The following is a 240,575-nucleotide window of genomic DNA, read 5'->3' on the forward strand; positions in this document are numbered from 1 at the left end:
AGACGGTCATTTGTGACAGGTGACAATCTCCTTTTATGACGATCACATTGGTAACACTGTTATCAGAACATTTGTCCTCAATAATCTTATCAGCTGAAGCAACTAATATGACCATCATCACCCACAAAAGCTTATACCAAGAACAAACTTAGATGGTCTCTAAGGTGCTACTGTACATTTTTTTAATTTTTTAATATATATTTCGATTACAATTAACTGTTATTGGTACGAGCGCTTTTTTACGAAAGCCGTGGACCAATAATGTGGAGCTCAGTTCCCAAACTTGGAAGTCCTGCCGATTGTTGAAGGGCGGTGGTTCTCAAAGGCTGTGGCAAAAGGAGAGGATGGCAAGTGTAGTGGGAAGATTCAATGACAATCAAATAAATATCCAAACTATATTTAGGAATGATTCGTGTCCTTATGTACCTACATTGTTTTATACTTTCTGGGTGCCTCATGGTCATATTATAAAATAGCTGTGTTCTGTGTTCTAAATTAAGCACTGCTAGGAGTCCCCCCCCCCCCCGCAATATATTTCTTATCATTAAAAAAATCAGTGTGGCCCAGAGAAAAAGTTTGAGAACTATTGGCTTTCACTTTCTACATCCAGATGCAGAAGGCACCATGCTGGTTCAGCATTGGAAGTAAAGCAACAACAATTGGCAATAAGTTAGCTGAAACAATGGAGGGTAGTAGGAAGACAATTCTTCCTTCACAGATTTCTTCTCCAAAGTAATGACTTGCGTAGATTGTGTCATCAGGCCTTGGCAGGGCTTAGGTGAGTGTTTTGCATTACCTTGAGTCATGCAAATGACTACACTGTCTGCCATGAAAACCAAGGGACAAGTTATCATGGTCAGATGTTTTGTTGGAGAGGTAACAAACACTTTGAGGTAAGAGTAGCCGGCATATGTCTTGGAGTTAAAAGGTAGGCTTGTTGAAGTGTGGATTACAAAAATAGCTACTCTATCTAATTAGTTGCCAGTCCACACACACACACACACACACACACACACACACACACAATATATCTCTGTGCTTTGCTCCCCAACCAGTATATTTTCATTTGTGAAAGCCTATCGTCGCAGTCTCTGCTCAGAATGATCTATTATCTAGCAGAGTTCCAGATATCTGGAAGATTTCACTAAAATGGCTAGGTGTTAAGAGTTTGCAGGAGATACCAAAGCTTTTGGAGCACCATGGGTTGCATACAATGCTAGTCCTGCTCAGAGTAGGTCCATTAAAATTAATGGACCCAATTTTTTGTTTTAAATTTTGCATATTATTCTATTCCTGTTAAATGCTTTGAGACCTACATGGTGAAAAAGCAGGAAATTTTAAAATGTTAGTCATTTCTATTAATTCCAATGAGTCTACTTTGAGTAGGACTAGTCACGGTGTTCCGTTGTGCCAGCAGTTTAGTCCTGCTGGCCACATGACCCGGAAAGCTGTCTGTGGACAAACGCCGTCTCCCTCGGCCTGAAAAACGAAATGAGCGCCGCAACCCCATAGCCACCTTTGACTGGACTTAACCATCCAGGGGTCCTTTACCTTTTACGTTACGCTGTCCCATCATTACAGGTGACTTACACACGAGGTCCTCAGAGCCAAGCTTTTAAAAAGAATTTTAATCTATTTGCCACTTCTGTTGTCTATCTGCCCCTAAAGGGGACAAACATCCAGAGTTTGACTATACTGTGTGAAGTATTTTCTGATTTTTTTTGGTCTCCTGAATCTTGCAACATTCAGCTTCATTGGATGCCTCGAGTTCTAGTGTTCTGAGAGGGAGAAGAACCTCTTTTGACCCATTTTAGACCCTTCTATCATGTCTCCTCTTACTCGCCTTTTCTCTAAACTGATAATGTTGCAACCTTTCCTTGGAGGGATTTGCTTTATCCTTTTGGCTGCCTTTTTCCAGCTCTACATCGTTTTTGAGGTGAGGAGTCTACAGTGACTGCACTTGGAATACATCAGAGATCCATATAATGGCATTATGATATTGGCAGTTTTATTTTCGGTTCTTTTCCTAGTGGTTTCTAGCATGGAATTTACATTTTCGCAGCAGCCGCACACTGGGTCAACATCTTCATTTAACTATGCACTACGAACCCATTCCTGGTCAGTCACCACCACTTCAGACTCGTGAGCATGTATGCAAATTGAATTGTTTGGCCCCACTATGCATCGCTTTACCCAATTTTGTACGTCCATCCATTGGGAGAACTGTCCATTTATTCCCATTCTCGTTTCTTAGCCAGTTACCAATCCTCTTATTCCATGACCAGTAAGCTTACTCGGTGGTCTTTGTTTAGGTGCTATGTCAAAAGTGCCTCTGTACACCACTCACCTAATACTGAAAGCAAGAGAGCAGGAAAGTGTTCTCTAGCCTAGTCTTCCACCTGCCATTCTAGCTTTCTATGCAGAGGTGCATGTGTATAAGATTTTAACAATGGGAGCCTCCACCTGCAATCTGAAAAAGTAGTGGCCAGATATGTCAGCAAAGCTACGCCCTACATCTAAGCAAAATCAGAAAGACTTCACAAATACCGTATTTAATAAATAAAGATGTGGGGGGATATTGTTCTTGTAGTATGTATTACTGTGCTTTCATATTGTAAACCGCCATGTAATTGCTGGATGAAAGGTGGTACAGAAATTTAATTAATAAAATAATAGTGCAGTTAGAAAATCATAGCCATGTCACTTCTCCCAATTCATGCTGCTGCTGCTACACTACTGGGAATTAAGACATGGTTTGGCTTAGCGTTTGGGACGCGGGTGGCGCTGTGGGTAAAAGCCTCAGCGCCTAGGGCTTGCCAATTGAAAGGTCGTCGGTTCGAATCCCCGCGGCGGGGTGAGCTCCCGTTGCTCGGTCCCAGCGCCTGCCAACCTAGCAGTTCGAAAGCACGTCGAAGTGCAAGTAGATAAATAGGGACAGCTTACCAGCGGGAAGGTAAACGGCGTTTCCGTGTGCTGCGCTGGCTTGCCAGATGCAGCTTCGTCACGCTGGCCACGTGACCTGGAAGTGTCTCCGGACACCGCTGGCCCCCGGCCTCTTGAGTGAGATGGGCGCACAACCCTAGAGTCTGGCAAGACTGGCCTGTACCGGCAGGGGTACCTTTACCTTTGGCTTAGCGTTACATGTAATCAAACACAGGGTCACAACTTGCCTCACTCTCCATGAACTATAACCAAGGGTTTGTTATTGGCTTATCACTTGGGATTTGTTGGGGAAAGAGAAACTTCAAGCCTGGTTTCATACATATTGCTCGGCCAAGCCATGGGTTAGCTCCTGGCAGCACAGCAGGAGAGGAATGAAGCAGGCATGATTTGTCAGCTGTACCCCAGCCCACTTGCTCCTTCCTGCTTAGCCAGTTTGGGTTGCTATTATCTCTAAATAAGACATCTATCTCGTAGCCAAATTCTTGAGTCTGCATTAAAACCAGTTCATGCTCTCTCTTGTATGCCAAAGTGCTCTCTGTTGGGATAGTAAAAAGTATTTTAATTTTTGCAGCTTTAACCATCTGTCCACTGCCTGCTGTAGTGTTGATTAAGTTGCTATCTACCCCAAAACGGAGTATTAGCTACTAGGGATGATAAATTCAAAGCGCTTTCTCTCAGCATACACCAATGTTCTCTTACGACTACAGAACGGCTTAAAGATGCAATATTTCACCATACAACAGGATCAGAATATACCTTTCATTTTAAAAAATCTGAAATCGCAAATTACACAGGTCTAATTGTTTTGTATATTTTGATGATTCTGCTTCCAATATCAGGTTTTACAATATGAAGTGCTCCACCTAATAAGTAGAAGAAAAACTGAAGAATTAAAAAAACAAAAACCTCCGCTTTACTACCCCACACAGTAATTAACACTATAAAGGTAAAGGTAAAGGTACCCCTGCCCGAACGGGCCAGTCTTGACAGACTCTGGGGTTTGTGCGCCCATGTCACTCAAGAGGCCAGGGGCCAGCGCTGTTCGGAGACACTTCCGGGTCACGTGGCCAGCGTGACAAAGCTGCATCTGGCGAGCCAGCGCAGCACACGGAACGCCGTTTACCTTCCCACTGGTAAGCGGTACCTATTTATCTACTTGCACCCGGGGGTGCTTTCGAACTGCTAGGTTGGCAGGCGCTGGGACCGAGCAGCGGGAGCGCACCCCGCCGCGGGGATTCGAACCGCCGACCTTTCGATTGGCAAGCCCTAGGCGCTGAGGCTTTTACCCACAGCGCCACCCGCGTTCCATAATTAACACTATAGGTGTGCATGAAAGCACTTTAGAAGATTTATTGGTACAGGTAGGTGGAATTTTCACGGAGTCACAGCTTGTGAGATAAAGGTTAACTCTCCCCTCACTGTGCCTCCCCACTACAAGTCGCCATCTCCCTCATCCTACATATAGCAATTAGGCTTTTAAAAATGTTTGCATTGGCTTGCACATGTCTTGTCATGTAGGGTGGAGCTAGGACGACAAGCAGCAGAAGACAAGGTAGAATGGAATGGATGGGTATGTGTATGTATGAACCGCCACCCTGGTCAACTAGCATGATGCTCTGGGAAGATTCCCCAGAAGGCAATGCAGCCTGAATCTGAAAAAGGTTCCCAAACCATGCCTCACATCAAGCAAATATTCCCAGAGTGCTAAATGTGTTTTGCCAGATCCAATTCCTTGGTTGCAGAACACAATGCAGTCTTGTGCATAGTTCAGTAGCAGAATTCACTTTCTAAGATAAAGGGCTTTTAATGGGTTCATAACATATGGAAGTTAAGTCTATTTGCAATAATCAGCCAGAAAAATACAGTTCCAATGTTCAAACAGCATTATTTTGATTAACAGATGCTAGGAAGCACCAGGTGATGCCCTAGCTGCGAAGCTCTTTCAAGATTATAAGCTGCACCCAGACTCAATATGCTTGCGTTCTTAACTTCAGACACTTAAAAAGGGCTGCGCCAGCAACCACCAACCTTTTGGGCAAAAACGCTACATATCAAGTTTGAAGTATGGGAAAATACACACCAACTCTGATGTAGACTATTAGACATATGCAGATCCAATCCCACCAAGAGTCCTGGTATGGTTTGCCTTTCACCAATTGGGAGCCAGTTACAAAATGGCTGCTGCATGGGAGGGGCAAGGCATAATACAAAATTAAGAGAACAGCCATGGTGAAGATTTTCCCACAATTTCCATACTAGAAATGGCTTAATGTGTGGAATTTGTCTTAAGGTACAAGAACCCTGTTTTTCCCAAATGCCAACCCTAAACCAAAGCCTATATTGCTATCCTGGACCTACTTACTTGGGAGTAAGTCTCTTTAAACACCAGTATTTAATTCTGTGTAGATATTGTAAAGTAAAGGTAAAGGGACCCCTGACAATTAGGTCCAGTCGTGGCTGACTCGGGGGTTGTGGCGCTCATCTCGCTTTATTGGCCTGCATATTGCTTCTGGGTCATGTGGCCAGCATGACTAAGCCGCTTCTGGCGAACCAGAGCAGTGCACAGAAACGGCGTTTACCTTCCCGCCGGAGTGGTACCTATTTATCTACTTGCACTTTGACGTGCTTTCGAACTGCTAGGTTGGCAAGAGCAGGGACCGAGCAACGGGAGCTCACCCCGTCCCGAGGATTCGAACCGCCGACCTTCTGATTGGCAAGTCCTAGGCTCTGCGGTTTAACCCACAGCGCCACCCACGTCCCTTAGTAGTAGATATTGTACTGTAAGTTAAATATACACTGAATTCTTAATGAGTGTCTGATCTTTTGGCTCCTGCACAGACTATAAGCCAAATCTTATAATCATAGAATTGTAGAGTTGGAGGGGACCCCAAGAGGCATTTAGTCCAGCTCCCTGCAAACCAGGAATATTTTGCACAATATGAGGCTCAAATCCATGATGAGATTAAGAGTCTCATGTTCTACCAACTGAGCATTGGCGTTTAGGGGACAAATATCTACCCACACTTATCGCGTAGTAGTATTTGCAGAAAATAACTTCTAGAGAATACCTGATCTGAGATGAACCCACCACAGGAAAGATGCATCCTGGTTTATATGGGAAAAAGGGAAACTAGAGATTCCAAGGACTAGAAAATAAGAAAGAAGCAGGATTGATTGGTATCTACTTATTGTGGCTCTAACACTGATAGGCAGAAGCAACCAAGATGGTTCATTTCACAAAACTGATTAGGTTATCTGTACGGTTTGCTTCACCACTTACATTCTAGAGACTTTTTTTCTTAAAGAAAGCTCAGTCTGCCCCCCCCATCCAGCTGCCAGTGAAGGCCTTCACAGCAACCATGGCACTTGCCCAAGTTGGCAGCCCCTTGGGGTTTAGAATCACAGAAAAGTACATTAAATTTTAAATTTCTTCTGGCCTTTCCTTAACACACTCCTTAGGCACTCACTTCTTTACATCCCTATCTGTCCCAGCCCTCCCTCCTCTCGTCTTGTTTTTTTGTCTACCCTGCTTGCCCACAAATATTCTCTACTAGGCTTTCAGTCTTCCAGCAACTGACTTCAGTGGAGGCACATCAGATGCAACGTGGTCATACAGCACAGATGTTTGCAACAAATAGCATAATAAGCCAACACCAACTGAATCACATGCTTCTGAATTTAAGAAAGAATTCAGATGTACTGATATATTCTCTCTGCTCCATTCCCACATTTGAGGGACTTATTTTTGGTTTAAAACTTACCTCTGGCAAGGGACTCAGCAAGGTTGGCTTCTTGGAGCTCACTCTGCCCTGGGGCTGCAGACAAGGACATTCTGGACAAGGTGATGACCAGCTATCTTCAGGGCATAAACTACATTTCACTAACAAGTGATTCCCCCCCCCCCCATGCTTGTTTGCATCTCAGATCAATAGTCTCTTAACAGCCTTTTGTTTAAGACTTAACTTAGATGTTTATAGTTTCAGAGCAGCTGCTAAGTTGGAAACCAGTGGCAAGCCTAAGTTCATGTTATGTCTATCTGATACTATTAAAGGGAAAAGTCTGGTTGAGAAGACAGCACTTCTATGAAATGCAAATAATTTAATCCCCCAAATTCCTTAATTCAACACCTTCCTAAAAACGCAAGCTCACTGAGGACCCTCGATGCAACAGTCAAAAAAGGTGTGGAACTGTGTGCATTTGGAGTGAATGTTAAGAGTTGGGGGAACTGAAGTGTACATGGAAAAAATGCTTCTTTGGTATTAACAGCCTATATCAAACTCCAAGTGTCCCACCTCAGTCACACATATTTAGCTTGAGAACCCTTTTTAAAAAAGTATTGCAGAAAACAAGTGTCAAATGCAGAAGCTCACCGTTTTTAAAGGAGGACAAACTTGCTTTTATTTTAGTCAAATCACAACATTTTTTTTTAAACTGTCAGTGTACCCACAACTTACAGATCCTTTTTTTTTTTTAAAGACTTGCCTGGGAATATTACAATTTTCCTCCTTCAAACAGATGAAATAGTCCCACACTTTTATTCCAACTAGAAATTAAGTATTCCATTCCAACAAATAGTAAGAATACATGAAGTTACAGCCAGCCAGACAGTTGACAGCCATGGAGTCTTCAACAGTTTATTAGAAATAATGTAGACATTAAAAAATCCCCACTGCTTTGAACACAAATTGAGGTTTTTAGGCTTATCATAAACTGGTCAAAAAAAAAAAAAAAAAAAAACCCCAAAAGAAGATCCAATAGTGTATTAACATTTTGTCACTCGCTTTCATACCAACAGTGCAAATACAATTTGGTCTAAATGTACAGATTGACAAGCAACAACGTACAGGCTCTAACCCCTCCATATTGAGATGTAAGAGCTTTGAGGATCAAACAACCAAATGTACAGGCTTCACCCATTTTAAGTTTTAAAGGGACTGCTAGTTTTAGCTAGGATATCTTGAACACTAACTAGTGATTAAATACAACAAAGTGAAGAGCATTAAACATTAGTGGAACATACCCTGAAGACACCCCAAGAGGTACAGCATGTTACCAGTTTAAATTTTGAAAGCCAATTAAAACATTGCTTCAGCCAGTTCTGTTCCAGGCATAAAATCTGAAACATTCTAAGTTACCTGCTGTCCACAATGTGAGGGGGAAAGTACATGTTTACCACTTCATGTAAATTGAGAGTTTTCCCATTGTTATATTTGATGACGAGGCAAAGAGGCGTTGTAAACCCTTTTATTGCAACTGTTTCTCTCTCGATTGCCTATACCTCAATTGTTTGTGTGTGGCTTTTTTTGTTTTGTTTTTGGAAGTCTGGAAAACCTTTCATGCATAACATTATTGCCTCACGTAGCTTAAGACTGCCCTGAACAATGGTACGCACCAATCATCAATGAAGCTGCTTAAAACAGGTTGAAGATGAGTTAAAAGGATGCATTTTCTGCCTTTAGAGCTATCAACTCAGGAATTCTTATCTCAATTATGAAATGTTGTGATGAAGTTCTTTCCCTAAACCCCCAAAAGATAGCAGGTTCCCTTTACTCCAGGTCTGGCATTTCTGAAATAAAACAAAACAAACATTGAATACTGTATGGCAACAGCACTAGAATTAAGGCACTGAAACAGCTTTCACCAACATCTGGTGCCTTCTACATGTTTTGGGCTACAGGCTCTCATCACCATAGTCAGTGATGAGTTGTAGTCCTAAACACTGAGAGGATACCAGCTGAGGAAGTCTGCACTAAGTTACTGTTAGCTTTAACAATTTTGAAGAACAGTCCCACCTCCAAAGATGTGAATAATATGCCCCACTTGAGTTACTGTGACAAAAAGACATCAATACCCACAGAGCCATGTACCCAATGCTACTATTACTGGTAAGTATGTCCAGCAGTACACAGCCTCTCCCCTGAGCACACAGATGTCTGGGTAAGCTAACCAAAGCCTCTCCTACTGTTTACACATTTTCTCTATCACAGTGGAAATGAAAAATGTGTATTCCCTACCTGCCAGATTTGGGGTGGGGGTGGGGGAGTGTGTTGTTGTGAACCCAAGCAGAGGCCATCTAAACAGCCAGGTTAATGCTTACAAAGTCCATGAGTGGTGTTACAAACCATTATTCTGGCCAATTCTGAAAGAATACTCTCTTATGCCTCTTAACACCAAATTATTCTAGGTAGCTGCAACTCGCAGCACCTTGAGAGTATAGTGTATATGAAAAATCCATAATGGTTGTAATCATGGGGAAGAATGAAGTGGAGATTGTGCATTCACAGAAGCATGCCTCAAAAGGACTGCAGTGGTAAACTTGAACATGTTTACAATTTCTCTTCCATCTTGATGCTGGAGATCTGGGAGCAAGTTAACATCTTGGCTTTAAGTCCTGGAAGACCTGCTCCCAGGTCTTTTTCCATCTGGCTTGGGAGGGTGAGGCCCTGATTGATTGCGGCTACAAAAGCTGAGGCTGCTGAACAGACTCTTGGGCTGCGGTATTTTAAGGGGGGGGGTTATTGGTCTTTCGTTTTAGATTTTGTTGTTTTAGATTTTGTTGTGCTTAATTTATTGGTTTCGACTACTTTTAAGTTGTAGTTAAGTATTTTCTTCATTTTGTAAGCCAGCTTGAGCATGGTCTGAATGGCAGAAAGGTGGCATACAAATAAAATTATGTAGGTACTTCTCCTGTGTGCCCAGTCACGCATGAGTTACAAGAATGCAGCAGAAAGCCCTTCAATTACTAATACATGACCAGCTCCACTCTAGAAACAAGAGTGTAGGTAGAATAGTTCAACCTATGCCCTGCCATCAACAAGAGCTTTTCCACCCCACCCTCTTTTGATGCAAGTGCAAAGCAAGTTTTTCCCAGGGTAAAGTCACCTTGAGGGAGAATATTCTTCCAGTCTCCACCACCCAAGTAGCATAGCAGGATAGTAGGCCCGTGGCAATCTTTGTCAGGCAAATGTTAATGAGGTATGGGAGGCACAACTTAGTAAATATTCATGAGAAGTGCCAAGAGTTTTGTCTAACTCTTTTGGATGTATATGGGAAGTAAACACAGAACAATAGTCAACTTACTTTCATCATCGCTGTCTGGTGAATCCTAGGACAGAAGCACAGAAGATTAGCAATTAAAGCCAGCTACAAAAGTAAGCCAAAGCACAATATTTGCAAAATTACTTTGCGGACCTCTACAGGCAAGTATCTACCGTATTTTTCGCTCCATAGGACACACCGACCCATAGGACACACCAAGTTTTTTTTTGGGGGGGGGAATAAATAAATTAAAAAAATTATTCCCCCCCCAGGCGCTTGTGGGGCAGGCAGCGGGGAGAAGCGCTCTTCTCCCCGCCGCCCGCCTTCAGATCAGGTCCGGGGACGGCGGGAAGACGCGCTGCGCCTCCCAGCTGTCCCCGGAGCTTGCGGGGCTGGCGGCGGGGTCTCCCCGCCATCAGCCTCCAAACCACTTCGGGAGACAGCGGGATGGCGGCGTTCCACCTCCCCCGTCCCCCGACCTTGTGGGGCTGGCGCTGGGGCTCTCCTGAAGCCTGGAGAGCGAGAGGGGTCGACCCCTCTCGCTCTCCAGGCTTCAGCGAGAGCCTGCATTCGCCCCATAGGACTGGGTGGCTCGCCCCACCCCTGAGTGTGCCGCCCCAGGCACTCAAGTGGCTTCCTCCGTCGCTGATGCTGAGAACAAGGGTTAGATATATTTTGATATGGAGTTAAGCCTACTTTATACATTAGCACCAAGAAAATTTGGACTCAATGTTTATATGCAACTGTGCATATCACATTTTAGATGCAGATAAGTCTCCTCCCAAATGAGTGTATTAAGTAGAGTTTGGATACAGGAATAAACTCTCAAGTAAGGATGGGCGATATCTGTTTTTCAACACTGCAACGTATTACCAGCTAAAGACCACAATATACTGATATTATCACAATGTCTGAAATAAGGATGGAGCTATGTTGAGGCATTGGCTGGCTTCACGGTTTCCCCCATCATGATTTTTGCATAGCGTGTGCAAGCATGTGCACACATGCACACACAATTCACCAGTTCAAAAATTATGGAACAGATATCACAATATGGACTTTTAAACCTGTTTTGGACAATATATTGGTATACTGCCCAGTTCTATTCTCAAGTTTCAAAAAAAGGGCAGTATTTGTGCAAAACATGACCTACCCAAATTTGCTCTGGAGGTTTGTGGGACACCCCTTCCCCGGGCAGATTTAGGAAGCTGTGGATAAGGGAAGTTCTGGTGTGCGGCAGAAAGTCCTTCCAATAGCAGAAGCACATCAATGAATACTACCCAGAGTTTCCAAACAGTGACACTATACAAATGTCAATATACATCAAGTATTGACATCAGCCTCAAGCAGGAGACTAAAAGTTCCAATCACAGGGAAGCTACTCACATCGTCTGCTCCATCTACTTCTGGCAAATCTACATCTTCATCACCACCCATGTTGTTCATCATCTAAATGACGCAAGGGAGTATTAAGTAAAGTCGTGTTTTTTGTTTTGATCAAGCAAGTAAAAATAGTATATATGAAAAGGAGCCAAAATAACTATCAAAACTTCAGTGAGATCAAGATCAATGCCCAATAATTTAAGCTATGTCATCAACTGCAGAATGTTCTGCTTACTTCAGAAAAGCGATCAAAATTGGACAAATCTTCATCAGAATCATCTTCCCAGTCTTTCCAGTTGTTAAAGTCCACACTGAGCCAATTGAGCTGTGGATATAGAAATAAGGTCACAGGCAAGTTAGGCAAATAGGGATGGGATGGAGCCTATAGGAGCTGTAAGAGCCCTCAATTGAAGTAACACATTTCTTCTGACTTTTGTTCTACCCAACGAGTATTTTAATTCATTAGGAAAAATTACTTAACTTTGTTCTACAAGTTCTACTTGCAGGGGTTATATTTTATATTATGTATTTTGTGCTTTTATATTGTGATTTTATGTTGTGAAGCAGCCCGAGACTTGCGGGTATAGGGTGGTATACAAATTTAATGAATTAATAATAAGTCTAATGGTTTCAAAATGTGACTCCTGGATGAGGATTACAAAAAAAATCAAGATAATTTGACTTGCAAATCATAATTTTAGTTATTTGTTTATGGGCTAGGCTTTCAGACTCTAGAACAGGGCACAAAGTTTCTGGGGCATTACACACAGGAACTGGGCAATCTCTCAGCAGAGTATCTTCACCAATCCCAAATAAATCTCACTTCATTCTAACCTGATCTGAGGAACAGCAGCCAGGTGGTCTGCTACTATACTTTGAATGTTTCTGTGTACATGAGAGAGAGATATTCAGAGATAACCTATTCTTCCTTGTCTAATGTAAAATAAATGCCGCAAAACCACAGAACTTATACAAAGCAGGTCTTAGTGTGCATTGTAACTGCCTGTGAGAATCTCTGTATGTTCAAATGGAGAATGAATAGTCCTAGGTTGGAGCCCTCAGAAAGTACATGTAGAACAGGGACACATTAAAAAACTTGAGATACACCAATATAGAGGTTAGAGTGCTGTCATGAATAAAGATTTACCTTTGCCCTCTCTTTCGTTAATCGTGGCCATGACTGGCCAGATTCTCCTTTTCGTAAACAACATAAGACAGACCTGTCTGTTCTTTTATGCTTGGATTCCTGAAAAGAAAAGAAGTTCCTTTAACATAGTAAGCATGTGCCTGATTCTTACACAAGGCTACAGATGAGGGCTCACACAACTGTGTGCCTTTATATTAAGAAAACACTCAAAAAGCTGCATTAGCCTTCTTGCTGACATCTCAGCTTTCTTGGTACACTGAATATTTTGGGAAGCTATAGAAATGGTACAACTGAGAAACAGGTTCATCATAATGTTTATGAGAACTAGACCTCACTGGCATGAGGGAGCCTGCAGTTACTACAGTGGCAATTTGTCTTCTACTTGCATTTTGACTACTAACACGTGTCAGTAGTCAAAATGGTTGGAGTTAACCACCCCACATTTGTCAAGCACCCCTACCCTCAACGATCAAAGCATAATATCAAATATCAAATGGTCATAAAATCTCAAGTACTGTGTAAGCTTTGCCATCATGCTTCCACTGCTGTTTCCTCCAAATGTAATTAGGCAAAGCAGGCAGAGGGAAGACTCTGAGCCATGTGTAATGATGCAATTAAATGCCTTGAAGACTGAGAGCAACAGAAGCTGAGCAGCAGTGGACAGAAACAGGGCTTCATGCTCTACTCCCTAATGGTAGTTACCAATTCTTTTTGAGAACTTAGTAACACATACATACATAATCAAAGAATTAGAGGAATCAATAATAACTTAATTAAGTTGGTAATTTGTCTACTAGGTGCAACACAATCAAACATTACATCACCTTTAGCTTTCCCAGGAGGCTACATGCTTTTACAGGATTCAGTACAATCAGTGTTAAAAACTGAGATATGAAAGCTAGGAGGCACCTTAAACTTATGTTACGGGCGCAACAATGGAATGTCTAGGCACACTTTTTTATAAGAAAAATACAAAGCTGAGAATGAATGAGCTGCAGCTAAAATATTATGTTCATTTTTCACATCGTCTAGTCCTTCCCCTGGGGGGGACGCGGGTGGCGCTGTGGGCTAAAGCCTCAGCGCCTAGGGCTTGCCGATCGAAAGGTCGGCGGTTCGAATCCCCGCGGCGGGGTGCGCTCCCGCTGCTCGATCCCAGCGCCTGCCAACCTAGCAGTTCAAAAGCACCCCCGGGTGCAAGTAGATAAATAGGTACCGCTTACCAGCGGGAAGGTAAACGGCGTTCCGTGTGCGGCTCTGGCTCGCCAGAGCAGCGTTGTCACGCTGGCCACGTGACCCGGAAGTGTCTCCGGACAGCGCTGGCCCCCGGCCAATAAATGTGAGATGGGCGCACAAACCCCAGAGTCTGGCAAGACTGGCCCGTTTGGGCAGGGGTACCTTTACCTTTACCTTAGTCCTTCCCCTGTCTATCCCCCCCCCCCCCCCGGCCAAGAGGGTTTCTTCTCCAGTCTTCAGATAATATCTGGAAGTGGGGAGGCAGAAAAAGGCCCACCTTTCCTTCTACTCTGCAGTTTTAATCAGAAACTGCTCGCCTTAATGAAATCCCATCACAAAATGTGCCTAGAACATGGGAGTTTCAAACACTGAGTACAATCTTTCAACTCTTTCATTGTAATCAAACTGCACACTAAACGGAAGCAAGAATCACCACACCTCTTTACAGGTTATACTTATAGGCATACTAACAAAGTGAAGTCCTATGGTTTTTTACACCCTAAAATTAAGCATGCCATAGATAAATGAAAGCAACTTACATTTGGATCAATTGAATTATAAAGATCAATTTCATTTAAATGCTTGAAGTTATCGTTTCCTCCAAGACAACTGTAGGTAAATGAGAAACAAATATTAACACTGTCTCGAGAACAGGATCCAGTTGAAACACATGCATGTGATCTCTGTTCATGGTCAACTTTTGGGTGTTTTGCTTACCTGAACGAAAGTTTGGATTTCTCAAAATTTACATTAACATCTTTACTGTCTTCAACACAAAATTCAATAAAGACGTAGTCCCTTCGGTCATACCACTTCGCAGAAGCAGGCTGCCTAGAAAGGTAATTGGAGTATTAGATAAAAAATGTACACAGCAAACAACTTGACATAAAGCAACAAATGACTCTAATGAGTATGATGCTTGTGTTACACTAGCAGCTTTTCCTAGCAGCTTCTCTTTTTTTGCTACAAGTTTCGCTATCTACAGCAAAGCAAGACTGCAACAGTATTCAAAGAACTTGAAGAATCCTGGGCGCCCAGCCAAGCACCTACTTGTCTTATGCAGGTATCTATCCAGAGCCCGCCCCTCCCACAATGAGATTAAGTCTCACTGAGCCTAATGGGACTTACTTCTGATTAGATATGAACAGGTTTTCACTGCAAGCAAGGTGTTTGACTTGAAACACAGAAACTTGATAGGAACATGTGTTTTGTTGGTAGCTTTAATTTCAACAGGTCTTCCAGTATGTCAGGAAGCTAAGCAATATGCACATCATTTTAAATTCTAGTCTAGTGCTAAGGTGTTGCTGCACAATGACACATGTGAAGGCAACAGCACCATAAATATGGTGCTCATTGTCTTTATGAAATCCTCAGAAAGAGGGAAGCAGATTCACAAGTAGTGCATTGAAATAAGAAAAGTTAATGTTTAAACAGAAAAGCTCAAATGAACTATCCCTCCAGCAGCAAAGAATGTTACCAAAAAACAAAACCCAAACGTTTCAGAAGAAGCTCTGTCACAGACAAGTCAATATAATCCTTTGGTGTTCTAACTTGAGAAATATTCTATCAGTTTTGAATTTCTGAATAAGAACCAAAGGAGGAAATACTGATCAACTAAAACATGAGCTGATTACACCATTAAATTGCAGAAATAAAGAATGCTTGTTTGAAAACCAGTAGCACTGTGATCTACACAGTCAGCAGCAAGCCACTGACATGTTCATAATCCAGTTTCTCAGAAAAGGCAATGCATTATGGCACCACTCCATTTTCAGTCAAGAATTTGCATTGAAGCTGTCAACACCAAAGAAGAATTCTTGAATTTCCTAGTTTAATGCCAACACCTGTGCCACACCTGACTGCATTTCCCCCCTGCACTAGGTAGATGGTGGCCATGATGATACAATACAAAGACAGAAGACTTCTGCACTGTCCTCATATGGGCTTCTCCCCACCCATAGTTTAGGTTTAGGTCCCCCAAATATGGTGAACAAATTAGAATGTGAATATTTTTAGTTATTTCCATCTTGTCAAAAGTGTCGGCCTCATGTGTTTAAGCTGGGCAGCAAAATAAACATAATTCTATCAAGTAAAAAATTGAAATAGAAAAAGAGAATGCATTCAGGAATGTTAGCAGTTTTTACAGCTGGCCTTCAATAATGCATTTTTTTCTCCCACCTTTTCTTCCAAGGAGCTCAGGGTGATGTACCTAGTTCTCCTCTCCCCATGCTATCATCACAACAGGCCTGTGAAGTAGGTTAGGCTGAGAGACAGTGTCTGGCACAAGGGAAGTCAGTGAGCTTCATGGCTGAGTGAGGATTCAAATTCTGGTCTCCCAGGGCATAGCCCAGCCTAACTGTTACACCACACTGACTCATTTCTCCATATAATTTAAAAGTTTACAGGAGAATGTAACCACTTTTATTCATACAAATTATTTTCCAATTGCTGTATCTCTAATACTCGATTTGCATCCCAATTTCTAGGGGCTTTTTGCTATTACCATCCTTATGAAACTAAGCATTGCCAATAAGTTCCAAGTGGACAGGAACCGCCTTTTAAAAGACATGAAAAGGTAAGTATGTCAGATTACTTTGTATCAAGTGGAAAACACCATGTAGCCTCCCCCCTCCCCCTTTGCTGGTCTCTAAACTACAAGATTACATGCCTTTCTCAACCTGTGGGTTCCCAGATGTTGCTGAACTACAACTCCCATCACCCCTAGCTAGCAAGGCCAGAGCTCAGGGATGATGGGGGTTGTAGTCCAACAACATCTGGGGACCCAGAGGTTGAGAACTGCTTCCTGATATTATAAATCTTATTTCAGTTGAATATATTTTAATCCTTGTTAATCTTGTCAGTCATAACTGGAGTTTCCTAATTAAAAAAATACATGCAATGATTAGCCCAATTTATACAAATTTAGGCCTTCATGAGATAATGTTGTTGAGTTTACAGCATGACAGAACTCACACGGAGCCAATAACTGAAAGAACTAGGGTCTCCATGATCAGGCTGGCATTGTCATTCACTTATTGGTAACATTCCTTAAAAAGGCTGCTACAGTAAGGATACCAGCTTTCATAAAAGGCACTTTCTGAAAGAGCTGTTAGACACACGGTTTAATCCAACAATCACTGCTCAAGCAAAATGACATCCACTCATGGACTGGAATTTCTTCTTCCTCTCCTCCCCCATAACCCCACCCCAGTTTGCTCTGTAGGGTTGGTGGGAATCCCCTCAAAACAAATCTGAAGGGCACACAGGGGTACGAGAGGGAGTGGATGTTCTGTTGCATGAGCAGAAGTCATCCCGCTTGTGCCATTACTTCAATGGCTAAAAGCCTGAGAATGGCAAAACCAACTCTCAAAATGCTCATAAGTCTAAGAACCAGGGCACAGTGTAGTACCACATATTTTGAACATCCTAGAATTGGAAGTACAAATATAAAACTTCAAATTTGTAACAGATTAACAAGTTCTGATGAACAGAATGGTGTGTGTTGAGGCCACAGAACAGTCAACTTTTGTTGCCATGGTCTTGATATAAACAAAAGCAAAGCCAGCCTGACAGACTAGCTGCTGCAATCAAACCAGTAAGCTATCCAAAAAGCTACATACCGGTATATGCTTGCACCATTACTTCCTCTTTGAATGGCTTTTCAACACATCTGTGCACTGTACCTAGTCCCAAATGCCCTGATTAAAATACAGTGGTACCTTGGTTTTCGAACTTAATCTGTTCCGAGAGTTTATTCGACTCCTGAAATGGTTCGAAAACCAAGGCACAGCTTCTGATTGGCTGCAGGAGCTTTCCTGCACTCAATTGGAAGCCGAGGAAGCCGCGTCGGATGTTCAGCTTCCGAAAAACATTCGCAAACACACTCATTTCTGAGTTGGTGGCATTCGGAAGCAGGTTTGTTCAGGAGCAAAGCCGTTTGAGTACCGAGGTACCACTGTACAGCTTTTTATTTTACTCTGATGGCCCTCAATAATCTCCCAAGTGTCTCCTATCCAGAACTGCTTATTGCAGTGCGTTCTTAATACAAGGGGGCCTGGAACTTTTAGATGGAAAAGAACACCAGTTCAACTCCACAGCTAATGGGCTCTATTAGCTATTAACCCCATTTTCTAACACATCTGTATTTGGCTATTATTAAAGATACTCAAAGGCATTTTAAAGTACAAACTGGACTCAACATGATTCAGGGGCTTGTGATATCAAAAGGGTGTTATTCGCACAGTATGTTATTTGATTAAATAAGCTTTTGCTCTCTTTTTAGATGCAAGTGTAGTTCTAGTCAACTGCAGGTATTGAGCAGATCTCAGCAGCAGTAGCACTGACGTGCCGTACTGAGCAGTTCTTTGATTCAGACTCAACACCCAGTGCTCTACAAAGCAATGTTTTTGGCTTGTGCCCTCTATGCTTAAAAGGTATGATCTGTTGGCAACATTGAGATCCTGCTTTCAGTTCTTTGTATCTGCTCTAGATTTAGCAAGATCAAACAAAGCCCCAAACTAAGCATGGTTTACAAGAATTTTATATATTTGGTCTGGAACTTTTAAGATAAAACAAACCATAAAATAAATCTTGATTTAGGGTACGTTCACTTTGAGTGCAATTGTAAGTTGCTCTACCCAGAGGGGCTCAGACAAACAACACACTTTAATAAAAACAAATTACAGAAGACAGGGGACAACCTGCAATTAAACCTCAGGTGGGTGGAGAATTGGCTTGCATCCTACTACATTTAAAATATGATTACTACTAAAGCCTTACATATCATGTGCACTCTGAAGTCCCCATATCTCTCCTCATTTACATGCACAGCCGCACATCCCACATAAGTTCCAACTACAACGGAAAGGGCCAAGCTCAATGGTAGAGCACATACCATTTGTGTGCATAGGACCAAGACTCAATTTCTGGCATCTTTAGACAGGGCTAGGAAAGACTCTGCCCAAAATCCTACAACCCCACTGCCAGCCAGTAAAACAATACTGAAATAGATTGATCAGCAGTCTGTCTCAATATAAGGCAGTTTCCTATGTTCTCAATTTCCTCAATCACACAATCATGTACACCAGTGTTTCTCAATAAGATGAGTACTGTGGACCCCGTCTCTACTTGAAAATTTTGTTATCTCTATGGTAGTTTTTGTTATGTGATTGGTGCCACGGACCCCTTGGGTGGGTTACATGGGCACCCTGGGGTCTGCAACCTACCAATGGGGAACCACTAATGTACACCATATCTCAGTTCACACATGCATCACTAAATTTGTACTTAAACTCATAAGACTCCATGCACGCTCCCCCCTCACACAAACACACCTTTGATACCTTGATTGCACATCATATCACAAAACACTGAGTATTATGTAGCCACATTGCAGCTTCATTCCCACCCACTCAACAAAGCCTGTTGTGTATCATTTACTAGGGGTAACAGATACTTACCTGAATGTGCTTCTGTTGCTAAGAGCTGAAGTCTCATCTCAGCCCTTGTTGCATTTAAAACTGCCTGTCCCACTACCTTCTTGTGCTGGGTATTTTCTACCCTTGAAGTTGCTAGGAATATTCATTACTTTCAAGAAGCAAAGGGAAACAACATAGTACTGGTAAATCAGGGTTTCTGGGTGATTTTTTTTTCCTGCTGTAGAAGAGCAGTTCCTTCCCAAGCAACCTCTTGGCAGCTGTTCAGAGTTAGCAAAATGTCAATAATGATGGGCCGAGAGTGTCTATATACTATAGCAAGGATTTCTTATGAGATATAAGACAAGTGTGTTCTCTGCATACACAGACCTGTTCTATCTCTCCCCATTTGGTCCCACTTAGTGGAGGTTGGGCTATCCAATGTCAGCAGTAGAGACAGGTTTTTCCTTCACCACAACCATGGCTCCAAATGTACTGCTTTGGTTTTTTTTACACAATAGTAAATGGCAGTTATTCACTTATACAGTATAGGACAAAGTAAAATGGTTTTGCAGAATGACAGCATTGCAGTGCAGAATACACTCTACTGTTTGAGGGAGAGAAGCAGTTTCCTTCTTCCCCATAGCTTCATTGACCACTGTCAGTTAATTTTGTTCTTTAGAACTTAAAAGCACTCAGACCTGCCCCTTGCTGCCATATGTTCTGAAAATTGGTCATACTACAATGTGATGGAAGTTCCTTTTGTATACACATGTTCTCACTTGCCTTATTTGCCACTCCGTTTCCTTTACACAGAAGAACCATTTCATTTTGCTTTTTAATGTCTATTCTGATTCTACCTGACAGATATTATAATAGATCAAAAGGGGGGGGGGAGGAAGATGCATGTTTCATTCGAACGGAACCATGGGTAACATTTAAACTGAATCAATGTTAGGGAACTAGAGGCCATATTCCTTTCTAGCATTGCATTTCCAGACTGCTTAAGCAGTTATTTGGGGGGTGACTGTTTGTGGACCCATAACCAGTGTATTTAAAGTGACAAATAGATGCATGCCTGCTAAGAGCATCCCATTCTCATACTGTCTCTCAACGTAAGTATTTCTGTCAACACAGCTAATTACTTCATTTGCTTTCAATTAAGGACTCTGGATCCAAGTCCTACATGAACATGTTGGCGATTTCAATCAGCATCAACTATGTAGGAGGTTGACTTACCTTTAGAGGGGCTGTTTAGTAATATAGAGAAAGTGGGAGGAGGAATAACTGCTGCAATTCTATATTACAACTATAGCTTCAGTAAGGTTTAAAAAAAGCCTACTTTTCTGGATGCATAATGACATACTGCTTGACATTGGCTGAACAAGTTTGTCTAAAGACTTGCATGGGCATTCTCTGGCGACAATGACTCAATTCTTACATAAGAGAAGATCATGGTTTGGGCATTTCAATCTGAGCCTCAAGAATGCATATGCCTTCCTAAATGCTTGAATTTCCATCCTTGCTCCCTTGGTTAAACCATTGTTTTCAGGTATATATATATCCTGCAAATGACTGCTTGCAAAAGGCATTATTTGGCGAAATACTGGAACTGAAAACTAGAGTTTGAAGTCGGCTTCCAATTCTGATTTGGAAGCAAAACACAGTTTGCACATTTCAGATTTTGCAACAAACTATTGCTTGGCCAAACTGGGAACATGTTTGGACAGGCCCAAGGTTCTGGCAAAAATTTGTCTATTATTTGTCATTAGCTCTGAATTGAGTCACTGTTAGCAAGGCCATTTCACCAGTCGTTAGAGCCTGTCTTCCTTCTAGACCACTTTAACTTCTTCACTCAGGACAAAATTAGAAGCAATTTGGTCATGGTACCAATAATGAGCACAGGCAAAATGTCTCAGTTCCTTCCTTCCTCCAGATCCACCTTTTGTTGTTGCAAGACTGTTGAGTGGAGTTATAAGTGCACGTGTTTGCATATCAAATAATATTTTATTTCATTAACAGCTTTCAGGCAACATGTTTTACCTGTTTCTTCATCTTTCATTTACAATTCAATTTACCTAGAATAGTGTTTCTCAAACCTTTTGGTTTGGCCCCTCTGCCTTCTGATCTTCACTGTCTGAACTACCCACCACTAAGCATCAATAATCTGGTCTATAGTTGTGTATAGAAAGGTTCGCACAAGGTTTTACAGTACAAGTGTGACTTGCACGGGGGTTACATTCCAGGGATGGCACATATAAGCAAAAACACATACCCAAAACCACCTGGAAAACTCATTGCAAAAGGAACTTTCAACCTCTCTGCCTTGCATGTAATTTGCTGGATTTCAACTGGCTGACTTTTTGTTTCCTGCTTGGCATGGGGTTGGACTCGATGGCCCTTGTGGTCTCTTCCAACTCTATGATTCTATGATTCAACCATGTACAGTTGAAAATGCACAAGTATGCAAGATGCAATCATACTATATTTTGCACACTATACAAGGATCTGTGGGTCAGGAGCACAAATTCAACTAACCCATGGGGCATTACATGAGAAGCACAACAGGACATCTCTGAACCTTCCTAGGTAAGGATGCTAGGAAATCATAATTAAAACAAGGCAGTAGCTCTTCCCAAACCACAATGACAGCAAGTGGAGGCAGCTTTTCTATGCCCAACAGGAGACCACTCTCCATACTGGAACAAAGCTTGTCATTCCAGACCTTTAAAAAATAAAAGATATCCCCAAAGCTGGAGAGCACCTAGCAAGGTCAGTAGTACCCTCCATTTATAGAAAGAGAAGGAAAATAGGCATTAGTAAGCCTGACTGGAAATAACAGGTGTTTATGACTTTGCCCTAACAGAACAGAAATTATTCTTGCTTGAGATGGTTAGGGCACAGTGCATGTGTAAGCCCTCTGTATGCCTCTCAACATCAGATAGCCCTGGAAAAGACATAAGGTCCCAAACTCAGAGGGTTCATAAGTTACTATAAGATAAATAACACTACAAATTATCTTTTTTAAAGCTACAGATGTAGCACATTACTGCCTGCAAAAGCACTTCTTCTGCCTTTTACTCATGTGGCTGTACAATCTCAGCTCTCTCATTTTGCCATGGAACAGTTGCAAACGATTTGCCCACACACTTATCATTTCCACTATTCCTCCGGTGAAACATCTCGCTAGGTATGTTACAGTCCCATTATTTAAGCCAGCTTTACTTCCTTTCCCAAGCCCTGCCTGCCCTCTTCCTATGCTTATTCCCCAGTGAGCCAGGCATCCCCAATGACGGCTATCTTCTTTAGCGTACAGGGTTAAGCGAGTCATATTACAACATTCCAGCCCTAACCACATGCATTATGTCCCAGAGCCCATAACCCACTGCATCCAGCTCTGGGTCTCACATGATGTGCTATTTCTTTCCCTCTCAAATCTTGCTGCCTAACTTTCTTTACGCCCTTGCCTCTCCTAGCCATAGCTGTCAACGTTTCCCTTTTTAAAAAGAGAAATCCCCTTATTCCGAATAGGATTTCCCTTAAAAAAAGGGAAAAGTTGACAGCTATGCTCCTAGCGCTTAAAAAAAGAAGAAGCCACCTCACAGCCCTTCCAAAAATGAAAGTCAACTTCTAGCTCCAACCCCGACCTGAACGAGCATCCATTTTCCTCCCGGCATTGCCTGGCACATGCTTCCGCCCTCTAATTCCGGATGCCGCACAATAACGACCCATTTTCCCACCTTCCCAGCGCCGGGCCCGCCAGGGGACGCCTGGGCAGCGCTTGGTTCCTACAGGGAAACGTGCAGAGTATAAAATGAGCGGCTCTGCCCGGGAAAGGCCGCCCTCGTGACCCTGGGAACCTTCCTGCGCGAAGCGTGGCGGCGAGGCAAGGCGAGCGCACTCTGCACCTGCTCAGGGGCGCTTTCCCCTCAGCTCTTTCTCCGGAAGGGCGCCGAGAGGCGTGGGCTGAGCCCTGGCGCAGGTTAAGCCCCGCGCCTGCTTTCTGGCCCCGCTCCCTCCTTAACTACCATGGGGGGGGGGGAGAGAGAGTGCGGTATTTTCTCCCTTCCCCGGCAGCTCCGTCCCGGCTGATCTGCCTCGATCTGACCCCAATCCCTCCCGACCCTCCTCCGGCCCAGCAACAGATTAGCTCAGCCCGCCCCGCCTCACTCACTCACATGGCGGACGGCGTTGGCGGCGGCGGAGGCAGCGCGTGTCCTCTTCCTCCTCTCCGTCTCTCCGAAGGGCTCGGCCAGAAACCAGCGGCGTCGGGGTGGGAAGACCCTCGGGCGACGGTGAGGAGGCGGCTGTGGCGGCGGCGGCGGCGGCCGGGACTCCTTCTCAGGGCTCAAAGGCTCAGGCCTGCTACCCACAAAGCACTGCGCGCGCGCGCTCTCGCGCTCTCCCTCTCTCTCCCCCCCCCTCACCTCCTCCCGCCGCTCTGCCTCCTCGCTCCCTCTCAGGCAACGGCGCCTTCCAAGCGGGCGGTGACGCAGCAAAATACCCGCCCCCTCCCCTCTTCCCTCCCTTTCCTTACACTACCCTCTCTCTCTCCCTCCCTTCAAAAGCCAGGCGCCGGAACAGCGCATGCGCGCCACTCGCCGCCACCTTTGCCGCCGCTTCGCTGTCCTCAACCGCGCGCGCACCCAAGCCGAGCGGCGCCGGATCGCTGGCTGCTGCGCACGCGCCTACGGCCCTTCTCCCCTACGCGCGTGCGCGTCTCTGCTTTTCGCGCATGTTCTCCCTCGCGAGCGTTATTCTAACTCCTACACGACGACGCATGCGCTCTGCCAGTCTTTCGCGCATGTTCTCGTCCTCTCTAGATTCCCCCCCCGCTGCCAACTGCCCTCACGCGCATGCGCCGAAGGTAAGGGGGGGGGAAAGGACTCGCCTTAGTTACCTCTGTTCCTTCTCCAGGGTTGGCTCTCTTTGGTCAGGCAGCAGCCTTGCGCTCGCTTTCCTGGGGCTAATAAATGCCTCATGGCGTGATTTCATGGAGGTCTTGCGATATCTCGCCCAAACCCAGAAGCTTCTGCAGCGGGGGGGGGGGGCACGGAGGGGCTCCTTGAATTCTGCCACCTGAGGCGGCTACCTCAGTCTGCCTCATGGATGGGCCGGCCCCACCAATCCTGTGCTTGCAGTGGCTAGCAAATGCCTATGGAAAGGCCACATCGCTCTCTCACTAGCAATACTCAGCCTTGGATATGGCGACAGGACAGCCATCATGATTAGTAACCCTTGATAGCTTGATCCTCTGTGATTTTGTCTGAACCCTCATCACAGGTCTTTAGAAATGAGGCTGAGTAAGGCGGGGGTGGAAATCCAGGCTGTTGCATCTAAAGATGACCTCTCCAACATAAGCACCACCCAGTCAAGAACCCTCACCAGGTCTGAACAGATTCATGCACTGATTGAGAAGAAATTTCTCAGCGTGGTCTTTGCTACCAATGAGTTCCATCAGTGTGTTTTTGGCAATGCTACATCAAAGTCCAAGGAAATCAGCCCTCAGTGCTCACTGGAAGGACAGATCCTGAAGCTGAGGCTCCAAGACTTTGGCCACCTCATGAGAAGAGAAGACTCCCTGGAAAAGACCCCGATGTTGGGAAAGATGGAGGGCACAAGGAGAAGGGGACGACAGAGGATGAGATGGTGGGACAGTGTTCTCGAAGCTACCAGCATGAGTTTGACCAAACTACGGAAGGCAGTGGAAGACAGGAGTGCCTGACGTGCTCTGGTCCATGGGGTCACGAAGAGTCGGACACGACTAAACAACAGCAACAACAACATATCAAAGTCCACTGTGATCATAAGCTGTCAGAGACAGTCTTCACCAACCCTTTGGGAAGCTCTGCCGGTCTTCAGTGGATGTGTCTGTAGTTGACTAAGTATGATTTCCACATTGTGTATGCTAAGGGCACAGACATGGTTGTTCCCCACACTCATGTAGAACTTAAGATAAGGGTCAGTGGAAAGGCCATTCCATAGGCGAGGTGCCACCATGAAGAAGGCCCTTGTGTGAAGCCACATTGAGTGATTACTGGCTTTGGGCCCGCTGCTAGAACATGTCTGAAGACAGCATCCACACGGCTGGGACTTCATGGTATGTGTGTCCTGATCTCATGGAAGCCTATGTACAAGCAGTTGCACATGCATAGTCCTTGCAAAAAGTCAATGGACAATCCAGGAATGTTGGCAGCAGCATGACATACTCCCAGTAATCGTGTGGTTCATGTGCAAAGCAGGTTTAGCTGTGCACATGATTTCAGCCCCAAACAGCAAGGCAAGTTACAAAGGCAACTCCTAGAAGATACATATATGAACTATAGTTATACCGTTCTGAGAACACGGATCACATTTTACAGAGGGGGAACATTGCCAGGTAATTGACTAGCCCAGATTTGATCTGGAAATCTATGACAGAATATTATTAAGAGTATATTGCATACATAACATGTATGCAGGAGGGGTGCTGGGGTTTGATCACTATCTACAGCCTCCCTATACGTTTAAAATAATTGATCAATAAATTAACGGTGTTGGTGGAAACCTGTTTCCTTGCTCAGACTGCTCCTGCCGTCCACCCTCCCCACTACAGACTTCAGTTGCAAGTCTGTCTTGGTTTCCTCTAATCTGAGGGTTTAGAAAAGCAGGAAGAACTAGTCAGTGATAAATATGTAGGGCAGGATTCACCAAATTAGGCCTGTCAGCAGAAGCCCTGTGCAAGGACTTCTGCTTGTGCAACAGGGCTTTCCCCCTTTCTTCCCTGCCCCTCTGCACCCCTTGAAATTGGTTCAGGAGTAACCCCAAAACAGCACTCAGGGAGAGGAGGGATTGTTTGGTCTGGCAAGTTGAAATGCTTGTGCAGACTGAAGGTTCTTAATAGCATTATGTTGTATTCCACCCATTTATTTGCATTGAACACTGAGGCATTTACTCATAAGTGGTGGAACCAGCAGCTCCATTTAAAATAACTTGTTTAATGCAAATTTATTTCCTTGACTCGGGGAGGATTTATGGTTATGTGATCAGAAATTAGAGTTTTAGATATCAGAGTTGGTGTATAAATATCAGGTATCAGTGCAAACAAATGCAGAGATTTATGGATAACTTTAGCAGAGAGGCCTCTCTGGGGGCCTATTTCCTGTATCTTCAGATTTTGCTACCATAGGCGGGGGAGGAGGACAAAGTAGCTGCTTTGTTGAAATCCAAATGCAGATTGAACAGAACTCTGAAAATCACTTTTGCCCTGGTTAAATTAAAACAATAGAAAGGTACAAACCCACTGGTTTTTAATATATATATTTTCATTAAATATTTTGTGGTTTACAAAAATACACGTATTGTTTCTTTTTTCAAGTTGTGTTTTCTACAGATCAGTTTCATTTGTTGTGAGACATTAAAATACTTTATTGTCACTTGTACAATTTGTATACAGTGAGATTACACGAGCACCCCCACCAGCTCTCTTAGTCTTAATTCCCCTCGTTTATTGACACCCACCCACCAAACCTGAAAGTCAGTTGCCCTGTTGTTATCTTTTCATTCAGCAGCCCAACAGCCCACGGATAGAAGCTGTTCTTTACCCTGTTGGTGCGACTAATCATGCTTCTATATCTTCTACCTGAGGGCAGGAGATCAAGAAAGTGCCGGCCAGGGTGTGAATCATCCCTGAGAATTGTCCTCACTCTCCTGAGGCAACATTCTTCCACTATTTCATCCAGCGGATTCACGGGACAGCCCATAATATCTTGTGCTGTTTTCACTACCCTCTGTAGGCACTTCCTATCAATTGATGTCAAACCAGCGTACCACACCGTGATGCAGTATGAAAGGACACTTTCTATTGTGGACCGGTAGAAGGAGATCATCAAATGTTGATTGACATCGTTCTTTCACAATACTCTGAGGAAATATGGTCTCTGTTGGGCTTTCTTAACCACCTGGGTTGTATTGATTTTCTAAGTAAGGTCTTCACTGAGATAAACTCCTAGGAATTTAAAGGAAGAGACTCTCTCCACACAGCCCTCCCCGATGTACAGTGGGGCTAGTTCTCTTCTCTTCCTCCAAAAGTCCAACACCATCTCCTTTGTCTTGCTGATATTAAGGTGCAAGTTGTTTCCTAAGCACCATGTAGATATTTTTTTGTTGCATTCAGTATTAGGTTAGGAAGAAAAGAGAGGGGGAGGGGGTGGGTTGGGTGTTTATGCTTCTATAGTGGAACCTCAGTTTTTGAATGTAACCCGTTCCAGAAGTCCATTCGACTTCTGAAACGTTAGAAAACCGAGGATCAGAGGGTTCCAGACAGACAGGCAGCAAAGTCAATGGGGAAAAATGAAAAATGCGCCTCTGAAGCCATTCGACTTCCGAGGCGCGTTCGAAAACGGAAGCATTCACTTCCAGGTTTTCAACATTCGGCTTCTGCAACATTTGGCAGCCAAGACATTTGAAAACCAAGGTTTGACTGTACTTAGTGTATGTGTCAGGTTTTGTATCAGTGTCACTTGTCCGGGTTCCTTTACTATTTGCTTGTTGTATTTCCTTGGTGGTGAGAGAGGTTGGGGGTGGCCTAGAGTGTGATTGCTTGTCTTTGGTTGGTTGTAGTGAGATTAGTTTTTGTGTGAGAGTGGGGTGTGGCTACATATTTTTGGATCAGGCTAGCCAGATTGATTCGTATGCTGTTGGCAGATTCTTCTTGTTGTCTTCTTGGGCAAAGTATGTGTTGAAGGGGAACCATACCTATTGTTTGCGATAGGAAGTGGTCAGTAAGATGGTGTTAAGTGCCTTTGTGACGCCTGTGTTGGGTATAAGGTTTATAAGCAATGTTGTCAGTGTTATTAACAACATTATTGGTTTGTTGGGGTGGGGATATGGGTATTGGCATGCTCTGGCACCACCATTGTGCTGGGACACTTTTTGGCTAAAGAATAGGGTGCAAATGCCCTAACATATTATCAGAAGTGTGTTGTAATAATAATAATAATAATAATAATAATAATAATAATATATTATTTATACCCCGCCCATCTGGCTGGGTTTCCCCCGCCACTCTGGGCAGCTCCCAACAAAATATTAAAATACAATAGTCTGTCAAACATTAAAAGCTTCCCTAAACAGGGCTGCTTTAGATGTCTTCTAAAAGTCTGGTAGTTGTTTTTCTCTTTGACATCTGGTGGGAGGGTGTTCCACAGGGCGGATGCCACTACCGAGAAGGCCCTCTGTCTGGTTCCCTGTAACTTCGCTTCTCGCAGCGAGGGAACCGCCTGATGGCCCTCGGAGCTGGACCTCAGTGTCTGGGCAGAACGATGGGGGTGGAGACGCTCCTTCAGGAAAACTGGACCCAGGCCACCTGTGTTAGTACTGTACTGCAATACTCCTGTCTGAAACTTTGGCCAAAACTTTTGTACGTGTTCCGACTGGCTACCTCCTACTTAGACTACAGTAGCCTCTTCCTCCTCAATTCCCCCCTTCTGTGTACAGTGGTACCTCTGGTTACGTACTTAATTCGTTCCGGAGATCCATTCTTAACCTGAAACTGTTCTTAACCTGAAGCACCACTTTAGCTAATGGGGCCTCCTGCTGCTGCCGCGCCGCCGGAGCATGATTTCTGTTTTCATCCTGAAGCAAAGTTCTTAACCTGAAGCACTATTTCTGGGTTAGCGAAGTCTGTAACCTGAAGCGTATGTAACCTGAGGTACCACTGTATTTCCTTTATTGGGAGCACTTCTGTTAATTTGGTCTCTTTTCAACACTCTAATCATGCTACCAACCACAGAAGTTAGAGGCATATATCTGATTAACAGTGCAAACTTAACCATGCCTACTCAGAAGCAAGTCATACTCAATTCAGTGGGGATTCTCCCAGGTAATGGGGTTAGGATTTCAGCCCCAAGCCTTCTAGTAGTTAGGGCAGGCCTAGCCCACCCATGAGGCAAAGTGAGGCAAGTGCCTCAGATGGCAGACTCCAAGGCGCAGCAGATCCACCCACCAAGGAATGCATTGCCAGCTGCCACTGCCGTGGTGGCAGTAACAGCTATGGCATGCTCCTTGGAGGCCACATCTGCTGTCCCCTCAGCAGCCCCCCTATGCTGCTTCTACAATGGTCTCTTGGTGATTAGGAGGTGCTTCTGGACTCCTCCCACCCTTGTTCTTGATGCAGAACTTTACTCACTTCTCTGGTGGGGAGCACCATTTTGTGGTTTGTCTCACATGGCAAAATGTCTTGGGCCAATCTTGGGTCAGAGGCACAGGGTCCTCCATGTCCCTCACCTTGACCACTAGACTAAATAACGTAAAATATAAGGAATAAGTGGGAACCTACAAGGAACTGTATGTTATGTTTTGGCTCCCCTCCCTTTCTTTCCCTCACAACAGACATTTCACTGAAGGAAGGGACTGGACTCAGATAAAACTTCCTGAGAGCTCAACCCCCACCCACCCACAGTTGCTGCAGATGCAAAGAAAGGGCTCCCTGACTATCAGCTCAATCTGGGAGGATGTTAAACATCGTGGGTCTAAGGGAGAGACTTGCCAAATCCAGAGCATGTTTAAGATGTACTGCAGGACTGTGGCTGCCAGAGGCTTGAAAGAACACAGAAAAAGGACATCTGGGTTGTAATGCAGTTTTGGTTTTAATGCCTTAAAGTGATATTTTCTTCTCTTTCCTCGGCAGATATCAAACTAAAGCAAGTTGTGAGAAACCTGCTCCCTGCTGGGGATTCATCCAACACGGGCACAGTAAGACAGATGCACTCTTTGACAGTGGTTTGATGAAGGTGCTGTGCACATTTAGACCGTTGGTCCATCTAGCCTTACTGGAAGCTAGTCCAATCCCATCCTCAATGCAGGAAATCCAGAGTTCAAGCATCTCCCAACAGATGGCTGCCCACCTGCAGTGAGGGAGAGGGCACCCGAAATCCTCTTAGCAGGAAAAGGCATGGGATTGAACCTGAGACTTCCTGCATGCAAATTATGGTGCTGGAGGAGACTCTTGAGAGTCCCATGGACTGCAAGAAGATCAAACCTCTCCATTCTTAAGGAAATCAGCCCTGAGTGCGCACTGGAAGGACAGATCGTGAAGCTGAGGCTCCAATACTTTGGCCACCTCATGAGAAGAGAAGACTCCCTGGAAAAGACCCTGATGTTGGGAAAGATGGAGGGCACAAGGAGAAGGAGATGACAGAGGACGAGAAGGTTGGACGGTGTTCTTGAAGCTACCAGCATGAGTTTGACCAAACTGCGGGAGGCAGTGGAGGACAGAAGTGCCTGGCATGCTCTGGTCCATGGGGTCACGAAGAGTCGGACCCGATTAAACGACTAAACAACAAACCATTGAGCTACAGCCTCTCCTCACTGGGTAGATTGGTTTTGAGTGGGAGTGGGGAAGCTGTGACCCTCCAGATGTTGTTGGACTAAAACTCCAGTCATCATCCTTACCATTGGGCCATGCTGTCTGGGGCTAATGGGAGTCCAAGAATATCAGGAGGACAAGACACTCCTCCATTCCTAGTTTAAATTAAGATACAGTGGTACCTCAGGTTACATACTCTTCAGGTTACAGACTCTGCTAACCCAGAAATAGTACCTCAGGTTGAGAACTTTGCTTCAGGATGAGAACAGAAATCGCACCGTGGTGGCGCAGCAGCAGCAGGAGGCCCCATTAGCTAAAGTGGTACCTCAGGTTAAGAACAATTTCAGGTTAAGAACGGACCTCCAGAACAAATTAAGTTCTTAACCCGAGGTACCATTGTAATAATGATTTAAATCGCCAAGGAAAATGGCGACTTTAAACCATGAATTTGAACCTTGTTTCCCATTGCAGATTTGTACTTAGGTTTGTTAGACAGCAGCCCCCTCGTTCTAAGATCTCCTTTTGAGACTAGGAGGAGTTTCAGAAACAGCTTGTGATATTTAGCAAGGGGGTTCACAGGGCTTGTATGTGCCCATGCGTTTGCCATTCAAAGGGGAAAAGTCAATTCTGCTAGGCCTTGCTGAAAGCCCTTGACCGTCTGCCTACTATATCTCTGAGTCCCAGCCCACGAACCTTGACCTTACCTTCTCCCAGCTGGTGTGTGCGCATATTATAGGGTCACACCCACGCCATATGTTTAAAGCACATGGCTTCCTTCAAAGAATCCTGGGAAGCATCAGTTGTTAAGGATGTTGGGAATTTCAGCTCTGTGAGGGGTAAACTACAGATCCCAGAATTGTTTCGGGAAAGCCGTGTGCTTGTTCGTAAGAAGCACCATGCCAAAATAACTGTTTTCGCAGCATAATGCACATTTGCACAGTTCCTTTGGCATGGTGCTTCTTACGAGTAAGCTGCCATAAGAGGAGCTTTGCAGCAATCAGTTTAGTTCCATTTTAAATGGGCTTAAAGCTAGAATAGATTACGGATTGCAGTTCACAGCCATGGGATGGGTTACTAAAGCAGGTGAAGGGTTATGAGAAGAACCTTCTAGCAGACCATGTGAGCTTCTCTCAGTGGAAACCCTAAGAAACCAAATAACTTATCAAGAAAGCTCCGCATTCAGGTTTGCATTGAAAATTTGTTTGTTTTCTTTCTTTGCTCTTACGCTAACGTGAACAGTCACTGTATATATATATTTAATTCTGCATTATTTTTCTTCAATAAAATAATTATGAACCAAAACAAGAAAAGGGAAACCATGCTTTTCAGAAAAAGAGCTACTACTACTTTTTTGGTTTAAAGTTTTTTGAGCCCAGGAACGCCTACCTCTTGCATCCTTGACATTTTGCAGAGAGCATTTGAACATAACACCCGGTGCATATCATTGCCACAATGAAACTGCCACAGAGATAGGGCATGTGCTGCTTGTGGGGGGCGACTTTAAGCAATATCAGACCAGGGCCGATGGGGCATTGCTCATGGAAGGGAAAGCTCTCCAGGGGTCTGCAACCTTTAAGACAAAAAGAGCCACTTGGACCCGTTTCCGAAGGAAAAAAAAAACCTGGGAGCCGCAAAACCATTGTGACATTTAAAGCATGCGCGCCACTGCCCTCTGATCTGACAGCGGGCGGGAAGGTGACGTTGGGATGGTGCGTGACTAACGCACGCACCGCCCCCATGCGACATCACAGCCAGTACAGTGGTGCCCCGCAAGACGAACGCCTCGCAAGACGGAAAACCCGCTAGACGAAAGGGTTTTCCGTTTTGGAGGCGCTTCGCAAAACAAATTTCCCTATGGGGTTGCTTCGCAAGACGAAAAAATCTTGCGCGCCCCCGCGGGTTTTTCCGCTCCCCTCCTTTTCCTAAGCCACCTATCAGCTGTTCCGCTGAAAAACCCGCTTAACAGCTGATCACGGAAAGCCGCTAGACCGCTGTAGCGCTAATCAGTGGGCTTGCTTCGCAAGACGAAAAAACCGCTAGACGACAAGAATCGCGGAACGGATTCTTTTCGTCTTGCGAGGCACCACTGTACAGCGCCCGCCACAGTGGGGAGTGTCGGGGCACACAATGCGCCTCCTCCCCTCGCTAGTATCCGCCCCGGAGCCGCGGCAAAGGTGTAAAAGAGCCACATGCGGCTCCGGAGCCGCGGGTTGCAGACCCCTGCTCTAGCCGAAGCCACTAGCCCTGTACCCATAAATATTAGGGGAGGGAGCCAAGGAGGAACACTGCCTCACATCAACTATGCAATAGCTCTTTGCTCCTTAATTTAGGAGAAAAAGGACTGTGGAGAGGAGAGGGGAGGAAGAAAGCCCAAGAACTATGTGGTGGTTAGAATGGGATTTTTCTCCTCCCTCCCTTCTTCCTGTGTGTTGGGTGATGGACCAGAGCCAGCCCACTAAATGCTTAGGGGATGTAGTTCTCCCAGAGGGCTATAGCTGCAGCAGCCTTTGTAAAAACATCTGTGAGCAGCTGGACAGACTCAGAATAATTCAACATAGTGCTAAGCAGATTGCCTGAGGGAATGATCCACCCTCTCCCCACCTACCTCCTGCATGCTGTTCTGGGGTTTCTCCTGACCCTCTCAGCCAGGAGTCAGCAAACTTTTTCAGCAGGGGGCCGGTCCACTGTCCCTCAGACCTTGGGGGGGGGCGGACTATATTTTTTGGGGGGAAATGAATGAATTCCTATGCCCCACAAATAACCCAGAGATGCATTTTAAATAAAAGGACAACTCATGTAAAAACACGCTGATTCCAGGACCGTTGGTGGGCCAGATTTAGAAGGCGATTGGGCTGGATCTGGCCCCCGGGCCTTAGTTTGCCTACTATGTGAGTCTCAGCCAATGCGGGGGGATGAGGGGAGGAGAGACAGGGAAAGCCCTGTTGCACTAGCACAGGGGCGGACTTTGCTAATATGGTGCCCTGAGTGAGGACAGCATTTGGCACCCTCCCGATAATATTTCTTATTTTCCACGGCCTCGGTCCAGTATACCTGAAGGAGCATCTTCACCCCCATTGTTCTGCCTGGACACTATGGCCCAGTGCCGAGGGCCTTACTGCGAGAAGCCAAGTTACAGGGAACCAGGCAGAGGGCCTTCTCGGTAGTGGCACCTGCCCTGTGGAACGCCCTCCCACCAGATGTCAAAGAGAAAAACAACTACCAGACTTTTAGAAGACATCTGAAGGCAGCCCTGTTTAGGGAACCGTTTAACAGACTATTGTATTTTAATATTTTGTTGGAAGCCGCCCAGAGTGGCTGGGTAAACCCTGCCAGATGGGTGGGGTATAAATAATAAATTATTATTATTATTAATTCGTTTTGGTACCGTTGCTTTTGTATGGATCTTCTCAGCAGGTACCCATATAAATATAGGTATTATTATTATTATTATTATTATTATTATTATTATTATTATTATTATTATTATTATTATTATTTTGTGCCCTTGTGGCTCAGCGTCCTGTGCAGGACCTCTGGCACTGCATGAACATTATAGTGTGAATTTCTCCTAATATGCTTAATTTCACAAAACAATTCCCCATATATCACTGTATGTTTCCCACGTACCCATATATACATTGCCTGGCCTAGTATATGTATTTTTGTACACATTACTTGGCACAAGAACAGCATTACAAAATTCAGAAAAATAATAATTTTAAGCCATGGCTATACCTCAGTTCATATACCCCCCCCCAGCCCCGCTGCTTTTTTTTTGATTTTTTTGGAATTTTAAAATAATGGGTATGACTTGATCCCATTAGTTTCTAGGGATTTGTGGTTCAATCTCTGACCTACTCTACTTCTCCATTTCTACAAAGACTTTCAACTGTCTTGTCTACAGGGACAAATACTCCTGGCATCTTTACAGTGCCAGCATGTGGCTAACCTGTGGCTCTCCTGTCAGTGGACTACAACTCCCAACAATCCCAAACATTGGCTATTCTGTCTAGATTGATGGGAGCCTAATGAAATCTGGAGGGTGGCAGGTAAGCTATTCCTGGTTTGAAAAACTGAAGTATTGTTAATGGAGGAAACTACAGTGTCTTGTTTGACGTTCAGACCATGAAAGTTGAATATATAATTCTGGTGGCAGGCAACTGTGATGATTTGCCCTTTCTTTAGGAACTGGGGCTTTTAATGCAATTTTTCCTCTCTAGTATGGAGCATTTCTAAGGATCCCGTTATTAATAAAATCAATGAAGCATCTTCTGGCACCTTAACAGACGTGTTGAACCAAGGTGAACCATTCCAGAAGCTTTGCTAACGCCATCTTGGTAGTCAAGATAACCCCACAATTAATTGGTAGTGGTTGTAGCAATGAGCTCACGTATGTTTATATTCACTTGCGCTTGATATGAGCTAATTGGCATGCTTTAATGCCATCCTTATTTGTGGGCTTGGGGTGCTGGGCTCTGAGCTCAGAAAGATCTTTAAGGCTTGGGTATTTGTCACCTATGCCCTCATCTGGTCAGGTGAAATGACATAGGCTGCTTTGTGTATAAAGACTGTCCACATAATTGCAAGCCATCTCCTTGCCGTGGTTCCTGTCCCGTCTGCAAAGACTAGAAGACCTGACAGGCTGGTTTGCTGCAAGTCCACATATTTTTTAACAAAACACTAGAACTGATCACGCTGTCATATTTGGCTTCCTTCTTTGCTTTTCTGCACCCAACCACTCCCACAAGCCCTCCTCTCGGCCAGCAGTTTGGAACAACTTAACCAATTTGTTATGGCATACACTTTTGTGAGTGACCACAATAACTTTGTCTTTAAAGTGCCACAAGACTGTTGATTTTGCTGCAGCACACTAATACGATTACTTCTCTGGACATTATTAACAAAGCTCGGGACTTCCTTTTTAAATGAAACCAATAATCAATTGATGATAATTTCCAACAGGAAGATGATGCAGCAGTTTGTTATAGTTTCCTTTCAGCCAGTGCAGAAACTGGTATCCAACAGATGCTTCTCTCTTCTCCCATTCTCAGCAATTGATAGATAAGCAAGTGATCATTTTGCCATTCAGCTTTCCATTCAGTGTAACTCAGATAGAGGGGTGTTCCCAGCACAGTAAAATTAGATTATGTAATTCCTGAATCACAAGTTTGATAGGTGGAAGAATTTCCATGTTAGAGTAGTTCAGTTGCTTAGGCATCTCATTTATGTGGGTCTTGTGTTGTGTCCCTGTTTGGTTGCGGTTTTGTTTTCATTTTTCCTTTTACTAATTGTTTTGTAAAAAAACGCAAATAAAAATTATTAAAATATATGATGATGTACTAAGTCAGATCTTGACAGAGCCAGAGGAATGTCCTGCTAAAATGTTTAATCTGAAGTCAATACTGTGAATGGTAGGCTCAATTTTTTGCAGAATGCTTCATGCTTACCAACATTCCAGAGTAACAGATGGAAGTGCAACAAAAGGATATGATGTATCCTGGACCTAGGAGAAATAATGTTCAGAATTTCAACCAACTGGCTAGACCCTCCTGAGAATACGCCATTCCATTTTCTCACCCTGTACCCCATTTTCCATTTCCAACTGATAGTGTAGTTGTTGTTTAGTCGTTTAGTCGTGTCCGACTCTTCGTGACCCCATGGACCAGATAGTGTAGATTCCATGGCTATTGTACAAGGATGATCTTTAGTGGTTTTCTTAAAGTAAGCTTTGCATATCCGCAGAAGTATCTAATGATACTTCTACAAACCTCTCAGAGTTCCCTGATCATTCCGATACCATCCTGTTTCTCAGGTGCCCTGTTTTGACTATAATTCTGTCAGCACTTACAACCTAGATTTTTAATTAGAGGGAACAATTCCAGTCTGGGTGGCAATCTTGAATTATGACTCCCCGCTTTAATTAAGCCCAATCAATCATCCAGAAGCCCCTCCTCCCCTCAATTCTGTTACTTTATTATGTCTAGCATTTGTTGTGCTGAATCTCCCTTGTATGATTTGGTTTTACTGTGTTGGCTCCTGTTCAAACATTTTATTGACATTTCTGCTCTCGGCTTTCATTGTAGTGATTGTCTGGTTATGAGCATTTAAGTCCAAGCTGCCTTGGGGGAGTCTCTCTCTGTAGGCACACACAATTAAGAGACCTCGCCTGAGGAGTGTAGCATAATGGCAGAACAAGGGTTCTGAACATCCCATTTGATCTCAAGAGACTGTTCAGAGTAGCCAAACACTAACTTTGGTAAGGGGCTGCTGCTTTTGATTTAAAATCTTTACTGACTTTAGGACCAGAAGTCTTTTTGATAAACCTGCCACCACCTTTGGGGATGTCCAAGTGGTGTCTGTTAGCCCATTTCGTTTATACATAAATAATACTGGGTTGGTTCCAAAGGTACTCTTTCACATACTTTTGCTCACAGAAGGGCCATTTCTCCCACTTGTGCAACCTCTTGAGACAGTATAAACATTGTGAAATCTTGCACAAGGGTCTGTGGAACAGCACTTGCAGCCATTTTTCTTCAGCTCATGGTTCTCTGGCTCTAACCCAGTGTGACGGACCTCCAAGATCCTCAGCATTTTGCTTGATGACAAGCTTTAAGGGACAACATGGTCCTAACCTCTACTACCACAGTGACAGGGATGAAGTGCCTTCTTAAGAGATGTAAGAGAGTATCATAAAAAGAAATGCGGTCTGCTGAATTATAGTAAAATCAAGGTGCACAAATGGGGAAAATACTGTCAATCCTGAACAGTTGAAGGACTTAAGCATTTCCAACTATCAAGCCCATTTTAAATTTTGCTTCATCTAGATTGTTCAGTTTAGTCCCACCTCCTATGTCATATACCAGGGTGTAAGCCTCACTGACTTCAGTGTAACTTACTTCTGAGTAGAAATGCCGAGAACTGCAGTTAATATCTGTGTAAGATCACACCTAGTCTTTGGATGGAAGTTGCTGAACTGGGGACTGTCCAGAATGGATTAGAGATTACCTTTATAGTTCTTGTACTGTATTGCTGTATTATAATAATGGAGGAGGGTGTATTATAATTTTGTCTAGAATCCACACATGAATTGAAGATTCAAAGGTTCAGTATTTTTGAAAAATGATTTCAGAATGGCTTTGTCTCACATTCAGGATAATAAATTATCTCAGCTTTATCTTTCTATTAAATCACATTATAGGCCACTATTTCTTTGTTTATGTTCTCAGGAATTATCTATATGCAATTTCAGACAGTCTTCAGCGTATTTAGAGGGAAGTAGTAATTAACTTTCTTTAAGCTGTCACTTTAATATTTGTCATAGAACTGCAGAACATTGTACATAGCATTAAACATACACCAACCAATGTGAGTTTGACCAAACTACGGGAGGCAGTGGAAGACAGGAGTGCCTGGCGTGCTCTGGTCCAGGGGGGTCACAAAGAGTCGGACACGACTAAACGACAACAACAAACTCAAGTGCTGAGTCATTACAGCTGTGGAGCCAACATGGGGCTAAAAAGCAAGGGGGTGGGATATCAACTTGCTTGGCAGAATCTCCCAAGGCTTGAAATAGGATTTATTTATTTATTTTTGGGGAGGGGGATCCTAAAGAGTGTACTCCACCTCCACGCCTATTGGGGGGGGGGGACAAAAAACTGGGAACAGAATAGATATCCTTCAGAGACATAGGTAGCTTTGATAAATTTCCAGTGGTGAGAGAAACAGCATCAGTATCGTATCCCAGCCCATTGCCTGTCTAGCTGAACTAGCATTATGCATATAGCTCCAATAGCAAAATAAAATGAAATGTGCAATTGTCTCAATGGCAACAGGTTCCTGAAGGAGAAACTATTTTGGGGTAGGAGACCAAGCAATTTTGAATTACCGTATTTTTTGCACCATAACACTCACTTTTTTCCTCCTAAAAAGTAAGGGGAAATGTCTGTGCGTGTTATGGAGGGAATGCCTACGGGTGGCATGCCTACGGATTTTCCTCCTCTAAAAACTACGTGCGTGTTATGGTCGAGTGCGTGTTATAGAGCGAAAAATACGGTAATTTCTTGGTTGTGTCCTTCACATAGACGGCGACTCTCCCACGCACGGAGAAATCATGCATGTTACCTTGCCTCTCTCAGGCACACATTTACATGGATGGATTTTAATCAGAATAAGCCTTGAGAGATTGGAATCCTGAGAAGAAAAGCTGGGGGGCATGAGCTTTACCCTTTCCTCTCCCAAATGTTTTCCCTCTAGGGCAGGGCAGCCCAACTTTTCGTTCCAAGTGGGTCACAAGTGTACTTCGACATGGAACCTGTGGGCCACACGTTGCCTTGTTGCACAGGGGAGAGCAAGCCCAAAATGTGATGCCCTCCCTGCCCTCCCAAAGTAATATGCCAGTTTTGGGAAGGAGGCAAGAAGCTCGGGCTGAGTCCTAGAGCCCTCTCCCACCTTCTTCCCAAAGCTGGGAAAGCACTAACCACGCTTTGGGAAGGAGGCAGGACCACCACTCCAGGACCCTGACAGAGCCCTCATGTCTTTGGGACAAATACTGGACCCTGTTCTAGGGAATATTTCCTAAAACTTCACTTTCCACCAGTTAATTCTGCACAAATAGAAAAGAAGGGGAAAAACCAGGCAGTGTTTACATAGTAGTGCTAGGCACCAACCTTCCTAACAAAAACAAGTATTTTGAACATGCAGTTATTGTACTGTTTGTAACGTAATGGGTCTGTTTGCCTGTGAACTTTGGATGTACATTAATAAGCAGTGATAAGTGATGGCAGGATCCCAAATATGAGGTAGCATTTGCTAAGGGGATTACACCAACCAAAACCTCTCACAGTGGCAGAAGTCGTTCTCTGGGATCAATGAAACAGAACAGACTGTTCTTTGCAGTGTTACTCAATTTCCCCCAGCACGAGTGCCTGAATAAACTGTTTAAAACAGGCAATTTCTAAACTACAAACACTAGATCTAAGAATAAGCGTCAGCTCTTCAGAGCCAGGAAACAGAACAACACATACTGTATCTCTAAAGGAGCATTAATATCAATCTCGAGTTTTCTGATATCCCAGCGATTCAGGGAACTTGAATTAGTAGAATCTTTTCAGTAAATAGACAAAAGTAATGGGAGCATGCTGGCACCAGGATCACAAACCACAACTAATTGTTTCAGTTTGAGTAATTGAATGTGTTGTTGACAACTAAGAAAAAGATGTGTGAAACCTTTGAAACCACAACTTTTATTAATTGATAGAAATAGTACAAATTTAATTCAGCTGCAATTTACTCTCCTCTGAAACAACCAAAAAGTTCCCCTTCCTGGGTGGCTACATCGTCAACTCCTGGGGGGAAAAACAGAAAAAAAAAAAGAGAATTAGAAACTCTGTTTTCCCATAGGTGATGGGATGTGGAAGTGCTGGGTATTTTACCAGTGGGAAACTGGCCGACTGTTCATCTATCCTGCACAGCCAGATGACCTTGGGGGGGGGGGCTATTGTTATGGCTGCCTGAGAATTAAGATGGAGAGGATGCAGAACACAGCAGGCGTAACTCTAGCAGAAGATAAAGTAATCAGATGAGGACAGGCAAATAAGTGCCTGGTTCCCAAGTAGTTGCCTAGGATATAACATTGAGAACTGATGCATTTATGTTCCCAAAGGACAGACAAATCTGCACTAGATGTTTCAAGTGGTTTCCACTGAGAAGATTTGTCCTGCCTCCTGGAACCTTGGGAACTGCATTTCTGTGACGAAGCCAGCTGACACCAACCAGACACTTCTCAGAAATTTTGCAAAGCTAAACCATGGCAGTTAAATCTGTTTGTATGGTATACCTGATACATTTGATCTTATGCATTAGAGCAGTTTTGTGTACAGTACCCACTGACCCACACACGCCTATAAGCAGTTGCTGATGTTCCATTGTTCAACATACATATACCCTGCTCAAGATCACAATAAAAAAATATCACTGGAAAAACTGTTTCATAGTAAATGCCATCTGTAAATCCAGTTGTCCAAGGCACACTGTTGCAAACGAATCTTAGTAAATACTAAGCTATGTTTAGATATACTTGAAAACATAGGTGTTAAAATGCATTGTGTTGCATTTGACTTTTCCAGGCATCCTTTCAATGCTGAGGTACTGTATTTTTTGCCCTATAGGATGCACTTTTCCCCCTCCAAAAATGAAGCGCGCAGCTTCGGCATCGCTCTGGCACCCGTTCTGGGGGCTGGGATCGGGGGAAGCTCGGGCTTCCTCCGCCCCTGCCCCCTGGGGGGGGGATAATTTTTTTCCCCTTTCTCCCCCCCCCCCAAATCTAGGTGCATCCTATAGGGCGAAAAATACGGTAGTTACATGTTATAGTCACCGATGAAAAGCAGCTGCAGTGGGGCAAGAGATAGAAAACAATGCATTTCCAAGAAATGGATTAATCTGGTGGTGAAGTGATGACATAAAATGGCCATGAACTTTTTGCCATCCGTTCTCCAGGCTCTGGGTCCATGGGCCCTATGATAAATGTCACTCAAGCAGGAACTTACCATAATAGCGTTTACAATATCGTTACTGTTGTTCTTCAGGGCGCGAACGGCTTTTGCCCGGGAAACATTCGCTTGGGACATCACTAATTCGATGTCTTTCACCTCGACACCAGTCTCGTCAACCTGGATGGGGAAAGATAATGTCTCAGGACAGTTGTTCAAGTAGGAGAGAAATGGCATGGATCCTTAAAAGTTAAGGATCCATTCAACCTAAGGTTTACACAAAAGCCACAAGATAAAGCAGGCACAGTGAACCCCAAATTATTGTTAAAGAGTCCCTGGTAAACTTGAAAAACTCACCTGCGCTTTCAAATAGAAAGGAAGAATAGATTGAAACAGATAGGCAAGTGAGTGTGCTCTCTACATATGCTTAGAACTCTAACCCCACAGCTTGATTTGGGCTCTGTGTCTGCCCACACCAAAGAGCCAATAAAATGCAAGCCTGGAATGGTAATGAATTTCTTTTGACAACTGCCCCTGCCTGTTAGGCAGCTAGATGTATGCCAGTTCATTCCACAAGAGGACGTTTTCTAAGTCCAGTGCAAGTACAATTATAGTCACTGGTATTCTGTGTAAGACATCCATATCATTAATAGAATGTTTGTATCAAAAATGCATCCTCAGTGCCCATGTCACTCCTGCTACCTGCCAATATCTGTGAGAAGAGAGCAGCTGGCTCTATTATTTCTATAAGGTAAAGGTACCCCTGCCCGTACGGGCCAGTCTTGACAGACTCTAGGGTTGTGCGCTCATCTCACTCTAGAGGCCGGGAGCCAGCGCTGTCCGCAGACACTTCTGGGTCACGTGGCCAGCGTGATGAAGCTGCTCTGGCGAACCGGCACCAGAGCAGCACACAGAAACACCGTTTACCTTCCCGCTATAAAGTGGTACCTATTTATCTACTTGCACTTAAGGGTGCTTTTGAACTGCTAGGTGGGCAGGAGCTGGGACTTAACGACGGGAGCTCACCCAGCCGCGGGGATTCGAACCGTCGACCATGCGATCGGCAAGTCCTAGGCACTGAGGTTTTACCCACAGCGCCACCCGCGTCCCATTATTTCTATAAGTGACACCAATTACAATAGTTTGGGGGCAGGAGAACCTAAGCAGATTGCTCATTGGGAATACGATCAAGTTCCCCTCCCCAAATTCAAACAGGAAGCTGGGATGATGGTAAACAAGAGACTGGGTGCATAACAACTCTCCGTGACTGAAGCAGGTAAGAAAAAGTTGGGTGTGTGCACTGGTTTCACACTCGCCTGGTTTGAATATAATGCTGAATTATGGTTTATTAATCCATGGCTTAGCATAATGAGCAACAGTTTATCAATACATGGCTTAGCATAATGTGAGAACTCTGTCCACTATAAGCAAACCATAATCTGAAGCCACAGTATATTGTTGGGTTATGGCATTATGCGGGAACTTACAATTATGCCTTAACCATGGATGGTCTGGCCACTCCATCCCAAGCAAAGGCACAAATCAAGAAGAGCTGGAAAACAAGCCAACCTTTGGAGAAAGAAATCATGGCTGGGAGTTTTGTGTGCTGAAGGCCACTGCGGCACTTGTGGGGATTTTAAAGGGAGGAGAAAACTTCAATGAAATATGCAATCTGTTTGGTATGCACCTGCGGATACGAAGGAAGCTGAAAGCTCACAAGACGAAGGCAGGGTGTTGGTTGGTTAGTGCAGGCTGCCCTATAGGGGCACTAAGAATAATGAGACCACATGGAGCACTGAGCTGTACCCTTCATACCCACCTGAAGAACCGTACTCTCCCCACACATCAGAAATCAAGAAAGTCCTGATGAGCAGGAGAAGCTCTTCCTGTCTCATTCACCAAGGCAGACATTAAAAAGACCAACAGCTCTGAGTTGGCCATGAGTGCCAGTTTCAAGGCTGAAATTGCTTATGCAGAAAGTACGTGGCATACCTCTTCCTCTTCACTCTCCTCTTGTACAGTGGGAGTCTGTGTGTTTTCCTGAATGTTTGAAACGGCTTCTCCTTGCACTTTGAATTTCTCTGCAGCAGCCAGCTGTGCTTGCTGTGAGAGATCTTCAATCTGTTAGAGATGGGTGAGAAAGAGAGGTCAGTGAGGCTGTTGCAAGTGAAGTAAGTAAGCAAGCTACACAGAACAGAATGGAGGACTCAACGAGCACTACTGACAAGAACGACCAGCATTTCCAGATATAGACCCCCCGCTTCCCACTCCAATTTTAGAACTCTTCTCCCATTCCAGTGGCAGAGAAACTACATAGTGCAACTGTCCTGTTTTTCAAATTGCAAGGCCCCAAAGTCTAACTAGATATTCCTGAGCTTAGCTCACCTTTGCTTCACCGAATACTATATAGGTATCTGATGCAGGACTTTTGTAGACATCGGGCTTGGTGATGACAAACAGGATGTTCTTGGATTTCCGGATTGTAACCCTGGTTACACCTGTGACTTGACGAAGGCCAAGCTTAGACATTGCCTTAAAAGCAAAGGAGAAATAATTTTTTGGGTGGGTGGGTGAAGCAGCCACCGAGTATGAGAGCTAAACTAGTCATGGCAAGAACCTGGCTCTTTGGTTTATAGAAAGTCTTTCTAATGGTGCTAAAGCTACTCCAGTAGTGCAGCAGGCATTCTTTCCTCATTTGATTAACAAAACAAAAAACCTTTCCCAAAAAGCAAAACCAGAACTAGTATCCATTCCTAGCTGTGTCACTAACTGTTACAGAATATTTACTCAAAACAAAACTTCTCAAAATACAAAAACAACAACCAAAAAACCCAACCAATTACTTTGTGTGTTTGGGGGATGCACGTTTGTTTTTGTAGTTTATGAACAGGGTTGGGAGAAAAGCATAGAGGAATGGGTCCATGCCTAACTATGTAGTTTCCCTAGAGTTACTTCTCTCCTCCTTCGCTGCTTCTGTGAATGAAGGATGACATTTCAGAGAAAGAACAAATAGGCACATAGATCAATCCCTTTTGCTGGTTGCAATAAAATAGGCTCTGGAAGAACATCCCAAGGAGTATGCTAAAATGATTATAGGTAAGTAATTGGGGATAAAATGCTTGAGTAGTTATTTCCTCCCCAGGCTGAATTGGCAAAACATCAGTCATTTCCAACTTCATTTTACCTTCCGGGCTTTCTTTTCACTCCGACTCTGTTTTGCTTTGCTAACTGGTTCTTCATCTATTTCAGCTGCTGCTGCAAGCTGCAAATAAAAAGACCCAAAATGGAGTTAAAGGGATGCCCAGCAGGAAGTCCCCCTCCCCAAATACATTTTCTGACTGAAGATTTATTGTGCCCTCTTTCTACAATGGAAACGAGAGAACAGTTGTATATGCACATGCCCATCTACCCTACCAGTCCTCCAAATCCAAGCAGGGAGGGCCAGATATTTGCAAAACATGCCAAAGAAATCACTCCACTCCCATGTACTAGCATAAATTCATATACTGAAGTACATTATCTATGTGCCAAGTTAGGACCACAAGAGCGCACAGAAAGGTGTTCCTTGTGGTTGTCCCATGATGTTAGAATTCTCTTCCCCTGGAGACTCACCAACCAAAGCCTATGTGCCTTACAGAAGCAATCTTAACTGATGACCAGATATAGAATAACATTCAAAAACCACAGTTGAGTAACATTGCAAATAAAACAACGCTAAGTAGTGAGCAAGCTTTGGCACTCTTCACAATTGTTATTCAACTTGGATTAAACAAAACCAAAAGGCTTACTATCCAGAGAAAAGGCTGGAGCAACAGAAAAACCCAAAGATCTCACAGCAATGGCTATTCTCCATATTTTGAAAATAAGTCCAGCATAATTCAGTAATTGCTTCCTTTTATATTTTAAAAATACAAAGGAATAGTCCTTGCTGTTTCTATGTCCCAGTAGGACCTGAAATGTTTTGCTCTTACAATGCCCTTCAATCCATCATAAGATGTCACAAACTGTAGACTTTGCGAGCTTTTTCACCACAGCAACTTTCCTCTTGCCTTTCACTATTTCAATTATAATCCAGATTGAACAAAAATTACGGAGAATTGTAAAAAGTGTACATTTAACAATACTTGCTGTTTGTTATTATTGTGTAATTTGCTTCTTTGTTTGCTTTTTCAAACTTGGGATTTTAAACACAGAATTTCAGACTGTGCACTCACTACCTACTGGTCAGAAGGCAAACGATCCTAGGACAAGGATGCTTGTTAAAGTATGTGTGGCTGAACAAAGCACACACAGTAAATGGGTGTGCTAAGCATCCTGGTGTGTGGCTTTTTGCACATTGGTAGCTCTTCAACCTCACAGGTTTTGTGGCCCTGCCCCGGATGCCAATTAAATGCAGCCCAGTTATTTGCTTCTCACCTCTGTCCGATGTGTTGTGGCATGCGTAGGGTCATGTTCTTCAAGTTCTGGCACTGACTCATCGCTGTCAGATTCTGTTCCAGACCCTGCAAATACAAATGTGTGCAATCCTTTTTTCCCCATTTTGGCTTCAGCTGGGTGTGGCAGAGAAGCCCAGGGGAAACATGAAAGGCTTTGCCAACTTGATCATGCAGATTTTATCTCCCTTTTATTGTGATAATGCACATCAAGAAACTCATACCAATCCAGAAAAGTTACAATTATCTAGTGGCAGAGGCATTTATTCCCAATACAGGTAGCAAAGCAAACGACACAGAAAGAATGCAACCTACAGACAAATGACTTTGGAATGGAAGTGCTTTATGTTATCATTTTTAAAAAAATGTTTAACAGGCCATTGTATTTTAATATTTTGTTGGAAGCTGCCCAGAGTGGCTGGGGAAGATGGGCAGGGTATAAATAATAAATTATTATTATTATTGGCTATAATATTTGTAGCAATAGAGGTGGCTTTGAGCTTTGCTCAGCCTGGGCTTCAAGACAGTGGATATAAAACACTAGCTCTTTCAAAGATTAATTCAGGTCACTGCCTTCAGATATTACTACTAGAAATAGGTCTGTGTGTATGGGAAAAGGCGAGGCAAAAAGACTTTTTTAAAGTTTTGTTTCAGCTAAAAACAAATATTTGGGAAAGTGTGGGTATTCTAGGCATGCTAATATTCGTTGTAGTGTATGAAGAGAAAAGTTCCTGGGGGAAGGATCTTGCTTACATTTTTAGGATTGAGATACTACTTCTACATGTAGGAGAATTGGCAGCTGAGCTCTGGCTTAATTCAATGGTTTGAGATTAGGAATGTGTTCCAGACTTGCATACTCTCTGCAGTTATGTCTTTCCCTTCCATGATTTGTGATTATGTCTTAATTGGGCTATCTCTAAGTAGGGTTAGTCAGGATAGTTATGAGATGATGGGTCTTTATAGTGTGCTGGGTGTCATGACAAACTGTAGTTATTGCAAAACATGGAAAGGAAGTAGAATGCTCAATGGGGGGAGGGGAGGGAGGTGGAAGTTGAGGAGCCCATGGCACATTCCCAATGACTCAATTTAACTTTGTTAATTCCTCGGCTTTTTAAAATAACAAAACAACACAGATTTTAAAAGCTCAGTTCTGAAATAGTGGCCTGGATATGCTTCACCTCAAGAACCTAGAATGAAGTTCACCGCTGTCTTTTCGAATGATACCCACCCGTGTCCTTTTAGGGCTAAGTGACTGTGATGTAAATGAGAGGGGAAAAATGACTGACCAACAATTGTGAAAGGAACAAAATATATCTATAGAACACATTTCCTAGAACAAGTACAACTATTTTCTCACTTGCCAATGAACTCAGCTAATTCTAGTTTATGTAATACTCTAGCATCTTTCCTAATACAGTGGAACCTCAGTTTTTGAACGTTTCGGAAGCCAAACGCCGAAAACCCGGAAGTGAATGCTTCCATTTTCGAATGCGCCTCAGAAGTCGAATGGCTTCTGCAGCGTGTTTTTCCATTTTTACCATTCACTTTGCTGACAGCCCTTTGATTTTTGAACGTTTTGGAAGTTGAATGGACTTCTGGAACGGATTATGTTTGAAAACAGAGGTTCCACTGTATTTGCATATGCACCAGACCACACTGGTAGCTAGGCAAAGCCTCACTTATTCTTCAATTTAGGCAGATGTTTGATTTTAACAAATAGCATGCATCTTGTTTAATGTGTCTTTAATAGAGAACTACTGCCAACATAAAAAAGTACATTTCTGTGTAACCCCACCCCCCAGTGCAAGTACAAATACAGACAAAGCACAACTGAAGTGGATAGTGGACACTGCAATTTCTTCCAGAGTCTGGATAAAACATTACACAAGAGTTGGCAACACATGCTAAATCTATGAACATCTCACTTAAAGCACTTTTAATTAACAAGATATACTAGATGTCCAATCACAAGCCAAGTACTAGGATTGGAGACAGAGGACTGCTACAGTGCTACAGAAAACAAAGCTGTGATTAGGGTTTCTAGGTTAGTGCTATTCCAGAAATACCAGCCAAGGCAACATTGATGTCACACCCTCAATAAGACATTCACAACATGCTGAGCATGTGAAGTGACTCTCTCATTTGTGCCGTACATTCTTGTGCACAAGTCTTGATTCCAACACAAAAGGAGTTTTCAATTGGCTCTGACCACAACTGGTTACAGCTCAGCTTGGACTTACTTTGGCTTCACTTCTAAAAACTACTTTTCTAGACTAACAAACAAAGCAAGGAGCCCAAGGGAGGAAACTTGGGACCCCTCGCCCATACAGACAGGTTAGTATTCAGTGAGCAGTCTGTGATATCCATGCACACAGCAAACCAAGGAGGCAAATACCCTTATCATTCTTCAGGACAGGCTGTTTGGCAGGAGGAGGAAGAGGAGCAGGAGGAGCAGTTGCTGGGGCCTCAGCAAGGGCCACAGCTTGTTTGGGAGAGAAATCCACCAGGATTGGCTGCAGAGGTTGCTCCCCAGCAGGCACCTCTGGAGGGATCAAGGGCGGCAACTCATCGTCTTCAATGACAGCAGAGACAGGGGTGGGGGGTTTGGGTGGCATTTCAGATGCTAGACCAGATGCAGGTGAAACTGGTGATGGCTTAGGAAGCACAGCAGAGGGAGTTAGCTTTTTTACAGGGGAAGTAGGAGGTGGCACAGGGGAAGCAGGATGAGTGAGACTGCTTGTAGCGGTGGCAGAAACAGAAAGATCAGCAGGTGCAAGAGGCAAAGGCGTTGTTTTTTGTGGAGGTGCCTTATCCCCAGCAGAGCTGGCAGGGACCTGGGACACATCCATGGGCAAGGCAGCAGAGCCAAAAGGGACAGCAGAGGCAGGGGTCACCAGAGAAAGAGGGGCAGGAGTGCTTGGGGTGGCAGAGGATGTAGAAGCAGCCAGTGGGGAAGTGGTGGCCACAGTGCCAGGAGCAGAGACAACAGGTGACACTGGGGAGGCTCCTGAGCCAGAAGCAGAAACAACGGGAGACTTAGGGGAAGCAGTGGGGGTCACAGATACAGAGGAGTCTACAGAAGGGCCTTTGGGGCCAGCTGCAGAAGTTACAGGGAGAACTGGAGGGGCCACTGAGGGAGCTGTTGAGGGTGCAGGGCTAGAGGCAGGCACACCTGGGGAGACAGGGGGAACTAAGGGCTCAGGTGTAGCTGCCAAAGGAGAAGCAGGTTTTGCAACAGGCACTGCGGGTGCCAAAGGGGTCGGAGCAGGCACTGTTGGGGCCACAAGAGGAGTTACAGGGGCAGGCGTAGGACCAGAAGGAGGCCCTGCTGGGGCCGCAGGGCCAGGTGTAGGTGTCAAAGGAGATGCAGGTTTTTCAGGAGGCACTGGCTTAGAAGCAAGCCCTGCTGGGCCCACAGGAGGTGCCAGAGGAGGAGCCACAGGCTGGGATGAAGAAGGAGAAGGTTTCATTGCTGAGCCTGTGGGGGCCAGTGGCTTAGGAAGGGTCCCTGCTGGGGAAACAGGACCAGAAGTAGGTGACAAAGGCGAAGTAGGTTTCACAGGTGGCACTGAAGGTGGAACTGGCTTAGAAGCAACCCCTTCTGGTACTGCAGGATGTGCCAAAGACCCAGATGGGGGCACCAAAGGAGGAACCACAGGTCCAGAAGCAGGTTTCAGAGGTGGCCCTGTGGAGGGAAGTGGTCTAGGAGGGACCACTGCTGGGGCCACAGGTCCAGAAGTAGGGCTCAAAGGACTAGATGCAGGCCCTGCTGGGGTGACAGGACTAGATACAGGCACTTCTGTTGGGGCCATAGGAACCGGCCCTGCTGAGGCCAAGGGACAGGAAGCAAGAACCCCAGGAACAGAGACAGGTGCCAGAAGAGGAGCCATGGGATGAAAAGCCACAGGGCAAGAAGCAGTAGATGCCATAGGTGGAACTGTAGGTGCCACTTGTTTGGATGCAGGTACTTTTGCAACCACAGGAGGGGTTATGGAGCCAGAAACAGGTGCCAAAGGAGGAGGCACAGCTTCGGCTAGAGGTGCCCCAGGTCTAGGGGGAGGTCCTCCTGGGGCCACAGAGCTAGAAGCAGAAACAGAAGGGGAACCGGGTTTCACAGGTGGCACTGCAGATGCCAATGATCTAGGAAGAGACCCTGCTGGGGCCACAGGTCCAGGAGGGGGTGCCGAAGGACTAGAAGCAGGCCCTGCTGTGGTTAAAGGACCAGGTGCAGGTGCTGATGGAGGTGGTGGTTTCACAGCCAGCACTGCAAGTGCTTTTGGCTTAGATGCAACGTCTGATGCAACTATAGGAGGAGTTACACATCCAGAAGGAGGTGGCAGAGGAGGAGGAGCCATGGGACTAGAGGCAGATGCCCCTGGAGTCACAGGGCCAGGAGGAGGAGCCACCGGATCAGAGGTTGGTGGCAAAGGAGAAGCTGCGGGTGCCAGTGGTTGAGGAACGACTCCCACTGGAGCATCAGAAGATATAGGTCCTGAAGCAGTAGCCAAAGGAGGAGTCACAGGACTAGAAGCAGGCCCTGCTGGGGTTACAGTGGCAGGAGGAGGGGCCAGAACAGGGGCCACAGGCTGAGAAGCAGGCAGAGCTGAGGTTAGAGGGCCAGAAGTAGGTGCAGGAGATTCACGTTTCACTGTTGGTACTGCAGGTGCCAACAGAATAGGAGCAGGTACTCCTTGGGAGACAGGAGGGGAAATAGAACCAGAAACAGGTGTCAAAACAGGAGTCACAGACTTAGAAACAGGTGATACGGGACAAGAAGCAGACCCCACTAGGGCCACAGGGCCAGAAACAGGTGGTGAAGCAGAAGCAGGTCTCACAGATGGCCCTGCAGGTAGCAGGGGTGCGTGAGCAGGCCCTGCTGGAGCCACAAACACAGGGCTAGAAACAGGTGCCAGAACAGGAGCCGCAGGCCCAGAAGCAGGTTTCACAGGTGGCCCTGCAGGTATCAGTTGTCTAGGAGCAGGCACTGCTGGGGACAAAGGAGGGGCACCAGGGCACACCACAGAAGCCAAGGGGCAGGAAGCAGGTGCTGCAGGGCCAGCTATAGGTGCCAAAGGAGGAGTCACAGGGTGGCAAGCAGATCCCACAGGTGGCCCTGGGGGTGCCACAGGACTAGATGCTGGCACTGAAGAGGCTGCAGAGCCTTGAGTAGTCACTGCAAAGGGTAGAGGAGAAAGAGGTGCTGTAACAGAATTATTGGGTCTTGAAGGAGAAGCAGGTGATATCATAGTGCTATGAGGCTTTGGGACTGTGGGACTGACAGGAGAGCTGAGAGGAACTGTGCTTGATACCACAGGGAGAACAGTGGGTCCAAGGACCAGAGGAGGAGAAACAGGAGCAACTGGGAGAATGAAAGGAGCTGGAATAGGACATGATGGCACCTGAGGAACTGGGCCTGCAGATGTTGCCAGTGGTGGGCTCACAGGGGTAGCTGGATGAGCTGAACTAAGAGACCCAGAGGAAATTACTGAGACTGGGGCAGAAGCTACAGGCCCTACTGTAATGCTGGGAGACAAGGGGATAACTTTTTGTGCAGCATCAGCCAGATCCGGAGGCTTCAGGGGAGAGGAAGGAATCTGGGTCACCACAGCTGGGACACTAGGAGGCAAGGCTGAGCCAGGAGAAACTGACATTGGGAAGGAGGAGGAAGGAGGAGCCACAAAGGAGAAAAGCTGCCCAGGTGAGGCAGCAAGGTCAGTAGGTGCTAGTGGAGTACTGGAAGGACAGAGTCCAGCAAGGGGAGAGTTAGCATCATGGGATGAAGAGGGAGGGGGGGCAGCGCTAGATACAGAGGAGCCGGAAACAGCAGCTAAAGGAGATAAAAAGTGAATCAATGATGAAAACATGGAGAAGAAAAAATGAATTATCTACAGCCACCCACATGGAAATGCATCTCAGTTACCTGTGAGGTAGAAATTGCTGTAGCCGCTGTCAGAAAAAAGTATCCACAGTGTTTGTATGCCCCACCCCATCAACTAAGGCTCTTTGTATAGCGCCAATATTCCGCTGGAGGACATGTGCAGGATCAAGTCTTTTGAAAACACGTGACAGTGCACAGGCAAGCCCGACATACTTGTCACCACTCTCACTGGATGTCTCACTACATATCCAACTCTATTATCCAGATATCTGGTTGGGCACCCTCAACACATGCTATCAATAGAAACTCAATTATAGAGGAGAAAACAGCTAGTTCAAGAAACAAGTTGCAAAGTCTTACAAGTGGTGACATTTAATCTTCCATGTTGTGTCCGGGTACACAGATCTGAAAAGGACAATATACCAGTCTGCCGCCGCTTGAAAACTGATTTGCAGTACATGTTCCATTTAAATGGCAATGACTCCTATATGACCCAAGTTAATCTGGTTGCAGAAATGAAGCTTGGGAACATGGTTTTTCACCCACCCTGAGGTTAGGCCAATGTATAAGCAGGGGCGATCAAAGCAAGATCTTCACACAAGTCGCATGTAATTTCAAGGTGTAGCCACTGGTATCCCAGGAACCACAAAATGCCAGTATTCTTTGAAACAGATACTGAGACAGCAATGCAAGGTATCACAGAACTTTTCACACCAATTCTGTGTGCCTGTCAACAGCAAGCACCCACAGAAAAAAAATCAAACCCTCCCTCTAGTGATCTAAATGGCAGATCAGTCCATAATACATTTCCTTACATTACTAACTTTGCTAACTCCAGAGAGAAGTTTGTATTCTACACAGTAACTTGTATACGATCTATGTCAGCTGAAGAGCGAAGAATAGAACTCAGGAGTGTGACTTTAACTACTTTAACCAAGTCTTTTTTTGCTAAATACTATGGTTAATGTAACTGCATCAACACAACACAGCAAAATGTTGTTAAGGAGACATACATAGGGACTAACAGCAAATACCTGGTGTTGGAATAGGAAGCTGAGAAAAACAGGCTGCAGGTGCTTCAGAGGCACCAGCAAAAGGGTTTGGAGTGGCAGGAGCTAAATGAGCAAGAGCAATAGGTTATTAACGACAAACCAATAAGCTTGGGGCTAGAACCATCTAGAAGGTTCTATTCTCATGGCTTAGTCAAAATGACAAATTAAGTCTACTGGGAACTGCCTATCCCTGAACTAAGATGCCTTCAACTTCAGGCTTGGCATAATTCAAACCTAAATGGGACATGCAAGCTACAACTTACACAGTTAGCATCCACCCAAACTTTTAAAGCATGAGTCACTCAGCGATGTTTCATCAAAGCATTAAATGGTGGATTAACTAATCTTAAATTATATGTGTGGCCTGAGAATAGGTAGCTGCATTAGGAACCTGCAAGTCTACTCTGATGAGCAGAAACTGCTTTAAAGGAAGCCAGAAGCACACCGCTCAGTGAGATCATGCAGGGAAGAGGAGCCCAGCACATGTTATATTAATGTTGACTGCATGGGACAGATGTCCGCTATCACATGCAATTTAAGCAGAAGGATCTTAGAATTCCAGAAACAGGAATTTAAGAGCTACTTCCGTAACACTGGGATTGACCTTCATAAGGGCAGTAAAAAACAAAATGGCTATAATACATGATAAAAAGATTCTGAGGGGATCAATGGCCCCTTTTTTGTACTCATCAGCTAGACTAGGAGATGAGTAAAAAATGCTGAGAGAATTCCCTCAAATCATGGGCTGCATCACTTCATAGCAGGCCTGGGACAACCAGAATTCAAGGCACAGATTTAGCAGAAAGGTGATGAAAATGCCAGATTGAGTAAGTGCTCAGACTACACTAACACCAATTCACTACTTCAAGATTTTCCTTATTTCCAAGCTTTCCAGTAAGAATGCTAGAAGCCTCAGTTCAATGAGCGAGCTGGCTTCAATAATCATAACTGTCTCTCAGGAATGAGTTACTAAACAGTCCTTAACTGTAGATTCTAGGTCATGTTTCTACTAAGCAGATGAAGAAAAGAAGGCAAAGGAATCACTATATAATTTGTGTTGGTCACTGAACTTTAAATGGTCACTTGTCTACAGTTACCCACTACTGTGCATCAGTTCTTGGGAAAATAGGTATACAACGGGAGAGCAAAATAATGGAATGAATATTCTCTCTCTCTCTCACCCCCCCAAAAAAAGTTAAACAAGGATGTGGCAAGAACTACATGTAACCAGAAAGTTATAAGATTCATGCTAAGAAAGCTGAACCATTTCTTAAAATTAAACTATGACATTTTAGATAAAACATGATCTAGCCTAAAAGAGTACCATCAAAGTGCAGGCATTCAAACTAATAGTCATTCTAAAGGATGGCGTTTAACCCAGGGGTAGGCAACCTAAGGCCCGGGGGCTGGATGCGGCCCAATTGCCTTCTCAATCCAGCCCACGGACAGTTCAGGAATCAGCATGTTTTTATATGAGTAGAATGTGTGCTTTTATTTAAAATGCATCTCTGGGTTATTTGTAGGGCATAGGAATTCTTTCACCCCCCCCCCCAATATATCCAGCCCACCACATGGTCTGAGGGATGGTGGACCGGCCCACGGCTGAAAAAGGTTGCTGACCCTTGGTTTAACCTTTATGGTGGCTCACCATCTCCCATCCCGCAAAAAAGCAGTAATAAATCATCGTCATCATCTGAAACTTGAGATGTGACATTTCCCCTAGGTCTACTGTAAATTATATACCACAAGTAGTACACCCAGGGACATCACAAGCAAACCATAGAAATGCTTTCTTAGGAAGACCTGCATACCATACTTAACAGCTGTTAACTCTTGCAGTAGTGTATTTAATCAGCAGAAATGTATGTTTCAAGTATCTACATTTACTTATTTCTTTCACCAGAAGGAAACAAGATCTCAGCTTAAACAAAGCTGGCAGTTCTGGAGCCCTGTTTCATTATAGGGTTTTTTTAAATAAAAAAAAATCATTTTAAAAATTAAAATGAAGTGAGTTCAATCCCATCTTGCTGTTTTAACTTGAAACCTACCTGATGGCTCCAGAGCAGTCCCAGCCTGAGAACCCTTGCCTGCCACCTCAGGATTCTTGGTGGCAACTGGTTTGGACTCCTCAGTTGTCTGCATCACTTCCATGGGGACCCCAGGAACTGGGGGTAGAGTTACTGAAATAGTGTCAACTGTTCAGATACCACTCAGGAAACCCAACAGTCTGCACATGCCTCATGAGGTGATTAGCAATCAGTAGCATCCAAAATTGGAGAAAGATGTGAGTTATCCTCAGCAGCCCAGAGACAAGTGGCACCAGGACTAATAAAAACCTTAATGTATGAAGCATTATAGGGATAATCTACTCCGGAGAGGAAACTGGCAATTTAAGTTATGTTTCCTAGCCATCATGAGGATGTGGTGTCATCACTCTGACAGTCGTAACTCAGCTGACATCAGCTTCTGAATGTTAGTACTGATGTATCAAAAGCCGATCTGGGCCAAGTTTACTGCGTCACAGTGGTCATGCATGCAACCACTTCATAATGGGATAAAACGGATGGAAGTCAGTACAGGTTTTTGTTTTTTTAATGTAGCTACCACTAGCAGAGGAAGCAGTTAAAAATCTTCCCTGTTTGTATCACATTAGTAGCCAGTGCCTTTGAGGGCAGAAGGGCATATTCATGCACCAGACTGTGGTAAATATGAACAAGAAGGGATGGTGTACTGGATTTAGAACTAGTTGTATCAGTTCTTCTGTCTCCTCCTATCTTGCTTCTACATTCAGTGTGGGTGGCTCTGGAAAAGCTGTTGTGCATCTTCTTTGCCACTTCTTACATCCAAGAACCAGCAGCAAAGCTTGACTGGAGCAAAGCAAAATCTATTTGCTGTGGCCCAATAATCTCCTCACAGAATTCTGTCTAGTGTGTCACACACTTTGCCAATATCAACACTGGCACTTACAGCCACCTCTTCTCTGCAACACAGGTGTCTTGGCATAACTCTCTAATGGGCCAGAATAAAAGCTTAAAACCAGTGCAGACTTTGCTAAGATTTGGCAGGGTATTCAACACCACGACATCCACAATATGGACAGGCAGACATTTTCTGTTTGCTTCAGAGAAAAACTCCTCCATTCTATACAGCTCCATTTATTTATCCAACCGAACTTGTGTGTTTCCTCCCTGTCTAAGAGAAACTCTCACACCCCTTGGACAGAAGTCATCGCATTTACCAGTCATGCAGTGTACAGCATCCCCATGCGTAGGTGTGTGTATAGGAGAGACCCAGTCACAAAGTCATGCAGTGTTCCCTAAGCGGCAAGGCAGAAATGTAGCATACAAGGAGACCTGGTTCTCTGCTAACCAGCATCCATGATACCTTCAAGACAGATAATTGGAGACACGATACACAGGGAAGGTTTAGAGTTAGCATGTCCCAAGTAAGAAGGATGCACGTGCACACAAACACACACTTCAGAATACAATTTTTAAATGCAGTATCAGCTGAAAATTCTACTCCACTAGCATGACGCACTTTCACAGCCAACACATCCATCAGCTGTGTTATTGCCAAGTTCAGGATGCTTGGTAAATGCCAAATTATGTTGTAATCTTTTGGCTTGCAGTCACAAAACGATGATTCCCTGCTCTGTGCTTAAGATAGGAAGTGTTAGTGAGTGGATTAGAAAGTTATCCACTTGACATCTAGTAGGTTTCAAATAAACAGATTAAAATTCCTTCCTAGTCTGAGGTCCCCATTTCAGTCACACCAGAGTCACCACCTCTCCAGCCTTAAACAGTGGTCACCACAATTTGCAAAAAGAAACATGTGTCACAAAGTAATGATGGATGATCATAAGCTTAACATCCCAATTCCCAACTGTCTCACACAGGTTTAGAAATATGAAGAGGTTGTATCCTTTGGTTCTTACTAAGCCACCTGCCTCCTTCTTCCTGAAGAATTCTTACACATCAAGCCATTTGTTAACGTGGAAGTATGATTGGGAAACAAACCATGTACGGATCCTTTAAAACACACAGTTTACTCCAGCACAAAAGGCCAAAAAGAAGAAAACCTTCCCAAGTCATTAAGCAAGTATGTAGAATTTGACCTAGGTTAAGATCCTCATTTCTCTAATGTTTCATCTAGTAATCACCCAATGTTAGCATACAAACAAAAATCAGAAGCTGTTGTTAGTAGTTTTAGCATTTTGTAGTCTAAAAACCTTCAAAATGTGGTGGGATAGCAGTGTTTATCCAGCTTGTGATTCACGTCAAGCATGCTACTGCCATGTTCCAGAGAGAGACCATGCAACTCATCCAACGTGGAGGAGACTAAACGTGGTAAGAGCACAAGAGGACAATTTCAAAGTATTTATCACAATTTCTTCAAAGTCATGATAACGTTTATATGGCAAGTTCCAAGTATTTTCCACACATTGTCTCATTAATCCTTACAGCAACATTGTAAGGGCAGCCAGGATTATTATCCCCATACTGCAGATGGGGGGGGACTGAAGTTTAGAGATATAGTATCTCAGATATTGGCTTTTCGAAGGCTACACAGAAAGTTCATGGCAGGTGTAAGACTCAAACCAAGCTTTTTAAAGTGCAACTTACACATGACCTCTTTTACCATGCATTTCTATGCATGTCTACTCAAGTGAAGCCCTACTGAGTTCAATAGGACTTATTCCCTGGTAAATGTGCAAGACTGCAGTCCTAGACTCTTAGCCACTCTGCCACAATAGCCCTCAATTATTTGCAAGTTCTACCCTTCACAAATGGTTTTACCTGCTTTGTTAAACTGGCTGACTGGACGAGTTTCAGGATCCTTTCTGAAAGTGTATTAGTCATCCAAGGCACTAACCTGTCTCAGCATGAGGCTGTGGCAGCTCATGTTCTGTTGCTGGAACAGTTTCTGTGGCTTCACCAGGCATTTCTGGGAGAAGGGAAGTAAAATTCAGTCAATTTTTCTACAGAATTAGTGTAAATCATTACAGGGTATCTAACCAAAATCTTGCTTCTCTACAATCAGACTATCATGGTAAGCTACATATGAACAAATTGAAGCACTTCCTAGAGAATGAACACTGCTGCCAAGCACAATTTGTTCTAGGTAGTCACACAGACAAAAAATACATGCATTTAAAAACTTTTGTCTGTCAAATTACTTAACTTTCACCAGCCCCGATTTCTGAACTAAATGCATAGAAAACCATATCCACTGAAGGACTATTGATACAACTGCAGGAGATCTGCCCAACTTCTGTATCCATAATCAACTTTCATCCCTGAATGTTTACCAATGGGTTAAAAGCTTTTATTCCCTTCTACCCTCACCTAACCAAGTTGTATGGCAAGCAAGATTGGCATTATTACTATCAGCCATGATACCTAAATTAACCATCAATGGCAGCATCGCAGACTATTGTGAGAAACAGAAAATGCCTGTAGGATCCTCACCCCACCAAATAAAAACATCTGGTTGGCTACTGTTGGAAAAAGAGCACAGGCTTAGGTAGGCCTTTGGTCTGATCCAGCAAGGCACCTACAGTGGTACCTCTGGACGCGAACGGGATCCGTTGCGGAGCCCCGTTCGCATCCTGAAGCGAACATAACATGTGACTGCGCGTGTCGCTGCTTCTGCGCATGACATCATTTTGAGCGTCTGCACATGCGGCGAAACCCGGAAGTAATGCGCTCTGTTACTTCTGGGTCGCCGCAGAGCGCAACCCGAAAATATTCATCCCGAAGCTACTTCAACCCAAGGTATGACTGTATTTGCTTTGCTACAACTCCACCCTGCAACCGTCATGTACCCAAACCATGGATCTGTACAGCGAGATCTTCCATTCACTCTCATGCGGGAGCTTCCTTACCCGCGCACTTCCTCCTTGACAGGCATAATACGCATACCAACAGAAATAGTTTAAGTGAACGGTGGGACAAAGCTCAGCTCCCTTCATTTCACCAGGCGCTTAAGACTGTGCCCCAACACGCACAGCCCCCAACCCACTCAATGCCAACCTTCCTGGAACCCTCCTAAACAGCAACGACCCTTCTTGGAGGAGCGCTGAGAGCACCCCCTCTGAGCGGAAGGCCGGAGCCCCGCTTCCCTTGCTGCCCAGAGTGACACCCCTATTCAAGTGGGGAGGGGGGTGGCAAGGCGGCAGGAGCGGCCCAGGCTCCTCCAGGCGTCGACCTCCAAGCTCCACGGGTGAGGGTCGAGTCCAAGCGGGGCGGGTGGAGAGCCGGGTCTCCCTCCAAAATGTCTTTCCGTCCCCCTCGGCTCTCCTTCCCAGTGTTCCTTCCCTTCAGGGCCTCCTGCCCCCGTCTGCCTACGAGCGGAAGGCCTTTCCCGAAGGCCCGCCGAGGCCCTACAACTCGGGCGCAGCGGCCTATTCGCGGAACCGTCGCTCGGCCCCGGAGCCCTGCGCTCGACCCGCCCGCCAACGCCGCATCTTTCCCCGCCTCGAGCCCCTGAGCGGCCCGAGGCCGCCCCGGCTTCGGGAGCTTCCCGCCTGCCCTGTCAGGGGGCTCGCCGAGGAGGATGGCGGCGGATGCAAACGGGGGGAACTTACTGTACAGGACGAGCCGGGCGCAAGATGGAGGCAGAAAGAGAGCGAGAGGAGGAGGGAGAGCGACTTCCGGTCTGAGCAGGAATGGCTTCCGGGTCCCCGCGGGGCTGCCCCGTGCGCTGTTCTATGGTTCCGTGCGCTCCTCTCGCTGCTGCTTTTGCTTCCTTCCAGCCCTGCTCTGCCTTTAGCAAAAGCTGCAGTAAACACGAGCGCAAAGCCCTGCAATAATTCGCGGCCAGATAACGACATAAGGACTGTCATCACCCGGAACCAGGAAAAAGGAAGTTGGATAAACTTAGAATGAGAAATTCTTTTTGTAATAAATCTATATTTATGGAATTAGTGTAATACTAATGAAATATTAAGAGATGTTGGAAAGGAAGAAACTGGCTTTTGCAGAAAGGTTAAATATGGTTAATATTTAGAATTTCTAGAGATTTGAGGATAAGATAAAATTAATGAAATTAATGTAAAAAATGAAGTGGCTGAGTAATAAGGTGAAATAAGTTGCAAGAATGTTTTGATTATAAATGAAAATATGAAGTAATATTATATGAGGACATATAATTAAGGGTAAGATAAGAGGGTATGAATTTGCTGAATAATTTTTTAAATGGAATACAAAGAGGGAGGTGAGAGGAAGTCAGGAAAATAAGTAAAAGAATGGTAGAAATTGAAGGGAGGGATTTTTTTTGTATTTTTCTTTTTTTTGTTTTGTTCCTGTTTTTATGTGGAATTTTTGGTTTTGGTGTTTTTCTGTCTTTATTGCTTGTTGTTATGTCTTTTTGTTGTTGTTTTTTGTAACCTTTTTTCTTGTTAAAATTTAATAAAAATATTATTAAAAAAAAAAATCGCTGCCAGAAAGCAGGATATTCCAGCGCGGTGATCCTCAAACTGTACTGAAAATAGCCACACTTGTTTTGCGTGGCACACAAAAAGGAGAAGGGAACCGCAACTGACAATTGGACGAGACTTTTAGGAATGTGTTTTTGAGCTTGCTTTCCCCTCCTTCCTCCGCTTCCATTCTCTTCGTGTGTCGTTGCCGTTTTGGATTGTGATCTTCAGGACAGAGAACTTCTTTTGTGTTTTGGCTAAGCTGCGCTGCGAGCTATTTTGACTAAAACGGCACCATTTAAATGCTGAAAATAATCAAAATAATAGACTAACCATGTTTCATGGGCCACTGATGTGCTGTAGTAGGACTGCTGGTTTGCGTGGCTATAGCCAGGGGGCGGGGGGGGCAGCTGCTCCCCAAATCAATAAAAATAAACTAACAAAAATAATATTTTTTAAAAGAAATATATTGGGGGTTTTCGCTGTAAGCCACATTCCCGAATACTTCAACTTCTTCTCAGTTGTCAATCCACTGACCATCAGCAAATCTGAGCAGAACATGAGGAAGGTGGTGGAGTCTTCCTTGGAGCCAGAGAGACCCTCAGGAAGGGGGAGAAGGCCGATGTCATAGGGCAGCTGGAGAGATGGAAAATGGAGCCAGGCAGAGGTGTAGTGGTTGGAGGGCCGGACTAGGAGGACCTGGGAGAGTAGGGTTCGCATTTCCACTCAGCCATGAAGCTCCCTGGTGGACCTTGCGCCAGCCTAGCCATTGGGGGCCGGGAGAACCATGAAGGTCTCCTTGAGCTCCTGGGAGGAAAGTGGACTAGGAATGTCATAATAAATGATAAGAGGGGAGAGGAAAGGGGAAGGCAGGGGAAGTGTGTGGAGGAGCTGAGCTCTCTGGAGAAGACTGGCAGGGTCAATTTCCAGAGAGTCAAGGCTGTGCAGGGGACCCCAGAACTCACACTCTGCCCCCAGGAAACCAAGAGAAAGGGAAGGAATCCTACTTACAGTCTGCAAATTTCTTCCAGGAAAAATTCCCACCCTCCTCTCTAAACTAGCTAACTATCTAAAATGCCCACTCAAGCCTAACTCTGACCCCACCCCACCCCAGCCCTATGCCTACTCCTAACCCTACACCTAACCATAAGTACTCCTCTATGTACAAAATAAATACAAATTATATACAAAATAGGCACAAATGAAAAATAAAGAACAAAAAATAAAAATATTAAAATAAAGAATAAAATTAAAAATTAAAAGAATAAAATATCAATCAAATCAAATAAATCAAATAAAAGTAACAAATGAAATAAAAGTCAAAATGAGAAAATAACAATTCACTAATCCTCCACCTTATCTCTGCCACCCGCCACTAAATCCTCTCTCTCCTCCACTCGCCTCACTACTAACCCACAATGGCCACCTGCAAATCAGTGGCTTTTAAGGGAGAATCAAGAGATGTCACAAAGGAGGGCAGGTCCTTGTCACCGTGGCAACCCTCCCACCTGGCCCTGGCCCCACCTGAGTGGTGATGCTCCTCTGTCAGAACTTGGAGGCACCTGCTGTTCCGCCTGCAGCTGGGCTGCTTCTTCATTTCACATCCTTCTTCCTGCAGCCCCATTTCCAAAGGGAGACCATCCCCACATCCTTCAAGGCAGGCTAGGGGTCTCCATAGCGCAGGATTAGACCATCTGCTTTGCATGCAGGTCTTCTGTCCTGGGCAGCATCTCCGGGGGGGAGGGGCTGGGAATGTGTGTCCCCCAAATGAAACCCTGGAGAAGTGCTGCCGGTCAGTGCAGGCTAGTTGAAGAAGGATATTGAGCAGCTGGAAGGTGAGCAGAGGAAGGCAACCAGGATGATGAAGGGTCTGGAAACCAAGCCTGATGAGGAACGGTTGAGGCAGTTAGAAACCAAGACTGATCCATATTATAGATATGGAAGATAACATTAAACGAAACTGTGAGTGTAAAAAAATGGAAAAAGGAAGGGAAACTCTGTTTTGTCTGTTGACTGTCAGGAAAGGAAAACCTGTCTCTGTCATGGGCTGTGTGAGTTTCAGCTGCTCTGCTGTGCCTCACCCCCTGTATCAGAGGACCTTGGTAGTAGTAGCTGAGCTGCTCCCTAGAAACTGCTAAACAGCCAGGAGGAAAAACTTGCCCCCCTCATGGGCTACAAAAGTTCCAGTTGTGGAAGTTCCACTCCCTTGTCTGGGCTCTGCTGCCTAGTAGGAGGTAGTAGAGAGCTGGCACCAGGATAGACAAAGGACAAAGGCAGGATATGCTGCCTGGATGATCCTGGTACCCTATGGGCCTGGTGTGGTTTCTGTTCCAGATACTAATACTGAATGAGGTTGTATTTGTTACGATATAGAAGCAATGCGGCCGCGAGCTACTGGAAGCTGGAAAGCAAAACATAATGGGAATGTTGGGACTGTTCCGTGGGAAACAGAGGGACAGTCTATTCACAGTGCGAAGCACCGGAATTAGCTCAGAGTGTAATATGAGCTGTACAGGAAGTACAGGAGGAGTTTGTCTCTCTGCTGTTGGAATTTGAAGAGAGCAGACGTGTTTTCTAAAACGCTGCAAAGACAGAAATAAAGGCATGTAAATACGTTTCTGTCTATCTCTTTCCCCTGCCCGGGGGGGGGGGCAGGAAAGAGGGGGGGTGTTCTTCTCACGCTGAGGAGGATCGCCGATCGCGACCTAGCCTGTATCCTCCCGGGGAATGCAGACAGGGAGGTCAACCGGAGATCAAGCCGGGTGCCTGGAGAGTGGCCAGTTTCTCCTGAAGGCAGGCTTGAATCCCGACAGTATTATGATGATCTTTTGTAAACTGATTTGAGAGCCTCCTGGGTCTGTAAAATGTGAAATAAGTATTCTACAAATAGAAATGAAAGCTAATCGTCTCATATGTTAGGGACCACTTTGTGAGATAGAGATAGAGGAAGTTCTTTCTTGAGTTGGTAGGTTAAATACATATACTAAGGACTTGCAGTAAACAGTGGTACCTCGGGTTACATACGCTTCAGGTTACACACCCCGCTAATTCAGAAATAGTGCTTCAGGTTAAGAACTTTGCTTCAGGATAAGAACAGAAACCGGGCTCCGGCGGCGCAGCGGCAGCAGGAGGCCCCATTAGTTAAAGTGGTGCTTCAGGTTAAGAACAGTTTCAGGCTAAGTACAGACCTCCAAAAATGAAGGGGAAATGTGTGTGCGTCCTATGGGGCGAATGCAGGCTTTCGCTGAAGCCTGGAGAGCGAGAGGGGTAGGTGCGCACTCTCCAGGCTTCAGGAAGCTATCCGCAAGCCTGGGGAGCCCGCAGGAGTTCCCGCAGGGCTCCCAAGGCTTGCGGATAGCAGTCTGTTCTGGGGGCTGGGGTCGGGGGAAGCTTGGGCTTCCCCCGCCCCAGCCCCGCACCTGGGGGGGAAATAATTTTTTTTCTTTATTTCCCCCAAAAAACTAGGTGTGCCCTATGGACGGTGCGCCCTATGGGGAGAAAAATATGGTACTTAACCCGAGGTACCACTGTATATATATACACTAAGAACTAGCAATGACACAGCACTTATACTGTTCAGCACCCTTCATGTACCGTATTTTTCGCCCCATAGGACGCACCGCCCCATAGGAGGCACCGATTTTTTTGGGGGGGGGGATAAAGAAAAAAAATCCCCTCCCCAGGCACAGGGCAGGCGCGGGGGAAGCCCGAGCTTCCTCCGACCCCAGCCCCCAGAACAGCCTGCTATCTGCAAGCCTAGGGAGCTGCGCCGGTCTCCCGAGGCTTGCAGAGAGGTGCGCGAAGCCCGGGGGCGCTCTTCAGCACGCACCAGGCTTCGGAATGCAGGCAGCTCTGCGCTACCCTCCGGAGCCCCGCGTGGCTTCGCGCCAGGATCCAGAGGGTGGCGCAGAGCTGCAGGAAGCCCTGGAACACAGGCAGCTCCGCGCCACCCTCCAGAGCCCCGCGCGGCTTTGCGCCGGGATTGGGAGGGTGGCGCGGAGCTGCAGGAAGCCCGGGAAAGCCTGCATTCGCCCCATAGGACGCACACACATTTCCCCTTCATTTTTGGAGGAGAAAAAGTGCGTCCTATAGGGTGAAAAATACGGTAGTTTTTTCTGTTAATCCTTGAAAAGTGGTCACTATTGAGGGTGGGAAATTGAGGCAAGATTGTGGCTTGCCTATCTAGCGAGTCTGTGGCAGAAGCAAGATTCAAACCAGGGGAAGTCAGACTTCTAGCTGAGTCTCAAAGTCACTGGTCTTCACAAGCTCTCATGTACTTTACGTTGGAGAGGGTTATTTCCAGACTGATAGCCACATCAACCCACTATAGGAAAAATAGTGTGTTGTGGCACATTTAAAGGCTAACAAATTTATTGTGGCTTATTGGGGTGGGGGGAGCTGAGTCCACTTTGTCAGACTATTTATACATACCTTTATGTCTGGCTTTTCTTCCCCAAAGGAGTCTACTTGATGCATAATGTTGACCACAGTGGGTAGTTAGGCAAGCATGTAGGTAGTTCTATTTTTCTAGAAAATGGGGTGTCAGAACTCACCATGAACACCTCCCTTGTTCTCTTAGAATGACAATGGTTCCCACCTGAGAGGTGCCAAAACAGCTCTGGCAAGTTCCGGCTGGGGGAAAAACAGCTCTGAAACAAACTTGAGTACAGTGGCACCTCAGGTTAAGTACTTAATTCGTTCCGGAGGTCCGTTCTTAACTTGAAACTGTTCTTAACCTGAAGCACCACTTTAGCTAATGGGGCCTCCTGCTGCTGCCGCGCCGTCGGAGCACGATTTCTGTTCTTATCCTGAAGCAAAGTTCTTAACCTGCAGCACTATTTCTGGCTTAGTGGAGTGTGTAACCTGAAGTGTATGTAACCTGAAGTGTCTGTAACCCGAGGTACCACTGTACAGTGGTACCTCAGGTTACAGATGCTTCAGGTTACAGACTCTGCTAACCCAGAAATAGTACCTCAGGTTAAGAACTTTACTTCAGGACGAGAACATAAAATGTGTGGCAGCAGCGCGGCGGCAGCAGGAGGCCCCATTAGCTAAAGCGGTACCTCAGGTTAAGAACAGTTTCAGGTTAAGAACGGACCTCCAGAACGCAGTGGCGTAGTGTGTGGGGTGCAGGTCGCACCGGGCGCAACATCTGGGGGTTAGGGGGCGCAAATCCACGGGTTAGGGGGTGCAAATCCACGGGTTAGGGGGCGCAAATTACTTGCCTTGCCCCGGGTGCTGACAACCCATGCTACGCCACTGCCAGAACGAATTAAGTTCTAAATCCTTGGTACCATGGTACAGAGAAAGAGGTAGTCTGGGGCAGTAGGGAGAACGTGTGCGTGTTTTACTAAAAAAAAACCACACCCCTAATAATACGGTAGGATATAGCTGAAAATGGGAGCACATGAATACAATATTCCGTTCAAGTTGGTGTGATTCTTTCCCAACTCATAGTCCTTGGGTGATAAATTAGCAGTGCAAGGAAAGTACAAACATCAGAAGTGGGACAGTTACTTTTTGTACTGAGAACACAATTCCCAGTGTCATTTAAGATTTATGGTACCCTGCGACTCTTGTTTTCACCGCAAGAACAGCCACATCTGTGGAATTTGTTTTCTTGAAGCCGAAGGACCATAGCTCAGTGGCAGAACATCTGGCCTGCCTGCAGATGGACCCAGGTCCAGTCCCTGGGGTCTCCAGAATAAAGCTGGGAAACCTGCCAGTGAAAAGTAGGCAATACAGAGCTAGATGGATTTATGATCTGACTCGGTGTAAGGCATCATCCTATGTTTGTATGTCAAGGACAGCTGTTGTAGCTTTCATGTTCTTTGTGGGCTTTCACAGTTTCTCATAGCCCTTGAAAAAAAATCAATACCAAATGCTTCTGAATGAAACTTCAGCTGCTACTTTTGCCACCTGTGGCAATATGCATGGATGAAAGATGTCACAGCACCAAAAAGGGTGAATTCTTACCACGTAAAAGGTGAATAATGCTGAGCATGATTTCTGGCAAGGCTTCAAGAGCTGAAAAATAGATGGCAGAATTCTGCAATTGCATAGTTTTGTGTGCAATCACAATTTTAATCACAACAACCCCCCATTTGTTTTGTAAAGATTTCTGGATGCTGATTGTTAATTAAAACAATACAATTTTTTTTAAAAGTACAACTTGATAAATGAACGGGAAACATACTGACAGCACCAAGAAGGGGAAATTGTAGTTTAAAACTACTATAAAGGCTGTAATGACAGAGCCTAGGACTTGCCGATCAGAAGGTCGGCAGTTCGAATCCCTGTGACGGGGTGAGCTCCCATTGCGCGGTCCCTGCTCCTGCCAACCTAGCAGTTTGAAAGCATGTCAAAGTGCAAGTAGATAAATAGGTACCGCTCCGGCGGGAAGGTAAACGGCGTTTCCATGCGCTGCTCTGGTTCGCCAGAAGTGGCTTAGTCATGCTGGCCACATGACGCGGAAGCTGTACGCCGGCTCCCTCGGCCAATAAAGCGAGATGAGCGCTGCAACCCCAGAGTTGGCCACGACTGGACCTAATGGTCCCTTTACCTTTACCTTAGAAAGACAAAAGAATAACAGCTCACCACACCTGCAGACCGTGCTGCTGTTCCACTTCTACCAAAAAAAGAAGTCAGATTTGCTGCAGCCTGAGAAAAGAAACAGCCATGGGGAATGGAGGACAACTCTGATGGATGCTGCTGCTGTGTATATACCCTATAAAAAGGAAAGAGCAAACTCTTTGCCCCAGGCTGGGTGTGTGCTTTGGTTGGAGCTATCCTTCCACCCATCCCTGCTGTTCTCTGCTTGTGGAGGGATGCAAGTGTCCCTCCCATCAGCATTTCCGCACAAATGTGCAGGTAGAAGTGCTGCTGGCAAAAAGCCCTGATGTGGGGCATTCTTTGGGCCGAGTTGCTGCCTCAGCTTCAGGCTGCTTGTTCTCCCCTTCTGTGCTGACTTAGCAGGGCTGCACATGAGGTGGTGGCTGTTATGTACTGAAGTTCTCACCCTGGGCCAGCAGGGGGATACTGTAGTTATGCAAATGAAGGATCGAAAGTGACCTTCAGTGATTGGATAGTTTTAGAAAGTTGCTACAGTAACTTTGTACCGGAGCTCTATATATGCAGGCTGACTGAACCCTTCAGTTATGTTCTGTTCTGGCCTCTGAATAAACAAGAGCTGTTTGAAGAATCGCTGTGTCGTCTGATATGTTCACCCACAACTTAACAGTGGCCTTGCCACTCCATTAAGTACTGTTGGGCAGCAGCCAGGGTTGGGACTGAAACCCAAGTGAGGAAATTCCATACTAACTGCCTGGTGTGGAAGCCCCCTGGGGACTTCCAGGCTGTTGCTGTTTTGTGGGTAGAATTCAGTCTCATACCAGAAAATTCAGGTAACATAAGTAGAGTGGATCTGATAATCTTGTCCCATCAACCTGCTTCTGCCCACCCCACTCCAAGTATTTTTTTTTGTGGTAAGGAACATGGTAGGAAAATATGCCAGGAAGTATGGGATAAGAGGGACGCAGGTGGCGCTGTGGTCTAAACCAGTGTTTTTCAACCTTTTTTGGGCAAAGGCACACTTGTTTCATGAAAAAAATCACGAGGCACACCACCACTGTGTGCGGAGAGGGAGATGTCAGAGCCCCGCTGCTCTCTATGGGGAATCGGATGAGAGCGGACCGCCTGTCCGCTCTCATCCGATCCCATCCGATCTGATCCCCACCCAGGACAGATGGAAAATAGGGTGGACACAGTCCGGCGCCCGCCTAGTGGGCAAAAATTTGACATTTTTTATTTTTTTAAATCTTTCGAATCTTTCAATTTTTCCCACGGCACACCAGGTAACATCTCGCGGCACACTAGTGTGCCGCGGAACAGTGGTTGAAAAACACTGGTCTAAACCACTGAGCCTTGGGCTTGCCAATCAAAAGGTTGGTGGTTCAAATACCCACAATGGGGTGAGCTCCCGTTGCTCGGTCCCAGCTCCTGCCAACCTAGCAGTTCAAAAGCACATCAAAGTGCAATTAGATAAATAGGTACTACTCCGGCAGAAAGGTAAACGCCGTTTCCGTGCACTGCTCTGGTGTCAAGTGTTCTGTTGCGCCAGAAGCGGCTTACATCATGCTGGCCACATGACCCGGAAAAACTGTCTGCGGAGCGGACAAACGCCGGCTCCCTTGGCCTGTAAAGCGAGATCAGTGCCGCAACCCCAGAGTTGTTCGCGACTGGACTTAACTGTCAGGGGTTCCTTTACCTTTATGGGATAAGAATTGCTTGACAAAGATTCCACAGCACACATTTGAAGCACATGGCACCCTCCAAAGAATCTAGGGCACTGTGTTAAGGGGGCTGAGAATTGTGACTCCATGTGGGGGGAACTAGTCATGTGTTAAATATGCTTTTAATGTACGGTGTGGCTCTCCATGCAGACAAATCAGAACTGATGCTCAATAAGAAGCCAATGTCCTCTAACCTCTGCACAAACTTTCTTCAAACAAATCAGGGTGATTGCTCAATGGGCAGGACATCTGGACGCAAACCCTTGTGTCTATGCAACCATTTGAGGAAACGCATGTAAACTGGAAGAGAGTAGGTTCTCTCCTCCTTTCAGACTGTATGCAAGCTCACAACTTTTGTGCCTCTTTTGACAAATTTATTTATGAAAATGTAAAGTTTTTAGGACAACGGAGCTTTAAATATAAAGAAAACAAAAAAGGACAACATGAGCAAATTCCTTCTAAGGTGATAAAATAAAACAGTCTTAACATTTAGCCTGTACAGAATTAAAAGAAAGATAACAACAACAGGAAAGTGGGGAAGGCACTGCTGGTTACAGCATAGATGTTGCATACATTAATGTACACCAGCCTATAAAATACATGGAGCCAAGCTGCTCAGCCGGCTTTTTGGGTACTGCAGAGGTGGGCAATGCACACATGGCTATTATGCACACTTCCTGTAACCCTCTCCTGACTTCCGCCCTATACTTTGTCACAAAAATTCATTTTGGAGCACCATTAAGGCCTTACGCTGCTTTATTATAATACCTGCAACTCAGAGACTGATTTAGGCTGCAAACCTAATGACACTTACCTGGGAGCAAAAACCACTGAATTCAATAGGGCATACTTCCAAGTAGCCATGGCAAGGATTATGCTGTGTTTCAGTGGGGGTGGCCAAAAGTTTGTATAGCTCTGGCAGAATCTCTGGGTTGCATCGACTTAGCTTTTGCTGCTAATAGAAATCAGCAGAGACTTTGGCAGCAGGAGGGGGGCAGAAAAAAAGGCTTGGCGGCAGATTGGGCTGAGAATTAGGCACTGCTGCCTTAATACATGAACTGCAAGTGGCATTTAGCTGGGTGGCTCACAAGCAGAGCAGGTCTGTTCTAGTGCCTCTCTTGGGGGCAAAATGCAAACTCTTGAGAATGAAAAGCTGCCCAGATATTTACAGAAAATACCTAGCTTACATTCATTAACTCAGGACCGTTAATCTAAGAGGCATCCTACTCAAAAGCAAATGCATACTGAACTTTCTGCATTAAAAAATGGGGGCAGGGGACAAAACCAACAAGAACTATACTGGAAAATAGAGGTTGATGAGGTAATCAGGGCTGCTTAGCACATTGTCTGTTGCCTCTTTTGCCATAAATGTGCCACAATGTTTTCTGCCGAGTCCTGAACATCTGATTCTTGGTAACCGAATCAAACCAGGCTCCCTCTCCTTCAAAGTACCATCCAGAATTTCCTGTTCTTTGAAGTTTAAACACCACACCATTTTTCTGCTAGTATGTGATTTAAACTCTTCTTTTATCTGCTACCAGTGAAAGACACATTATGTTGAGTAGGCTCCCACCTCATGCGGAATTTCAACACTACTGCTGAATGTTTACATTTTAATCATGTGGGTAGTTTACATCAGGTCCTTTAGCCACATGGGCTCTGTATTCTGCTGCTGGCACCTACAAGACTGTGAGCTCCTAATTCTATTCTAATCACCAACCCTTGGATAGGGGTGATTATTATTACTTTGGTCTGCTTCTGTAAATGAAAGTGGTTGGCTGCTGCAAGAACCTAACAAGGCAGCTAAAAATACGTCCCACTGCAGATGAACACAGCTGTCTGGCTGCATGAAAGGGTCCTCATTACTGCACACCGAATGTCAAAAAAACTTCAGAAATCCATTTGCATATCTAAAAAGAGAAAATGTACCGGTAAGGCATAGTTTGAAGGTATTATCTAACATGTTCTGTAACAAATTAATAACAATAGCTATTATTCTGCCCTTCACCCTAAGGCTCCAGGGCAGGTTGAAAAATTAGAATACAATATTAAAAATAGTTTAAAACAACTTACAAAAGGCATGTCCAATTTATTTATTTTTAAAGTTACAGAACTCTTAGGTGGCTGCAGGAAAAAGGCACCAAGTTGAGGAACATATCATTGATCACCCCCCCACCCCCCCGAAAGTGGAATATCTGCAGAATGAACATCCACACCAGGGTGTCTTTGCACAACGGTTCCAGAGTTTTGAATATTGCTGGATTTTTTGCAGCAGCAAGTTTAAAAAAGAACAGGGATGATGAGGGACATAAACTGGAAAACTGACACAATGATGGCATTGTTTCTGGGGCTTTTTTGAGGATCAGTATAAATAGTACGGGCAACGCTATAAAAGGCATGTCTGGAGGGGCCCTTAAACAAAGCAAACGAAACAGCATTGTTACTCAAAATAGCCCGGTGTCGAGTTCCCTGCTCTGCAGCATGTAATACAATGTTCCCTGCCATCTGGACATCACTATGCTGTGTTTCCCTGACCTCCACTAGAAGCAGCCAGTTACGTAAAACAGAGAAGCCCAGTGTAACAACACCAGTGGAAGTTGTACCATGTTAGGGGGGTTGAAATGAGGAAGTTGGGACGCGGGTGGCGCTGTGGGTTAAACCACAGAGCCTAGGACTTGCCGATCAGAAGGTCGGCGGTTCGAATGCCCGCAACGGGGTGAGCTCTCGTTGCTTGGTCCCTGCTCCTGCCAACCTAGCAGTTCGAAATCACGTCAAAGTGCAAGTAGATAAATAGGTACCACTCCGGCGGGAAGGTAAACGGCGTTTCCATGCGCTGCTCTGGTTCGCAAGAAGCGGCTTAGTCATGCTGGCTACATGACCCAGAAGCTGTCTGTGGACAAACGCCGGCTCCCTCAGCCAGTAAAGCGAGATGAGCGCCGCAACCCCAGAGTCGGTCACAACTGGACCTAATGGTCAGGGGTCCCTTTACCTTTTTAATGAGAAAGCTAGGGCAGCTGTTTTGGGCGGCAGACCCACATTTCTTATCTGTGGTTCTGCCTTCAGCCTAAGGCTGTGTAATGCCATATGTTTAAAGCACCCTCCCAAAGAATCCTGGGGTCTGTGGTTTGTTAAGGGTGCTGGGAATTGTAGCTCTGTGAGGGGCAATCTACAGGTCCCAGGATTCCTGGGGGTGTGTGTGTGTGTATGCGCTTTAAATGTATGGTGTGTACATAGCCTCTGTCACAGAGCAAAATAAGCAAAACCCCAAAATCAAGACATACAAGAATAACCAAAGCAAATTTCAAAGTGAAGGATGCACAAAGTGAAGGGTGTTCTGAAAAAAACAAACAACCTTCTAAAGCGTGTTTATAGGTCCACAGTAAAACTGACTGCATACAAGGGTAACAAACTGGTGTTTGCCCGTTGGTTTGAAAATGTTTGTACAAGGGAGAGAGAAAGGGTTAAAATGTAGACCAATAGGAAAGCCGGAGGCGGAGCCTACCTGTTTATAAACGGGCTTTGCCCAAGGTTTGGGAGTGGGTTGTTGGTTGGTTTTAGTGGGTTGGTTGGTTGGGAAAGGCAGTTGGAAAAGCAGTTGGCAGGCAGTTGGAAATAGAGAGAAAGTTAGTGCAGTGGGTTCTTGTGTGAGAGGAGGCAGAAGAGATAAAGACAGGATAAAATAAGACTAAGAAGGTAAAGAGTAACAACATTTGGAATGCAGCTAAAATTTGTTTGTGTCTGCAATAAACTACACTCTTCTTTGTTAACTTGAGAACCTGACTGAGACTAAGTGATTTACCGGGGAAGACCGGGTTGGTGGCAGCGGATTAGTGGTGTACGGGTCAATAGTCCCTGAGACGACTGGGGGCTCCGTACAAACGCCACACAAACGTTTGGGGAAAGCACAGGGAGCACAAGCCAACCCTCTCATTCTGACTCAAGCCCTTACCGCTAGCCTTGAGACGTTCCTTTTTGTGAGATTTTTCCATTTCCTCCAGGAACTGCTCAAAGACTTTCACATATGGAGCCAGGCTGGTTTTCTTGTAATCTATAAACAGAAGACATACAACAAAGTATGTTGTCAAGCTGTTCACTTTCCATGCTAAACTTAATAATCGTAACTCACAGCCTCCAGATATTATTGGATTCCGACTCCCCTGAGCCCTAGGTTGGCACTGCCAATGCTCAGGGATTATAGGAGATGTAATCCAACAACCGCAGGAGAGTCTCAGGTTCCCTATGCCCTTTTACAACAGAAAAACAGCAGGAGCATGTGGCTGCATACACAGCATCCATCTAAAGCACACACTGAATAATCCTGCAAACTGTTGTTTACCCTGCAGGGAGCTAGAATTCCTAGCACCCTTAACAAAGTACAGTCCACAGAATCGGTTGCTGAGGTGCATGCGTGTGCTTTAAATGTGTGGTGTATACACAGCCTGTACAGTGGTGCCCCGCAAGACGAATACCTCGCAAGACGGAAAACTCGCTAGACGAAAGAGTTTTCCGTTTTGGAGGTACTTCGCAAAACGAATCTCCTATGGGCTTGCTTCGCAAGACGACAATGTGTTGCGAGTTCCTGCTCCCCCCCTTTTTCTAAGCCGCTAAGCCGCTTATCAGCTCATCCGATCAGCAGATAAGCCGCTAAAAGCCTCTAATAGCGCTAAGCCGCTTACCAGCTGATCCTATCAGCAGATAAGCCGCTAAAAGCCTCTAAAAGCCTCTAATAGCGCTAATCCTTCAATGGGCTTGCTTCGCAAGACGAAAAAAACCGCTAGACGAAGAGAATCACAGAACGGATTCTTTTCGTCTTGCGAGGTACCACTGTATCTCATCTGTCCCTGAAGGTAAGGGACACAGATCAGCTTTCTCCACTAGATGGAGATATTTTAATAACTTTCCCCCAGCCTGCTCTGAGCCAGCTGGGAGAAAAGAAGACTCAAATCTGCAGAGCTCTGGAAGGTACAGCAAGGCAGGGTGAGATTTGTTCCCATTTCCCCCTGCCACCCTCCATGTGCTCTGATCAGCGTTAAAACGTCAGTCTCCTAATCTCACATTCTAGCCCAGGGGTCGTCAAGCTTTTTGGGGGGCGGGCCAGTTCACCGCATCACAAACCTCCTGGTGGGCATATGGCAGAGGGGGCTTCTCTCTCCCCCAGCCCTTCCCGTCCCGTCCCCCTGCCTACCTAGGGTGCTGCCAAGAGGCAGAGGCTAACGGTGGCAACGGAGGAGGAATGAGCAACCTAAAAGGGCTGCTTTTGGGCTGATTGTTCCTTCTCTGCCGCCGCCAGCAGCGGCACTGGCGGCGGCGGCATAAGCTGCAGTGGCAAACAGCTTGCTCCAACAAGGGGCTGCTGAAAATGCACTCAGCCAGCCCAGCCCCCTTCCTCCTCTTGGCCATGTGCAGCCGCCGCTCGCCCGTTGGCCGGGGCCTCAAAACTTTGCAGGCGATTGGCCAGCGATTTGCTGCACAAGAAGGAGGGATAGAGGAGGGAGGAGGTTCTGCCATGGTGAGGAAGAGGGGAGAAAATGTTGGCAAAAAAAAAAAAAATAAAAAATGGCGCCCGTGCCGCAAAAAACCACACCACGGAATCCAACCGCCGATCCATGGAACTGGCCATGGGCCGGTTCCAGGAGGCTCATGGGCTGGATCCGGCTTATGGGCCTTAGGTTGCCGACCTCTGTTCTAGCCCATGGGTCAGCAAACTAAGGGCCGTGGGCTGGATAAGGCCCAATTGCCTTCTGGATCCGGCCCATGGACGGTCCGGGAATCACTGCATGGATCACCAGCATGCGTGTTCTTTCCCTCGCCCTCAGACAGCGGCAACAGCGGCGCCTCCTTCCTTCCTCCCCCCTCCTGGCTTCTCCCCACCCTACCTAGAGGAGGAAGGGGGTTGGGCTTTGTTGGTGCCAGCAGCGCTCGAGTGGCCGCCATTTTAAGCAGCCCCTCTCTGGCGTACCTCCACCGCTGCCAGCCCCTGCCACTCGCAAGACACAGGTAAGCAGCCACTGGAGCTCGTTTTGCTCTTGCATCATTCCCCCCCCCCAATAAAGTCTGGGCCCCCACAAGGTCTGAGGGACAGTGGACTGGCCCCCTGCCGGAAAGGTTTGCTGACCCCTGTTCTAGCCAAACAGGCTATAAATACGCACGTGTCAGGGTTTGGCCCTGAATGCGTGTACATGTAACTCTGAGGCCAAGCCTGTTACAGGCCTATGTAAGAACTCAATGACTGCTGTGTATCTTTTGTTCCTTTTGGATAACATACATTACATTTGTGCAACAGGACTCCCCCCGTTCCCAAATTTACTCTGAAGCACTGGGGGAACCCCTAAAACAGATTTAGGGGTTGTGCGGGGGGAGGAGAGGGGGAGAACATTCCACATGCAAGCAGAAATCTTTGCGCTTACGGAATGATTGCCATGGTGCGGATTTCACTCAATTATTATTATTATTATTATTATTATTATTATTATTATTATTATTATTATTATTTCTTTATAGGTGAGATTCAACCAACGGGTCCCATCAGTTTGTGTGATGGATCCCCCCCCCATCGCCTCCTCGGTGGCTCAGTGGGTGGTGGTTTGGCAGAACTCTGGAACATTTTATGGGGGGAGAGAGAGAAATTGTCCTTTCTGGCAAGTGAAAACGCTTGCACTGAAGAAACATAGCACAATATTGGATCCTGCCTTTTCTCCCAAGTCCAAGGCAGCAAACAGAAAAATGTTAAGTCAGTACGGTATAAAAAAATCAAAAAACATACAGTACAGTCGTACCTCGGAAGTAGAACAGAATCCATTCTGGAAGTCCATTTGACTTCCTAAACGTTTGGAAACCAAGGCACGGCTTCCGATTGGCTGCAGGAAGCTGCGAAAGCCAAGCCAGACGTTCGGGTTCCAAAGAACGTTCGCAAACTGGAACACTTGGCGCTCGGGAGCCAAAACGTTCGATTCGCAAGGCATTCGTCAACCAAGGTACGACTGTACTTAAAACATTTTTAAAAACAATTTAAAAAACCATACTAAAACTTCTAAAAATTGCCATGTTGTTGTGATTATACAGCGGAACCTCATTTTTTGAGCGTCTTGAAAGCCGAATGTTTCAGAACCCGAACACTGAAAACCCAGAAGTACCGTATTTTTTTGTGTATAAGACTAGGTCCCCCCCCCCAAATAATGTCAAAAATTAGGGGGTGTTTTATACACGGATAGTGCCGAAAGGACGCTCAGTTGTGGATATGCATGGAAGCGAAAGGAAAGTCCAATGCTGTAAAGAAAAATATTGCATAGGAACCTGGAATGTAAGAACCATGAACCTGGTAAGTTGGATGTGGTCAAAAATGAGATGGCAAGAATAAATATTGACATCCTGGGCATCAGTGAGCTAAAATGGACGGGAATGGGCGAATTCAGTTCGGATGACTATCATATCTACTACTGTGGGCAAGAAACCCGTAAGAGAAATGGAGTGGCCCTCATAGTCAACAAAAGAGTGGCGAAAGCTGTACTGGGATGCAGTCTCAAAAATGATAGAATGATCTCGATACGAATCCAAGGCAGACCTTTTAACATCACAGTAATCCAAGTTTATGCACCAACTACTGGTGCTGAAGAAACTGAAATTGACCAATTCTATGAAGACTTACAAGACCTTATAGAAGTGACACCAAAGAAGGATGTTCTGCTCATTATAGGGGATTTGAATGCTAAAGTAGGGAATCAAGAGATAAAAGGAACAACAGGCAAGTTTGGCCTTGGAGATCAAAACGAAGCAGGGCAAAGGCTAATAGAGTTCTGTCAAGAGAACAAACTGGTCATCGCAAACACGCTTTTCCAACAACACAAGAGACGACTCTACACATGGACATCCCCAGATGGGCAACATCGAAATCATATTGATTATATTCTCTGCAGCCAAAGATGGAGAAGCTCTATACAGTCAGCAAAAACAAGACCTGGAGCTGACTGTGGCTCAGATCATCAGCTCCTTATAGCAAAATTCAAGCTTAAACTGAAGAAAGTAGGAAAAACCACTGGACAGGTAAGATACAATCTAAACCAAATCCCTTATGAATACACAGTGGAAGTGAGGAACAGGTTTAAGGATTTAGATTTGCTGGACAGAGTGCCTGAAGAACTATGGGTGGAGGCTCGCAACATTATACAGGAGGCAGCAACTAAAACCATCCCAATGAAAAAGAAATGCAAGAAAGCAAAGTGGCTGTCCAACGAGGCCTTACAAATAGCGGGGGAGAGAAGGCAAGCAAAATGCGAGGGAGATAGTGAAAGATACAGGAAATTGAATGCAGACTTCCAAAGAATAGCAAGGAGAGACAAGAAGGCCTTCTTAAACGAGCAATGCAAAGAAATAGAGGAAAGCAACAGAATGGGAAGAACCAGAGATCTGTTCAAGAAAATCGGAAATATGAAAGGAACATTTCGTACAAAGATTACCATAATAAAGGACAAAAGTGGTAAAGATCTAACTGAAGCAGAAGACATCAAGAAGAGGTGGCAAGAATACACAGAGGAATTATACCAGAAAGATATGGATGTCTCGTACACCCCAGGTAGTGTGGTTGCTGACCTTGAGCCAGACATCCTGGAGAGTGAAGTCAAATGGGCCTTAGAAAGCACTGCAAATAACAAGGCCAGTGGAAGTGATGGTATTCCAGCTGAACTGTTTAAAATTTTAAAAGATGATGCTGTTAAGGTGCTACACTCAATATGCCAGCAAGAGGATTGGAGAAGATCAGTCTACATCCCAATCCCAAAGAAAGGCAGTGCCAAAGAATGCTCCAACTACCACACAATTTCACTCATTTCACATGCTAGCAAGGTTATGCTTAAAATTCTACAAGGAAGGCTCAAGCAGTATGTGGACCGAGAACTCCCAGAAGTGCAAGCTGGATTTAGAAGAGGCAGAGGAACCAGAGACCAAACTGCAAACATGCGCTGGATTATGGAGAAAGCTAGAGAGTTCCAGAAAGACATCTACTTCTGCTTCATTGACTATGCAAAAGCCTTTGACTGTGTCGACCACAGCAAACTATGGCAAGTTCTTAAAGAAATGGGAGTGCCTGATCACCTCATCTGTCTCCTGAGAAATCTCTATGTGGGACAAGAAGCTACAGTTAGAACTGGATATGGAACAACTGATTGGTTCCAAATTGGGAAAGGAGTACGGCAAGGCTGTATATTGTCTCCCTGCTTATTTAACTTATATGCAGAATTCATCATGCGAAAGGCTGGGCTGGATGAATCCCAAGCCGGAATTAAGATTGCCGGAAGAAATATCAACAGCCTCAGATATGCAGATGACACAACCTTGATGGCAGAAAGTGAAGAGGAATTAAAGAACCTTTTAATGAGGGTGAAAGAGGAGAGCGCAAAATATGGTCTGAAGCTCAACATCAAAAAAACGAAGATCATGGCCACTGGGCCCATCACCTCCTGGCAAATAGATGGGGAAGAAATGGAGGCAGTGAGAGATTTTACTTTCTTGGGCTCCATGATCAGTGCAGATGGTGACAGCAGTCACGAAATTAAAAGACGCCTGCTCCTTGGGAGAAAGGCGATGGCAAACCTAGACAACATCTTAAAAAGCAGAGACATCACCTTGCCTACAAAGGTCCGTATAGTAAAAGCCATGGTTTTCCCAGTAGTGATGTATGGAAGTGAGAGCTGGACCATAAAGAAGGCTGATCGCCGAAGAATTGATGCTTTTGAATTATGGTGCTGGAGGAGACTCTTGAGAGTCCCATGGACTGCAAGAAGATCAAACCTCTCCATTCGGAAGGAAATCAGCCCTGAGCGCTCACTGGAAGGACAGATCGTGAAGCTGAGGCTCCAATACTTTGGCCACCTCATGAGAAGAGAAGACTCCCTGGAAAAGACCCTGATGTTGGGAAAGATGGAGGGCACAAGGAGAAGGGGACGACAGAGAATGAGATGGTTGGATGGTGTCCTTGAAGCTACTAGCATGAGTTTGATCAAACTGCGGGAGGCAGTGGAGGACAGAAGTGCCTGGCGTGCTCTGGTCCATGGGGTCACGAAGAGTCGGACACGACTAAACGACTAAACAACAACAACAAGTGCCAAGGGTGGACTGGTGATTGGTTGTTGCCCAAAAATAGGGGACATCTTATATATGGGGGGGTCTTATAGATGGAAAAATACGTTAATTGCTTCTGTTTTCAAACACACCTCGGAAGTCGAACGGCTTCTGTGGGATGTTTTTCCATTTTCAACATTGAAATACCGACAGCTCTTTGCACCTTGGTTGTCGAACGTTTCAGAAGTCTTCTGAACAGATTATGTTCAACAACCGAGGTTCCACTGTATATGTTTTACTATTGCCTTATTACAATCTCATGTTCGAAAGTGGGTGAAGATTTCACAAGGTCTTACGGTGCCTTCCACGAACCTCTGCTTCGCCGAGAGTTTTCGGGCTCCCCGTCATTTTCTTTTGCATCCCCCTCGTCGTTGCTAACTGTGTCCAGCTCATGACAGAGGCGGCTAAAACAAAACAGAAACATCAGGAACCCCACAAAACCTGGTAAAAAGGTAAAGGTAAAGGGACCCCTGACCATGAGGTCCAGTCGTGGCTGACTCTGGGGTTGCGGAGCTCATCTTGCTTTATTGGCCGAGGGAGCCGGCATACAGCTTCCAGGTCATGTGACCAGCATGACTAAGCCACTTCTGGCGAACCAGAGCAGCACACAGAAACGCCGTTTACCTTCCCACCGGAGCGGTACCTATTTATCTACTTGCATTTCGACGTGATTTCGAACTGCTAGGTTGGCAGGAGCTGGAACTGAACAATGGGAGCTCACCCCATTGTGGGGATTTGAACCGCCGACCTTCTGATTGGCAAGCTCTAGGCTCTGTGGTTTAACCCACAGTGCCACTCTTCTAGGAACATTCTCTCCTCAAATCCACCTTCTGTATTACAAGGTGGAACTCTTTCAACAGCTTGGTCCTATGCAGTTTAGCACTCCTAAACCCACTGATGCATACGATCAGGCAACGTCGGGGAATCCTCTGTATGTTGTTGGACTACATCTCCCATCATCCCTGACTATCAGCTGGCGGGGGTTGATGGGAGTTGGAGTCCAACAACACCTGGACGGCCACAGGTTCCCCAGCTCTGGGCTATGCCAAAACTGAGGCAGACCTTATTAATAAATCTCATCTACAGTGGTGCCTCGCAAGACGAAATTAATCCGTTCCGCGAGTCTCTTCGTCTTGCGGTTTCTTCGTCTTGCGAAGCGCGGCTATTAGCGGCTATTAACGGCTTAGCGGCTATTAACGGCTTAGCGGCTTTAAGAAAAAGGAAACAAACTCGCAAGAACTCGCAAGACGTTTCGTCTTGTGAAGCAAGCCCATAGGGAAATTCGTCTTGCGGAACGACTCAAAAAACGGAAAACTCTCTCGTCTTGCGCGTTTTTTGTCTTGCGAGGCATTCGTCTTGCGAGGTACCACTGTATTACAGTTTTTGGAAAGTTGTTTGTTCGCTATGCATTTTGACACTTCATACAATACTGTAAACAAATCCTGCATGATGGTTCTAGAGATCAAGCAGCAGGGGCAGGTTTTCCTTTATGTTTGGACGTAACTGGCTACCATTTTGAAGCAAGGTGGTGGACTGAACCTTTCAAAACTTCAGTGATTGCAACTACCGATTTCAAAACACCACCTACTGTATTTTTTGCTCTACAAGACGCACCAGACCATAAGACGCACCTAGTTTTTGGAGGAGGAAAACAAGAAAAAAAAAATATTCTGAATCTCAGAAGCCAGAACAAGAGGGATCGCTGCACAGCGAAAGCAGCAATCCCTCTTGCTGTTCTGGCTTCTGGGATAGCTGCGCAGCCTGCATTCGCTCCATAAGACGCACACACATTTCCCCTTACTTTTTAGGAGGGAAAAAGTGAGTCTTATAGAGCAAAAAATACGGTATTTATTTTTTGTTTCTTAGAATTCCCAACCAATGAAGGTCACGAGGCTGCTGGTCAACAGTAAATAAGTAATGGAGAATGTTGTGTTGTGGCTGCAGAGATATGAGGGTTAAAGGAAATTAAGAGTAAGAAACAGGAGTTTCCTCCCCTCGGTTAAAAAAAGCTATGCCTCTGTTAACGCAAGATGCTGTAATCCTCCTAGTCCAGTGACCTAAGGGTCTAAGCACATGAAGAGCAGCTGATATGGTGTCTTCCAGATGCTGTTAGACTACAATGGCCATCATTCCTAACTGTTGGCCAAGATGGCTGGGGCTGATGGGAGTTGTAGTCCAACAGTATGTGGAAGCCACCACAGTGGCTATCACCAGACTACATAGTGACTGCTGCTGCAGCTCTGCACTCCAAGAGACAAGTGTGTGTTGCGCTTCAATTTTCCATATGCCCAAAGCTGGATCATTCATACCTTATAGTGGGAACAGCAAATGGATCAAATTCATCCAGTTTCTTCAGGTCGATTGGAACTGAAATACGTCCTAAAGGAGGGCAATGAGCAAGTTAGAAGGGGCCTTTCTGGGTGCCGGATGTCAGGGAACTGACATCGGAGCTAGAGGCGGAGGGAAGGCTCTCAAATGATGCTGGAGAAGGGCCCAGCAGGGAGAGAGGCAGCTCCGCAGATGGGGAAGCAAATCAGTGTAACACCAGGGATATAGAGGGGCTGATGGGGGAATCGGCGAGAGGGCTCCAGGACTCTTCACCGGACACCAGCGGGGAGAGCACGGGTCCTCCGCTACCCACGCCCACCCTGCGCAGAAGACTTCCACGCAGAGAGAGTAGGAGGAGACTGGGTGTCAAACAACATTTATGTTGGAAAAGATTTAAGAAACGCCCACTGACGGATTCTGCTAGCGACTGAGGCAGCCACGAAGTGAAGGGCTGCCCAGACTGAAAGGTTTAGCAAGGCAACAAAGCCTGGAGAGGCGGCAACTTACGCACGAGCAACCCATACACATTACACCAGCATAGATGTAACTCTACATGCTTTTGGGGGGACGGGGACGATACTGCTACTACCACTGACCAAGATGGCTTTATCTCACCCTTCCTCCACAGATCAGAGCGCTCTAAGTTGCCCTGTTTGATTTCACCAACCTTGCAAGTAGTTTAGGCAGAGACAAGCGAGATGCCTAAGGACACCGGCAAGAGTGAAGCTGGCACACCTAAGGGGATATGTGAACTCCCAGATCCAAGACCAACACCCTATTAGATCCCCATCTTGACTAAAGGAAGGCATGTTGAAGCATCAACCAACCTGTTTTGGGGTGAACGCTGAAGGGGCTCTTCAACAAGTGGTTGATTCCTTTGCTGACATTCATATCTAGCCGTGGAAAACAGTACTGAAGCATAATCTCGGACTCAGTGTGCGCCATTTTCTTGGGTGTGATCTGGGAAGGAAGAGGAAGATTGGAAAGGGGTCAAACTTTGGAGGATCTTTTGTAGGCATTTGTATTTCACCCCTCTATTAGAAGGAGGCTACGCTGTGGGTTAAACCACAGAGCCTACGACTTGCCGATCAGAAGGCCGGCGGGTCGAATCCCCGTGACGGGGTCAGCTCCCGTTGCTCGGTCTCAGCTCCTGCCCACCTAGCAGTTTGAAAGCACGTCAAAGTGCAAGTAGATAAATAGGTACCGCTCCGGCGGGAAGGTAAATGGCATTTCCGTGCGCTGCTCTGGTTCGCCAGAAGCGGCTTAGTCATGCTGGCCACATGACCCGGAAGCTGTATGCCGGCTCCCTTGGCCAATAAAGCGAGATGAGTGCCGCAACCCTAGAGTCAGCCACGACTGGACCTAATGGTCAGGGGTCCCTTTACCTTACAGTCGCAGAGGAAGGGTTGTGCCATCACGGCACCTAAGAGCACACTCTGCGACTGCAACGCTGAACAGTTTTATATTGGGGGCGGGGGTGGAATCAGCAGAAGGGGTTAGTGAGAAGTGCTTTTATCAAGACAGGGGGTTCAAACACTGCCCATCCCAACAATCCCATTGCTTTAGAATTCAGCTGTCAATCCCACTTCTTGGTCAAGAAATAAAAGCTCGCCAGCTTCTCATGTTGCTTTGTTCCCCATCACCCAGTGCTGGCAGCCAAGGGACTCACCCAAAAGATTCTTATGATGCAAATGCCCCCTCCCCTGCTACCTCAAATACTTACACTGTGTCTTTCCAATGCTTTTGTCAAAAGCTCCCAGCGCTTGACTGAATCGTGCTTTTTAGTGAATTCCTGAAGCAGTTCTTTTCGAACTGGTGGCCAAATTGTTAAGGAGTTTCAGATCTGGTCCAAGGCCTGCTGGTGCCTGGGGCAGAGGAGCCCTGCTGGCTCACACCAAAGGCCCATTGAGTCCAGCATCCTGTTTGCATAATGGCCAACTGGACGCCTATGGAAAGCCAGCAAGCAGGATACGAACACAACAGGATTCTACCATTCAACTTCCCCAGCAGCTGGTATTTAGAGGGATGCTGTCTCTGCATCAGTAAAATTTGGGGCATCGCACGGCAGGACAGCGTCTCAAGCAAAGATATGCCCTCCCAATCTCATATTCCCAGCGTGCTTGTACAGTCATACCTTGGGTTACGAATGCTGCGGGTTGCAGACCGCGCCAAACCCGGAAGTACTTCCGGGTGTCGGCGCTCACGCAGAAGCGCAAAATAACATCACACACATGCGGAGAAGCGCCGAATCGCATCACGCGTGTGTGCAGACGTGGTGCTTCAGGCTGCGGGTTGCAAACATGCCTCCTGCACGGATCACGTTCGCAACCCGAGGTATGACTGTACTCCTGTCTCAGTGATGTTTACAGTGGCTCAGTCATGTACACAGAATTGGAGATAGCAGGAACCCCAAGGACGTGCACTACGGGGAGCTGGCTTCAGGCACCAGGCCTGATGGCAGACCAACTCTGTGCTACAAAGATTGATGCAAACATGACCTGAATGCTGGCAACATTACCCCTGCTGTATGGCACTCTCTTGCAGATTATTGCAATGCTAGGAGACAGACAGGCTGTGCATCCCTAGCAGTGACCACAGGAGGAATGCCTGCTGGGAGGAGCGCAGAGAGAAGCAACGCCATGGTGCACCTGCAGCAGCACAACCAGATGCCTTCATCTGCCCCAGTTGCAACAAAACATGTCTCTCCCATATCGGTCTCCAATACCATAGAAGGCCCTGTAACCTTCCAAGTTTGCATTCACCCCCAAAGGCGAACGGATGCCAACAACAGCCGCCGCCTCCGATACGGGATAAATCTGCTTCCTGACCCCTGCATCAACACAAGTGCCAGTAAACAGACCCAGGAGTATCTGGATTTTTGCCCCCACGGTCTTGACTATTTATTGCAGGGAAGGGGAAGCTGTAGCCCTCCCAAAGTTAATGGAATATAACCCCTATCATCCCTGGCCATATACCATGTTGGATGGGAGTTGCAGCCCAACATCTGGAGGGCCACAGATTCCTCATCCTTGATTTTATGGGCATGTCACTAGTAAGATCTGCAGCACTCTCTGGCACGCCCCATAGGTTCTTGAAAGGATATTCTCTGGGACCAAAGCCAACACTTTTTCATAGCTCTCTTTACTTCCAAGAATGTCCTGCTCGACAAGTGCATACTCTCTGAAGTAACGCTTCACCACATTTAGAGATTCGCTGCAACAGAAGAGGGGAAAACATCAGAGAGTCAGAAGGGTAACTTTGGTGGAGAGGCAGGTGAATGGGCACAAGGAAGGTTACCGAGGGAATAGGCTGAAAGCACCACAAGTGAACTATGTTGTCAGTCATCTGGAAGCACAACATTCCTGCTATGTATATAAAGCTCAATAATCCTCCTACGTATACAAAGTTAGGGACGCGGGTGGCGCTGTGGGTTAAACCACAGAGCCTAGGACTTGCCGATCAGAAGGTCGGCGGTTCGAATCCCCGCGACGGGGTGAACTCCCGTTGCTTGGTCCCTTCTCCTGCCAACCTAGCAGTTCGAAAGCACGAAGTGCAAGTAGATAAATAGGTACTGCTCCGGTGGGCGTTTCCGTGCACTGCTCTGGTTCGTCAGAGGTGGCTTCGTTATGCTGGCCACATGACCCGGAAGCTGTACACCGGCTCCCTCGGCCAGTAAAGCGAGATGAGCGCCGCAACCCCAGAGTCGGCCACAACTGGACCTAATGGTCAGGGGTCCCTTTACCTTTATACAAAGTTAGTTATCTTTTATAAGGTGCTTTGGAGTAGGTGGGTGGCCTTTGCCCTGAAAGGTGCAATATGTTTAACACATTCACATGCCCACCCACACCTAGGATTTTGGGAAAGAGGGAATTTCAGCAGGAACAGCCTGCCACACAGAGGTGATAAAAGCCTCAATGGCATTTCATTTGCTCTTGCCTAGGTCTGGGGAAATCTGTACAGTAGTACCTCTGGCTGTGCACGGGATCCGTTCCGAAGCTCTGGTCGGATCCCAAGGAATTCACAACCAGAGGTGCCTGTTCTGCGCATGCGCGCAGCAGGGTAGAGGGCTTTTGTGCATATGGCGAAACCCGGAAAAATACTTCCGGGTTTGCTGTGTTCGCATCCTGAAGGATACGCAACCAGAGGTGTGCGTATCCAGAGGTACCACTGTATTGTTGAAGAAGGAAACTGCAACATAGTATGGCATCATTTTGTAGCAACCTAACCCTGGTAGAAAGCACAAATATTGCTAGAAGGGAAAAGAGAAGGTCTTTGTTCTGTGCAGATTGCACAAATGGGATGCATCCCAATGGGCATGCATTCCAGCACTTGCCTGCAGGAGGGGAAATGTAGATACGGTCTCGGAATTAGTAATGTATGTTTCTGTGCACATTAGAATAATGTGAGTTGAGTGGTTAATGTGCATAACAGCTGGCCATTGTGCATATCCACATGGGGAATGTGCACATAATCTGTCTATGAAAAGGGAATTCTGCACATTCTCCAGTCATTATGCATAGTCTTCAACGGGTCTTTCCTCCACTTCACATCTGAATATTTACCCTTGGAGCTGCATTAACCACAGCCTACCCTAGTTTTGGGTCTAAACCACAGAGCCTAGGGCTTGCCAATCAGAAGGTCAGCGGTTCGAATCCCCGCAACGGGGTGAGCGCCCGTTGCTCGGTCCCTGCTCCTGCCAACCTAGTAGTTTGAAAGCACGTCAAAGTGCAAGTAGATGAATAGGTAGCGCTCCGGCGGGAAGGTAAACGGCGTTTCTGTGCGCTGCTCTGGTTCACCAGAAGCGGCTTAGTCATGCTGGCCACATGACCCAGAAGCTGTCTGCGGACAAACGTCGGCTCCCTCAGCCAGTAAAGAGAGATGAGCGCCACAACCCCAGAGTCGTCCGTGACTGGACTTAATGGTCAGGGGTCCCTTTACCTTTTACCCTAGTTTTAGGGTTTTAGGAGCAGCCCAAAAGCTTTCCCATGGCTCAAGGCTCTTATTATACAGAAGGCTTTTCTCAGCCCCCTGGTTCATGGTTAAGTGTGAAACAGAATGCCAATGAAGAAAGCCGCCCACGAGCCTCATCAATAGTTGCACCTATAGCTTCTACTCACCCTTCTCCACCAGAAAGCCACAATGCAGTCCATACCTCCTTATTCCATAGTGATTCTCAGCACAGCTTAAAACAACACTTAAAGCTTAACATTTGCTGAATAACAAATTCATGATGTGCAACCTCTCTATGCTAGAAATGCCATAAATTCCCTGGCTGTTGCCTGAACTGACCTGATGAAAGGGTGGATGTTGTCCGGAAGAGTCACCTTCTTGATGGTCTCTTCGCCACCCTGTGAAATATGGAGGTTTAGTTTAGGTTGGTTTCTTTAAGCATCTTTCAGTCTATCTAATGTTTATTGGATGGATTTCCCCCCTAAACTGATTTTTGATTTTATTGTTATTTACGCTTTATACCGTATTTTATGCTGGTTTTTTTGTAGCATCAATTAAGTGTTTTAAATTTGTTGTTAGCCACCCTGAGCCCGGTTTCCTGAACCGGGAAGGGCGGGGTATAAATAAAAATTTATTATTAGTTTACAGTTTAGTTTAAAGTCAGTTTACAAACAAGAAAACATTTACAGTGGTGCCCCGCAAGACGAATGCCTCGCAAGACGGAAAACTCGCTAGACGAAAGAGTTTTCCGTTTTGGAGGTGCTTCGCAAAACGAATCTCCTATGGGCTTGTTTGCAAGACGAAAATGTCTTGCGAGTTCCTGCGGGTTTTTTTTTCTTCCCCCCTTTTTCTAAGCCGCTAAGCCGCTTATCGGCTGATCCGATAAGCCGATAATAGCGTTAAACTGTCAATGGGCTTGCTTTGCAAGACGAAAAAACCGCTAGACGAAGAGAATCACAGAACGGATTCTTTTCGTCTTGCGAGGCACCACTGTAAATACAAAATAAAGAAAACTAGAAGCTCAAAACAGCCAGCGAGATTAAAAATGAATCGAAAATGCACCAGGAAATAAAAAATATGCAAAATGAGCTCCGGTTAATGCCACTCACCCCTCCACTGACAGCTAGAAATGTCACGCTTTATGGGCTTCCCAGAGGCATCTGGTTGGGCAATGTGAGAACAGTGCTCAAGTAGATGAGCCTGTGGCCTGACCCAGCAGGATTTGTGGAGTTTGGAACTAACAGGGTTAAAACTCACTGGTGTCCTGTATCTGGTTCTGGGAGGAGCTGGGAGGAGCTACATGCCGAGAAGTGCGTCACAGGATGTTGTTCTGACGCTCTTCAGATCTGTCTCTGCAACGGACAGAGAAGCAGCCCAACTTAGAGGCTGCTGGGCGAGTGCTTTTGGAAAAGCACAAAAACATGCCGGAATGTTCCGATGGTGTCTGACTGATTTATTGCTCTGTAAATAAAGCTACTAGAGATTAGAACGGACCGTCTCTGGACCTGATTTATCCCTATTCTCACACGGAAGCAGGACCGTTGCCGCTACTCTGCTATCTTGCCAGGTCATTTTTTCCCAGCAGAGTTCTCACAGGGAAGAGTGACTGGACGGCAAATTATCTTCACTTTAAGAGGTTATGGATGATCCGCGTCTCCTGATAAGTGTGAGAAGGGAGGAAGGCTGCCAGCTTTGAGTTGCTGTGATCTCCTGCCAGGGAGGGCAGTGAGGAATGCTGGTGATCGGAGCCAAGAGCCAAGAGAGACGGCTGCTTCGGAGGAGGTCCAGTTTGATGGCAAACTTGTGAGTACGCTTGAAAGCCCCTGGGGGGAGGAGATGGCTGCTGCTCAGGCACAGCAGGGCCATGAAAGCTTCAACATCCCCTTCGAAAGGCTCAATGGGGCCAATTGGGAGGCCTGGAGTAAGAGCATGCACCGCTGGCTGGCAGAGAGGAAGCTGTGGGACTGCACCCAGGCTGATCCAGTCCATGCCCAGTCCAGTGAGAGGTCTGCAGAAGCTTGTGAAGCAGACGTGGCTGCTCTGGAGAGAGAGCAAAGGGTGCTAGCCATTTTAAGGGTCAGCGTTGGTACTTGGCTGTTGCCAAAGCTCCAAGGGAGGAAGCCCTGGGTCGCGTGGCAGGCACTGAAGATGGCATGTCAAGCCTCAGTGGGAGCCACACCAGAGGGGGCTGAGAGTTGCCCAGAGAAAGCCCAAAGTTCAGAGGGGGCTGGAGCTGTTTTGGGAAGCCGTGCTTCACCACATCTGTGTGATGGACTGTGTGCTGGAGAGAGGCTGAGAGCTGGGAAGAGGAACGCAGTTGCAGGCTGTTCCTTAGGCAGCAGAGCACCCAAGAGTGGGGGTGCAAGCCGATCCAAGAGCTCTGCGAAAGCCAAAGTCTCCAAGAGTTGTTTATGCTTTGTGGCGACGTCCAACAGCGCTGGGAAGCATCCGCTGGAAGCCCAGGCTGCCAAGGACACCAGCTGGCGTGGAATGTCAACAAAGCAGGTTCCCAGGGCCGGTGCTCAGCAGAGGCGTGAGAAAGCTGCAGGCCAGGAGGAAGACAAGGTGCCTTATCACCCCACAGCTGCATTCGTCTCCCTGGGAAGCAGCGAAAGCCCTAGTCGGGGGAAGGCTGTGGCCATGGCAACCAAGAAGGACACTGACAGTGGGGGTGCAACCAACGCCATGGCATCTTTGGAAAACAGCCAGAGAGACACCTTTTCTCTGATCATCGATTCAGGAGCTTCGCATTGCCTCGTTAACTCCAGAGTGCTCCTGAGGAACTGCAAGACAGTTAAAACTGCACGCTCTGTTATTTTAGCAGATGGGTCAAAAAGACCACTGACTGAATCTGGGTCTTTGTTTTGCTCTTTTCTAGGTTGTGAAGTGCCAGCTTATTATGTCCCGGAACTCGCCCATTCTCTTTTGAGTGTGTCAGCATTATTGGCTATTGGAATTGATGTCTTATTCTCTAACAATTTGTGCTCTTTTTACAGGGATGGGAAGAAGATCTACAGTGTTGAGAGGAAAGACAGGCTCTTTCTGGTGGAGCTGCCCATTGAAAATGGGGCTGGTGGGAAAATGGGACTGGTGGAAAATGTGACTAGTGGGTCCATTGATAATGCCCAAGTGCAGTGTGCTAATGTCCCACCACACAATGATTGTATCCATCTGTGGCACAGAAAATTTGGGCACGCAGCGTGGTCGTATGTGCGTAAAGCTGCAGAGAACACAATTGGGTGTAGGTTCAAGGCATGTGACAAATTCCTGGATTGTCAAGCCTGTAAGCAATCAAAGGTCACAACATGCACATACCCCAGGTCAGAGAGAAGGACCAGCAAACCTTTTGAACTGGTCCATGCAGATTTGTCAGGGCCCATGCCAACACCTTCTTTAGCTGGGTCTAAATGGATTCTGATTCTGATTGATGATTTTTCGAGACACACCTGGCTGTTTACGCTTAGATGCAAATCAGAAGCAGCTGCACTGATCAGGGATTGGATCACAGCGGTAGAGCTGCGTTTCTCTACCAGGGTGATTTCCTTTCAATCTGATCGCGGGGGGGAATTCACAGGTTCTGCGCTGCAATCGTTTTTCAGGCAGAAAGGTATCAGTCATCGTTTGACTGCCCCCTACTCTCCGCAACAGAACGGGTTGGCGGAGAGGAAGTTTCGCACTTTACAGGAATCAGCGCATGCTATGTTGGCAGACTCGGGATTGCCACAGCGCTTTTGGGCTGAAAGTTATAAGACAGCATGCTTTGTGCAGAACAGGGTGTTCAATTCAAGTGTAGGAGACACACCGTACTTTCTGCTTCATGGAAAGAAACCGAAGGTGGACTTTCTGCACGTTTTTGGTTCGCAGGCTTGGGTTCTGGTTCCAAAGGCCATGCGCAGAAAGGGTGAGCCAAGGTCTAGGAAGATGATCTTTGTAGGCTATGAGCCGGGTTCAAAGGCGTGGCGTTTCGCATACCCTGCTGGCGACCAGTCTAAGCTGCTTATTAGCGGCAGTGCTGAGTTTTGCGAGCAGAGTGGGTGGAAACGTCTTCACGGAAACCCAGATGTTCTGTTAGACTCAGGTGATGAGGAGGAGGAGGACGAGGCTGAACCTGTTGCTGAGGCGCACGGTCAACAGCCACAGAGTCCAGAGCAGGGATCTCCAAGGCAGAGGCCTCAAACCTCTCCAAAAGGGAGTCCCAAGACCCCTCCACAGGTCTCTGTAAAGTCTGAGCCGAGGAGTGAACCATCCTCGCCAGCAGAACCAGCTGTACGCCCGAAACGGCGCAGCAGGTCAGAGGGGGAGGTTTCTGACACAGGAGATGGTAGGGCGAATCCAGGTGAATCAGGCGCAGGTCCGGAATTCACTCTGAGGAGGTCAGCTAGGTCAACCAAGGGTAAGCCTCCTGAAAGGTATGAAGCCACTAGTGTTTGGGTTGGTGTGGCTAGGTGTGAGCCTGAATCCTTTGAGGATGTTCAGAAGTTGCCTCAGGAAGAAGCTAGCAAATGGCGTGAGGCGATGCAGAAGGAGATGAACTCAATGAAGTCTCTTGGTGTGTTCTCACTCACTCAGCTGCCGGCTAACCAGCGAGCTGTTAGTTGTAGGTGGATTTACCGCTTGAAACCCACAGAAACGGGAGAACCACAGTACAAAGCGAGATTAGTGGCACGTGGATTCACACAGAAAAAGGGTGTCCACTTCACAGAGGTTTATTCGCCGACCTCAAGAGCGGAGACTTTGAGAATGTTTTTGGCGATAGCAGCACAGAGAGGTTGGAAGGTGAACCATTTTGATGTAGATGTTGCCTACCTAAATTCAGATCTCCAGGAGGAGTTGTACATGCTTCCTCCTCCAGGGTTTGAAGTCAGTGAGCAAGGAGTCGTGTGGCGGTTGCACAAATCCATCTATGGATTACGCCAATCTGCCAGGAATTGGAATATGTGCCTACATGAAGCCTTAGAGGAGCTAGGTTTTAAGAGGTCTGTTGCAGACAGTTGCCTGTACCTGAAGAGGTCAGGAGAGACACAGGAAGTGATTCTTGTCTTTGTTGATGATATCTTAATGATGGCACAGACTAGTGAGCAGGTGAAGAAGTTTGCTAGGGAACTTGGAAAGCGGTTCAAGCTGAAGCAGCTTGGGGATGTCAAATCCTACTTAGGTGTTCAGATAGCGAAGACTGAGGATGGTAGCTTTTTGCTTAGCCAGAAAGGTAAGATTGAACAGTTGCTTGAGAAGTTCAGGATGTCTGATTGTGCAGGTGCCAGGTCACCCATGGAAGCTGGATACGTAAAGGAATTTCAGCAAGTAGAACGCGCTGCGTTTGAAAATACTGAAGTATTTCAGTCAGCCCTAGGGAGTTTGTTGTACTTGTCTCAATGGAGCAGACCAGACATTGCGTTTGCTGTCAATCTGCTCAGCAGAGAGGCATCAAACCCCAGTGTGCAAGCCTGGAATGGCATCAAGAGAGTTCTGAGGTATTTGCAGGAAACCAAAGACTTTTGTCTTAGGTTGCCAGCTCAAGGAGAAGTGAAGCTGACTTGCTTTGTGGATTCGGATTGGGCTAACTCTGAAGATCGCAAATCAGTGTCAGGCCTAGTGGTAAAGTTTGGGGACTCTGTAGTTGGGTGGAGGTCCCGGAAGCAAAGTCTCATAGCGCTTTCATCTACTGAAGCCGAGTTCAGTGCGCTATCAGATGCTTGCAGAGAGCTGGAGTTCTATGTGTGTTTGGTCAAGGAAATCTGTGGAGAGAATTGTCTGCCTGTTGTGGTGCATGAGGACAATCAACCTTGCCTCAAATTGGCTGAGACGGGGCAATTCAAGGCGAGGACCAAACATTTGGACATACGTTTCCGGAATGTATGTCAGAGCGTTCATGAGGGGCTAGTTGCTCTGAAATACTGTCCCTCAACAAAGAACCTCGCTGATGGTTTCACAAAACCATTAACCTTCCAGAAGCACGAGGAGTTCTGTGAGGGTCTGTGTATAGGGAAAGCATTGTTGACTGTTGTCTCCAGATGCAGGACAAGAGGGGGTGTGGAGTTTGGAACTAACAGGGTTAAAACTCACTGGTGTCCTGTATCTGGTTCTGGGAGGAGCTGGGAGGAGCTACATGCCGAGAAGTGCGTCACAGGATGTTGTTCTGACGCTCTTCAGATCTGTCTCTGCAACGGACAGAGAAGCAGCCCAACTTAGAGGCTGCTGGGCGAGTGCTTTTGGAAAAGCACAAAAACATGCCGGAATGTTCCGATGGTGTCTGACTGATTTATTGCTCTGTAAATAAAGCTACTAGAGATTAGAACGGACCGTCTCTGGACCTGATTTATCCCTATTCTCACACGGAAGCAGGACCGTTGCCGCTACTCTGCTATCTTGCCAGGTCATTTTTTCCCAGCAGAGTTCTCACAGGGAAGAGTGACTGGACGGCAAATTATCTTCACTTTAAGAGGATTCTCTGTTAATACACTTAAAGATTGCTTCTGGTCATGACACTGTGCTCTGCCTTTCCTTGTCCTAGGGGCATGTCCCAACGTGACAGGCCAGTGTTGTAGCTTAACTGGGCCACTGATTCTCTGCCCTCCAGTGTCACATAATCATAGAATTATAGAGTTGGAAGGCACCCGAGGGTCATCTACTCCAACCCCCTGCAATGCAGAAATTAAGTTCCACCTCCTTCTGTCCTAAAGATACCACACCTTCACAAGGGAGAGATATTCCACTGCTGCAGAGCGGAGACTTGAAGACCACTTCCTGACCGATTTGTCACACACCCAGCAATGAACGCCTCTCCGTCCCGAGTACACCCAGAGGCGGTGCTTGATGCCAAAGTCCTCTGGAGGTGCAGAAAAGCAGAGCAGAAAGCACAAAAGGTAATAGCTTTGATGAGAATGAATGAATAAAACCTTAGTGCTGCGAGTGCTCATAGTGTTCTGCATGCATCGTCCCAGCAATTCTTACAACAGTCCTGAAAGGTAGGCTGCCATTATTATTCTTATATTGCAGATTGGCTGTGTGTGTGTGTGTGTGTGTGTGTGTGGCAGCAAGGAAAGACCGGGAGTCAGAAAGAAACAGACCTTGATCACGGCTAAAGTGAGATTTGAGCAAGCATATCCTGAAGTGCAATACCACGTGTGTTAGTACAGTGGTGCCCCGCAAGACGAATGCCTCGCAAGACGGAAAACTCACTAGATGAAAGAGTTTTCCATTTTGGAGGTGCTTCGCAAAACAAATCTCCTATGGGCTTGCTTCGCAAGACGACAATGTCTTGCGAGTTCCTGCGGGTTTTTTCCCCTTCCCCCCTTTTTCTAAGCCGCTAAGCCACTTATCAGCTGATGCGATAAGCCGCTAAGCCGCTAATAGCGCTAATCCGTCAATGGGCTTGCTTCACAAGACGAAAAAACCGCTAGACGAAGAGAATCACAGAACGGATTCTTTTCGTCTTGCGAGGCACCACTGTATTTATACCAGTAGATACTAACTCCCACACACATACACAAATGCAGCTGTCAGGGGATGATTAGCTGCTTGTGCTTAAAATAGTGCCCCTTCAGAGTTTGTGCGACCCCACAAACCTCTGTGTGTGACAGAGCTCCTCAGACATGTCTGCTCTAGTCACTTGTAGAGTCCGACAGTGGCTGTCTGCGGAAGCGCTTCCAGCAAAGAAGTTCCTTAACGGAAACGCGTCTCCTGGACTCACGACGTGACAGCTTCCGGCGAAGCATAGGTCTCCCTGCAGTTGCTTCTGACACCTCCCCGCTATTTTCGCTCGAAGTGTCTCTCACCCCTTTCTCTCCCCTTCTGCTTCCTGCCTGGGCTGCTGCGTCTCTCTCAGCATTACTGAGATCCTCCTCCAGAGACCCCGCGCTCCCCCTACTGGTCCCTGCTTTAGCTGTTGACTCTCTCCCAGTCTCTGGGAGCCCTACCACTTCCCTTTCCTCCGATGTCAGTTCCCTGACATCCACCTCCCCTCCAGGGCCCCCCTCTCCCCCGCCCCTTCTCTCTCCTCTGGGCGGTGAGGAGCTGAAACCCCTAAAAGAATCCTCCTCATCTTCCGACGTCTCGAACATTTCCCTCCATCGGTCTTCGTTCCGACTCGCTGAATCCTCCTCCACCTCGGAATCAGCGAACCCCTCCAACTCTTCTTCTTCGTCGGTGGTGGCGAAGTATTCCCTCCGGAACCTCGCCACTGGCTGGGGTTTCCGAGGGAATCTCTGATGAAAAGTTTCAATCAAAACCTCGTCATCTACATCCTCTGCCCTGACCCAGGTGTTTTCCGACTCCGGCTCCCCTTCCCACATTACCAAATACTCTACTTGCTCTCCCCTCCACCTGGAATCGAGAATCTCCGCTACATGGTAGCTGTGTTCTTTTTCCTCCATAGCTGGTCCCCTATTGACCCTCCCCTCTCTGTCCCCTATATACGGTGACAGCAATGATCTGTGGAACACTGGGTGCAACTTCATGTGGTTAGGTAACCGGAGTCTGAAAGCCACTGGGTTGACCTGTTGCGTGACTTCAAATGGGCCCAGTCTTTTGGGTCTTAACTTCTTACAACCTCCTTTAAATGGTAACCCTTGGGTGGACAACCACACCTGATCCCCCACCCTAATGCTTTCTCCTTCCCTTCTGGTTTTGTCTGCCTGCCTCTTATATTCCTCCTTCGCCCTGTTTAAATTAAGTTGGAGCTGGCGATGGATCGCTTCCATTTCTTCAACGAACTGTTCTGCGGCTGGAACGCTCCAGTTCTCCCCCTCCCCCCCTGGGAAGGCTCGGGGATGACACCCGTGATTGGCCAAAAAAGGGCTCATTCCCGTGGACACGTTCTCCGCATTGTTATAGGCAAATTCTGCCAACGCCAGCTTCTCCACCCAATCATTCTCTCTGTCATTCACATAACACCTCAAATATTGCTGGAGGACACCATTAGCTCTTTCCGCCTGCCCGTTGGTTTCTGGATGACGGGCAGTTGAGAAATTCACCTCTACATGCAATAAGCTCATGAGCTTCCTCCAGAACCTGGAAGTAAATTGTTTCCCTCGGTCCGAAACCACCCTCAAGGGGGCACCATGCAATCTAAACACATTTTCCACAAACAATTTAGCGGTTTCTTCTGCTGTGACCGCATGTGAGCAGGCTATAAAGTGGGCCATCTTGGTTAACAGGTCTACCACAACCATAATGGCTGTCTTCCCTTTGGACCTGGGCAGATCAGTCATAAAATCTATTGCCACTGCCTCCCATGGTCTTTCCGGCGTGGGTAGTGGTTCTAATAAACCTGCCGGTGCCCGCCTCTCCCCCTTGGCTCGTTGACATCGGTCACACCCTCTCACATACTCCCGCACATCTTCCCTGACCTTGGGCCACCAGAATTCCCTGGTAACCAGCCACATGGTTTTGTGTTGCCCAAAATGCCCTGCTGTGGGGCTATCGTGCAGTTGCTTGAGTACCTTTTCCCTCAATTCTCCTTCAGGTACGTATAACGCTCCCTTGTAGTACAACGCCCCGTTTCTCTCCTCAAAACCCCCGGGTTTGTCTCCCTCCCTCCTGAGACCCCTGAGTTTGTCCTGGGCATATTCATCCTGCACCGTTCCCTCTATCAGTTCCCTTAGCCCCACCAGTGCCGCCCCACACACCCAGCGATCCTCGGGAATGACATGGGTCTCTTCGGGTGCACCCTCTCCCTCCAAATATTCAGGTTTGCGTGATAGAGCGTCCGCCCTAACGTTCTCCTGGCCTGGTACGTAACAAATCTCAAAGTTAACTTTGGAGAACTCCTGGGCCCATCTCAACTGCCGTTGGTTGAGCACTCGCGCAGTTCTCCAATACTCTAGATTCTTATGGTCCGTGCGTACTTGCACCTTCTGTTGTGCACCAATTAGTAGGTGCCTCCATCTCCGGAAGGCCTCATAAATCGCAAGAAGTTCCCGGTCATACACCGTGTAGTTTCTCTCCGATTTGTTCAGCTTTCGCGAAAAGAAGGCACACGGTCGCCACTCGGAACCCTCCTTCCCTGGCTGCAGAAGAAGCACCGCCCCTATGGCTCTGTCAGAAGCGTCTGTTTCGACCCTCAGCTTTTTTTGTAAATCCACATGTAGAAGTTGTTCGTCAGAGGCGAAGGCCTTTTTCAGTTCCTCAAACGCTCGCTCCGCCTCCGCCGTCCAAACAAACTTCTTTTTGCTGCTGAGACAGTCCGTGATGGGCGCCGTCAGGTGAGCGAAGTTTCGGATGAACTTACGATAAAAGTTTCCAAACCCTAGGAACCTCTGCACATCCTTCTTAGTCTTGGGGGTTTTCCATTCCAGCACCGCTTGAACCTTGCCGGGGTCCATGGCCAACCCCTTGTCTGACAAGCGGTACCCCAGGAATTCCACCTCCTTGGTATGAAACTGACACTTCTCCAGTTTCACCCACAGTCTGTTGGCATGCAGCCTGCTCAACACTTCTCTGACGTCTCTCACATGTTGCTCCTCATTCTCCGAATACACCAACACGTCATCTAAGAAGGCCACGCAATTCTTGTAGAGCAAAGGCCCCAGTACATGATTCATAAAGGCTTGAAAACACGCGGAGCCTGCTTGTAATCCAAAAGGCATAACGAGATATTCAAATGCCCCCAAAGGGGTGAACATGGTGGTCTTCCATTCATCCCCTTTCCTTATACGTATCAGGTTGTATGCCCCCCTTAGGTCCAGCTTTGTAAAAATCTTTCCTTTTCGCACCCTGGTCAAAATATCATCAATCCTGGGCATAGGAAAAGCCACCGGCTCTGTCACTGCATTTAGGGCCCGAAAGTCACATACCAGCCTCGGCTTGTCCGTGTTTTTTTTATCCACAAAAAACACTGGGCTACCCCCCGCTGCCTTGGACTCTCTGATGAAGCCTCTCTTCAGGTTCTTGTCAATGAACGCTCGCAACTCCTGCATCTCCCTGTCTGACATGGCATACAACTTGCCTACAGGGAGCTGTGCTCCAGGGAGTAAATTGATCTGGCAATCAAAGGGCCTATGCGGGGGTAGTTGGTCAGCTTCCTTCTCGCTGAACACGTCGCTGAGATCAGCATACTGTGATGGCACCTTCCCCTTCTCCATCACTTCCGTCCCTGCTAGGGTGGCTTGGGCCCCTGCTGACCCCTTTTCCCCCCTGCAGTGTTCTAAGCAATGTGCGGAACCGAAGGAAACCACTCTTTGATGCCAGCCCACCAGCGGATCATGTAGGGCTAGCCAGCTCATTCCCAAAATAATGGGAGCGCCTCCCAAGGTGGCCACATTAAACGCTATCAGTTCTGTGTGCCTTGCCACCCTCATTATCATTGGGATGGTCTGCAAGCTGACGCCTCCTCCCAACAGTTCTCTGCCATCGATCGTGGTCACCTGCAGGGGGTTGCTTAAGGGGATAGTCTGTATCTGGTGTTCAGCCGCAAACTCCTTGCTCATGAAATTGCAGGAGCTGCCTGAGTCTAACAGCGCCTTTATTTTTAGGGGGTGTCCATTTTGCAACTCTAGCGACACTTCAATCACTAGAGCAGGTCGAGGAGCTTCTGGCACTGGCACTTGGGAAAGGGGCACTTTCACTGCTCTTTGGCCTGGCTGCAGTGCCCTGCTGGCAACCAGGCGTTGGCTTTTACCTGCTCCGTTTCTCCCTGCTCTTCCCCCTCAACAGTTCCCACCATCCCTTGCCATTCCTTCCTCTGGGGGCAGACTCTGGCAAAGTGGCCTGGCTGTTGGCAGAGATAGCATTTCCGGGGTCCCTTTCCCTCCTTCTTCGCCCCCTCACTGGGCTTTGAAACTGCGCGCGCGCGGGCTGTTCCGATTTCCATCGGCTCTGCCGGCGGGAAAGCTGGCTCAGGAATGTCTGGAATGCGTAACTCCTTCCAACGTTCCCCTCTCCCTTCCCGCCTCTCCAAGGCTCTTGCCTCCTGGCGCGCTCCAATGGTCAGCGCAGATTTGGTCAGCTGATCCATAGACACCGCCCTGGGGCTCCTGGCCAGCTCGTCTTTCACAGCTGAAGAAAGACCTTCTTCAAATAGCATCTGAATGGGTGCTGCCGATAAATCCCACCCCAATCTGTGAATCAGCATGGTAAATTCAGTCCAGTACTCACGGACAGATCTGCTTCCCTGCTTGCAAGCCATTAGCTGTCTGCGCACTCCCCCCTCCTCAATATCGCTGGAGAACATGATATCCATTGCACGAAAGAATTTCATAGCGTCCTTCAGGATATCGTTGTGCGTTGCCATCAGGGGTCGAACCCAGTCCCGCGCCCCCTTCTCAAGATGCCCAATTACGAAAGCAACTCGGGATTCCTCATCAGGGAACTCATCAAACTGCACATTCAGGGCATATTGCATTTCAGTCCTAAAGGCATGGTAATCCTTGGGGTCCCCCCCAAACTTCTGCACTAATCCTGGTACCTTTCTGGGGAACTGAGTGGTTCTCCCCTTCTTGTCTGCATCTTGAGCCCTCCTCTCCTCGAGCCTCGCCGTCTGCAGCGCAAGTTGGACTTCCAATGCTCGGTATCTGTCTTCCAAGCTTGGACCAGCTCCACCCCCTGCGGCTCCGGCTCCTGCTGGGTCGCTCATGATGCCTTCTCCTGCACAGGCAGCGTACAGAGACTGTCGGACTGCTGTCAGGGGATGATTAGCTGCTTGTGCTTAAAATAGTGCCCCTTCAGAGTTTGTGCGACCCCACAAACCTCTGTGTGTGACAGAGCTCCTCAGACATGTCTGCTCTAGTCACTTGTAGAGTCCGACAGTGGCTGTCTGCGGAAGCGCTTCCAGCAAAGAAGTTCCTTAACGGAAACGCGTCTCCTGGACTCACGACGTGACAGCTTCCGGCGAAGCATAGGTCTCCCTGCAGTTGCTTCTGACACCTCCCCGCTATTTTCGCTCGAAGTGTCTCTCACCCCTTTCTCTCCCCTTCTGCTTCCTGCCTGGGCTGCTGCGTCTCTCTCAGCATTACTGAGATCCTCCTCCAGAGACCCCGCGCTCCCCCTACTGGTCCCTGCTTTAGCTGTTGACTCTCTCCCAGTCTCTGGGAGCCCTACCACTTCCCTTTCCTCCGATGTCAGTTCCCTGACAGCAGCAATATAAAATAACAGAAGCATTCCATCGGTACAAAGCATATGAGGAGGGTAAAAGGGAAGAGCCAATTCAGCAGTTTACCAATCTGCAGATACTGCTGCCAAAAGTTAGGCTGCACGGACTGACAGGAGTAACAGAGGCAAAAGCATGAAAAGGAAAGTCAGGGAGTCCCCATAATTGGGAGGCTTACAGAAGTTGGTTGTAATCACATCCACTAAAAATTTAAGGAAAATCGACCTTTCCTCACTGCAGAATGATACATTAGGTACCCTCTTAAAGATATCATTCCAGCCCTAGGACTTGAACATGGAAAAGGAACCGTAGCTTCCATGTCCGTCCTATCTGTCTGCTTGGATAGAAAAAGCTGCAGCAGCACAGCAATGTGCAACCTCCTGTCTTTTCAGTCCCAGAATTCACCTGCAGGATGAGACCCAGTTTTAATTTTTTTAATGCATAAGCTTAATTTGCCCCCCATCTGTTTAGGCTGGAAGTTCCTTGGGACAAGGACCCATCTTCTTTTGCTTACACTTCCCAAAAGGCTCCGCAAAAGCCAATGGTACTGGATAAATCATATACCGTATTTTTTGTTCTATAAGACTCACTTTTTCCCTCCTAAAAAGTAAGGGGAAATGTGTGTGCGTCTTATGGAGCGAATGCAGGTTGCACAGCTATCCCAGAAGCCAGAACAGCAAGAGGGATTGCTGCTTTCACTGCGCAGCGATCCCTCTTGCTGTTCTGGCTTCTGAGATTCAGAATATTTTTTTTCTTGTTTTCCTCCTCCAAAAACTAGGTGCGTCTTGTGGTCTGGTGCGTCTTATAGAGCGAAAAATATGGGTATATTTGAAAATATGGTACACACTGCTGGAAGGCGCTTAAACTCTGACTTGGGTGAATCTCCGAAAGAAAGGTGGACAAAATGGTCAGTCTGGCAACAGTTGCTACATGGCCATTGGCCACTTACCCACGAGTGCCCGATCTATGATGCGGATGGCAATGGTCATTAGAGTCCAGCACTTGGGGCAGATCTCTGCAGAGCTGAAAGAAGAGTCATTAAAAAATGAAGCCCTGATTAGTTTAAAAATATAACCCACGACTCCCACCCTTCAAGGAAGCTTACAAAACCATATAAAAACCACAACAACCCGGTTCGGACAATTGTTCTAGACTCTGTGGTTTATGGACAGTGGAACAGTGGAAAAATATTAGGGCTGAGCACTCATCCTCTCCTCCGTTGCTTAAGTGCCAAGGCCCTGGACCGCATTAATCCAGAGTTTTATGTTATGTCCAAACTAGGAAGCTCTAAGTTAACGTCCCTTAACAAACAAGGAAGTAAGCCAGGGTGTGCTCTGCTAAATGCTCTTCAGCCTAAAGTGGGCAGTGTATTTTTTAACACACACACCCCAAAGGCACTGAACAAGCAAATCCAAGAGGCTATTCTACGGCTTCAGGATTCAGTGGGAAGAGGCTCATATGTAATGAGTGGCAATTTTACTGAACATGAGAAGTCATTTGACACTGCATCCACACGGTGGATGTTCTTGCGCACATTCTGAAGGTTCAGAATGGAAAAAGAATTTTCTTTTAATGAAATAATTTATACGATTTCGTGTTGCATCCAACACTTAGATCTAGCATCCTTATTATTATTAGGTGTGTGGGACAAAACAAAGGGTGACTTCCATTATCCTGCCCACCTGCAATCTTCTTGCATGCTGTGTCGGAAGACAGAGCACTTGGTTGCGTCAGGCTCAGCATGGCAAACTCTATATTCTTCCAAGCTCCCAGAAGAGTGCTATTCAGAGTTCTTCAGGTTACAGGCCTTCCCAGACTTACCTGGCAGTAAGTCCCATTGAACACAGTGGGACTTACTTCCAGGAAAACATGCACAGGATTGCACTGTCAAGACTCCGCCAGATGACCTAGCTAGTCATTTGTACAACACACACACACACCCTTCTGAATGAATTTCCCGGTCACTTTCCAAACCGCAAAAAGTCTGGTTCTTTTTTAAAGTGGATTTGTTGTGCCAGGGCGACAGAGCCCTTTAATCCTCATTTACTGTACAGACCTAAAGTTCTGGTATCCACTTGTGTGGGAATCCTTCCCACAAAATACTGAGAGTCTAGACTCCCATTTAATGTGCTGTCAAGGTTCAGGGAATGCCCACACATGGAAATAAAGTACAAAAACAGACAATAAGCTTAGAGTAAAAACGAAACAAGTTTCTAGTCCATAACTGTTACAACAATGCTGGAAGCATAGAAGTGGGCAGCATCTTGTGAAGTTCAGAGCAGAACTCAAGAGTGATCAGTCAATGGAGAGCGAATACTCTACCCACCTTCCCAAACATATATAATTATCATCCTCACCATCAAACTGGCTTCCTGTCCCCAAATCACTATCCCAGAAGGGTAAGAAAAATACCTGCAGCATCTTCTAACATCATCGTAATCTGTCATGTCTATATCAAATACGAGCTCTTTCTCCTGGGCCTGGAAGGCACCTAAGTGTACCATGTTGTGCTGGATGGGCTGTAGGGAAGCGAAAGGGAACAGAAATAACTTAGAAATGATAGCTGCTTACAGTAATTTAGAATTTTATTTCCCTGCCTTGTGACAGTTAACTAATTGGTTCCCCCCCGACGGTTCCAGTAAAATTATGTTTGATCATATTTGTACGGTCAAAGGGCCAAGTCTTTTTTTAAGCCAGTTAAATGGTGGACTCTAGGGCAGGCAGTTTTGAAAACCTTTTCTAAATCATTTTTATAACAGGACTGCGGAACCTGTGACCCTCCAACTGTTGTTGGACTCCAGCTCCCATCAGCCACAGCCAGCGATGCTACTGGCCAGGGTGATGATGGGAGTTGTAGCGCAGCAACACCTGGAGATTCCCCGGCCTGGCTTTATAGCACTGAAGTGCATACCTTGTGCGAATACACAGCCCCAATGTCAATTTTGTAAGGGCACATTTTCTGGATCTCTTTTTCCAATTCCAAGGGTGTGTTGAAAGACTGGTACCGCACGTAGATGTCATCGCGGAGCGTGAACGAAAACTCCCTTCGCTGAAAGTAATTCTTTGACACTGCAAAAGGAAGATCACATGCTAGTTACATTGCGCAGCACAGTTTCTGCTTTGAATCTCAGCTATTCCACGAAGCTGGCAAGATGGTCTTAGGCAAGATGCTGTTCTCCAAGCCCCAGTTCTCATTTTGCAATATGGTGGAATAAGACAGCACACTGAACACTGTAAATGATATATATAATTGCTAAGTGTGATTATATTTTAGTCAGCCAGGTTGGCAATAATTCAGGAAAGTCCATACAAGAAGTCCATACAACCCTAAAAATTCTGTGGCCAGCAAAATGTTGGGTCCTCCTTAACTGTCCTCTGTTAGCTGGGCTGGTCTTCTGTCCAAAAGTGTCTGCTATTTGCAGAGCCTTACAGTATAATTCCACTTTAAAGCTAAATAACAATAAGAAGAGAAAGCAGAGGCCTTGAAGTTGTCCATCATTCGGTCACAGATCATTCAGTCACAGTCTTCCCCACTATGGCGACAAGTGTTGTACTGCACTAATTATATTTGCATTTATGCCAAATACATGCGCACGTATGCATGTCTGTGCTCTCTTTTTCACCACACAAGTGGCCACGCTAGCCAATGCCAGACGGGGCACAAAGGTGGCAGTGTTCCCTTGTATAGTGCTTCCAAACACAGAATCATGGAACTGTACAGTTGGAAGGGATCCTGGGTGCCATCTAGTCCAACCCCAATGCAGGAAGATGCAGGTGGCCTGTATGGGGATCGAACCTGCGACTTTGGTGCTATCAGCACCACCCTCTAACCAGCTGACTGAGTCGGGGAGCTTCTGTTTAGAAGAGAGGTAAACTAGCCCCGTTGTATATCGGGGGGGGGGCTGTGTGGAGAGAGTCTTCCTTGAAATTCCTGGGAGCTTACCTTAGTGAAGACCTCACTTGGAAAAGCAATATAACTCAGGGACTCCATTTTCTCAGGGTCTTGCGAAAGAACAATGTTAAACAACAATTGATGACCTCCTTCTACCGGTCCACAATAGAAAGTGTCATCTCATATTGTCTCACAGTGTGGTACGTTGGCTTGACCGCCACAGACAGGAAGTCTTTACAGAGGGTGGTGAATACAGCACATGATACCATGGGCTGTCCCTTGAGTCCGCTAGATAACATCGCAAGGGATCGTTGCCTTAGGAGAGCAAGAAAAATTCTCAGGGATGATTCACACCCTGGTCAGCACCTCTTTAATCTTCGGGCAGGAGATATATAAGTATAATCAGGCTTAAAAACAGTTTCTATCCATGGGCTGTTAGGCTGCTGAACAGAAACTAATACAGTGGTGCCTCGCAAGACGAAAAGAATCTGTTCTGTGATTCTCTTCGTCTAGCGTTTTTTTCGTCTTGCGAAGCAAGCCCATTGACGGATTAGCACTATTAGCGGCTTTTAGCGGCTTATCGGCTTAGCGGATAAGCGGCTTGGGAAAAAGGGGGGGGGGAAGGAAAAAACCCCCGCATGAACTCGCAAGACATTTTCGTCTTGTGAAGCAAGCCCATAGGAGATTCGTTTTGCGAAGCACCTCCAAAACGGAAAACTCTTTCGTCTAGCGAGTTTTCCGTCTTGCGAGGCATTCGTCTTGCAGGGCACCACTGTATAATGCAACTGACTTTCGGGGTTGGTGAGTTGTGCGACAAGCACACAGAGTGCAATGAGACTGAGTGTTGGGGGGGGAGGGAGGCTTGATTAATTTCATTGTACACAGGTTGTACCTTGACAATAAAGTTATTATTACAGTGGTACCTTGGGTTACATACGCTTCAGGTTACAGACTCCGCTAACCCAGAAATAGTACCTCGGGTTAAGAACTTTGCATCAGGATGAGAACAGAAATCGTGCTCCGGTGGCGCAGCAGCAGCAGGAGGCCCCATTAGCTAAAGTGGTGCTTCAGGTTAAGAACAGTTTCAGGTTAAGAACAGACCTCCAGAACAAATTAAGTACTTAACCTGAGGTACCACTGCATTATTATTTCAGTTCAGCGTAGTTGATAGTCCCTCTTCCACAAACCCGCAGAACCTTTTCTTTTGGAAACCTATTGCCCCTGCATCTTGCAGTTGTGCGTTCCTCAATTAATTCCTCAGTTAATTACAAACTGCGGGAAGAAGCCTGCCCTGAATCTGAAGGCAGCGACTCATTTCCCTCCGCTACCCCATTTTCTTTGACCTGGGCGCCTCCTCCCGTTCCAGCGCCAACCATGAAGGGCGAGACCAGGCGCGCTTCTTCGCCTCCTGCATATGCTCAGAGGCACCCGTGTTTCAAGGCTGTGGGGGCTGAGCCCCGCCCCGGAGCACTTACGCGCCTCGACCACCTCCCCCCCCCCAGTTGGGGGGCTTCCCTTTCGCTCCCTCCGCAGCTCCAGGGTCCCAGGAGCGCGCCTCTTCCCCCCCGCCCGCTCCTGGCTCACCGTCGCCGTAGCGCAGCCACCGTCCGTAAAGGCCGAAGGGGAAGACGCGGCGGTAGTACAGCGGCAAAAGGTCGGGCAGGGAGCCGGGTTCGAAATCTGCCATGTCCAAAGAGAAAGCCGAGCGCGCGCGCGCGGGAGAAGCCAGGCTCCGCCTCCCGCTTCTCGAGGAACCAATCAGAGCAGCGCCCGCCATATATGCACCGCGCCGGGGATTGTGGGAGTTGTAGTTCCGGCGAGAAAAAGCGGCCTCTGAGAGGCTCTAGCGGCCCTTTACGAAAATGTTGTTGTTTAGTCGTTTAGTCGTGTCCGACTCTTCGTGACCCCCTGGACCAGAGCATGCCAGGCACTCCTGTCTTCCACTGCCTCCTGCAGTTTGGTCAAACTCATGCTGGTAGCTTCGAGAACACTGTCCCACCATCTCGTCCTCCGTCGTCCCCTTCTCCTTGTGCCCTCCGTCTTTCCCAACATCAGGGTCTTTTCCAGGGAGTCTTCTCTTCTCCGGAGGTGGCCAAAGTATTGGAGCCTCAGCTTCAGGATCTGTCCTTCCAGTGAGCACTCAGGGCTGATTTCCTTCAGAATGGATAGGTTTGATCTTCTTGCAGTCCATGAGACTCTCAAGAGTCTCCTCCAGCACCAGAATTCAAAAGCATCAATTCTTCGGCGATCAGCCTTCTTTATGGTCCAGCTCTCACTTCCATACATCACTACTGGGAAAACCATAGCTTTTACTATATGAACCTTTGTCGGCAAAATAAAAAAATAAAATAAAATTAAAATTAAAAAAAATTAAAAACGTTTCTCCTTTCTGAGGGCAGATGAAGGCTCTTATTCCAAGAGGCTTTTGGGAGTAGACTTTTTTTTAAGCGAAAGGGCATATAATAGTGTGCTGTTTTTACTGTCTGCATTTTATGGTATTTTATGGTCTCTTTCTTGTGAGTAGATCTTTGGGAGCCTGCCTACCCTGGGAGGATTCCCAAGTTCTTTAAAGTGAGTTGTAACACACACCAGATCAGTTTCTGTTTTCAAGTTCATTTCTCCATTAAATTGGATTCTATTACTATAGAATTGTAGAGATTGTTGATTCTCTCCACAACCCTCCTCCTCTTCCTTATGGTCTTGAGCACTGAAGTCATTCTGCAGCTTTCTTGGAATAATTCCCACAGGAATGTCATAAGCCACAACAGGGCTAGAGCTGGCCATTCCGTTGCTACTGTGAGGCAAGGGCAATGCTTATTAGTCAACTTCACTTCCTTGGCATTCTGTTTTCAAAGCTCTGGAGAAGTTTCCAGGTGTTAAAGGTAAAGGTAAGGGGACCCCTGACCATTAGGTCCAGTCGTGGCCAACTCTGGGGTTGTGGCACTCATCTCGCTTTATTGGCCAGGTCATGTGGCCAGCAAGACTAAGCCACTTTTGGCGAACCAGAGCAGCACACGGAAAGGCCGTTTACCTTCCTGCCAGAGTGGTACCTATTTATCTACTTGCACTTTGAGGTGCTTTTGAACTGCTAGGTTAGCAGGAGCAGGGACCGAGCAACAGGAGCTCACCCCGTCATGGGGATTCAAACCGCCGACCTTCTGATCTGCAAGTCCTAGGCTCTGTGGTTTAACCCACAGCGCTACCCGCGTCCCTTCCAGGTGTTAGCTCTAAATAAATTATTATTTTGTCTGCAGCTGTTTCCTCCATCAGGAACTCATCAAAGACATTTCCCTGACTGAGCTCACACTGCAGGGTAGCCTCTCTAGTTGCCACTTTGCCACTGAGGATGAAGTCGGGTTTGTCTACCATAAGGCGCAAGGTGCAGGTCTTGGCTAGCCTGGCAATTGTGTTCACACCGCTGAAATGGTTAATGGCACCTGCCATCTGTGGTCTTGGCTCTGCAGCACATGGAGGGGGGCGGATAGTGGCTCCAGGGAAGAGTGCTGCCCCCCCAAACTCACATTTGTTGATCCGCCCACTTTTGCCTCTGCCCAGTGCAAAAGTTCTAAGCTGAATGTGCATCAAATGCTATGTTTGTATGCATTGTGTGTGAAACTTAGTGGAGGTTTGCATTTGCAGGATTTCTGTTTTGCAGAGAACTGTAAGGTCCGTATAGTTAAAGCTATGGTTTTCCCAGTAGTGATGTATGGAAGTGAGAGCTGGACCATAAAGAAGGCTGATCGCCGAAGAATGGATGCTTTTGAATTATGCTGCTCTTGAGAGTCCCATGGACTGCAAGAAGATCAAACCTCTCCATTCTGAAGGAAATCAGCCCTGAGTGCTCACTGGAAGGACAGATCCTGAAGCTGAGGCTCCAATACTTTGGCCACCTCATGAGAAGAGAAGACTCCCTGGAAAAGACCCTGATGTTGGGAAAGATGGAGGGCACAAGGAGAAGGGGACAACAGAGGACGAGATGGTTGGACAGTGTTCTCGAAGCTACCAGCATGAGTTTGACCAAACTGTGGGAGACAGTGGAGGACAGGAGTACCTGGCGTGCTCTGATCCAGGGGGTCACGAAGAGTCGGACACGACTAAACCACAACAGCAGCAGCAGCAGCAGCAGCAGCAGCAGCAACAACAACAACAACAACAACAACAACAACAACAACAACAACGTAGCAAGTGCAAACGGGTGCTTTTGCAGCTAGGGTTGCAACAGAGGGTGGAATCTTTGCTTCATTGCTCATATTAATAGATAACTCATCCCTGGGAGTCTGGGCGTCTCTCAGAAGCAACCTGTTTATTGGAATCTCTCTCTGGGCTATATTAACAAGTTACAGCTTAAAGAAAATTGGACTGCATTGCTTGTTGTTTAAGAGCAATGTGCTGATTTCTATTTACAATGTTTTTGTGACTGGTTTAAGGTAAAACTTTGGAACTCTTTCTTGGTGTGAAGAGCTTTTGGATTCAGGCTCTGCACAAGGTCCAGATCAGGGAATTCTGCTTACATAATTCTCACAGCCCTGAAAGGTTGCTCAGGACATAGCATGACCCTCAGCCTTATCAGCACCCTGCCAGGGCAGTTATCAGTTCACAGATACAACCCAGTACTTTGAACTTTTCTTCAGGGTTATGAGTTTGAGGTATTCAACTGTGTGGATCTGGCAAGACTTTTAATTTTTGGAATAGCCATGCTAGCCTCCTGGTGATGTGCAAGGAGAACAAAGGAAGGGGCTCACATGGTAGACAGTGAATGGGTGAGGTAAAGGTAAAGGGACCCCTGACCATTAGGTCTAGTCGTGGCCGACTCTGGGGTTGCGGCACTCATCTTGCTTTATTGGCCGAGGGAGCCGGCGTACAGCTTCCAGGTTATGTGCCAGCATGACTAAGCTGCTTCTGGCGAACCAGAGCAGCATATGGAAACGCTGTTTACCTTCCCGCTGGAGCGGTACCTATTTATCTACTTGAACTTTGACGTGCTTTCGAACTGCTAGGTTGGCAGGAGCAGGGACCGAGCAACGGGAGCTCACCCCGTTGCGGGGATTCGAACTGCCGACCTTCTGATCGGCAAGTCCTAGGCTCTGTGGTTTAACCCACAGCGCCACCCGTGTCCCTGAATGGGTGAGGACCCTCCCTCAATTCACAGATAGTGAAAAGGAAAAACAACAACAACCAGAGATTTTGAGAGGGGAGCAGTGAGGAGACCTAGAAGTAAAACAGCCAGAGACCAATGTTTGATATCTATTTGAATCCAAGGCTGTAGTTATGGGAGAAACAAAGCCCTTTTGGGGTGCTAATGCTGTGAACTCCTCCACTGCAGGCTCAGCTTATATAGTTGTGTAAATAAACCACATAGCATGAAGACACCACGGTCTCTGCTCTGTGTAATTCCAAAAGGAAACACGAACCCTGGAAAAGCGCCTGGGACCCCCTGGAATCTCACACTATGTTCTTATGTTAAATGCTGGTCTACTTGTTTGTGTGTTTCTAAGGGCCAAACAAAACATGATGCTAAATGCTACACCTGAAGTGCCATGATTGATCTTTTTTAAAAATGTTAATAGCTCCTGTGTGATTAATACCTCCTCCCTGTTGACACAGTCTGAACAAAATCAGTTAAAATGCTGCCTGATGGCAATTAACATTGAAAGCCAACCACCATGGCATATATATACACACACATATATATACCATGCCCTAAATGAATGTAAATCTTTGCACGAATAAAGGAGAGTTACATCTTGAAAAATTAACGGGAAAACCTGAAAGAAGAAAGCAGGCCAAATCTGTTCTTGAAAGGCTTGCAGATAGCATTCACAGGGACATTTTGATCAGCTCCCTGCCATGCACTGTGACTGGTGCCTTGGAGAAGATGGCAAGCAGCCAGCCAGCTGCAGGAATAAGTACTTCCCTGGCTAATGATTTCAGACAACTGAAGCAGGGAAGTCATTGAACTAAGCCCCAGACTGGTTACCAATTCATAGATACACAAAGTACTTTGGACTTTTCTTGTTTTGGCAAAAAAACCCAACAACTTGGTGGCTGTTTTCCAGCCTATCCAGAACCTCCGTACAAATTCTGGGGTGGGATGTAGGGGAAAGGTTCACTAACAGAATGGATTAACAGATCTACTCTTCTGTTTGTAGAGGGTTCCTGTTTCAGACAGATTGGACAGTCAAGGTGTTGGTTGAGTTTTGAGGTAAGCAAAGCCTATTAACTTGTCGTTTGGCGATGGGAGTGCTTCCAGACAGTGACTTAATATTGTACATGGGTCACTAAGATAATCACAAACGAGTCATTGCCAACAGGTGTTTTTAATACAGAATTAATGCCTGGAGAGGGTCAAGCTGGATTAAATTGGGAGGGAGATACAGGCTGGCATTTTGATGCCACTAACACCGTGTGAATGCTGCAAAAAGCTTGCGTGCGTGAGACACACCAATCCACAACACAAACGCATCTGGAAGCATCCAGGGTGTGCTTAAAAGAAGAGAGTGGCTTGAATCTTAGCTATCCTTTTTGGAAGGAAGTTGGGTAGGTTACAGCTTAATAGAATTGTCAGTAGCATTGTAAGAAGACAAGCACTGTTCTTCCTTAGAATAATGAACCTATACGTCTATTAGGTTTTACAAGAATGACATCAATGGCTGCTTAGGGGGGGAAAGCCCATGGCTCCCTAGAGGCAGAGAAATGAGGTCTCTAAAATGGAATACAAGTTACAATCTGGAACTAAGGTGCCTGGATGCAAAGGAGGACTAGCCTCGGGTCTGCAGCTGCTGTTGCTGAATGCCAGGTCGACACTGAGTAAGACCTCCTTCAGCTATGATCTGATGATGGATAAGGCCAATCTGGTCTGTATCACTGAGAGCTGGGTGGGTGAGCAGGGTGGAGTTGGTCTTACCCATCTGTTCCCACCTAGATACTCTGGGCAGCATCTGGGCAGACTTGAGGGCCAGGAGGAGGAGTTGTTATAGTCTGTAGGGTTTTTGTCTTTCTCTTCAGGCTCTCTGTCCATTTGGGTGGGATCTTGAGTGTATGTTCCTAGCACTGGGCAATTGGGACAGATTAGGAATTCTGTTGGCTTACTGTGCATCTTGCTGCCCAGCAGTTTCCCTGCCTGAACTGGTCTTAGAAGGGGTGTTGAGGACTCCCAGACTGCTGTTTCTGGGGAACGTCAACATCCATGCCAAGGAAACTGACTCTGGGGTGGCTCAGGACTTCATGGCTTCCTTGATGACCATGGTGCTGCCCCAACATGTCACTGGCGCAATGCATGTGGCAGGTTACACTCTGGACATTGTTTTCTCAGCTGAGCAGGAAGAGGGTGATCTGAAAATGTGCAATATTGACATCAGTCCGTTGTCAGGATCAGATCCCTTGACTGATTCAAGAACCTTGTCCACATCCTTACTAACTGAAACTCATCCAGCATAACAGGGAGGTGATTAATGCCCCCTTGAGAGAATGAATGGCTGTTAAAAGAATGGATTATGCTTAACTTTAAGTGAAAATGGCTGGCTGGGGTGCTGTGTGAAAATGTGGGGTGGCTATAACCACTTATAGGTTCCAGCCTGACCCACCCCTGGTATGCAGCCCTTTTACATGCTGCAAATACGGACTTCAAGGGGTGGGTGGCTTCCCCATCTCTCTTCTATTGCATGTCCTTTCCAGAAAGAGTCTCCTTCTTTTAGGATCCCTCAATGCTAAGCATAGTGTCTCCGTTAATTTCAACAGAGCAGTGCCAGTTTAGTTCAGACATTGTCACAGGCAAGGACACAGTCTCAGAAATCAGTGTAATGAACTCCAGGGCAGGCATGGCTTTGTTAATCATTACCCTTATGTTGTTATGTTAACCCTTTGAGTGTTGCAAACTGCTTTCCTAAGAGAACTTTGCTGCCCGATAACTCCAGAATAGGGACGCAGGTGGTGCTGTGGGTTAAACCACAGAGCCTAGGACTTGCTGATCAGAAGGTCGGCGGTTTGAATCCCCGTAACGGGGTGAGCTCCCGTTGCTTGGTCCCTGCTCCTGCTAACCTAGCAGTTCGAAAGCACGTCAAAGTGCAAGTAGATAAATAGGTACCACTCCAGCGGGAAGGTAAATGGCGTTTCCGTGCGCTGCTCAGGTTCTCCAGAAGCAGCTTAGTCCCGGAAGCTGTACGCCGGCTCCCTTGGCCAATAAAGCGAGATGAGCACTGCAACCCCAGAGTTGGTCACAACTGGACCTAATGGTCAGGGGTCCCTTTACCCCTTTACCTTTACCTAACTCCAGAATGGGAATAATGAAGCCTGGCGCCTTCATTGGGCGCCTTCAGGCACCAGGCAAACAACATTCCTTTTTAACCAGGCCTTTGGTTGAATTGATTTACATCCTATGCCCTTTCAAAATGTGGTTTTTTTTGGGGGAGGGGATAGTTATTGGGTGGTAGTTGTTTTTGTTTTGATTGTGTATTTTGTGGTTTAATATTTTGCTTTGATTCTGCAAACTGCCCTGAGACCTCCGGGTATAGAGTGGTATATAAATTCAATAAAATAAAATAAAAATAAACCTGGAATGCATAAAAACAACAAGAATTAAAAAACAACCCTGCCATGTTTTGCTTCCTCTTTTCAAAGAAATACACAGTGAGCATGTGGCTCCTTTTGGCAGTCTTGCTGTTCTTTGTCATCCGATGGTACCTGGAAAGGCAGAAGGTGGAAAACCTCCGAGAGAAGTATGTCTTCATCACTGGCTGCGACTCCGGCTTTGGGAACCAGCTTGCCAGGCAGCTGGACGCTGAGGGGCTAAGGGTGTTGGCAGCCTGTTTTACACAGAAAGGGGCCGAAGACCTGGAGAGGCTCACATCAGATCGGTTGAAAACCACCCTCCTGGATGTCACCAGCACAGAGAGCATTGTGGCAGCGACTGAGTGGGCAAAAGGGTGCGTCAGAGACAAAGGTACAGTGGCTGGCTTCCAGATATGAGCTTGAAGATAGTGTGATAGGAATTTTATGGTCTTAGATATATGGTAATGTTCATAAGTGTACCAACCAAGCACGTACATAGATCAGCACAGGAAGACCAACCTGGAACCATTTTGATTCCTAAACTGAGCCAAAGTTTTCTCTGCAAGGCCAAAGTGGGAAACCTCCCATTGTCTCTTTCCTCACAAATCCTGCCTTAAGGGCACATTTAAGCAGGAGAGATACAGCTATATAGCAATTTTAATTGTGTGCACAAACAGCAGTTCAAGTGCAGTAATAGTTTCACACAAACAAGGGAAGATTCAAAAGAGCCATTTGTGGTATCCCATGGCAACATAAATCCATATGTGGCTCCGCTTCATGAGTCCTCTATAGGGACTGCATAGCCCTTAGCTTGCCTACATAGGAACATCTTCAATAACTTTTAAAGCTTCCTACCTATCTATTTTTGGCAATGCTCCATGTCCTCCCTCTAGCCAGCATTACCACCTGTTACTCTAGGCACACAATCCCTGCATGCTGTGATACGTTGCACACATTTGATTCTGCATCTGGCGAGCAAACTGTTTTACTACAAACCACAGCTGTTTCAACCATTTTTCCTCTTACTCACTAAAGCACAGAAAAAGCATGCTGAAGAACAACACTTTGATACAGAAAGGCAGATTTTAAAAAGGCAACTCCCACAATCCTTGTCCATCACACATGGTGGGTGGTATTGATGGGAGGTGGAGTCCAACACCATCGGCTTTCCCATCCCTGTCTTACAAAACCTTGTGAGTGCAGAATTTTTAGAACCCCCCCCCCCGCCGAGCAACACATTTTGTTATGAGAAAATTAAATTTATTGGTGTTCCCAAGCTTTGCTTAGCCTGGGCCAGATGTTCAGCATCATTTTATCGTGTTTTTAATAGTCCTTTGGTTTCTGCCCAGAGTGGCTGGGGTATAAATAAGAAATTATTATTTAATTATTATTTAATTATTAATGATGATGATGATGATGATGGTGTTCTTACTCAAATGCTAACTTGCTGCCTCTACTCCACAGGGCTCTGGGGCTTGGTGAACAATGCAGGGATTGTGGAAGCGATGGTACCCAATGAGTGGCTGGACAAAGATGCCTTTGTAAAAGTGCTAAATGTCAATCTGGTTGGACTGATTGACGTGACGCTACACATGTTGCCGCTGGTGAAGAAGGCCAGGGGAAGGGTTGTTAACGTGTCCAGCATCCTGGGGCGACTGGCTTTCTACGGAGGAGGCTACTGTCCATCTAAGTATGGGGTGGAGGCTTTCTCCGACTCTCTCAGGTAAGCTATCACTTCTGACATCATAATTGTCAAAATGCAGTGCAGAGAGGGGCTAAATATCTCAGGCCCAGATCAAGAGGAGGAAGAAGGCAATCAATTTTGGGCTTTGCTGGCTGTTCCATCCCCCCCCCCACTTCACAGCTGGGGACAGTGAAGCTGAACAATTATGTATCCCATGCCATTTTTTTAATTATTAGCTTTTCTGCTAAGGAGTGAGGTTTTAAGAAGCACCTTTTGCAAAATTTTGGGCCGAAATGATGCCTACCTCTGCTCACTGGGTTAGCCTCGTCCCTGGAATGTGAGATAATTTTCTACGGACCTTGCAAAGGGTCCTTGACTAGCCAAGCAAGCTTTTGAGTTCAGCTGTTTACAATCACCTACCCTCGCTCCCAAAATTCACCCTCAGTCACCATTTCCTTTAATTGCCAGACCCAGATTCAAACTAAATTAAATATTCAATTTCTTCCCATATAACTGTCGTCTGTTAGCCACAGTTGCAGGGGTAGCTGTATGAACCATGTCAAACCCATTGTTTCTTTCCAGGCGTGATCTCCGCCCTTTTGGGGTGAAAGTAGCCATGGTGGAGCCAGGCTATTTCCGAACAAACATGACTAACGTCCAGCACAGCATCAACGTCCTCGAGCAGCAATGGGTCCGCACCCCACAGGAAGTCAAAGATAGCTATGGACAGACCTACTATGAGAAATGTGAGTCCTCCCTGTGGTCTGTGGGGAGAGAACTGGGGCTGCCATTGAGATAAAGGTGGATGGAGAACCTAGCGCCCTTCAGATGTTGTTGGACTGCAACGTCCATCAGCCCAAGTCATCATAACCGATAGCTGGGGATAGTGGGAGTTGGAGTCCCACAACATTTTGGAGGGCCACAAGTCCCTTGCATTTGCAAACCTCTGCCAGCAGAGCTTCCCTATCCATTTGAAGGATGGGAGCTTTGCCCTTAATATTGGGTTGCATCCACACCATACATTCAAAGCATGTTTATATCACTTTAACGGTCATGGCTTCTCCCCAAGAATCCTGGGAATTGTAGTTTACCCCTTGCGGAACTACCGTATTATTCGTCCCATAGGACGCTCCGTCCCATAGGACGCACCTAGTTTTTTTGGCGGGAAATAAAGGAAATTCCCCCCCTTTATTTCCCCCCAAAAAGCAGGTCGGGGAAACAGAACCAGGTTGAGGAACAGCGGGATGGCGGTGCTGCGCCTCCCTGCTATCCCCCGAGCTTGTGGGGCTGGCCGATGTCTGCCCGGCACGAGGGGTGCTCTGCATCAGGGCGCCTCTCGCGCTGGGCGGCAGGCTGCTATCCGCAGCATGGGGAGCCTTGCGGGGAACTCCTGCAGGGCTTCCCACGCTGTGGATGTCTGCCCGGCAGGAGGGGCGCTCTGCTTCAGGGCACCCCTCGCGCTGGGCGGCAGGCTGCTACCCGCAGCCTAGACATCCCTGCGGGACCTCCCACAGGGCTGCCTAGGCTGCGGATGTGTTCCCGAAGCCTGGAGAGCGAGAGGGGTCGGTGCGCACCGACCCCTCTCGCTCTCCAAGCTTCAGCAAAAGCCTGCATTCGCCCCATAGGACACACCCAGATTTCCCCTTCATTTTTGGAGGGGAAAAAGTGCGTCCTATAGGGCGAAAAATACGATATAACCCCCAGCAGCCTTAACAAACTACACTTCCCATGATTTGGGGAGGGGAGCCATGATTGTTAAAGTGGTATATATGTGATTTACAAGCATGGTGTCCTTGGTGCTTGAGAATCATTTTGAAGCCATTTGGGGGCCTTCTGCCCTTTTCACAGTACAGTGGTACCTCCGGTTAAGAACTTATTTCGTTCTGGAGGTCCGTTCTTAACCTGAAACTGTCCTTAACCTGAGGTACCACTTTAGCTAATGGGACTCCTGCTGCTGCTGCTGTACCGCCACCGCGCAATATCTGTTCTCATCCTGAAGCAAAGTTCTTAACCCGAGGTACTATTTCTGGGTTAGCAGAGTCCGTAACCTGAAGCGTCTGTAACCTGAGGTACCACTGTAGTCATCAGTCACAACTCAGGCACTCATTGGCTAAAACAGTGGAAGGTGGAAGCAAGTCATATCTCACAAAGGAATTTTGCTCTGTGTCATTTGTTCCAAAGGAGCTAGAGACTTAATACGTCTTTTTAAAATGAAATCTCAGAGTCTGCCCTGTGTTGGTTCTGGGCCCAGTAGTACAGAGGTGCCCCTTGTACTTACCCCCTTTGGTGGCCCTGATTCGTTTTGATGAGTCAGAATTGTCTCCTGACATAGGAAGGGAGGATAGACCTGATTCTGCAACAGCCTCATCTGCTGGCCGGTCTCTCTGATTTCTGCTGCTTGTCTCTATGATTTATGGTTAGCCCCCTAAGGGTTCTATCTTCCAGTTTGAAAACAAACTCATTGGGGGAAAAGACCACCTGCCCTACTTCCAGTGGCATAGCGTGGGGGGTGCAGGGGGGGCCGGCCGCACCGGGCGCAACATCTGGGGGTTAGGGGGTGCAAATCCACGGGTTAGGGGGCACAAATTACTTGCCTTGCCCCTGGTGCTGACAACCCACACTACGCCACTGCCTACTTCCTCCCTCAGACTTGGCAAAGTCCCAACTGCTCAAAGGTTTGTTGATTTCTTTAATGGAACAGGGAATGTACCTTTCCAAATTCAGAAAGTGCTCTTTTTTGTGGAGGGATGGTTGAGTGATTAGCACCAGTTCTTGTTGTTGATTTGAAAACTGTTCATATGCCACCCGGACTGTCGCACAGAGAACGGCTTCATATCCTGGTGTTTGTTTGTAGTGTTTTGGACCACAAATCTTCTCCTCTAACTCCCTCTCTTTTTCTTCTCAGGGCGCCAGTTGTTCAAAGAGGCCCTCATAACCCGATGCAGCACTAACCTCTACCTGGTCACTGACTGCATGGAGCATGCCTTGACGTCCCGGCACCCTCGCACACGCTACTCTGGAGGCTGGGACGCCCAGTTCTTCTTCGTTCCTCTCTCTTACATGCCCACAGCTTTGGCGGACCTTGTTCTGACCTGGTCTTGGCCCAAGCCTGCTCAGGCCGTGTGAAGACAGCGACGTGAAAATAGTGGCTAGGGAAAGAAAAGGGGGGATTGGGTAGCCAGATGCAAGAGAACAGAGACAAGGCTCCTACGCTTTCAATCGTTGTGTAGAAAAGGGAATTTCAGCATGTGTGGTTTGTGTTGGTGAGCTGTGCATGTTGCACGTCCCTCTTCTATGTAACTATTCAAGGTTCAGGAGCCTTCTCTTCTTCTGCTGCTGGCCACAGGGCGCACAGGTTGCTACATCTCACACCTTCCTGAGAATTCTCACCTTTCTGAATTTTCTGATGGAGTTCTCCAAACCAATAACGTGTCTATAAGGGTCAGGAACAGAAACCAGTCAAATGAGGATGATCACATCATTGTTGTTATCAAGTCACCGAATAATAGAACTGTAGACTTGGAAGGGACCCCAAGGGTCATCTAGTCCAACCCCCTGCAGTGCAGAAACTCAACTAAGCATCCATGACAGACGGCCATCCAACATCTGCTTAAAACCCTCCGATGAAAGCGAGTCCACATCCCCCAAGGAAGCTTCTTAGAATGAATAAAGAAGAGGCACCACCAAGTCTTCAAATGCCATGTAATCAATAACTTTTTTGGATCTGATGATTCCTTTACACTGACATGAATGTAAACTATGTAAGCTAAGTAACTTGTACTAAACAGCAGACAGCGAGGCAATTCATGTGTCTGGTGGAAGCCAAACTGCAGTAGAATGGAAGCAGCTGTCTCCCTCCCACTGAAAGAAATAAAAGACAGAGAGAAACCAAAACTGACAGGTCTGTTCACTTCTAGCTTTTAGTGCGCCACTTTGTTTCCCTTCTGAAAAGCTTTTTGCCTTACTACCTGGATATTGGGTAGAAATTCAACAGGCACAACTCTGTCCCAGTCTGGAGCTGCATGGAGAAAAGGGCTGCCCCCAGTAATGTTCCGTCTGTTGCGTACAAAACACATGGCTTCTCAAGCTGCAATTCATACAAGAGGCGGTGTGGGAACCTCAGGTGTAACCCTCAACTTCTCGTTTGTTTGTTTGTTTGTTTGTTTTATTCTGTGGCAGCCAGTCCTGACCTCACTGTAGAGACTGTGGTGAAGGGGGGAAGTTTCTGCTTCTTCTATTCATCCCATTCCTCACACATAAAATTTGATCTTAATCTAATTAGTTCTTTGTTTTTAAAAAGCTTTCAGAATTTTCTAACATACATTCAGGATATATTCATAATAGATCATATACTGTACTACATTTGCAAACAAATTCCTTTTCCAGTAATTAATAAAAGCTCATTGCTGTACAGTGGTACCTCGGGTTAAGAACTTAACATTCTTAACCTGAAACTGTTCTTAACCTGAAGCACCACTTTAGCTAATGGGGCCTCCTGCTGCCGCTGCACCGCCACCGCACAATTTCTGTTCTCATCCTGAAGCAAAGTTCTTAACCCGAGGTACTATTTCTGGGTTGACAGAGTCTGTAACCTGAAGCGTATGTAACCTGAGGTACCACTGTATTGTTGCCTGACTCCTTTGGACCCTATGTCATGAGGTAGTTTGGCAAAAGAAAAGAAAAGAAAAAAAGAATAGCATAGGCCATTTTATTTTCCTATTCTGTGATAGTAGTCACATTTTCTAATAAGGGGCCACAATGGCCATCTAGTCCAACCCCCTGCAAAATAAGTCATGCCAGAGCAATCTGATGTCTTTTTTGGATGGAATTACAAACTTGGTGGATCAGGGAAATTCTGTGGACACAGTGCACCTTGATTTCAGTAAGGCTTTTGACAAAGTCCCCCATGACAGTCTCATGAGGAAGCTGGTAAAATGTGGGTTAAATGAGGTAACTGTTAGGTGGATTGACTGACCGAACCCAAAGATACTCATTAATGCAGGCATAGGCAAACTTGGCTCTCCAGATGTTTTGGGACTACAACGCCCATCATCCCTAGCTAACAGGACAAGTGGTCAGGGGTGATGGGAGTCGTAGTCCCAAAACATCTGGAGGGCTGAGTTTGCCTATGCCTGCATTAATGGTTCCTCATCACAGTGGGAAAAAGTGACCAGTGGGGTGCCACAGGGTTCTGTCCTGGGCCCGTTGTTGTTCAACGTCTTTATAAATGACTTGGATGAAGGAATTGAGGGGATGCTAATCACATTGGCAGAAGACACCAAACTGGGAGGGGTCGCTAATGCCGCGGGAGACAGAATCCGAATTCAAAACGACCTTACGATGGAGCATGAACACCCCAATAGATCTTATCTGAATAATTTTTATTAACAGACCAATTAAATCAAATCACATAAATTCCAAATTACAAAGCCGAATTTTAAATTTTTTGTTGGGGGTACCCATATTTCAAGTTCCGAAAGGGATCCAATCCTCTTGCTGCTGCTTTAATGTCCACAAATAATGTTCACAATTCTATCTAATCCTTTCTTGTTGTTTTCCACATCTCTTCTTGTTATTTTCATATATTTTTCCTTTCTTTTTGTCTTTGTGACCTCTGATAGTCTCCACAAGCGGGTTGAAACAAATTTGTAATCCTGTGTGGGTTTTTCCGTTCGTCCAAGGGTCATATTCAGACGGCTACTGTATTTCATCGATTCCATAAAGAAAAACACTCTTACCGTCTACTCATTAAATTTTTCACAGGTCTGTCACTCCGTTTCTCATTCCTGAGGAGGTTCTCCCAGGAATCCAATATGAAAACAAAGCTTCCTCCTCCCGATCATAAATCTTTCGACAGAACCTAGAGCCTTTGCTAAGCTTTCCTTTGGGTTTTCCACCATTAAAACTAAATCATCTGCAAATGCCCTTATTTTGTATATTTTCTCTCCTAGGGATATTCCATTTATTTCTTGATCCAATCTGATTGCTTGATTTAATATTTCCAAAACCAAAATGAATAATAAAGGTGAAAGTGGGCACCCTTGTCTGGTGCCCTTCTGTATTTTAAAATAATCAGTCGCATCATTATTTATTATTATATTTGCTTCTTGTTGTTCATAAATAGCTTTTAGCCCTCTTGTAATTTGGTCTCCCATGTCCATCTGGTCTAATAATATTTTTAGAAATTTCCATGATACTTTGTCAAACGCCTTTTCCGCGTCCACAAAAACAAAGGCTACCTTCTTACTTGGTTTCATATCTAAATACTCGATCATATCAATCACTGTTCTTATATTATCACTCATTTTCCTGCCCGGTAAGAACCCTGCCTGCTCTTTATTTATACAATCCTGCAAAACTGTCTTTAATCTTGTTGCCAATATTTGTGCATAAATCTTGTAATCGTTATTTAATAATGATATTGGTCTATAATTAGTTATAAACTCTTTATTTCGTCCTTGTTTTGGGATTACTGCTATGTGCGCCTGTTTCTAGGTGTTGGGAATCTTCCCGTCTTCTAATATTCTATTTAAGAGTGTCTTCATAGGTGATAATAGTGGTTCCTCTAATTTTTTGTAATGTATTGCGGTGAGACCATCTGGGCCTGGGGATTTTCCCAGTTTCATCTTAATTATCGCTTGGTGAAGCTCTGTCGTGGTTATTGGGGAGTTTAGCTCTTGAATCTTTTCTTTCTTAATTTTAGGTATATCCTTTCCACATAAATACTCTTTTATTTCAACCTCTGTCTCATTTCCTGCTTTATATAGCTTATTATAATATTTTGTAAAACACTTTTTAATTTCCTCAGGGTTATCTAAAGTTCTCCCCTCTTCCACTATTTTATCAATCAGTTTTTCCTTTTGTCTCTTTTTCAGTTGCCAGGCTAGCATCTTTCCGGGTTTATTTGCAAATTCGAACGACCTTTGTTTCATCCATTTGATATTGTCCTCAATTTCGCTATTTAATATTGTTGAAGCCTGGGTTTGTAATATTTTTAGTTTTTGGTTTATTAATTCATTTTTTGGTTGTTTTGCTAATAATTTTTCATTTATTCCTATTTCTTTCCTTATTTGTTCTAGTTTTTGCTCTCTGTTTCTTTTCCTTATTGCACTTTGTTGTATGTAAAAGCCTCTTATAAAAGCTTTACTTGCATCCCATATTGTCCTGAAGTCTGTATCCTGTTCTTTATTTAATTCAAAAAATTCTCTCAATAGTTCTTGCGCTTTTTTCACAATCTTTTTGTCATTTAGTAGTCTTTCATTAAGTCTCCATCTTTTATTAGTTTTCTTGTGTTCATTTAATTCTAATGTGACTGGGTTGTGATCTGTAATAATTTTGGTCTGTATTTCTGCTTTTTAAATTTTAGTTGTTAAGTTATTTGATACCCATATGCTGTCAATTCTGCCGGCTGATTTTTTAACTTCCGAGAAATGTGTATACTGTCTTTCTCCTGGGTTTTTATATCTCCATGTATCAATCAAATTTAAGTTTTCTACCATCTGAAAGAAGGTGTCTGGGAGTCTGCCTTTTTTATTTTCTTTCTCTCTCTGTCCTATCTAATTCTATTGATGTGACACCATTTAGGTCTCCCATCAAAATAATTTCCTCTTCTATAAATTCCAGTAAATTAGCTTCTACTTTTCTGAAAAATTCTGTTTTGTTACCATTCGGTGCATAAACTCCTACTATAATTAAATGTTCTTTACCTTTTGTTATTTTTACCCCTGGTAATCTACCCTCATCATCTTTAAAGATTTTTTTTGCATCTAGTTTAGGGTTCACATAGATCACAATTCCCCTTTTCTTTTTTACATCTGAGGATATAAATTCTTGGCCCAATCTCTTGTTTTCTAAAACCCTTCTGTGATTTCTAGTCACATGGGTCTCCTGCAAGCATATAATATCCCATTGTTCCTTCCTCAATACATGTTCTATTTTATTTCTCTTCCTCTTATCATTTAAACCGTTAACATTCCAAGATATAATTTTTTAGATTCATTAATTTTTATTTATTATCTACAATAGTTTCATTGAGTAAATAAAAGAAAAAAAAAGAAAACTCAGAAATTTTAGGATTTTGATAATCTGCTTCTTCCAGTCACTCCCCCCCCTTAATACGCGCTTGTCTCTCTATGCTTCTTGTGGTGTCTGCATTGTTTCCTCTCGCTCCAATGTTGGATCTCCAGTTAATTCTTTTTTGTACTTCCTCCAGAATTTTCCCAGCTCGTCTGCAGATCTAAAAGTTTTTCTTCTGTCCTTATATGTGATGGTGATGCCCTCAGGAAATTCCCACCGGAATCTAATTGAATTCTTCTTGAGTGCTTCTGTTACTGTCTTATAATTCTGCCTTTTCTTCAGAATTCTTTTTGGGATTTCCTTAAATATTTTGATAGGCCTATCATCTATTACTAACTTCACTTGTCCTTTTTGATGTAATATTTCGTCCTTTAAAAGTCTTGAGTTGAAAAAAATTAAGCAATCTCCTGGCCCTTTATAAGTGTCCGATCTTTCTGATTTGATCCTGAAAAATTTATCAATATCCAATAGCATCTCTTCTACCTCTACTCCCAACCAGTTTGCAATCTCCTGTGATAATTTCTCTTGAATTTGTTCATCATGGGTTTGTGGGACGCCTCGGAAGCGGAGGACCATCTCCTTCTGACGCATCTCCATCAATGATATATCATCTAGCAGCTCTTCATGGGCTCTCTTTAGGTCGTTTATTTCTTCCTTCGTTGAGTCTTGTGATTTTTTAATGTCCTTATTTTCCATTTGCAGTTTCTTCGTCATTTCCTCTTGTTTAGTAGATTTACTCTTAAGTTCTTGTACAGATTTATCCAGTTCTTTATTTTTAAGTGAGAGGTCACTTATTTGTGTTGTTAAGTCTATTATTAGCTTTGAGTTTTGTTGGATGTTGCCAGCTAGTATGTCCAGCTTATCATTCAGGCTCTTTTCCATCCCCATTATAAGGTCTTTTATGTCGGCATTGGGGTCTGTTTCAGCTGCTGATTGTCTTCTCACTTGTAGACCTGACCCAGATGTCAGTGTAGTTTGGTATTTTTTAGAACCCATATTTGTCTTCTTCCTTTTGGTTCTGATCTAGATATCTTTATTTCAAACCAAGAATATATATATTCCTAAACTTTGAAGATGCGCTGATTACAGTCTATGATTTGGTCCTTTAACCTGTTGGGATTGAAAGTCAGTTAAGATTCCGGTGGTTTTATCCTATGTTGTTATCAGTTCATCTCAAATATTTAATATATATTTTTTTTTTAAAAGGGGGGGAAGTCCAAGTTTTAATAAAAAAATTAGTTAAATATTTTTGGCAATTTTTAGTTACTTTGGCAATTATCAGAGAAAAATTCCTTTGCAGTACTTAACATCCGTCTTAGGAACTTACTTTCTAGAATATTTGGTATTTCAAATGTCCTTTCGTGTATAGCTAGTTTTCTTTATGGTTGTACTTCAAACCTGTGTTTTAGCAGCGTTTTTTAAATTATGGGAGTAATTTTATTTTCCGCCATTAGGTGGCGCAGTTTTCCAATTTAGTTGTGCGGTGGTCCGTCTTGTTTTGTTTCTCTAGCCTCTCTTTGTTGTAGTGACTGTTTCTGCCACTATTCTTCTTCCGGCTTTGTTTTCCCTTCTGAGGGCGATGACTCACTCTTCCCCCCCCCCAGCGCCATTTTCGCCAGCTACTTTCTTCCCTATTCCAGTCTTTTCCTCCTTCTTTGTCTCCCTTTGTATATCTCTTCCTTTTCCCTTTCACTTCTTTATCTTAATCTTCCCACCGCTGCCTGGTCTTCAAATCCTTTCTATTCCTTCTCTTTCTCCACTGTGTTCCACGTTCCTCCCCCTCCTTTTCCTTTTTCACTCACCCCTTTGTTTTACGCTGATCACCTTCTTAATGGCTGCTGCTTTGTGGCTTTGTGGTCACCGCTGCTGCTGCTGCTGCTTGTTATTTCAGCTCCTTGTCTCTCTCAGCAGAGCGTCCCCCTGTAGAAGCAGGTACTCAGTATGTCTCAGTTTTTATTTTCTGCCTCTTTACAAGGCTTATTTTCCACAACTCGGTAAGTCTCAGAACGCTGAAGCTCCTCTCTCCATTAGCTTTACTGTCCTTTATAATATTAAGTTAGTCCGTACTCCTTTTATTTTGATTTAAGCCAGTGTTATTACTTTGTTCCTTCAGGAGTACTCTTAGTTTCACAGTTTTAGTTTGGAGCAGCCTGGTGCTTTCTCATTCGGGTCTCAGGGGCGTCTCACGGTCGGGTGTGCGATCTTTCTGCGCTGAAATTCTCCCACCTCCCTCCACTTTTTGTGCTGGGACGGCAGAAAACTCCTTTATGCGCTGCTTGGATCTGTTTCCTTCAGTCTGGAACCTCCTCACAGACCTCTTCAGGGTTTGCGTCGCCCTCGCTTCCCCGTCTCTTTATCCCGTAACCGTGATTGGGAGCGCTCTTACTGCAGCCGAGCGCTTTCCCCGACCTGACGCTGAGCGCACCACGCCAGGAAGTCAGGACGGCTCATTCTTTTGGGATAATAATAATAATAATAATAATAAATTTTATTTATATCCCGCCCTCCCCAGCCGAAGCTGGGCTCAGGGCGGCTAACAACAATCATGCCTTAAAGACAGCTCTGAGTCCTTGTTATCCATTAGCGTTCCTAGGCCCTGTTCATGTCCTCTGAAAAAAAACCTCACACAACAAAATTTAGCAGATGACACTTTTCCCACCACAGAAGCCCAGTTATTAAAAACACCATAAAACTTGTATGTCTGCATTTCACCATGTCAGCCTGCAGGTGGAGTTCACATAATGATCATGGTGCTTAAGTATCCAGCCATGGCCATTGTCTTACAATTGCCTAGACAAAGGGAATGGTTTGGAAAACTTGTTCTCACGCTTTCTACTCCCACTGATACAGAAGCCCAAGAACCGGAAGGGGCCCAGGGCATCATGCAGTCTGACCCCCTCAAACCTACATCAATATTCACTGGATTGATTTCTGTTCGGGTTAAGAACTTTGCTTCAGGATGAGAACTGAAATCACGCAGTGGCGGCGCAGTGGCAGCAGGAGGCCCCATTAGCTAAAGTGGTGCTTCAGGTTAAGAACAGTTTCAGGTTAAGAACAGACCTCCGGAACGAATTAAGTTCTTAAACAGAGATACCACTGTATGTCACTATATAGTGCATGTTTTTGATGTCTATAAAAAACACTGGAGCGATCCTACCACAATTTATTTTCTTTAATAAATGTGAATACTCATTCACTATAAATGTGAATACTCATTACTATTAGTCCTCTTTGCTTCCACGAAAAAAAAATTCCAATTTTCTTGATCAATCTTGGATTGAACCTTCCTATGTTTCAAAGTAATATCTAATTATGAATGATGGATCTATAATAGTAAGTTGCCTCTTGGTTCTTTACTTTGTTGTATTGTATGTTTTGATTATTCTATAGTCGCTATTTTAAAACAACAACAACCCTATATTGCTTGAGCTGGTTTAGGCCAAATGTGGCTCATCACGAAGTCAGCGATGGACGTTGGAAAGTAAGAGGCAGGAATGTACAAGAACTTTGCATCCCATCCTGCAGAGTAGCGGGTGCGAGGGGAGCAGGATGTCAGGGCATGTTCTATGCAGTCGGTGACCAGGTGAAGGTTGTCGCTGCCAGCCTTTTGGAAATATTTGCTTATTTTGCAACCTGTTTGTTAGAAATACAAAGCAAAAGAAACATTATCCTTGCAACAGCCTAGGTGGCACCTAGAATCTTTTGGAAGCTGAAGGTGTAGATTACGTACATAAAATGATGTACCAATGGTATCTAACTCCAGTGAAATTATTTAGACTGTATAAAGGTGTTTGAAATGTTTGTTGGAAGTGTGAAAAATATGCAGACCCATTTTGTCATGCTTGGTGGACTTGTAAAATTGCCAAGAAATATTGGATTCAAATACATACAATGATGCAAACATTTTAAAGTTTCACATTCAATTGCCATCGGAACTTTTCCAGCTAGGAATAATGGATAGACAATTAGAAAAAGACTGCAGAACATTATTTCAATACATGATCACAGTAGCAATACTCTTCTATGCACAAAGATTGAAAGATTCACCATTTTCTACCATGAGGGAATGGATGTAAAAAATATTGGATTTAGCTGAGATGGTAAAGTTGACGTGTGTAATAAGAGACTAATCATTGTCACTATTTATTAGAGATTGGAAACGCCTTATACACTTTTTTGCATGAAAAAGAAAATGAACTTATGATATCTGCGTTTGAGGATTAATGGAAATATTGGTTTATAGAAAGTGGAATAATTGGGTGTCATCTTGGAGTGGATGTTTTGAATAATTTTCTATACATAGCTGCCACTGTATATAGTTTCATAAAATTCTTTTTGAAAAAAGAAATTTCAGTCAGGGATGCCTCAGCCTGTCAATTTTAGATTCTGTTTCTCACTTCTTCAACCTTTAAGCTCAGTTCTCCACATTTCAGTTTGTGGTTTGAAAATTCTCACAAAATTTTACCAGCATTTTAGTGCCAATTTCTCTTAATATTTTTATATGCAATATTGCACAAGAGACACAACAACAACAAATCAGTTTATTGTGAGGACCATGCCTGTACATGAACATCAACACAACAATAGTTAAAAATATTAAAATTCACAGGAGACACATTTTTGCAAGCAGTTTTCTCTAACACAGAGTATTCTTGTATGCTAGCTTCACTTTTGAGACATACTTCCTACTAATGTATTGTTAAAGATATAGCTAAGCCCTAGAAATTAATAAATACTAGGGTTTTGCTTAATTGGGATATGGATTAGACTTGGCGTGACTTTTGGGGGGAGTGCAGAGTTGTTGAGGGGGCAGACACCAGGCTTGTGTAACAGTATGTATTTTTGTACACATTATTGTTTGGGGAAAGTGCATTACTAAATTTACATGAGTCTGAATTTTGGTTCATGTGTTGTTTCGTTGATTCATGTGTTGTTTTGTTAAGTGTGAACTAGGTAGCTTTCATTAAAATGCAAACCAAACTGAGTTTCTCCCCCAGGTCTACTCACATTGCTCAAAGTACTTCCGCCCATAGCATTCCTTGAGGTCAGAAGGTAACCGGCTCCATATAGGTTCGTAGGACTCAGCTGATTTTGACAGTATGGCTGTCTTGAAAGTACCTGGTTCAGCAATGCTGACTTTGATTCCAAAAGGATGGAGCTTTCTTCTGAATGAGGGAGGAAAAGTCAAGAAACATCATTTCCTACTGAAGACTAAAATATAGTGGGTTGTTTGACTGCTAGGAAAGGTCCCAGGCATGCAAAACAAATTAGGCGCCTGGGGATTCTGGGGGAGCAGGGCTGCCAGGCCTGGCAGAGGGCAGAGTCAGCCAAGCTGGTGGCCTTGCGAGAGGGAGGGGTCCTCAGCAGGAGTGGTGGGGTCTGCGCCAGGGTCACCCAGCCACCCAGGCCTGCCCTCTGCCTGCCTTCTTAGCTGGTTGCTCTTAAAAGTATGCGTTTGGGTTTGGGAAATTCAAATCTGCTGTTACTGTTTTGATTTGGCAACATTTAGCTTGGTAAACCTAAATTTGATTAAAAAGCACATCAGCTGCTCTCAGCAAATCATAGAATTTTTATTTTGCCTTCTGAAAAGGTCAGGTAATGAATGCTTAACAACAACAACAACAACAACAACAACAACAACATAGCTGCAAGTCCTTGGCAATCATTTTTAATGATTTCTATGCAATTTCACACGTTTTACTTACCAATCAAAACTAAATGGTATCAATTTAAGCCGAATATCTTTTGAATTCCCAAGTCATGTTACAACTTTTTAGCACCCCCATTTTTGGAATTTGAAAGGTGAAAAACTGAGCATGCCCTAATTGTGCCAAGCTCTCTGGCAGGGACCCTGCCGCCCCTTGATGGCCCTGTGTGGATTCCGGCAGAGACAACAAGGTGGTGCAGGCAGCAGCAGTGATGGAGGAGGAGGCAGCAAGCCCTTCTGTAAGCCAGCCTGCCCCTTCTGGTGCCCCCTCCCAGATGATCTACTGTTCTGAAGATGCTGTCATCTCTCAAAACACAACCAACCAACCAAATTCAATCAGATCTGTGGAGTCCATACACCTTCCCCCTCCCATCTCATCTCAGGCTTGCATTTTGAAAAAACATATTTCCCCACAGACCTGGAGATGAGCAAATGTATTTCAGGTCCAGTGTGGGCATAGCATGAGCTGGACCCTTATCTCTCAAACAGTGCAAATGTCTGCTTTTTGATCTGTGATTTAAGGTTCAGCCCTTGACAGCAGCCTGATTTCCCACCACCTGTTTTTTATTCCCTACACCTGGAGAAACACCACGTCACTAAACCGAACCGAACCAAAAAGTAAGCTACAGAGCTTGTTTTTACCTCAGGGTGTCAGAGAAGGCTTCCACACCAAACTTTGATGGGCAGTAACCGCCTCCAAAGCAGGCCAGGCGTCCATTCACACTGCACACATTGACCACCCTCCCTCTGGCTCTCCTCACCAGCGGCAGCATGTGTAGCGTCACGTCAATCAACCCTAGCAGGTTGACATTGATCACCTTTGCAAAGTCATCTTTGGTCAGCCAAAGAAGAAGAAGAAGAAGAAGAAGAAGAAGAAGAAGAAGAAGAAGAAGAAGAAGAGATAATTATTGTTCCAGGTTCCCACCTTGCATAAAATTTGCATGTATGCTAGATTTTGGAAGTGTGGATGTAGTATTATTCTTGTGGTCTATATTTTGGTTGATATGTATTCTAGGGTTTGTTAAAGTTGCAAAACAACGAAGCACGGGATGGAGCAAGGGAGAAATTTCTGGAACAACATTGGGATATCAGCTCCGCCCAAGGCATGAAGAATAACAGCAACAACTGGGTGGGTGGGGAGACATAACATCTTACAAGGACTGGAAGAAACACCACAGACAGAAGAATTGCCACACACAGGAAGAAGAAGGATGTAGTCTGACTTCCTCACTTGTAGTTTCATAAAGCATTTAATGTGTCAACACATATAGAAGTTATTAATATTGCAGTTGTTGCATAAGGGATTATTATTATGACTGGAATGTAATGGAAATTAATAAGATTTTGGAAGGCAGAAATAAAGAAAATAATAGAATCATCAAATTTAGCACACAGGGGGCCACTTTATCTAAATTATATAATTTGGCATTGGAACAATTGGTATTAATAATTGTATTATAAATTGGTATTGTTATAATGAGGCTATTATTGGATTGTAATTGAAAACCAATAAAAATGATTTTTTTTTAAAAAAGTTGGATGGGCGGTTCAACATAATTTCTCCAACTACTATCAACAGGAAGCAATAAAATGGGCAATATTTGTTAAGAGGAAAGCTGTAATTAAAAGCATGGGAGTCCTAAAGCTTCTATTCACATCACTCTTTCAAACAACCAAAAACGGGTATCTGCAAATTGAGAAAGACAACACAGAAAACACTGGACTGAAACAGACAATTTTGACCAACAAACGTTTATCCCTGGAGAGAGATATATATATATATAGAGAGAGAGAGTGTGTGTGTTCAGTATGCGTCCCTGCTCTTGCATTTGATCTTAGTATTGCTGGAGAGCCAATATTTCCCCAGGGATTCACACAGTTTTAAAAGGAAGGCCAACCAGCGACATCTGGGGGCCATTTTGGGAGGCCTTTACATGAAATTTAGCAAAGAGCATGAAGGCTTATCCAAAGTAGATCTGTTGGATAAAACTGATCCAGTTGACCTAGTGTACTTAGACTGCCGACTCCTGAATAAGCTGAGCAGTCATGAAACTGGTTAAGAAGCAGGACACAGAGTAGAGGAATAAATGGAATATCTAGATGGGGAGATGTAGAAACTGGAGCTCTCCAAAGATCAGTGTTGGGACCTGTGGCTTTTATCTTATTCATAAATGATCTAGAATTAGGGGGAGCATGAAGTGGGCATGTTTATAGCCCATCTTTTCCCCACCCCAAGGGACTTGAAGTGGCACACATGGTTCTCCCCTTCCTCATTTAATCCTCACAACCCTGTAAGGTAGGTTAGGTTGAGAGGCAGTGACTGCCCAAGGTCACCCAATGAGCAGTATGCCAAGTGCGGATTTGAACCCAGGTCTCCCAGGTCCTAGTCTGAAACTCTAACCACTACACCACACTGCTTCTCATTCTCCAACAATGGAACTCATGGACGTCCAATGAAGCTGAATGTTGGAAGGTTCAGGAGATAGGGATGCCCACCCACTTGGATGGTTTTAAAAGTGGATTGGACAGCCAAGATGTCTATGCTCTGCCTCTACAGCTGGAAGCAGAAATACTTCCAAATACCGATGGCTGGAAAGCACAGGAAGGGAGAGTGCGCTTGATTGCTGCTTTCGAGAAGTCATCTGCTGGTAACTGAATGCTGGATGAGAAGAGACATTGGCCTGATCCAGAAGGTTATGCCTTCCATATTCTCTGCTCTGGGCTCCCCAAACACATTTAAATCGGAAGCATCTTAAAAGATATTGCAATATAACTGCTCTGGTCCCTTCTTCTCCCAAGTATTTCCCCCCATCTACATTGCCTCCTTTCCCAGCTGCTATTAGGAGGAAAAATTCAATGTAGATCAGCCAAATGACTCCAGAGGCTTCTCCTACACTGCAAATGCTGGCTAATCAGTTTGAGGTCCTGTAGCTGCTTGTCAGCTAAAATTAAAATCTTGCAACACTGATTATGATATCTTGCATCTGTGCTTTTAGAATCAGGTTGATCAGTGGACATTATCAGACAGGAACATTTATCTTCATACAAAATGAAGTTTCACTGTGTGACTTCACAGAACAAGCTGCTGTCAAAGGCATAAAGCAATAGTCCTTCAGGTTATTTGGCAATCCTAGCAGCTCTTGACAGAGGTTGAATTAAGGTGACCCCATGGAATTCCTTCCCCATTCATTGCCTTATTGATTTTAGCTGTTTCTAATACTTTTTTAAAATGGTCATACATTTTATTTTTGATATACAGTGGTACTTCGGGTTACATACACTTCAGGTTACATACACTTCAGGATTACAGGATTACATCCACTAACCTCGGGTTAAGAACTTTGCTTCAGGATGAGAACAGAAATCGTGCTCCGGCGGTGCAGCGGCAGCAGGAGGCCCCATTAGCTAAAGTGGTGCTTCAGGTTAGGAACAGTTTCAGCTTAAGAACGGACCTCCGGAACGAATTAAGTACTTAACCCGAGGTACCATTGTACTGGGAGTCACTCAGGTCACATTTTGTGGGAAAGTGGAATAAAGATAAGCAGATGATTATACAGATAATCCCTGGCCTGATCCAGAGCATGGAAACAAAACAACAAAAAACTACCTTTGTTCCCCACTTATCATTTCACCCACTCCGTCGCTGCCACCACACTCTCCTTACTGGTGACATCCAGAACGGTGGTTTTCAAGCGCTCTGAGGTGACCTTCTTCAGCTGCTCTGCCCCCTTCTGTGTGGTACAGGTTGCCAACACCTGCAGACCCCGGGCATCCAGATGCCTGGCAAGGTGGTTCCCAAAGCCAGAGGAACAGCCGGTGATGAAGACATATTTCTCTGTCAGGTTCTCTCTCTTTTTTAAAAAAAGATTTATTAAGAGTTTAATAGTTACAGAAAAAAAGAAAACAATAAAAAGTTCACAATACATCAAAAATAAAGAGAAAACAAAAAAGAACAATACAACAAAACAACAAGAAAAGCAAAAACATTCAAAAAAACATATCCAATATCTCTATATCTCTACCTTTCATTTACTTGTATCATCGACCTCCTCACACTTCCCTTTTTTGTATTCTTGTTCAATTAGCTATTTCAGCAAATCCTTTCCATCTTTCTCAATTTTTGTTTCTATAATTTATCTTAACACAATCTGACCTTAAATTTTACACTTTGGCCCATTAACAATCTATTTTTACTTAGTTCTTTATAACATCTCTGCTAAAACCATGTAGCTTCATTCCAGCATCCTTCTAACATTCATTAATTTTACAATATTTCTGTAAATATATTTTGAATTTTTTCCAATCTTTTCCCACCAACTCTTCTCCCTGGTCTCGGATTCTGCCAGTCATTTCCGCCAATTCCATGTAGTCCATCAGCTTCATCTGCCATTCTTCCCGGGTGGGTAAATCTTGTGTCTTCCAGTGCTTTGCGATGAGTATTCTTGCTGCTGTTGTAGCATACATAAAAAAAGTTCTATCCTTCTTTGGCACTAATTGGCCGGCCATGCCCACGAGAAAGGCCTCTGGTTTCTTCAGGAAGGTATATTTAAATACCTTTTTCATTTCATTATAAATCATCTCCCAGAAGTTCTTAATCCTTGGGCATGTCCACCAAAGGTGAAAGAATGTACCTTCAGTCTCCTTACATTTCCAACATTTGTTGTCAGGCAAATGGTAGATTTTTGCAAGCTTGACTGGTGTTATGTACCACCTATAGATCATTTTCATTAGATTCTCTCTTAAGGCATTACATGCCGTAAACTTCATACCCGTGGTCCATAACTGTTCCCCGTCAGCCATCATAATGTTATGTTCTACATCTTGTGCCCATTTGATCATAGCAGATTTCACCGTTTCATCCTGAGTATTCCATTTCAACAGCAAGTTATACATTCTTGACAAATTCTTGAATTTTGGGTCTAACAATTCTGTTTCCAATTTTGATTTTTCCACCTGGAAGCCTAATTTTTTGTCCAAATTATATGCCTCCATTATTTGATAATAATGGAGCCAGTCTCGCACTCTGTTTTTTAATTTTTCAAAGCTTTGCAGTTTTAGTCTATCTCCCTCTTGCTCCAGAATTTCCCAATACTTTGGCCATTTGGCCTCCATACTGAGTTTTTTCTGAGCCTTTGCTTCCATTGGTGACAGCCATCTCGGGGTTTTATTTTCTAACAGATCTTTGTATCTTATCCAGACATTAAACAGTGCTTTCCTGACAATATGGTTTTTAAACGCTTTATGTGCTTTAACCTTGTCATACCACAGATATGCTTCCAACCAAATACATTGTTAAAACCTTTCAAATCCAACACGTCAGTATTTTCAAGAAGCATCCATTCTCTCAGCCAACAAAATGCGGCTGATTCATAATAAAGTTTAAGGTCTGGCAGGGCAAATCCACCTCTTTCTTTAGCATCAGTTAATATCTTAAATTTTATATGAGGCTTCTTGCCCTGTCAGACAAATCTAGAGATATCTCTCTGCCACTTCTTGAAACAATCCATTTTGTCCAAAATTTGCAATGTTTGAAACAGAAACAGCATTCTTGGCAGTACATTCATTTTTGTAATCCACATTAAGCAGTGATATGGGGCGGTAGTTCTTAAGTTGTGTCTTTTCAATCTCTGTTTTCGGTATAAGTGTAATATATGCTTCTTTCCATGACTCTGGTGCCTTTTTCCCTTCCAATATTTCATTACAGACTTCTTTTAAAGGCTGTATTAACCATTCTTTCAAAGATCTGTAGTATCTTGAAGTCAATCCATCCGGTCCTGGGGATTTACCCAATTGCATGTTCTGGATGGCCCCTTCTACTTCCTGTTCTGTTATTTTATGATTCAGCATTAACTTATTTTCCTGGGAAATTTTTTGTAGTCCATTAATTTTCAAAAATTTATCAATATCCATTTCTTTCTGTGTCTCCTGTGTATATAGTTTTTTAAAATACCTCTGGAAGCACTTTCTAATTTCCACTGGATTCTGTATACAGTGGTGCCTCGCAAGACGAAAAGAATCCGTTCTGTGATTCTCTTCGTCTAGCGGTTTTTTCCGTCCTGCGAAGCAAGCCCATTGAAGGATCAGCGGATTAGCGCTATTAGAGGCTTTTAGAGGCTTTTAGCGGCTCATCTGCTGATCGGATCAGCTGATAAGCGGCTTAGCGGCTTAGAAAAAGGGGGGGAAAGGAAAAAAAACCAGCAGGAACTCGCAAGACATTGTCGTCTTGCGAAGCAAGCCCATAGGAGATTCGTTTTGCGAACCACCTCCAAAACGGAAAACTATTTTGTCTAGCGAGTTTTCCGTCTTGCGAGGCATTCGTCTTGCGGTGCACCACTGTATTCTTTCCTTCCACTTCTAAATTCGTAATAGTGTTAAGTTTTTGTCTTTTTTTCATTTGCCAAGCCAACAATTTTCCGCACTTGTTTGCCGATTCAAATGTCTTTTGTCTCATCTGTTTAATCTTCCATTCTATTTCCTGATTCATCATTTTCATATATTGTACTTGATATAACTTTATCTCTTTTAAAATCTCCTGCGACTTTGGTTTCACCCTCAGTTTCTTCTCTCCTTCCTTTATTTTTTCCAGGATTTTATCTTTTTTCTCATTTTGAGTTCTCTTCTTAATTGCATTCTGTTGTATCAAGAATCCTCTCATGACCGCTTTACTTGCATCCCAAATTACTCTTTTTTCCACAGTAGTGTTCATATTTATCTCAAAATAATCTCTCAGAGTTTTTTGGGCCTTCTTAGTGAATTCTTCATTCCTAAACAAAGTATCATTCATCCTCCATCTAAAGGAACCAATTGACGTCAATTTCATTTCCACTTTACTAGTCTTCGGAACCAGTCCTCTCGTTACCCAAATTTGGTCAATTCTTGTCCATGTCATTTTAGCCTCAGAGAAGAAGGTTCCCTCTCTTCCCAGGGGGTTCTTTGTTCTCCAAATATCAACTAAATCCATGTTTTCAGTCATATCAAAGAAAGTTTTTGGTAGTCTTCCATCCTTGGTAACTACCTGTCTCTGTGCCTTGTCCATATTTGTAGACACCACACCATTCATATCTCCCATCAAAATCATATTGTAATCCATATAGTCCATCAGAGTCTCATGTAACTTCTTAAAAAAATCCGATTTTCCTTCATTTGGTGCATAAATACCTACTATCAAGAATTTTTCTCCTTGTGTTTGAATTTCAATTGCAACGAATCTTCCTTGATCATCTTTAAATATAAATTTTGGTGATAGGCTCTCCTTTGCGTAGATGACCACTCCTCTTTTTTTAACTTTATCCGATGAAATAAATTCTTGGCCTAATCTTTTATTATTCAATAACTTCCTGTGTAGCCTTGTCACATGTGTTTCTTGTAAACAAATCAAGTCCAAATGCTCTTTTTCAATAAATGAAATACTCTCCGCCTCTTTTCGGGGGAGTTCAGTCCATTCACATTCCAACTCAAGACCTGCAGCGCTATCATGTGGTTACTTTGGTACCCCCCCAACTGCCCCCAAAGCTTGCTCCTCTTCTGTTGGTTGTGGTGGTGGCACATTCACTGGGGGGTCCAATCCAAAGGATAATGTGGATATGTCCAACGTTCCCCTGTTTGGTGATCTTCTCTCCAATGCTCTTTGCTCTGATCCTCTATCTGGTGATCTTCTGTCCAATACTGTTGGCTCTTTTCCAATTCCCTTCTGCAAATCTTCTTCGTATTTAAACAGAAACTTTATTTTATCTTCTACTGAACTTATTTTTATTTTCCTTCCTTTAAAGCTGAAGGATAGGCCTTGAGGAAATTCCCACCTGAAGATGATTTCGTTCCTTCTCAGCAGGGCAACCAAATCTCCAAAATTGGACCTAAGGTCCAAAAGATGTTTTGGGATATCTTTAAATATTTTCACTCTTGACTGTTGTATTACCAAAGTCTTCTCGTAATGCCAGCCCAAAATTTTATCTCTCTCTTCTTTAGATCGGAGGGTAATCAATCAGTCTCTTATTCTATTCTTCTTCTTCCCTCCTCTTCCAACTCTAAAGGCCCTCACAATTCTAAACTCCTCTTTTTCCAGGTCCAAATCCCAATATTCTGCAAATTCCTCTGTGAGATAGTCTATCAAACAGTCCTTTTCCAGTTCAGGTACAGCTCTAATCCTCAAGTTTGTCTGTTTTTCCTTGAGCTCAATCATAGAAAGTGCCAACTTATGGTCCTCAAGTTGCTTCTGTAGGTCTGGAACTCTGTTTCCAGTTGGGTTACCTTCGCTTCCACAGCCACAACCTTTTCCTTGACTTCCTCTGCGATCTGTCGAGTTGAATTAGACTCCTGAATCAATTTCTCAATAGCTTCTGTATTTGTATTAACTTTTTGTCCCAAACTATTTATACTTTGTGTATTCTGATCTAATTTTTTATTCATTTGTTCCAATGATTCATTTATCTTGCTTAATGCAAGTGCCAAGGCCTCTTCTGATATCATTCCTTTTGGTTTATTTTTTTTTAAATATTTTTATTGCTTTTTTCCAGATATAGATATACAATCAGATATACCACAAGATAACAAAAGAAAAGAAAGAAAAATGAGAATAAAAGAAATTCAACTTTCCAATACATTTTTCATAACCAATTGGACTTCCCCACGTCTTCCTCCCCCTGCTTTCTTTACAATAAAAATGTCAGCAAATTAATACCTTGTTTCATGTGTTATTTGTACTTTCAAATAAACCTCTTTTGAGTTCAAAATGCCTATTATCAATTTACTTTTACCCTGAGATAAATACAATGTTATTTAACCCTTTCATAATTATTTCCCAATTTCCAATATACCAAATCTTGTTGCTGGAGCTATATTTTCTAAATCATGCAAATTCTTAACATTCATATAACTTATAATGTTTTTGTAAATAGTCCTTAATTTTTTTCCAGTCCTCCTCCATCGTCTCTTTTCCCAAATCTCGGATTCTGCCAGTCATTTCAGCCAGTTCCATATAGTCCGTCAGTTGCATATGCCATTCTTCCAGTGTGGGCAAATCTTGTGTCTTCCAGTACTTTGCGATAAGTATTCTTGCTGCTGTAGTTGCATACATAAAAGTCATTCCTTTTGGTTTTGTTGTTGTTTAGTCGTTTAGTCGTGTCCAACTCTTCGTGACCCCATGGACCAGAGCACGCCAGGCACTTCTGTCCTCCACTGCCTCCCGCAGTTTGATCAAACTCTTTAGAGTGCGTTAATACAGCCGCAGATGGGGCAGGAGGGCCAGATGTAGAAGCTCTTCGCTGCCAAGACCTTGTTGTTTTTTTTCTTGGATTGGCAGGTCTATTTTTTCTTTTCCATCTGCCATAACACTTAAGCCCTTCAAGGTCAATTCCACAGTCCCAGAGTCTTATCTTTAGAATTGGAAAATTCCAACCCTTGTAGTAATTTCAAAACCCTCCTCTAGAGGGAAATAGTTACTAATTATGTTGTGTTAGTCCAAAATGTCACTTTTTAAAAAACACAGTTACACCAGTATATTTAGTATCAATTACTTTTACTCAGTTGCTTTTACTCCTTTTAGCCCTTTTTGTAGTCAGAAGAGGATAATTGAGACAATGTATCACTCTTGTTTCACTAGCTGTCAATAAACGGTCTATTCACAGTCTATGCAACACTCCAAGGTACAACAGTCTTAATGGCTCAATGGCAGCCCGTTCCCAGGTTCTGAGCGATGGAAATTTAGCTTCTTTCCCCCTCTTTTTGCAGGCAAATATTGTCCAAGACTCCCCCCCTCTTCTCCTGCTTCCAAGGGGGGGGGGTTCACTATTATTAATGCTGGAAATTTGAACGTTTAAGATAGACTTCCAAGGCTTTAGGCTTTAGGGTCTCCACTGTCTGTCTCTTCTGGTACCATCGGTGAAGGAAGTAAAGCCCCAGCAGGGCAGCCAGGTAGAGCCACATGGCTGAAATCTGCAGGGAAGAAGCTTGCAAGAGTGAGGGCACACAGGCACCTAGCAAGCCTTGGAGAAACCAAATCCCAACCCCTGCTCCACCATGAAGCTTGCTGCTCTATTTAGCCTCCCTCACAGTGTTATCGAGGGGAAGGAGAAACGAAGCAATGAGCGGCTTGCAGCAGAGGCAAGCTAAAAGAAGTATAAACAATAGCTCTAGCTAGCTGCTTATTCACTGAACAGCTCAATAAAGAGGAACAGTGTGACCTTATTTACATCTATAGACATAAATGACACTGAGCTCAAATATTGTGCAAGCTCAGCATCAGCATCCAACAGGTCATATGCCTTATTTTGCCATCACTGCACCGCTTGCTGAAGGTCCGATACCCAATTTGTTTTGTTTGTTAATTTTATTTTTCAGTTTTCAGTTTTACAAAAGATATGAAATGTAGTACATCTTCAGAAATAAAAACATAATTTGACTTCCCTCTTCCCCTTCTATTTCATCTTCTGGTTTCACTTTTATCACAGCATTTCCCCTATAGTTCCTTATAATTGTTACTGTCTAGTTTCCAAATAAGTTATTATTTAACTTCTTGTGTTGTGTTCTTCCTGCTAATGTAGTTAAATGTTTGCAAATATTTTTTAAATAGTCCACATATTTTCCCCATTCTTTAGTGATTCTTTATTGACCTGATTTTTAAACACATATGACATATTTTGTCCTATGATGAACTGGAGAATATAATGAGAAGTACAAGATCAAGAGTTGTTTTTCCGATTTAAGCAAATCAATTGTGCACATCAGGAAATATAGCTCCACTTTTTGCTATCTTTCTTGCGCGCGCTCTCTCTGTCTCTCTCTTTCTCCATTTATAAGAAGCCCATAAAAGTGCCTTTTTATATTCAGAACATAAGAAAAATGTGTGTGTGTTTGTGTGTAGATGTGTGTACGTCACACACACACACGGAAGGGCAAACGTACTTGTATTTTTCCTCTTTTTTCTGAATTTAATGAGCAAATATTCCATGCCCAGCCTAACTGGAAGGATCTGTTCCCTCCTAGCCACTATGCTGAAAGGGCAAAACAGACCTGAAAGATCAGGAAACAAGAAGACCAAAACTTTAATAAAGAATGGGAAAAAATTACAATTGACTTGAGACACCGCTGTAAGCAGATGAAAACATTAGCAGGACTGCAATTTAGGTAGCTAAACAAGAGAATACATTGTTTCTACCGTCTCCAGCTGTCTTTTAAAAAAAGGAGTAAAAGTAACTGAAAACTGAAACTAACTTTGGATTATTGGAACATTGTTTAAAAGAGGACAGTACTGACTAATACAAATAGAAACTGTTTTCCCCTAGTGGAAGCTTTTGAAATTGGTTGCTCTACAGGAGCTGGGCTAGGGGAATTTCCAGCTGCAACATAAAGAATTGTGAGACTCTGGGATTGACCTTGAATCTCTTAAGTGTTATGGCAAATGGAAAGGAAAAAACAGACGGAATATCGACAGAAGAGGCCTTAGCGGTCGTATTAGTGAAAATAAACGATTCGCTGGAACAGCTTCACAAGAAAACAGACGAGATAAATGTGAAAGTGGATGCTACAAATATTAAAATAGACTTAATTGTAGAAAGTTTAAATAATCTGGGACAAAAGGTGAATACCAATACAGAAACCATCCAGAAATTGATACAGGAATCTACTCTGTTACGGCAAACTGCGGATGAAGTCAAGGAGAAAACCCTTGCTGCTGAATGTAAAGCAATACAACTGGAGAGATAGAGAGTCCCATCCATAGAAGGACAACTTGAAGAACATAAGCTGACATTTGTTATGATTGAACTTAAAGAGAAACAGATGAATTTGAGGATCAGAGCCCTACCTGAGGAAAAGGAAAGCTTGACAGAGTTTCAGGAGGAGACAGGACTAACATCAGTTGAGAAAGAGAGGTATTTGGGGGTTCGTATGACCGCCAGAAATGTGAATTTATTCAAGGATAACTGTGAAGGACGTTGGATTGAAGAGAAGGGGGATTTGGGAATATGGACAAATCTGAAGTTGTTATTGTTGGGCTGAGTTGCTGTGGTGGGGATGAGGGTTGCTGTGTTGTCGGGGATGTTGCTTTTGTTTCAAACATTGCAAGCTTTGGATGGGATGGATTGTTTCAGGAGGTGGCAGAGGGACGTCTCTAGATTTGTTTGGCAGGGCAGGAAGCCTCAAGTAAAATTTAAGATATTGACGGATGCCAAAGAAGGAGGTGGACTTGCCCTGCCAGACCCCTAAACTTTGTTGTGAACCACCTGCTTTTTGCTGGCTGAGAGAATGGTTGCTTCTTGAAAGCACTGAAGTGTTGGATAATGGCAGATGAAGTTGATGGACTATATGGAATTGGCGGAAATGACTGGCAAGATCCGAGACCAGGGAGAAGAGTCGGGGGAAGAAGACTGGAAAAAGTTTAAAGACTATTTATAGAAATATTGTAAAATTAATGAATGTTAGAAGAATGTTGGAATGAAGTTACCGTATTTTTTGCACCATTGGACGCACCGGACAATAGGACGCACTTTGTTTTAGAGGGGGGAGAACAAGGGGAAAAAAATCTCCCCCTCTCTGCCCAGCGCCCCTTCAGTGAAGCGGCAGGAGGGGCTGCACAGAGAGGGGGAGAACTTTCCCCTCTTGTTTTCCTGCTCTAAAACAAGGTGCCGTTCAGGCGGCTACCTTGGATGCCTGGAGAGTGAGAGGGGTCAGTGTGCACTGACCTCTCTCGCTCTCCAGGCTTCAGGTTCCTTTCGACCTGCTCTTTGGGGCTGGCGGGGGGAAGCCCACCACCAGCCCCAAAGAGCAGGTCAGGGAGCAGCGGAAAGGCGCAGCGGAGAGGCTCCTGCCATAGCCACGCGTCACCTCTCCAGCCAGGAGAGGGTCGCAGGGGTTGCTTTAGCCCCGCGAGCGCTCTCCCGGCTGGAGAGGTGACGCGCGGCTATGGCAGGAGCCTCTAAAGCTGCGCGTCACCTCTCCAGCCAGGAGAGGGTCGCGGGGTGCTTCTTTAGTCCCGCGTGTGCTCTCCCGGCTGTAGAGGCTCCTGCCATAGCCGCGCTTCACCTCCCCAGCCGGGAGAGCGCGCGCGGGGCTAAAGCAGCCTCCCGCGACCCTCTCCCAGCTGGAGAGGTGACGCGCAGCTATGGCAGGAGCCTCTATAGCAGCGCGTCACCTCCCCAGCCGGGAGAGCGCGCGGGGGGCTAAAGCAGCCTCCCGCGACCCTCTCCCAGCTGGAGAGGTGACACGCAGCTATGGCAGGAGCCTCTATAGCCGCGCGTCACCTCCCCAGCCAGGAGAGGGTCGCAGGTGCTTCTTTAGCCCCGCGTGCGCTCTCCCGGCTGGAGAGGTGACGTGGGGCTGTAGAGGCTATGCCATAGCCGCGCTTCACCTCTCCAGCCGGGAGAGGGTCGCGGGGCTACGGCGTCTTCGCTCCATAGGACGCACACACATTTCCCCTTCATTTTTGAAGGGGAAAAAGTGCGTCCTATAGAGCGAAAAATACGGTATATGGCTTTAGTAGAAATGTTATAAGGAATTAAGTATAAATAGATTCATAGAAAATTAAAGGAAAAAATAAGGCAAGAATGTGTCAAGATAATTATAGGATAGAAAACAGAGGAAGATGGAAAGGAATTGCTGAAACAATTAATAGAAGTGGAATACAAAAAGGGAGGTGTGAGGAGGTCGTTGGAAATAAGCGAATGAAAGATAAGATATTGAAAATGTTTGAGGTGTTTTTAAATTGTTTTTGTTTGTTTTTGTTTTGTTTTGCATGTAGTGTTTTTGTATTGTATTTGTATTGTTCTTTTTTTCTTTTTTTTTCTTTGTAGTGTTGTGTTGAAACTGTTCGAAAAGTAATAAATATCATTTTTTTTAAAAAAAGAATAGTTTCAGGTTAAGAACGGACCTCCGGAACGAATTAAGTACTTAACCCGAGGTACCACTGTACTGGGAGTCACTCAGGCCACATTTTGTGGGAAAGATAAGCAGATGATAATACAGATAATGCCTGGCCTGATCGAGGGCATGGAAACAAAACAACAAAAAACTACCTTTGTTCCCCACTTGATCTTTAACCCACTCCGTCGCTGCCGCCACACTCTCCTTACTGGTGACATCCAGAACGGTGGTTTTCAAGTGCTCTGAGGTGACCTTCTTCAGCTGCTCTGCCCCCTTCTGTGTGGTACAGGTTGCCAACACCCACAGACCCCGGGCATCCAGATGCCTGGCAAGGTGGTTCCCAAAGCCAGAGGAACAGCCGGTGATGAAGACATATTTCTCCGTCAGGTTCTCCACCATCTGTCTCTCCTGGTGCCATCGGCGAAGGAAGTAAAGCCCCAGCAGGGCAGCCAGGTAGAGCCACATGGCTGAAACCTGCAGGGAAGAAGCTTGCAAGAGTGAGGGCACAAAGGCACCTAGCAAGCCTTGGGGAACCAAATCCCAACCCCTGCTCCACCATGAATCTCGCTGCTCTATTTAGCCTCCCTCGCAGTGTTATTGAGGGGAAGGAGAAATGAAGCAATGAGCTGCTTGCAGTAGAGGCAAGCTAAAACAAGTATAAACAATAGCTCTAGCTAACTGCTTATTCACTGAACAACCAAATGAAGAGGAACAGTATGATCCTATAAATATCTAGACATAAGCAACACTAAGCTCAGATATTGTGCAAGCCCAGCATTAGCATCTGTGATGGGATGATGAGCTGTTTGTGCATGCAATCGTAGTCCCTCAGAGTCTGTTCAAGTCCACAAACCTCTGTCTGTGACGGAGCCCCTCAGACATGGCTCCTCTAGTCACTGGCAGATTCCGACAGTGGCTGCTTTCGGAATCGCTTCCAACATAAAAGCTCCTTAACGGAAACACGTCTTCTGGACTCACGGCGTGACAGTTTCCGGCGAGGAGTGGGTCTCCCTATGGGAGGTCCAGAAACCTCCCCACTGTTCTCGCTGGACGTGTCCCTGAGCCCTCCCTCTTGCTTGCTTTCCCTCAGAGACCCACCTCTCCCCCTGCTGGTTCCTGCTCCAGCTGCTGGGTCTCTCCCAACCTCCGTGAGCCCTTCCACCACCTGTCCCTCCGATGGCAGTTCCCTGACAGCATCCAACAGGTCATATGCCTTATTTTGCCATCACTGCATCACATATTGCACTTGCTCAAGGTCCAATCCCCAATTTGTTTTGTTTGTTAATTTTATTTTTTGAGTTTTCAGTTTTACAAAAGATCTGAAGTGCAGTACATCTTCAGAAATAAAAACATAATTTGACTTCCCTCCTCCCCTTCTGTTTCATCTTCTGGTTTCACTTTTATCACAGCATTTCCCCTATAGTTCCTTATAATTGTTACTGTCTAGTTTCCAAATAAGTTATTATTTAACTTCTTGTGTTGTGTTCTTCCTGCTAATGTAGTTAAATGTTTGCAAATATTTTTTAAATGGTCCACATATTTTCCCCATTCTTTAGTGATTCTTTATTGACCTGATTTTTAAACACATATGACATATTTTGTCCTATGATGAACTGGAGAATATAATGAGAAGTACAAGATCAAGAGTTGTTTTTCCGATTTAAGCAAATCAATTGTGCGCATCAGGAAATATAGCTCCACTTTTTGCTATCTTTCTTGCTCTCTCTCTCTCTCTCTCTCTCCATTTATAAGAAGCCCATAAAAGTGCCCTTTTATATTCAGAACATAAGAAAAATGTGTGTGTGTTTGTGTGTAGATGTGTGTACGTCACACACACACACGCTAGGGCAAATGTACTTGTATTTTTCCTCTTTTTTCTGAATTTAATGAGCAAATATTCCATGCCCAGCCTAACTGGAAGGATCTGTTCCCTCCTAGCAACACCTAGAGGGCATCAGAGGCAGAAGCAGAGAAGAAATCTGAAATCTGAAACTGGTACATGCCCCCAGCCAATGGGAAAAGGCCTCCAACGCTTCCGGACTGAAGCTTAAAAAGTCCAAGCATTGGTTGTGTAACACAAAGGACACCAAGTTCAGGAACAACACCCCATCAACTGCCAGCAGTTGAAAGTTCTACAGAGGAGGTAAGAAACTCATAAAAATAATTGTTCAGTCTTTGATTTTCCATTGCTATGTTTAAAGGCATCTTCTGGCATCTGTGCAAGGACCAAGGTTTGTGCTTGTCCTCCAGCGCACCCTTTCAGGGCAGTGATGATGAACCTATGGCTCAATGGCTGTGTTGCCTAATCTTGTATTGGCTTGATTTAATGTGTGCGCGTGTGCAGACACAAGTGAATGCGCAACTCCTGAGGGAGAGGAAAGCAGACAGGGGAAATCCAGGGGGGAAGCTGAAGTGAACAGAGAGTGAAAGAAGGAAGAAAGAAAGTCCGCTTCAAATGACTAATCTATAACTGTGGCAAAGGAACGTGGGGGGGGGGAGGGGGGAGAGAAAAGGGTGGCCAGCCCTCAGCCAGAGGGTTATGCTTTCCCTGGCAGTAATCTGGACCTACAAACCTACAGTCTCTCTCCTGTGTCAATCAGAGTTGCTTGATCCACGATCCAGGGAAGAACGAAGATGCTTCTTGAGAGCTTAGAGTGAAGAGGAGGTCCCATTGGCGTATGTGAGCTACCCAACATTAAAGAATGTGTGGATTAAGTATTCGGCTCCAATGTTAACCTGCAGAGAAGGGAACGTTCTTTTTGAATGAGTGAGTCTCATAGCACCTTTATGAAACATTTATTTACATGACATTAAGCACTTTCCTTCCATACATTTTTATTATGGATACTCCACAATAGAGACCTTGATTGAAAGCAACTCAGGCCTGTGGATCCTGATGCTACTTCTAAATAAAAAAGATATTGGGAAATCTAATTGGGGATTCCTCACATATGTGTCCTTGACTATAACATTCTGCATGATTCATATTCTCCATGGAGATTTTAGCTGCCCTGCTGTTGATGCCCAGGAGTGCCTTTGGCCCTTATACTCTGTCTGTTATCTTCCCTGCAGGTTTCAGCCATGTGGCTCTACCTGGCTGCCCTGCTGGGGCTTTACTTCCTTCGCCGATGGTACCAGGAGAGACAGACGGTGGAGAACCTGACGGAGAAATATGTCTTCATCACGGGGTGTGACTCTGGCTTTGGAAACCTACTTGCCAGGCAGCTGGATGCCCGGGGCCTGCGGGTGCTGGCAGCCTGTCTCACGCAGAAGGGGGCAGAGCAGCTGGGCAAGGCCACCTCAGAGCGCTTGAAAACCACCATTCTGGATGTCACCAGTACAGAGAGCGTGGCGGCAGCGACGGAGTGGGTGAAATAACAAGTGGGGAAGAAAGGTAGCTTTTTGTTCTGTTGTTTCCATGCTCTGGATCAGGCCAGGGATTATCTGTATCATCATCTGCTTATCTTTATTCCACTTTCCCACACAATGTCACCAAAGTCACTCCAAATATATCAAATGAACAAGTAATATTCAAAAAAGTTATTAGAAACAATTAATCCAGGCTTCTGGTTTCCAGCCGTGAGATATGGCTGCCTCCCAAGAGATCGAACCCTCAGTCTTGCCAGTAATTCAGGGTTAATATGAAGGTAATTAGCCCTGCTAACCCACCCACCGCCCGGGTATGGGAGGCTGCACCACCCGCAGATCATCCGTTATCTGCCCTCCGCAACAAGATGTGGGACAGGGGGGCAGGTTGATGACCACGGCAAAAACTGGGAACCTTCCAGAAACAGCCTCATGAGCTGGAGATCCCTGTGTTCTCAAAATTATGAAAATTTGGACTAAGAAACAGGCATGTACTGGAAAGGAGATAAAAAAAAGATCTGCTAAACGAACCAATATTTGGATGTCAAGGTTTTGAAAAGGACTCTATCGTTGTGTTTTCATTAATGTGAGGTGAGCGGTTATTTTCCCTTCTGTATATCTACATCTACTCTTCTATGCCAAACCTCACCAAGAAAGAACAAACATTAAACAGAATACAGGCAGATTTCCAATTGTAATTAGTTATCTGGCTGTGCAGCAACTCGCTTGAAGTTCTAAGCTGACTTAGCAAAAGATAAAGGAGTTGAGAAAATGGTGTCCATTAGCTGTGGCGCAGAAGGAAAAACTTCCTTCTGAGGGAGTGGGAAACATTTTTTTGGGACTACAATATGGGAAGTATTTCACGAAAAACAGTGCATTTGATTGCACGGATTATTATTATAAAAGGTGAAAGTGAAGGTGAAGCTGGCATTTGGCAGGCTCCCCCCTAGGGGGGCAGGCGTGGACTCTGGAAAAAGCCGATCAATTGCCAAATGATTGCTGAAAGTGAAATATACCCTACCGTGATTATTTTCTACAAAAAACTTTGGAATAACAGCTTCTTAAACAACTTGAGAGCTCACCGCGTCATTCATCTTCTAATGAAGCAGACTTGGACAACAGTCCAGATTTGGGACGGAGGCAGCGCTGAGAATTCTTATTGATGGACAACAACATGAATTAAACTGTGTTCTGGAAGGCAAATGGATGTATGGATTTATTTAATACGATAGGAGATATGAACCAGCGACTGAAGAGACTTTGAGAGGTTAAGATTGGAATCTGGAAACTGGCATTACAACAGCAAAGAAAGCAGGAAAAAAAGTGTGAGACAATTTTTCCAGACATCCGGAACATAGGAAATCCTTCTGAATTTTTTTAAAAATTCGGAAAGTGATTTAGTTTTATTTGTTTGTATTGTGATTTAATTGGATTAATATATATATATATATATATATATATATATATATATATATATATATATATATATTTAAAAAGAAACAATCCAAATATGAGTGAGTAAAATTTTACAAAAACTATGCAATCAGCTTAATTCAACCTCTATAAGAAGCTTCTAGGGTTGCCAACTGATCTGAAAGACATTTGCTTTGTGCCTTTGACAGCAGCTTATTCTGTGACATCAGCAGGTGAAGCTCCTTGTGGTGTGAAGAGAAACATTGACACCTGATAATGTCCACAGATCAAGCTGTTCCTTAAAGCACATATATGAAAAGCCGTAAGTGATGGTACAAAATGGTAACTTTAACTGACAAGCAGGTGATGCTGGACTCTGAATTTTTCCTCCTAAGAGCAGCTGGGAGGAGCTGCAATCCACAGCAGGAAAATGACTCAGAAGGAGGAGATATGTGTTCCCTTTCTTTAGAAATGCTGCCTGATCCAATCTAAAGATTAAGATAATTTCTCCACAGTGGCTGCTGAGACTGAGACAACAAGGGAGATTATTGTACTATTGTTAATAAATGATATAAATCATTTATTAATGATACAAACCCCTCTTTCTTAGTTATTCCTCTCATCACCCTCTCATGAACATCCTCTCAGTGTTACATACATGCTATATTCCACACATATCATGTCTTATTAATTCTATCCTTTTTTCACTAGCAAAATCCCTATAAAATCTCCTAACCAACCTGTGCAAAATGTAGGCCCAAACTACAGACTCCATTCTCTGACAGCATGCAGGGAAATCAGGTGGCTACTTTGCAAATTGATGCCCAGGGCTCCATACTATCCTCCACTTTAGTGCTGTGCTCATTTGACAGAGGGAAATGACTGAAGTTGCAAGAGTGTCCGTGCAGGGATCCTAAGCAGTAAGTGAGCAAAAGATGTGTGGGGAGAAGCTAAGATGGGTGCCTTGACTTAACAGCGTCATCCTTGGCAGTGCATATAGTATTAATGGGAAATGTATCATTGTGTGTATCTGCGTGCACACACACAGACAGAGAGAGAGAGCGCTCACAAGAATGCAGATATACCCACATTTCCAAAGAATTGTGTATATCCAATTATTAAGGCAGGTGGGAACCTGGAACAATAAGAATAATTTTTTCTTTTCACACAGGGCTCTGGGGTTTGGTGAACAATGCAGCCATTGCTGCCCCATCAGCTCCCACTGAGTGGCTGACCAAAGATGGCGTTGCAAAGATGATCGGCGTCAACTTTCTTGGGATGATTGACACGACGCTACACATGCTGCCCCTGGTGAGAAGAGCCAGAGGGAGGGTGGTCAACATGTCCAGTATGGCGGGACGACGGGCATACTTTGGAGTCCCCTATGCCGCATCCAAGTACAGCGTGGAAGCCTTCTCTGACATCCTGAGGTAAACATGATAGTTCTGTATCTTCCTCTTTCTCTTTGCTTTAGTGGGATGTCTGCTTCTCCAGCTAAGTTTCAAGCAGAGGACAGCAATGAATAAAGAGCAGGTGCAGGGATATGTGGACTGCACCAGAGACTTACCAAGTAATCCGCAGGGGTTTGCACACCTAAGTCAGCTCTTTTCCTTGAGGAAACAATTTAATGTACCAGCAAGAGTTGTAAGCACCAACTTCCTGAATATACGTGACCAGTGGGGTGCCACAGGGTTCTGTCCTGGGCCCGTTGTTGTTCAACGTCTTTATAAATGACTTGGATGAAGGAATTGAGGGGATGCTCATCACATTAGCAGAAGACACCAAACTGGGAGGGGTCGCTAATGCCGCGGGAGACAGAATCAGAATTCAAAATGACCATACAATGGAGCATGAATACGCCAATAGATGTCGCTCCCCTATTAGATTTCTAGGGGAGCTCCAGAGCCCAGCACAGATCAGACATGTCTAGCTTCTCCTGCTTTCTAGCTCAGCTAAACCCCTGTTCTCTATCCAGTGGCCAGGTGAGGGGGGGGGAGGGCACCATCACTTAGCTGTAGCTTTTGCAGGACGGCTCATTCCTCTGGGATGCTGATCATGGTGCTTAAGTGTCCAGCCATGGCCGTTGTCTTACAATTGCCTGGACAAAGGGACTGGTTTGGAAAACTTGGCTTCTGTTTGAATCTGTTGTAAACAAAAATTGCCCTTTTCCCTTATGGGGTATCCAAGAGCCTGTATAGAGTCCTTATGTAGGTTCCCCATTGGTAGGAGAAAATAACAGAGGCCAACCAGAGACTATTGAGAAGCAAAGCAGCTAGTAAGCTTGATCTTTATTGATCTGTTGCAACAGGGTGCTCCTCTCACCCGCAGGAAAGGAGGAGGAACCCAGAACAATGGTGCGCAAGGCCTTATAAAGACTTTTGAAATTGCCACCCTGTAGATCAAGACCACCCCCAGAAGCATCATACATACATCACAGAAGGGGTGTAACCTAAGTCCACCCCCCCCGATACTGTTGGGAAAAAGCAGCAATGCAAAAGCCAGCTGCAGGTGGCTGGAAAGCAAAACAGGATGTTGATGTGTTGAACTGTACTGTTAGGAAAAAGGGGGAGTCTATTCTCTGTACTGAGCACCGGATGTTAGCTCAGAGCGTCATCTAACCTGTACTGGAAGTACAGGGGTGGAGTTGTGTCTCTTCTGCTGGAGTCTGGAGAGTGCAGTCACGTTTTCTATGTACTGCTGAATGACAGGAATAAAAGACATGTAAATAGACTCCTGTCTGTCTCATTTCCCCTCCCTGGGGGAATGCAGGGAGGGAGAGAAGCAGAGAGTAGCAGAGGGTGTGTTCTTCTCACGTCTGACGAGGAGAATCGCCGATTTACGACCTTGCCTGCCGGGAGACGCAGACGGAAAGGTCAACAAGTATCTCACTCAATTTGCCCGGGGGAGGCCAGTTACCTCTGACTGTGAGCTGAGATACTGACAGATACATCATACCTACATCACAGAAAAGGCAGTCTAAAACAGAAATTTGAATGTTGTTTTTCCTGTTTGCCAGGTTATCTGCTTGCTTTTCCTGATAGTCTGTCACCCATTAAAATGCTGATTACTCAATTCCTGAGACAATGGGAAGGCTCCCTGACCCCCCTCCCTCCTTGCAGGGAAAACATTTGGTCAGTTTGGGTATCAGAATGGTTTCAGGTCGGTCCTCCTGTGCCATATACCCAAGACCTCAAAATTCCTATCACAAATCCAACACTGTGGCTATGGTCAAAGCAAGGCCTTCTTGGGTGTTAATGCTGTGAGCCCCTCCATAGTAGACTCAGGTTGCATATATGTGTAAGCCATATATCATAGAGACAGCACAGTCTCTACTGTGCCACATTTCAAGGAAACCCAATCCTGGGTGAGCCCCTAGAGTCTCACACCGGTCAGAGATTGGGGTGGAAGGCAACAATATCAGCTCACGAGACCAGGGATTGAATGGGCTAAATGTTAAGAAAATCACGTATGTTTGTTAACAAACCAGAGGTGCAGGAGGTGGCTACTAAATCTTTTAAACCATTTGATTCCATCATAAGAGGGAGCTTAGGTAATGGTGTGATTTCCAGTATATATTCCCTCTTATTAAACCTCCAATTTTCTCCCCTCTCCTCACTGAAAACAGTCTGGGAGACAGTCTGTATCTGCTACCATCTGGGAGAACACCCTGAAGTTAGTGCAGCGACATTATTTAACCCTGGTGCGATTGGCCCATATAATTAGATGCTCCCCTCTGTGCTGGAGGGGGTGTCTTGACAGGGGAACATACTTCTTCTATATGTGGTGGAATTGCAAATTTGCTAATTAATTTTTATGTATTTTCAAATTTATAGCACATCAAAACCAAATATTAAAACATTTTTTTCAAAACTGGTTGCCCAGTCTCTGAGATATAAATTAATAATGCAGAGTCTTCTTCAGTAAAAGAATAAAAGCTTTACTGAGTTAAAATAAACTTGTTTGCCAATAACACCATTGTGGTAAACTTTGCCCCCAACCACTCGCCCCTCCCTCACCTGTCTTTGCTCTCCGGCCAGACCAGGTTTCTTGAGCAGGGTTGGCAGGCGCGTTTACTTTTTACAGAAACAGGACAAAATAACACCGGTAAGGCTGCCACCACTCCCTTTGTCCCGGGGAACCCAGAGCCACAACCCAGGGAGAAGGCTGTGCCCCGTTATTGCTGGTTTCCCCCCCTCCACAAGCTGTATCCACAGACTTGCAGACAGAAATTCTACGGTAGAGTGTAAACAAGCGTAAGGCTAGGAATTAGCTTTTCCCCCGGAAAGGCACACAAACCAAAACAGTTTCTTTCTTTAAAATTTATTTTAAAAGAACATAAGAAAACATGCTAAAATAGCAGGCACTTCTTTTAGTAAGTTACAGCCAAGAAAAAATAGTAACATTGTAAAATCTAACTAACTTACATACTCACGAACAAAGCAAAGAACCCAGGGCCTAAATCAAAGGGGTTTCATCCCTTCCGGGGAAGCCTATGCAGATGCACATTCCCAGGCAATCAAGGCCAGATAACATCACTGAGGGAATGCACATAACTTCGGACCCAGGTGTCAAACCTTCCATTAAATCAGGGGTTTCCTTTCCCATACTAAACCTTTCACACCCTAGGTGCCTGTTAGTCTGGGGTTAAAGGGACAGGACTTATTTCCCATGGTTCTTGTGGCTTGTTGGTTACCACAAGACCTCACTCTCATTGCTTGACCAAGGAATAGCTTCTAAACAAACGCTAACTTTACTACAACCATAGTGAACAGAAGATTCAACTAGCTTCAGAGCATACACGGAGTTTCCACTGAGCACAGGCTTTACAGAGCACAGGCTCCACCGCACACACAGATAGAGACACAGACACTAAATCACTGAGTCTGCCTGCAAGCAGATACAGTCATACCTCAGGTTGAAGTTCGGGATAAGTCTTTTCGGGTTGTGCGCTGCGGCGACCCGGAAGTAACGGAGCATGTTACTTCCGGGTTTTGCTGCTTGCGCATGCGCAGACGGTCAAAATGACGGCGAATCATGACACACGGACGTGGGTTGCCTTTATTTCTGGATGTGAAAGGGGCTCCGGAACGGATCCCGTTCACATCCAGAGGTACCATTGTGCAATACTTATACAAAGAATGAGTCATCCTCAAGATGAGTCACAGTGATTCAGCATGCTAAATGATTCTGCAGCTTTACAACATTTCAGAGCATTTCTAGACTCCTTTGCTGCTTCTGCTCTCAAATACCTTTGCCACATGACAGTTTCAGGATGCACTGCTAAACCAATGGATTATGTCACTATATAGGGGATGTTTTTGATGTCTATAAAAAACACTGGAGCGATCCCACCACAATTGATTTTATTTAGTACTAAACAAATGTGAATACTCATTACTATTAGCCGTCTTTGCTTCCATGAAAATAAACTTCCAATTTTCTTGATCAATCTTGGATTGAACCTTCCTATGTTTCAAAGTAATATCTAATTATGAATGGTGGATCTATAATAGTAAGTTGCCTCTTGGTTCTTTACTTTGTTGTATTGTATGTTTTGATTATTCTATAGTCGCTATTTTAAAACAACAGCAACCCTATATTGCTTGAGCTGGTTTAGGCCAAATGCAGCTCATCACGAAGTCAGCGATGGACGTTGGAAAGTAAGAGAGAGGAAGGTAAAGGAGCTTTGCATCCCATCCTGCAGAATAGCGAGTGCGAGGGGAGCAGGATGTCAGGGCATGTTCTATGCAGTCAGTGACCAGGTGAAGGTTGTCGCTGCCAGTCTTTCGGAAATATTCGCTTACTTTGCAACCTGTTTGTGAAGCAAAAGAAACATTATCCTTGCAATAGCCTAGGTGACACCTAGAATCTTTTGGAAGCTGAAGATATAGATTAGCTACTGTCAGAGCTGCTACCAGGTCCCAGCTCACATAGGACCACGCCACACAGCGTCCACTTTAAAAGAGTCTTTATTGAGTTACAGGTTTCATTTCCGAACTGCAGCGTGCAGCTCTACACCTTCTGCCCTAGGTCGGCGAAGACCCATCTGAGTCCCCGCCTCTTGCACACCAGCTTAATACCCTAGCCTTGCTCCACCTCCTTCGCCTCTCCCTACGTCTCTGGGTCCTTCTGCCCCCCTGGGACTCCTCCCTTCTACTCTCCTCTGACGCTGACCCCCCTGATCCTTCCGCTTCCTTTCGGCGGGCTTTGGGACCTGGCTCACTCTCCGGGCTGCTTACTGCTCCAGCTTCCGCTGCATTTGAACTTGGCGCGCGCGCCCAACTCTCTACTTTCCTCTTGACCGTTGCCTCGCTCTCTGAGGAGGGCGTGACCACCCCTGACTCGTGCCCTCCCTCCTGCTGACGGCCTCCGGAACCCGATGCCTGGCTGCCTTCCTCCCTGCTGCTCTCAGTCTTGAGCGTGGGTCCCGACTTCCAGCTGCTGCTCTCTGAATCTCCTCTGTTCCCTTCCTCCTGGGGTGTCCCCCCGGATCCCCCCCTTGCTCTGCTCACTGGGGCTCCCTTTTGGGAGTCCTCTGACTCACTGCTTAGGCTTGGAGATCTCGGGTCGTCATCATCACTCATTCTCCCTTCGGCTTCCTCCCCCTCGCTCTCTGTTTCCACCCTTCTCTGCGTCTCTGCTTCTGAACCCCTGACATCCATCCCCCCCTCGAAGCCCCCCCTTCCCCCCTTCCCGCTGTCAGGTGTGGGTGCTGGGTGCTCCATCATCATGGGAGGGAATGCTGGATACAGGTCGCTCCCCGTGGGTGGCCGCCAACTGAAAACCTCCGAGTCTTCCCCCTCGCGGTCGTCGACGTTGACTTGTTGCTCTTCCATCTCTGTACCGCCGTGCTCGAACCCGAGGTCCTCCCCGAACACGTCCATGTCAGTCTCTGCGTCGGTCGCTCGACCTGGCATCTCCAGCCACTTCCTGCGCCATTGCTCCTCTGGTCGATCGTCCCACCAATACGAGTTGCCTGATGCCGAACCTGCCGGTGAACCTTCTGGGGAACGGGTGCTCCGTGCGGGTTCCCCTTCTGAGTCGAATCCATGGAACGTGCTGGAAGAAAGTGTGGGTGTGAACAACCAGTCGTCGAAGAAGCTCGCTGGCATGGGTTTGTGTGGGAAGAGGGCATGAAACTCGTCCTTGAGCAGGGGTTCCTCCAAAGCGTAGTCTGGTACCCAGCTATTGGCGCTGGCCCGGGTGCCCTCTCTGGCTAAGAGGTATTCGACTCCCTCCTCCCCCCATCTGGAGTCCAAAATCTCCGTGACCTCGTTGATGTGGTCCTGGTGCTTCACCCCCCGCGTCTCCGTCCGTTCCCGGAGCGGACTTGGCGCCGTCCCTGGCTCCTGGAACCTGTGAGGTGCCTTGTAGGGAGTGAGCACCGACCTGTGGAACACCGGATGCATTCTGGAACCCTCCGGCAGCGCCAGTCGGAAGGCTACCGGGTTGATCTGCGCTTCGACTTGGTACGGACCGATTTGCTTGTGCCCCAACTTCTTCTTGGCAAGTGACCTGGTCGGCACTGCGTGGGCTGCCAACCAGACCCAGTCTCCCACTTGGATCACTTCGCCAACCCGCCTGTGCTTGTCAGCTTGCACCTTGTAGGCGTGCTTAGCTAGCTCCAGCTGCCGTCTGAGTTGATCGTGGACCGCCTGCAGCTCTGACGCGAACGCGTCCGCCGTCTGTGGTTCTCCTTCCCCCACTCTCTCCAGTCCCGGGAAGGTTCTGGGATGCCTCCCATTGTTGGCAAAGAACGGCGTCACTCCTGTGGACACGTGCTTCGTGTTGTTGTAAGCGAACTCGGCTAGCGGCAGGTAATCCACCCACGTCGCAGGCTGTTGATTGGCATAGCATCTCAGGTACTGCTGCATGATGGCATTGACCCTCTCTGCTTGCCCGTTGGTCTGCGGGTGTCTTGCTGATGCCAGATTGACCTTGACATTTAGAAAACCCATCAGCTTCTGCCAGAAAGACGAGATGAACTGGCGTCCGCGGTCGGACAGGATAGACCGTGGCAGGCCATGCACTTTGAACACGTGATCTATGAACAGTTTGGCGGTTTGTTCCGCCGTGGCCACCTTCGCACACGGAATGAAATGTGCCATCTTGGTGAACAAGTCCACCACCACTAGCACAGCTGTCTTGCCTCTCGAGCTGGGTAAATCCGTCACAAAGTCCAGGGCCACCCTCTCCCACGGTTCAAACGGCGTTTGCAGCGGTTCTAACAGTCCCGCCGGTGGTCTGTGTACCGGCTTGGCCCTCTGGCAGGTGTCGCACCTCGCGACGTAGTCCGCGACCTCCCCTCTCAGCCTGGGCCACCAGAAGTCTCTCGCGACTAATTCCATCGTTTTCTCTGTGCCAAAGTGACCGGCCGTGGGTGCGTCGTGCAACTGTTGCAGTACCTTGGCGCGAAGGTCGTCTCCTGGTACATAGACAGCCCCTTTGCGTAGGAGCAAGCCGTCCCGCACCTGGAACTCGTCCGTGGTAGCCGTGCCTCTGAGCAGTTCCGCCATCTTGTCTTGTGCGAATGAGTCGTCCCGCAATGCACGTCGCACCGCATCCAGGTCTACTGTAGCTGAGGCACACACCCACGCCGTCGGTGCGAAGATGTGCATGGCCGCCGCTGGCGTCACCTCTTCTAGGTATTGCGGTTTTCGGGACAGTGCATCCGCCATGATGTTGGTGTCGCCTGGGACGTACTCTATTCGGAAATTGAAGTCAGCAAAGAACTCCGCCCAACGTATCTGCCTCTGGTTCAGGAACTGAGCCGTGCGCCAGTGCTCCAGATTCTTGTGGTCCGTGCAGACCTGCACCGTGTGCTTGGCGCCGATTAGGAAGTGCCTCCACGCCTTGAAAGCTGCATGAATGGCTAGCAACTCCCTGTCCCAGATGGTGTAGTTCTGCTCCGACTTGCTGAGCTTTCTGGAGTAGAACGCTCCCGGCCGCCACACCCCCTGCGGGTCTCGCTGCAGCAGAACAGCTCCCACGGCTCTGTCTGACGCGTCTGTCTCTACCCTCAACGGTTTACTGGGGTCGATATGCAGCAGTTGCTTCTCCGATGCGAAGAGACGCTTGAGCGCTTGAAAGGACTGCTCCGCCTGCTCCGTCCAGATGAATTTCTTTTTTTTGGAGCTGAGCGTGTCCGTAATTGCTGCCGTCTGCATCGCGAACCCCTTGATAAACTTGCGATAGAAGTTGGCGAAGCCGACAAACCGCTGGACCTCCTTCCGGTTGCGCGGGCTCTTCCAATCCAATACCGCACGAACCTTGGTGCTGTCCATGGCTATCCCCTTGTCCGACAACTTGTATCCCAGGAAATCCACCTCCTTCGTGTCGAACTGGCACTTCTCCAGCTTGGCGTACAGTCTATGTTGTTGCAACCTGCTGAGCACCTCCCTCACGTCTCGGTCGTGAGCTTGCTGCGAGTCCGAGAAAATCAGGATGTCATCCAGGAAGCAGACGCATGTCTTGTAGAGGAGTCCCTCCAACACGTGATGCATAAAAGCTTGAAAACAGTGAGAGCCATTTTGTAATCCAAAGGGCATAACCCTGTACTCGTAGGTGCCCAGCGGTGTGAACATGGCCGTCTTCCACTCATCGCCCTCCCGCATGCGGATGAGATTGTACGCCCCTCGTAGGTCCAACTTGGTGAACACGCGTCCCTTGCGCACCGTCGCGAGGAGGTCGTCAATCCTGGGCATGGGGTAATCAGACGGTTTGGTCATCTGGTTCAAAAGGCGGTAGTCCACAACGAGTCTTTTTTGGGGCGTGTCTTTCTTTTTCACGAAGAAAACGGGACTGCCCCCCACTGCCTTGGACTCTCTGATGAAGCCACGCTCCAGGTTATGCTTGATGAACTGTTTGAGTTCCTGCATTTCATCTTCAGACATGGAGTATAGCCGCCCCTTCGGCAGCGTCGCCCCCGGTAGGAGGTCAATCTTGCAGTCATATGGCCGGTGAGGGGGTAGCTTGTCCGCCTCCTTCTCGCAGAAGACCTCCAAAAAGTTCGCGTATTTGTGGGGGACCGCTTGCAACGTTCCCAACTGCAGTTGTGATTCCTCCTCCTCTCCCTCCCGTCGGGGCAGGATGCAGTGTTCTGCGCAATAAGAGGAGCCGAAGATCAGTTGTCTCTGGTACCAAGCCAGTGTCGGACTGTGCCTGTCCAGCCAACTCATGCCCAACACAATGGGCGTGTCCGACAGTTGGGTGACATTAAAACTGATGACTTCCCTGTGGTTGCCAAGGCGCATCACCATTGGTGGCGTCTGCTTCACCACCTGCCCCCCTAGCAACTCTCTGCCATCCACTGTGACGACTTGCAGGGGCAGAGTGGCAGGCAATAGCTGTATAGCGTGCTGCTCCACAAAGCTCTGCGCTATAAAGTCTGCGTTGCTTCCAGAATCCACAGAAAGCGGCACTTCGATAGTGACGCCGTTGGGTAGCTGGAGAGACGCTGTGAGCTGCACCACTGGTTTGGGTGGGAGGGGATCCGTGGGTTGCAATATCGCTGGGGGCTGCTTCACAGATGCGTCTGGCTGGGCCCCAGTGCCTCCGTCTCCAGCCAGACATCGTCGTTTCCCTGCTGTGGTTCTCCTTGCTGCGTTGCTGCAGTCACCATTGCTGAGGCTGCAGTGTGCTTGTGGAGCCTCCGGGGACACTCCTTCGCCAAATGGCCTGGATCCTCGCAGATGTAACACTTCCTGTTCCCTCTAGGAGGCTTCGCTTTCACTGCTGCCGGTGCTAGGGCTCTGGCTGCTGACTGAGCCCTTGCACCTCCAACCTCCATCGGTTCCCCTCCCCCTCCTGGCGGAGGTGTGGATTGCGCACGCGCTGCTTCCCTCGGAACGAAAGAGAAACTTCTCGCTGCTTCGCGCCCTCCACGTCCTTCATCTCTGCACCATGGACGTTCTTCCAGCCTCACCCCCACAGTCAGCGCCCTTTGGACCACCTCCTGCGTGCTTCGGGGCCTCTCCCCCCTTGCAATTTCATCCTTAACCGCAGAACTTAGACCCTCCCAGAAGAGGTCTCTGACAGGGGGCGAATCCCGATCCCATTCTAAAGCACTGACCAGCGCAAAAAATCGGGCGTGATACTGCCGGACGCTCGCCCTCCCTTGTTTTAGTCCATGAATCTCCCGTCTGGCAAGATCCACATCAATAGTAGACAAAAAACACGCATCCATCGCTTTGATAAAGGCATCTGCATTCTGAAGCGCCGGATCTTTATCCCTCCACAAATTGCGCAGCCAGGCTTTGGCATCCCCATGCAAATGGGACAATATGAACCCCACCTTCTCTTCCTCATCTCTAAAGTCTTTTGCCAGCAGTTGCAGTGCGCACATTACGTCTGCTCTAAAATTAGGGTACTGTTGCAAAGTCCCATCGAAGTGAGCCACAAGCCCTCCTGCTCTCCGTGCCAATCCCACGCCCTCCGGTCTGGGTCCCGGTTGCCCTTGCTTAACAAGCATTTCAAACCTGGCGTGTAGGTCTCTGTAGGCGGCTGTAGTCTCCTCCTCCCGTTTCTTGGAAGCCAATACCTCTGAGGACAACTGGGTCACTGCCTCTTGCAGCGCGGAGATCCTCTGTTCTTCCGTCATCTTGCTAACCTTTGTGAGCTTGCTTACAGACACCCCTCTTCCTCCCCTAGCGGCTTCTGCTCCCGCTGCGAGGTTTCAGGTTTCTGAAGCTTTGAAGGGATGGGTCTTACTGTCAGAGCTGCTACCAGGTCCCAGCTCACATAGGACCACGCCACACAGCGTCCACTTTAAAAGAGTCTTTATTGAGTTACAGGTTTCATTTCCGAACTGCAGCGTGCAGCTCTACACCTTCTGCCCTAGGTCGGCGAAGACCCATCTGAGTCCCCGCCTCTTGCACACCAGCTTAATACCCTAGCCTTGCTCCACCTCCTTCGCCTCTCCCTACGTCTCTGGGTCCTTCTGCCCCCCTGGGACTCCTCCCTTCTACTCTCCTCTGACGCTGACCCCCCTGATCCTTCCGCTTCCTTTCGGCGGGCTTTGGGACCTGGCTCACTCTCCGGGCTGCTTACTGCTCCAGCTTCCGCTGCATTTGAACTTGGCGCGCGCGCCCAACTCTCTACTTTCCTCTTGACCGTTGCCTCGCTCTCTGAGGAGGGCGTGACCACCCCTGACTCGTGCCCTCCCTCCTGCTGACGGCCTCCGGAACCCGATGCCTGGCTGCCTTCCTCCCTGCTGCTCTCAGTCTTGAGCGTGGGTCCCGACTTCCAGCTGCTGCTCTCTGAATCTCCTCTGTTCCCTTCCTCCTGGGGTGTCCCCCCGGATCCCCCCCTTGCTCTGCTCACTGGGGCTCCCTTTTGGGAGTCCTCTGACTCACTGCTTAGGCTTGGAGATCTCGGGTCGTCATCATCACTCATTCTCCCTTCGGCTTCCTCCCCCTCGCTCTCTGTTTCCACCCTTCTCTGCGTCTCTGCTTCTGAACCCCTGACAGCTACATAAAATGATGTACCAATGGTACCGTATTTTTCGCTTTATAGGATGCACCCGACCATAGGACTCACCTTGTTTTAGAGGGGGAGAACAAGAAATCCCCCCCTCTGCTCAGCACCCCTTCAGTGAAGCGGCAGGAGATATGGAGCCCCTTTCATTTCTCCTCCCATGTGATGGCCTGGGAATCTGATTCAGAGGCTGAACCTGAGGAATCCCAGCCTGCACAGGAGTCCCCGCCTCCAGGGCCGGCTGAGCCAGGGCAGGGACTTGAACCTGAAGGGCCTGCACCTGTGCTGGATCCTCAGGAGCAGACACCAGCTGAATCCGCTCTGGCTCTGGGGGTGATCGAGGACCCATTGCCTGCAGGTGCTCCTCTCCCAGCCCTGTCAGGGGAAGGTGAGGTTGCCTCTGAGTCCAGTAACCCTCCAGCCTTTCCTGAGCTGGAGAGGCTCAGGGCAGAGAGGCGGAGGGAACTAGGTTCTCGCAGGAGGAGTGCTTGCCTCCAGGCCAGGAGAGGCGAGTCACCTGTGGACCGGGGCTGCCCTAAGCCTCAGAGGAGATAAAGACCAGCCCGCCCAGTCCCAGGTTGTGGGAGCAACATCGTTGGTTACCTATTCCACCCGGCACCCTGTCCTGCTTTCTGCCAGAGTTCCTGACCATCCCCGACTCCCTGCCTTGGACCCCGCTTCAGCCTTGGACCGGACACAGACCACGCCACATGGCAACCCCCCCGGGACCAGCACATCCTTTTTTTTTAAAAAAAAATTTTTTTATTGGGTTTTCACATTTTTTTATAGACAAACAAACAAACATACAGAAAAACAAACAGACAAAAAAGACACAGAAACAAAAAAGATATAAAGTTTCAGGAAAACAACTTATTTTCATAATCCTAGTCCCTGACTTCCCCCCACCCCCTCCCTTGCATCCCTATTCCCAAAGTTATATCAGCAAATTGTTGTTTCTCAAAATCTTAATCATCTCAATAGACCTTTTAAAAAGGAAGACGATTGTTCTAAGTTGGATCTCAGTTCCCTTCCATCGATTTCCCATTTTGTCTTTCATATCAGTCATATTAATTAAATTCCATTATCTTGAGTGTTGTTAAAATTACATCCTTCCCTCCCTCCCATCCCCGATATGCGTCCCTTCCCAATGTATGTCCAAAATATTAGTTCTTAGCCTGGGTTCCTCACGTCCGAGGCTATCCCATCTCTCACAGTCCCTCTCCGCCGGTCTTGTTGGTAATCCTTTATGTCGGTCCACGAATCTCGAAAGAGCTCTATCACAATCCATTCATAGTCTCTTGCATACAACTGCTGAAGAATTTCCACAAGGCATGGATCTTTCAAATCATAGTCAGAGTCAGAGTCAATGTGGAGGCCCCAATTATATTTCTTTATTTTAAATTCTTGCAGACCATAAGCTTCCAGGGCCTCCACTTTCATCTTTTGCATCTTTCGTAGATTTGTTGTAGATTTGATCCAATAGTCTCCTTGCTTGTATTCCACAGATGTCAAATTCTGGTTAATATCTTCCAGCTTTACTTTCTCTTTCTCTTGTTTTGTCTCCTTTTCTCTAATTGTCATTTCAGGCTCAGCTGTGGGTTCTTTCTCATTCCAGTCCTCCTTACAATCAGCAGAACTACTTGTTTCAGTAGTGAAGGTCATCAAGTGTTTACTTATTTCCGAAATATGCTCTTGTAAGGTTCCCACCAGATAGAACATCCTTTCGATTTCAGCCAGTATCTTTCCATCCACAGCCATTGTAATTCCACAGAATTCCCCCTAGAGGGAATCTGGTCACTTAACGTTGCTTTCTCCAACAGCCCTCTTTCTTATTTTTATTACTTTGTTTCCAACGATTTAAGTTCAATTGTAACACCTTTTAATCCAGAGGGATCTTAAGTAGCAGTTTTACAGTAGACTGTATACTTGACAGCTTTGACAGCTGTCAAATTCTATACTTGCAGGCTCCAAAATAGGACGCTCCCGGGCCGGGGGGAGGGGGTTGTTTACAAGAAAGGAAGAAACTTCCAAAACTCCACTCTCCTGCACAAGATTGCTTTTTTTTTTTTTGCCCAATCTTGGAAGTCAATATCTTTTTAAACTCACCCTTTGCAGGGTAGGCTCTCCAGCTTAGTTCTTACGTCGTTGCTTTAGCTCATCTGCAAGGGCGGGGTGCGGACTTCCTTTTAGCACACCCCCCGGTCGTCTCAAATTCAAACGGAAAATTCTTAAAGTCCAATTCCCATTTACTCACGGGTTGTTGTTTTTTCAGCCGAATTTCAAGGAAGGAAGTCAGCGCTCTCCGGTCATGGCTCGCGGCTTCGCTCAGCAGAGGTAGCGATGGACTCTCGGTGCCACGCCACCCCCCGTATCCCCTCCGCAGCCTTTAAAAAGGCTCTTCGCAGATCAGGGGGGGCGCTTAAGGCACCCACCGAGTCTTCAGTCCGCAGGCTTCCGCGCCTGCGGTTTTAAGGGTCCCCGTGTCGCCGGCACGGCAAAGACCCGTCCCCTGCTGAGCCGATTCCCTCCGGAGCTCGGAGGGAATCCGCCATTCCCAGATCGCGTCAACCCCGGAAGTCCTCGGGACCAGCACATCCTACTTCGCTGAAGGGGCGCTACGTAGCTCTCCCTCTCTGCTGAAGCCAGGAGAGTCTTGCTCTCCCGGCTTCAGCAAAAGGAACCCGAAGCTTTCAGAGAGCAGCGCGACTTCCCGCTGCACTCCAAAGGCTTCAGGTGGCTATCGGTGCGCACTGACCCCACTCGCTCTACAAGCTTCAGCGAAAACAGCGCAAAGCCTCCGGAGTGCAGAGGAAGTGCTCCCTTTGCGCTTCGGAGGCTTCGCATTGCTATCGCTGAAGCCAAGGAGCCTGCATTCGCTCCATAGGATACACACACATATTTCCCCTTAATTTTTGGAGGGGAAAAAGTGCGTCCTATAGTGCGAAAAATACGATATTTAGACTGCAGAAAGGTGTTTGAAATGTTTGTTGGAAGTGTGAAAAATATGCAGACCCATTTTGTCATGCTTGGTGGGCTTGTAAAAATGCCAAGAAATATTGGATTCAAATACATACATTGATGCAGAACATTTTTAAGTTTCACATTCAATTGATGTCAGAACTTTTCCAGCTAGGAATAATGGATAGACAATTAGAAAAAGACTGCAGAACATTATTTCAATACATGATCACAGTGGCAATACTCTTCTATGCTCAAAGATTGAAAGATTCACCATTATCTACCATGAGGAAATGGGTGTAAAAAATATTGGATTTAGCTGAGATGGTAAAGTTGACGTGTTTAATAAGAGAATAATCATTGTCACTATTGATTAAAGATTGGAAACTCCTTATACACTTTTTTGCATGAAAAAGAAAATGAACTTATGATATCTGGGTTTGAGGACTAATGGAAATATTGGTTTATAGAAAGTGGAATCATTGGGTGTCATCTTGGAGTGAATGTTTTGAATAATCTTCTATATATAGCTGACAGACAAAGAATTCAGAAGTTCTCTTTTTTCTTTTTCTTCCTTTTTTCTTTTTCTTCCTTTTGATTTGTGTTTCTAATTTAGATTAGTTTTTGCCATTGATAACAAGATATTTGATATTAACCTTTGTATATTTTCTTTCAAAGTTTCATACAAAATTTTGAAAAAAAAAATTTCAATCAGGGATGGCTCAGCTTGTCAGTTTTAGATTCTGTTTCTCACTTCTTCAACCTTTAAGTTCAGTTCTCCACATTTCAGTTTGTGGTTTGAAAATTCTCACAAAAGTTTACCAGCATTTTAGTGCCAATTTCTCTTAATATTTTTATATGCAATTTTCCACAAGGGACACATTTTTGCAAGCAGTTTTCTCTAACACAGAGTATTCTTGTATGCTAGCTTCACTTTTGATACATACTTCCTACTAATGTATTGTTATAGATATAGCTAAGCCCTAGAAATTAATAAATACCAGGGTTTTGCTTAATTGGGATATGGATTGGACTTGGCGAGACTTTTTGGGGGAGTGCAAAGTTGCTGAGAGGGGCAGACACCAGGCTTGTGTAACAGTATGTATTTTTGTACACATTATTGTTTGGGGAAAGTGCATTACTAAATTTACATGAGTCTGAATTTTGGTTCATGTGTTGTTTCGTTGATTCATGTGTTGTTTTGTTAAGTGTGAACTAGGTAGCTTTCATACCAAACTGAGTTTCTCCCCCAGGTCTACTCACATTGCTCAAAGTACTTCCGCCCATAGCATTCCTTGAGGTCAGAAGGTAACTGGCTCCATATAGGTTCGTAGGACTCAGCTGATTTTGACAGTATGGCTGTCTTGAAAGTACCTGGTTCAACAATGCTGACTTTGATTCCAAAAGGACGGAGCTCTCTCCTGAACGAGGGAGGAAAAGTCAAGAAACATCATTTCCTACTGAAGACTAAAATATAGTGGGTTGTTTGACTGCTAGGAAAGGTCCCAGGCATGCAAAACAAATTAGGCGCCTGGGGATTCTGGGGGAGCAGGGCTGCCAGGCCTGGCAGAGGGCAGAGGCAGCCAAGCTGGTGGCCTTGCGAGAGGGAGGGGTCCTCAGCAGGAGCGGGTGGGGTCTGCGCCAGGGTCACCCAGCCACCCAGGCCTGGCCTCTGCCTGCCTTCTTAGCTGGTTGCTCTACTCTCTCATCTTCCTTTTTCCTGGCATGTGCCTGAGTGCTGCACACCTTGGCCATGTGCCAATTAGGGGGTGTTCTTTTCTGGACGGAAGCTTAATTTTTGCAAATTTCTTCCGCGAGGGGTCTTAAAAGTATGCGTTTGGGTTTGGGAAATTCAAATCTGCTGTTACTGTTTTGATTTGGCAACATTTAGCTTGGTAAACCTAAATTTCATTTAAAAGCACATCAGCTGCTCTCAGCAAATCATAGAATTTTTATTTTGCCTTCTGAAAAGGTCAGGTAATGAATGCTTAACAACAACAACAACAACAACAACAACAACAACATAGCTGCAAGTCCTTGGCAATCATTTTTAATGATTTCTATGCAATTTCACACGTTTTACTTACCAATCAAAACTAAATGGTATCAACTGAAGCCAAATATCTTTTGAATTCCCAAGTCATGTTACAACTTTTTAGCACCCCCATTTTTGGAATTTGAAAGGTGAAAAACTGAGCATGCCCTAATTGTGCCAAGCTCTCTGGCAGGGACCCTGCCGCCCCTTGATGGCCCTGTGTGGATTCCGGCAGAGACAACAAGGTGGTGCAGGCAGCAGCAGTGATGGAGGAGGAGGCAGCAAGCCCTTCTGTAAGCCAGCCTGCCCCTTCTGGTGCCCCCTCCCAGATGATCTACTGTTCTGAAGATGCTGTCATCTCTCAAAACACAACCAACCATCTTTGAGAACCAGCCACAACTTCTCCGTCCACCCTCACCAAATGGCGGGGAGGTAGTTAGCACGATGGTTTGGCACCTGTGTTGCCAGGGCTGCATCCTCATCTGGGGGTCTGGAGGGGGGCTGGCAGAGGTGATGGGTTCTCATTGGTGGTGGAGCGAATTCAATCAGATCTGTGGAGTCCATACACCTTCCCCCTCCCATCTCAACTCAGGCTTGCATTTTGAAAAAACACATTTCCCCGCAGACCTGGAGATGAGCAAATGTATTTCAGGTCCAGTGTGGGCATAGCAAGAGCTGGATCCTTATCTCTCAAACAGTGCAAATGTCTGCTTTTTGATCTGTGATTTAAGGTTCAGCCCTTGACAGCAGCCTGATTTCCCACCACCTGTTTTTTATTCCCTACACCTGGAGAAACACCACGTCACTAAACCGAACCAAGCCAAAAGTAAGCTACAGAGCTTGTTTTTACCTCAGGGTGTCAGAGAAGGCTTCCACACCAAACTTTGATGGGCAGTAACCGCCTCCAAAGCAGGCCAGGCGTCCATTCACACTGCACACATTGACCACCCTCCCTCTGGCTCTCCTCACCAGCGGCAGCATGTGTAGCGTCACGTCAATCAACCCTAGCAGGTTGACATTGATCACCTTTGCAAAGTCATCTTTGGTCAGCCATTCGTTGGGAGCTGATGGGACGCCTATTCCCGCATTGTTCACCAAGCCCCAGAGCCCTGTGAAGGAAGAGACAGTTATTCTTTCCCAAAGGAAATGATATGTAATGAACTGAAATGATATATAATGAATTTTTAAAATGTTTAAAATAACTTTGATAAAGAAACCAGAAACCTTTTTATTAGGAAGTGTAGGTACCAAGATCCCAAAGGAACAGAAAAGAATTTTTATGTATGCAACGACAGCCGCATGGATGTTACTTGCCCAGAGATGGAATGAAGACAAAGTCCTTACCAGAGAAGAATGGCAAACTAAGCTGTTGCCACTATGCCGAAAGGGCAAAACTGACCTGAAAGATCAGGAACCAAGAAGACCAAAACTTTAATAAAGAATGGGAAAAATTTACAATTGACTTGAGACACCGCTGTAAGCAGATGAAAACATTAGCAGGACTGCAATAACACTGGTAATGTAGAAATTATTATGGATAAAATGGAGTGACATAAAATTTGGGTGAGGAAATAATATGCAGTTGAAAAGATTGATAATAAGACCCATGGAGCGGAAGGGGGAAGTCTGAAGATTCAGAGAAATCTCTAAATGTGGATATGGATTTGGTATTGTTATAATCTTGTAAAAATCAAATAAAACTTATTTCAGAAGAAGAAGAAGAAGAAGAAGAAGAAGAAGAGACAATTATTGTTCCAGGTTCCCACCTAGCATAACATTTGCATGTATGCTAGATTTTGGAAGTGTGGATGTAGTATTATTCTTGTGGTCTATATTTTGGTTGATATGTATTCTAGGGTTTGTTAAAGTTGCAAAACAACGAAGCACGGGATGGAGCAAGGGAGAAATTTCTGGAACAACATTGAGATATCAGCTCCGCCCAAGGCATGAAGAATAACAGCAACAACTGGGTGGGTGGGGAGACATAACATCTTACAAGGACTGGAAGAAACACCACAGGCAGAAGAATTGCCACACACAGGAAGAAGAAGGATGTAGTCTGAGTTCCTCACTTGTAGTTTCATAAAGCATTTAATGTGTCAACACAAATAGAAGTTATTAATATTGCAGTTGTTGCATAAGGGATTATTATTATGACTGGAGTGTAATGGAAATTAATAAGATTTTGGAAGGCAGAAATAAAGAAAATAATAGAATCATCAAATTTAGCACACAGGGGGCCACTTTAAATTATATAATTTGGCATTGGAACAATTGGTATTAATAACTGTATTATAAATTGGTATTGTTATAACGAGGCTATTATTGGATTGTAATTGAAAACCAATAAAAATGATTTTTTTAAAAAAAGTTGGATGGGCGGTTCATCATAATTTTCCCAACTACTATCAACAGGAAGCAATAAAATGGGCAATATTTGTTAAGAGGAAAGCTGTAATTAAAAGCATGGGAGTCCTAAAGCTTCTATTCACATCACTCTTTCAAAAAACCAAAAACGGGTATCTGCAAATTGAGAAACGCAACACAGAAAACACTGGACTGAAACAGACAATTTTGACCAAAAAATGTTTATCTCTGGAGATATATATATATATATATAGAGAGAGAGAGAGAGAGAGAGTGTTCAGTATGCGTCCCTGCTCTTGCATTTGATCTTAGTATTGCTGGAGAGCCAATGTTTCCCCAGGGATTCACACAGTTTTAAAAGGAAGGCCAACCAGTGACCTCTGGGGGCCATTTTGGGAGGCCTTTACATGAAATTTAGCAAAGAGTATGAAGGCTTATCCAAAGTAGATCTGTTGGATAAAACTGATTCAGTTGACCTAGTGTACTTAGACTGCCGACTCCTGAATAAGCTGAACAGTCATGAAACTGGTTAAGAAGCAGGACACAGAGTCAGACTTCCGGGTTGGCGCATCCGGCTAATGGCGGATTCCCTCCGAGCTCCGGAGGGAATCGGCTTAGCAGGGGACTGGGTCTTGCCGTGCCGGCGACATGGGGACCCTCAAAAACCACGGGCACGGAGCCCGTGGACATGGTGACTCGGCGGGCACCTCAAGTGCCTTCCCGACTCGTGAAGGAGCCTTTTTAAAGGCTACGGAGCGGGTGCCGGGGAGCGGCGTGGTGCTGTGAGTTCTCCGCTTCCCCTGCCGAGCGAAGCCCCATACCATTTGTCGGACAGCGCTGACTTCTTCCTATCAAATTTGGACTCAAAGGCAAGAACAACAACCCGTGAGTAACTTGAAATTTGGACTATAAATTTTGGATTTTGCACGAGCGGGGGAGGTGAAAAAAAAAGGAGGAAGTCCGCCTCCCCCCTATTGTAATCAGTACAAAGCAAGGACCTGTCAACCAAGGTTGCAGGAAGAGTTGTCGTGATATAAGGATATAAATTCCGCGGATTTAAAGAACTAAGTTAATGTGCTGAAGGACTAGAGCTTACTTTGTTTGGATTAAGCACCACCTTTCTCAAGCCCGGGAGAAACCCGTATTAAGAGCCTGTTGAGGATTTACAGGAACTTTTGACAGCTGTCAAACTAGCTGTCAAAGCTGGAAAAATTGAAAGCTGAAACTCTAACCGGTTATATTGCTACAAAATATTGAAAGCTAAGAAAGATTGATACAAATAAATCTGACTTTTGGATCGGAAGGGAAAAGAACACTAAGTAACCAGAATCCCTCTAGAGGGGATTCATGGACATTACAAGAATGGAGCTAAAACAGGGAATACAGGAAATACGTGCTGGCCTGAAAAATTTGATCTTTCTCGTGGGAAAGTTGCAAGAGATGAATAAGAGAGACCATGTTTTGTCTACGAGCCCTTCAAACCTGAAGTTAACTGAAAACATACCCATTGAGTTGGAAAGGGGTTTGATGTTCAAAACACATGCAGCTGGACAAGAAAAAGAACCAAAGACTGAGGAGGAAAAGACATCTGCTGAACAGGAAGAGCTGAAAGAAGGGATGGCTGAAACGTCACAGAAGGAAAAAAAGAACTGGAGACCTATAAAGAAGAAGCTTAAACTGACTAAGGTGAAAGTTGGACTATTTGGGATATACAGACCGAAGAAACAGAGCTGGAGCACCATCTTTAAACAAGTAGGCCTCGTTGGAAGAACCACGGTCAGCATTGGGAAGATACTCCTTCGGTCCTGGGTGTTTAGTATGAGAGACTTCAGAAGAAACCGGCTGAAAGGGACTGAGAGAGATTTGCGTGCCTCAGACGTAAGATCACCAGGCTAGAAAGATGGACTAATTGGACTTTGGTTAGGGATTGAAATCGGGAGGAGAGGGGTGGGATCTTGAAGCCCAAAGGGGGTTTGCTTTTTGCTTTTGCAGTATAAAAATTATAGGTTTATTATTATTATAAGAATGGGGAATCCGTGGAGGGGAAATAGTGGCAACCTTAGGAAAAGTATCTCTTTTTTCTTTTTTTAACTCTATTTTTACACTTCTGTTTCTTCTCTTTATATAGGTGCTAAGGAATATATTTTAAAAACTGCTAAGGTATAACAACGAATTAAAGTTAAAAACTATTACAAAAATTATTTTAATTAAATCAAGGTTAAGTGAATTTAATAAATTACGTTTCAGGATATTAAGGGGAAAACTTGCTTGAATAAACAACTGGGGTTGGAATACAATAAGGGGAGACGTGGGGAAGTCCTGAAAAGAAGTTACTGAAAATGAATGTCAAAAGGTGGAATTTTTCTTTGTTGTTTCTTTTTTGTGTTTTTCTTTTGTGTTTTTTTTCTCCAGATTTCTTTCTTTATTCTTTCTATTTTTTCTTGTTTGTTCTGTTATTTATAACCTTTTGTAAAACTTAATAAAGATTATTAAAAAAAAAAAAGAAGCAGGACACAGAGTATAGAAATAAATGGAATATCTAGATGGGGAGATGTAGAAACTGGAGGTCTCCGAAGATCAGTGTTGGGACCTCACCCAATGAGCAGTATGCCAAGTGGGGATTTGAACCCAGGTCTCCCAGGTCCTAGTCTGAAACTCTAACCACTACACCACACTGCTTCTCATTCTCCAACAATGGAACTCATGGACGTCCAATGAATGTTGGAAGGTTCAGGAGATAGGGATGCCCACCCACTTGGATGGTTTTAAAAGTGGATTGGACAGCCAAGATGTCTATGCTCTGCCTCTACAGCTGGAAGCAGAAATACTTCCAAATACCGATGGCTGGAAAGCACAGGAAGGGAGAGTGCGCTTGATTGCTGCTTTCGAGAAGTCATCTGCTGGTAACTGAATGCTGGATGAGAAGAGACATTGGCCTGATCCAGAAGGTTCTACCTTCCATATTCTCTGCTCTGGGCTCCCCAAACACATTTAAATGGGAAGCATCTTAAAAGATATTGCAATATAACTGCTCTGGTCCCTTCTTCTCCCAAGTATTTTCCCCCATCTACATTGCCTCCTTTCCCAGCTGCTATTAGGGGGAAAAATTCAATGTAGATCAGCCAAATGACTCCAGAGGCTTCTCCTACACTGCAAATGCTGGCTAATCAGTTTGAGGTCCTGTAGCTGCTTGTCAGTTAAAATTAAAATCTTGCGACACTGATTATGATATCTTGCATCTGTGCTTTTAGAATCAGGTTGATCAGGGGACATTATCAGACAGGAACATTTATCTTCATACAAAATGAAGTTTCACTGTGTGACTTCACAGAACAAGCTGCTGTCAAAGGCATAAAGCAATAGTCCTTCAGGTTATTTGGCAATCCTAGCAGCTCTTGACAGAGGCTGAATTAAGGTGACCCCATGGAATTCCTTCCCCATTCATTGCCTTATCGATTTTAGTTGTTTCTAATACTTTTTAAAATGGTCATACTTTTTATTTTTGATATACAGTGGTACTCCGGGTTACATACACTTCAGGTTACATACACTTCAGGATTACAGACTCCACTTACCCAGAAATATTACCTCAGGTTAAGAACTTTGCTTCAGGATGAGAACAGAAATTGTGCTCTGGCAGTGCAGCGGCAGCAGGAGGCCCCATTAGCTAAAGTGGTGCTTCAGGTTAAGAACAGTTTCAGCTTAAGAACGGACCTCCGGAACGAATTAGGTACTTAACACGAAGTACCACTGTATTGGGAGTCACTCAGACCATATTTTGTGGGAAAGTGGAGTAAACATAAGCAGATGATGATACAGATAATCCCTGGCCTGATCCAGAGCATGGAAACAACACAACAAAAAGCTACCTTTGTTCCCCACTTGTTCTTTCACCCACTCCGTCGCTGCCGCAACGCTCTCTGTACTGGTGACATCCAGAATGGTGGTTTTCAAGCGCTCTGAGGTGACCTTCTTCAGCTGCTCTGCCCCCTTCTGGGTGGTACAGGTTGCCAACACCTGCAGACCCTGGGCATCCAGATGCCTGGCAAGGTGGTTCCCAAAGCCAGAGGAACAGCCTGTGATGAAGACATATTTCTCCATCAGGTTCTCCACTGTCTGTCTCTCCTGATACCATCGGCGAAGGAAGTAAAGCCCCAGCAGGGCAGCCAGGTAGAGCCACATGGCTGAAACCAGCAGGCAATAAGCTTGCAAGAGTGGGGACACACAGGGACCTAGCAAGCCTTGGAGAAACCAAATCCCAACCCCTGCTCCACCATGAATCTTGCTGCTCTATTTATCCTCCCTCGCAGTGTTATTGAGGGGAAGGAGGAATTTTGCATGAAGCAATGAGCTGCTTGGAGCTGAGGCAGGCTAAAAGAAGTATAAACAATATCTCTAGCTAGCTGCTTATTAACTGAAAAGCTTAATAAAGATCCTATTTACATCTATAGACATAAACGACACTGAGCTCAAATATTGTGCAAGCTCAGCATCAGCATCCAACATGTCATATGCCTTATTTTGCCATCACTGCACCACTTGCTGAAGGTCCCGATACCCAATTTGTTTTGTTTGTTAATTTTATTTTTCGAGTTTTAAGTGCATCTTCAGAAATAAAAACATAATTTGACTTCCCTCTTCCCCTTATATTTCACCTTCTGGTTTCATTTTTATCACTGCATTTCCCCTATAGTTCCTTATAATTGTTACTGACTAGTTTCCAAATTGGTTGGACAGTGTCCTCGAAGCTACAAACATGGATGATGGAATTGTGTGGGGAAACACATTGTTCCTGCCTGCATATTGTACTGAACTGTTTATTATTCTCTGGGTTTGCTCTGCCCTATGGTTTTTCCAGTAGTGATGTATGAAAGTGAAAGCTGGACCATAAAGAAGGCTGATCACTAAAGAATTGATGCTTTTGAATTATGGTGCTGGAGGAGACTCTTGAGAGTCCCGTGGACTGCAAGAAGATCAAACCTCTCCATTCTGAAGGAAATCAGCCCTGAGCGCTCACTGGAAGGACAGATCCTGAAGCTGAGGCTCCGATACTTTGGCCACCTCATGAGAAGAGAAGACTCCCTGGAAAAGACCCTGATGTTGGGAAAGATGGAGGGCACAAGGAGAAGGGGACGACAGAGGACGAGATGGTTGGATGGTGTTCTCGAAGCTACCAGCATGAGTTTGACCAAACTGCGGGAGGCAGCGGAAGACAGGAGTGCATCGCGTGCTCTGGTCCATGGGGTCACGAAGAGTCGGACACGACTAAATGACTAAACAACAACTACAACAACAGTTACCAAATAAGTTATTATTTAACTTCTTGTGTTGTTTTCTTCCTTCTAATGTAGTTAAATGTTTGCAAATATTTTTTAAATAATCCACGTATTTCTCCCATTCTTTAGTGATTCTTTATTGACCTGATTTTTAAACACATATGACATATTTTGTCATGTGATGAACTGGAGAATACAATGAGAGGTACAAGATCAAGAGTTGTTTTTCCGATTTAAGCAAATCAATTGTGCGCATCAGGAAATATAGCTCCACTTTTTGTTTTCTTTCTTGCGCTGTCTCTCTCCCTTTCTCCATTTATAAGAAGCCCATAAAAGTGTTATATTCAGAACATAAGAAAAATGTGTGTGTGTTTGTGTGTAGATGTGTGTACACACCACACACACACACACACACACACACACACACAGAAAAGGGCAAACGTACTTGTATTTTTCCTCTTTTTTTCTGAATTTAATGAGCAAATATTCCATGCCCAGCCTCACTGGAAGGATCTACTCTACAAATGGTATTTGTTGTGATAAAGGATCACTCAAGTTCTGATAACATGGTGTGGTTGGTACAATATGATCCCATATAATCCTGAAATATTCTCCATTCTCCAAATGTTTTCTAGTTCAATACTCCTCTAACTCTTTCCGTCAGTTTTGCTAGTTGTACATATTCTAACATGAGTATCTGCCAATCTGTGATTGTCGGTATTGTTTCATTTTTCCACTTCCTCGCCACAAGAATTCTTGCTGCTGTGGTGGCATACATGAACAGTGGTCTTATGTCTTTCTTAATTTCTAATGGTAAAATGCCTAAAAGAAAGATCTCTGGTTTTTTTTAAAAAAAGTGTGTCTGAATAATTTCTTAAATTCATTATAGATATTATCTCAGAATCCCCTAATGATTGCACAAGTCCACCACATGTGGTAGTATGACCCCACATCTATTTTACATCTCCAGCAAGTCGGTGATCTTCCTTTATACATTTCCGCTAGTTTCAAGGGGGTATGATGCCATCTATATAACACCTTCATGATGTTCTCCCTAAGGTTACAGCATGCTGTGAATTTAATATCTACCTTCCACAATCTCTCCAACCCCAAACTTGGATCTTGGCATCCAGGGATACACACACACACACACACACACACACACTGCACCAGTGTGATGTTCTCATTGTTGCTTGCATTGCAATCTTCTTCCCCACAAGGGAGTTTTGGCAAAACCTTTGACTGTTCCATAATTTTTTATAAAAAGAGGGCCTAGAGCCCAAGAAAACCTGTATGGTCCTGTTCCTTTCCTACAAATGGCCTGTCTCGTCCCTCTTAACAAGCAGAATGCACAGAGGCAACAGAGGATGCAGGAAGGAGGGTAAGAGGCATTCCTGCCAGGCAAGGCTCCCTCCTCTTTGTAGCAAAAGCTTTTCACCCACCTGAAGAAATAAATTCCGTTCATAATTTCTTATTAATCAATACTCTTCTATGTTTTCTGGCCACGTATGTACAATTTATTACTGGAATGGGAATTGAAGGATAAGGAAGTAAAGGAGGTCATGATTAGGTGGGGCCAGGATTTCGGTTATGCACTCGAGATGGAACAGTGGGAAAGGTTGTGGAAACAAGACATCAAATTGACTGCCTGTTACATACAGAGCCATCTTTCCCATAGGGTTTTGTGGTGCGTCACGCCAGGGCGGTGGCCTTTCAGGGGTGCCCCAGCGAGTGGGGGAGCTGCGCGGCTTTGCCGCCTGCCTCCCCTTTCCCTGCACGCCTGCACTTTTACTTTCAATTTTGTGGAACTGCGTAGACTGAAATTAAAAACTGTTAAGGGGAAAAGAAGCCAAATAGCAGCTTTCTTTTAGCAGGACCTGCAAATGTTCAGCATAGATAGACCTATTTAAAACTTTATAAAATAGCCGTACCTCCGAACACCTTGGGGAGAATCTGTGTGGAGAGGAGAGTGTTAGAACTCCCCCCCCGCTCCCTTGTCTTTAAGTTGTTTTTTGGACTCCTGGGATTTTTCTTCTATAGTGAATAGCGACTGCGTGGAACTGTGTGGAATTAAGCCAGCAAGTGGCTCAAGATATTGCATTTTATTTTTTCTTCTTGGTTTTTATTGTGAGGTTTTTTCGGGAAAGCCTCAAAATCTGTGGATTAGCCAAACAAGTGGCGGAAGATGCCCAGCTCATTTATACTTCTTCTTAACAACGAAGTCTGGAACTTATTGTTGTAAACTATTCCCTAAACATTCCTTAGATTTAACAGATGAAGGAGATAAGTAAAAGGATGCAAAGCTTGGAAGAAGGAATGAAACAGGCACAGCGAGAAATGAGAGAGTTGAAAAAGGAGTAAGAAAAGACCATAGGAGATGTGTCTGAAATAAGTAAGACGCAGGAAGACTTATGGGATGCTATTGCTTTAAATGAAATGAAGCAGAGAGAAATGAATTTGAGATTTAGAATGGTTCCATAAACACCAAGGGGGGGAATATCATGAGAAAATTGATCATTGAGATTGCACAATGGTTAAGTATGGAAGCTGAGGAGGTAGCAAATATAATTCAAAGTGCATTCGGGATCAAAACAAAAGCTACTAAAGGGAGTTCATGATGGCTGGGAGTTTGTTAAGAGGGAGATAGTAAAAGCACAACGTCAGGCAATACCAATGAGACGGAAACATGGAAGGTGCCTAAAGAAGCCAGGGTGGCTATCTAAAGAACTTTTAACTGAGTTAAGATGAAAAAAAGGATGTGTACAAAAAATGGAAAAGGGGGGAAACCACCAAAGAGGAATTCAAACAAATAGCCAGCACGTGTAGACACAAAGTCAGAAAAGCTAAAGCACAGAATGAACTCAGGCTTGCTAGAGAGGTTAAAAGCAACAAAAAAGGCTTTTAAGGGTATGTTCGTAGCAAAAGGAAGAACAAAGAAACTGTGGGGTCACTCAGAGGAGAAGATGGTGAAATGCAAACAGGGGACACAGAAAGGGCTGAACTCCTCAATGCCTTCTTTGCCTCAGTCTTCTCCGATAAAGAAAACAATGCCCGACCTGAAGAATTTGGAGCAAATGATTCAGCAAAGGAAACACAGCCCAGAATAACTAAGGAGATAGTACAAGAATACTTGGCTAGTTTAGATGTATTCAAGTCTCCAGGGCCAGATGAACTGCATCCAAGAGTATTAAAAGAACTGGCAGATGTGATCTCAGAACCACTGGCAGTCATCTTTGAGAATTCCTGGAGAACAGGCGAAGTCCCGGCAGACTGGAGGAGGGCAAATGTTGTCCCTATTTTCAAAAAGGGGAAAAGAGAGGGCCCAAATAATTACCGCCCAGTCAGTCTGACATCAATACCAGGGAAGATTCTGGAGCAGATCATTAAGCAAACAGTCTGTGAGCACCTAGAAAGGAATACTGTGATCACCAATAGTCAGCATGGATTTCTGAAAAATAAGTCATGTCAGACTAACTTGATCTCGTTTTTTGACAGAATTACAAGCCTGGTAGATGAAGGGAACACAGTGGATGTAGCCTACCTTGATTTCAGCAAGGCATTCGACAAGGTGCCCCATGATATTCTTGTAAAGAAGCTGGTAAAATGCGGTCTTGACTATGCTACCACTCAGCGGATTTGTAACCGGCTGACTGACCGAACCCAAAGGGTTCCTCTTCATCCTGGAGAAGAGTGACTAGTGGGGTGCCACAGGGTTCTGTCTTGGGCCCGGTCTTATTCAACATCTTTATCAACGACTTGGATGATGGGTTCAAGGGCATCCTGATCAAATTTGCAGATGACACCAAACTGGGAGGGGTGGATCACACTTCAAAACGACCTTGACAGATTAGAGAACTGGGCCAAAACAAACAAGATGAATTTTAACAGGGAGAAATGTGAAGTATTTCACTTGGGCAAAAAAAATGAGAGGCACAAATACAAGATGGGTGACACCTGGCTTGAGAGCAGTACATGTGAAAAGGATCTAGGAGTCTTGGTTGACCACAAACTTGACATGAGCCAACAGTGTGACACGGCAGCTAAAAAAGCCAATGGAATTCTGGGCTGCATCAATAGGAGTATAGCATCTAGATCAAGGGAAGTAATAGTGCCACTGTATTCTGCTCTAGTCAGACTTCACCTGGAGTACTGTGTCCAGTTCTGGGCACCACAGTTCAAGAAGGACACTGACAAACTGGAACGTGTCCAGAGGAGGGCAACCAAAATGGTCAAAGGCCTGGAAACGATGCCTTATGAGGAACGGCTAAGGGAGCTGGGCATGTTTAGCCTGGAGAAGAGGAGGTTAAGGGGTGATATGATAGCCATGTTCAAATATATAAAAAGATGTCGCATAGAGGAGGGAGAAAGGTTGTTTTCTGCTGCTCCAGAGAAGCGGACACGGAGCAATGGATCCAAACTACAAGAAAGAAGATTCCACCTAAACATTAGGAAGAACTTCCTGACAGTAAGAGCTGTTTGACAGTGGAATTTGCTGCCAAGGAGTGTGGTGGAGTCTCCTTCTTTGGAGGTCTTTAAGCAGAGACTTGACAACCAGATGTCAGGAGTGCTCTGATGGTGTTTCCTGCTTGGCAGGGGGTTGGACTCGATGGCCCTTGTGGTCTCTTCCAACTCTATAATTCTATGATTCTATGATTCTATAAAGCTTAAAAATTCCCAGGTGATTGTTTGATCATATTTAAAGATAGAGAGATGAGGAATCTGATCCTGAAGAAAAACAGAGAACAAAGACTCTGTATTGATGGAACATTTATAATCATATTTAAGGACATCCCACTTTGTCTCCTGAAGAAATGCCAGCCTTACAAGACTGGCACAAATACAGAGAAAAAACTATATTGAATTCAAATGGGAATTCCCAGAAGGGGTCTCATTCTATTACAAAGAAAAGTGGTTTCAACTTAAAAATGTGGATGAGACAAAGAAATTTATGAGAAGATACAAAGGAAGAAGACAGCAGCAGCGACCCCGGACCAAGAAGAAGATAATAAGGAAGGAGGAGGAGGAGGACAGATTTAAATACCTTTTCTCTATTCTTTTAACAAAAAGTAAAAGAAATCAAGATGGCATTAAAAGTGTGGACATGGAATGTTAATGATTTAAACAATAAAAATAAAAGAAAATTGGGCATGTTTTGTTGAAAAGGAATTTGGATATTATCTGTTTACAAGAGACTCACGTAGCTAGAAAACAGAATTTTGGTTAATAAAAAACTAGGGAATGAATTTATATCTTCAGATGGAAGTAAGAAGAGAGGGGTAGTTTTGTATATAAAACACAAATTTGAAGCACGGCAAATCTTCAAGGACAAGGAAGGTAAGATGATTGCAGTACAAGTCACGTGGCAAGGCGAAAAACTTAATTGTTGGAATTTATGCACCAAACGGCTGTAAAATGTATAAAATAAGCAATAAATGTTGGAAATGTAAGGAAAAGGAAGGCACTTTTATCATCTGTGGTGGGAATGTAAGAAAGTGAAGGGTTTCTGAGAAATGGTTTATAATGAGATGAAAAAGATGTTTACATTTATAAAAAAAACCAGAAGCATTTTTACTTGGTATTGTAGGCTCTGACATTAAAAGACAAGATAAAAAACTGTTTTTATATGCGACAACTACTGCAAGTGGTTGATGGAAGTCTCAGGCTAAAATAGCCAAAATGTTGTATAAAATGAGATGAGATGATATGTTCTGTTTGGAAAATATATGAAAAAACTAATAAAAATGTATATATATATTTTAAAGAATTTGTTCAGCCCTTTCCCTCTATTCTGACATATGTAGGGATAGAACAAAGATGTCCAATCATTTGTATGGTGGATGGGGAAAGACTTGGTAGGTCAGGCTTCCAGAAGACCTAGTGGACCAGCCTCCACCACATCCCATGTACCTAGAATGCCCCAGATCTTTTCTGTGAAGATGACAGATGCTAATCTTGCTGCACCCCAAGTTTCTTAACTGTGGTCTGCTCATACATCATAAAGGTGTTCATAGGAAGGTAATTTGCAAAAATTCAGAAAGATGAGTGTAGGGGATTGGAGGTTATGATGAATGACCAACCAACCAACCAACCAACCAACCAACCAACCCACCCACCCACCCACCCACACCTTCCGTATTCTCTTAGCTTTCACCTCTCTCCCCCCGCTTTGTGGTAGCCTGCCTAGGTTTTCCCAGAATTTTGGGAGAGCCGGTGTGGTGTAGCGGTTAAGAGCGGTAGACTTGTAATCTGGTGAACCGGGTTCGCGTCTCCGCTCCTCCACATGCAGCTGCTGGGTGACCTTGGGCTAGCCACATTTCTTTGAAGTCTCTCAGCCCCACTCACCTCACAGAGTGTTTGTTGTGGGGGAGGAAGGGAAAGGAGAAATGTTAGCCGCTTTGAGACTCCTTCAGGTAGTGATAAAGTGGGATATCGAATCCAAACTCCTCCTCCTCTTCTTCTACCCCTTGAGTATATTGAACACAGTTCTCAGTCCATGTTGGGTCCAGTCTTCTGCCCCCCTTCCTTCTGGATTGTGGGTCAGGGCCTCCAGTCTCACATCCCCAGACAATTTCTCCAGCTGCTTGAAACACAGGATCCCAGCTGCTTCCTCTCTGGCACATGGGGAAATCTCCTCCCTGGACACCCCCTGCCCCATATTCCAACTCAAAATCTTGCCACCAGGCTTTATCTGGGGGCACTTCCTGTGGAAGCGTTTAAACGATCCCCTGTTTGAGTATATGCAGCGACAAGCGGGTTGCTAACTCATTTGAGTCCTATCAATAATTATACCTTCCTAGTTGATAATCCCTTTCTGTCCCTCTTAAAGAAAACACATAGGAATCTGAATCATATTAACATAAACTACTTTACTTTCAGATTCATTCAGGTTGACAGAGTGGTTCCTGAAGGCAGGTTTAGGTTACATAACAGATAAGCTATATACTAGATAGTAGTGAATCATGAGAAGACTGCAACCGAGCAGTTACCAGTTAGCAGCAACCGACCAACCAACCAACTGACAAAACTGCCTGCCACATAGAGGCAGTTAGTCCTCTTGGAATGTTGGACTTGACTGACAGCTTTATATCCCACACTGCCTTCAGAATCTCTGGGCCCACCCCACCCACATGGTGCTCAGAATCCACCCCCTTTTCCTTACTCATGGAGCTAAACAAAGACATATTATTTCCCCATTGACTCTGGGCGACCCTGGTTGTTGCCGCCAGCACTGAGACAGGGCCCCACGCATTTCCAACAGGGAAGGTAGCCAGTCCTGGAGAAGGGAAGCTCTGGTTCTCAACCTCCACTGCCTTGCAGCAAAACTCATTCATGAGAAAGTCATTGGGACACTGAGGTTAACCCTGAGATAATATCATGATCCTGCCTTTAACTCAGTGTACTTTGGGGATCGATCAAAGGTATTAATTTCTTTACTGGAACTATTGGCCAAATGCCACATCAAACCAGTTTTTCAGTGGTGCATCTGTGTGGTGTAAGAGAAATGCTCACTGAGTAGGACATTACATTCCAACAGATAAATATTTTAATAGACTACTACTCTAGAATTTGTAATGCAATAAAATACATTGTATAGATGAAGAAATAAAAGAAGCAATAAACTACAATTAAAAATCCCTGAGCACCCTACCATGGTCCAGCAAGACCTTCAGCAATTCTCAAGTGGTCCGTGGGAAGAAAAGTATCAGAACTACTGGTTTAGAACTTCAGAAAAGAGAAACAACGGAACATGGTTCATAGTGCAAAGACTTCTTTGGTTCATTTGGAGAACTGACATGTTTCTTCAGAATATTCTACACGGCTTGTGCTGGTTTGGGCCAGATGCATCTCCACAGGAAGTCAAGAATGGAGGCTGGCAAGTAAGAGAGAGGAACGTATAAGAGTTTGGCATCCCATCCTGGAGAGTAGCGGATGCGAGGGGAGCAGGAGGTCAGGGCATGTTCTATAGAGTCCGTGACCGTTTGCAAGTTGCTGCTGCCGGTGAAGGAGAAGAATTTCAATAATTTGAGACCTGTGATATAGGAAACAAGAGAAACGTTAGTGGTACAAAAATATATATGCATTTATTTCTGCATTTATTTAATTTGTATGCTGCCCTATAACTTCACAGGAGACAACCTAAATATTTTTGGTTCTGAAAGGATATGTTAGCTTCTGGATTTCTCTGCCTAGGAGGTCTAAATCTAAGGAGGGGCATCGGGAACATATTCTGTTGCTTTAAGACAGAACCTTTAGCAGCAGCTGATTGTTGTTGTTTAGTCGTGTCCGACTCTTTGTGACCCCATGGACCAGGGCATGCCAGGCACTCCTGTCCTCCACTGCCTCCCGCAGTTTGGTAAAACTCATGTTGCTAGCTTCAAGAATACTGTCCAACCATCTCATCCTCTGTAATCCCCTTCTCCTTGTGCCTTCCATCTTTCCCAACATCAGGGTCTTTTCCAGGGAGTCTTCACTTCTCATGAGGTGGCCAAAGTATTGGAGCCTCAGCTTCACGATCTGTCCTTCCAGTGAGCACTCAGGGCTGATTTCCTTAAGAATGGAGAGGTTTGATCTTCTTGCAGTCCATGGGACTCTCAAGAGTCTCCTCCAGCACCATAATTAAAAACCTTTAGCAATAGGTGATTAGACAGTGTCAATATGTATTTCAGTCAGTAAGTGGGGCTCAATGGTTGTATCTAGGTGAGGGTTGCCATACGCCGGGTTCAGGCCCGGGCAACCCACTAGCAGAGGAAGAAGTAGCGCGATCCCGGTGGGGTGCCATCGCAGCTGCTCCCCCCTGCCACACCCCCAGGACACACGCCCTGCCCCAGCCTGCCCCCACCTGCTCTCCGCCTCCCCCCTCTGTGTCGGAGCATGAAGCTCTGCCACTGGGGTGACCCGGCGCCTCTCCCTCTCTGCGGCTTTTTAAAAATGCATAAACTGGTCTCTTTTCTTAGAGCTGCCTCTCAGGATCAAGCGGGTAGCGGACACTGTTTTGCATCTTTCTCCCCACTCCCTCGGTAATCTCTTCCCTTTTCTCCACTGGACTCGACCCTGTGTGTGTGCTTATGTGTGTCTCTTTGCGTCCTCTGTCCATCTCCCACAACTGATGGTGCTTCCCTTTCCGTGCAGTAAACAAGGAGCCCAGAGCAGCACCCTGCTGGCCCCACCCGCCCAAGGTCCTTTGCTCCACAACCACAGTGTTGGCTGGGTTGGTCTCTCACCAGGGCCATCTCTCTCTCTCCCTTCTATGTGTCTCCTTATGTATCATATATGCCAAATTGAATCAAAGATCAAACGACAGGCTAGGAATGGGTGCGATTTCATATCTCTCCAGATACAGACCTGAACGTGTCACATTAGCTAGGTTCTGCCCCCACTCCTAACTATAATCAGCATTGTAAATAGACTTCATGCCCCCCCCATCTCCATCAACCTCAGTCACTGAAACCTCAGTCACATGTGTGTAAGTGTGTCCATTGGAGGGGGAATGTAGTCGAAAAGCTTGGGAATCATAACAACATCTTACTGATGGGTGGGATTTGGAAACCAGCAATTTAGCCTGGTGGGTCTCAGGGTCTCTCTCTCTCTCTCTCTCTCTCTCTCTCTGTGTGTGTGTGTGTTCCACTGCAACAGTGGGACTTATTAGCACATACTTTAATTGCAGGCTTCGCACTTATAATAGCTGTGTGCTTTCACACAATGCAAACCAAACTGAATTGTTCCCCCCGCCCATTTCTACTCACTGCGCTCAAAGTAGCGCTGCCCATAGGCTTCCTTGATGTCAGAAGGGGCTTGGCTCCATGCATTCTTGTAGCTCTCTATCATGTTTGACTGAATATGTGTTTTGAAACAACCGGGTTCAATTATGCTGACACGGACCCCGAAAGGATGCATCTCTCGCCTGAATTGAGGAGGAAAAATCAAGAAGCACGTCTTGTTACTGAACCAGAATAATAAGGAAGATCTTGACTTGGCTTCCATGGAATAGAACATCTTTCCTTAAAGAAGAAGAAGAAGAAGAAGAAGAAGAAGAAGAAGAAGAAGAAGAAGGGAGAGAGGGAGATGTGGTGAAATGCAGCTTCCTGTCTTCTTCTGTCTTGAGGCACCAGGGCATTGTTGATGACCCGGCATCAGGCATATTCAGAGGCAGCCACCAGGAGGTTGCTGCTTACAACTCTTACTGGTACATTAAATTGTTTCCTCAAGGAAAAGAGCTGACTTAGGTGTGCAAACCCCTGCTGATTACTTGGTAAGTCTCTGGTGCAGTCCACATGTCCCAGCACCTGCTCTTTAGTCATTGCTGTCCTCTGCTTGAAACTTAGCTGGAGAAGCAGACATCCCACTAAAGCAAGGAGAAAGAGGAAGATACAGAACTATCATGTTTACCTCAGGATGTCAGAGAAGGCTTCCACGCCGTACTTGGATGTGGTATAGGGTACTGCAAAGCATGCCAATCGTCCCGCCATACTGGACATGTTGACCACCCTCCCTCTGGCTTTTCTCACCAGGGGCAGCATGTGCAGCGTCACATCAATCATCCCAAGAAAGTTGACACCGATCATCCTTGCAACGCCATCTTTGGTCAGCCACTCACTGGGAGCTAATGGGACACCAGTGCCTGCATTGTTCACCAAACCCCAGAGCCCTGTGTGAGAAGAAAAAATGATTCTTATTGTTCCAGGTTCCCACCTGCCCTAATAATTGGATATACACAATTCTTTGGAAATGTGGGTATATCTGCATTCTTGTGAGTGCTGTGTGTGCACGTGCTATGCACTATATGCCAAGGATGATGCTGTTAAGTCAAGGCACCCATCTTAGCTTCTATCCCACACATCTTTTGCTCATTTAGTGCTTAGGATCCATGCATGGACACTCTTGCAACTTCAGTTATTGCCCTCTGTCAAATGAGCACAGCACTGAAGTGGAGGATAGTATGGAGCCCTGGGCATCAATTTGCAGAGCAGCCACCTGATTTCCTGCATGCTATCAGAGAATGGAGTCTGTAGTTTGGGCCTACGTTTTGCACAGGTTGGTTAGGAGATTTTATAGGGATTTTGCTAGTGAAAAAGATAAAATTAATAAGACATGATACGTGTGGAATATAGCATGCATGGAACACTGAGAGGGTGTTTATGAGAGGGTGATGAGAGGAATAACTAAGAAAGAGGGGTTTGTATCATTAATAAATGATTTATATCATTTATTAACAATAGTACAATAATCTCCCTTGTTGTCTCAGTCTCAGCAGCCACTGTGGAGAAATTATCTTAATCTTTAGATTGGATCAGGCAGCATTTCTGAAGAAAGGGAACACATATCTCCTCCTTCTGAGTCATTTTCCTGGTGTGGATTGCAGCTCCTCCCAGCTGCTCTTAGGAGGAAAAATTCAGAGTCCAGCATCACCTGCTTGTCAGTTAAAGTTACCATTTTGTACCATCACTTACGGCTTTTCATATATGTGCTTTAAAGAACAGCTTGATCTGTGGACATTATCAGGTGTCAATGTTTCTCTTCACACCACAAGGAGCTTCACCTGCTGATGTCACAGAATAAGCTGCTGTCAAAGGCACAAAGCAAATGTCTTTCAGATCAGTTGGCAACCCTAGAAGCTTCTTATAGAGGTTGAATCATTTGATATATTTGGAGTCACTTTGGCGACATTGTGTGGGAAAGTGGAATAAAGATACAGATGATACAGAAAATCCCTGGCCTGATTCTTCCAGAGGCACTGGCTAATCAGTTTGAGGTTCTGCAACTGCTTGCCAATTTAAATTTAAATTTAAAAAAATTAATTAATTTTTTAAATTAAGATTAAAATATTGCAGCATTAATTATGCTCTCTTGTATCTGTAGACATTATCAGATAGGAACATGTATCTTCATACAAAATGAAGTTTCACTGTGTGACTTCACAGAACAAGCTGCTGTCAAAGGCATAAAGCAATAATCTTTCAGGTTATTTGGCAATCCTAGCAGCTCTTGACAGAGGCTGAATTAAGGTGACCCCATGGAATTCCTTCCCCATTCATTGCCTTATTGATTTTAGTTGTTTCTAATACTTTTTAAAATGGTCATACTTTTTTGTTTTGATATATTGGGAGTCACTTTGGCCACATTTTGTGGGAAAGTGGAATAAAGATAAGCAGATGATGATATAGATAATCAGATCCAGAGCATGGAAACAACAGAACAAAAAGCTACCTTTGTTCCCCACTTGTTCTTTCACCCACTCTGTCGCTGCCGCCACACTCTCCTTACTGGTGACATCCAGAACGGTGGTTTTCAAGCGCTCTGAGGTGACCTTGTCCAGCTGCTCTGCCCCCTTCTGGGTGGTACAGGTTGCCAACACCCGCAGACCCCGGGCATCCAGATGCCTGGCAAGGTGGTTCCCAAGGCCAGAGGAACAGCCCGTGATGAAGACATATTTCTCCGTCAGGTTCTCCACCGTCTGTCTCTCCTGGTACCATCGGCGAAGGAAGTAAAGCCCCAGCAGGGCAGCCAGGTAGAGCCACATGGCTGAAACCTGCAGGGAAGAAGCTTGCAAGAGTGAGGGCACACAGGCACCTAGCAAGCCTTGGAGAAACCAAATCCCAACCCCTGCTCCACCATGAAGCTCGCTGCTCTATTTAACCTCCATCGCAGTGTCATTGAGGGGAAGGAGGAATTTTGCATGAAGCAATGAGCTGCTTGGAGCAGAGGGAAGCCAAAACAAGTATAAATAATAGGTCTAGCTAGCTTTTTATTAACTGAACAGCTTAATAAAGAGGAACAGTATAAGCCTATCTACCTCTATAAATATTGTACAAGCTCAGCATCAGCAGCCAACAGATCGTATGCCTTATTTTGCCATTATTGCACCATATATTGCGCCTTATTTTGCCATTATTGCACCATATATTGCGCCAGACGGATCTGAACCAAGGAGAAGGGGCCATGCCAATGTCTTAGCAACACCCTCCCCCCGCTTAGGATGGCATGTTTGCCTCCTGTGATGTTACTTTGGAATCAACTCCAAAGGGTAATTAGGAGTCCTTTCCATCTCACTAATTTGTCGCGTGCTGGCAGGAGAAGGAGAGCTCCAACATTAAACTGTTTTGCTCCATCAACCGCCTCTTTAGGGGGAGGCAGCTGGGGGCACTGAACCCTCCAGGCTCTCCCTCGGCGAAGAGACCCTCCAAACTCGGCAAGCCTCCAAAGGGAATACTGACATCGGACAACATCTCGACATTGCTCCACCATCCACCGCTGCTGCCTTCCCATTGCCAACCCTCAATCCATCTTCCTCCTCCCTGCTCCCGCCTCCCGCCTCCTGCCTCACACTGGCTTCTCCTTCTGCCTTTCTTGTGTGTGTGTGTGTCTTTCGTGTCGGCTTTGGAGCTGTTGCCTTTCTGGTGAAGAGCATGTTATGCTCTCTTGGGCTGCCTCGGGCCCGGGAGCGACAGGAATCGGGCTTGTGATCGATGGGTTGGACATATCTGCTGTATGGGGAAAATATAAAAGTTTACTCGAACAGAAAACACCTTGGTGTCTTTCCCCATTAGAAGTGATATCTTTGAAAGAATTAAATGTGAGAAGTAATAGGGTGACATATAGAGAGCTGTTAACCGAGGTGGAACATCAGGTGAAACTGAAAGATTTTGAAGAGATAAGGGATTTATTAACAGATTGGTTACAGTTTCACCAATTAAATGATATCTTTAAGACAGTCAAAAACAAAAAGACCTGTTAGAGAACAATTTGAAATTATTGTCGAAAATGTATAAATTGTTCTTGGAATGGTATGCAAAAGATGAACAGGTTAAATTTGTAATGATACACTGGGCAATGGATTTGGAGCATAATATTCAGGTTTCAGATTGGGAAAGGCTACGGAAAACAGATTTGAAATTCACAGCATGTTGTACACTGAAAAAAAATTTATATGAAAATCATGTACCGGTGGTATTTGACTCCTAGCAAGTGAGCAAAAATGTATAAAGCAAGTACAAATACCTGCTGGAAATGTAAAGAAAAAGAAGGTACCTTTTATCATATGTGGTGGCCATGGAAGGTAGTAAAAGCTTTCTGGGAAATGATATACAGTGGTACCTCGGGTTACAGATGCTTCAGGTTATATACGCTTCAGGTTACAGACTCCGCTAACCCAGAAATAGTATCTCGGGTTAAGAACTTTGCTTCAGGATGAGAACAGAAATCGTGTGGAGGCGATGCGGCAGCAGCAGGAGGCCCCATTAGCTAAAGTGGTGCTTCAGGTTAAGAACAGTTTCAGGTTAAGAACGGACCTCTGGAACGAATTAAGTACGTAATCAGAGGTACCACTGTATAATAAATTGAAAAAATTGTTTAAAATAACTTTTGTAAAAACAAACAAAGTTTTTCTATTAGGAACTGTAGGCACCAATATTCTAAAGCAGGCATAGGCAAACTCGGCCCTCCAGATGTTTTGAGACTACAATTCCCATCATCCCTGACCACTAGTCCTGTTAGCTAGGGATGATGGGAGTTGTAGTCCCAAAACAACTGGAGGGCCGAGTTTGCCCATGTCTGCTCTATACCATCTAGATGGATCACGGTCTTCAAGCATAGAGGCTGAAAAGGAATTTGATGTTGTTCTGTAATGTACTTTCAGCCAGGCCTTGGTTATAATGAGCCATGTGTTGGTTTCCATCAGATGAACCAGGAAGGGACCATCCCCAGGCGGGCGAAGCAGCAAATATTTCTTGGCATCCTTAACTGGAAGAGGGCCGGGCTCACATGCTGAGCAAGCTGAGACCCTCAACTCCCATGCCCAGGGGGTGCAGACTGCGACCGGGCCAAACCGGACTGGAATGCCTGCTGTGTCATGCACCCATACTCCTAGACCGACCCCTGGGACTGGCTGGGACTGGGATCCTAGAAGGCTGGAATTGGGAGAACAAGGCACCAGAGGAATCAAAAGCCTCGCTCCCTTCACTCATGTCAGAAGGACCATGAGCCTCAAAAACAGTAGACAAGGTGGAAGGGCCAGGCTGTCTTGGATGCTTTAGCTGAGATTCCTGCATTGCAGGGGGTTAAACTAGATGACCCTTGGGTCCTTTCCAGCTGTATGATTCTATGAATGCCAGAGTCTTTCTGTTCAAAGATTGGGGAGATGCTTAACAATACAATATATAGACTTTGTAGCAGGTTTGCTTGCAAAGTGCTGTAAGACTGAAGATTTGAGGCTGGAACTTCACATTTTGCAGTATCTGACTGCAGTTGTGAAAGAAGGGGTTGATTTTCAAGGGGAAACCAGTGAGAGGAGAGATAGCGCTTAGATTTCCTCAAATGCTTTCTTTCTCACTGGGGTTCCAGAAATGTGATTGCCCAGAAGTGAGCATGACAACAGAAACCCCTTCTGAACCAAGGCTAGACACTTCTAGGTGCTGAGGATTTGTACAACTGTACTGCTTAATAGTCTACTATTTATTTTCAAGAGAAGATACTGGTACATAACAAAGAGTCTTCTGGCATCCCACCGGGATTAGGTGGCACCTGCCTCCTCTGCTCTGCATCTGTCTTCCTTAGCCTGGCCCATCACATAACAGAAGTTGTCTTAATTTGATGCTCACCTGGTTTTGGCTGTTTAATGGAGTGTGATTGTTTTTGTTTCATATTTTCATGTATCTACTGATGACAGTGTTGCAGGCTACACAAATCCAGAGTTCTTGAATGTTAATAGTGTGTGCATAACCAAGTAATGGAGAACCAAACCAGGCTATTGTAAAACTTAATTTAATTACTGATGTGTGTGATAAGAGTAATATTCTAACCCATTGACAACTCTAAACTAAAAGGTCCCTTTTGCTATAAGAACTGACAGGTATCAGGAATTGCCTCTTATTTGCCCCAGGGTGTGATGGGTGGAATACAGCTATATCTGCGAAGGACCACTGACGAATAAGTAGAAATGGAATTTTTTTTGCTTGCAGGTTTGCACCAAGGCAAAATAAATACCTTTCAGGCCTGTGGTCCAAATCGAAGGCTGCATCCTTGGGAGTATTGGCAACTAGTTGGAGCTTAGCTCCTCAAATTGCGCTTGTCACCTTTTCTGTCTAAACCCGTCTCTTAAGCACGCCCCACCCCGCAATGCATGTGAAAGGTAGGCTTTGGGGATGTGAGGTAATTCTGTTCTGGGAGAAAGTACATGCTGAGACACGGTGAATGTAGCTGGTTCTGCTGGCTTAGACAATGATACTTCCTGCAAAATGTAAGGAAAGACTGCCAAGCAGGTAAGATGATGCTCTTGTTTTGTATTTGGCTTACTTTGAGAAGCTGCCAAAACAATGAAATTGTTAATTGTGAGTTATGGTCAAAATGTCTGCAGCCGTCTTACATCAAGTGAGTGTATTTCACTATGTTTCAGAAAGGTGGCTGGACGTTCTCCAGGGTGCCTTTTATGGTTGCCACATCCCAAGCTCCAAAGGAACCAGAGGCTGCTCTACCTGTCAGGTGTAACTTCACAGATATTAATGAGCAGATGGTAAGATTTATAAGCCTTTTATTACAGCATCATGTTGCAAGCACAAATACACAGCTCTTCGCAAGGAGGCAGGTGCCTCGTCGTGAAGGCTGCTCCCCGCAAGGCCCTTTCCACCTGGCCTAGGGGGTGAGGCCCACACTCACCAGCCCTACTGAAGAGGCGCCGGCTGAGACTGGAGGGACGTTGCTATCCCTGACAACAAACCCTAACTATTGGATTCCTTTGCCCCATCTTTTTGTGCCTGCCAAACAGTCGTGTCATACTTATGATAATATTTTATTCTCTTGTTAATTATGCTGGTTTAAATGTGCATTTTATATTTGACTTGACTTAGCAATTTTTTTGGTAGTTTTTTAAAAAAATATTTAATATTTTGTGTTACTTTTGTTTGTGTTAAATATGTATTCTGTAGTTGACCTCCTTTGCAATGTTTTATTTGAAAATTTTAAGATAATATTTTAGCTTTCTGTTAATTATGTTGCTTTGACTGTATACTCTATATTTCACTTTCTTCAGAAATGTTTGATTCTGGATTGTTTTATTGATGTTTTAATAAACCGCTTTGAGATTTTTCTTAAAAATATAAAGTGGTATAGAAATGAAATCATCATTTGGACCTCCAAGTCCGAGGGGGGGGGGGTCCTCCATGCTCTCAAGTGATGTCTCAACTAACTTCCCCCTCCCTGCCAGAGTTCAGGAAACCTGAAGTCCACGGTGGGCATGCATGCATTGATTTACCTGTGAGCAAGGCCATTTTTGGGGGGTGCGGGGAACCAGTTTTCTGATATACCAGACTTGGGGTTCAATTTTTTTTCCACTTGGCCCCACCCATTGCAAGCCACCTAAATTACATAATTGGCTACGTGATTGATTTGTATTTGAGTTGGTATTGTAATTTGGTATTGCTATAATAAGACTTATAGTGGATATTTTTTAATGAAAATTAATAAAAAATATTTTTTAAAAATCTGAGTGGAAAAGATTCTGGGATGAGAGATTCTGGGTCATTTTTGCCAGTTCTACATAGTTCTTAAACTTCTCTTGCCATTGTTCTTTAGTTGGTATTTCTCCAGTCTTCCAATTTTGTGCAATCAACATTCTTGCTGCTGTAGTGGCATACATAAATAAAGTCCTCACTTCCTTTGGTATGTCTTGACCTAAAATACCTAACAAAAAGACTTCTGGTTTTTTTTACAAAAGTTATTTCCCCCCCAATTCATTATATATCATTTCCCAGTAGGATTTTCCCTTTTTGCAATCCCACCACATATGATAAAATGTACCTTTTGTTTCACATCTCTAACACTCTTTCTTTTCATTTTTATACGTTTTTGCCAATTTAACCGGTGATAAATACCATCTATACATCATTTTCATATAATTCTCTCTCAATAATATGCAATCTGTAAATTTCCACAATTTTATCCAGTCCTGAAATTGTATATTATGTCCTACATCTTGCGCCCATTTGATCATTGCTGATTTTACTTCTTCATCTTTGGTCTCCCTGGAGGAGACTCTTGAGAGTCCCATGAACTGCGAGAAGATCAAACCTATCCATTCTTAAGGAAATCAGCCCTGAGTGTTCACTGGAAGAACAGATCCTGAAGCTGAGACTCCAATACTTTGGCCACCTCATGAGAAGAGAAGACTCCCTGAAAAAGACCCTGATGTTGGGAAAGATGGAGGGCACAAGGAGAAGGGGACGACAGAAGATGAGATGGTTGGACAGTGTTCTCGAAGCCACAAACATGAGTCTGACCAAACTGCGGGAGGCAGTAGAAGACAGGAGTGCCTGGCGTGCTCTAGTCCAGGGGGTCACGAAGAGTTGGACACGACTAAACAACACCTCCTTTTTACATGTAGATGCACAATTAATCTCATGCATTTTATATAGAGAGGGGACAGGGGAGATGAGTTCATTTAATCCACATTCCTTTCAGAACAACATTAGTGAAGGGAAAGGATTCTACCATTTGGTAGTATTTGTAATTCCTTTGTCATTAAGGAAACCCTGATATAGGGTTGATACTGCCAGTTATGCTTGAATCCATGATTCTCCTGGACAGTTCAGGGATAGACTTGATTTTTAGAAAATGGAAGAAAGTATTTGTGCCCAACATGCTTAATGCATGCACAGTGGTACCTCGGGTTAAGTACTTAATTCGTTCTGGAGGTCCGTTCTTAACCTGAAACTGTTCCTAACCTGAAGCACCACTTTAGCTAATGGGGCCTCCTGCTGCCGCCGCGCCACTGGAGCACGATTTCTGTTCCTATCCTGTAGTAAAGTTCTTAACCTGAGGTAATATTTCTGGGTTAGCAGAGTCTGTAACCTGAAGCGTATGTAACCTGAAGCGTCTGTAACCCAAGGTACCACTGTAACTCTTTAGCAATGCAGGAAGCATTGCACATATGCTAATATCTGATGACTTCCACTAAAGGCAGGTTTGATGCAAAAATGAAGCAGCAATTTCAATTACAGCAACTGAAAGATGAAGGAAGAAAAATATACATGTCTGGTGGGGAGGGTGAGACTGATGGAGTCATTGTAGCTGAGGAAACCAACAAACACAGCATTTCCCCACAATATGCAAGTATGTGCTTTAATGCTGGAAATAGCAATGCCCGGAGCAGGTCTATGCAGAAATCTGAAGGGCAACTCCGCTCACCCTTTCAGTGTGCCAGCGTTGCGAGGGGCGGTTGTAGTCTCCACCTGCCCCTCCAATCCCATGGGTATCCTGTTAAGGGGATGCGGGGACAGTGGCCATGTCTGCGTGGCCAGGCGAGGCTAGGGCTGATGGCACTCCCCCAGATGGCGGTCCCTGCTGGGGTCATCCTATTTGATGTAAGTCTTAGGAACTCCCGCCTGGATTGATCTACATGTTACTTCCGGTGGGCGGGCTGGAAGTATATTTTGATTGCCCCATGCCCAAGCCAAACCTCTTTCATCTGTACAGTGGTACCTCAGGTTACATACACTTCAGGTTACATACGCTTCAGGTTACAGACACCGCTAACCCCGAAATGTTACCTCGGAACTAAGAACTTTGCTTCAGGATGAGAACAGAAATCGTGCTCTGGCGGTGCGGCGGCAGCAGGAGGCCCCATTAGCTGAAGTGGTGCTTCAGGTTAAGAACAGTTTCAGGTTAAGAACGGACCTCCGGAACGAATTAAGTACTTAACCTGAGGTACCACTGTATTCCATAAAGTTGTGGCCTGTTTCGACCCAAACCAGTATTAGTGGTCTTTTATTTGTCTGGGGACTGGGGAGCACGATGCCTGGGCCTGCAATAAACCTCTTTACTGAAGACAACATACCTTCAAAATGTAAGAGTAATTATGAAAAGGGGCTGTCTTTTCAGGGTTCCTAGATAAACCTGTTTAAATTTTGTACGGCAGAAATCCTCTTCAGGGTTAATGCTAGCCCAGCCGTACCAAGGAGGAGAGTTACAACATTCAGAGGGAGGATTTCCAAGCATGTTCATAGTTCATGGCTGAATCCCGGGAATGGTAGCATGGAGTTGCAATTCCCAGCACCCTTAACAAATTATGGCTCATTATGGGAAGTCCTGCATCTTCTGGTTAGGAGGCTGTAGTGTGTAGGTGTGGAACATTCAGCTGTTCAACCCAGACAGTCTGAGGGGTGATTTCATGGTGTGTCTGTGCAGGGAGTGGGGTTTTATGTTTCAGAATTCCCCCTTCATTGATGAATATCCCTGTGAATAAACAGAAAGCTCAGTAGATTGATCTTGGCGCAAAGCAGAATGAGTGGGAAGGAGATGAGAGCTCCAGCTGCTACCAGCCTGGAGATGGCGAAAGTAGGAATGACGGCATCGTGCAGCTGTAGTCAACATTCCTTGGTTCTCCTAGAGATTCATGTCTGAAGTGTGTCTATGATCAGCAAAGAGCTTTGGCTGGTCCGGGCCGCCCATAAGCCACAATATAGTCTGCAAGTGAGGCTGGAAGGTACGAGAGGGGGATGAAGATGAATTTGGCATCCAGACCTGCAGTGTAGCGGCTACGCGGGTAGCGGGAGGTCAGCGCATGCTGCATACAGTTCGTGACCAGGCAGAGGTCTGTATTCCTCCATTTACCGTTGAATAACGTCTGGGGAACTAGAGATGGAGGGGGGGGGAAAGAACAAAAAGAAATCATCCCTGCCTTGTAACTGACTGGGCACAGAGCCCTGGCATCTTCCACAACAGAACTGAAAGATCATATATATCGTATTTTTCACCCTATAGGATAGGACGCACTTTTCCCCCTCCAAAAATGAAGGGGAACTGTGTGTGCGTCCTATGGGGCGAATGCAGGCTTTCGCTGAAGCCTGGAGAGCGAGAGGGGTTGGTGCGCACTGACCCCTCTCGCTCTCCAAGCTTCAGGAAGCCTTGGGCGCCTCCAAACCAGGTCGGGGGACAGCGGGAAGGTGTGCTGCACCTCCCTGCTGTCCCCCAGCTTGTGGGGCTGGCAGCGGGGAGAAGCGCGCAGTGTGCCTTCCCGCTGTCTCCCAACCTGATCTGGAGGTTGGCGATGGGGAGAAGCGGGGAGGTACAGCACGCCTTCCTGCTGTCTCCCGACCAGGTTTGGGCTTCAGGCAGATATCCTGAAGTCGCACCGATCTCCCAAGGCTTGCAGAGAGCTGCCTGTTCTGGGGGCTGGGGTCAGGGGAAACTAGGGCTTCCCCTGCCCCAGCCCCGCACCTGGGGGGAAAAATAACATTTTTTTTCTTTATTCCCCCCCCAAAAAAAACTAGGTGCATCCTATGGGCCGGTGCCATATGAAGATATTGCTGCCAGATTTCTGAAGCAGCTGGACCTCAGTTCCAACTTTGCAAAGCTTTTGAGTTGTAAGGGTGGGGGAGTACTTATGAGGCTGAAAATGGCAGCCTGTGTCAAGTTCCCCTGGACCTACTGTGGAAGAATTGTGTATCCTGAGGAGATAGGTGGATTGGTCTGTACAATTCTTCCTTCTTGCTTATTGGTACCTTTGGGACTGGCATTGATTTTCGGTTTGCTTTATTGCTTGATTTACTGTTTGTGCTCAAAGTATAAGTAGCAGGAAGACGTGTCGGGCAAGCTTTCGGCTGAGTAGTACAGCTGCCAGGCATTAACTAAACTCCTTTCTGAAGAGTTTAGGTGCATCTTCACAGCAGGTACTCACTGCCATACCCTTCCTTGTAGGCTATATTTCTGCCTTCTTGCTTCACAGTAGCCCACGTCTACCTCACAATTTGAGTTCAGGGATCACAGATTCAGTTCTGCCTGCCCTGCCAGTTACTGATTAACTCATCTGCTTCTGAGTGTTAGCCATACCACCTGCCTCTTGCGCACTCGGCTTCTTTGGAACATGACGTCTGCATGACACAGCAGATGTTTTTAGATAAATGTAGAAGGTGCAGGGGAAGAACGGCAGAATGACCCATTTGCTTTTCAGAATGTAAGAGCTTCTTAGTTCATGTAGCTCGCCTAACCCAGGTATGTGCCCCATGCAGTCCAGTGCAGACAATGCAGAATGTTATAGGAAATGACCTGAAATGTCAGTGGCAACTTCCCCTCCGGTTTCAGCGACCATTCGGAAGAGAGAAAGAACGGGATGGGCAATGTCTCATGGTAGTGGGGTGGGTTCCAGACAGTTTCGGAAAATTTACCACACAGCACCACAGTGTTTGACCGTGCCAAAGTCTGCCATCTTTTCAGCAGCATCAAATAAAAAAGATATATGATATATTTAAGATAAGATATGAAATGATATGCTAATATGATAATATACATGCATGCATGTATCAGGACCCACCCTACTGGGGGAGGCTGTAATTTGTTTTTTAATATCATATTTTAAATTGCTGTGACCTGCCATGGGAACTAATGGGGAAAGGTGAGCAATAAAGCAAGTGTGTGTGTGTGTGTGTGTGTGTGTGTGTTATTGTTGGCATTGTCTGCTTCGGGAGACAATGGAGTGCATCTCCAGAGGTGAAATCAAACCACTGGAGAATCACAGGGTCTGAAGTGGCCTCTCTGGGGCACAAGCCTGGGCAGCGTGTCTGGAGGTCCTGCGCTGCCCAGACAACAAGACTGATGTGGCCCAAAAGAAAGCAGAGCAAGATGGTTGGCACCAGCTTGGCTAAAGGAGTTGCCAGATGGAGATGTAGAAGGTGCTATCCAACCGTCTTAGGGACTCCCCTCCAGATTTGTGTAGAGTTTACTCTTCAGACTTTTCTAGACGGGTCACAGCAATTTAAAATTTAAAAAAGTTTAAAACAAAAGCAGTGGGTATGGATTTTTCCACGGGGTTTACTCCTGAAACCTCTTTCACAAATGAGAATAGCTGCAAGGTAGCGGGGGTTTAGGACCAGAGCTTTCCTTCTCTCTCTCTCTCTCTCTCTCTCTCTCTCTCTCTCTCCCCCCCCCTGTATTTTTCGCCCTATAGGATGCAATTTTTCCCCTCCAAAAACGAAGGGGAAATGTGTGTGCGTCCTATGGGGTGAATGCAGGCTTTTCCTGAAGCCTGGAGAGTGAGAGGGGTCGGTGCGCACCGACCCCTCTCCTCTCCAGGCTTCAGCAGAGCCCCACCACCAGCCCCACAAGCTCGGGGGACAGCGGGAGGTGCAGCGTGCCTTTCCCGCTGTCCCCCGACTTGGTTAGAAGGCTGGCGGGGGGGAGAAGCCTGCTCCTCCCCGTCGCCAGCCCCGCAAACTCGGGGGAGAGCGGGAGAGGCGCAGCACGCCTTTCCCGCTGTCCCCCGACTTGGCTAGAAGGCTGGCGGGGGGGGGGGAGAAGCCTGCTCCTCCCCCTCGCCAGCCCCGCAAACTCGGTTAGACTTGGTTAGAAGGCTGGCGGAGGGCTTCCCCCTCCTCCAGCCCTGCAAGCTCCCAGAGTGATGCCAAAGCTGCACGCAGCTTCGGCATTGCTCTGGGTCCCGTTCTGGGGGCTGGGGGGCGGGGGAAGCTCGGGCTTCCCCTGCCCCAGCCCCGCGCCTGGGGGGGGGAAATAATTTTTTCCCTTCATTTCCCCCCCCCAATCTAGGTGCGTCCTATGGACCGGTGCGTCCTATACGGCGAAAAATACGGTATATATATCCCTGAGTGGGGCAAGGAAAAGCAATTTCTATGTCTCAACTCACAGTTATTCCAGTACTGCAGCCCATAGAGGTCTTTGATCTCAGCAGGCAACTTCTTCCATAAGTTGGTGAGGTTCGTTTTGTAAGTTTCATCAAATTTTGTTGCAAAGCTGCCTGGCTCTATGATGCTAACTTTGACCCCAAAAGGATGTAATTCACGTCTATGATGAAAACAAAAAATTTAAAGAGACAACATGATGACTCCTGAGCCCAGAGTTCGTATCTCTCCCTGTGCCCAACCTGCCAGTTACAGACGGATTTCTCACCCATTTTAATGACTGCTTTAATGATCCTCTTGGGGAGTATCAAAAGCAACAGAACTGCTAAATACAAAAAGGTTTGTGAGCATGCATAAAAGAGACATGAAGATAGTTTCCTTTTAGGTTAAAAACAGTATGAATTAGGGTTTCTCAGGAGTGTAATCTCACATACCATTCAAAGTGTCTCTTCCCTACCATAGCGGTAGTAAATGTAAAAACAGAATGAATGATTTACCTGAGGTTGTCAGAAAATGCTTCCAAAGCAAATTTTGAAGGGCTGTAGCCTCCTCCACTATAAGCAAACCTCCCGACCATGCTAGACACATTGACCAGCCTTCCCTGGGCTCTCCTGATGAAGGGCAGCATGTGCAGCGTCACATCAATTGTTCCAAGCAGGTTCACATCCAGCACCCTCACAAAGTCCTCCTTGGTCAGCCACTCGTTGGGGGCCATTTGCCAGAGGATGCCTGCATTGTTCACTAAGCCCCAGAGTCCTGCGGGAAAAGACTCATGGTCTCTCTTTGGAACACATTTTGGGTGGATAGTGCATGAACCCGTCATCTCAAAGAGTGGGAAAACAGCAATAGCCATGGATGCAGAGGTCAGATGCATCTTGGCAAAGCAGAGGCACTGTGGGTGAGGGGTTCCTGTGTCAGAGAAATCGGTCAATTGTCCACCCTGGATGGGATTGCATTTTACCAGCTGCAGTTAGTGTGATTTGACAGCTATGAACATTCCTGGACCTGGAAAGCTTGGCCATAGGAATTCGTGCATGGGTTACTTCAAGAGTGGATGATTACAATGTGCTCTGTGTGGGACTTCACTTGCACTTGGTCCAGAAGTTGCAGTTAGTGCAGATGGCTGCAGCATGGTTGCTGACAGGAGTGAGACATTGCCAGCATATAACACATCTGCTCAGAGAACTCCACTGATTGCCAGGCAAATTTTTTAGCATATAAAGCCCTTAACTGCTTGGGACCAGTTTACCTGCGAGATCATCTTATCCTATATATGCCCAATTGACCACTTCAATCTGCAGAACTGGCACCGTTACATAATACCCATTCCGTAGGTGTAGGAAATTGAACTTTGAGTGTGGAAGCACCTGCATGTAGGAACCCTCAGACCATGGGCATCAGACAGGCACCTCCTAATTTTTTGTGTGTGTTTAGACAAGCCTACCCATACATGCGGAATGTTGAAAGTCATAATCCATTTTTACCTTATTGCTGATTTTATTTTATTGAATGTTTTAGGTAGTTGTTTTTAATTGTTTCCACAGATCATTTTATTGTTTTACACTCTTTGTAAACCACTTTGAGTTTTTTGTTTTCTTTTACAACCCATCAGTGCTAGATTTTATGAAATGTAGACAAGGAAGGAAGGAAAGAAGGAAATGTTACCAGACTGGTGAGGAAGAGAAAGTGTGGGTTTCTTGGTTTCAGAAGCAGCCAAACATTGGATGCAACATACAGCCTATGATATCCATAAGAATAGAATACTCAATGAACTGTGTTTGGCCAAACCTTTGCTTCCTGCTTGCTCCTTCACCCACTCCGTGGCTGCCGCCACGCTCTCTGTGCTGGTCACATCCAGAATGGTGGTTTTCAAGCGCTCTGAGGTGGCCTTGCCCAGCTGCTCTGCCCCCTTCTGCGTGAGACAGGCTGCCAGCACCCACAGACCCCGGGCATCCAGCTGCCTGGCAAGTAGGTTTCCAAAGCCAGAGTCACACCCCGTGATGAAGACACATTTCTCCGTCAGGTTCTCCACCGTCTGTCTCTCCTGGTACCATCGGCGAAGGAAGTAAAGCCCCAGCAGGGCAGCCAGGTAGAGCCACATGGCTGAAACCTGCAGGGAAGATAACAGACAGAGTATAAGGGCCAAAGGCACTCCTCGGCATCAACAGCAGGGCAGCTAATTGGGAGGGAGGGAAGAGGAGATTCTTAAAAACTCCTAAGACTTTTAGGTTTGGTTATTATGACTTTTAATTAAGATAAAATGAAAAATCGATGGAAGAGAACTTAAGTCCAACTTAGGAAAATCAATTTTTTTTTTATTATAAAAGAGGTAATAAGATGAATAAGATGGCTAAGAGGAGAAATACCAACTTGCTGATATAATTTTGGGAATTGGGATGCACGAAGGGGGGTGGGGGGAAGTCAGGGAACAAGGTTATGAAACGAGGATTTGCTGAATTTATGCATGTTTTTGTCTTGTGTTATTTTTGTGTGTGTTTTGTTTTTATAAAAGCGGAAAACCCAATAAAAATTTTATTAAAAAAAAAACAAAAAAACAGCAGGGCAGCTAAAATCTCCATGGAGAATATGAATCATGCAGAATGTTTTAGTCAAGGACACATATATGAGGAATCCCCAATTAGATTTCCCAATATCTTTCTTTATTTAGAAGTAGCATCAGGATCCACAGGCCTGAGTTGCTTTCAAACAAGGTCTCTATTGTGGATTATCCATAATAAAAATGTATGGAAGGAAAGTGCTTAATGTCATTTAAATAAATGTTTCATAAAGGTGCTATGAGACTCACTCATTCAAAAAGAACCTTCCCTTCTCTGCAGGTTAACATTGGAGCAGAATACTTAATCCACACATTTTTTAATGTTGGGTAGCTCACAAACAGCAATGGGACCCCCTCTTCACTCTAAGCTCTCAAGAAGCATCTTCGTTCTTCCCTGGATCATGGATCAAGCAACTCTGATTGACACAGGAGAGACTCTGTAGGTTTGTAGGTCCAGATTACTGCCAGGGAAAGCATAACTCTCTGGCTGAGGGCTGGCCACCCTTTTCTCTCCTCTCTTCACACTCTGTTCACTTCAGCTCTCCCCCCCCCCCCGGATTTCCCCTGTCTGCTTTCCTCTCCCTCAGGCTTTGCGCATTCACTTGTGCCTGCACGCGCGCACACATTAAATCAAGCCAATACAAGATTAGGCAACACAGGCATTGAGCCATAGGTTCATCATCACTGCCCTGAAAGGGTGCACTGGAGGACAAGCACAAACCTTGGTCCTTGCACAGATGCCAGAAGATGCCTTTAAACATAGCAATGGAAAATCAAAGACTGAACAATTATTTTTATGAGTTTCTTACCTCCTCTGTAGACCTTTCAACTGCTGGCAGTTGATGGGGTGTTGTTCCTGAACTTGGTGTCCTTTGTGTTACACAGCCAATGCTTGGACTTTTTAAGCTTCAGTCCGGAAGTGTTGGAGGCCTTTTCCCATTGGCTGGGGGCATGTACCAGTTTCAGATTTCAGATTTCTTCTCTGCTTCTACCTCTGATGCCCTCTAGGTGTTGCTAGGAGGGAACAGATCCTTCCAGTTAGGCTGGGCATGGAATATTTGCTCATTAAATTCAGAAAAAAGAGGAAAAATACAAGTACGTTTGCCCTTCCGTGTGTGTGTGTGACATACACACATCTACACACAAACACACACACATTTTTCTTATGTTCTGAATATAAAAAGGCACTTTTATGGGCTTCTTATAAATGGAGAGAGAGAGAGAGAGAGTGCAAACCAGAAGATGAAATAGAAGGGGAAGAGGGAAGTCAAATTATGTTTTTATTTCTGAAGATGTACTGCATTTCAGATCTTTTGTAAAACTGAAAACTCGAAAAATAAAATTAACAAACAAAACAAATTGGGGATTGGACCTTGAGCAAGTGCAATATGTGATGCAGTGATGGCAAAATAAGGCATATGACCTGTTGGATGCTAATGCTGGGCTTGCACAATATCTGAGCTTAGTGTTGCTTATGTCTAGATATTTATAGGATCATACTGTTCCTCTTCATTTGGTTGTTCAGTGAATAAGCAGCTAGCTAGAGCTATTGTTTATACTTCTTTTAGCTTGCCTCTGCTGCAAGCAGCTCATTGCTTCGTTTCTCCTTCTCCTCAATAACACTGCGAGGGAGGATAAATAGAGCAGCGAGATTCATGGTGGAGCAGGGGTTGGGATTTGGTTTCTCCAAGGCTTGCTAGGTGCCTGTGTGCCCTCACTCTTGCAAGCTTCTTCCCTGCAGGTTTCAGCCATGTGGCTCTACCTGGCTGCTCTGCTGGGGCTTTACTTCCTTCGCCGATGGCACCAGGAGAGACAGACGGTGGAGAACCTGACGGAGAAATATGTCTTCATCACGGGCTGTTCCTCTGGCCTTGGGAACCACCTTGCCAGGCATCTGGATGCCCGGGGTCTGCGGGTGTTGGCAACCTGTACCACCCAGAAGGGGGCAGAGCAGCTGGACAAGGTCACCTCAGAGCGCTTGAAAACCACCGTTCTGGATGTCACCAGTAAGGAGAGTGTGGCGGCAGCGACGGAGTGGGTGAAAGAACAAGTGGGGAACAAAGGTAGTTTTTTGTTGTTTTGTTTCCATGCCCTCGATCAGGCCAGGCATTATCTGTATTATCATCTGCTTATGTTTCCCACAAAATGTGGCCTGAGTGACTCCCAATACAGTGGTACCTCGGGTTAAGTACTTAATTCGTTCCGGAGTTCCGTTCTTAACCTGAAACTATTCTTTTTTTTTTTTAAAAAAAGATATTTATTACTTTTCGAACAGTTTCAACACAACACTACAAAGAAAAAAAAGGGAAAAAGAACAATACAATACAAAAACACTACATACAAAAAACAAAAAAACACAAACAAAAGTAATTTAAAAACACCTCAAACATTTTCAATATCTTATCTTTCATTCGCTTATTTCCAACGACCTCCTCACACCTCCCTTTTTGTATTCCACTTCTATGAATTGTTTCAGCAATTCCTTTCCATCTTCCTCTGTTTTCTATCCTATAATTATCTTAACACATTCTTGCCTTATTTTTTCCTTTAATTTTCTATTAATCTATTTATACTTAATTCCTTATAACATTTCTACTAAAGCCATATAACTTCATTCCAACATTCTTCTAACATTCATTAATTTTACAATATTTCTATAAATAGTCTTTAAACTTTTTCCAGTCTTCTTCCCCCGACTCTTCTCCCTGGTCTTGGATCTTGCCAGTCATTTCCACCAATTCCATATAGTCCATCAACTTCATCTGCCATTATCCAACACTTCAGTGCTTTCAAGAAGCAACCATTCTCTCAGCCAGCAAAAAGCAGGTGGTTCACAACAAAGTTTAGGGGTCTGGCAGGGCAAGTCCACCTGCTTCTTTGGCATCCGTCAATATCTTAAATTTTACTTGAGGCTTCCTGCCCTGCCAAACAAATCTAGAGACGTCCCTCTGCCACCTCCTGAAACAATCCATCCCATCCAAAGCTTGCAATGTTTGAAAAAAAAGCAACACCCCCAGCCACCACAGCAACTCGGCCCAACAATAACAACTTCAGATTTGTCCATATTCCCAAATCCCCCTTCTCTTCAATCCAACGTCCTTCACAGTTATCCTTGAATAAATTCACATTTCTGGCGGTCATACTAACCCCCAAATACCTCTCTTTCTCAACCGATGTTAGTCCTGTCTCCTCCTGAAACTCTGTCAAGCTTTCCTTTTCCTCAGGTAGGGCTCTGATCCTCAAATTCATCTGTTTCTCTTTAAGTTCAATCATAACAAATGTCAGCTTATGTTCATCAAGTTGTCCTTGTATGGATGGGACTCTCTATCTCTCCAGTTGTTTTGCTTTACATTCAGCAGCAAGGGTTTTCTCCTTGACTTCATCTGCAGTTTGCCGTATCAGAGTAGATTCCTGTATCAATTTCTGGATGGTTTCTGTATTACTATTCTTAACCTGAAGCACCACTTTAGCTAATGGGGCCTCCTGCTGCCGCTGCACCGCCGGAGCACGATTTCTGTTCTCATCCTGAAGCAAAGTTCTTAACCCGAGGTTAGTGGAGTCTGTAATCCTGAAGTGTATGTAACCTGAAGTGTATGTAACCCGAAGTACCACTGTATATCAAAAATAAAATGTATGACCATTTTAAAAAAGTATTAGAAACAACTAAAATCAATAAGGCAATGAATGGGGAAGGAATTCCATGGGGTCACCTTAATTCAGCCTCTGTCAAGAGCTACTAGGATTGCCAAATAACCTGAAAGACTATTGCTTTGTGCCTTTGACAGCAGCTTGTTCTGTGAAGTCACACAGTGAAACTTCATTTTGTATGAAGATAGATGTTCCTGTCTGATAATGTCCACTGATCAACCTGATTCTAAAAGCACAGATGCAAGATATCATAATCAGTGTTGCAAGATTTTAATTTTAGCTGACAAGCAGCTGCAGGACCTCAAACTGATTAGCCAGCATTTGCAGTGTAGGAGAAGCCTCTGGAGTCATTTGGCTGATCTACATTGAATTTTTCCCCCTAATAGCAGCTGGAAAAGGAGGCAATGTAGATGGGGGGAAATACTTGGGAGAAGAAGGGACCAGAGCAGCTATATTGCAATATCTTTTAAGATGCTTCCGATTTAAATGTGTTTGGGGAGCCCAGAGCAGAGAATATGGAAGGTATAACCTTCTGGATCAGGCCAATGTCTCTTCTCATCCAGCATTCAGTTACCAGCAGATGACTTCTCGAAAGCAGCAATCAAGCGCACTCTCCCTTCCTGTGCTTTCCAGCCATCGGTATTTGGAAGTATTTCTGCTTCCAGCTGTAGAGGCAGAGCATAGACATCTTGGCTCTCCAATCCACTTTTAAAACCATCCAAGTTGGTGGGCATCCCTATCTCCTGAACCTTCCAACATTCAACTTCATTGGATGTCCATGAGTTCCATTGTTGGAGAATGAGAAACAGTGTGGTGTAGTTCCCTGGGCCTTGGAGTTCCCTAACCTATTGGTATTGGGGGACTTCAACATCCATGCTGATGCCACTCCCTCCTCACAGGCTCTGGACCTGGCATCTTCCATGGCATCACTAGGGCTCTCCCAGTTTGTTTCGGGCCCCACACATCAAGCAGGCCACACGCTGGATTTGATCTTTGGCGTTGGTATAGATCTGATCATGTCTCCTTCGATGAAGGTGCCATGGTCTGATCACTACGCTCTGAAAGCCAGGATTGACTGTCCACCCCCACCCTGCTTAGGTGGTGAGCCGATTTGGGCTTGCCTGCAGAGGCTGATGGACCCTGATAGATTCCGTCAAGCCTTGCGGGACCTTTCTCCCCCTGGCGACTCATTGACTGAGCTCGTTGAGGGCTGGAATACCCAGCTCCTGGCAGCCATTGATGAGATCGCACCTAAGCGCCCTCTGCGACCCCGCAGTAACCGGGCTCCCTGGTTTACCGAGGAGCTTCGGAAAATGAAGCGGGACCTCAGACGGCTAGAGCGAGTATGGTGGGGTGCCCGTGACGTAACCTCAAGAACATCTTATAGGGTTTTTATGAAAACATATGAGATGGCAGTGAAGGCTGCTAAGAAGTCTTACTTCTCTGTCTCCATTGCATCCGCTAGCTCTTGCCCAGCACAATTATTTAGTATAATCAGGTCTTTAACGTCCCTTGAAGGACAGCCAAATTTAAATAACAATTTGACACACAGCTGTGAGGCATTTGCGAGGTTTTTTGTGGAGAAGGTCCTGTTGCTCCTCCATGACCTCCCTGCCAATTTGGATACACTAAAGGAACTGGAGGCCCCTTGACTGTCCTCGGGTCCAGTATTGGACCACTTTGACCGGATATCCCCAGCTGATGTGGACAGACTCCTCCGAGCTGGAAAGCCCACTACCTGTCCTCTTGACCCGTGCCCGTCTTGGCTGATTAGAGCATGTCCAGACGAGGTGCGGGCCCCCCTGGGGGATATCATCAATTTATCCCTCGGCACCGGGATATTCCCAGGGGAATTGAAGGAGGCAGTGGTGTGCCCGCTCTTAAAGAAAACATCATTAGATCCCTTAGATCTATCCAATTACCGCCCGGTTTCGAATCTTCCATTCCTGGGTAAGGTGATTGAGAGAGCGGTTGCTGAACAGCTTGGCAGGTTTCTGGATGCAACATCGGCTCTGGATCCATTCCAGTCCGGCTTCTGCGCTGGTCATGGGACCGAGACGGCTCTGGTTGCCCTAACAGACGATCTCCGCAGGCAGCTGGATCGAGGCAGGTCGGGGCTGCTGATTCTTCTAGACCTGTCAGCAGCCTTCGACATGGTCGATCACGAACTCCTGGACCACCGCCTTGCCGATGTGGGGATCCAGGGCACAGTCCTTCAATGGTTGTGCTCGTTTCTCTCTGGTCAGGGACAGAGGATGGCACTTGGGGGGGAATTGTCATCGCGCCACTCCTTGGTGTGTGGAGTGCCTCAGGGTGTGATACTCTCCCCAATGCTTTTTAACATCTTTATGCGCCCCTTCACCCAGCTTGTCTGGAGTTTTGGGCTGGGTTGCCATCAGTATGCCAATGACACCCAACTCTATACTATACCAGCTGCACTGGCTCCCGGTGGAGTAAAGGATCAGGTTTAAGGTGCTGGTTTTAACCTTTAAAGCCCTATACAGCCTAGGACCCTCGTACCTATGGGACTGCCTCTCCTGGTATGTCCCACAGAGGAACCTACGGTCTGCAAATAAAAACATCCTGAAGGTCCCAGGCCACACAGAGGTTAGGCTGGCCTCAACTAGAGCCAGGGCTTTCTCGGCTGCGGCTCCAATCTGGTGGAACGCTCTGTCACAAGAGACTAGGGCCCTGCGGGACCTGACATCTTTCCGCAGGGCCTACAAGACAGAGCTGTTCCACCAGGCCTTTGGTCAGGGCACAGCTTGACTCCCTCCTCTGGCAATCTGCACAGAATTGTTGCCATCAATTTGATATTAATTAATTTTTATAATGAAATGTTTTTAGAATGTGGGATTATTTTATTGTTGTTAGCCGCCCTGAGCCCAGCTTCGGCTGGGGAGGGCGGGATATAAATAATATTTATTATTATTATTATTATTATTATTATTATTATTATTATTATTGGTTAGAGTTTCAGACTAGGACCTGGGAGACCTGGGTTCGAATCCCCACTTGGCATACTGCTCATTGGGTGACCTTGGGCAGTCACTGCCTCTCAACCTAACCTACCTTACAGGGTTGTGAGGATTAAATGAGGAAGGGGAGAACCATGTGTGCCACTTCAAGTCCCTTGGGGTGGGGAAAAGATGGGCTATAAACATGCCCACTTCATGCTCCCCCTAATTCTAGATCATTTATGAATAAGATAAAAGCCACAAGTCCCAACACTGATCTTTGGAGAGCTCCAGTTTCTACATCTCCTCATCTAGATATTCCATTTATTCCTCTACTCTGTGTCCTGCTTCTTAACCAGTTTCATGACTGCTCAGCTTATTCAGGAGTCGGCAGTCTAAGTACACTAGGTCAACTGGATCAGTTTTATCCAACAGATCTACTTTGGATAGGCCTTCATGCTCTTTGCTAAATTTCATGTAAAGGCCTCCCAAAATGGCCCCCAGAGGTCACTGGTTGGTCTTCCTTTTAAAACTGTGTGAATCCCTGGGGAAATATTGGCTCTCCAGCAATACTAAGATCAAATGCAAGAGCAGGGACGCATACTGAACACTCTCTCTCTCTCTCTCTCTCTCTATATATATATATATATATCTCCAGGGATAAACGTTTGTTGGTCAATATTGTCTTTTTCAGTCCAGTGTTTTCTGTGTTGCCTTTCTCAATTTGCAGATACCCGTTTTTGGTTTTTTGAAAGAGTGATGTGAATAGAAGCTTTAGGACTCCCATGCTTTTAATTACAGCTTTCCTCTTAACAAATATTGCCCATTTTATTGCTTCCTGTTGATAGTAGTTGGGGAAATTATGATGAACTGCCCATCCAACTTTTTTTTTTAAAAAAAACATTTTTATTGGTTTTCAATTACAATCCAATAATAGCCTCATTATAACACTACCAATTTATAATACAATTATTAATACCAATTGTTCCAATGCCGAATTATATAATTTAGATAAAGTGGCCCCCTGTGTGCTAAATTTGATGAGTCTATTATTTTCTTTATTTCTGCCTTCCAAAATCTTATTAATTTCCATTACATTCCAGTCATAATAATAATCCCTTATACAACAACTGCAATATTAATAACTTCTATTTGTGTTGACACATTAAATGCTTTATGAAACTACAAGTGAGGAACTCAGACTACATCCTTGTTCTTCCTGTGTGTGGCAATTCTTCTGCCTGTGGTGTTTCTTTCAGTCCTTGTAAGATGTTATGTCTCCCCACCCACCCAGTTGTTGCTGTTATTCTTCGTGCCTTGGGCGGAGCTGATATCCCAATGTTGTTCCAGAAATTTCTCCCTTGCTCCATCCCGTGCTTCGTTGTTTTGCAACTTTAACAAATCCTAGAATACATATCAACCAAAATATAGACCACAAGAATAATACTACATCCACACTTCCAAAATCTAGCATACATCCAAATGTTATGCTAGGTGGGAACCTGGAACAATAATTGTCTCCTCTTCTTCTTCTTCTTCTTCTTCTTCTTCTTCTTCTTCTTCTTCTTCTTCTTCTATAATTCTTATTTGATTTTTACAAGATTATAACAATACCAAATCTATATCCACATTTAGAGATTTCAGTGAATCTTCAGACTTCCCCCTTCTGCTTCATGGGCCTTATTATCAACATTTTCAACTGCATATTATTTCCTCATCCAAATTTTATGTCACTCCATTTTATCCATAATAATTTCTACATTACAAGTGTTATTGCAGTCCTGCTAATGTTTTCATCTGCTTACAGCGGTGTCTCAAGTCAATTGTACATTTTTCCCATTCTTTATTAAAGTTTTGGTCTTCTTGGTTCCTGATCTTTCAGGTCAGTTTTGCCCTTTCGGCATAGTGGCAACAGCTTAGTTTGCCATTCTTCTCTGGTAAGGACTTTGTCTTCATTCCATCTCTGGGCAAATAACATTCATGCGGCTGTCGTTGCATACATAAAAAGTCTTTTCTGTTCCTTTGGGATCTTGCTACCTACAATTCCTAATAAAAAGGTTTCTGGTTTCTTTATCAAAGTTATTTTAAACATTTTAAAAATTCATTATATATCATTTCAATTCATTACATATCATTTCCTTTGGGAAAGAATAACTGTCTCTTCCTGCACAGGGCTCTGGGGCTTGGTGAACAATGCGGGAATAGGTGCCCCATCAGGTCCCAACGAATGGCTGACCAAAGATGACTTTGCAAAGGTGATCAATGTCAACCTGCTAGGATTGATTGACGTGACGCTACACATGCTGCCGCTGGTGAGGAGAGCCAGCGGGAGGGTGGTCAATGTGTGCAGTGTGAATGGACGCCTGGCCTGCTTTGGAGGCGGTTACTGCCCATCAAAGTTTGGTGTGGAAGCCTTCTCTGACACCCTGAGGTAAAAACAAGCTCTGTAGCTTACTTTTTGGTTTGGTTCGGTTTAGTGACGTGGTGTTTCTCCAGGTGTAGGGAATAAAAAACAGGTGGTGGGAAATCAGGCTGCTGTCAAGGGCTGAACCTTAAATCACAGATCAAAAAGCAGACATTTGCACTGCTTGAGAGATAAGGATCCAGCTCATGCTATGCCCACATTGGACCTGAAATACTTTTGCTCATCTCCAGGTCTGTGGGGAAATCTGTTTTTTCAAAATGCAAGCCTGAGATGAGATGGGAGGGGAAGGTGCGTGTGTGGACTCCACAGATATGATTGAATTTGCTCTACCACCGATGAGAACCCATCACCTCTGCCAGCCCCCCGCCAGCCCCCCAGATGAGGATGCAGCCCTGGCAGCACAGGTGCCAAACCATCGTGCTAACTACCTCCCCGCCATTTGGTGAGGGTGGGCGGAGACGTTGTGGCTGGTTCTCAAAGATGGTTGGTTGTGTTTTGAGAGATGACAGCATCTTCAGAACAGTAGATCATCTGGGAGGGGGCACCAGAAGGGGCAGGCTGGCTTACAGAAGGGCTTGCTGCCTCCTCCTCCATCACTGCTGCTGCCTGCACCACCTTGTTGTCTCTGCCGGAATCCACACAGGGCCATCAAGGGGCGGCAGGGTCCCTGCCAGAGAGCTTGGCACAATTAGGACATGTTCAGTTTTTCACCTTTCAAATTCCAAAAATGGGGGTGCTAAAAGTTGTAACATGACTTGGGAATTCAGAAGATATTTTGCTTCAGTTGATACCATTTAGTTTTGATTGGTAAGTAAAAAGTGTGTAATTGCATAGAAATCATTTAAAATGATTGCCAAGGACTTTCAGTTATATTATTATTATTAAGCATTCATTGCCTGACCTTTTCAGAAGGCAAAATAAAAATTCTATGATTTGCTGAGAGCAGCTGATGTGCTTTTTAATCAAATTTAGGTTTACCAAGCTAAATGTTGCCAAATCAAAACAGTAACAGCAGATTTGAATTTCCCAAACCCAAACGCATACTTTTAAGACCCCTCGCGGAAGAAATTTGCCAAAATTAAGCTTCCGTCCAGAAAAGAACACCCCCTAATTGGCACATGGCCAAGGTGTGCAGCACTCAGGCACATGCCAGGAAAAAGGAAGATGAGAGAGTAGAGCAACCAGCTAAGAAGGCAGGCAGAGGGCAGGCCTGGGTGGCTGGGTGACCCTGGCGCAGACCCCACCCACTCCTGCTGAGGACCCCTCCCTCTTGCAAGGCCACCAGCTTGGCTGACTCTGCCCTCTGCCAGGCCTGGCAGCCCTGCTCCCCCAGAATCCCTAGGCGCCTAATTTGTTTTGCATACCCGGGACCTTTCCTAGCAGTCAAACAACCCACTGTTTTTAGTCTTCCGTAGGAAATGATGTTTCTTGTCTTTTCCTCCCTCGTTCAGAAGAGAGCTCCATCCTTTTGGAATCAAAGTCAGCATTGTTGAACCAGGTACTTTCAAGACAGCCATACTGTCAAAATCAGCTGAGTCCTACAAAAGTTTATGGAGCCAGTTACCTTCTGACCTCAAGGAATGCTATGGGCGGAAGTACTTTGAGCAATGTGAGTAGACCTGGGGGAGAAACTCAGTTTGGTATGAAAGCTACCTAGTTCACACTTAACAAAACAACACATGAACCAAAATTGAGACTCATGTAAATTTAGTAATGCACTTTCCCCAAACAATAATGTGTACAAAAATACATACTGTTACAAAAGCCTGGTGTCTGCCCCCTCAACAACTCTGTACTCCCCCCAAAAGTCACGCCAAGTCTAATTCATATCCCAATTAAGCAAAACCCTGATATTTATTAATTTCTAGGGGTTAGCTATATCTATAACAATACATTAGTAGGAAGTATGTATCAAAAGTGAAGCTAGCATACAAGAATACTCTGTGTTAGAGAAAACTGCTTGCAAAAATGTGTCTCTTGTGCAAAATTGCATATAAAAATATTAAGAGAAATTGGCACTAAAATGCTGGTAAAATTTTGTGAGAATTTTCAAACCACAAACTGAAATGTGGAGAACTGAACTTAAAGGTTGAAGAAATGAGAAACAGAATCTAAAATTGACAAGCTGAGCCATCCCTGACAGAAATTTCTTTTTTCAATTTTTTTAAATGAAACTATATATAGTGGCAGCTATGTATAGAAAATTATTCAAAACATCCACTCCAAGATGACACCCAATGATTCCACTTTCTATAAACCAATATTTCCATTAATCCTCAAACCCAGATATCATAAGTTCATTTTCGTTTTCATGCAAAAAAGTGTATAAGGCGTTTCCAATCTTTAATAATAGTGACAATGATTATTCTCTTATTACACACGTCAACTTTACCATCTCAGCTAAATCCAATATTTTTTACATCCATTCCCTCTTGGTAGAAAATGGTGAATCTTTCAATCTTTGTGCATAGAAGAGTACTGCCACTGTGATCATGTATTGAAATAATGTTCTGCAGTCTTTTTCTAATTGTCTATCCATTATTCCTAGCTGGAAAAGTTCCGATGGCAATTGAATGTGAAACTTTAAAATGTTTGCATCATTGTATGTATTTGAATCCAATATTTCTTGGCAATTTTACAAGTCCACCAAGCATGACAAAATGGGTCTGCATATTTTTCACACTTCCAACAAACATTTCAAACACCTTTATACAGTCTAAATAATTTCACTGGAGTTAGATACCATTGGTACATCATTTTATGTACCTAATCTACACCTTCAGCTTCCAAAAGATTCTAGGTGCCACCTAGGCTGTTGCAAGGATAATGTTTCTTTTGCTTTGTATTTCTAACAAACAGGTTGCAAAATAAGCGAATCTTTCCAAAAGGCTGGCAGCGACAACCTTCACCTGGTCACCGACTGCATAGAACATGCCCTGACATCCCGCTCCCCTCGCACTCGCTATTCTGCAGGATGGGATGCAAAGCTCCTTTACCTTCCTCTCTCTTACTTTCCAACGTACATCGCTGACTTCGTCATGAGCCGCATTTCGCCTAAACCAGCTCAAGCAATATAGGGTTGTTGTTGTTTTAAAATAGCGACTATAGAATAAGTAAAGAACCAAGAGGCAACTTACTATTATAGATCCACCATTCATAATTAGATATTACTTTGAAACATAGGAAGGTTCAGTCCAAGATTGATCAAGAAAATTGGAATTTTATTTTCGTGGAAGCAAAGAGGGCTAATAGTAATGAGTATTCACATTTATAGTGAATGAGTATTCACATTTATTAAAGAAAATAAATTGTGGTAGGATTGCTCCAGTGTTTTTTATAGACATCAAAAACATCCACTGTATAGTGACATACAGTGGTATCTCTGTTTAAGAACTTAATTCATTCCGGAGGTCTGTTCTTAACCTGAAACTGTTCTTAACCTGAAGCACCACTTTAGCTAGTGGGGCCTCCTGCTGCCACTGTGCCGCCACCGCGTGATTTCAGTTCTCATCCTGAAGCAAAGTTCTTAAACCCGAAAAGAAATCAATCCAGTGAATATTGATGTAGGTTTGAGGGGGTCAGACTGCATGATGCCCTGGGCCCCTTCCGGTTCTTGGGCTTCTGTATCAGTGGGAGTAGAAAGCGTGAGAACAAGTTTTCCAAACCATTCCCTTTGTCTAGGCAATTGTAAGACAATGGCCATGGCTGGATACTTAAGCACCATGATCATTATCCCAAAAGAATGAGCCGTCCTGCAAAAGCTACAACTAAGTGATGGTGTCCTCCCCCCCTCCTCACCTGGCCAGTAGATAGAGAACAGGGGTGTAGCTGAGCTAGAAAGCAGGAGAAGCTAGAAAGACAGATCCATGTCTGATCTGTGCTGGGCTTTGGAGCTCCCCTAGAAACCTAATCGGGGAGCAAGATCTATTGGGGTGGGGGGGGCCACCAGGGGCGCATTGGAAGATGGCCAACAATACCATCTCTCCGGCTCACACGAGGTAATTAAGAGGCTGATATGGGAGTATGCAGTCTCCGTTGTTGCCCCAAGGACACGGGGAACACTGCCTTGCCTGCTGTGGCCATAAATCACCCCCGGTTCCGAAAGAAGGGGGTGAGGGCACTAGGCACAAAACCCTTGTGTGGGTCTGGCTCTTCCAGACGCTGTCTCTGATCGCGCACTGGCTGCAGCAACTTGAAATAAACAATTAGAAAAGAAGCAAATGCACATATTTCAAGTGAAGAACGGGAGTGAAGACTGCTAATTGAAGTGACCTCTGCAAAAGGAGCGACGGGTTGGATTTGACGGAATATAACATGAAGAAGATACATCAAAGGTTTAGTATGCGGGAGTGGGACTGGATGGGGGGGCATTTTTTTCTTTTCTTCTATGTGATTAACCAATAACCCCCCCCCAACCAAGAAAGAACCATCGCATAACTGACCTAAGCAGGATGATTAAAAACTGTGTGGAGATGAAATACTAACCAAAAGTTATGGAGATCGAGAAAAGGGCTCTTGGAATGGCGCAGTAATAAAAAGGGAGTCGCCACCTTGGCAGGTTCTGTCGAAAGATTTATGATCGGGAGGAGGAAGCTTTGTTTTCATATTGGATTCCTGGCAGAACCTCCTCAGGAATGAGAAACGGAGTGACAGACCTGTGAAAAATTTAATGAGTAGACGGTAAGAGTGTTTTTCTTTATGGAAGCGATGAAATACGGTAGCTGTCTGAATATGACCCTTGGACGAACGGAAAAACCCACACAGGATTACAAATTTGTTTCAACCCACTTGTGGAGACTATCAGAGGTCACAAAGAGAAAAAGAAAGGAAAAAATATATGAAAATAACAAGAAGAGATGTGGAAAACAACAAGAAAGGATTGGATAGAATTGTGAACATTATTTGTGGACATTAAAGCAGCAGCAACAAGAGGATTGGATCCCTTTCGGAACTTGAAATATGGATACCCCCAACAAAAAATTTAAAATTTGGCTTTGTAATTTGGAATTTATGTGATTTGATTTAATTGGTCTGTTAATAAAAATTATTCAGATAAGATCTATTGGGGTGTTCATGCTCCATTGTAAGGTCATTTTGAATTCGGATTCATTCTCCCGCGGCATTAGCGACCCCTCCCAGTTTGGTTTCTTCTGTCAATGTGATGAGCATCCCCTCAAATCCTTCATCCAAGTCATTTATAAAGAAGTTGAACAACAACGGGCCCAGGACAGAACCCTGTGGCACCCCACTGGTCACTTTTCCCCCCAGCGATCCTACCACTGTGATGAGGAACCATTAATGCAGGCATAGGCTAACTCAGCCCTCCAGATGTTTTGGGACTACAACTCCCATCACCCCTGACCACTTGTCCTGTTAGCTAGGGATGATGGTCGTTGTAGTCCCAAAACATCTGGAGAGCCAAGTTTGCCTATGCCTGCATTAATGAGTATCTTTGGGTTCAGTCAGTGAATCCACCTAACAGTTACCTCATTTAACCCACATTTTACTAGCTTCCTCATGAGACTGTCATGGGGGACTTTGTCAAAAGCCTTACTGAAATCAAGGTGCACTATGTCCACAGAATTCCCCTGATCCACCAAGTTTGTAATTCCATCAGATTGCTCTGGCATGACTTATTTTGCAGGGGGTTGGACTAGATGGCCATTGTGGTCCCTTATTAGAAAATGTGACTACTATCACAGAATAGGAAAATAAAATGGCCTATGCTATTCTTTTTTTCTTTTCTTTTCTTTTGCCAAACTACCTCATGACATAGGGTCCAAAGGAGTCAGGCAACAATACAGTGGTACCTCAGGTTACATACGCTTCAGGTTACAGACTCTGTTAACCCAGAAATAGTACCTCGGGTTAAGAACTTTGCTTCAGGATGAGAACAGAAATCACGTGGCGGCGGTGCAGCAGCAGCAGGAGGCCCCATTAGCTAAAGTGGTGCTTCAGGTTAAGAACAGTTTCAGGTTAAGAACGTTAAGTTCTTAACCCGAGGTACCACTGTACAGCAATGAGCTTTTATTAATTATTGGAAAAGGAATTTGTTTGCAAATGTAGTACGGTATATGATCTATTATGAATATATCCTGAATGTATGTTAGAGAATTCTGAAAGCTTTTTAAAAACAAAGAACTAATTAGATTAAGATCAAATTTTATGTGTGAGGAATGGGATGAATGGAAGAAGCAGAAACTTCCCCCCTGACCACAGTCTCTACAGTGAGGTCAGGACTGGCTGCCACAGAATAAAACAAACAAACAAACAAACAAGAAGTTGAGGGTTACACCTGAGGTTCCCACACCGCCTCTTCCATGAATTACAGCTTGAGAAGCCATGTGTTTTTTACGCAACAGACGTAACATTCCTGGGGGAAGCCCTTTTCTCCATGCAGCTCCAGACTGGGGCAGAGTTGTGCCTGTTGAATTCCTACCCAATATCCAGTTAGTAAGGCAAAAAGCTTTTCAGAAGGGAAACAAAGTGGCGCACTAAAAGCTAGGAGTGAACAGACCTGTCAGTTTTGGTTTCTCTCTGTCTTTTATTTCTTTCAGTGGGAGGAAGACAGCTGCTTCCATTCTACTGCAGTTTGGTTTCCACCAGACACATGAATTGCCTCGCTGTCTGCTGTTTAGTACAAGTTACTAAGCTTACATAATTTACATTCATGTCAGTGTAAAGGAATCATCAGATCCAAAAAAGTTATTGATCACATGGCATTTGCAGACTTGGTGGTGCCTCTTCTTTATTCAGTCTAAGAAGCTCCCACCTGGCCCCAGATCTGGAGGGAATAAGGGGCTGGGGGACGCTAGATGGAAAGACCCTGCACGATTCTGGCACTCTCCAAAGCTGTCTCCAGGAGCGATAAGTCTCCATTTCTTAAGCAGCTGGTTAAGGAACAACATTGGGCAGACGCCATGATTTGATTTTATCTAGACTGTATGTCGATATGGCAGCTACCTATAGTGGAAGGCTCCTGGACTGATTCGGCAAAAGCACCAGTTTGCGAAGAGAGGATGTGAATTTACAGAGGGCAATCTTGGACTACAGAGTTGGACTATAAAGAAGAAGAGTAAAGACATAAAATCCACACAGAAACATTTTATTTGAACTTAAACTCACTTGCAGAATGAATGCAGAGGCTGTTGAAAATAATGAAGGATTAACAGCAGAATGTTTTAAGGGAATTCTTGTAATATTTTGAAATGCAGTAGAACTATGAGATAATTAGGATTCCCTCTGATCTCAAAGCTTGGGAAGTCAGCTAAAAAATAATAATAATTTATAATTAGGCATAACATTGAGATTTGTTTGATTACTGGGTAAATTGTATAATTTGGAATATATAATTTGGTTTGATTGAAAATGTTTAATAAATATTATTTAAAAAATAAAGATAAAAGCTCTTTTTGAACATTCCTTAAAGCCCTCCCAAACTGCAATTCACTAGCCACGGCAGTCCTACTCAAATTTAAGAGAGGTGCACTGGTAGTGGTCAATGTCTATCTGCCCCCCTGCCAAAAAAAAATCTATAGTGAAAGCTAACTGGGCAGAGTCAGAGGCATTCCTAGAGTCCATAGAATGTTCCCACCCTTCTACACCGATTATAATCAGGGGGGGGGGGATTTCAACGCCCATATGGGAATTGATGATAACAATCTTTACAGCCAATATAATCAGATTCAGGACCCTGAAAGTCCAACCGAAGCAGGCGTTTCACGACTTTCTAAAGATAATAAATGCAACTACTCGGGGCTATGTCTAGCCCAGGTCACAAAAAGAAGGGAGCTGATGATATTAAACGGTAGTAAGGAAGAGGATCGCCCAGGGGAGTATACCCATTTTTCAAAGATGGGAGGAAGTGTGATAGACTATATTCTGATATCAAGATTCACCTATAACTCTGTGTCGAAGTTTCAAGTGGGACATAACACCGAAAGCGACCACCTCCCACTAATTTTAGCGCTCTATGGCCCATCGTTTAACAAACCCACGGCTAACCTTTACTACACCCCCATCGTTAATCTGGGATCACTGGCCCCCAGAAGAATTAAATGGACCCCCATGCTCAATACAGAGCTAACTCATCTCCTCCATTCGGAAGACGTGAAGACCATCTACTCAGACATTGTATCAGCTAATACCGGGGGAAAGGCCATGGACTCGTTCAACGAGTTATTAGCAAGATTAAAGACCTTCCTAACAACTGAGATACTTAATTCTGTTACAAAGCGGGCGAAGGATCAAGAGAGATGGTTTGATTTGGAGTGTAGACAAGCAAGGAAACGTCTGAGATCAACCTATCGGAATTACAGAAACACCGGAGCACCCTTGCTATTTATGGCTTACATCTATTTAAGACGAAACTACAATCAGCTATTAAAGGTAAAAAAACAAAAAGCTGAGAGATTGGCCTGGTGTAATTTAGTGAAGGCCTCGAATGAGAAAGACCTCCTTCTGGTGTACCATTATGGGCCTCCTGGGCCAGGAGCGGATTGGTCCCACATGTACTGTAGAACCCCAGGAGTGGATGAAATATTTTCAAACCCTCTTCTATGACGACAAAGCCCAGCACAATGATCCAAGTGCCTACTCTGAGAATTTACCATATTGGCCTCCTGTCTCCATAGAGGAGGTGGGGAAACTAATTGCCCAACTGAAAACAACAAAGCCCCAGGCATAGACCACATTCCAGCAGAGCTCATGAAGAACAATATCAGTTGGTGGGCTCCTTTAATGGCGTCAATAATTACATACATCGATTCAACAGGCATAATCCCTGGTTGCTGGACAGAGGCAGTAATCATCCCAATCTATAAAAAGGGTCCTATGGCAGATCCAGCGAGCTATAGACCCATTAGCCTCCTTACTATCCCCAGCAAATTGTATGCCAAACACCTCCACTTCAAACTAATTGACTGGATGGAAACTAAGGCAGTTCTGGTAGAGGAGCAAGCCGGCTCCAGACAGGGCAGAACAACAATAGACCACTGCTTCGTATTAGCACACCTCATTGACAAATACGTCAATAAAACACGTGGGATTCTATACGCAGCATTTATTGACCTGAAGGTGGCCTTTGACTCGATCTCACAAGTCAAACTTTGGGCTAAACTCAATGCTACCAACATTGACAAAAGATTACTATTCTTGATAAAAAGCCTATATAAAGACTCCAAGTTATATGTAAGAACCTCAGTAAATGGGCAACTAATTGGCCCTGTACCAGCCACCAAAGGAGTCAAGCGGGGCTGTATTTTAGCCCCGGCCTTATTCAACTTATATATAAATGACATGGTCAAATACCTAACATCCCCGGAGTTCCATGCCCCCCAAACTGGCCGAAAAATCAATTTCAGCGCTCCTCTATGCCGACGACGCGGTTCTCTTATCACGAACTAAGGTAAAGGTAAAGGTACCCCTGCCCGAACGGGCCAGTCTTGACAGACTCTGGGGTTTGTGCGCCCATCTCACATCTATTGGCCGGGGGCCAGCGCTGTCCGGAGACACTTCCGGGTCACGTGGCCAGCGTGACAAAGCTGCATCTGGCGAGCCAGCGCAGCACACGGAACGCCGTTTACCTTCCCGCTGGTAAGCGGTACCTATTTATCTACTTGCACCCGGGGGTGCTTTCGAACTGCTAGGTGGGCAGGCGCTGGGACCGAGCAGCGGGAGCGCACCCCGCCGCGGGGATTCGAACTGCCGACCTTTCGATCGGCAAGCCCTAGGCGCTGAGGCTTTAACCCACAGCGCCACCCACGTCCCATCACGAACTAAAGTAGGCCTCAAAAGGCTACTAAGAGAATTCTCAGCCTACTGCAGGAGAGATCAACTGGTGGTTACTCACCAAAAAACCAAAGTCATGGTCTTCACTAGGAGACACAGACATCACAGATGGGAGATGGACAATCAGCCAATAGAACAGGTCAAAATTTTCAAATACCTCGGAGTAGTTTTCCAGTCAACAGGGGCCTGGGAGGCCCATCATAAATATGCTAGGGAAAAAGCATCTCAAATCGCCAAAATACTGCCTCGCTTTTACTTTACGAAGGGGGGCAGACACATTCCAGCAGCTCTGGAGGTCTTTCAAGCAAAACCCTTGGTGCAATTACTCTACGGGGCCCAAATCTGGACGGGAAATCATTGCCGCACACTTGAAACGGTCCAGTCTAAATTCTTAAGACAGATTCTAGCCATTCCACCATGCGCACCAAATGCGGCCCTATGGCTGGAGACTGGCCTCCTCTCCGTTGAAACCCGAACCTAGTTAAGAACATTCAACTATTGGCTTCGCTTAGATTTAAACCCATCCGGACTACTACCTCTAGTAGCACGAGATGCCCATAGAAGTAGGTAGTCCAAAGTAGTGCATCAAAAACTACTTACATGTGGCCACCAAGCACAGCATCTCCTGATAATGGGTCTCCCCAAGGCAAAAACCATTATTGACCAGCGCAATAATGAGCAGCAGAATAATCTGGCCCATATTAAGAAATTTAGTGCTTGGTACGCTTATCTGCCCCCCTCCCACTTTGATTCTCGGGCACCTTATTTGTCTACCTTAACCATTCCAAAACTCAGGTGGGCCTTTACACTGGCCAGACTAAATATGTTACCCTCAGCTGTTCTTGAAGGTAGATATCAAAAAATTTCATTCGAGAACTGGCTCTGCCCCTGTGGAGCTGGCTACGTGGAGACTGTGTCACACATTCTCTTGTCTTGCTCCCTATACAAAGATCTCAGGGCGAGACCATCACGCCGCACCTATCTGCCATCCCGGGTCGCTCTTGTGAAGCCAAATTGTTCTCACTCCTAGCCGACCAGAACAGCTCGACAACAGAGAAGGTTGCCAAATTTATCGAGAGAGCAATGAGACTGAGAGCTGCTATCTGAATGACATCAGTGTCGTCACCCGGATTCCTCGCCTAGGATCTTATTATCATTATGTTTTATTATTATTATTTTATTACCTCTGCCAAGTTTTAGGTACTGAGATTATTAATTTATCTGCATCTGGTTATTATTATCTTTCTCCCTGTCCTGACCATCCCCCCGAGGTTATATTTATATGTGTTTGTCCTTTGATGCTATGGCCTGTCGGCTACGCAAATAAAGTCTGTTGCTATTGCTCTTCATTGGGAAGGAAGTAGTAGGTCATTTAGGTAATTGACACAAAATCCATAAGAAGTAGATATGCCTAGGGCCTCTGAGGAACAGGGTCGCGGAGTGTGAGGAGACAAATGCTGTTTTTCATGGAATATGTTGTCTGGAATATGTAGCTTTCATCACATACTTTGAGGCTCTCCAGAGAAATACCCAAAGTACATATTTTGTCCTGAATTGCTCTATACCAGGCATGGGCAAACTCGGCCCTCCAGATGTTTTGGGACTACAATTCCCATCATCCCTGACCACTGGTCCTGTTAGCTAGGGATGATGGGAGTTGTAGTCCCAAAACTTCTGGAGGGCTGTGTTTTGCCCATGTGTGCTCTATACCATCTAGATGGATTACGGTCTTCAAGCATAGAGGTTGAAAAGGAATTTGATGTTGTTCTGTAATGTACTTTCAGCCAGGCCTTGGTTATAATGAGCCATGTGTTGGTTTCCATCAGATGTTGACTGGTTTCAGCACCTAAGGTTAGATAACTTATGCATTTAGGGGCACCAAGGATCTTGCAAAGAAAAGTGGCTTGAATTTGTTCGACCCTTTCCCTCTATTCTGACATATGTAGGGATAGAACATGTGGAATTATGATGGCGTCCGGCACATTTCTGCTACGCCACTGCGCTCCTGTGCCTAGCTCTCTTTAGCTCTCTCTTAGCTTAGTCTCAGCAGAGTTTAGCAGCAGGAGAAACTGTTGCCGTGTGTGGGTAATAACTCAGACTGCACGCAGGCTTCTTGCTTATCTCCAACAGTCTTTTATTGCGTAGAATAACATCGTAAATCAGCCCGGCGAAAAACCAGACATCCTCTCGCCTCTCAGTCAAAACCGAAAGAGAACTCACACACAGAGATAGATTCCCGTATGTGAAACATAGCCACGCCTCAGAATGTGAGACGTCACTCAGAACTGTTTAACCCTGTAAGTTCTGATTCTCCTCACACCCCCTCTCGTCTCGTATCCTGAGGGGAACTGTGAACACACATCTACAGACCTCTTTGAGTTCAACTCCCTTCCCATTGCCTCTTGCCCCTTTCTGGCTTCTGTCTCAGGCAACTGTTGAACCTCCTCAAAACTCCCAGGTTCACACTGTGTGAATCCAACCCACGCGCTGGTGACCTGAAACCTCTCAGGTGGCACCCCCTTTGTCGTGCGTGCGGAACATCTGAGCACAGTCTCAGGTGCTCCTTCTGACCCATTGGGGCCAGCAAGTGTGTCTCCTACACCAGAAGACTCCCCCTCTGACTTACTGTGTCTTCGGGCCTTCTGCACTTTGCTAACGGGAGACGAAGGCTCACTCTTGGGCTCTCTTTTAACAACCTGTGGAGATGCCCAACCTGTTCTTGACCCTGTTCAGAGACTTGGACCTCATCAACAGGTTCAGCTTCTGCCTCTCCCTCCTCCCTCCTCTCTCTGAGAGAACGTCAGGACTCTCATGGAGCCTTGACCAACCATTCTGCTCACAGAACTCAGCATGTTTGCTGATTAGAAGCTTGGACTGATCACCTTCTGGATATGCAAACCTCCACCCCTTTGTCGCAGGCTCATATCCACAGAAGATCATTTTCTGGAACCTCGGGTCACCTTCCTTTCGTTGAGCCTTTGGCACAAGCACCCAGGCTTCACAACCAAACACACGGAAGAAATGCACCTGTGGTTTTTTCCGGTGCAACAAGAAATACGGTGTGTCACCTATAATAGAGCTATAGGACCTATTCATCGTGAAGTTGGCCGTTCTCCAAGCCTCCCCCCAAAAACCCTGAGGCAAACTGGAGTCAAACAGTAGAACGTCAGCAGCTTCAGCCAGTGTCCTACTCCTGTGCTCCGCCACGCCCCTCTCCTGAGGAGAAGTAGCAACCGTCAACCTGTGATGTATTCCCTTCTGGCAGAAAAAACTGCAGAACAAACCCAGTAAACTCTGCACCTCGGTCACTCTGGAAGCCCTGTACCTTGGTGGAAAACTGTAGTTCCACCGCCGCAACCCAGTCTTTGATCAGTTGCGCTGCCTCGCTTTGCTTTTTCAGCGAGAAGAACCAGCCATTCTGGCTAAAATCATCTGTCAGCGTCAGCACATACCTGGCCCCGCCCAGACTCGGCCTTGGCATGGGACCACAAAGGTCTGTGTGCACAAGCTCAAAAGGCTTTGTGGTTACCCTCTCCGTTCTGGGATAACTGCACCTTTTTACCTTTGCCCTTCTGCATGCCCTACAATCTAGGGATTTACCACATGCTTTCATTTTGCAACCTTCAGTGCATTGGGGCAACTTCTGGATATCTTCCCAACAGCCATGCGACATTCTCCTGTGCCACAAGTGAACACAAGAATCATGAATAGGAACATTAGCACACTTCACCTGTGCTGTCTCGGCGTCCCCCTTACCCTCCAGAGGTGTCTCCAGAACAAAGAGGTTGTTCTGACATGCAACACTGACCAGTTGTCTCCCACCCCTGGAAATGGAACAGACATCATTTTCAAAGCAAACCTTATAACCCTCCTTTACAAGAGCCGGTACAGATAAAAGACAACAATGCATTTCTGGCACAACGTAGACCTCCAGCTCTTCCTGTAAAAAAGAAACAAACACATTTCCCACGGTAGTTAAAGGTCTCTGTGACCCATCAGCAAAAACAACTGTTTTCCCAGTTGAAACAGCCCTGCAGTTCCGCATTTCGCCACTAGGTGGCGCTGACATCAGCTGATGGCTGGCTCCTGAGGCGATGACCCAACGCAGCATTCTGCCCTCACTGGAGTTGTCCTGCAGCGTTGCCATGGAGGCAGCTAGGTGATTAGAACTGTCCTCACTTCCTGTGTCACGTCCTCCCTTCGCATTCCCACGCTGGCCTCCTCTCCTGGACTTGCTGCCATGGAAACCTGGCTGACTGCCATGGGAAGCGACCTTGGAGACATCCTGCCCGGCCTCTCTGGCTCTCCGCGGGCAGGAACGACGCAGATGGTCAACCAACCCACAGACAAAACAACGACGAATGGAAAAAGCCTGAACTGTGTCTTCTGCTGGCCTGGCCCCCCTCTCCTGCAACCGGCAGGGCTCTTTGTGCCAGCTCGGCCCTCTCTGAGACGGCGTTCCTGTTCATCACACAAGCGTCCAGTCACATACTGGAGCGTAAGATATGCAGGATTCATTGATTCCAAAATTAGACACAAATTGTCATAACTCTTGTCCAAAGAGCTGAGCAAAATATAAACTTTCAGTTCCTCAGAAAAGTGAACTTGCAACAGTCTCAGCTGGTTGAAAACAGAGAGCATCTCAGTCACATGCTGTCTGATGCTGTCACCTGGACGCAGCTTCATCTCAAACAAGCGTCTAGTGGTGTGGATTTTTGCCCCAGCTGTGGTCCTGTGGTGCACTCTCTCTAGTGCCTGGTAGGCCTCATGAGCAGTCTCTAGCCCCTCTACCAAAGGCAGCTGTGAGCCCTCCAAACTGAGCACTATAGCTCCCAGGGCTTTCTGGTTTCGCCTCTGTGAGGCATGAGCAGCTGCTATATCTGCTGCTGCTGCACCGGCTGCAGCTTGCTGTGGGAGCTCTTGGGCTGCCCCCCACAGACCCTTGGCTACCAGCCAGGCCTTCAGCTTCCTGCTCCACTTCTCCCAATTTTTTCCATTTAATTTTTCGAAAGGGACGGAGTATGATTCCTTGCCGTCTGCCATCTTCTCCCCCGAGGGTGAGCCTACTCACGTAACAGCAGCTCCTCCTGGTACCCGGTCCTGAAGATGAGATCCTCCCCAGCAAGCCTCACTGCCTCAAACGTTCGGCAGGGCTCCAGCTGGCTCCCACACACACTGGCACGACGTGGCAACAGCTTCCAAAGCTTGGCTGACTTCCATAACCTGTGGAATTATGGTGTCCGGCACATTTCTGCTGCGCCACTGCGCTCCTGTGCCTAGCTCTCTTTAGCTCTCTCTTAGCTTAGTCTCAGCAGAGTTTAGCAGCGGGAGAAACTGTTGCCGTGTGTGGGTAATAACTCAGACTGCACGCAGGCTTCTTGCTTATCTCCAACAGTCTTTTATTGCGTAGAATAACATCGTAAATCAGCCCGGCGAAAAACCAGACATCCTCTCGCCTCTCAGTCAAAACCGAAAGAGAACTCACACAGCCACGCCTCAGAATGTGAGACGTCACTCAGAACTGTTTAACCCTGTAAGTTCTTATTCTCCTCACAGAACAAAGATGTCCAATCATTTGTATGGTGGATGGGGAAAGAATTGGTAGGTCAGGCTTCCAGAAGACCTAGTGGACCAGCCTCCACCACATCCCATGTACCTAGAATGCCCCAGATCTTTTCTGTGAAGATGACAGATGCTAATCTTGCTGCACCCCAAGTTTCTTAACTGTGGTCTGCTCATACATCATAAAGGTGTTCATAGGAAGGTAACTTGCAAAAATTCAGAAGGATGAGTGTAGGGGATTGGAGGTTATGATGAATGACTGACCAACCAACCAACCAACCAACCAACCAACCAACCAACCAACCAACCAACCAACCCACACCTTCCGTATTCTCTTAGCTTTCACCTCTCTCTTCCTGCTTTGAGGTAGCCTGCCTAGGTTTTCCCAGAATTCTTATCCTTGAGTACACCGAACACAGTTTTCAGTCCATGTTGGGTCCAGTATTCTGCTCCCCTTCCTTTTGGGTTGTGGGTCAGGGCCTCCAGTCTCACACCCCTAGACAATTTCTTCAGCTGCTTCCTCTCTGGTACATGGGGAATCTCTTCCCTGGACATCTCCTGCCCCATATTCCAACTCAAAATCTTGCTACCAGGCTAAATCTGGGGGCACTTCCTTCAGAATCCCTGGGCCCACCCCACCCACATGGTGCTCAGAATCCACCCCCTTTCAGAAAGAATTTTCCTTACTCATGGAGCTAAACAAAGACATATTATTTCCCCATTGACTCTGGGCGACCCTGGTTGTTGCTGCCAGAACTGAGACAGGGCCCCACGCATTTCCAAAAGGGAAGGTAGCCAGTCCCGGAGAAGGGAAGTTCTGGTTCTCAACCACCACTGCCTTGCAGCCAAACTCATGCATGGGAAAGTCATTGGGACACTGAGGTTAACCCTGAGGTAATATCATGATCCTGCCTTTAACTCTGTGTACTTTGGGGATCGACCAAAGGTATTAATTTGTTTACTGGAACTATTGGCCAAATGCCACATCAAACCAGTTTTTCAGTGGTGCATCTGTGTGGTATGAGAGAAATGCTTATTTAGGACATTATATTGCAACAGATAAATATTTTAATAGACTTCTACTTTAGAATTCCAATAGTGATGCAATAAAATACATTGTATATATGAAGATATAAAAGTAGAAATAAACTACGATTAAAAATCCCTGAGCACCCTACCATGGCACATTGAACTTGCTGCAACGGGTAGCAAAATGATTGAGTGGTCCAGCAAGACCTTCAGCAATTCTCAAGTGGTCCGTGGGAAGAAACGTATCAGAACCACTGGTTTAGAACTTCAGAAAAGAGAAACAACGGAACATCGTTCATAGTGCAAAGACTTCCTTGGTTCATTTGGAGAACTGACATGTTTCTTCAGAATATTCTACACGGCTTGTGCTGGTTTGGGCCAGATGCATCTCCACAGGAAGTCAAGAATGGAGTCTGGCAAGTAAGAGAGAGGAACGTATAAAAGTTTGGCATCCCATCCTGGAGAGTAGCGGATGCGAGGGGAGCAGGAGGTCAGGGCATGTTCTATAGAGTCCGTGACCGGTTGCAAGTTGCTGCTGCCGGTGAAGGAGAAGAATTTCAATAATTTGAGACCTGTGTGTGGGATATAGGAAAGAAAAGAAAAGTTAGTGATGCAAAAACATGTATGTATTTATTTTGCATTTATTGATTTGATTTCTATGCTGCCCTATACCTCCGCAGGAGATAGCCTAAATATTTTGGGTTCTGAAGGGATAGGTTAGCTTCTGGATTTCTCTGCCTAGGAGGTCTAAATCTAAGGAGGAGCATTGGGAGCATGTTCTGTTGCTTTAAGACGGAACCTTTTTCAACAGGGGATTAGACATGGTCAATCTGTGTTTCAGGCTGTAGGTGGGGCTCGAGGGTTGTATCTAGGTGAGGGTCGCCATGGTAATTTATGGACCTAACAGGTATCTAAAGCCATTTGCACATAAGAAAATAAATATTTTATTGAAGTATTATATTTTATTTGTTTTTTGTCTTATATTATGGAAATGCACATCTAGGGTTTTTTCCTTTAAATTTTTTTGGGGGGCCCAAGAGAGTGGGACCCTAAGCCACAGCGTGTTTAGCTTATACGTAAATCCAGCACTGGTCTCGGGCTCTGACAGGGCAACTTCCTCGGGTGCCTGGGGTAGCACTCCAAGGGCCAGGGCAAGCTGCCCATAGGGGCAGGGTTTTTTCTGTTATTTTTTGGGGGGGTCCCAAGCTGCCCATAGGAGCGTGGCACAGCACGGGGCCTCTGGAGTCTGCCTGCTTCCTTCCACTCAGCTGCCCTACAGTTTGGGGGCAGAGTGGTGCTCAAGCCACCGCGTCACTCCCAGGAGAGATGCGTGGCTTGGGTGTGCTGCTGGCCCCGTGGTGAATGCCTCCCGGCATTTTGTCCCCCCCCCAGTGGTGACACATGAGGCGTCCGCACCCACCGCACCCCCTTCCTCTGCCTCTGGGTGTCTGTAAGTCTCTCTCCCCACTCCCTCGGTAATCTCTTCCCTTTTCTCCACTGGACTCGACCCTGTGTGTGTGCTTATGTGTGTCTCTTTGCGTCCCCTGTCCATCTCCCACAACTGATGGTGCTTCCCTTTCCGTGCAGTAAACAAGGAGCCCAGAGCAGCACCCTGCTGGCCCCACCCGCCCAAGGTCCTTTGCTCCACAACCGCAGTGTTGGCTGGGTTGGTCTCCCACCAGGGCCATCTCTCTCTCTCCCTTCTATGTGTCTCCTTATGTATCATATATGCCAAATTGAATCAAAGATCAAACGACAGGCTAGGAATGGGTGCGATTTCATATCTCTCCAGATACAGACCTGAACGTGTCACATTAGCTAGGTTCTGCCCCCACTCCTAACTATAATCAGCATTGTAAATAGACTTCATGCCCCCCCCATCTCCATCAACCTCAGTCACTGAAAGGGCAAATGGTAAAAAAAAAAAAAATTAGGATATTGGCCAGTAAAATGTACAAAATTTAGCCTTACGCGAGATTACGCGCGCATGCGTGCACACACACACACACACACACACGTGTCAGTGTGTCCATTGGAGGGGGAATGTAGTCAAAAAGCTTGGGAATCATAACAACATCTTACTGATGGGTGGCATTTGGAAACCAGCAATTTAGCCTGGTGGGTCTCAGGGTCTCTCTCTCTCTCTCTCTCTCTCTCTCTCTCTCTCTCTCTCTGTGTGTGTGTGTGTGTTCCACTGCAACAGTGGGACTTATTAGCACATACTTTAATTGCAGGCTTCGCACTTATAATAGCTGTGTGCTTTCACACAATGCAAACCAAACTGAATTGTTCCCCCCGCCCATTTCTACTCACTGCGCTCAAAGTAGCGCTGCCCAAAGGCTTCCTTGATGTCAGAAGGGGCTTGGCTCCATGCATTCTTGTAGCTCTCTATCATGTTTGACTGAATATGTGTTTTGAAACAACCGGGTTCAATTATGCTGACACGGACCCCGAAAGGATGCATCTCTCGCCTGAATTGAGGAGGAAAAATCAAGAAGCACGTCTTGTTACTGAACCAGAATAATAAGGAAGATCTTGACTTGGCTTCCATGGAATAGAACATCTTTCCTTAAAGAAGAAGAAGAAGAAGAAGAAGAAGAAGAAGGGAGAGAGGGAGATGTGGTGAAATGCAGCTTCCTGTCTTCTTCTGTCTTGAGGCACCAGGGCACTGTCTATGACCCGGCATCAGGCATATTCAGAGGCAGCCACCAGGAGGTTGGTGCTTACAACTCTTGCTGGTACATTAAATTGTTTCCTCAAGGAAAAGAGCTGACTTAGGTGTGCAAACCCCTGCTGATTACTTGGTAAGTCTCTGGTGCCAGTGTGGTGTAGTGGTTAAGAGCGGTAGATTCGTAATCTGGGGAACCGGGTTCATGTCTCCGCTCCTCCACATGCAGCTGCTGGGTGACCTTGGGCCAGTCACACTTCTCTGAAGTCTCTCAGCCCCACTCACCTCACAGAGTGTTTGTTGTGGGGGAGGAAGGGAAAGGAGAATGTTAGCCGCTTTGAGACTCCTTAAAGGGAGTGAAAGGCGGGATATCAAATCCAAACTCTTCTTCTTCTTCTTCTTCTGGTGCAGTCCACATGTCCCAGCACCTGCTCTTTATTCATTGCTGTCCTCTGCTTGAAACTTAGCTGGAGAAGCAGACATCTCACTAAAGCAAAGAGAAAGAGGAAGATACAGAACTATCATGTTTACCTCAGGATGTCAGAGAAGGCTTCCACGCTGTACTTGGATGCGGTATAGGGTACTCCAAAGTATGCCCGTCGTCCCGCCATACTGGACATGTTGACCACCCTCCCTCTGGCTCTTCTCACCAGGGGCAGCATGTGTAGCGTCGTGTCAATCATCCCAAGAAAGTTGACGCCGATCATCCTTGCAACGCCATCTTTGGTCAGCCACTCACTGGGAGCTGATGGGGCACCAGTGCCTGCATTGTTCACCAAACCCCAGAGCCCTGTGTGAGAAGAAAAAATGATTCTTATTGTTCCAGGTTCCCACCTGCCCTAATAATTGGATATACACAATTCTTTGGAAATGTGGGTATATCTGCATTCTTGTGAGCGCTCTCTCTCTCTGTCTGTGTGTGTGTGCACGCAGATACACACAATGATACATTTCCCATTAATACTATATGCACTGCCAAGGATGACGCTGTTAAGTCAAGGCACCCATCTTAGCTTCTCTCCCACACATCTTTTGCTCACTTACTGCTTAGGATCCCTGCACGGACACTCTTGCAACTTCAGTCATTTCCCTCTGTCAAATGAGCACAGCACTAAAGTGGAGGATAGTATGGAGCCCTGGGCATCAATTTGCAAAGTAGCCACCTGATTTCCCTGCATGCTGTCAGAGAATGGAGTCTGTTTTATAATAATAATCTGTGCAAACAAATGCACTACTTTTCATGAAATATTTCCCATATTGTAGTCCAAAATTTTCCCCCCTACTCCCTCAGAAGGAGGTTTTTCCTTCTGCACCACAGCTAATGGACACCATTTTCTCAACTCCTTTATCTTTTGCTAAGTCAAATTAGGACTTCAAAGGAGGGCTGCACAGCCAGATAACTAATTACAATTGGAAATCTGCCTGTATTCCGTTTAATGTTTGTTCTTTCTTGGTGAGGTTTGGCATAGAAGTGTAGATGTAGATATATAGAAGGAAAAATAACCGCTCACCTCACCTTAATGAAAACACAACAATAGAGTCCTTTTCAAAACTTGACATCCAACTATTGGTTCGTTTAGCAGATCTTTTTTATCTCCTTTCCAGAACATGCCTGTTTCTTAGTCCAAATTTTCATAATTTTGAGAACACAGGGACCCCCAGCTCATGAGACTGTTTCTGGAAGGTTCCCAGTTTTTGCTGTGGTCATCACCCTGTACCCCTGCCCCCACATCTTGTTGCAGAGGGCAGATAATGGACGATCTGCGGGTGGTGCAGCCTCCCATACCCGGGGGGGGGGGTTTAGCAGGGCTAATTACCTTCATATTAACCCTGAATTACTGGCAAGACTGAGGGTTCGATCTCTTGGGAGGCAGCCATATCTCACGGCTGGAAACCAGAAGCCTGGATTAATTGTTTCTAATAGGTTTTTTGAATAGTACTTGTTCATTTGATATATTGGGAGTCACTTTGGCGACATTGTGTGGGAAAGTGGAATAAAGATAAGCAGATGATGATACAGATAATCCCTGGACTGATCCAGAGCATGGAAACAACAGAACAAAAAGCTACCTTTGTTCCCCACTTGTTCTTTCACCCACTCCGTCGCTGCCGCCACACTCTCCTTACTGGTGACATCCAGAATGGTGGTTTTCAAGCGCTCTGAGGTGGCCTTGCCCAGCTGCTCTGCCCCCTTCTGCGTGAGACAGGCTGCCAACACCTGGAGACCCCGGGCATCCAGCTGCCTGGCAAGTAGGTTTCCAAAGCCAGAGTCACACCCCGTGATGAAGACACATTTCTCCGTCAGGTTCTCCACCGTCTGCCTCTCCTGATACCATCGGCGAAGGAAGTAAAGCCCCAGCAGGGCAGCCAGGTAGAGCCACATGGCTGAAACCTGCAGGGAAGATAACAGACAGAGTATAAGGGCCAAAGGCACTTCTGGGCATCAACAGTAGGGCAGCTAAAATCTCTATGGAGAATATGAATCATGCAGAATGTTATAGTCAAGGACACATATGTGAGGAATCCCCAATTAGATTTCCCAATATCTTTTTTATTTAGAAGTAGCATCAGGATCCACAGGCCTGAGTTGCTTTCAAACAACGTCTATATTTTGGAGTATCCATAATAAAAATGCACCAGTATGGTAGGAAAGTGCTTAATGTCACTTAAATAAATGTTTCATAAAAAGTGCTATGAAACTCACTCATTCAAAAAGAACCTTCCCTTCTCTGCAGGTTAACACTGGAGCAGAATACTTAATCCACACATTCTTTAATGTTGGGTAGCTCACATACACCAATGGGACCTCCTCTTCACTCTAAGCTCTCAAGAAGCATCTTCGTTCTTCCCTGGATCATGGTTTGTAGGTCCAGATTACTGCCAGGGAAAGCATAAACCTCTGGCCGAGGGCTGGCCACCCTTTTCTCTCCCCCCTCCCCCCCCGCGTTCCTTTGCCACAGTTATAGATTAGTCATTTGAAGTGGACTTTCTTTCTTCCTTCTTTCACTCTCTGTTCACTTCAGCTTCCCCCCTGGATTTCCCCTGTCTGCTTTCCTCTCCCTCAGGCTTTGCGCATTCACTTGTGTCTGCATGCGCGCACACATTAAATTAAGCCAATACAGTGGTACCTCTGGATACGAACGTGATCCGTTCTGGAGCCCCATTTGCATCTAGAATCAAACATAACTAGTGATGGCACGTCTGCACACGCGCGTGCCGCTTTTCGCCACTTCTGCGCATGCGCATGATGTCATTTTGAGCCTCTGCACATGCGCAAGCAGCGAAACCCAGAAGTAATGAGCTCCGTTAATTCCAGGTCGCCGCGGAGCGCAACTCGAACGTGCTCAACTTGAAGCGCATTCAACCCGAGGTATGACTGTACAAGATTAGGCAACACAGCCATTGAGCCATAGGTTCATCATCGCTGCCCTGAAAGGGTGTGCTGGAGGACAAGCACAAACCTTGGTCCTTGCACAGATGCCAGAAGATGCCTTTAAACATAGCAATGGAAAATCAAAGACTGAACAATTATTCTTATGAGTTTCTTACCTGCTCTGTAGAACTTTCAACTGCTGGCAGTTGATGGGGTGTTGTTCCTGAACTTGGTGTCCTTTGTGTTACACAACCAATGCTTGGACTTTTTAAGCTTCAGTCCGGAAGTGTTGGAGGCCTTTTCCCATTGGCTGGGAGCATGTACCAGTTTCAGATTTCAGATTTCTTCTCTGCTTCTACCTCTGATGCCCTCTAGGTGTTACTGTTGGTTTGTTGATGTATTTAGTGTAAATGGAGTTTTTGTTTTTCTTATTAAAACCTTTAAGTACTTTTTGAGTCCTTTCTTTTTAATGCATGATCTCCCCAGCAAGCTCTCTGCAGCGCTACTATACTGCAAACAGACAACATCTTTGGTTATGGGCCCAGCTGCTGAGTGGATGACTGCATATTTTTGGACTCTGAGAAAGGTTTGAAAACTCCTTCTCCTGTTAGCGTAGTTTTTGTGGGTCTGGAAGATATCCAGAATGGTTGACCGGGTTCCTGAAGCTGAGAAGGCTCTGGTCTTCCCACAGCTGACAGATGAGAACTATTGTTTATGGTCTTTTCGGGTGGAGGCGCTTTTGACCTCTAGAGAAGTATGGACCTATGTAACTGATGACCCTCCTGACCCTGTAACTAATGCTTGGTCGAAAGGAGATGCAAAAGCCAGGGCGATAATTAATTTGGCAGTCAGCGACCAGCAAGTAGTCTATATAAGAAATAAGAAAACTGCCAAAGAAATGTGGGACAGTCTTGCAGCAGTGCATGTTAGAAAAGAGTCAGCATCTGCATTGACGTTTTTCAAGCAGTTGTACCAGACGAAGTTGCAGCCTGGTGGTGATTTGGCAGCACACTTGAGACGTCTGGAGGCAATACGTGGCGAATTAATTCGAAGGGACATGGAGGTACCTGATATTCAGTATGTTTTTATCATCCTATGTTCCCTTAATGAGGACTTTGATGGTATTGCTAGCCAGATATCTGCCGTTCCACCAGCACAATTAACTGTGGAAGGGGTAACGGCAAGATTAATGGGCGAGTTGGATAGAAGGGAGGCTTGTGCCATAAGCACTCCTGTTTCCAGAAAGAATGAGGAACGCCATATGCAAACCTGTGGTGATACAACTGCATTTAAAGCTGCAAAGCGTTGTTGGTTCTGCAATAAGCAAGGACATTTTGCAAAGGACTGCAGATCCAAAAGAAAGCAAAGTACTCCCAAGCCTGTTTCTGTTCGTCAAACACGGTCGTCAGCCCAGCAGCCGGCATCGTATAGTAGAGACAGAAACGAGCCGCGAGCTTTTCACGCTCGGACTAAAGATCGTAAAAGACCTAAAGGTGCCAAGTGGAAGTCTTTTGTTATCGACTCAGGAGCATCGCAGCATGTTTGCAACGATCGAAGCTTGTTTATTTCTTTCGAAGAGGAAATTGGTAATGTACATTTAGCCAATTCACAAGTCCTGCAGTCGCTTGGCAGGGGTACTGTTAAACTTGACTCTTTAAACATTACAATAGCGAACTGCATTTACTGCCCGTCAATGGACAATTTATTATCAGTAAGGTGTTTTGCTCGTCAAGGCATAACTGTGCGTTTCTTAAAGTCAATGTGTGAGTTTTTTGAGGGGAACAAACGTCTATTGTATGCCCGGGAATCTGATGGTTTATATAGACTGTATTTTCGCACCTACTCCCAATCGCCTATAAACTGCACAGTAGCACAGTCAAGCCAGGGGTTGAGGAATGTAAGGCCACATTCTGGGTGTGTCCACATGGCGCACAGAATTCTGGGACACCTGAATTTTGCTGATGTAATTAAGACAAAGAATATTGTCAATGGCCTCAACTTAAAACCATGCAAATTCTTTATGCAATGTCTATCCTGTTGCAAGAATAAGATTAAGGTTGCACGCAAGGGTAGGTGCTCAGATAGGAAAGTAACTGAGCCATTTGAGCGTGTACATTGTGATTTAGTTGGGCCACTCCCACCATCATTAGGAGGTTCGAAGTATTGGCTTACCCTGATAGACCAGTATAGTAGATATTGTTGGACTTATGCAATAGCTGAGAAGTCCCAAGCATTTGAGAAGTACAAGGTTTTTTGCAACTGGGTACAAACACACTTTAACAAACCTATTAAAAACCTGTTTTCTGACCGGGGCGGGGAATTTGTTTCTGAGGATTTTGAGAAATTCCTGGAAGCGCAGGGGACCACTCATGAGTTATCTTGCCCCTGAAGTCCCTGGCAAAATGGGCTTGTTGAAGTTGTGCAGCGTGACTTGCAGGCAGGGGTTAAAACTTATCTGCACGATGCTAATCTGCCCAAAGCATTTTGGGCTGAAGCACTCAATGCCTTTTGTTATGTTAGAAATCGCAGTTATCATTCTGGTTTAGATGTCACCCCCTATGAGAAGCTGTTTAAAAAACGCCCTAATCTGAAATACCTACGCATTTGGGGTTCAGATGTAATTATGCATTATCCTGCTAAGCAGAAATTGGGTGAGCGTAGTGTCCAGGGAAAATTAATGGGCTACCAGCAGGGGGCGTACAGAATTTACATACCAGCAACTGGCAAATTTCATATTACCAGAAGCATGATACAAACTGTAAATTGGAATGGGGTTGCTGTTTTCCAAGATACTAATGGTATAGATAATACTGAGGAAGAAGAGGGAGAAGCAGCAGCAGCAGGAAATGGTGCTTCTGAATTAATGGAAGAAGACAAAAAGCCTGTTGAATCTGATAATTTGTTTGATTTAAAGTCACAGGCACCCGAGGGGAGGTTAGATTCTCTTGAGTTTTCTGACCGTGAGCTTAGCCTACAGGCACCTCTTCAGTCTGACAATGATGATTTACAACCTGAAAATAGTAGTTCACTTAGTCCCATTAAGTCTGAGGAGTCTGACTCTCCTTCCGGACTGAGACGTTCAGATAGAAAGAGACAGAAGCCACAGCGTTTCGCAGATGAACATTTTAATACTGTGTATGCCAATAAGGCAGTTTTTGAGCCAAAAAGCTACAATGATGTTCAGAACTTACCTAAGCACCAAGCTGTAAATTGGTATAAAGCTATGAACTCTGAGATAGCTTCTTTAAAAGAGCATAACACTTGGTCTCTTGTACCACAAACCCCAGATATGAGACTTATTGATTCAAAATGGGTTTATAGAGTTAAAATGAATGACAAAAATGAAGTTGTAAGGTACAAGGCAAGACTAGTTGCTAGGGGCTTTCAACAAATTCCAGGCGAAGATTATGATTTGTGTTATTCACCAAGTGTAAAATATGAGTTAAGCTTTTGTTAAAAGATGCATCACAATGTGGAAAAGCCCACTACACAATGTTTCTCTGCTCTTAAGAGAGTGGTAATGTACCTTAAACATACCAAACATTATAGGTGGCAGTTTACATCAAGTATTGACAAAGGTTTTGAAATTTTCTGTGATGCATCTCATGCAGTAGAACAAAATAATTGCAGGGGTGTGTCTGGTATGGTGTTTTGTTATAACGATTGTCCATTTGAATGGAAGTCCCAGACACAAACCATTATTTGTCTCTCCACAACAGAGAGTGAATTATGTGCATGCGTTCAGGCCACTCGTGATGTAGAATGGTATCTGCAAGTATTTGCAGACCTACAGATGCAAATAACATTACCAGTAAAAGTTTACCTTGATTCCCAAAGTGGACTTGCTATCCTGTGTTCAGAGACCAATACGCAGCGCACTAGAGTCTTAAGATTACGCTTAGAATTTGTAAAGAAACTAATTGCTGATGAAATGGTTGTATTTAAATATGTTCCAGGTGACAATCAAATTGCGGACATTTTTACAAAAGCACTTCCAAAGGTTACACATGAAAAACATGTACAAAGTATGCTTTATGTTTTTGTTCCACAATGATGAACCGCAGGGGAAATGTTGAATGGTTTTTCTTTAAATGTAAAGGTTCATCATTGTTCCACTCAATGTGTGTGTCTTTAAGGGGCCGGAGCAAGGGCCAGAGCAAACTAACGAGACCCAGCTTTACAGCTGTGAAACATAGCAGGTGCTGCTGAGTTGTATTTGATTAAGGCGTGTCAGCATTTGGGTAGAGTATATAAGGAGCAGCACCTAGCTCTCCCATTACCCTGGAGGATGGGTTGGTGGTTGGGTCATGTTGGTTTGTTGATGTATTTAGTGTAAATGGCGTTTTTGTTTTTCTTATTAAAACCTTTAAGTACTTTTTGAGTCCTTTCTTTTTAATGCATGATCTCCCCAGCAAGCTCTCTGCAGCGTTACCATACTGCAAAAAGACAACAGTTACTAGGAGGGAACAGATCCTTTCAGTTAGGCTGGGCATGGAATATTTGCTCATTAAATTCAGAAAAAAGAGGAAAAATACAAGTACATTTGCCCTTCTGTGTGTGTGTGTGGTGCATACACACATCTACACACAAACACACACACATTTTTCTTATGTTCTGAATATAAAAAGACACTTTTATGGGCTTCTTATAAATGGAGAAAGGGAGAGAGAGAGAGAGCAAGAAAGAAAGCAAAAAGTGGAGCTATATTTCCTGATGTGCACAATTGATTTGCTTAAATTGGAAAAACATCTCTTGATCTTTTTTTTTTGAAATATTATTTATTAGTTTTCCAACAAATTAGACACAACACTACAAAAAACCAAAAAAGAAAAAAACATACAACAATACAATACAGTACAAAAAACACTACAAAACACTAACATACAACTAACAAAACAAAACAAAAGCCATTTAAAACACAGTCCAATTTCGATATCTTATCTTTCAACATCTCTTGATCTTGTACTTCTCATTATATTCTCCAGTTCATCACATGACAAAATACAGTGGTGCCCCGCAAGACGAATGCCTCGCAAGACGAAAAACTCGCTAGACGAAAGGGTTTTGCGTTTTTTGAGCTGCTTCGCAAGACGAATTTCCCTATGGGCTTGCTTCGCAAGACGAAAACGTCTTGCAAGTTTGTTTCCTTTTTCTTAAAACCGTTAATACCCAGGGTGCATTGCTTGAAGAGGTGCAGTTGTGACTTGACTTGTGGTAGCCTTTTTTGAGGTTTTTGAAGACTTTGGTGATTTTTGAAGCTTTTCCAAAACTTCTTTTGCAGCCATTTGGTAAGTTAAACTTTTAAAACTTTTTTGGGGGTTTTTGGATTTTGGGTTGGGGTGTTTGGAATTCAAGGACTTGGTGTTGGGGGAGGGGTTTGCAAGAATCTGGAAGCTTGTGTGGGTTTTTTCTGCATTTTTATGATTTTTTGTGACCATTGGGCCACTCTGCTTTTTTAAAAAAAAAATAATAATCTGGGTTTGAATTTCTGTGTGGTGGGTGGCTGAGGGAACAGTTGGGGAGGGGTTTGCAAGAATCTGGAAGCTTGTGTGTCCCCCCCTGCATTTTTATGATTTTCTGTGACCATTGGGCCACTCTGCTGTTTTTTTTAAAAAGAATTCTGGATTTGAATTTCTGTGTGGTGGGTGGCTGGGGGAACAGTTGGGGAGGGGTTTGCAACAGTTGGGGAGGGGCTGGGGGAACAGTTGGGGAGGGGGTTGCAATTTCTGTGTGGTGGGTGGCTGGGGGAATAGTTGAGGTTTTTGAAGACTTTGGTGATTTTTGAAGCTTTTCCAAAACTTCTTTTGCAGCCATTCGGTAAGTTAAACTTTTAAAACTTTTTTGGGGGGTTTTGGATTTTGGGTTGGGGTGTTTGGAATTCAAGGACTTGGTTCTGGGTTTGAATTTCTGTGTGATGGGTGGCTGGGTGCTTTTGAATTTTTTGGATGTGAAGCACTGATTTTTTTTGGGGGGGGGTTGAGAAGGTAGGAGCTGTGCTGCCATGGGACCCAAGAAGACTGCTGCTGCAGAGGCCGGCGAGGGGAAGAAGGCGAAGGTTATGCTGGAAATGAAGAAGGAGATCATCTGGAAGCACGACGGTGGAATGCGTGTGACAGACCTCGCCAGGGAGTACAGGAGGAATCTATTGACCATCGGGACCATCCTGAAGATGAGGGAGAAGATCCTTGCGACTGATGCAGCCAAGGGAGTCACCAGGATCGTGAAGAACCACCCAGCTGTTCTGGAGGAGGTCGAAGAGAAGCAGCGTGCAGGGGACACAGTGACTGAGGCCGTCATTTGTGAGAAGGCCAAGGCCTTGCACGCAGACCTTGTCCGGGAACAGCCAGGAACCTCAGGCGAGCCAGAAGTCTTCAAGGCAAGCAGAGGCTGGTTTGACCGGTTCAAGACAAGATCTGGAATCCACAGCGTGGTCAGGCATGGAGAGGCTGCCAGTTCTGATGTTTCTGCGGCTGAAGACTTTACAGCGGAGTTCCTGAGGTTGTGAGGACGGAGGGCTACGTTCCACAGCAGGTTTTCAACTGCGACGAGACCGGGCTGTTTTGGAAGAGGATTCCCAAAAGGACTTTCATCACACAGGAGGAGGCCAAGTTGCCTGGCCACAAGCCCATGAAGGACCGTCTGACCCTGCTCTTCTGTGCCAACGCAAGCGGCGACCTGAAGATCAAGCCCCTGCTGGTGTACCACTCGGAGAACCCACGGGCCTTCAAGAAACACAAGGTCAACAAGGAGCAGCTGCGTGTCATGTGGCGATCCAACAGTAAGGCTTGGGTCACACGTGTGCTGTTTGTGGACTGGGTCAATCTTGGTTTTGGCCCTGCTGTCAAACAGTACCTGCTGGACAACGACCTGCTGCTGAAGGCTTTGCTTCTGATGGACAATGCTCCTGCTCATCCTAAAGGCCTTGAGGAGGACTTGTTGGAGGAGTTCAGCTTCATCAGCATCATGTTCCTGCCGCCTAACACCACGCCACTGCTCCAGCCGATGGATCAGCAGGTCATCGCCAATTTCAAAAAACTCTACACCAAGGAGCTTTTCAGGCGATGCTTCGAGGTGACTGATTGCACCACCATCACCCTGCGGGAATTCTGGAAGGACCACTTCGACATTGTCACCTGCTTGAAGATGGTCACCACAGCCTGGAACAGGATCAGCCAGAGAAATTTGAATTGCGCTTGGCGCAGCCTGTGGCCGGACTGTGTGGCACCAAGTGACTCTGATGCACCAGAGTCAACAGTGGTGCAGGACATTGTTGCCTTGGGGAGGACCATGGGCCTGGAGGTCACAGAGGAGGACATCAGCGAGCTGGTGGAGGAGCACGACCACGAGCTGACCACCCAGGAGCTGGTCGAACTGCAGGCAGAGGCTGCGCAGGAGCAGGCCTCGCTGGAAGAGGAGGAAGCAACTGAGAAACGGCTGTCCTCCAAAGAACTGAGGGACATTTGCCTGAAGTGGGAAGATGTGCAGGCTTTTGCACAGCAGCACCACCCTGAGAAGCACGTGGCACATGACCTTGCGAACACTTTTGATATGAGGGTCATGTCGCCTTTCAGGGAGGTGCTGAAAAGGCGGATGAAGCAGCAGACCATGGACAGGTTCTTCAGCAAGAAGCAAAGAGTGGAAGAGGAACCTTCTTCGAGTTGTCCCCCAGAGTCTTAGAAAATGTACTGTACACTTTGTTGATTTTTAAATGTTTTTCTGTCATGTTTAGAAACTTAATTTATTGTTCCTTCAATTTTTGAAATGCTCTTTACAGTATGTGTGACTTTAAAGAGCACTTAATAAACTCTTGTTGTACCAAATTTGGCTTTGTTTGGACTTTTTTTGACCATAGGAACGCATTAATTGAATTTCAATGCATTCCTATGGGATTTCGTGCTTCGCAAGACGAAAAATTCGCTAGACGAAAAAACTCGTGGAACAAATTAATTTTGTCTTGCGAGGCACCACTGTATGTCATATGTGTTTAAAAATCAGGTCAATAAAGAATCACTAAAGAACGGGGAAAACACGTGGATTATTTAAAAAATCTTTGCAAACATTTAACTACATTAGCAGGAAGAACACAACACAAGAAGTTAAATAATAACTTATTTGGAAACTAGAGAGTAACAGTTATAAGGAACTATAGGGGAAACGTGGGTGGCGCTGTGGGTTAAACCACAGAGCCTAGGACTTGCCGATCAGAAGGTCGGGGGTTCAAATCCCCGCAATGGGGTGAGCTCCTGTTGCTCGGTCCCAGCTCCTGCCAACCTAGCAATTGAAAAGTACACCAAAAAGTGCAAGTAAATAAATAGGTACCGCTCTGGCGGGAAGGTAAATGGCGTTTCCGTGCGCTGCTCTGGTTCATCAGAAGCGGCTTAGTCATGCTGGCCACATGACCTGGAAGCTGTACGCTGGCTCTCTCGGCCAATAAAGCGAGATGAGCACCGCAACCCCAGAGTCGGTCACGACTGGACCTAACAGTCAGGGGTCCCTTAACCTTTATAGGGGAAATGCAGAAATTAAAGTGAAACCAGAAGATGAAACAGAAGGGGAGGAGGGAAGTCAAATTATGTTTTTATTTCTGAAGATGTACTACATTTCATATCTTTTGTAAAACTGAAAACTCAAAAAATAAAATTAACAAACAAAACAAATTGGGTATTGGACCTTGAGCAAGTGGTGCAGTGATGGCAAAATAAGGCATATGACCTGTTGGATGCTGATGCTGAGCTTGCACAATATTTGAGCTCAGTGTTGCTTATTTCTATAAATGTAGATAGGATCATACTGTTCCTCTTTACTAAGCTGTTCAGTTAATAAGCAGTTAGCTAGAGCTATTGTTTATACTTCTTTTAGCTTGCCTCTGCTCCAAGCAGCTCATTGCATAACGAAGGTGATAACGATCCTGTTTTCCTGGCCATCCTTCTTATCATGTATATTTCTTGTCTATCAGCTCCAGGGTTGCCAGATGCACTCCTTTGTTGTTCTCAATTTATTTACCCCAAAAGTATGCATGCTTAATTAGTGTTTGTAGTTTAATAATAATAATAATAATAAATTTTATTTGTATCCCGCTCTCCCCAGCCAAAGCCAGGCTCAGAGCGGCTAACATCATATAAATAAGACAATATGCATAATACAATATACAATATGCAAATAAAATAACATTCAACATTCAGTAAAACAATATAAAATAATATTAAATATCAGCATTTCAAAATTAAACAGAAATCCACTCAACAATTACAATAAGTAATTTCTAAACTCCAATCAATAAAACAACAGCAAACCACAGGGCACAACATAATACAATACAAAATAAGAAGCAGAGACTGGAGGGTGGGGCAAGGCAGGTGGAAGGAGGCCTTGCCTGATGAAGTCTCCCCCCTCACAGTTCTTCCTCCAGGCACAGCTTCCTTATGAGGAGACCCAGGGCCGGAGGGGGGGGCAAGGCAGTTTAACTTTGTCCCCACATGGGGTTTGTTGAAATGCTCAGAGGAAATCTGATTGGTTCTTTCGAACACTGTGTGAAGGGTTCTTTTGTTAATAAAATGGCCTGGATGGGGGTGTGGTTAACGTACTTCCTCCGAGAGCCTTGCCAGTCAAAGCCTCGTGCCTTACCGTATTTTTCACTCCATAGGATGCACTCCCCCCAAAGGGGAAATGTCTGTACGTCTTATAGAGCGAAGTAAGCAAGAGCCACTGCTGCTGAGCTGAGCCGGGGAGGAGAGAGGGAAGGGGATTCTGTCCCTCCCTCCCTCCTCTGTGGCTCGCTTTGAAGCAGCAAAGTGGGAGGGGAGCCGCTTACGCTCGTGTAAGCGGCTCCTCTCCCACTTTCCTGCTTCAAAGCAACCACGGAGGAGGGAAGGAAGGGGACCATGGATCCTCTGCTGCTCGTGGCTGCAGCGGATTCCCTCCTCCCAGGCTCTCTTTGAAGCAGCAAAGTGGGAGCAGCTTACACTCGTGTAAGCAGCTCCTCTCCCACTTTGCTGCTTCAAAGAGGAGGGAATCCGCTGCAGTTGCAAACAGAGGATCCATGGCTCCGCTTCCTTCCCTCCTCTGTGGCTTGCTCAAAACAGGGTGCTGGGGTGCAGGGGGGAAAGAGGGCAGGAAATAGATGCCGGGCAGGAAGACACAACCACACTTTGACCACTGGAAAGTCCACCTCAGCCTCCCCAGATTTCCACTGAGGCGGCCATAAGAGCTGGAAACTTGCATGGGCTGTTTATTTCAAGACGAAAGCATGCAGACACATGAAAGAAATCCTCCCAGGTTCCTGGACACAACCCACGCTTGATGTTCACACAGGTTACATGGATGGCATTGGCAACTGGAGGAGCAGCATGGTGAAAGAGCAAGTCCTGGTTTCAAGCTTAAGATCAGCTCTTTCGTGGTGGCCTCAGATAATCCTTTGGCTGCAACGGGAATCCCTCCCTTCCTTAATTCAGTACTTTCCATTTCAATATTTCAATACGCCAGCATCAGAATCATGGCTTCACTTGTGCCTCTACCGCCGTTTGCGCCAGCCTCTGAATCATGGGACTCCTACCTCGCTCGGTTCAACTGCTACCTCCAAGCCAACGAGCTGACGGAAGTATCACAGGAGCGTAAGCAGGGCCTATTCCTCAGCCTCTGTGGGCCTGAGGTGTTTGAGACAGCCCAAGCATTGGTTGCGCCTGTAGCAGTCCAGGCAGCACCGTGGGACATGATTAAAGAGAAGCTCCACAACCACTACTCACCAAAGCCGTCCAAGATTTCTGCCTGCCATGAATTGGTTCTGTTCAGTGATTTCGCTCAGTGATTCAGCTCAGCTCAGAGGGTGGCCGCATCTGGCTGTGCTCTGATGTCCATCAATCCCACCTTCGTCGCCAGTGTTAAGTTATGGGTGAACATATCAGACGACACAGCGATTCTTCAACAGCTCTTGTTTATTCACAGGCCAGGACAGAACTGAACTGAAGGGTTCAGTCAGCCTGCTTATATAGATCTCCAGTAAAACGTAACTGTAACAATTTTCTAAAACTATCCAATCACTGAACGTCACTTTCGATCCCTTATTTGCATAACTATCTACAGTATCCCCCTGCTGGCCCAGGGTGAGAACTTCAGTACATAACAGTCATCTTCCAGATGTGCAAAGAACCACCCTCTTGACACTAAACGTGACAGCAAGCCTCACACTCAGATCTGAAGCATAAATGGGAACCTAGGAAGCTGCCCTATAAGGAGTCGGACCCACTACTCCATCTAGCTTAGTAATGGCAACACTGACTGGCAGCAGTTTGCCAGAGTTTCAGGCCTGGAGAAGCCGGGGATTGAACCTGTGGTGTTCTGCGTGCAAAGCCACTGAGGTTACAGCTGTTCCCTTTAAAAACAAACTAAGATTGTAGTCCTCATGGTTCTGAAGAAAGGGCTAAGTTAAACAGGAACAGAGGGGCCTTCCCTGTACCACGTCAGGACCCGTGAGCCCATTGGGCTCAAGTTTTGTCTTGACTGATGGGCAGAGGCTCACCAGGGTTTCAGGAGACACACCCTCAGCCCTACTCGGAGAAGCTTTCAAGGACTGAACTTGGGATCTTCCCCATTGAGCTCTGATGGCTCCCTCCCTTCTCCTCCCCTCCTCCTCTGCAGGAGGCCTTTCTTGGCTTGTCTTTATGATGTATATATGTCAAGGGCTTTGAGATGCATCTAAAGTCAGGCTCAGCATTATTAACTGGACTTAGTTAAGCCATGGTTCCTGTAATGGGTATGGGGTTGCTCGTGCGTAAGTTGCCACCTCTCCTGGTTATGTTGCCTTGCTAAACCTTTCAGTCTGGGTAGCCCTTCACTTCGTGGCTGCCTCAGTCGCTAGCAGAACCCGTCAGTGGGCGTTTCTTAAATCTTTTCCAACATAAAAGTTGTTTGACACCCAGTCTCCCCCTACTCTCTCTGCGCGGAAGTCTTCTGCGCAGGGTGGGCGTGGGTAGCGGAGGATCCGTGCTCTCCCCGCTGGTGTCCGGTGAAGAGTCCTGGAGCCCTCTCGCTGATTCCCCCATCAGCCCCTCTATATCCCTGGTGTTGCGCTGATTTGCTTCCCCATCTGCGGAGCTGCCTCTCTCCCTGCTGGGCCCTTCTCCAGCATCATTTGAGAGCCTTCCCTCCGCCTCTAGCTCCGATGTCAGTTCCCTGACAGTTCCCCTTCCTACCCTATTCTGAGGCTTGCTTTAAAGCAGCAAAGCCGCTCACTTTGCTGCTTTAAATAGTTTAGCACAACATTTGATTCAGAATGTTTTTGTGTGTGTTTTCCTCCTCTAAAAACTAGATGCGCCTTATGGTCAGGTGTGCCTTGTGGAGCGAAAAATATGGTATTTTTATCAGGGTCCAGTCCTTTTCCTTTGGCCTCAGAACACAAAAAAGTATTAGAAACAGCTAAAATCAGTAAGCCAATGAATGGGGAAGGAATTCCATGGGGTCACCTTAATTCAGCCTCTGTCAAGAGCTGCTACGATTGCCAAATAACCTGAAGGACTATTGCTTTGTGCCTTTGACAGCAGCTTGTTCTGTGAAGTCACACAGTGAAACTTCATTTTGTATGAAGGTAAATGTTCCTGTCTGATAATGTCCACTGATCAACCTGATTCAAAAAGCACAGATACAAGATATCATAATCAATGCTGCAAGATTTTAATTTTAACTGACAAGCTGTTGCAGGACCTCAAACCGATTAGTCAGCATTTGCAGTGTAGGAGAAGCCTCTGGAGTCATTTTGGATCTCCA

At 45.4% G+C, this 240,575-nt stretch overlaps 8 protein-coding genes, 2 long non-coding RNA genes and 1 pseudogene across 24 annotated transcripts; 5 read left to right on the plus strand and 6 right to left on the minus strand.

Moving 5' to 3' along the window:
• Positions 1 to 7,315: 7,315 nt before the first annotated feature.
• PTGES3 (prostaglandin E synthase 3) lies at positions 7,316 to 23,560 on the minus strand. Its single transcript, XM_082206544.1, has 8 exons — positions 23,337 to 23,560; positions 14,462 to 14,575; positions 14,284 to 14,353; positions 12,512 to 12,610; positions 11,600 to 11,689; positions 11,368 to 11,430; positions 10,024 to 10,048; positions 7,316 to 8,509 (listed from the first exon to the last, which is right to left on the minus strand). Coding segments are annotated over exons 1-8 (483 nt in total). The 5' UTR covers positions 23,339 to 23,560; the 3' UTR covers positions 7,316 to 8,489.
• Positions 14,582 to 19,077, plus strand: LOC309523045. The gene is made up of 2 exons (XR_014215205.1): positions 14,582 to 16,438; positions 16,533 to 19,077. It is a non-coding gene; the product is annotated as an uncharacterized lncRNA (long non-coding RNA).
• Positions 23,561 to 39,727: 16,167 nt separating the features above from the next.
• NACA (nascent polypeptide associated complex subunit alpha) lies at positions 39,728 to 59,083 on the minus strand. Of its 11 annotated transcripts, none has more exons than XM_082205325.1 (11): positions 58,945 to 59,083; positions 57,231 to 57,302; positions 54,404 to 54,520; positions 52,338 to 52,418; positions 47,821 to 51,252; positions 45,409 to 45,494; positions 44,177 to 44,254; positions 43,378 to 43,524; positions 42,985 to 43,113; positions 41,050 to 41,172; positions 39,728 to 39,849 (listed from the first exon to the last, which is right to left on the minus strand). In XM_082205325.1, the coding sequence occupies exons 2-11, from the start codon at positions 57,298 to 57,300 to the stop codon at positions 39,835 to 39,837; spliced, it is 4,278 nt and encodes a 1,425-aa protein (XP_082061451.1). In that variant the 5' UTR covers positions 57,301 to 57,302; positions 58,945 to 59,083; the 3' UTR covers positions 39,728 to 39,834. The 11 variants fall into 11 exon arrangements, with proteins under 11 accessions (XP_082061451.1, XP_082061448.1, XP_082061455.1 ...); XM_082205322.1 differs by having other exon boundaries at positions 54,404 to 54,535; XM_082205329.1 differs by having other exon boundaries at positions 47,821 to 50,598; positions 54,404 to 54,535; positions 58,945 to 59,081.
• A 10,491-nt stretch (positions 59,084 to 69,574) lies between these two features.
• PRIM1 (DNA primase subunit 1) lies at positions 69,575 to 183,064 on the minus strand. 3 transcript variants are annotated; one of them, XM_082205929.1, is made up of 14 exons: positions 182,941 to 183,064; positions 168,784 to 169,213; positions 101,453 to 101,610; positions 100,954 to 101,060; positions 99,491 to 99,564; positions 92,147 to 92,283; positions 85,797 to 85,855; positions 83,611 to 83,720; positions 82,231 to 82,322; positions 81,335 to 81,467; positions 80,489 to 80,558; positions 78,492 to 78,583; positions 72,016 to 72,114; positions 69,575 to 69,976 (listed from the first exon to the last, which is right to left on the minus strand). In XM_082205929.1, the coding sequence occupies exons 2-14, from the start codon at positions 169,094 to 169,096 to the stop codon at positions 69,957 to 69,959; spliced, it is 1,464 nt and encodes a 487-aa protein (XP_082062055.1). In that variant the 5' UTR covers positions 169,097 to 169,213; positions 182,941 to 183,064; the 3' UTR covers positions 69,575 to 69,956. The 3 variants fall into 3 exon arrangements, with proteins under 3 accessions (XP_082062055.1, XP_082062056.1, XP_082062057.1); XM_082205930.1 differs by lacking the exons at positions 168,784 to 169,213; positions 182,941 to 183,064 and adding an exon at positions 140,454 to 140,831; XM_082205931.1 differs by lacking the exons at positions 168,784 to 169,213; positions 182,941 to 183,064 and adding an exon at positions 104,018 to 104,179.
• Positions 81,202 to 92,366, plus strand: LOC309522972. Its single transcript, XR_014215189.1, has 2 exons — positions 81,202 to 81,312; positions 92,138 to 92,366. It is a non-coding gene; the product is annotated as an uncharacterized lncRNA (long non-coding RNA).
• LOC309522733 (17-beta-hydroxysteroid dehydrogenase type 6-like) lies at positions 108,483 to 116,558 on the plus strand. Its single transcript, XM_082206243.1, has 5 exons — positions 108,483 to 108,635; positions 111,050 to 111,371; positions 112,445 to 112,703; positions 113,247 to 113,410; positions 115,570 to 116,558. Exons 2-5 carry the CDS (start codon positions 111,065 to 111,067, stop codon positions 115,788 to 115,790), a joined length of 951 nt encoding a protein of 316 aa, XP_082062369.1. The 5' UTR covers positions 108,483 to 108,635; positions 111,050 to 111,064; the 3' UTR covers positions 115,791 to 116,558.
• LOC309526755 (17-beta-hydroxysteroid dehydrogenase type 6-like) lies at positions 123,488 to 137,324 on the minus strand. Its single transcript, XM_082212970.1, has 5 exons — positions 136,300 to 137,324; positions 130,080 to 130,298; positions 127,090 to 127,295; positions 125,748 to 125,905; positions 123,488 to 124,373 (listed from the first exon to the last, which is right to left on the minus strand). Exons 1-5 carry the CDS (start codon positions 136,366 to 136,368, stop codon positions 124,156 to 124,158), a joined length of 870 nt encoding a protein of 289 aa, XP_082069096.1. The 5' UTR covers positions 136,369 to 137,324; the 3' UTR covers positions 123,488 to 124,155.
• LOC309522855 (17-beta-hydroxysteroid dehydrogenase type 6-like) lies at positions 142,287 to 147,467 on the plus strand (annotated as a pseudogene). Its single transcript, XR_014224599.1, has 4 exons — positions 142,287 to 142,444; positions 143,374 to 143,695; positions 146,252 to 146,510; positions 147,389 to 147,467. The product of XR_014224599.1 is annotated as a 17-beta-hydroxysteroid dehydrogenase type 6-like (transcript).
• LOC309527603 (uncharacterized protein) lies at positions 177,037 to 195,918 on the minus strand. Its single transcript, XM_082214422.1, has 9 exons — positions 195,597 to 195,918; positions 194,306 to 194,564; positions 193,814 to 193,971; positions 190,597 to 190,809; positions 184,817 to 184,926; positions 182,395 to 182,815; positions 180,577 to 180,835; positions 179,934 to 180,091; positions 177,037 to 178,219 (listed from the first exon to the last, which is right to left on the minus strand). The coding sequence occupies exons 1-9, from the start codon at positions 195,907 to 195,909 to the stop codon at positions 178,002 to 178,004; spliced, it is 2,109 nt and encodes a 702-aa protein (XP_082070548.1). The 5' UTR covers positions 195,910 to 195,918; the 3' UTR covers positions 177,037 to 178,001.
• On the minus strand, positions 177,037 to 228,108 carry LOC309522739 (17-beta-hydroxysteroid dehydrogenase type 6-like). 2 transcript variants are annotated; one of them, XR_014215166.1, is made up of 6 exons: positions 227,993 to 228,108; positions 226,514 to 226,835; positions 224,975 to 225,233; positions 224,089 to 224,246; positions 221,983 to 222,347; positions 177,037 to 177,854 (listed from the first exon to the last, which is right to left on the minus strand). XR_014215166.1 is itself a non-coding variant. In XM_082206255.1 (5 exons), exons 2-5 carry the CDS (start codon positions 226,824 to 226,826, stop codon positions 222,130 to 222,132), a joined length of 948 nt encoding a protein of 315 aa, XP_082062381.1. In that variant the 5' UTR covers positions 226,827 to 226,835; positions 227,993 to 228,108; the 3' UTR covers positions 221,792 to 222,129. The 2 variants fall into 2 exon arrangements, 1 of the variants encoding a protein (XP_082062381.1); XM_082206255.1 differs by lacking the exon at positions 177,037 to 177,854 and having other exon boundaries at positions 221,792 to 222,347.
• Positions 197,638 to 208,507, plus strand: LOC309522757 (retinol dehydrogenase 16-like). Its single transcript, XM_082206299.1, has 4 exons — positions 197,638 to 198,428; positions 205,143 to 205,401; positions 206,847 to 207,004; positions 208,255 to 208,507. Exons 1-4 carry the CDS (start codon positions 198,116 to 198,118, stop codon positions 208,470 to 208,472), a joined length of 948 nt encoding a protein of 315 aa, XP_082062425.1. The 5' UTR covers positions 197,638 to 198,115; the 3' UTR covers positions 208,473 to 208,507.
• Positions 228,109 to 240,575: the final 12,467 nt, after the last annotated feature.

This window comes from Podarcis vaucheri (genome assembly GCF_965113315.1).
Source record: "Podarcis vaucheri genome assembly, chromosome: 2".
NCBI lineage: Eukaryota > Metazoa > Chordata > Lepidosauria > Squamata > Lacertidae > Podarcis > Podarcis vaucheri.

What these genes read in the sequence shown, in the direction of transcription:
- PTGES3 (XM_082206544.1), bottom strand. An exon ending in TAACGAAAGAGAGGGCAAAG is followed by an intron (nt 11,690 to 12,511) that starts GTAAATCTTTAT and finishes CTATATCCACAG; the next exon opens with CTCAATTGGCTCAGTGTGGA. An exon ending in AAGTAGATGGAGCAGACGAT is followed by an intron (nt 10,049 to 11,367) that starts GTGAGTAGCTTC and finishes CTTCTGTCCTAG; the next exon opens with GATTCACCAGACAGCGATGA.
- NACA (XM_082205322.1), bottom strand. Translation starts at nt 57,300, where the DNA reads ATGCCTGGTGAAGCCACAGAAACTGTTCCAGCAACAGAACATGAGCTG. An exon ending in GCTTCCTATTCCAACACCAG is followed by an intron (nt 51,253 to 52,337) that starts GTATTTGCTGTT and finishes TATCTCCTTTAG; the next exon opens with CTGCTGTTTCCGGCTCCTCT. An exon ending in TAGTATTCGGTGAAGCAAAG is followed by an intron (nt 43,114 to 43,377) that starts GTGAGCTAAGCT and finishes CATCTCTAACAG; the next exon opens with ATTGAAGATCTCTCACAGCA.
- LOC309522733 (XM_082206243.1), top strand. Translation starts at nt 111,065, where the DNA reads ATGTGGCTCCTTTTGGCAGTCTTGCTGTTCTTTGTCATCCGATGGTAC. An exon ending in AGGGTGCGTCAGAGACAAAG is followed by an intron (nt 111,372 to 112,444) that starts GTACAGTGGCTG and finishes TCTACTCCACAG; the next exon opens with GGCTCTGGGGCTTGGTGAAC. An exon ending in ACAGACCTACTATGAGAAAT is followed by an intron (nt 113,411 to 115,569) that starts GTGAGTCCTCCC and finishes TTTTCTTCTCAG; the next exon opens with GGCGCCAGTTGTTCAAAGAG.
- LOC309526755 (XM_082212970.1), bottom strand. Translation starts at nt 136,368, where the DNA reads ATGTGGCTCTACCTGGCTGCCCTGCTGGGGCTTTACTTCCTTCACCGA. An exon ending in GGTACCAGAAGAGACAGACA is followed by an intron (nt 130,299 to 136,299) that starts GTGGAGACCCTA and finishes TTTTTAAAAAAG; the next exon opens with AGAGAGAACCTGACAGAGAA. An exon ending in GCGGAAGTACTTTGAGCAAT is followed by an intron (nt 124,374 to 125,747) that starts GTGAGTAGACCT and finishes TCTAACAAACAG; the next exon opens with GTTGCAAAATAAGCAAATAT.
- PRIM1 (XM_082205929.1), bottom strand. Translation starts at nt 169,096, where the DNA reads ATGTGGCTCTACCTGGCTGCCCTGCTGGGGCTTTACTTCCTTCGCCGA. An exon ending in GATGTTAGAAGATGCTGCAG is followed by an intron (nt 99,565 to 100,953) that starts GTATTTTTCTTA and finishes CTCTTCTTTCAG; the next exon opens with CTCTGCAGAGATCTGCCCCA. An exon ending in CAGCGTTCACCCCAAAACAG is followed by an intron (nt 80,559 to 81,334) that starts GTTGGTTGATGC and finishes GCCCTCCTTTAG; the next exon opens with GACGTATTTCAGTTCCAATC.
- LOC309527603 (XM_082214422.1), bottom strand. Translation starts at nt 195,909, where the DNA reads ATGTGGCTCTACCTGGCTGCCCTGCTGGGGCTTTACTTCCTTCGCCGA. An exon ending in GCTGCAGTACTGGAATAACT is followed by an intron (nt 190,810 to 193,813) that starts GTGAGTTGAGAC and finishes CTCCATCTCTAG; the next exon opens with TTCCCCAGACGTTATTCAAC. An exon ending in CGGACCAGCCAAAGCTCTTT is followed by an intron (nt 184,927 to 190,596) that starts GCTGATCATAGA and finishes GCCCTCTTCCAG; the next exon opens with TTAAGGATGCCAAGAAATAT.
- LOC309522757 (XM_082206299.1), top strand. Translation starts at nt 198,116, where the DNA reads ATGTGGCTCTACCTGGCTGCTCTGCTGGGGCTTTACTTCCTTCGCCGA. An exon ending in AGAACAAGTGGGGAACAAAG is followed by an intron (nt 198,429 to 205,142) that starts GTAGTTTTTTGT and finishes CTTCCTGCACAG; the next exon opens with GGCTCTGGGGCTTGGTGAAC. An exon ending in GCGGAAGTACTTTGAGCAAT is followed by an intron (nt 207,005 to 208,254) that starts GTGAGTAGACCT and finishes TCTAACAAACAG; the next exon opens with GTTGCAAAATAAGCGAATCT.
- LOC309522739 (XM_082206255.1), bottom strand. Translation starts at nt 226,826, where the DNA reads ATGTGGCTCTACCTGGCTGCCCTGCTGGGGCTTTACTTCCTTCGCCGA. An exon ending in AGAACAAGTGGGGAACAAAG is followed by an intron (nt 225,234 to 226,513) that starts GTAGCTTTTTGT and finishes CTTCTCACACAG; the next exon opens with GGCTCTGGGGTTTGGTGAAC. An exon ending in GCAGCGCTACTTTGAGCGCA is followed by an intron (nt 222,348 to 224,088) that starts GTGAGTAGAAAT and finishes TCCCACACACAG; the next exon opens with GTCTCAAATTATTGAAATTC.